Source organism: Camelus ferus, chromosome 2 (assembly GCF_009834535.1).
Source record: "Camelus ferus isolate YT-003-E chromosome 2, BCGSAC_Cfer_1.0, whole genome shotgun sequence".
Lineage (NCBI taxonomy): Eukaryota > Metazoa > Chordata > Mammalia > Artiodactyla > Camelidae > Camelus > Camelus ferus.
The window spans coordinates 77,112,235-77,376,723 of NC_045697.1; the positions used below are offsets into that span (position 1 = coordinate 77,112,235).

Below are 264,489 nucleotides of genomic sequence, written 5' to 3' on the forward strand. Positions count from 1 at the left end.
CTCCAGAAATGCCGTCTTGCTAGATCCCACTCGGAATTCGATGTTTTTGAACAATTTCATTTCTAATACAGAATGACTGTGACATACTCAGGATTCCAAGGTGACAACGACTTGAGAAATGTAGTCCAGGGCTTGCTTGCCTGTTAGCATGCTGGGACAGGCCAGAGATTCAAAGACAAAGCAAGCTGAGTTCTCAATTTCGATGCTACAGCTTCTCTTCTGAACACCAACAGGAAGAGCCAACCCTTGACAAAAATCATGAGGAAGATAGTTTGTCTTTCAGTTTCCCTTACTCCATTTCCCCCTTCTCCTCCCCTAGATTTAGACAGTGGGAGAAGTTCTCAATTCTTACTGAGATTCTGTGTTTATCTCTGAGAAATGTTTCCTCTTTCTTTGCCAGGATTATAATTCTCTACGGACAGGGGACAGGAGACAGGGAGCTTAAATGCCTTTTTCCTTTGGAATTTAATATTAAGGGGAAAAAAAAAAATCTCAGGATTAAAAAAAACAAAGCCAAACGCAGGGTTCCTCTTCGGAGGAAGGGTGGGTGGGGTCATAGTCCGGCCTGGCGTTGCCCGGGGCTCCGGAAGTCACCCAGCAGCTCTCGAATCCGCCTCCCAGCACTGCCGGCCCCGGCCTGCCGGGCACAGCTGCCTCCGCCCCGCGTGGGAGCGGGCCCAGCGCCCCTCTATCCAGATCCATCCCTCTCGCCGCAAGGCGACAGCAGCTCCGCCCCGGGCCGGAGTTCGCAGGGCTGGCAGGGAGGCCGCCGCCCCGGGCCCCGCCTCCGGCAAAGGCGCGCCGGGCTCCGCCTGCAGGGGGCGTTGCGGCGCGCGAAGCCGCGCGTGCGGGGAAAGACGCGGGGTGGGAGTCCCGCGGCTCGGGGCTCGGGGCGAGCGGCAGAGGCGGGCCGGGCGGAGGGAGCCGGAGTCCCGGCGCCCGCAGCGGCCGAGCTGGGCTCCGGGGTGGAGCGCGGGCACCCCAACCGCGTCCTGGGTGACTCCATCGGTGACGCCAGGCGCGTTCCTTCCTCTTCCTCTCGCCTCTCCGGCCCCGCCTTCCCTTCCCTCCGCCCACCTCCCAGAAGCGGAGCCGGAGCCGCCGCCGCTGCCGCCGCCGCCGCCTCCAGCAGCGCCGTCATGTCGGCCCCTGCCGGGTCTCCTCATCCGGCCGCCAGCGCCCGGATCCCGCCCAAGCTTGGCGGAGCCGCCGCCTCGGGAGCAGCCGCGCCCGCAGGCCCGGGCCCCGGGCCGCACCAGCAGAACGGTGAGGCGGACGGCCGGGGCGGAGCGCGGGGCCTAGTGCCGGCGGGGCAGCCTGCGCGGCCGGATCGGGCGGGGCGGGAGGCAGGGCGGTGGGAGTGGGGGCTGCCGGGGTTGGGGCGGAGGGGCACGTGGCGGGGGCCGGGCGGAGGGGCGGTGCTGGGGCGGGGGGCGCCCCGGCGCGGGGGCCGACCTGGGGAATAGGGAGCAGGGCTGTGTAGGTAGCGTGACCCCGGGCCCGAAGCCGCCGGAGCGAGTAGGGGCCGTAGAAAAGGGGGAGCCCACATACCACGTGAAATCCCTGTTATCCAGCCTGGGCGCGGGCGACTTGCTCCGAAGAGCGACCCCTCAGCCGAGACACCCGGCAGAAAGCCGAGGCCGCAGAGTGCGTGGTCCGGGGAAGGCTGGTGTAGCCATGGAGCTGGGTGGATCGTACCCTTCCCGTCTCGGGAAAGATTGCTCTGATTTCTGAGGCCCAGCGAGCACGCTGCCTGGAAGGGAACTTAAGTTAGCGCTCAAGTTTGTAGACAAAAGGGTGTAAATATGTAACATAAGTGTAACTGTAACCTGTGACCCAGTTTGGCCTCAAGATCTGTCATTGCCGCTGCGGCTGCTGCTCCAGCGTTTGGAGTTTGCTTGTCGTGTTCGAAAGGGAGCAGGTGTCAAGCGGGTTTAAACAAATACTTTTAGATCTGGGTGGTTTCATCCTCCCACCGACACCCCCAGCTTCACTTTCAGAAACACAGAAAACGTGCCAGAGTTGGCCCTATTTGAGGCAAGGCCTCATACAGGCAGCAGCCAATGCAACGTGAAAGCCGCTTTCGTCCTAAGGTCGTACGCTTTCGGTGTGCAGGGTTTCAGCTGAAAAACGATCGGCTCTAGGATACCCGTTCCCTAATCTTGAGATTTGGAATGTTCGTGCGTGGGGCCAGGGGAGAGGGGACGTCTGTAGACGATAATGTTTCAGATGAGAACTCTCAAAAGTAATTGAATACTTTAGAAGAAAATGCCTGTCCTGTGTTGGTAAGAGAACAAAGTCAGCTGATACTCTTGCAATGATTGTTGAACAGACCTGTTTTATCCAGATTGTTTTTTTTTTTATCCAGATTGTTAATGAAAATTTACTGGACTTGATAAATCAGTTCAGCCGACATCCTACTTTTTATAACTGCTGCTTTTCAAACATGCAGTTTATCGTTTATCCTGAGAACCAGAAGTTGAATTTTTTTTGCGAGTCAAAATTGGTGGCTTAACCTTAATATCCTTTGGATCAGCCATGCTTGTCAGTATCAAGTGCTTTATTTCCAGAAGTCCTTGTTTACTGTATGGGTTTTGAATGTGAACATTCAAACATTGTGAATGTGAACATTTGGAATGTGAACAGTGTAACAGGTTTTGTACTTCTGTCCTGAACATGCATGATGATATTATTTGTGAACAGTTTTTGTTCTCATAATGTTAGTATACATTCTTGATTTTGTTTTGCTTTGGAAGCTTTGTATGTGGAGGGACTACAACATGATAATTTAGGAAGAGATCCCAAATCTTTTAGAATAAACCCATGTTTAACAGTGATCCAAGGATTGTATCTTGTCTTGATTTTCTGGATATGTATTAGTGTCTTAGTGAACAGTTTTCAAAGTGGCAAATACTTTCCTAAGCCTTAGAAATTTTGTGAATGCTCAGGGAATGCCAGGATATCAGGATATTAAATCTGTAAAAACAAATTAGTTAATATACTTAGAAGCCAAATATAGATGATGCTTGATTTCTACTATTTATAATCACCACTTTTCTTTGACATAATTAGTTTTTTTCAGCATTTGTGCATGCTTGCCAGTTGAGGACTTAAGATTAGCCTAGTAGATAAGACAGAATCCCTGCCTTTCTCCTAAATTGACCTGTATTTTGATGGCATTGAAGTTGGTTTTGACCTTGAGGGATTTGACTGGGTAGGAGGAGGGCAGGGCTGTCTCGAGGCCATGACAAAAGTCTAAAAATTTAGAAACTAAGAGGCAAAAAGAGTGCTGGGTGGGAGGGAAAATCCTAGGCATAGAAACTGAAGAGAATACTTAAAAAGGGCCAGATTGCAGAAAGACCTTAAGTGCTAAGGAATTTGGAAATTAAGATAAAGGCTTAGGGTTAATTTTTGTTTGTTTTTGTGGGAGTAAGTAGTTTAAGTAGATAAATAACAAGGTCAAATCTGTTTTTGTTTTAATCTTAGAGAAAAGTGATTTTTACTCCTAGTGTTTGTCATCCATAGATAATGATTAAGCGGTCATTTGGGTTTGTGATTGATTCTTTAGCCCTCCGTGAATTAGTTTGCTTTTTAATACATCTCCGTGGAATTCCAGACATGGTAAAAAAAGAAACAGATCAGAAGTATGAGTATGAAACATCAGAGAAGACAGAATTGTAAAACTGGAATGGTATCCAGAGGTCACTTACTTCAGTGGTTATCAGACATTTTAAAAAACAGATTTGTTTTCCCACAGGAAACTGTACAGAGCCCTGACATACCAATCAGAAAAAAAAGCAGAGCATTTGTGTTTAAAAGAGAAGTGGAGGTCCAGGCGCTTCTGTTCAGAATGCAGTCTGTAAAGCACCTACTTCACTTCTGTAATTTAATAGATAAACTTAAGATCCAGAAAGGTGTAGGTGGGTGTTTTTCACCAATGCCTGTATAAGCTCCTTGCGGGTAGCAGCCTGTCTCCTGTTCATTGCTGTATGTTCAGGGCCTGGAACAAGTTGTAGCCTCATTAAACACTTGTTAAATGAAGTCTGATTCAGTCTTCCTAGTTTCAAGTCCAGGTCTCTTTCAATTAACAGACCCCAGCAAGTCTCTTATTAGAAACTTTGACATTGGAAAGGGTAGGGAGGCAGAAACCGAGACTTCATTATCATTTTCCCTTGTTTTCTATGTTTAAATGTTAACAGGCTTTCCCCCATTTATTTGAAGATACAGTTTTACTCTTTGAGTCTGTGAAATATATCTCTTAAACGTCCTTCCTTGGAGTTATATTTCTACACTTCAGTTATTCACTGAGCAACATATAGGCGGTTCAGAATTATTTGTATTTCTACATGAAGTATTTGTTGTATATTTTCCGACTTTTATTCTGCCTTTTGAGAGTCCTTCTAAAGCTAAGTCCTCAAACAAAGAAAGACTGAGTGAAATGATATCCTGATAATGATGGCATAACCCCATAATTTCTCCCAATTGATAAAATTGAAAAGGGTCTTTTAAAAGTTTGTTTGGTAGGGAGACCCAGATTTACCAATTACAGATTGCTTTTTAATTCTACTTTTAGGAAGTAAATGGTGCTCATTTTCAAATGGAAATGTGTTTTCTTCCTTCCATATGCCTTTTCCAAGAATGATGCTACCAACAGTTTTATCCTTTTAATTGTCAATGTAGGAAAGACAAGATAGTAATAGGAATTATTAGAATTCATTATGGAAGCTACAAATAAACACACCATTCACTCAGCGATACTATCTGGTGGGTTACAGGAAACCCTTCAACTTTGAGAGCACATGCAAAATTTAAAATGATATAAATCTCCCTAGAGTGTCTGCAGTAAGTTTTGATCGGAGCAATGTCTGTGTCTCAAGTTTCTAGTCTTCCTTTATAGCTAACCAGAAGCATCAGGTCCTCTCATGAAGATACTGCCATGGTATAATATAACTTTCTGCATACATAATATCCTTCTAAGCTGATTAGTAGATATCTCAAGATTTTTTTTTTAAACATTCCCTCCTTATATAAACAAGTATCTTTTATCTGGACTCAATTTTTATTTTTTGTTGCCCTATGTATTGCTTCAGTTACTTGCGTCTTTTCACCTCTACCCACCTCCCTCCCTCTGAGTTTTCTGAGATTTTTTCTGTAATAATTTTTGTAAACCACATTCATTGCCACTGATCTTAGTATTTCAGCTAACTTCCATCTTTCTGATTAATCTGTAAGCCCTGAAATATTAGGTGCTAACGACGTTGAAATAGAACAGATTTTGAGCCAATCTTCAATGGACTTTCCTAGAAATGAGAGCATCTTCGAAGTCAGCACTGCGTGTTAGAGCAGATCATTATATTCAGCCCTGGGGAAGCCACTATTGTTTCCAGTAGGCTAAGCATACTCAGAATTGTCAGAAGGTGTGAGCTAGTGAAAAGGTTGCAGGCTCTGTTACAGCCCAGGGTTTTGTGGAGAAAATTGCTTAACATCTCTGAGCTTCAGGGGATAATAATACCTTCCTCATAGAGTTGTTGAGGGGATTACATTAAATGAGGTGCTGTTTTAAAGTACCTGGTGTTTAGCAAAATGAGATGCTTAGCAAATGAGAGTCCCCTTCATCTCGTTTCCCTCAGAACAGCAGGATGTCCGTTCTTCTGTAGGACAGACCACGTGAGTGGCAGTGTGCAGTAGGCATTCAACGGAGTAAGTGAACTTGGCTTCATGTTTGTTGTTGCTTTTGAAGATTGGCCACAGAAAGGATCTGTGTATGGCCAGATCTGCCTACTCCTTTCTTGTATTTAAGGCTCAATCCCTATTTTAGTCTTTTTATTATTTTCTTACACTGTCCAGCCCTCCCTCCCACGAATCTGCCTTGGAAGGTTTCTTCTGATAGGCCACTACCTCTGCTAGCTGGTTTGTGGGAAGAGGGGTTTTATGTTTTCTAAAATCGTGTGCCAAAAGTTGCCTGTAAGAGGAACTGAGAGAAAGGAGGATGAAGTAAGGAGGCGAGAGGGAGTAGTAAAACGCCTTGCCTAGCCAGTGGCCAAGTCCTAACTCGCTTGTTTTTCCTAGTATTTCTGAGAAACAGGTATTGTGAAATGGGCTTTGGAACCTGCGATGCCTGACTTCTTCACTACTTCCCAGCTATGTGACCCTGTATGAATTAGTGACTTTCATGTCCCTGTTTGTTTGTGAAATGACCATACTGATACTTTACAGGGTTGTTGGGAAAATTATATAAGGTTATATATAGAAAGGCAGAGTACATGGCATGTAGTAGGTTTTCAACCAACACTGGTTTTCCTTTTGTTCTTTCACTCTTAGCACACATTATCGTGGCATCCAGAGAGAATGACTGATGTAGTGGCCGGAATAATCTGCTTAATGCAGTGAGATTTCATCTAAATGGTTGCACAGGCTGTGTCTGCCAACAGTGACTGAACAATTACCTTTGTAGCTATTAGCCCTCCATTAGGAAGAATAATCCAGGCTATCCAGATGATTGGAACTCCCCATTTTTTAATTCACTCGGGTTTCTAGTTGCAGATTTTTTTAGGGGTGTGTGTGTGTACATTTTATGCTCACTAAAAAGTGTATTTTAGCAATGCTATTGATGCTTTATTGGTAGGGGTTGTATATTCAGAATATTTGGTAATCAGTACTATGTGTACTGACCACTGAATGGATACCAACCTTGACATTAGAGCAAGATTTTGTCAGACTGTAATGTGCCAGGCATTAGTCCTTTAGTTGCTGGATCATGAACAGGTCTGGGGCAAGGGGCCAGCATGGTGGGGTGTCACAGGGAAGCAGGGTCAGGGCTGTGACTGTTTACTAACTGGTTCAGGAGTATTTTAATGTTTTAATAAGAATGATTGTTAAAAAGTGCATACTGCCTGAGTATTGACCTACTTTTTGGTAGTTCAGTAATGAATGAATTACATTCTTAGATCTGATTCTGTTTCTATATTAGTATGAATTGTATCTCCCTAGGATAGAGGAGCTTGTACTTTGCTGACCTTGATGTTCTTTTGAAGATAATGAAAACTTTTTTTAATTTGTAGTATAGTCAGTTTACAATGTTGTGTCAGTTTCTGGTGTACAGCATAATGTTTCATTCATACATATACATACATATATTCGTTTTCATATTCTTTCATTATAGGTTACTATAAGATCTTGAATATAGTTCCCTGTGCTGTACAGTATTACCTTTTGTTTATCTATTTTATATATAGTAATGTGTGTCTGCAAATTTGTACAGTGACTAGATGTAACTACTTGCTTTGTAAGTTTTGATTTTTATGTCAGGTTTGCTTAAAGCAGGAATAGAATCAATTTTCCTTTGGTGGGATCTAATCTCTGGAAGGAGATTGTGTCACTGAGGCAGATGTATTCTTTGGGTACATGTTGTGATAATTTACTCTGGCCAAGGAGGATGTAGATGCTTATAGAAATTCAGAGGCTGTATCTATCTTGTATATGCTAATATCAGTCAGGCTGCACTGAAAAGGTCTATAGACTATTTTTTAAAAAATCTTTTGTTTACTTCTCAGATCAGATTGTGACATTGAGTGTCAGAATAAATCTATTTCCCTCTTTTATACAGACATACCTTACTTGAAGTTAAAAATGTACAGCTCTTTCAGACATTGTATAAAACCTGAATTTTTCTGTTTTTCAGTGATTCATTTGTTGATGCTTTTTCATGAGACACTGTTCGGCTATTTGGTGGATGCAATGATTAAATTCCTCGTTGATTCTAAGACACTTTTTTTTTTCACATTTTTACCTCTGAAATTGGGATGCATCTTAGAATTGGTGGAATTTTAAAATTGGTTTTACTGAAGAGGAAGTCATAATATTGTTGTGTGAAAATCTGGCATTGACACCTGATGTGGTAGACTGAATAATGTCCCCTCTCCCAAATATGTCACCCGTCGTAATCTCTGAAACCTTTGCAGCTGTGATTAAGAGCTGGGGAGATTATCCTGGATCTGGGTCGGCCTGATACAATTACAACCTTCCTCATTAGCAACTGGAGGAGTCAGCCTGCAGAGAAAGTAATGTGACTGTAGGAGCAAAGGTTAGATGATGTGCTTTGAAGGTGAAGGAGGGGGCTGTTAGCCAAGGAATGCAGGTGACCACTCGCAGCTGAAAAAGGCAAGGAGATGGATTCTATCCTGAGAGCCTCTGAAGGAACCAGCTTTGCCCATGACATTTTGACATTAGCCCAGTGAAACTAATTTTGGACTTCTGATTTCCAGAACTGTAAAAGAATAAATTTGTGTAAGTTTAAGCCACTAAGTTTGTGATAATTTGTTACACTTGCAGTAGGAAACTAATACATCTGGTAAGATAGAAAAAAAAAGTGGCAGCTTCAAAACCCTTTAGATATAATGAAATACAGTAGATTTTTACATTCCTTTTGTTTCGAATGCTGTTTTTATACTTGAACTACTAGAGTAAAAAGAGTGGAATGACAAGGTGAAAAAAACTTCAGACTTGTATATTCTGGCAGTAGGGTATAAATTTCATAGTGGAAGCTATTGAAGTTTTATATTCTTTCTGTTTAAATATCACATAGTCCTTGTTGGTAATTGTGATGAGGTAAATGCTTGATACAGAAATGTTTGATGATTATTTACTCTAGCTTCTAAAGGCTTAGAGGCTGCCCACCTCTCTTGGCTCATGGCCCACTCTTTCCATCTTCAAAGACAGCAACATTGTATTTCAGAGGAGTCTTCTGGGTCACATCTCCCTCTCACTCTCTTCTGCCTCCCCCTTCCAATTCTAAGGACTCATGATTACATTGAGCTTACCTGGATAACCAAGGAAATGCTCCCTCTTCTAAGGTCAGCTGCTTAACAATTTTAGTACTGTCCATGACCTTAACTCCCCTTTGCCATGTAACCTAACATATTAACAGGTTTCAGGGATTAGAACATGGACATACGGGGTGAGGGAGGGATTACTCCATCTTCCACTGTCTGACAGACCATGTTAAAGAATTTGAATTTTTCCCTGATGGCAACAAGCTTTAAACAAGCTTTTCCTTGATGTTAGAAAGATTTAAACAAGGAAGTAACAATCAGATTTGCTTTTTAGGAAAATCACTCTGGTAGCTATGTTTGGTGTAGTCATTTGTCTAAAAAATTTTGTCACACAATCAATTTAGTAGGTCATTTCCAGTACTTATTTCAATGATGTTTTAAAAACTTCTTATTTTGCAATAATTTTAGATTTGCAGAAGGGATACAAAGTACAGAAAATGCAGTACCCTTCACTTAGCTTCCTCTAAAGTTTTATGTCTTCCTTTCATGTTTTAACGTCTTATAAAACTATGGTAGCTTTATCAAAACTAGGAAATTAACATTGATTGGGTTGTCTGTTTTCTTGCTGTTGAGTTTTAAGAGTTCTTAATATACTCTAGAAACAAGTCCTTTATTGGGCGTGTGATTTGCAAATATTTTCTTCTAGTCTGTGGCTTGTCCTTTAATCCCACAGTCACAGATAAGAAGAAAATATTTTCAAATCACATTTTTGCAATGGTCTGTAACCAAACCTGGGAAGTCACACAGCTTTGCCTCTGCCATTCTTTCCTAGTAGAAGCTGTTCTAAGCTTGCTAAAATTCAAGGGGAGTAGATAGAGCCTCCCCAACCCTTTAACCAGCAGAGGATCAAAGAATTTGGGGGCCATGTTTTAAAACTGCCAAAGTTGCTGAGGCAGTTATAGGAAATATTAGCAAATGAAAATGCCTAACACTAATGAAATTCCCCCAAATTTACAGAGCATGTTTTGTTTTTTAAAAGTACAGGTGTTATAAATTATTTGTTTGTAATATTTGCCAAGCTCAGTTTTTAATAAATGCAGAAGAAATAAAACTTTAATATTAGTAGACCTTAAGAGAAAATTAAGAGTTATCTAATATGTTTTAAAGTTGAAGAAAAGAAAATGCATGCCTTTTGGTCACAGTAAGACAATATTTTAAAATATTTTCTTGTCTTAGTTATCATTTTCTTTCAATTTAAAATGATCCTTGTGTTTGTTTTTCTTTTTAAGTGCAGGATTTTAAAAATTGTTTTAAAATATTTTTTAAAATTTTGCTTTCAAATGAGTCTTGATTCACTTATTATCTTGATTATTTTCAGATTTTTTTTGAATATTTAGATCTTGATATCAGGTGAAGAATGGTAAGCATTGATGTATAATTAGCTATTCCTGCCTTTTCATCCCCCCCCCCCAAAGTAAGTACCTTCCTTTCCTTGATGGATTGAAAAGTAAATAGGCTTTTTTTGATGGGTAATTGGCTTCCAATAAATTTCAGCAGATACAACATCCCTGTTATTTTTAGAAAAATGGCATTTGTGTAGCTTGGACATGATGATGATTATTTTCCTTTTTTCAGATCATGTAGCATGGATGAGCCAAATCAATCATGAAGCGGTAGATATTTAAACACATTTGTCTAACTCTGACTTGGCTCTTCTCTTGACTGATAAATTTGTACCAGTGTTGGATTTTCTGAGACTGTAATGAAGAGTAGTAAATCTGTTTTTAAAAAATACATTTAATTCAGAGAGGGAGGGGAACATTCAATTTACTTTTTTTTCTTTTTGGCATGTTAATGAAAGATTCCTGTTGACTTATTTCCTTTTAAGTAAATATATTATTATAGGTGAACTATGATCATGTAAAATATCCTGTAAGAAAAGTAAACTATATACTTAGGAAAACAGTGTTATCCGAGTTTAGGCTCTCTGTATACCTCTTGGAATTACAGACGTATGGATATTATTTTTTCTTCACAGCTTGATTGTGTATATTGTCTGTGTCTACCATGGGCTATGTATTTAAATAGCCAAAGATTAGGATTCCATTGCATTATTTAGTCAGAGGTGAAAACAGACTAAGGAAATTATTCACATATCTTTTATAAACACATATTTTTCTGTTTTTATACATTATTATGGCACAGAATGCAGTGGTACTTTCTTTGTGTCAGAGAACTTAAAACAGCTCATGAATTTTGTTGTTGTTATCCTTTCATTTCCTGTGTAGCACAGATATCTATTTCCTTCCACAAGATAGGAAAATTAGATTCTAGGGTAATTAAAGTCTGCCCTTGGAACTAAGACTAGAGCTCCATTGTTTGGGACAATTGACAATCTTCTGGGCTAAAGAAAGCTAGTGGGATTTTAGTGTAGTGAGGGCCAGCAGATCATTGTTTAAAAGCATGGACTTGAGCCAGGTTATTTGAATCAGATCCGAGCCTTGTTACTTCCTAAGTATGTGACTGTGTTAAATGACTTAACTTTTGTGCTTCATTTATCTTATTTATATAGGGGTTATAATGATCCTGTTTACTTCATGAGGCTGTGAGGAGGATTCAAGGAGTGCATATATGTAAAGCATTTAGAACAGTGAGTGGCACACACTGTAATAGGTTTAATAATATTTAGACTATTAATGAAATTAGTATTGTTAACTTTAATTATATTGATAAAAGTACATTTTGTAGTGATCAAAGATGTAAATACATAAAAATGGAAGTATTAAAGGCACTAGGAAAAGACGTGGGTATATTGTTTTCTAATATTGGTATGAGGAAGGCTCTACCAAGTATGAAAATTCATCAAGCATGACGGATTTTACTACATAGTAATTGAGGAACTACAGCAAAAGACAACATAAACAAAGTCAAAAGACAAACAGTAACCTGAAGGAAAATACAGACAGCACATAATAATAACATATGGTTAAATTTCTTAACATACAAGAACATTTATAAATTATTAAGGAAAGTACAATCCTGTGGAAAAGGGCAAGTAACAGAGACAGACACCCAAAAGAGTTAAGAGTTAAGTACTACTAACTAAAATGTTTCTCACTTATTAGATTGGCAAAGATTAAAATGGTACTCAGTGTTGAGATGAGGCATTCTTAAGCATTACTGATGGGCAGTATAAATTGATAGGCCTTTCTGGAGAGATATTTGGCAATAATGGTCAATTTTAAAAGCACAAACCCTTTGAACATCCAGTTTCACATCTAGGAACTTATCCTGCAGATTCATCACAGAAGTTGATCTTATAAATTAGTTCACTCCCTGGAATAAATACTCATCAATGGAAATTTGGTAAATAATGTCTCTACAATGAAATACTATATAGATTTTTTAGGAAAATAATGAAGATTTATGTAGCTAACACAGAAGGATATCCAGGATATATTAGATAAAAAAAAAGCAAGTTGCTAAACTGTAATATGATCCTTATTTGTGTGTTTAAATATATATGCTTCTATGTACATTACATGTATACACATAGGTGTACAAAGGATACACAAGAAACCATTAACTGTGGCTACACTTGCGAAGTAGGGTATCAGCTACCAAGGAGTGAAGGGGACTTGTACTTTTCACTTTATATTCTTCATTGTTTGAATTTTTTTTTTTAAACAGTGGGTATGATGTTACTTTTACAGTTTAAAAAAAAAAAGCCAACAAGAAAGATTTGAACTTCTTCCATGCTAGTTATATTAGTTACCTGTTGCTGCATGACAAAATATCCCAAAACTTACCAACCTAAAACAACAGATGTTTAATCTCATGGTTTCTGAGGGACATGAAACAGCCTAGCTGGGGGTTCTGGCTTAGGGTCTCACGAGACTGTTGTCAGGCTGGCAGCTGGGGCTCTCGTTACCTCAGGACTCTACTGGGTGTGAAGGGCCTGTTTCCAAGCTCACCCACGGGCTTGTTGGCAGGCCTCAGTTTCTCTTTGGTTGTTGGTCAGAGAGTTCAGTTCCTTACTCTTGGGTTTCTCCAGAGGGCTTTTCACAACTTGGCAGCTTTGTTCTTCCACAATGAGTGAAATGATCTAGGAGAGAGCCAGCACCTGAAACTGGACAGATCTTGGAAGTGATATATCATATATCATTACCTCTGCTCTATGCTATTGATCACACAGTCTAGTCCTGGTATATTGTGGGAAGATGTGAATTCAGACACAAGGATGTGATACCAGGAGGTGGGATCATTGTGGGGCATCTTGGAGGCTAGCTCCCACAGTGAGTCTATCGTAGTATATGTCTCTTGTAACAGTTTGGGATTATGAAGAGGTAAGTAAATTAGGGCAATATTTAGATGGGAACTATGCCTAAAAATGAAGTCACCTTCCTGCTAATCCCTGTGAGTATTTGCTTTTCTTTTTCAGGTCCAGCACAGAATCAAATGCAGGTTCCATCTGGGTATGGATTATATCCTCAAAACTATGTTGCTCCCTCAGGACATTACTCTCAAGGACCTGGGAAAATGACCTCATTGCCATTGGATAGCCAGTCTGGTGATTACTACCCTGGTCTCTATACGGTACCAACTCAAAATGTGGTGACTCCTAACACAGCAAGCCAACAACCAGGAGCACAGCAGATGTATGGCAGGGTTCCTCCTGCTCCTCACGTTGTGGGATCCGCTCTGGGATCTTTCCAAGGTGCCATGTCATCAGCATCACATTTGCAAACGAGTGCCTCCCAGCCGTACTCCTCTTTTGTGAATCATTACAATAGTCCAGCCATGTACTCTGTCAATTCCTCTGTTGCTTCTCAGGGACTTCCCTCTACGTGTGGTCACTATGCTCTGTCAGCTGTTTCTAATGCTTCGTATCCTGGTGTTCCATATCCCTCTCTACCTGCTGGTGATCCATACAGGCAACAGATGCTTACCTCACAGAGTGCTCTGACTGTCAGGCCAATTCGAGAGAGTTCACTTTCTGGTCAAAACACGGCTGTCAGCCATCCATCACCACTTCCACCTCCACCGTCACAACAGTACCAGCAGCAGCAGAGTCTTTCAGGATACAGTACTTTCTCATGGTCAGCTCCAGGCCTTCCGTCAACCCAGGACAATCTAATCCGAAACCACACCTCCCAGGTTGCGGCCAACAACAACCCAACAAACACTGGTAAGTTGAATGAAAAGTTCACCAAAGCATGGTTGAAAATCACTGCATTTCCAATCTGATTTTTATTTGCATAAAGGTTAAAGAAAATAGTGCCTGACTGAAAAATTGAAAATGAGCTCACTCTTGCAGTTTATTTGCTGTTTTCATTATGGGATTTTGCAGCATCTCCCTGAACCCTTCTCTTTTACCCAGTCACAGTTAGCCACCCAGCCATCTGCCTTGTATAGCATGGCTCCTTGCCATGACTGGGATTCGGTTGATACTTATTTATTGATATGTTTTCGTGCCTCTGCAGTAGTTGTCTTTAATGTGAGTTGGATATAGGGCAAAATGGAAGGGTCCATTTGGAGATATGCTTTGTTAGTCACTGCCTTCTTTTTTATACTTGTTCAACCTTGGGGCAGGTTGAACTTACCGTTCCGGCCATAGCCCCATTCACTGTAGAAAAGACAATGGCCTGTGGTGCCACACTGGTTTCTCCAAGTGAACCCTTATTAGTGACTCTCACAGAAGATACATTTCCTAAACATTAAAGCTGATGTTTTCTCAGTCCCACATTGGTAAGTTAGGATGTAGGATGGGGAAGGTAGAGAAAGATACATGAAAAATACCCTTGTAATTAGTTTTTCTGACCTTCTTAAACCAAGATCTGGTTAAATTTATTTGTTTAAAAGTTATGTATGCAAGGTATGTAGTTTTTTAGTGTGAGGATTTGCATAGGATATATTCAATTTAATTCAGCTTGTGAACTTGAACTTAACAAAATCTGCTCTTGAACTGAATGAGATGTATGCACAGAATGGGAGTTGGTAAAGCTGTGATCGCTTTCTGAATGACGTCTTTGGGTGTATATCAGAGTCTAGATAGCCATGTGTCAAGGGTTTGTAGAACAGTATCCTTCCCTGGACAATTAGATTATTTAAAATTAGAACTTTAGACTATTAGATCTCAACTGTACATTTGAAATCATCTATTCTTTCTTTGCTATGCTGTTTAGAAACACTTTGGGCTACAAGCAAGTTATAGTGGTTTAAACAAAAAAAGTGGCATTTTTCTCACATAACAAGAGGTCTAGGCAGATGCAGTGGCTCCATATGTCCTCAGAATCTTTTCTCTCTTTCCACTCTGCTGTGCTTCCCTTGTTGCTTCATAGAAATAAGATAACTTCTGCACCTGTAGACATCAAGTTCAGAGTTAAAAGCAGAAAGAAAGGAGAGGAAAGAAGATGGGCTCGTGGCATTGACAGACTTCATTTTACATATCATTTGCCATAGCTCTTTTAAAGGACCGTCCGTAATTTTAGGGAAGGCTGGAAAATGAATAATTAGCTTTGTAGCCTCCATGTTAGAGGCAGGCAAGAAAGAAGGGGTTTGGCATTGACTGGGTCTTGAGTAAGTCAGCTTGAAGCATCTGTCACGGTTCCCAAATCTGGCTGTGCACCAGATTCCCTTGCACAGACTGTGACCTTTAAACCCAACCTACTGAGCTAGAACAGAACCTCCGGGGTAGCCTTAGGAATCTGTATTTCTGACTTGATCTCAAGTGAGGCCTAGCAACAGATCCAAAGTATACTGTAGTCCTTTTGTTTTACAAATGAAGAAAGCAATCTTAATTGGGTTTCCTGTGGTCATTAATGTTAGAAACAGCTCATCTGGGAGCTCAGTTTCTTCTGACTCTGTCTCCCCTTCTCAGAACCAGGGCTTTGTCCCCTAGAAATTCTGTTTTCTTTCTCTCTTCTTTCAGCAGTCCTTTCAAAGATCAGCTTTTCCTAAGGTCCCTCTGACTTAAGGATTTTGTGATTTTCGTGACAAAAAAAGAAGAAACGCAGGTAATTCCTATCTTATTTCTGAGATGGGAATGGGACCCTAGATGGAACGAATTTATGCAAAGATATAGGATTATATAATTTTAGAAGTTAATTTGTGTTAAAAAGTGGCACTTTTTTTCTTTTTTGCCTTTAGATTGATAAATGACGTTTTAGTTGTAGTTCGGAAGTGGACAAATTAAATACATCTCAGGTTAATATGACTGATGCCTCAAAAGAAAGAGATTACTTTAAAAACCTACTTTAAAATTAAATATTACAGAAGTTCCTAAACTTTCTCAGTTCATGTTTCTTGATTTTTTTTTTTCATGGTGCCCCACGCATCTTAGTAGTACATAAGGTTTTTGACAGATGTCGCTGTGTTTCTCTTGAAAATTTAAAACATCCTTTGGAACTCTGAGTTTGTTCCAAGGGCAACTTGGGTGCCTGAGTACAAGGTTTGGGAACCATGGGTATATTGATCTTCATTTTCTAGAAAGACAAGCAGTTTAATTGTTTTCGGCACTCTTTAATTATTTTGTCACATTTAAATGAGAGTCTTAGGTATTAAACATAGTTTTGTATGAAAATCAATCTTTGAATAATTGGTAAAATTGTTGCATTTTTATAACTTGATTATATTAGTTTCATTTTCAGGTAGTATAGTAAAAATTCTTAAGCAGTGAGTTCATATTTAGAGATGTGGAATAAAAGAGACATTTAAATGTTAACTCGTTTGCCTTTTTATTTTAGAAAAGCACATTAGTATAATTTAGTAGTAGAATTTCAGATTATTTTATTAAAAACATAGTATGTATGTTTGGGTGCTATGTTTAGTTGTTAACTTAGTCTGAAATTTTGGCTAATGTTTAAAAGGTGTCACTTTGTGAGGCCATTAAAAATTTTTCGAACTGTCATTGTAGGTACATTTCTCAAGGTTCAGAAGCTCTTAGTTTGAGATGAAGTTAGTTGAGGAGTACAGCTTTAATAAGGATCACATCTTGATAGCATGTTGTGCAGTAGTACTATCTGATTAATGCTGTTTTACTACGTATAATTTTATAAAACCAGTATTTTTAAAGCTATTCATAAAAATAATAATAACGTTTATACAATCTTTGTATAAAAATCCTCAACATAACATGACACTAAGATATAATTGCTGATAAGTTAACATATGTATCATCTCAGGGTGGTGATGTGTCTGAGGGAAAACAATAAATAAATACCCTGTAGGAGATGACTATCTGGATAAAGAAACACGGGTTAGAAGTAAGTTAAGAACCCACATTGGAGGTACAAATACTACAATAAAGAGATTATTTTCAGCTTTGAAAACTTGTGATGAGATTGCAGAGTTGTGAGATAGGAATAACGCAGTGTTACTCCTTCATACTTAAACACTCCTTCAGTTTTTCCAAAGCTACTCTTGAACCTTATCATCTTTTCTCAGCTTTGTACCGTCCACCTGTAAATTTTTCTATATTTACTCCTTCAAGCTCAGAAGATGAGCTGTCCATCTTTGTGATCACTTCCTTCAAAACTTGCCATTATCAGTTATCCTTTTCCTGGTGTCTCAGTTTCTGCTGGGCTGTGACGTTGGAAAGGTGAGAGGAGAGGAACTGATGAAGGGAAAATGTCAGTGTGGTCCTGTATGTAAGCAGCAGCCATCAGAAGTTTTTCAGCATGATTGTGACTATCAGATTTGTGTTTCAGAATTTTCTTCTGTGGACAGTGTGGTAGATAGGCCGGAGGGCTTGGAGTCAGGAAGACCAGCTAGGAAGGAATTACTACAGTTATCTAAATGAAGGATGATGACATAGGTTAGGATTCATTTAGACAGAAGACAGATGATGAAAGATGATTTTAAGGATTCATTGATACGGTTTATGAAGGAAAAGGAATAATAAAATTTGACTTTAATTTTCTAGCTTGAACAACTTGGATGGATAGTGGTGCTATTAGTCAAGACTTTACATAATCTCCCTGGTTTCAAAAGAACTACATGTACAGTTACTAAGGAGATACTAAGAACTAACAAGGGAACTACCTTAATGCCGATAGATGGATAGATAGATAGATAGATGGATGAATAGACAAGTGATTTATTTTTGAATTGTGGGTTCTGTCTCTAAATATCCCATATTTCTTCTGTTGGATTCTCTTTGTGAAGGGGGCAGTTTTGGTGTTGTTGAATTTTTTTTGTTTGTTTGTTTTTTGACTGGCATGCTTTTGTGGTCCTTAATACTTGTGGAACTTGTCTCCATTAATTTGATAAATATTTGAAAGCCAGGTGTTTTAGTGCTGGGAGATAAAATAGCAAGTAGAAAGACTTGACTCTTATCCTTATGAAGTTTGCAGTTTACTTGGGGAAGCAAACATTATCGAAATAAACACAAATGAATGTAAAAGTGCTTCATTATTTATCATGAAGCAGAGATTTATACTGCTTGGTGAGAGTAATCTAGGTATATCTGGCCTGTTAGTCATGGAGCTTAGGGATGTTTTCCCTGATAACAGATATGTGAGCTGCAGTCTGAAGGATGAATTATCCATGCATAAAATAAATTACAGGTGAAATAAATACTTAAGTGCAAAAAGGCAAACCTTTAAAACTTTTCGGAGAAAATATGAAAGAACCTTGGAGAAGGGAAGGATTTTTTTTCCCCTTCTAAAGGGTGTGCAGACCCTGGGGAGGGGCACAAAGTATGGAACACTTCATGAATTTGCGTGTCATCCTTGCACAGGTGCCATGCTAATCTTCTCTGTATTGTTCCAATTTTAGTGTACATGCTGCCGAAGCGAGCACGGGAAGGATTTCTTAAGGACACCACACACAGTGCTAGTTAGCCATAAGGAGTAAGCGTGATAAACTTGACTAATTTCTAATTAAGAAGTTTTCTTCATTGAAAGGCAACATAAAGAAAACAAAAAGACAAGCCATGAACTGGGAGGAAAAAAAGTAGTTGCAGTATTTTATCCAGAATACACTAATAACACAAAACCAGTAAGGAAAAGACCAACAACCCAAGATAAAAATACTCGAAAAGGCATTTCACAGATGAACTGAAAACATACTCAATCTTATTAATAATCAGGGAAAAGCAAATTAAAACTAGAATGAAGTACCTACTTATGCCTAGTGGCAGAACGATAGAACTTTGGAAGACTTTGAAAGACTGACTATACCAAGGGATGGCAAAGATGTGGAGTTCCAGGAAAGTTGTGGACAGTGTTGGTAGGAGGATTTATTGGTTCAGCATTTTAAGGAAGTTTGGCATCAGTGGAATTGAAGATAACTACACCCTAAAATGCAGCTCTCCCACTTCTGTACGCTTTAGAAAAGTCCTTCTCAAACTTTGTGTGTGTGAGTCACCTGAGAACTTGCTAAAGTGCAGGTTCTGATTCACTAGCGTAAGGATTTTATCACGTTTCTGCATAGGGTGTTGCTAGCCCATAGAGGACACTTGGAATACCGAGGCCCTGGAGCATCATTTCCTGCTTTAGATGTGTAGCACCTGCAGGAAATGGTGACATTTGGGGGGGTTCTGAGCCACAGGGGCTGCTCTGCTCCCTAGGCCAAAGAGCTCGCTTCCCACAGGCTGCCCCAGGGTGAGGCGTCTGCGTCCCTCGCTGCACCCCCACACACTCGTGAGCTGTGGCACACACACTGAGAGCCCCACCCCAGAGAAACTTGCACGTCTGTACCAGGAGCACGTTCGTAATTACCTAGTACTGTAGTACTGTATGTGAAAAGAGACAATTAGAACCCAACGGTCCATTTATAGTAGAATGGATAAATAAATTATATCATTCCAGTGGATACTGAACAAGTAGTGAAAGTGATGAAGTAGAGCTATACCCGTTAACATAAATGAATCCCAGAAATGTAACGTAGGCAGTCATGGAAGAATACATGCAGTATGCTATTGTTATAAAGTTAAAAACAAGCAAAAATAATGTTTAGGGATACTTATGTGTGTGGAAAACTATTTAGTAACAAAAGCAAGGGAGTAATGAACACATTTCAGGAGGGAGACAAGGGAATGCCTTTGTAAGGAGTATACTGAGAGCTTCAGTATTGGAAATGTTTTATTTTCACAGTTGGATGGTTAGTTCTTGGGTTTCATTTCGTTGATTATGCTTTTATAAGTACATACGCATATGTATCATATAAACTTTTTTGGTATCAATTATTTTATTAAAGAAAAAGTCTTGTTACATCTAAGGGGGATTAAGTGACTTTAACCGGAGAGAGTATGGGAAGTTCAGGGACTGAAGGAGGGCCAGGGAAGCTGGAGGAGAGCCCTGGGCCAGGGGGAGGCTGGAGACCTAGTTAGGAACGTTCAGGGCCTTGACCATGTTAACAAGTGTTTAGGGTAAGATGTTTTATCTTCACCCTAAAGCCATGGCAGGATGGAAGCAGGATGATGCCATGTATCAGGCTGGAGACTGGAGAACAGAGGGCCCTGTTCAAGCCCGAACTACTTATTTTTGACTCTGTGCTTGGAATTGTTCATGAAAAATTCCTTGTGGGAATAATTTGAAGCCTAGGGTGATAGAATTGTTCTCCAGAGAGGTTTTGTATTTCCTTCTGCCAGTTTCCTCCAGGTGCTCCCAGCTGCTGATCACACTTATCCAAGTCCAACACTCTAGATGAACTGGACTGTGCAGATGTTCTGAATCAAAGCTGCTGGTTTTTGTTAAGGCTTAGTTTCCGGGTTTATTCTTATCCTGAGGTTATAACCTTTTAGACACTCTCCTACAAGTGGAGGTATGGGGTGCCTTATCGGGTACCACATCTTGGGTCTGCCCTGGGATGATATGTCTTCTGTTTCCCATGCCCTGCAAGGCTACAGGAAACAGTGGATCAGGTTTGCAACAGCTGTCCACAGGGTGAAAGTATCTCTGAGTGTTGGGCTTATTTCTCTGAATTTTCAATTTCGTATAGATTTTGGCCCAGAAATTTGTTAATGTCATGTTAGATCTTTGATGATTTTAAGAACTTTTTAAACATAATTTTTAAAGTTGTCTTTTTTCTCTCTTTTTTGTTTGTCCTCTCCCCCCACAAAGTGGTGTCCAAATTCTAAAACCTAGTACCTCTGAATGCAACCTGTTTTAGAAAGTTTTCGCAGATATAATCAAGTTGAGGATGTCCAGCTGAGATCATCCTAGTAGAGGGTGGGTCCTAAATCTGCTGACTGATGTCACCGCTCTTTTTCCTCATTCTTTTTTGTTTAGTTGCCAAGGGGAAATAAACCTCTCCTAGTCCCTTCTTAAAGTTGTCTTTAGTAAGAGGGTTTGGTTCTATTTACCAAGCTAATTGTTACCAGAGGCAGAAATACCCTCTATATTTTTAGACAGTGTCTTTTAGTTTCCTATTAAGAGCAAAGATAAAATTAATGTATTTACTCTATCCTACACACCCCTTTCCTCTGTCACTCAATTTTAGATGATTTCATCTTAATTTTCACTTTGTACTGTTAAATATACTCATCACTCTATTACTGTAGCAGTTTTAATGATTTTATCAATTATCTAGTTCTGGTTTAAAACAAAAACGATTTATTATTTTTCATGGTTCTGTGGGTTGGTTGGGCAGTTCCTCTGCTGGTTTTCCTGGACTCCTGTGACTTCATTTAGTTGGAGAGTTAGCTGGGCTGGAAGCTCCTAGGGCTTCACTCACACACCTAGCAGTTGTGCACACAGTTCACTGGGTTACCTAGGTTTTTCTCCATGTGGCTGGACCAGCTTCCCTGTGAGATAGTCTCAGGGCAGCATTCCAAGAGCAGAGAAGTGTGAGCTGCAGGGCCTCTTGCAACCTGAGGTCTTGGGCTTGAACACTGGTCCTTCTGCCGCGTTTTATTGATTAAAGCCAGTCAGAAGTTTAGCCCCAGTTCAAGGAGTGGGAAAGGAGATTCCACTTCTTAATGAGAGGAACTGCAAAATTGTGACTGTGTTTTCAGTCTCCCACAATGACATTTGTCCTTCCTAAAAATGATGTGGCAATCAGCATATTTATTTAAACTACCTTCCACCTTCTTTCCTCATTCCCTGTATTTATATCGTTTGTATGCCATTGGGAAATATATCACGTTTTTTCTGTTGCTATATTCTTATGTTTGTTTCCATCTTAGACCTAAGTATGTTAATAAATATACACACACATCATACATGTATACACATGTGTCTATATATGAATATATACACATTGTGTAAGTTTAGGATGTACAAAATGATGACTTGATACACGTATTATTACAAAACTAATTACCACAGAATGTAGTTAATACATCTATCACCTCACATAATTACCTTTTTTGTGTATGCGGTGAGAACATTTAACTGTTTTAACAACTTTAAAGTATAGTATGCGGTGAGAACATTTAACTGTTTTAACAACTTTAAAGTATACAATACAATATTGTTAATTATAGTCACTGGTACAGCCCAAAACTTACTCAGAACTGAGCATTTGTACCCTTTGATCAGTATCTCACTATTTCTCACATTTGGCAACTTCTAGCAACCAACATTTCCTATTTCTGTAAGTTTGGCCTTTTTAGATTCCATATATAAATTAGACCATCCACTATTTCTCTTTGTCTGACTTATTTAGCAGCATAATAACCTCATGGTCCATTCATGTTGTCACAAATGGCCAGATTTCCTTCATTTTTCAAGGCTGAATAATATTCCATTGTGTGTGTGTATTTATTTCCATATTTTCTTTATCCATTAACATATGTATGTATGTATACACATACACACAAACATGTATATATACATACACACACACACACACACACACACACACAGAGATATATATATATACCACATTTTAAAACTTCATTCGTCAATGGACACAGGTTGTTACCATAAGTTTTTCAGTTATCTCTTGATTGGGTGAAGATGATCCTGTAGGTCAAGCAATTTGACTCACAGAGGCCGACTATGACACACATATACTTTATTCGAGAAGTCCAACCTAATGTTACTGTCAGGCCCTTACTTAGTTACCTGTGAAATAGGGCATCTGATTAGAAACAACAAATGAAGTGGCAGTTTACAATACAGAATGGGATCTGAGCTAATACTAGAAACATCTGTATAATTCATGAATCACATTACTGCAGAAGCAAATAACCTCTGTTCATCTTATCTGAGGTACCACTGCATCATGTAATAATCAATATTATTAATAGTGATCATTAGTAAAGAAAAACTGTTTGGGGTTCATTTTGTTTAAGAAGGTATGGAGGCTCATGAAATGTTTTAGGAAAATTACCATTAAAGATTATTAAAACATTTGGTGAGTAAGGTCTTAGTTTTTTTGAAAACCATTTCTTTGGACCCCTTATTTGCCAGTTATAGGTATGCTAGATAAATGTGATGCTGCTGAAGTTTCTACAAGAACTTCAGATAAACTGTATGTTGTTAGTATTTTAACATATTTCAGGTTTATTGCTGTGGATGAAATAGTTTCTTGTCTTCAATTGCAGATTCTTTGTCCCGTTCTGTAATGCAAAATGTTCAGCCTCCCAAGTCCAGCCCAGTAGTATCCACTGTTTTGTCAGGAGCCTCGTCAACAAGACCGCCTCCTGCTGCACCTCGCCCAGCTGAGCCCGCGGCCTCAGTTGCACAGCCACCAGAGTTGTCTCAGCAGAAAGGTATTTGAAAAGTTCGTTATACTGTGCGCATAGCACATACGTACACACACTGATTCAAATAGAGGATTTTAAAAAGTCAAACTGAATAACCATAATTTATAGAAATTATGAAAAAAAGAACCTCAATTTAGAACATGACTATTTTTTTAATATATTAACTTCAAGTCTCTATTTATGATTTTATATAATTGTGTTACATAATTATGTTAAATCTGTTACATATTTTATGTAACTGCAATCATAGTTTACATACCGGTTTGTATTTTGCTTTTACATTTATTAAATTATGCACAGTTCTTCATATAGCTACACAGTCTTTATAATCATTTTCATGGCTAGTAATTCATTGTGTCAAGGTATTTATGATTTACTAATCCATCCCTCTATTATGGACCATTTCTTTTTTTTTTTTTTTTTAAGGTTTTATAGTTTCTTTTAGGATAAAACACCCAAGATTTCCTTGATTAGTGAATTTCTGTATTCTATTTGGTGGTTTTTTTGCTTGTCATTAATATGAATGGAAAGTGACTTTGACCCAGTTTTGGAAATGAGAAGGGTGAAAAGGAAGTTGTAATCCACATTCTTGCATCATTGACCAACAATACAGTTTATTTGTTTGTTTGTTTGATATTCTCCATGTGCTAAATAAGTGACAGGTGACTAAAATGTGTTGTTTTAACTGTGTTTCCTCACATTGCCTTTTCTTTTGGCAGTATTCTTGTTTTCTGTCTGGCTAAAATTCCAAATCTATTGATGTTTCAGGTTAACATACTGTATTTTCATTGATGAGGTAACTGAACTATTTTTAGGAGTCTGTAGTTTGTGTTTCCAGAGCAACCGTTAGTAACATTTTAGGAATTATACTCACTATGTAAGGACAGCCCCTGACCTTGAATGTGAAGAACTCTCTCAGGTTCTGAGACTCAGAAAAAGCAACAAAAATCCTTAGGCTGATCTCACTGCTTAGATCTGTTGAGTGTTCATATGGTCAACAGAGGCCTTCCTATCATTTGACCAGATTATACATTATAAATTTTCTTGCTTGATTTTATAAGAAAACCAACTACATCACGAAGGAGTGTCCACTGATTTGCAAAAAGCCAGTGGGTATGTTAGGAGTAGGATCTAGTTATTACAGGCATTTACCTTCAAAGGTGAAGGGCTGGTAGGAAAGTTTTACTTACCATGAGTGGAAGAAACTTAGGGGTAGGTAGAACCATAACTAAATGAGCAGTGTCTTTCCTCTACGTTGATGACTGCCTTCTAGATGTTACGTGTCTTGCTTGTTTTGACCCTTTACATTGACCCTGCTCATTTCTTTTTCTTTTTGACCATTTTACTCGAAATACCATCCTACCGTCTTACTGTATCGTTTTGTAAACCACTTTCCCACTAAAAAATCATAATTATGTTTCTTTTTTTCTCACTAATGAGATAGATTTGAAAAGAGAAAGAACTATCATTTATTGAAGACTTAATGTGCCAGATACTTTATATTATTATCTCACTTAATACTCTTACCAATTCTATGAGGTGGAAAAGTGAGATTCACAAAGATTAGGTAACTTGCCCAAGATTATAAATTAGTAAGTAGCAGCGTAAAAGATTTTTAACTCAAACCTTTCTGTCTGGTGCTCTTTGTGTAAATGAGGCTGAATTATTGCTTTTGTTGTCTGTTAAACTCTTGATTTACCTAAGATAAACTCCTTGAGTAAGTAACAGGAAGGGTAATACTGGAGACATTGGAATCACTGCTTTTATTATTCTATTTTCTGAAGTAGGAGATTGGCTTCTCGGTGGTCTCTGCCTTTGGACAGATCTGGGTGCACAGATAGATCTGTGTGAGTTCAGGCTGCCACCTATGTTGTGCAGGCTGTGGCTTGTGTGACTGATGCCTTCTGTAGTTGTGCGGTGTACAGCTGTGTAGGGTATGCTGTAGGTCTGATGTGACTACTGAAATATTGATTCTTAAGAGATTAGTCTTTTTCTTAAAGCTTCAGAGACACCCATGCTTGATTATTCTCAAGGCTTCAGCATTTTTTACTGGTTTTTAGAGGAGAGGTTTCAGATTTTTGCTTGCATATCTCCTAAACATTTTTTGAGAAAACTAAAACTACTTGAACATTTTTTAGATTTACATCTAAAATTTTTCACCAAAAGTTGACTTGCAATTATGTAAGTTTCAACATACTGCATTTGTTGACTTTTAAAACAAAGATGTTACGTTTTTCTGTGTATCCACTGGAATGAAACCTATCGTCCTTTTAAAAAATAGTGAAATGAGCCCTTTAACATTTAGAAAGTTTACATTTTTCCTTCTTCTTCTTAATGTCATAGTCCTTTTCTTGAATGTAGTAATGATATAAACATTCTTAAGCTAAAAACTCTTTTATCACTCTAACATACTTCTCTACTACAATAATAGTATATATAATTGAAATTTTAAAATTTATTTTATCGTCTATAACCATAAGTATCTAAGCATTTTTTCTTCTGAATTATTCTGTCAATATAATTAATATTAGTGTGTAGTTGGTCAAAACAATGTAAATATTATGAATTTTTTAATGAAAAGTACATTTTTATTGGAAGTATATCTTTCATTGAGAAAGTGGCTTCCTCCCTCCCCACCATAGCTTTGTGTACCTGAGTTGCATATGATTTATTATTAGAATAAGATAAACTTTAGAAAACTTCATAGTTTTTATTTTCCTACATATAAGTGCTCACGTAAAGTAGACATGAATGGTATTAGAAGGATTTTGTTAAAGCAATATTGTTCGTTTAGTTTTTTAAATTTTTTTAACCTTCTGAGTTACATGTCAGAAATTTTTATTGTTGTTTGTTGGATTTTATTTTCCAGGCTGCAGATAGTTAGTAGAGTTATTATTACGTTCATATAGCAGCTGACAATTTTAAATACCTGTAATGTTTATTATCTCACTTGATCATCATGTGGAACAGATACATCACATTTCACCTTCCTTTTGTAGATGAGATGTTTAGAGAGGTCAGGTGCTTTACCCCAAGACATGCACTCTCCATCGTTGGGGTGCCAGACCCGGTGCAGATCTGCTTCCAAACCCTGTGCTTGTTTGACTGAATTAGTGATTATTCAAAATATTATTAATTTTATTATACCACTGCCAATATCATATCACATCCTTTAATGCATTTTTATCAAAAACTTCAAGCTGTGATGATGATGTAGATCATTTATCTTATGGATGTCTATCTCCATATAACCTAATTGGCAAAGGCAATCTTCATTTTCAGACCACTGAGATAAATTTTATTCTTTGTCAGAAAGTCTGATTAAATTGTTTTAATCCAAGGAAATGTGTTCCTGGAGTTTGAAGGGGTATCATAAACCCAACTGAGAAATAAATTGTAGCCTATATCTTCTAAGCCAAATTACTTAAGAGCAGTCAAATTATTAAATGTCAAAGATTAATGTAATTAATTTATTCTTTTTTATAGTAGGTTATAAAAACTAGGCAGTGAGTCATTATGCTATTTCTCATTACCAAATTTGAAATAAAGCATTATAATATGTACCTAATATTAGGCTATTTGTGAAGCATTGATTATCTTAAAAAGCATTGTATTCTTGTGGTAAATACATGCATTATGTGTATCAAACGCTATTATTTGACTTTTTTTAGTACTTAAATAGGAATGAAGTATAAGAATTGGAAATAACTTAATTTCATCAGGCATTATGATAAAAATATTGCCATGTATTTTATTTAAAGAAAAGAAAAACATACTACTAAGTACTAATAGATTCACCTGCTAGTAAATTTTTTTATTTTTGGTTAAAAATAGGTGGAAAGAATTAAATACTGTATAAATATAAGGAAGTGAGAAATGATTATACTAATTATAAATATTTTATGATAAAATAGGTTGTAAAGTACTTTATTAAATGTCTCATAGACTCTGGAAGAAATCATGTAGAATTTTTACCTATGAGTTGTAGCAGGTGTATCTTGAAAAAAAATTGGTAGTCCTAGAAAATATTCTACTTGTTTTTAAAAGAATTAGCATTACTAAGAATGTTACTGAGGTTGGTGAAAGGTTCTTTTCTCTAATTACTTGCCCTAGGGATAAGTATTAAGAATAGTTAAAAATAATTATTTTTAATTAAATATACACAAAAACATGTTTTTAAAGTTCAGTAGTGATAGTAGCTAATACTTATACAGCATTTACTATATTTCAGTCACCATACTAAGACAGTTTTAAAATGTGTTAATTCATTTAATCCTCCCAACAACCATTTGAGGTAGTTATTACCCCATTTGATAGATGATATAAATGAAGAACAGAGAGGTTAGTAATTTGCCCAAGGGCACACAGCTAATAAGTGGTATTACCTGGAATTGAACCCAGAGACCTTATCTTTATCCATAATGTCCTGCTGCTTGTCTGCTTAATATTTCTTACTGTTTTTGCTTTGTTCTCATGGTACTCTTTCAGAAGCAGTGGGTACTTTGACAGTAGTGGTTGGAGACTGCAGAAGCATTAAGTAAATTTATCATTATTCTCACCATTCTACTGTTCAATATTTCTGAATTAAGAATATTCCATTGAGAGTCAACTCTATTTCTAATATGTTTCATTTTTAACCGAAACATGTATGGCAAGGTAAAAGAAAGTATATAGATTTAGGATGCCTTGATTAGTCATTTAAGGAAAGGAGAGCTTTCCCTTAGTGCCAGAGAGATTTTTATATCTCAGGGCAAAGTATTGTAGTAAGATTTAGGACAAGTTAAGGGAATGTGTTTCCTTGGTAAGGTAAGAAAAAGTCTGTCGTTAACACAGGTACTTTCTTAGGTGGATACGTTTTAGGAAGAGTACTATAGAAAGTGAATCCCTTAAAACTATTCCTTTGCAAAGTCTTCTAGTGTGTGTACCTAGCTTGAAGACTAGATTAGGAAAGATAACAGTTCAAAAGTCTGAACTCTTGAATTTAAAAAAGCCAACCTTTACAAGGGAATTGTTTTCTTTTAAGACTAGTTTTGTTTATTCCCAGTGTAACAGTATCTAGGGAACAGTAAAGATGCCTTTTATTAAGCAACTCCAAGGATATGGTCTCCTGGTGTTTGGCCTGAAGGTACTATAATGATAGGTAGTTTAAGCAGAATGTCTTTTTTAAAATATTGGGCCCCTGTTAGTAACAGGCTCTTCGTCATGTCAGATTTTGTCTATGACAAAAGCGTGTCCTGCTTCTTGGTTTACTGCATTCATACCTTGGAAGCTCTGACTAAGACAGAGGAAGTTAGGAAGTAGCACTCTTTCCCTGTTTGGTGGTGGTGGTGGTGGTGGTTGGGGTGGGAGGTAGTCCATGTACACGTCTGCAGTGTACTGTGTACAGCCTAGAGCAGGCCATTTAAATATGGATTGATCGTTACTTTGGAGCTCTTAACCTTTCTTCTGTAGATTAACTAAAATGTCATATTCTTGTGCCATTAGCATTCCCAAGCTTTTAACAAAGTTTGCTTAAACAAGCAAAGGAAGGCTAAATTCTGAGCATATTGAGTCACAGTTGGGGAAGAGCTTAAATCTTGACGCTTTCATTTCCAACACTTCTCAAAAAGGATTACATCTTTTTTTAGGACAGAAAAATTTGAGTATGTTGTGTGACATTCTGTTGATACAATATATTGGCAACCGTTGTATAATCTAAAATAATATTGTAACAAATAATACTGTTTCTCTGTTCTGTCTTATTCATACGTTTGTTTTAGTGCATTAAGTAGTTGCTCTATAAAAATTTTTTTAAATTATTGGATAGCCATCTCATTTGCTTCCAATTTTTAAGCATTGGATATTTTTCCAATAATAAGTGATATCTGTTTTTATTCAGTAAATCTGGAGAGAAAATATTTATCTTATAATACATGTAGGTCTGTCCTCTACTTTGACTCCTTTGACTAGTTACAGAGTCAACAGCCTGCAGATTGATTTAGTCATGAAAAGAATGGATTTTCTTCTGATTTTTTTCCCCTGCTTATTCACCTCCCTTAGCACAGTAAATGGAATTCCTTGTTTTCTTCTTTCTCTTGTTTCTTCATAATACATATATATATACATATACACACACGTGTACTTTTAAAAGTGCAATGCTAATTGCATTTTGAGAAAGTATTTCATTTTTAAAGAAATCCTTAAATTGAAGAATTTCTTTTCTATAAAATCTTTTTATAGTTAATTATGTTTAGTTATGCACTTCTTAGTATGTTTAACCTAAGGTCTAATATTAGTCAAATTTTCATTTTAACTAGGCTTTTGTTAGAGGAACATGCCACCCTGAATTTGGTCTTTCAAGGTATCAAGTTTATTTTTGTGTTGCCTGAACTTATTTTACGTTGATTTTTACTTTCCCAGAAGAATTTGTGATAACTGCTGTTTTATCTGTATTTAAAACATGTTTCAGCAAAGCTATCAGATTTTTCCCCGACTTCTTTCATGGTGAGGATTGTTTAACCTTCGCTCTCTTCTCAGCTCAAATTTTACTCTTTAATAGCTTTTTTTCTTACTGTAGGCATGAGTTATGTTTATCCATGCTAATTAAAAAGGTCACCTGAAAAAAAACAATGAAGAGAGCATCTCATGACTCCCATGGGATTTTTTTTGGTGAGGCAGGGCTTCATTGTGCTTTCAATCCTGTGAAATGTTCTTAGAAATCCACACTGCATTTTTGAATTTTTCTTTTGTTCTTTTTTTTCCAAGTTGAGCTATAAGATTTTTATTTATAGGGATGTTTATTCTTATTTATGAAGTGTTTACATTTTTAATTAAGATTATTTTATTTTCCCTCTTAAAAATTTTGTGGTTGTTAATTTTTGTCTTGATAATAAAAATGCACAATCAGCCTATTTTTAAAAAGGGAAGTATTATACACTTAGCAGTTGTTGTGCCTTTTCCACAGAATCTGCCTTCTCTTGCAGAGTCTCACACTGAGGACCAGTCTCAGTCACCTAGTTAGACTCTCATGTAGTCAGCAGGCTGACACTGAGATGACTGAGCATCTCAGAAAATTCACTTTTCTGTAATCGTCACACTTGTAGGGCCACAGTTAATAAGCGCCGCCTCCCTTCTTTTTTTTCTTTTGAGCATCTACTGTGAGCAGAGAACTATGCTGAATACAGTTCTTTAACTGTCATTCTTTTTCCGTTGAGAACTGTTTTACCATCAGGGTGGCATTAGCAGAAGGAAGGTACCGAGGATCTGTATGTGTGTTGTATGCTGTATAAGCTCATTTCAGCAGAAATGATCACTGTTTACCAAGAATGCACAGTCCCAAAGGACGTATACCACAATGGCCCCAAGGTCAAAGAAGGTAAACATGTATTGAGCTCAGTAAAATGTTCAGAGAGAATGAGTGCAGTTACCTAAATATTATCAGTGTAAGACATGGTACTTTTTTCACACTTAAACCAGTTAGTTCGTATTAAAGCTGCTTTTACTAAACTGCTTTGCAGAGATTTTCTAACGGTTCCAGTTTTGATAATACATTTGCTAATATTAATATGCATGCTGGGATGTTCTTTGGTATGTCAAGAGTTCTTTCTCACTTTTGATGCAATGTCAAAATTTTGTTTCTCATCTTTCCTGTTGGTTTGACTCTTGTGTTTGTGCTTTCCACTTTACAGGCATGCAGTATGGTGAATATGTTAATAATCAAGCTAGCTCCGCACCAACTCCCTTGTCATCAACTTCCGATGATGAGGAAGAGGAGGAGGAGGATGAGGAAGCAGGTCTGCTTTAGCTTTACACCAGTTCTTGATCTTTTCCTGCTCAAGTTTTCTTTTTATGTCCACAGTCCTACTAGATTAAAAAAAGTGTCTTTGCAGATTCAGCTCAATAAACTTGCTTGGTTTGGGTTATAGAAGGTTGGGTCACTTGAAATGAGGTGTTTTGCTTGTTTACTTGTTGTTGTTTTGTTTTTTTTTTTCTCCTTTGGACATCTTTGCCATTTTGTAAGTAATACATCTGTCATGATGATAGAGCGCCTTCTTTCAGAAATGCACTTTCTCTCATGCCACATGCAAAAGAATGAGTCCCGACTGAAGCTGTTGGCTGATGAATGCTCTAGCACCCTTATAGGAGTAGTTTTATTTTCTGCTTTGCACGCTGCTTTAGTCTAATCAAAATGAACCATGTGGATTTTCTAAAAGTGACACAGAAATAGGGCAATGTTTCTCTGAAGTTCTTGTGGCCCTTCTTGTCATATTTTTAGAAGACCCCAAATCTGTAGCTATTTTCCTGCTTCAGGAAGTAGTTCACATCTTGCCAGTTGAAGAGATCATGCATGGGATGATGTGTTGCAGCCTGTTTAATATCTTTTTCTGCCTTTGATGAATGGAACACTGATGAATATTAAGTAGTTCAGTTTCTCTATTAATTCTGATATTTTAAGAGTGAACCAATAAATGATGATCTTTCAAATTATTATACATGACCATGATTCTCCTTCTGTTAGCTTTATAACTGAGTGGCAGGATTTGCTATAAATAGTCCATTTAATTAAAAGTTTCCATTCCCTTTGCCATTTTTAAGTATTCAAATCCATATGCATGATTTGGGGGGCGGGGGTGAGAATAGAGGGTCCCAGATGGAGAGTAATTTTTCTTACCTTAAACATGTAAATAGCCATTTATCTTTTTGAATTTGGTGTAATTTTTTACTTAATATAATTTCAATCTTATGAAAGAGTTGTAAGCAGAGTAAAAGAAACTCCCATATAGACTTTACCGAGATAAACCATTTTTGCCCCATTTGCTTCTCTCTATATACATTTTTTCCTACATCATTTGAATGTAAGGTGGAGATTCCATGAACCTTTACTTCTAAATACTTCAGTATGTATTTCCTGACTGTAAGGACAATGTCTTACATAACACAAACACAATACGGTTATCAAGAAATCAAATACTGAGGTGATAGTATCGCTACACAATCCTAGTCAAGTCTCAACAGTTGTCTCAGTAAGATCCTTTATAGCTGTTTCAGTGTTGCAGGATCCAGTGCAGGGTCATGCATTGAACTTAGTTGTCAACTATTTCTATTTAGACTCCCTCTACCTAGAACCATTCCCTAACCTTTCTTTCTCTTTCTTGACTCGTGACATTTTTTAGGAATACAGGCCAGTTATTTTGTAGAATGTCCCTCAGCTTATGTTTACCTGATGTGTACTCATGATTTGGGTAAAATCATGCATTTTTGGCAGGACTACCACTGAAGTCCTGTTGTGTTTGCAGGACGTTCTGTCCGAGGCACGTGATGTTGACTTGTTCCCATGTTGGTGATGCTAACTTTGGTCACTTGAGTAAGATGGTGTCTGCCAGGTTTCTCAGCTGTGAAGTTACTGTTCTTCCCTTGAATTTAATTGGTAATTTGTGGTGAAATTCTTTGATACTGTGTAAATGTCCTGTTTTTTATTAAACTATGACGCATTAGTTTTAGCATTTACTGGTGGTTTTCTAGTTTTAACATTCTTTCTGTATTTATGAATTGAGGTTTCCTTGTAAAGAGCTTTCCCTTCTTTGTTGATTTCTTTGGGTTCATATTGACTCATGGATTCTTATTTTATTCAGTGTGTAATAATCCATTACTATCATTAGTTAATTTGGTAGCAACTTATCCTTAACCTGGCCAGTAGCAGCTCTTTCAAACTGGCTTTAAAATGTTCCCATGAATCTTTAAACACTTATTTTAAATACCTTAAGGTCTCAATAAGATGTGCCCGGCTCATCTTGTATTTAGGCAGCTGCAACCCTGGGATGAACCATTTCCTTTAGTCTTGATTCCTGTAGTGCAGAAGGGTATTTTAGAAACCAAGATCTGATTGTAATGTGTGGTCATTGCTACTGATGGGTCATTGCTCCCAGGCCCTGAGTTACTGTTACTATTTATTGTATATATTTTTCAGATTCTAGATACATCTCACTTTTTTATCTCATGATCCTTATTTTGCACATTTCGGAAATGTGTTATTTTGTGTAATGTTATTTGTCAACCTGAATTGCTCCCATTTTTGTTCTGCTTACAATTAGGTGCAGTGGTTGATAATCCCATTTCCTTAAATTGGAAAAAAAAAAAGGGAAATCAAAAAGATTTAGCCTTTATGGCTTTTCTTCTGTCACCTTATCTTGTTTAACTACTTTTTTCTTGAATATATTAGATTAAAAATTCCTAAGTTCTTAACGCATGGCATTTGGATTTTAATAATGCTTAACATTTTTGAGTACTTACTGTGTGCCGGTGACAGCACTAAAGAGCTAAAAAGCTGTAGGTTTTTGTGTCACTTCTTCTAGATTCAGATCTTGACTTTGTCACTTACTAGCTTGTGAACTTAGGCAAGTTTCTTAAACTCATTAATTTTAAAATGAGTTTCAATTTACTCATCTGTAAAATGGGAATAATAATAGTTACAGTTATATATGGTTGTTTTCAAGATTGAAGGTATTCTTTGTAAAGAGCTTAGAGCGGTGTCTGACAAATGGTGAAATCCTCTGTAAAAGAATAGCTGTCATTACTGGCACTGAGAACATGTTCGTATCTCAATTTATTCTTTATCTCTAGCCAGAGGTAATTGGCTCCATTTTGCGGATGAGTTGACTGCGATCTGAACAAGTAGAGTAACATTTGTCTCTGGTCACACAACTCCTAGGAACAGAGTAGGGATTCAGACTGAGGGCTCTCTGTCTGCAGAAAGGTATGAAGAAGAAAGAGTCTTCATCTCCTAGTGAGAAACACGAAGCTCTGGGGTAGGACAGAACTAAAGGGCACGTGGCAGTGGTCACCGCGGTATCACTTACATGTGGGCTTTCTCCTGTGCCTTTCTTATTAGGCAGCAAAATAATAAGACTATACTATGCATAGTTTTACTAGGATCCTGTTGTTGTCTCTTCATGGTTTGTAAAAAAAAAATCATATTTCTGTTGTTTGCAGATTAAAAGAACATTCTGCGTGAGAGGAAAGAAAAAATGGAAAGAAAATCTAGCTTTAAAATGAATTTTAGTTTTATTTTTGAGACCCCACTCCGTTGCAGTACTTTTTTCCATATGTAAAGAGGTAAAAGAAAGTGGCTTAAGTTGGCATGGGGATTACACACAAGTATTTCTACCAAGTAGAGATCTGGAATGCTCTACTTTTTAAGCATTTCAGTGGTATTCATTTCCTATAATCATGAGATTTTTGTGTGTGTGGTTTATGTGGAATTGTTCACCAATTTCAGAAAAGCTTATTGAACAACAGTGAATATCAGCTAGCAGATTTGGAAATCAGTAATATTTTTCTTCACAGTTGTAGTTAAAGTAACTATCCACTTATTTTAGCTTTTCATTTATTAAAGGTTAGGGTTTCCTTGACAGCAGGTCTAACCAGGAACCAAGTACAGGGATACTTATTTAAAACTTGCAGTTTTCAAAGAAAACTTTGATTTCAGTTCTAATTTTACATAAACCATCTAATTATATTTTTTAAGTCACATGCTACAAATAGGCTTCCTTTTTAAAGTTTCCTCATTAAATGCACACTTGGAAACTAAAATAGTATTTTGTACTAGAGACAGTCTTATGTTTTGTTGGAGTTTCTAAAAGTCAGAATTGTTGGAGAATAAACTTAAAATTAAAGAAAGCTTGGGCAGATAGCAAGCTGTCAGGTTCCCATAGTGGTTATATCTGAAATTCTTCACTAGGTTTATTCAGTCACAGGGATTCACTCCTTCAGTTGTTAGTGCCAGAGAGAGCGTGGACCTGTCCTGGGTTTTAGATACGGTGCTGAAGACAAGTACTGTCGTACCTGTAACAGGAGGGAGTACTGACTTGAACATGGAGTGAAAGGGAGTAAGAGTGAAATAAAAATTGAGAAGTGAAATAAAGTGAAAGAGGGGGAAGGAAACAAGGACTAGTTCAGGCTCCAGGCTGTGGCCGGCCCTAGGCCCTGGGAGGCCCGGTCGGCTAATGCCCTGTCACCTGCTATACGTACTCCCAGTCCCCTTTCCTCTAGGAAGTGTTCAGAGTGGGGCGACTCCAGGGGACAACGGGAAGCTCTCCCCCACGGCTCTGGTGATGTGACAGCTTGATGCTATATTTTGTAAATGATGTTAGAAAAAAATTTGCTCTTTCATAATGAGGTTTAAGGTGCTAGTCAGTTTTTATTTGACTTTCACACAAGCTAATAGTAATTATTCAGTGCCAGGTACTACGTCAGAGATCATAATATGTTTATGGTTTGCTTGGGTAATTTAAGAGGTAATATTGTATTTTGACACAAAATGTGTTAAGTCAACCTCTGTAGATTGGACAGTATTGGCCACTTAGCTCTAACTTCCAAAGAAAAGTCTATTTTTAATTCAAGTATGTAAAACAGTATTAACTGTAATCATTATGCTATACATTAGAACCCTAGATCCCTAGAACTTACTCATTGTCCTCTTTGACCAACATCTTCCCTTTTCTTCCACCCTCATCCCTAAAAAAAGTCTTTAAAAGGGTTCAAATCTTTCTCTTTAACTCATGTACTATTTGATTATTTTAACAAATAAATATCTTTCAACTAAATATAATGCATATTTAATATATTTTTAAAATTTTAGAAATTGAATGCATGTCCTGGGTCTCTGAAGGATAGAAAAAGATATCTATGCCATTATGAAAAGTATTAGTTTGAGGGTTAAAAAGAAAATGTGGTAATATATTTGTAGGTGGTACCTGTTACCTGATGAACATATAACTTGCAAGCATCCTGTTTATATAATTGCTATCGTTGGAAACTCCAACTTTCTGTACAGGACTACAGAAGAGGGAGACTTGGTATCAGTGTCCAGAGTTAGAATTCAAGAAGTACTTTCAAGTAGAAATAGTGTTCAAATGGTGATTGGATGTCTAGGCTAGTCCCAAAACTAATTAAGTACTAAACATTTGCAAATGCTTTATTTTTTACAGCGTGTTGTAAATTTATAGTATTTAATCAATAATATGGATTATGGGTTTTATAAGTGCCCGTGAACTAACTTGGGATAATAAGTACCAGTTATTTCATTATTTCTCTGAAGAAGTGTGTTCTAAGTTCTGAACAACCAATTTGTAAACAAATTAATAATGCCCCATTTGTGAGCTTGATTAAAAACGAGAAGCTCACAGTCTACTTTGGAATGTAGAACAAAATTTTAAGTCCTGTGTTAATCATGGTGTTTTTTGGAATACACAGGAGAATCTGGAGCCAAATGTTGGGATGGGATGGGATGGATTGGAGATGATAGGGAGGGTTGGGGGTTGGAGGAAGGTAGAGGGACCTGAACTGAATCTAAGAGAAGTTGGAATTGGGCAGGAGAGAGGCCTGGGGAGAGGCAGAGGTACTTTTTAAAAGAAGCAAGAAGCTTGAGAGAAGGTGGCGTATTTGTGGAAGTTTAGTGAGTCTGGGACCTATGGTCTGCAGAGGATAGTGCCAAGAATTGAATGAGGTTGGGTAGGATGGCTGGGTGAGATCTTTAAGAATCTTGAATTTCATATTTAGGAGTTTGTATTTTATCTTGAAGGTAGTGAAGAGTCACTGAAGGAGTTTACAAGGAAAAATAACATAACCAAATTTGCATTTTAGATGTACAAATTGATTTTCATTTACAGAAAAAATTTTTGAAACTAGAGGCTATTGGAATAAGCCAGTGAGAAAAGTGAGTTCTTAGACTAAGGTAGCAGGAAGATTGGAGACAGGGAGAGTGTTAGCATAGTAATACAGAAAGAAGGGAACCATTTTTGCAAATCGAAAGTAACTGGGTTGGCAGTGATAAATGTTAAGGAAAGTTTGGTTTAAGTTGAGAACAAACCATTGGCTTTATTAATCAGGAGGTTCTTGCCTTGTTCTTTCTTTCCCTCCTCATTTGTAGCTCTGTTTTAGGATAGAGAAAGGAAAGAGAAAATGAAGAAGTTTTTTTTTGAATCACTGCTAGTATCTGTGTAATTTATATCTGTTGTATCTGTATAATCTTAACATTAGCCCTGTGGAGTATGTGTTGTAAAATCTGTTGTTAAAAATAAGGAATGACTCAGATTCAGGAGTCTTGTCCATTTTATCTCATCTGGTAAGTGGTAGAGATGGAATTTGACTTACACTTTTTCCATATTTTATGCAAGTTATAAGGAAATAAAATCTCAAATTATTAATTTCAAGTTGAGCAATGCTAGTAAAAGCATTAGACTGTGTTAACCTGTGGAGAGAGGGCAGCTTAAGTCTTTTAGAAGGCTTCAGTGCGTCCTGATATTTTTTCCCAGCTTTACAGGTTCTGAGCTATTCTTCTGATCCAGTCTCTTCCTTCTTTCCTCAGATTTAGCTCCCCTTCTTTCCCTCCTTCCTCTTTGCTTCTCTTGACCAGTGACATAGAGCCAGTAAAAGAATGAGCAGAAGTGCTTCCCAAGTGCACATTTATTCTCACCCTCCATATGACCTCAGGAATATATATAATCACTAATTGTAGTGTGAAGTGACTAAGGCCGACTTGGACCTATCGAAGGTTTAAGAGTGGGGACAAGTACCAAAGTTTCTCATTCAACTAAAATCAGCTTGTATGCAGAAAGCAGTATTTTTCTTGGTATCATGGTTCCAAAGAGCAATACAGTAGCATAACTGCCTCTATATACTCGTAATATAATAGGGAAGCAGGTATCATATATGATTATAGTGCAGCTTGTAAAGTACAATAATTCAGGGTTGAGAAAATGTCCTGTAGGAGAGGAAATGATTTTCCATGAGCATATCAGAAGAGTTTCATGGAGGATTTGAAATCTGAAGGATGAGGGAGGAAGGTAGAACTCAGTGGTAGAGCCCGTACTTAGCAGGAGATCCTAGGTTCAATTCTCAGTACTGCCATTTTAAAAAAAGAAAAGAAAAGTTAAAAAAAAAAACAAAAACAAAAATCTCTTAAAAAAAGAATGAAACTTGATGAATGGGAATTTGCCATGTGGAGAAAAGAAATCTAAGCTAACAGACCAGTTGGTACAGTGCATATAACACAGGAAAAAATGTTGTACTGGGATGAAGAGTGAGAAGATTGGTGTGACTGTGTCACAGGGTAAAAGAGGGAAGATGGTACAGGAGCAGGTGAGAGATGGAGGAGAAAAGGAAAGTGGAAACCTAATTTTGAAGTTTCTTTTATGACAACACAAAGGCATTTAGACCTTATTCTGTAAGATGGTAGGGGAATTAGTGAAGGTATTTTTAAGCATGTCTGGAATATTGACATGTTTCATAATGTACCTTTTAAAGAAAATACCATTTTGATTTGTGTTGGCAGTGTTGGCATAACCTGATTAGAATTAATCTGGACAATTAAGTTCTAGCAAAATTTGAGTCTATTTAGTTTAGTGGATTTATAACTTATTGTTCACTTTGGTGTTTTAACAAGTTCTGAATAGAGATTTGCATTTGTACTTTTCTTCTAAAAGTGAATTTTAAACGAGCAGGTTTCAAATTATCCAATAAAATAAGAATATTTCTATCACATTAATACTTTAAAGTTTGTTACTATAGCATTATTATTAAAATGGGCAATATTTTTAAGCATTAATATTTGATTTTGACATGAAAGAAGCTAAGGAGTATACTTAAGCAGTATTATGTTCTGTGAAATAATTTGATATGTGTCAGTAATGTTTTTCCCTTTGGATTTAATTTTTTTCAAGAATCATTATTTCTAGATATTTACATTTTAAAGTTTTTCTTGATGAGAGAGAATATTATGGTATTTTTTAAATCAACGATGTACATTTTTTCCTATTAAAATCTGCTCTTATTTTTGCCCTTTTGCTTTTTTGTTTTAATTGAAGTACAGTCACTTTATAGCATTTTGTTAGTTTCAGGGGTACAGCACAGTGATTCGGTTATTGTTTTCTGATTACACTCTGTTTTAGATTGTTGCAAGATAGTGAAGATAATTCCCTGTGCTATACAGTAGGACCTTGTTGCTTATCTACTTTATGTATAATACTTTGTATGCAAATATATTCTCTCATTCTGTTGTCTGTCTCCTTACTTTCTTGATGGTATTGTTTGGAACACTAATGTTTTATTTTAATGAAGTCCAGTATATCTATTTTCTGTCTTCTGTTGCTTGTGCCTTTGATGTCACATCTAAAAATCCATTGCCTAATCCGGGGTCATGAAGATTTACTCCTGTATTTGAAGAGTTTTAGTGCTTACATTTAGGTCTGTGATCTATTTTGAGTTAATTCTAGCGTAAGGTGTAAGGAAGGGGTCTAACTTCATTCACCTGCATGTGGATATCTAGTTGTTCCAGCACCATTTGTTGAAGAGAATATTCTTTCCCCATTGAAATGTCTGCATATTGATCTGTTTTGAGGTGAAATCTGCGTAACATAAAATTAACCATTTTAAAGTGTACAGTTCAGTGGCGTTTAGCATGTTCGCAATGTTGGGCAACCACCACCTCTGTCTAATTCTGTCACTTTGGTTGTTGTGCAGTCACCACTTCTATCTAGTTCTGACTTTGTAAATGTACTGAACTAGATGGTACGAAACACTTTCATCATCCCCAAAGAAAACTATACGCGTGAAGCAGTAACCTCTGATTTCCCCCTCCTCTCAGGCCCTGGCAACCACCAGTCTACCTTCTATCTCTGTATAGATTTACCTATTCTGGATATTTCATATAAATAGAACCATACAATGTGTAACCTTTTGTGTCTGGCTTCTTTCACTTAGCATGTTTTCAAGGGTGACTCATATTATTGCATGGATCAGTATATCATTCCTTTTTATAGCTGAAAATACTATGTTGTATAGATAGACATCTGTTGATGAATATTTGGGTTTTGGTGTACTGTTTTCTAATGCTAGCCCTTCAATATTTTTGACCTTATATATCAGCATTCTTCTTTAGTTATAAATCAACAAATACAAGGAACAGAAAGGAAGAGCCTTTGCTTCCCATTTTTAAGAGTAATGACATACACATGCAATGATTTTCTGTTTACCACAAAGAAAGCACTTAGAATGTATTAGTGTCTTTCACCTACTATTTATTTCATAGCCTTCATGTTTTATAAGTTGCTTCCTATCCACTGTCTCATTTAAGCATCACAAGAACATTAAAAATCACACATAGGGCATTTAAAAAATTGTTCTTATTTTGCAGAGGAGAGTACTATTGATGATTGTCATTTATCCAAAGTTATTTAGCAAGTAAATGATAAAGTGCAATATAACTACAGTCTTTTGCTTCCAACTCATGTTCTTTACTGATAATAAAAAATTCCTACACAAAAAACTTTGGCTGTTATGCCCTGAGTCAGTATACCAAATTCTTGTAGTTAACCAAAATTATTCAATGAAAGATTATGCTTACCTATTCTTTTTCTATCACCATTGAAAATGAACCTAAAATGTAGTTTAAACCTTGGTTATCATGTCGCTGTGAAGAGCCCAGGATCACCTCTGTACCACAGAATTTTGTCTTATGGTGAAAAAGACCAAGATCTCTAACAGAAGAGAAGGGCCATGCGCATTTTCAGTGTTATTCATCAGTATGTACTCTAGCGTTCCCACCTAGGATAACTGTGGGCTCTCAACAAAATATTTGTTGAGATTCTGAATGAGTGGGAGAAGTATATTGTATGTTCTACTATCTGTGTGACTTACCACTAAATTCTATTATAAATTGCCACTGAACATTCCTATTAATCTTACAAGTTTTGAATGAATACACATAATAAAAAGTCTTACAGTCTAACACTTATTTATTGGAGTACCTTATTAAATATACCAGGTACTGTTTGAGCTTTACTGAGGAAATGAATAAACTGACTCACAGAAATGCTAAGTAATATGCTAGGGGGCAACCCAAGCCATAGACTCCTCTCATATGAAGGTTTCATACAGCTATGCTGAGTTATAAAGTCATTAGAATTTGATTATCTTAAAATAGCCTAATATTGATAAAAGGGATTTAATAGCCTGGGACTTGGTAGAGCCGATCTTCAGAGAGTGATTATATTAACATTTCTATCAATCTAAAATTGATATTTGTGTTTGACTACTTTTAAAGTTTGATATTTGTTTAAGATGCCTTCACATGTGTCTGAGTAAATTTTATTCCACCCATCAGTCGCATATTCTTCCCGCTCTCATCCCCTGTTCTTATTAGCAGAAATTTTTATATGGTTTTTACAGTGTCATCAGACATCAGTCATTCTGATTTTTACTAGAGCCAGGAATTTTCCTAGATCAGCAAAACATCTTTCTCAAAATTGCCAAAGGTCGCTTTAAGATACATTATCATTTTACACTTAGTAGATATTTTGGTTTTCCTTTTAGGTGTTGACAGCTCTTCTACCACAAGCAGTGCTTCTCCGATGCCCAACAGTTACGATGCCCTAGAAGGAGGCAGTTACCCAGGTAATTTGTTTCCTGCTTATTTGATGTTTACTCAAAAAGTGACTGACCATCAGTTGCTTTCAAACATGAGCATATATTGTACATAGTTATCAGACTATATTTTTAACAGAAAAAAAAGACATTTTCCTGGTATTTCTCAGCCTTAACTTAATAGCGCTAATTGCCTTGTAATGACTATGAATGCTATTTCTGGAAGGCCTAAGGAAATATATTATTCCATTTTTATTATTATGTTCCTTATCTTTTTCCTCTTTCTAAGAGACATAATACTGAAATTTTTCTCTTCTTTTCCCTTCTTTTTTATGCTGATAACTCCTTAAATAAATTTTATATTTCTGTTCTCATGCTTAGGTCCTTGAATTTCTTCCAACTAGCCTCTGAATATAAATAGTTTTTGACTCTTTACTCCCCCCCTGGCTCCTTGCTGCCTCCAACAGGTAAATAGGTTACCCAACTTGGGAGTAGATTTTGGAGGCATTCCTTTTAATCGTATCTTGAAATAACTTTGCATTACATAGGAGCAGGAGTGGTGGATAGTGTTAAAAAAATTACAAACTTAACTTTCATAATGAATAGTCATTTCATTATTATGTCATGTACTGGTATCTTCGTAATTTGCCTGTTTGCTATCACCGGCAACCAGGCAGCCACACCTGACCTCCCTCTTTCTCTTCCCTTGTGATTCCAAACTTTAAGACTAACAGAACAAGGAATTTTGCCCTTGTTTTTCTTATAACATTGTTAATTATCCAGGATGAAGCTTAATTGAAGTTGGAGAACGCTGGACTTAACACACTATCTTGCTATCATTATTCTATGAATCAGAAAACTAATCTTCTCAGCTTAGTATAGAGTTCCCTTTTAATATTTCAAGAATACTTAAATAAGCTACTCAATCTTTTGTGGGTAAGGTTTTTTTTCCCTAGGGAATGTGTGTGTGTGTGTGTGTGTGTGTGTGTGTGTGTGTGTGTTGTGTTGGAGGTTGTGGACCATTCTAAAAGCAATTGCCATTATCAAATAGAAGTTAGAAGTTACTTCATTCACTAAAGGATGAATACTGTGACTGTAGTATTTCATGGTCTTCAAATTAACCTGAGGTAAAATGCCCCATGCAATGTATTTAAAAGATTATGGCCTTGCTTTGTTTGTCTGTATTCATTTAATCAACAAATCTTAATCTTGTTATGAACTGTGCTTTGACCGTAAGTGAATGACCTTGGGCAAGTATTCCAGCTATTTGTACTGCACCGAAATTAAGGAAAGATGTGAGTATCTGTCACAGTCAGATTAAATGAATTGAAAGTATGTCAGGTACTAGGTAGGTCTTAGGACTGTAGAAATGTATGAAACAGTATTCCTTTCCCAAAAAAGGAGAGAAGTTTTAGACCCCCATGTTTAGGACCCGAGTTCTTTATTTCTTATGCTGATGACTGTTGTCACTTTTATTCCCATCACTGGGAGGAGAGACAAGCAGGAGATCTAAGCTTGTCCTTTGAAGAAGCTGCATTGAAGCTCTTGTCCTTTTAAGAAGCCTGGGGGGTGACCAGGAAGCTAGCGCTTGCCTAATTAGCACAAGATGATAGCCCAGTGCCTAGGAACGTGTCTTCAAAATGAGAGTCCACAGAGTCAGTAGAAAGATACGACTCCTCAACCACCTTCTAAAAAAAGTAAATTTATTAAGTCAGATGCTTTTAGGAATGTATTCTTCGCAGAGTCTGATTGCTGGTGAGGAGTATAGTTTTAAATGAAAACTAGACTAAAATACACATTTATTTTAGATTTGACTTAAAAATAAGACTTAGTATAACAAAATGTTACTAATCATTGTGTGCAGTAGAGTAATAGACTTTCTTTTTGTTGTTATTCTTACATGTGATGATTAAATTTTCTATAGTTTTTTCACAGTTTTTATCAAGTTTTAGTTTTTGTTATAAATTTAAATAAAGGAAGAACATTCATTCATTAAATTTTACTTGTTCTCTACTACATACCAGACGTTCTAGGAGCTGAACACTATTCCAGCAACTGTCTTTCATATTTTCACAGTTTTGCCTCTGCAAATAAAGCAGACTTCTAGGGGACTGTGGAAATAAGCCACTCTTGCCATGGACTTTTTAAAAATAGATGTCAGGGTCAGAAAAAAAGCAAGTTAGAGAAAAGAGTAGTTAGCACCCTTTTTATTGCTTTGCTTTGTCTTCTGCTTCTTGTCCCCATTTCTGCTGAGAGAATAAAAAGAAAAATAAATTTTTATATACATAAATATTTATATTATAATATATACTATATTTCTTATATATGTATTTAATATGTATAAATATGAAGGGCTTATCTATTAGAAATACCAGTTGAAGTATTTGTTGTGAAATAATACAAAATGGGGTTTTCTTGTAAATACTTTTGTTAAAAAAAGATAAAGTGGGAACATGTGAAACAAGATGAGCAAAATATTAATGATTATTAAACCTGAGTGATGTGTATATGGGGTTAATTATTCTATTTTCTCTACTTTTATGTTCAAAATTTCTCATAATAAAAACTTAAAAATGGCATTGGGGAATGCCAAAAGTTATGGACCACCCAGGAGCCTTTATGGAGTCCTGATTTTCTGTTGTTAACACCATTATTTTCCTTTTGTTAGATATGCTCTCCTCATCAGCAAGCAGTCCTGCTCCTGAGCCCGCTCCTGAACCTGACCCGGCTCCAGCTCCAGCCCCCGCTGTTCCTCAGCCTTCAAAACTGGCTAAGCCGTTTGGATATGGTTACCCAGCTCTTCAGCCTGGATATCAGAATGCCACAACACCACTCAATTCTGGAGTACCGCCCAGTAGCCCAGGGTATTCTGGATTCCAGCAGTATGCTCAAGTATGTATTTAGTCATTTAAAGACTGCATTTCTAAAAATTGTGAAACTGTTATCAATTCTGACAAACCCTTGGTGATTCAAATGGATCATAAGTACGAACACAGATAAGCCTAGATCAAATGTACGTAGAATTTGGTTCCAGTTTTTTGTGTATGTTCGTACATAGAAAAAGATAAAAGGTGTTAGCTATGATTTTTTTTCTGCATTGTACTTTTATTTTTCAGAGTCTCTGCAATATACAGGTATTAATTTTATATCAGGAAATTAATTATTAGGTTAAAATTTTATATTACTAAGCTGACTTTCTCCTTAAAAAAATGACATGGTGTTAATATGGTGGGGATTTTGGTTCCAACTCTTAAGTTGAAGAAATCTCCATGACATGTAACTGAAATTGGTAAAAAGCCTCCACACACAAATTCTTATGAGTACATTTGTTCATAGTTACTGCTGTGACTCGTTTTGACGTGACCTTTCTGGGAGTCACCTCTTAAATACCATATCAGTTTAGTAATAGGATAATAATTATTTTATATTTATATTTATTGAGAAAAAATAGAATTTAAGGAAATGATTGAAATGGCAAAAGCATTCTACTTATAATTAAAAAAAAAACTGCTCTTAGTAGTCTAGCAGAAATTTCCTCCTGTGGTGAAGCAATGAAAATTAGAGTGGAAATAAGAAAACCATGTGTTTCTGGAATTTAATCTTAGAATTAAGGCACAGAAGGAAAGAGGAAACTGGGAGACACACTGGAGAAAAATGATTGGTTAGTACTTACCTGCCTTCCATTTTGTTAGATTTTCTTTATTGGTCCAGATGGGACACTACTATTTCAGAGTAAGTGAGCAATGATAATTAAAGCGCATAGCTAGGATCTACATTTAAATTCTTACCTGTCTACTGGCAAGATTACAGGTTTTTATCTAATATGAACAAACTAATTTTAAAAGAAGTCCTAGTTAGGATAAGAATATTTTACTTTAGTTTTAAGCAGCTTTCTATAATAAAATTGAAATGCTTTTAAATGTTGCATTTAGTGCAACTCAGTGGGAGGGTTCTGAAATCTAAGGGCTTTCTTTGTATTCATTTATTAGAGATAAATTTTATTAACTAGTGGGAAACTCCAGCGGTTATCCTTTGAGGAAGAAAAAAAACTTAAAATTTGTTTTTCAATGTTGAAAAACAGGAAAAAAGTTGATGTTTAAAAATGAAAATAAAAATTAGAAAAATATTTTAGTGTACATGTGAAAACCCAGATATAGATACTGTATGGCTTCTTTTTTTTTTTTTAACTTTAAAAAGGTTCATGATCAATTAGAATAAGATGCAGAAATAAATAAAAGTGGAAGATAAATATCAACCAATCCTCCCATCATCAAGATATAAACACTTGGAGTCTATCCTTTTAGGTTTCTTGCTGTGCATTTGTGGGGGGAAGCTAGTAAAGCTGTTCATCCAAATGACCTCTTTAAACAAACAAATAAAAAAAGTTGATAAATACGGATGTTGTTTTATAAATTTTCTATTCCTTTAACAGCATAAGAGGAAACTTTTATATCACTGCCTATCCTTCATCTGAAAGCTGCATAACGTTTTATAGTCATCCAGCCTATCACTGGGCATAGCTGAGTGTGAATTAGTGAATCATAGGACCTATTTACCAGACTTGAGAATTTCTCTCTATTTATTCATTCGGTGAAAACTGAGTTCCTACCATGTGGCAGCCCTACTCTAGGCACTGAGGATACAAGAGGAAGTTAAGTGAGCAAAACAGTTCCTTCTCCCTGTAAACTTGGTGGGAGTGCGGGGCCAATGGGACAATAAATAAATAAATCAATAAATTAATAACCTAATTTCAAATAGTTACAAGTGCTATGAAGCAAGACAAGTTCAGGAAATTGCTGGGTTTGGGGGATATGGAGTAAACAGTCAGGAAAGCCCTCATGGTAGAAGTTACGTTTAAGTTAATATTTGAATGACACGAAAAGCCAGACCCTAGGACAGTTTGGGGGTAGAGCATTTCAGGCTGAGAATACGTATATACAGAGACTTGAGCAGGAGCAACTTTAACGTGTTCCAAGAACAAAGTCCCAGTGTGGCTGGAACTCAGTTAACAATGGGAAGAGTAATAGGAATGAGATCAGAAAGCTAGGGAAGGACCATAGTCAGAAGCTTGAATTTTACGCCAAGTCCAAAGGGGAGACGTTGGAGATTTTATGGAATAGAATGAAATCTGATCTATGTATTTAGAGAATCATTTTGCTACCATGTGAAGAACGGATTAGGGATGGGAGTATTTGAAAAGACAAAAATGGAAACAGGGAGATAAATGAAAGCTTTGCCATCAACCCAGAAAAAGAGGTAGTAAAAAGTGGATGGATAAGGGATATCTTTGGACTTGTTGATGAATGACTGGATGTGGTGGGTGAAGGAAAGGAAGGCATCAGGGATAACTCTTAGGTTTTTGGCAGGGCAACTGGGTAGAGGGTAGTGTATTAGCTTAGATGGTGAAGACAGAGCAATGATTCAGGGAATGGGAAGTGAGTTGATCATATTAAGTTAAAATAGACATCCAAGTGGAGATGTCTGGCAGACAGTAGTTGATCAATATTTGGTGGTCAGGTATAGAGAGATAATGTGCCAATATTCCCAGCAAGAGTGTCTGTGACTGTCCATTTCTCTATTACTAAGTATGCCAAGAATTATTTTTATAAGCAAAATTTTTTTCATAATTCTCAGTCATTTGTGTTTCTTTTTTGATTTATTTTACTGAGGTATAGTCAGTTTACAGTGTTGTGTCAGTTTCTGGTGTACAGCACAATTCTTCAGTCATACATGAATATACATATATTCATTTTCATATTCTTTTTCACCATGAGCTACTATAAGATATTGAATGTATTTCCCTATGCTATGCAGTATAAACTTTTTTTTTATCTGTTTTATATATACCAGTCACTATCTGCAAATCTCATACTCCCAGTTTATCCCTTCCCACACCCCTTCCCCTTAGGCAACCACAAGTCTGTACATTTGTGTTTCTTAATTGAAATCACTGTTTATATTCTTTCACCATTATTGTATCCAGGTCCTTCTGGTTTGTAAAAGCTATCTGTAATAAGTACATTAATCTTTTGTCTAATATATGTTGGAATTTTTTCCCTGAGCTTAAAATTTGTTTTTAATTTTAATGGCATTTTATTTTACATTGGAAAAATGTTTAGTTTTATATGATCATGTTATTGCTTTTTTTGTTTTCACCTTTGTTTGTATCCTTTAAAAGCTCTTTTCAACCTTAAGATTAGGAAAATTTTTTTTAGTTTTTTGGTGATTACCTTTTTGTATCTTTAATCCACTTAAGGTTTTATTTTGATATATAATGTAAATAATAAATCTCATTTACCCCCAAAATATTTGGCTCTAATTTCAATGATATTTATTAAATAGTCTTTTTCTCATTGATTAAATATCCTACCCTTATTTTATATCCTAAATTCTTAAAGAATTTTAAGTTCTTACCCTAAACTTGGATTTGTTTGGGGTTTTCTATTATACACTATTATTGGATCCATATAATGATGTTTTCTTTCATCCTTTAGAGCTCTACCAAAAACTCAGAATCCTTTTCATTATCTAGGTTTTTTCTCCCCCTTAACATCACTCACTTCAATTACTGTCAATATTTTGCTGTATTTGTTTCATCTGCCCCCTACACACACACACACACACACACACACACACACACACACACACACACACACACACACACACACACACACACACCTTTTATTGCAGAGGATTTTAAAGCTAATCCTGGGCAAGAGGAGGCGGGGAGATAGAAAAGATCATTTCTTGCAGATCACAATACCACTGTCATATCCAGCAAAATTAATAGTAATTTCTAAATGTCATTTAAAGTTCAGTCCATATTCAGATTTGCCTCATTTCAGAATTGCTTTTTTGCAGTTGGTTTGTTCAAATCAGAATCTAAACAAGGTTTACTAATTGTATTTGCTTATGCCTCTCAATTCTCTTTAATTTTAAAACAAACATCCTTGCCCATTTTTCATGCCTTTGATCTTCTGAAAAAACTGGGTCTGTTGTCCTGTAGAATGTCCCATATTCTGAATTTTGCTGATTGCCTCTTGTGGTGTCATTTAACTTGTTCCTCTGTTATACTTCCTATGGACTAGAAATTAGATCTAATGGCTTGATTATATTTGGGTTTATTGCTTCATTTGTTTATTTCCCTAAGCCAAAATATGATACGTTTTGGTTCTGTGTACATCATAATATCTGGTTGTCTCACTTTTAGTGGTGCTGGGATTGATTAGTTGGTTTATATGGTGACAGCCTGATCTCTTCATTGTGAAGTTCCTCATGAAGCTTTCACTTAGTGACTTTATCATCTATTGATACTTGTTTATCATCTATTCCAGATGACCATTACGTGCATCATTTATTTCAGGATGGATTGTAAAATAGTGATTTTCCTGAATTTATCATTCTGCATTTATTAGCTAGAATTCTGCAGTACATTCACATAATAAAGTGCTCAGTAACTGTAAAAAAGAATGTGGAAAATCTCTATATATAGACATAGAGTTATTGCCAGGACATTTTTTTAGGTTAAAAAAAGGGTCATATTTAGAGCAGTGTATGTATTAGTTTATATTTGTAAATTATGTAAATTTTATGTTTACTCAAAAAGTTTTTTGAAGTTAAAAAGGTAGACAGCAATCCTTAAAAATTAAAAGCAAACAGAAACAAATAAACCAATTTATCAAGTTGGATACATTCTGATACAGGAAAAAAGCACTGTTCTAGCTAATCTTAAAACAGTATTTGGTATGTTTTCAGTGGGGAATAATCTAAGGACAAAAAGAGCTACAAAGAAATCTTACATTTAATTTAATAACCTCACATTTATAACAGTATTGGTATTGTTATTTTGCAACTATTTTGGTATATCATAGGATAAAATAAGGATGTTACCATTAGGAGTCAAGATTTTCAGTGAAAGTGAAGAGATACAGACATAAAACCAAAGAAGTTAGAATGCCATTTTCTAAAATTTGGATTGGAAATGTCTTTGTAAACTCATTATTTTTTTCCCTCTATTTAAAAATGTATGTTTTCTATTTCTACCTATTATAGAAGCGGGAAGTAATAACAGCACACTAGCAATGAACACCCTTGTTATCCAGATTATGGTCTCTAGATTCCAACCCTACTTAAAAGGAACCAAGATTCTTTTTTGGATAAACGACTAACTTTAGGTCTGAAGGAGGAATAATACAAAACGTTATGCCAGAAAGCAAGGAAGCTAACAAAGACTAATGAGTTCATGTCAAAAGGACACTCAGGCCAGCTTGAAGGGGCTCTCACTGGCCAAAGATTGGGTAGTTTGGGCATCAAAGTGAATAATAACCCTAATTTGCCAAGTCACTTTGAGTTGATGAAGAGCCGTGAGTTCATAATAATACTAAATATATAACAGAGGAAACAAAAAAATGAGGAAAGCAAAACTCATTGAACGTCATAGTACATTTCTCTGGCATCAACTCATTCTGAAAATTGATAATTGAAAAAACTTGAAAACAAGCATTTATCCTGCCTTTCTAGTATGAAGTGTATTCAGAGAAACTAACTTCTTTGACATTGAAAGCATTGTTGTTGAAGTTTTGCTGTGAAATTTAATGGTGCAAATAAGTTTTAAAATTATTCAGTATTTTGCTTTGAGTTTTTTTTTTCAAGAATGCTTTAAGCTGTGAGCTGCTCTATTAAGTCATCCTGCTATTACAAAGCCAGATTTAAATTTTCTTATCTTCTTGCCTTTTCTGTATGCTTAAAACCTATGTATACTATAAGTTTTATTTATGCTTGTTATATTGTTCTTCTGTTTCATTCTGAGTTGCTCTTTTCAGCAGTATCCTGGTATGAACCAACTGTCATCCAGTCTGGGAGGATTGAGTCTTCAGAGTTCCTCACAGCCAGAGAGCTTGAGACCTGTAAACCTTACTCAAGAGAGGAATATTTTACCCATGACTCCTGTTTGGGCTCCTGTACCTAACTTGAATTCAGACCTCAGAAAATTGAATTGTAGCCCAGAGTAAGTATTTAATTTAAAATCTTAAGTAAGTAAGATACCTTGTCAAAAACACTGTATGACTTTCAAAAATAGTAAAAGTAATATGATATTAATTCCTTGATTGGAAGTTTTGTTAACGTAAACTCTTCTAATTTAGTCTGTAAAGAAGTTCCAGATGTAAAACTCAATTCAGATCACCTGTCCCTGTCCCCATCTCTGTTGCCATTCAGTCTCATTCCCTATCACCTAATGCTTCAGAATTTTTTTTTTCTATTTTAGTGAAGGGTCTTAGGAACCCAAATCTAACTATATTTTTCTTTTCTTAAATTTCTTTTTTCCTCACTTTTCACCAGTAGTAACTTCTGATGTCTTTTAAATTAAGCGAAATCTTTAAAATTTTATGCCCTTCAATCTTTGCTTGAAAAGGATACAGACTTCACTTATGTAGACCCCAGGTTCAGATACGTTTTCCTCTGAATTTTCTTTTCCCACTCAGTATAGAGTGTGAAGACCATTGACCCCAGGCTTATTTATCCAGCCTGAATTTAGATTTAGATTTTCTTTGAGTGTTTCCTTGCCTCGTGGAACAGTTTAGCAGGCAGCCTCCTTCTGGTGGCCACAGCCCCTGGTGTATCCTTTAGGTGGGTGAGCTCTGTTTCTCACCTCCCAGTGCCCCCAAAACTAAAAGTTCTCCGTTCTTGTCTGCTTTCGGTCCTTCTGTCTCCTAAGACTAGGATGCTTTTTAGAAGACCTCCTGCTTCTGGAATCTCTCCTCAGAAAGTAAACTCTGATTCACAGACAACATTATCTTCTTCCTTGCATTAGGAAAATTAGTGTTCTTTAAAGGCTTTTTTTTTTAAGGCGATAGTTTTCTAGCGTTTTTCAGCCACTGCCTTATATGGATTTCCAATACAGGAAACAGGAAATGGAGATGCTTTGAGGGTTCCACCTCTTCTGCCACAGTCTATTGCCAGCCCCCCATCAGTGAGTGCCAAGATCATATCTATAAAAATGTATAATCACTGATTCTAGATTGAGAAGAGCTGCCCATCCTTAATGTAAACTGCTGTCAGGGCAGTAGGTGTGTGGATCACGGCCTGTGTGTGATGGGTTAGGCGTCCCCAAGTAGGTGAATGCAGTATATGTACATGTGTAAGGGGTCACACAGGTAGGGGATGGTGTGTATGCTTCTACTCAGTTATGTGTTTTCTATGAAAAAATCTCTTACCAAAATAGCAAAGCAGAGTAATAGGCTTTAGAGTGTATGCTTCAGAGTTTGAAAAACCTAGGTTCTTACCTTGGTTCCACTGATAAGTAGCCATGAAACTGTCCCAGTTATTCAACCTCTTAAGTTCTCAGTATTGTCAGCTGTAAAACAGGAATAGTAACTGTGTCTGCTATTGTTAAGATAATTCATTCAATAAATATATACTGAATGCCTTCCAAGTTAAGTGCCAGGCACTGTCGCTAGGTGCTGGGAATGAAGCAGTAAATGAAAGAAACAAAGTTCCCGATCTCATGCAGCCAATATCATATTAGGGAAGACATACTGTGAATAGTCAAACCAGTGAGTATGTAATGTATTTTCAGAGATTACTATGAAGTAGGGAGTAGTGAGGGTGGAGGGTGACTATTTTTAATTGAGTCAGGATACGTTTTTTGCAAGGAGTTAACACTTGAATAGAAATTTGAATGAAACAAGAGAGCAAGATGTGACTCTGGAAAAAGAGTGTGCCAAGCTACGTGAACACCAAATGCTGAAGTCCCAAAGCAGGAGCCAGCTTGGCGTGTTCAAGGAACACCACCAGCCTAGAGTCAACACGTATCTGGATATCTCTACATACTGTTCAACACTCTTCTTAGGAACTCCTGTCCTGGTTTCCAGTACCTCAGCCTCTTATCTCTTGGATTGTTCCTTTATTGACTCTATGTCTGCTGACCTTAATTTGTAACTTAATAAATTTTAAGCACTTATTCTGTGAGAGGAATAGTACCAGGGTGACACAGGGACAAAATATCTCTGATCTCCAGTGGAGGATATAAACAAAGTGCACAGCCAGCTAGCAGATCCGACTAATTGATACCATAGAAGCATAAACAGATCTCAGTGCACAGAGGAAGAAGTCTTTACTTCTGACTTGTGATCGGGGTGCGGATGGTTTCATGTGAAGCTATAACTTTGAGTCTCACAGTAAGAGTCAGAGTTCAACAGGTGAAAAATGGGCAGTAAAGCAGGAACAGCATCATTAAAGGTGCAGAGGTGTATCTTTTCACTCGTATTTTCTACCTCCTCCTGCTCGTGCCCTGCTAGTCATAGTAGAGTTACTGTTGTTTTTTTTTTTTTTTTTAATGTGTTGCACTTCTCCACCATGAAAATGTTGACTCCTTAATTTAGGTCTTTTGACATAAATAACATACATGCCTGTTTAAAGTAATCAGAATTCTCCTAGTTATGGTTATGTAACATACCCAGATGATTTTTACGAGTTTGCCCTTAAATGTTTAGTTGTTTACAACTAGCTACTTCAGTTTTTTTGTTTTGTTTTGTTTTGTTTTCTGATAGCTAACATAGTCCATGTCGTTTATATTTTTGCAGTTCATTTCGGTGTACTTTGACAAATATTCCACAGACACAGGCTTTACTGAATAAAGCTAAGCTTCCTTTAGGATTGTTGTTACATCCCTTCAGAGACCTAACGGTAAAGTAACATCCTCAGAAATGTTTGTGCTCATGTGCAAGGTATTCAGATTGTGTATTTTCTTAGATTTTTTTCATCTTCTTTTATTTGAAGTTAGATTTAATCATTTCTGTCAGATTCAATTCAGCAGACATTTTCTGCCACGTGTTTTGTGACAGTCCCTAAACTAAGCACTGGTAAACAGCAAGATGATTAAGTCATTGGCCTTGCCCCCAAGAAATTCTTATTTAACAAGGGACAAAGATGTGAAAACAAGTAATTACTGTTCCGGATAACTAATATGTGTAACATAATCAAATTCTGTGAGTTACTTAGGTAGTAAGCACAGTATGGGAAGAGATTCCTTCTGGGTACAGTAGCAGAATTTTTCTACAAGTGGTGAGAACTGAGTTGGATTTTGAAAAATTAGTTTTGGAAGTTGAAAAGGCCATAGACGATATATAAACTTTAGGGGTTCTTTATTAAACGTAAAGGAAGCACCAGCCACGCTCTCCAGTTGAGGTGGGGGGGACTGCATGATTGTTCTTAACTATATTAACTAAATAACCTTTGTAATAATAAAGTCTAAACATGTCAAGTTTATTGGATGAAAACGTTAACTTTTTTAAGTTTCCAATCAGGGGTTAGTTCAGGGAGACAGAATAATATTTCGTATTTTCTGAATTTCTTATGTTGAATATAAAGTTCCTTTTCCAAGCTAAGCATAAAGAGATGTATTTCTTTAAGGCACTTTGTATTTGGCTTCTTGTGGCCTGCAGTCCCCACCAGGACTGTGTGGTTGTCTACTGCACAGTGCCTTAGGGTCTAGTGCGAGGGGCAGTCAGGCAGCAGAGACAAAGGCATTTTTATATGGTATATGTTTCTCACTGTTGTTTCTTGAGTTTAGCTGATAAGCTCTAAGCTCTGAGTTGTTGTATTTTCTTGGCCAACAAGACTTTTCTTGTCAGCCAGTAACTTTTATTACGTTCAGTTTGACTTGACTTTGGTATTATTTGATAGTTTGTGACAGAAGAGGGAGAAAGCTAGATTGCTGCTTGCGTTCCTCAGCATACTCGTGTGTTTTATTAAAATGCTTCAATTTCAAAAAACAAGTGTGGTTTCTGTTCTGTATGTGGAGAAGAGCAGTCTGTGGTCCATTTTTCCCTCGGGTGCTTTGTCTGCTACAACATCTTTATTTTACTTCCTAGCAATTACCAGTAATAACATCCAATACCATTGTGAGGTGCCGATCTTGTCGAACATATATCAACCCTTTTGTATCCTTCATTGATCAACGTAGATGGAAATGCAATTTGTGCTACAGAATTAATGATGGTGAGTTTCAGATTCTTAAAAAACTGTGTATAATTTATTTAAAACATTTTGACATTTTTTGCCATTATCCTCATTGCTTTAAAAACTTTCATGTCACTTTTAATGGAAAGAATACAGTCTAGGGACGCTTCATTTTATCTGGCCAGGGGTATAACTGATAATGAGGAGAGTGACAGGGAGGGCAAAGTAAAAGGAATTCATGAAATTGGCAGCGAAGGTCATGCAGACTAAGTATGCTTGACCCTGACAAGTTGAGATTGTCTTCTGTTTGTACCTTTGGTCCATTCAGCTCAGTGTAGATCTTTGCCAGTGCATGTGGACACAAGCGTGCGTGTGTATCCGTTTGTCCTCTTCAGTCATTTCTTAGGTCCTCTTGGTATAATTGCTTGCAAATTTGTGTTTGTCTGATTTCTTTTCCATGTCGTGGGGTATAGTAAATGGGACACAAGCCTAAGAAGCAGAGTTACCTGGGTCCAGGTTTTCTCACCTGATTTCAGAAAATAAATTTTTTTTATCCTTCTGATTTATTTTTTTCAAGCGGGTGTAAGAGGTTGGTTTTTATCATTAGGTGTTCACAGAACTGTTGTAAACCTCATAAATTCTGATGATAGAGGTGTTTATTTCTAGGCATATAAATGTTTTTAGTTACAAATTGTGTTACTAAATTTACACTGGATTCCTAATCTTACCTAGTTCCTGAAGAGTTTATGTATAACCCCATCACCCGGTCTTATGGAGAGCCTCATAAACGGCCAGAAGTTCAGAATTCAACAGTGGAGTTCATTGCCTCTTCAGATTACATGGTAACTATTCGGTGTTGAAATTAGTTGTGGGACACAATTGTACTGGTCATTTATAGTTTGCTGTTAAGTGAATTCTTGTCTAAATTTTAAAATTGTGATATGAATTTTTTGAAATAATGCTGGAAGTTTATACTTAACAAATAGAAAATTCTTTGTAAATATTATAGATCTCCTGGAAGAATACAATTATATCACTAAGAAACATTGGTAACGTTTCATGAAGGGCACCAACATCTGCAGTTTGTTGCCATTTTGATTTGATTGCTTGTATGGATAAATATAAATAATCTAATTATCATTTAGTATTTAATATTTAAGATACTCAAACAGAGAAACTCATGTTTTTGCCAAAAAACACATCTGCACTTTTCAGGCCCTTAAAGATAACACCATTTTACTGGTACACCCAGTGCAGATGTGAAGATGAATGGATGTTAGCTTCACTCTGATTCTGCTCTTCCCAGTTAATCATAAAATTTCCCCTGTTCTTTAATTACACTGATTCTTCAGATCTCATTCTTCTTTTCCACTTACAAAAACAAATTCTTGGCCTTAGTTCTGCTCATCATCTTTTTGTTTCTACTCATTTCAAGTATCTTTATAATAACTTGCATTTCTTCTGTATCTTCATTTCTAATCTTTGTTGTCCGTATAAATGTAAAGTGTTGCTAGTGGGAAAATGTGAACAGGGACAACTAATATGTATGGAATTCCTGGTGCTTGGCCCATTTCTTAACTTATTCTTGTGATTTTTATGGTCCTTTATGTCCAATTTAGCATCTGCCCACTGAACTACTATTTTCTTGTCTGTTTCCATATTAACTGTAGTAAACTTTCTCTTGGTCACTTTTACTCTCAACTTCTTGCTTTCTGTACATCTTATTATGTTGCCAGCTCTGCCCTGGCTCCTTAGGAATCTTTATCTAATTGAAGTGGTGAAGCAAGAAGTAATCTTTAATTTTTACCATTCTTCGTTGGCATATTTTTTTGAAGTTTATATATATATCTCCTCCTTTTTTAACTTTCATAATAGTAATTTTCAAGTATGCTTGAAAGAAGAGAAGATAGTTTAATGACCATCATTAACCCATCACCAGGCTTCAATAATTATCAACATTTTGCTAAATGTATTTCATGTGTCCCCAGTCTACCCCAGTCGCCCCATCCCTCCCCAGCTCTGGAGTTTATTAAATACTAACCCCAGCACCATAGCATTTAGCCCATAAATGCTTTATCATATAAATATAAATATTTAATAAACATATTAAATATATATATACTTCTTATGTATCTCTAGCAGATAGGATTTCACGTACTTAGAGTGCCATCACAGGGACTTTGTTTGCACCTGGCACTTAACCCTTGGGATTTGGCTGCTACCAGGTGACTCAATAGTCCTGATGGTTGTCAGGTTGAAAAAAAAATGTTTTAAGAGTAGGGAAGGGATACAGAGGTTAGTATTAAATAATAAACTTAACACTCTATCAGGAAGAAATTTAGCCTATTTATTTAACCGTTATATGTAATCACTGCCTAATAATGCTTAATCCAGAATCGTATCTAGTAGTAATTGTGATATAAAGAGAATAAATTGTACTTACTGAATAAATTGCATTATTTCTATTCCTTTCAGCTTCGTCCTCCTCAACCCGCAGTTTACTTGTTTGTTTTAGATGTGTCTCATAATGCAGTGGAGGCTGGATATTTGACAGTTTTGTGCCAGTCACTGTTAGAAAATCTAGACAAGTAAGAGGTTTTTTTTTTTCACTCATAATATGTGTGTGTGTGTGTGTGTGTGTGTGTGTGTGTGTGTGTATGATTGTATATACATAAATGTATTTAAATATGAAGTGTTTATTAGCAATTTATGGAGCTGGTTTTGATTAATTTAATTTATCATGAAAAGAATGCCTCCTGTCTACCTTAGAATAAAGCTCCTGCTACTTAGATTATTATGATTTATGATTTGGTATCTGAATCTTAAAGTCATAAAAGTTTTAATACTTAGTAAGGAATTTAGGTCTCATCTAGCCATCCCTCTGACTTAGCAGCTCTGAGCACAGGGACCCAGAAATTTTGAGTTGGCCAGGATAGCAAGGATCTGGATAGAGAGAGAAATCTAGCTGTAAATCATGCCTGTGCAAGGAGATTTTTATAAGAGAGTTTTCAATAAGCTAATGATAGAATGAGACAGATAAAGGGAAAGAGGGAATTGATTTTGTGCTGAATATTTCAGGAAGCCAGGAACTGAGCTGGCACATTAGTAATGAGCTTTATTTTGAAAGTGGAAACAGAGTATAGGATAGGTTGCTTATACCTGACTCTAATTCCTGCCTTGTGTCTACCAGTATTAGTCATAAAGGAGACCCTTAACCGTGTTAAAAGATAAATCTTCCAAATCTCTGGAAAACAAAGTTGTTTCTGTACATTTCTTTTTCTTCTCCAACACCCGTAAGAAGTGTAACTTAAGATTGTCAGTAAGAACCACTGCTGCGGTGGTTCTTGCCATGTGCAGCAGTGTGGGGGTGGTCACGTGTGAATATTTTGTCTGAAGTACTCTTAGTGATTCCAAAAGGTTCTTCGCCCTCATCTTCCATTCGAGTTTGAGGGTTCCTGCTCTACTGCGTGCTAGCTCTAGTCACCATAACCTCCACATCACTGGGTTTGGCCTGTGAATAAACCAGTAACATCGAGACATTCAAGATTAAAAACCTCCAAGGATATTCAATGGTCTGCTTTTTGTTTCTGTTAGTAACCTAAATTTTTCATATCTTTACCCTTGATTAAAGCATTTGTCCTTTTTTTAGTCACAATTACTTAATTCAGTTATACCTATAGCAGTGGGTGGGAATGGGAGACCCCCTGCAAAGAAATAGTTTTTAAAACTGCAGCGTTAACTTGCTGGGAAAGTATGAGGATATAGCCCTAGAAACAGGAGCCAGTCCAACGAAGGTGAGTGACTATTTGTGAATTAAATAGACTATGCAAAACCAAAAGGATAAAATTGGGAATGGAAAATAGAAAAAACATATATATATAATATTACAGTGGAAAATAAAAGTATTAGGAAAGTTAAAAAAAAAAAAAGGAAACGGTGATAGGATAGCAGCAAGGTAGTATGATAGTTTTGGAAAGGGCTGTGGCTGCGGCTTTGCGAAAAAGGAATTTGCTGCCTCCAATCTGATTGGTAACAAATAGCCCTAATACTCAGTGACCTTAGAAATCTCAAAGAAGTGAAGAAATTAGTCTGTGTAAACAACATAAATCTTGACCAGTGTTGTAAACTAAATACCCACATGGCTTGTTGTATTCTGTTCTCTGACAGGCTTTTTGACCGAGCTTGCAGACTGTATCTGAGTAGCCTGATTGACCACTCATAATAGTAATAATGCTTTTTGCTTTTGATGCACACTATTTTGGCATCCTGTAACATTCAAAAATATTTTAAAGACATTGCTAAAACAACAGATTACATAATAACAGTTAACATACTTGGTGGTACTTAGAAATATACTTTGGCAAGATAAAGCATCTATCTTATTAATGAAGAAAGCTTGACAGGCTTTTAAATGGTAATTTGTTCTTCTTTGCTGTATCTTTTTTTTTTTTTTTTTTTTTGTATCATTGGCTTTTGAATACTGAGTTCTAACAGGAAATTTTAAACGATTGATGATAGATGAAATGTCTCAATGTTCCTAAATGTGGTTTTTATTTAAAATTTTACATGTTAAAATCTGATTTGCATTAGTTCTCCTTAAAATGCTTAAACAAGATACATCATTTTTATAATATTACTGAAAATATGAGTACTTTTTCACTTAATGGAATGTGTTTCACAGGAAAGTTAGCAAGAAATCTTTGGTTTTAATCATTATCAGTTTTAGTATTGGTTTATTATTTGAATATAGTTCAATTTTCTGAAGCATGAACTCTATTAAACATGTCAGTGGTTTCATCTGAAAATGGAAAGTTCCATGTTTGCTGTCCGCTGATATACATTGGTATAGATAGGGATAACTTTTCTATTTTCTTTAAAAAGCATATGTGGTTATTCTTAGACTTAGTTTACTATCCTTTGTTTTTAATAAAATTTGTTTACTTAGCACTTTGAATTTTAAATTGTCATTTGTATCTTTAGGCTTCCTGGCGATTCACGAACAAGAATAGGATTCATGACCTTTGATAGCACTATTCATTTCTACAACTTACAAGAAGGATTATCACAGCCTCAAATGTTGATTGTGTCTGATATAGATGGTAAGCAGTGAATAAAATAACAGTCTTTTTCACTATAGAAGTTTGGAATTCAGGCTACTGTATTTTACAATACCTCATGTCATAATGCTGTAAGGATAATTTGGCGCACTTTGATATTTGTTTTAAAATCATTGTTTTCCTGGAAAATACGTGATTATAAGTTCTTTACACCTGTGTGTGTATACCTACACACGCTCAAGCACACACACGTGTGTAATACAGAGTGTATGTAGTTAATAAAGCACTATCACTGTACCCATTACATGTATGGCCTTTAAAAAACTAAGATTTTTAAATGTGAAATTCTTTTGACCTGATTTATCTTTTGGTTAAAATACATGTTTTTCCTATAGATGTTTTCCTGCCCACACCGGATAGCTTGCTTGTGAATCTACATGAAAGTAAAGAGGTGAGAGTGATTTTTTTTCCTTAAAGTATTAAAATATTTCTGTTACTTCAACTGATAACTAAAATGCTGAACATCTGTTATACGTGGACTATATCAACATTGCAGTAAACAATGTAGGTAGCACATTGTTGACTACTCAGTTTACCATCCCCTAAAATGTAGTGGCACATACTATACTCTGGGATGTTTTAAAGAAGAATATTGCCTTGCTTTCCCAGTAATTCAACTTTTAATCCTTGTTTCTCCAGCTTATAAAAGACTTACTGAATGCATTACCAAATATGTTCACCAACACAAGAGAGACACACAGCGCCCTGGGTCCTGCACTTCAGGCTGCCTTTAAATTAATGTCTCCAACAGGCGGCCGTGTGTCTGTGTTTCAGACACAGTTGCCTTCCTTGGGGGCAGGTCTTCTGCAGTCCAGAGAGGACCCTAATCAGAGATCCAGCACAAAGGTATTTTACATTGGTTTCTCTGTCATGCTCAGGATCGTGTCTCTGCCTCTAAGACTGTGTCTGTTCTGTTTTTCCACTTCATTGATAGTAAGGAAAAAAACTGGTGAGACAGTTTAACTCAAATTAATCTTTCTTTGTTATTGTGTTGCCTTGTGTTCTTTTTATAACTTTGTTTACAAGTTATAGAAATTTATACATTATCTACCCCAACCCTTTTATTTTACAGATGAGGAAACAGATTAAACAGTCTTACCAAAGGTTAAGTAACTGTTTAATGGTAAAGATGTGACTTGAATTTCTGGCTCCAGTGCTCTTTTCTGTTTCACAAGTGATAATACTCACGATCTGAGGTTATAATTTAACATGCACATACTAATACATTTTTTCATTATGAAGGTGATACAAATCACTATATAAAACTTGGAAAATGGAAACTAATATAAATGATCAATTATCTCACTGTTAAGATAATAGCATTTAGTTACACAAATACATACAAGTAAGCATAATTGGGCCTTACATGTGTATACCATGTTTATTCATTGACATTTTTCACTGAAGAGTATATAGTGAACATTTTCTGAGGTCCCTAAAAATTCTCTTTAAAAATATTTTTTAGTAAACGTGAAAACTTGATTTAATTAATTGCCTCCTAGTGTTGAATAGTTGTTGCCAGTGTTTTCATTATTTAAAAAAAGAAAATGAGACTGAATATTACTTAAGTTTTACATGGAGATTTGGTCAGGGTATTGTAATCCCTTATTTCAAATAAAAATTTTACTAGAACAATCATTTTTGTTCTGTACGTAAGTTTTGTCTGACTTCAACTTACAGATAAGAAAATGCCATTGCAAATAGTTATGAGTGTGAATTAAACATTTTTAATAATGTCAGTTATGAGTATGAGTTAACAGTTTTAATAGTGTCATAAAATTTTTAGCCACATATTCAGTTTTTCCTTAAGATAAATTCCTAGAAGTGGATTATTGGGTTAGGGAGTGTAAACTGTATTTACACTTTTATTGTGCTTTATTTATTGGGGTTGTTACCGTCCTGTACTCTAAAGGACTCTCATCTTCTAGCCACCATTAAGTATTGTTGCTTTTTTATTCTTCACCACATTGCTAGAGAAGAGCAGCACCATATTTTACTTTTTATAGACATTGTGTTTTTAAATTGCTTTTGAGAAAGGAGCTAATTTCAAAATAAATTGGAGCAAGTATATTTTAATTCATCAACAAGTACAGCTAGCATTCAGTTCACTGACCCATTGAAATCCACTGAGAATACTGAGGTGTTTTGAGCACAGGAAAGTGTTTACTGATTCTTCAATACAGTTTTGTGGGTTTTGTCCCCTCATTTAACTTCCAGAAATGCTCTCTTTCTGCCTGGCACTCAACAGCGTAAGTATCTGTTCTGTATTGCATATTCCTCTATATTTGAGGAAACTCTAATACGATAATCACGCACTGTAATTAAGAAGATTGAAACATATTGTTGTATAGTGTAGTAATTAAGAACTTGGAGCCTGGCTTTTGCATTCTTAACTCTTCTCCAGTGCCATCTCCTCAGCTCAAGTGTCCTCACACCAACAGGAAAAGCCTTCCTTAATCTGTTACTCTCTCGTGTTTTTGCTTAGCAGTATACATATAATAATGGCTAACAGCAGTCACGCTGGAGCCAGACTTCCTGACTTTATGTTACAACTATGGAACTGATCAAGTTACTTTATCATTTTTTTGTCTGTTTCCTCATCTGTAAATGTGGATAACTCTATGAGATACATATTACTATGAGGATTAAATAATGTAATTTATATGAAACATCTGTGCTGGCACATAAGTGCTTTCTTTATAGATGTTAGCAATTATTCCCAGGGTTTCTAGCTCTTACTTTATGACCTGTTGACTTAGGTTGTACAGCATCTTGGCCCTGCAACTGATTTTTATAAGAAACTCGCCTTAGATTGCTCAGGGCAGCAGACTGCAGTGGACCTGTTCCTTTTAAGTTCACAGTATTCTGATCTCGCTTCTCTAGGTAAGGAGATACTACTGTATTTATCTGTTTACATAAATATTTCTAGCATATAGTTAAATCTAAACTTTTAAGTTCTCAATAGTTTCAGGGGAGACATACGTGAATTAGATAATGTCTATGAAAATTACTGGTAAACTTCAAAGCACTATACAAATATAAAATGCTATGTTTTTAAAACATAGTTCCCTTATCATTCTGCTCAACAGTAAACCTTACCATATGTTACATTTTACAGATATTTGTGTTTCTCAGAGTTATATATTATCCTCATTTTTTTTAACAGCTTAGGTTTTTTTTCATTATAACTTAGATTTCTTTGTAATATAGAATCTGCACTTTGTAATATAGGATATGGACAAGTAGGATATTATTGTTTCTGCAGGTAATTCTTTTTATATTTCTCTCTAAAGCTTGCATTTCCAGGTATTCTGCAGGCTGCATCTATTATTATCCGTCTTTCCACTATATGCACAATCCTTCACAAGCAGAGAAGTTACAAAAAGACCTAAAACGATATCTCACAAGAAAAATTGGGTTTGAAGCTGTTATGAGAATAAGGTGTACTAAAGGTATGAAATAATACAAATTATGCTTTGTACTATATACTTTTGTCAAAATTAATAAACATTCATATATTGACTATGACTACATATAATAATTATAAAGGATTTTCTGCTTGATTCAGTTAGCCGTATCCTGTTATAAATATATATATATATAGTTATTGAATAGCCATTGCCCAATTTTTTAAGTAATTTGAGTAAGTGGGAAAAGGTAGTGTTTTGCTTTATTAGGAAGAATCTAAGAGAAAGCCCATATTGGAGGTGATTTCAGAAGAATTTGAGGAATAGGGACAATTTTAAGTGAAAATTGTCAAATTAATAGTCTGCCTTCCTAATCATCTCAGATGGTCTTCAGTTTTGTATTGTCTTCATTTTATGTGAATGTTGGAAGGATTCTCATCCTTTATTTTAATTCTTAAGTAAGTTGTACAGTAAAAGCTTCATTGGTTTAATTTTATATGTTAGGTCTTTGACTTTAGATCACAAAGGAGGAAATATTAAAAGATTAGTTGTCAATACAAGTTAAATGTGTAGTCTCCTTTTGCATAACCTGCACTGGGCTTTTTTTTGAATTAGTATTTTAGAACCTCCACTGACACTCCAGTACTACTCCCCAGTTATCCTTTTGATTCAAAATCAGAGATGTTTTTTATTTTAAAAAGTAGCTTTAGCCTAAGATACTGCTCTTACTTCATCTTTTATGACAAGTTTCCTCTTACCTAGGTCTTTCAATGCATACTTTTCATGGAAACTTCTTCGTCCGTTCCACTGATCTGTTATCCCTTGCCAACATCAATCCTGATGCTGGGTTTGCAGTACAGCTGTCAATTGAAGAAAGTTTGACAGATACTTCCTTAGTGTGCTTTCAGACAGCCCTACTGTATACGTCAAGCAAAGGTAAGGTTAACAGAAATGAAATATAACCTGTGGCAGTGATTCTCTCCTCCTTTCACAGGCTGGGAGAATGGGGAGAATGAATGAACACACGATGGGAGGTAATGGAATCTGTATTAGTTAATTGAATATAAGTTCCAGTCTTTTTTTTCAACTTATTTTTGATTCTTTAAATAATACCTTTTTTGACTTGTGGAAGACTTGTATTCCCAGGATCACACTACCAGAATGTCTCATACCGAATCCACCTGTGTCATCCTGAACATTATTTCTTTCCCCGTAACATGAATTCTGCATGGCGTTTGAAGCCTACATTTATTATTTCATAGTCTTAAGTTTTCTGACGTTTTACTATGTTGCATGTAATTTAGAATGAGTGATAATAAAATAAAAACCAAAATCTAATGTTCAGCTGTATACAAAATACAGTATATGTTCATATTCTGTGTTCAGATTTAGAAGGTATTTAATTTTCTTTAAGACATGTTCATTGTAAAACTTTCAGAATCCTGTTGGTGATTTAATCTAATCAAAACAATAACTTGAGTAATACTTTGATCTGTTTGATTTATTTCTGTGTTGGTCTGATGTATGTTGCAATGACATGGACTTATCCTTTCATTAGGTGAGCGGAGAATTAGAGTGCATACGCTTTGCTTGCCAGTGGTAAGTTCACTAGCAGACGTATATGCAGGAGTGGATGTACAAGCTGCCATCTGCCTTCTGGCAAACATGGGTGAGTGAAAAAGTGAAGGAATAGGTGAAATATATTTTTCTGTCCTCAAAACTGAAGCCTGGGCATTTTTTTTTACCCTGGAAATCCCTTGTTTATAAAGTACATATCTGGGGGAGGATACAGCTCAAGTGGTAGAGCGTATGCTTGGCGTGTGCAGGGTCCTGGATTCAATCCCCAGTACCTCCTCTAAAAATAAACCTAATTACCTTCCTCCCCCACACAAAAAAGTTAAAATAAACAAAAATGTTTTTTAAAAAGGTATGTATGGTTTACATTTTCATTTGCAGCAGTGTGAATTGGACTGTTCTTATATTTCTCACTAATTCTTTAATTTAAAAATCTTTTGTGGGATTCATAATCACTAATAACTGGTAACAACTCAAATGTCTTTCAACTGGTGAATGCATGGACAAACTATGGTACTTCCATGCGATGGAATACAACTTCGCGATGAATGAACTGTTAGTATGCGAATGGACATGGATGACTCAAAGGCATTATATTAAGTGCCAGAAGCTAGACTCAAAGAGGCTACATACTTGTGGTTCCATTTATATTACATTCTGGAAAAGTGAAAATTATAGGGATGAAGAATAGATCAGTGATTATCAGGGTTGGGGGCAGAGACAGTTTTACCACAAAGGGGCAGCACCAGGGAATACCTTTGGGGTGATGGAACTGTTGTATATCTTGAGTGTGGCAGTGATTACATGGCTGTGCATTTGATGTATAACCACCATGGAACTATATTCAAAAAAGTAAATTTTACTGTATGTGAGTTTAAAAACAATTTGTTAGGGAATTAATATAACACTGAGTGTTTTGTTTTTAACAAATCTACCTTTTAGATAAATGTATATGTAAAATGAACCATGTTATTTTCCGTGTAATCCTGGAGAAAAATAATCATTATTACTCATTTTAGGAAAAAGGATAATAGTATTTTTACTAAAGGATTCCAATATTTTAACTATCACTTTGTGTCTGTATTTCAAATTAATTATAGCTAACCATAATTATTTTTCAATATAATCTTATTTTTAGTACTTGGGCATATATGTAGGTCATTTTTATTTTAATAGGTCTTATTTCAGAGACAAAAAAATGGAGGCTCAGAGAGGTCAATCAGTTTGCCTAGACTTGCACAGCTAGTAAATCCAAGAGCCCAGGCTGGACCTCTAGTCCATCCAACTCCCAAATCTTATATACATAGAGGAAAATAAGTTCCACACTGATAGCTGGCTCTTCAGTGTCTGTATGAGAACCTGTGTTTAGTTTGCCCTCTATTTTTGTTGACCTAGGAAGGCTTTGACAAAGGACATATTAGAGGGTAATAAGGGATATTTCACTTCACAAAACTTACATTGTTTACGCAGAAAAGAGTGATACTTAATCATGTGACTTCTGTTTGCGTAATGGAAATATCCCCAAGAGCTTTCTCAGAAGTAGGTGGATGATACACATTCTCTAATATCAGTAGTGGTTATGTTTTCAAATTTAAAAAAGATTAAAACAAAAAGGTCGAAAGCAATCTAGATTTGTTTTGATTGTCAGGTTTATTCAGATTTAGTTCCAAAAAATTGTGTAATGAGGGAGCAAGTAAAATGTATTTTTCTAACCTAAAAATGAAATTTTTGTTGGTTTCTTAAATAATGCATGTAAATTTTATGTTGTAGTATTCATTGGCATCTGTTGGTTAAATACCTTTCCATTTTGTTTGCTTTATAGCTGTGGATCGATCAATTTCATCAAGCCTATCAGATGCAAGAGATGCCCTAGTGAACGCTGTGGTGGATTCATTATCTGCATATGGTTCAACTGTCTCAAACTTACAGCACTCTGCATTGATAGCACCCAGCTCCCTCAAGTTGTTTCCTCTCTATGTACTGGCCCTTCTCAAACAGGTAGTTTTCTATACACTGTTAACTTTAATAAAGTCTTTTGAAATTCTCGATACATAGGTGAAGAAATGAAATCTCAGTTTTCTGTGGGATTTTAAATATTTAATTGATGGTTATACAGCTTAGCATTGGAAGACTTTGAAGAACAGGAAAAGATCAGTGGAAAATGAAGGTGTATAAATACAGATGACTCTCATGGAACCATACACTCTCACTCTAACATGTGGGGGCAACTTAAATAATGGTGTACGTACATATGATGACAACATAACTTTGAGAAGCTAATTAACTTGCTCACGTACCTACCTATTAAATGTTAGGGCTGAGATTTGAATCCAGGTCTCTCTGATGTGAATATTTGTTCACTATATTTGTGTTTTACTGAGTGATGTGTATCGTTTTTCCATGTAGAAAGCCTTTAGAACTGGTACAAGCACACGCCTGGATGACCGTGTATATGCCATGTGTCAGATAAAGTGTCAGCCGCTTGTTCATCTAATGAAAATGATTCACCCCAACTTATACAGGATAGACAGATTGACAGATGAGGTATGGTTTCTTTTAGTGTGTTTGAAATTTTTTAATTTAAATATATTTGAGTGTCTTGATTCTACAGCTAAGATGATGTATGAGTAACAGTTTCTTCTGTTTTTCCCCTGTAGTACTAATACATTAAAAAAGAACACTAGCCATCGGTTTAGTTGGACAATAGGACTATCGGATACAATTATGATTATGGAGTTTTCAAAAAGAGTTTCATACAAAAGCAATTCACCTTGTGGGTTTGGTTACAATACTTATTACAAAGCTAAGTTGTAGAGTGAGCACGTCCACTTAAATTTTGGAGATACTGACTGTTTCTGATATGATCAGAGCACAACTTTGATTATAGTGTTATAAACCAAATCTGGTATCCAATAGTATTTTTAAAATGGAATTATGTAGTCTCTTTTTCTTCATTGTGTTAAAACTCCACTCTTTGGAATCTTCTGTGTGTTTTGTTACTGAGATATGTTAGTCATACTTCTAACATATCCTGATCCCAGCAGGGGAGGAAATGGCCAGATCATTTTACATATTCATGTTTTTATCTTTTAAATTTGAATATACTTGAGTGTCTTTTAATTTAAATACATTTAAGTGTCTTGATTCTACAGCCAAGGTGGAAATATGTTACCAATATAGTGACCCTTGATAGTCAGCCTTCCATATCCTCTGTCCTGTACACACAGATTCAACCAGCTGCAGATCATGTAGTACTGTAGTATTTCTTGAAAAAAGCTGCATATATGTGGACTCATGTAGTTCAAATCCATGTTGTTCAAAGGTCATCTGTAATTTTTTGCATCCTCCAAAATTCTCAAATGTCATTTCATAAAGAGCTAGTGGCCATTAACTTCCAAACTGTGATAATAGTAGCGTAAGCTCATTGACATTCCATCTTTTTCTTTTCAGGGTGCGATACATGTTAACGACAGAGTTGTGCCTCAGCCACCTCTTCAAAAATTGTCTGCCGAGAAACTGACGAGAGAAGGTGCTTTCCTCATGGACTGTGGCTCTGTAAGCACCGTCTGATGACAAAGCTTAACATTTTGGCTGGTAAAAGAAGAAACACTTACAGGGTCCAGCTCTATTATCACAGATCAGGCAGTGAAACATGGATTAGAAGCTCAGAGGGTGTCATGGATGATACATACTTGATAAAGAGATAAATTCCTGTCTTCAAGGATTTTATCGTACAGACTCATAAAATTTAAAGGAACCTCAAAAGTCTATCTAGTTCAACTTTATCCATTGTCTGAAATGCCATTAATGATTAGGAGTTCAGGAGAAGTCATCAGACAGGGTGGGGGTGAAGGGTGTCAGAATGGTCAAGATGGCTTCATAAATGATACCTCATGATCAGGAAAAGGATCCTGACAGCCACAGAACGGGATGGGGCAAGGGGCGGGGGGCATTAGTTAAAGTACAGATAGTAGTTGAAATAATGGAATTAGTGGACAGGAAGTATAGTGAATCAGTTACCCTGGTCGAAGCATTACATTCCTATTGGGGAAAAAGTAAGGAAGATGGTTAAAAAAAAAAAAAATCTAGACGCACTGTAGATTCCTGGATGTAGATGCCAAATGTGCCAATCACAGGTTTCCTTTTTACTTTAATGTCTGTTCCTACTTGATTTGAGTTTTGGATTAGTATACTTTACCTCTTTTATGCTTGATAATTTTGAGAAAAGGGAGTATTAATATTTTGTTGTTTTTTTATTTTTAGGCTTTTTACATTTGGATTGGAAAAAGCTGTGACAATAACTTTATAGAGGATGTGCTTGGGTATCCTAATTTTGCATCAATACCACAGAAAATGGTCAGTGCATTTTATACAGCTTTAACTTTTACTTCCTTGTTTTAAATATTTTTATGAGATAGAATTCACGAGTCACCATTTTAACCATTTTAAAGTATATTATGCATTAGTTTTTAGTATATTTTCACAATGTTGTACAACCATTTCCAGTATCTAATTTCAGAGCATTTCTATCATCTCAGAAAGAAACCTATATCCCCCAGTTCTCCCCTCCTGCTTTCCCGTGGCAACCACTAATCTTCTTTGTATCTCTATGGATTTACCTGTTCTGGACAATTCATATGTATGGAATCACACAACACGTGGCCTTTTGTGTTTGGCTTCTTTTACTTCTCAGTGTTTTCAGGGTTTATCCATGTTGTAGCATGTATCAGTACTTCATTGTTTTATGACTAAAATGATAGTCCATTGTAAATATGTCCTTTTTCCCAAAATTAATACAAAGTCAATGTAATTCTTACCACATTCACAGTTTGATTGAATTTTTTAAATTGGACACATTAATCCTAGCGTTCATTTCTAAAACTCAACAAATGAGGATAGTAAGGAAAAGTTTGAAAAGAGACAATAATGTCAGCAAAGGGGAAATCATGTGAAAAATAAGTCCTACTAAATAAAGCAGGAAACTTTATTTTAAAGCTGTGGTTATTTAAGCACTGTGATACTGACACAATAAACATATGAGTGAAACAGAATTGAATTCAGAAATGGATCTAATTCACGAAAAATAGAATGTGGTAAATCATCTCAAATCACTGTGAAAAAATGGAATGTTAAAAAAAGTCTTTGTTATATTAAAATGGGTAAGGCCTTTGTAAGTGGTGGAAAAGATTAAAAAATTTGAAACATTTCTATCTGGTAAAATAAGTAAAGCCAAAAGATAAACAACAAAATTGGAAGATTATCTAAGTCATATGACTGGAAAGGAGCTTATCTCTCTAGGATAAGAAGTTCTCTTACAAATCTTTAAGGAAAAGACACCCCCCCCCCCGCCTCAAAAATAAGAAAAGAAAAATGGGAAAAGGATTTGAACAGACAATTCATTGGGGAAAACATAGTAGCGGCCATATGAAACAACGCTGAGCCTCATTCATAATTAAGAAAATAAAAATAAAATAACAGCATAGCATTTCTTTTCACTTTTTGTCATTTCTTTTCAGATTTTTGTCAGATGGTAAAGATTTTAAAATTTGATAATAGGCAATAATGCAGAGGGAATAGGTCAACAGGCCTGTTAAATACAATTGATTGGACCGTACATTTATACAGTCTTTTGGAAGGCCATTTGGCAGTATCTGTTAAAATTAAAATCACATAGTATGTATCACAAAGTAAATTACTTACTCCTAAGAATACACCCTATAGATATTCGTGGAAGTCTTTATATGTAGTAATAGCTATGCATTTATTAAAAAGAATACAAGCCTGAAGAGAATAGTATACATAAAATGATCCATTTATATTTTCAAAAATGTTTGTGTATATATAATAGTAGCAGTATATACTTAGAAAAATCTTAGAAAAATTTATATCAAATAGAAATTATTCTATTCTTTTACTTTTTAAACATTGATATAAATTATAAATATAATTAACCCAAACTTTTCTATTTAAAATTTTTACATACCATATTCTTTGAGTTATTTAGTTTACTATTACGTTGTCTTAAAAAAGAACTTTATGTATGTATATGTACATACACACATATATATGTATGTATGTATATGTAAATAGACTATTTAGGTCTTTTTACAATAGTCTTGCATATAGTTTTTAAATATATTTACACACTCACACTATTCTTTAAAATTCCTTGCCCTTAAATTTTAAGGACTAAAGGAAACAAAATTCTCTAAAAATGGCTATTATTAGAATAGGGTATAATTGTTAAGTGAATTTGGAACTTAGTGATAACCCCTTCATTTGATACTTCTTTAGAAGAAATATAAAAGTGCAACACACTACTAGTGACATGTGTATGTTTTATTGACTTATCCAGAAAAAATATAATATTCAGGTAAAATATCAGTGACATGTATATCATTAAACATGTCTTATTGGCTTAGTCAAGAAAACATAAACAGATTTGTCAACAATGTAAATTTAATGTGTTTGCTTGTGCTGTTGGGGCTGGGAATAGAGTGCTGGCGGCTGGTTGGTGGAAGTGGCAATCATGATTTAGTTCTAATACTGCCAGAGTCTATGAGAAAGGTAATAATTTCCTAATTACATTTTTTTATCAGACACATCTTCCAGAGCTAGACACACTTTCATCAGAAAGAGCCAGATCCTTCATAACTTGGCTTAGAGACAACAGACCATTAAGCCCAGTTCTTCACGTGGTAAAGTAAGTACTTGTGTAACTTACTAAAACTGTCTTATCCTGTCCAATCTATGTGAAATTGTCTTCAAAGCAGATTTTTTTAAAAAATTGTTTTTTCTTTCTTTCTTTTTTTTGGTGGGGGGAGGTAATTAGGTTTATTTATTTGTTTATTTTTAGAGGAGGTACTGAGGGTTGAACCCAGGACCTCATGCATACTAAGCATGCGCTCTACTGCTTGAGCTACACCCTCCCCCACAAAGCAAATTTTAAATATTATCAAAATATTTATATTTATATTTAAATATTATCAAAATTCTAGTGGTAGAATGCTGTTACTTGATTAATATCCCCTATGCATTTTCATAAAGTCCTCATGATTAGTAATTTTTAAAATGTATAACTATTCTTTTTAATAATGTGCATTTTAAGATAAATACCCTTTCTTCTTTTTCAGAGATGAGAGTCCTGCTAAAACAGAATTTTTTCAACATTTGATTGAAGACCGGACAGAAGCTGCATTCTCTTACTATGAATTTTTGCTTCATGTTCAGCAGCAGATTTGTAAGTGAAGTGGGGTAAAATTGAACAAGAAGAGGATCTATAACCTAGGTAAAGCATAATCTGTCAGAGAAGCACATAGGAAATTTGAAATGAAGGCATCTGTTGTTACGAGAGACAATACATAGCATAGCACAGCACCCTGTCTGAGGCTTTGGCAAGAGGTAAAGAGGAAGAAAGAATGTGGCAGATTTTCTTCACCCTAAATTAATGATAATGATGATGCTGTCGCACCAAGTATATTTCGAATTGGTTTCTACACATTTCCAGTAGTGCAGCAGTACAGTGCTCTGTTCATTGCAAGCCAGCAAACTTAGGTAGCTATGTGGAATGATATGTCATAATGTAAAATTAGATAAAATCCTTTTTCTTATAAGTAATATAACATTTTTGGACTTGAACTCTGACAAAGAGATGCCAAAAGGCAGTGGTACTGTGTTACTTGTTTATATGAATTACTTTTTAACAAGGAATGATTCATATTCATTAAATGAATTCAATATTTTCCCTGTAAAAACAATAGTTTCAGTACATGAACTATAGAAAAAAATATATATAATGTACATAAATGTTACATTTGTAAAGAAATGTAAAAATGTAACTTACAGAATATGAATCGCTTAAACTGTGCTGCGTTGTTGGATGACAACTCTTTTTGTCCCAGTTAGAGAGTGAGAGGTTGACTAAGGCATACTATGAATTGAGTCCACAAAAGAAATGCAAAACTCTTTGTAATTCTGTTAAATCTTTTATGTGGATTTATTTATGATCAGCCTACTAATTAAAAATATTTTGCTTGACAAAATATGGTTTGATGTTTGTGTGTTTGTGGTAGGGGGAGTTGGTGATACTTTTACGTATAGGATGTACTGAATTTACTGCTCAGGGAAATGCAATGATACTACATTTCAGTCAGTAATACATGTGAATAAGTTGTCATTAATTTGTGGACATTACCAAGTACTTAACTCTATTTGTATTCTGAAGATAAATGCTACTTTCAAAATATATATGATTACTGACTTAATCATAACCTTAATTTATCTTTCTCAGTTCAATTAGGCATTTTCTCCTGCACATTGATAGCAAGAAAATTTTCATAACATAAGTGACTATTCTGTTTAATTGACTTTAAGATTATCATCTTGAACTTTGAGAGTGGTTTTATACTGATGAAAAATATTTCTCATTTACTAAAAGCTTATTTACTATAAAAACTATGAATGATCCTTAGATTTTGGAACAAAGTCTTATCGTATACAGTATGAAAGTCCCATAGATGAACTTTGGAAGGAAAAAGGCTCTTGATGTGTGTGGTGAGTGATTTCTACTGGTTTTGTGCTTGGTAGATCTCTTTGCTTTGAATAAAAATAAAAGTACTCTCACATTCCCTGATGGAAACGAGAGGTTTAATGACTCACCCTAAGTGAATTACTAATTAGTGACAGAGCTAATAGTAAAAGTCAAGTGCTCTCCCCACCCACCACCTACTCCCACCCGAGCCCACCCCCAGGACTGTGCGTGTCCCCATACCCTGCTCCCTCCAGCAAAAGAGAATCTCACTGAACATTAGGAAAAACTGCAGTACTCTAAGGGCAACTAAATACTGTAATTTTACAATGCAGAGTTTCCTGTTTCTGCTTTAAGAAAAGAAAATATTTTGTCTTTGGATATTTTGTTCTTCATTTAATAGATATTTATAAACACTTAAATACTTGCTAGATAATTGTTCCAGGCCCAAAACATAAAATCTCCACTTTCACAGAAGGAATGAGCTGGAAAGACAGAAAGTGGTGGTCAGGATATGGGATGCTTGAAATTGAGATTTGGAAGAAGTTTAGAATAACCTGGATGTCTACAAATGAGGAGCAGAGGGATGCCCACCTGGGGTTTGAGACCAAAAAGAGTCACCTTTTGAAAGGTTTGTCCTCTGAAGACAGCCAGAATGTGGAGACTGACATCAGCCCAAACACAGGCATGATGAGATTGGTCCTCATGGAGGGGTAGATAGATAATCAATCCTCATAGCCTCCTTATGGGACAAGTCTCTGGCCATTTGTTTTGTGGGGCAGGGAGTGATGAGAGGAGGGGGTGTGCTTACTAGGAGTTCTTTGAGCCCCTTTTCAACTATTTGAAACCATCATTTAAGTCAGCAGTTTAAGAGAATATCCCAGGTAATGTGAAAAATCCCCTAACTCCCTATTAGAACCATTGTTTAATAGGAACATACAATTTGATTTATAGAAAAGTCATTTACAGGGGGTGAGTATAGCTCCAGTGATAGAGTGCATGCTTAGCATACACCAGGTCCTGGATTCAATCCCCAGCACCTCTTCTAAAAATAAAGTAAGTAAACCTAATTACCCCCCCCCCAATTTTTTTTAATTAATTAATTTTTTAAAATGTCATTTACATACTATTTTTTTTAATTGAAGTACAGGTAGTTACAGTGTGTCAACTTCTGGTGTACAGCACAGTGTCCCAATCATGCATACACATACATATATTCTTTTTCATTAAAGGTTATTACAAGATATTGAAGATAGTTCCCTGTGCAATACAAAAGAAACTTTTTTTAAAATCTATTTTTATATATAGTGGCTAACATTTGCAAATCTCAAACTCCCGAATTTATCCCTTCCCACCCCCTTTGCATGGTAACCATAAGATTATTTACTATGTCTGCAAGTCTGTTTCTGCTTTGTAGATGAGTTCATAGTGTCCTTTCCTCTCCATTTTTTTTTTAAGATTCCACATATGAGTGATATCATATGATATTTTTCTTGCTCTTCCTGGCTTCACTTAGAATAACAATCTCTAGGTCCATCCATGATGCTGCAAATGGCATTACTTTATTCTTTTTATGGCTGAGTAGTGTTCCATTGTATAAATGTGGCACAACTTCTTTATCCAGTCATCTGTTGATGGACATTTAGGTTGCTTCCGTGTCTTGGCTATTGTATACAGTGCTGTTATGAACATTGGGGTGTATGTATCTTTTCGAATTAGAGTTCCCTCTGGATATATGCCCAGAAGTGGGATTGCTGGATCACATGGTAAGTCTATTTTTAGTTTTTTGAGGAATCACCATACTGTGTTCCATAATGGCTGCACCAAACTACATTCCACCAGCAGTATAGGGGGGTTCCTTTTTCTCTGTACCCTCTCCAGCATTTATCGTTTGTGGACTTTTGAATGATGGCCATTCTGACTGGTGTGAAGTGATACTTCATTGTAGTTTTGATTTTCATTTCTCTGATAATTAGTGATATTGAGCATTTTTTCATGTGCCTATTGGCCATTTGTATGTCTTTATTGCTTGTTTAGTTCTGCCCATTTTTGGATTGGGTTGTTGTTTTTTTCTTATTAAGTTTGTTTTTTTTCTTATTAAGTTGTATGAGCTGTTTATATATTCTGGAAATTAAGCTTTTGTCAGTCGCATCATTTGCAAATATTTTCTCCCATTCCATAAATTGTCATTTTGTTTGGCTTATGGTTTCCTTTGCCGTACAAAAGCTTGTAAGTTTGATTAGGTCCCATTTGTTTATTTTTGCTCCTATTTCTATTGCCTGGGTAGACTGCCCTAGGAGAACATTGCTAAGATTTATGTCAGAGAATGTTTTGCCTTTGTTTTCTTCTAGGAGATTTATCATGTATTGTTTTATATTTAAGTCTTTAAGCCATTTTGAGTTTATTTTTGTGTAATTTACATACTACTCTTAAGGAGTACATCCATAGCACAAATCAGGTGCACTGATGGAAAAAGAATTCTGTCTTTTATTCATAAATCAACATATATTTGTGTGCTAAAAACTATTTGAAAGCTATTTATAGATATGAATCTGTTGCAGTGAATTCATGAGGCTACAAAATGTACATATTAGCAAAGTGTTGTTAAGAAAACCAAGAGTCCTCTATTCAAAGTAACTTTTGAAGATGTTAAAAATACTTTTAAGGCAAAAAAAAAAAAAGATGGAAACTAACAAAGCTGAAAACAATACTGCAGATACTATCTAGCTGGAATTCTTTTTTTTTAAGTTGATATGTTTTTCTTTATTGGACACTAACAGATATTTACTCCATTGCTTTTCACATTTGTCTTTGCACTGTGATGGAATTTCTAATTACTGAAAGAAGACAGAGTTTAAGATTTAAAAAAAAAACAACAGTCTTTGGCACATGAAACAGAAACCTCCTGAAAAATAAAAATGATAGGTAGATATTCTATGGATTACTCATCTTTTATCACTGAATTAAGAGGTAGAACCTGTATCAACCGGAACATTGGGTGTCCTCCTCCTCCCTGCCTTATTATAATACCTGTGAGAAACTTGACATAAAACAGGTGGGCAGGGAGTGTACGTGTACATGGCTTGAGGGGAAAGTTAGCGGTCATTAGGGGACACAGCAGCTGTTAACGCATTGCCTTATGATAGGTCATAAGCTGATGCAAAAATGAAAGCCCCTTCTTTAGTTCCTTTAGTAAACAATGCACAGTTTTACAGATTTTCATTTCGGTTTTGGGGCCAAAAAACTTTGCTTACTACTAGAAACCCATTGAATGAGTTGTTAAAAGATTTCTAAAATTGGTAGTCACAAATACAAAGCCTGTGTTTTATTAGAGATTACTTGATACTCCAGTTCTATTCTCCTAAGTACCCTGTTCCTGCGCAAGTTTGTAATTCTGCAAAAACTCCCCAACGTGCATATGTACAGATGTTGGGTTGCAGCCTCCTCAAGAGCATCCTGGGTGTAATCTGAAATGTGCCCCGACATAGGCAGAGGGCAGGCAGAGGCCGAAGAAAGAGGCAGCCACCCTAGATTGGCAGGTGGCAGGTTTAATAAGCAAGGGGACTCACTTACCAGGTTTGTCTCGGGTGGTGGCCGCAAGACCAGTAGATCTCCGCAACACCTGCCGGGATCTTAAAAGTTTAGAGGCCTTAACTGGGTTCAGTCACATAACCAGTCCAGGTGGCCTCAACAACACATTTCTGTTTCGAGGCTGGATCCGTGGAGCAGCTTCTGGGAGCAGGGGAGCCACGCAGAATATACAATCCAAGCACAGAGGAGCAGGTGGTGGGGGCTCCAAAGGCCCGTGTCCAGCCCTTGGGTCAACTGGCGGTCACATGGGTTTGATGGCCTCCTCCAACACAGACACTCTGCCTCAGGTAGTCTGTCAGGTAACTGACGGAGATGACCGCGTCAGTGACCAGCCGTTTTCTTATAAGTGCATCATCACTGCTGGGATATATTTGCGGTTTTTGCTATTTTCGCTTTTCAGGTTTGTATTATGTTAGCTCAATAGACAATTTCTTGTTGATAATTTGATTAGTGTGTGGTAATGTATATGCTTATTTTTACACTATAATTTTCTATAATTAGATTTTATATATTTTTTTATTAGAACAAAATGATTATACTCATTGCTAAAACAGAAATATGTACAACCTACACTTCTACCTTGCTTGTAACACTTACTGATGATTTGGCTAGTACATATTGCTAATTTAAGTAAATAGAATTAATGTAAGTGCAAAATAATAATTAGGTTCTTTTAAAGTTAATAGACTATGGCTTTAAGTTCATGTGTTTGAGCTTATTCTCTTTAGAATTATATAATAAGCAAATTCTATATGTTCCTCTCAATTCTTTATTACATAGAAAGTTGCTTTAAGTCAGGGATTGTATCTTGTCTTTTTAGTACTTACCTTATTTAGTACCTCACATATCTTGAGGCTCCTGTCCCAGGACAGGAACACAGTAATTTAATTTAATTTAATTTAATTTAATATAATATATAATTTAATTGAGAACTTATTAGCCTTTCTTACAATCCTTTCAGAATGACCCTTGGGAAAACTATAAAACATTGTACCAGTTTGGAAAGTCTGTCCCATTTTTTAATGCAATTTTTGTGGATTTTTTATTTTCTGTATTCCAATTTCTTTCATATCTTGCTCCATTGGAACTTATGCCTTATGACTTGCATAGTAACAATAGGAAAGGCCCATTACTATGTGTTTCCTATTGAAACCTGAGTGATTTAACTAGTCTGAAAGATACTGTGCCTCTAGACTGTCTCCTGTTACCAGAAACTGGTAAGTAATTGTTTGCAGAGTCAAGAATAACAGGGAGAAATGGAGAGATGGAGGAAAAAGATGTTTATGCAAGAAAGATCAAAGTTTAGATCTGAGTTATTTAATTGGGACCCTGAGTACTGTGTCCCCAAGCAATAAGAGTCTGAAAGGGTGTTTTTTCCCCCAAATGAAGTAAACCTAAATTGTCTTCATAGAAACTCTGGCAGTCTTTTGGATGATAATTTGGGAAGGAATGGGAACCAAAATGGGATGGAGAACAGGTAGGAACAAGAAGGGTGACTCTGAAACAAAAGACTGACTGTACATCATTATAGGAGCTGCCCTTCCTTCACATGAGGCTTTGCAGCTGTTGCTCCCCAGATCTGGAAACCCTTTTGACCCCTTCCTGTCTTCACTCACTGAACCCCACTTGTCCAGAATTCAGCCCAAAGATCACCTCCTCCTGCTACACTGCCACTTACCCCTCAGTCCACATCTATGGACTCATGAGGTATTTCTCTACGATAACTTAACGAAGGAAGGGAAAAACAGAAACTGATTTTAAAACAAAATTATAGCACCAGCTGGACTCCTGTGTTGAAGGGAAATCTTTGTGGGCAGAATTTCAAGCCGAACATTTGTCTAGACTGTGAGACAGCCAAGAGATGTAGACCTATACAGCTTTATAACCTAGTTAAATGGTCAGGGACTTGGATGGAACAGGATTGGAAGGAAGTTGGTGACAAAGAGGTTTAGCAAACAGGTATTTGGATGGATTTCATGAAGTGGACACAGTGTGAAGATATTTGTATTCCATATGAATACACCACAGGGCATCTGCAGCAAAAAATGTCTACCTTAATCAGGAGGACAAAGTGAGCCATCTGTGGATGTCAGCCTCCTTCCCTAGCCACCCCAGTATTTGCTCAGTGGCCTACGTACAAGGTTGCTATACCTGAGAGGACAGAAGCGATGCTTGGGCTGAATTACCGTGGACATGCCCTCACCAAGGCTGAAATGGCTACATGACTGAATTCCTAACCGGTCCTCAGCTGGGACCTACTATGATTTCTCAATGTGGCATTATTCCTCGGGGAAACAAGGCACCGCTTGATAGCAGGTTAATTACACTGGACCCGTTCATCATGGAGCAGTCTGTCCTCAGTGAAATAAACACACAGTCTGGGTATGAATTTGCCTGCCCTGCCTGTAGCATTTCTGCCACCACCACCATTCTGTGGGCTTACAGAATGCCTTCATTACCATAGGACTTCCACATTTTTTCCAATCAAGTAACTCATTTCTAGTCTTGGTGACTTTGAGAAGAAAAAAAAAAACACTTTTGGTTTTATTGACTCACTATTTTGAGGAGGGGTTGCTTTAGGAAAAGTGTAGAGGAAATTTGATTTAATTTCTGCTTTTCCTTTTATCATTTTCTTCCCACTACAGCCTTTAGGTTTATTTCTTGCTGCTCTTTTTATAGCTTCTTAGATTGTAAGCTTAGTTTACTTGCAGGTTTTCCTATTTTTCTAATAAATGCATTTAAGACTATACATTTTTCCAGTTTTAATATTAAGTGCTTTCATTGCTATGCAGTTTTTTTTTTTAAGGGGAGGTTTATTTATTTATTTTAATGAATGTACTGGGGATTGAACCCAGGCCCTTGTGCATGCTAAGCACACACTCTACCACTAAGCCATACCTTTCGCCCTTGCAATTTTGAAATAGTTCTCAATTTCCACTTATTTCCTACTTAGTCCATGAATATTTATAATATATGTGTTATTCAAATTCCATTTCTAGTGATGTTTTATCTTTTTGTTAATTTCTAACTTCATGAACAAAGCTTATGTGTTAACAAGTTAAAAAATATTTTTGAGATCTCCTCTGAGGCCTAATATAGGGTAACTATATTGTGAATCTTCCATATGAGTTCTAAAATAATACATATTCTCATTGGGGTACAAATTCTTTATGACTCTTAATTGTTAAAAAAGAAAGGCCTAGGATCTGGAGGCAGAATAGGGAAAAGGAATATGCCTCTCCAGTTACCACTAGAATTCGATCAGTGCTGCTGGCATCTGCAGAGGATATATGAGAAGTTGCTCAATTCAGATGGCTTTACAAGTAAGACCAGGTGACATAAATATAAATCTTCTTTTTTGTAAATGAATTTTCCTTCCACCTTGACTGAAGCTAGCGCCTTTGCTAGATGTAGGTAAGTGATACCAACAGTAGATAATCCAGTATCATCATTGGTTCACTTATCTGTGAAAAACCGAGTTCTCAAATGATAGTCTGAGGACATAAGTGAATAATGTCTGCAAAGGCAGGTTGTCTGAAAGCCAGTGGAAGAAATTGCTTTATTAGAAGCTAAAGCACAAGTCTGAATGTTCATGCCCTAATCAAGGATGTGACACACAGCTAAAACTAGCATGAGGCAAGCGAGGCACTTGCCTTGGGCACAAAATTTAAAGGGGCACCAAAACACTGAGTCAATGAGATATTTTAATATATTAAAAACTCAAAATTAATGCAAAAAATCCATGATGAACAGAATATCAAAATTTTAAATAAAGAAAGGATTTGACCCCACACATTAACGATTCACCTCACATCACCTCACCCTAATCCCAGCCGTGTCTATGAGTTGGTCAGGTGGTTAAATGATGTCAGAAGAGACAGGCAGTGTAAGGTCAAATCTACCTTGGGGTCTTGGAGTCAAAAAATCTTGCGTTGATAGTTATCTAATTCCAGACTTGAATTCTGACTACGTGACCTTAGATAAGTTACTTAACCTACTAAAGTTCGTTTCTTCATCTGTAATAGGGAGCCAATAACACTAATCTAACGAGGTTTTTGCAATGACTAAACAAGGCAACACAAAGTGCCTATGCTTTGGACCCAAAGAGGCAGATCCAAATTTTGTGGAGCCTGGGATTATATAATTTGGGAGACTTTAAGAAAAATATAATAAAAAGTTAGGAATACAAAATTGGTGTGGTAATGAATATTTAGAGTGAGGAAATAAGTCATAAGTAGCAAATTTTTTAAAAGCATAAAACTCCCCCCAATAAAACATATTTAAAATTAGTTGCCCCTATACATCACTGTCATACTTTTTTCTCCCTGCCAGCTTTTTGGCTACATTCCCTTTAACTATCTTTTCATAGGACAACAATTTTGTAATACTTTTTAAGTTTTTTAAGATGGGGGTGGATAATTAGATTTATTTGTTTATTTTTTTAATGGAGGTACTGGGGATTGAACCCAGGACCTCATGCATGCTAAGTATGTACTCTACTACTGAGCTGGACCCTACTCCCCTTGTAATACTTTCTATAGAGAGAATGGAAAAGATCATATTCTGTAGCACTGTAGTTTAGAAAAGTGTCTCTAAGCTTTACAACTCACTATTGGTAATGTCATGTCAATTCTTAAAAGTGTTTTTCGTATATGAGCTGTAACATTTGGAAGACTATTCCACAGACTAGCTTCTGGGCATTCATTTCACGTGTTGCTTCTTTTTACTAGCCACACACCCAGGTAACCTGGGGAGTCAACAAAGCAAGAGAACTCTAGACACTGCAGATGGAAGGGCGTCCTGGGGCTGCTATGTCCACACTGTAGCACAACGAACTTCACCACAATGTGTGAGAATCTTGGTGAGACAGAACACTTACTCTTGGTGAACTAGTTCATTAGTACTACTTACATATTACAGCCTCTTCATATTTGAATCTCTGTTCTCACTTTGCAGAAAAAAAAATTCTTAAACAGCTTTATTTGTATCATTTACGTACAATAAATTTCACTCATTTAAACTGTACAAATGATTTTTAGCAAATTTATAGACTTATGCAACAATCACCACAATCCAATTCAGGACATTTCCATCACCCCAAGAGGATTCCTCACACTCATTTGCATCACTCCCAATTCCACCTCCAGCCCCAGGCAACTACTGATCTACCTTCAGTCTCTATAGATTTGCCTATTTTGCATTTCTCTTTGGTCCCAAGGTCTCTGATCTTTGCCCTCCAGCCCTTGCACAGCACTTCATTCTCTGCATATTGTTACCCTTTCCATCTGTATCCACAGCTTCCGGACTTTTCCTCTATTGCATCTGTTTTAAGTTGCTCTTCCTCTCTATTAGCATAATTTCATTTATTCCTTGTTGACTGAGTCTCTAATTGAAAGCAGGAATTGTGCGAGCACTCTGACACAGCACCTGTCCCGCTGCAGCTATAATCTATCTGGAGAGCCAGACATAAATGTAAATAAACAGTGTGGTAAGTTCTACAAAATAGGCAGGTACTAGGTGCTATGGAAAGGATTGGAGTAACAATAATAGCATTTATTGAGGACTTGGGTGTCAGCAAACTTGATTTAGCTTAAGCTTCAGGGTCTTCCCTTGCACAAGCCTTTCAAAGGCACCTGGTTGGAAGGAGGTTCCCTAGCAATGCAGTCATTCGGTGATAAGTTTTTGCGATATTTCTAAAAGTAAGATATTGTAACTGGAATCACTTAAGATCACTGTCTGGTTCTTCTTCAACCACCCCTCTGTCACATCTCATGTCAGATGGCTGAGTAGCCATGGCCGTTTTCAAGATCCAACAAAAAGTAAGGTGAGTTGGAGATACACTTAGTTTGGGTTTAGGAGGGTAATTTTATGTGGCTCACAGTCATTTCCATGTATTATGAAGTATTGCTAGCCATGCCCATGCAGGAATGCCTTCCAAGAATACTCCTATCACCTACTGGGCCAACTTACCCAGTGTTGTGACAAAAGGGCAGGGCTCCAGAGATTGCACTGCAGTGTGAATGTGCCCTATGGTGCCAAGTGACCAGAGTGTGTGGCTGGTAAAAAGAAATGATGCTTGAAATAAATGGATACAGAACCTAGTCTGTGGAATATTCTTCCAAATACTACAGCTCATGTATGAAAAATACTTGATAGAAGTTTGCCCAAATTTAAGAACAATTGTAAGAACTGACATGACATTACTAATAGTGAGTTGTAAAGCTTAGAGACACTTTTCTAAACTGTCAATGATATGTAAAAACAAATCAACATGCTAGAGAAAAGACAATTATCTTTTCTATCCTCGCTTTAGATAGTATTACAAAATTGTTGTCCTATGAAAAGGCAATTGTAGGGAATGTAGTCCATAAAAAGCAACTGTTGGAAAAAAAGTATTACAGTGACGTATAGAGGCAGGTTCTGTGCTCAGAAATGGACACTTTCTCCTCTTCTCCATTTCTCTCCAAATGAAACTCATCTTTTTTTTTCTTTTTTCCCTCAGCTCTACTGAGGTATAATTGACAAATAAAAAGTGTATATATTTAAATTATACAACATGATGGTTTGATTTATGTATACATTGTGAATGATAACCACAATCAAGTTAATTAACACATCCATCACCTCATAGTTACCTTTCTTTTTTTGAGGTGGTTAGTACAGTTAAGATCTACTCTCTTAGCAAATTTGAAGTATATAATACAGTATTATTAATTACAGTCACCATACTGTACATTAGATCATCAGAAGTTACTCATAATCGAAAGTTTGTACTTTTTGACCAATATCTTCCTACTTCCCCACCTCCCAGCCCTGGAAACCACTGTTCTGCTCTCTGGTTCTATGAGTTTGACTTTTAGATTCCACATATAAGTGAGATCATATAGTTTTTGTCCTCCTCTGTTAGACTTATTTCACTTAGTATAATGTGCTGCGAGTCTGTCCATGTTGTTGCAAGTGGCAAAATTTCATTCTTTGTATGGCTGAGTAGTAAATCATTGTGTATCTATATTGTCACCATTGGCAGGATTTCCTTCTATTTTTATGGCTGAGTAATTTTTATATATTTTATATATATTACATTCATTCCTTGATGGACTCGAGTTATTCCCATATCATGGCCAGTGGAGCAAAGGGAACCCTTGTGCACTGTTGGTGGGAATGTAAATTGGTGCAGCCATTATGGAAAGCAGTACGGAGGTTCTTCAAAAAAATTAAAATAGAACTACCATAGATCCAGTAATTCCACTACTGGATATTTATCCAAAGGAAATGAAACAAGTATCTCAAAAAGATAGCTGCACTTCCGTGTTTATTGCAGCATTACTCACAATAGCCAAGATAAATTTATTTATTGGGAGCACTAGCTAACAGAAGGAAAGAACTCGGGTTAAAGTAAATTACTTCCCACGTGGACTCTGCGTTTAATGTGTCACTAACTGTGCAGGGCAATGGTGTTTAGAAACACGGGTGCTAGTTAACAGATATGAATCAGTCTTTAATGGTGACAGAATGTTTGCTATCATAGAAACTGGCATCTTCTTTCAATAAAGGATCTCATTATTAGGAGAGATTTGCCATTTGTTGCATTGTTGGCCAGCTTGATTCACTCAAGCCTCTTGCAGATTGAGCAAATGAAAATACCGAATGCCCAGCTAAATTTGAACTACATATTAAGAACAAATAACAGTGTATCACAGATATTTCTTTTTTAAAAAAAAAAATAAGTGTGACCCATGCAATATTTGGGATATACTTTTACTAAAAAAACAAAGGTATTTGTTGTTTATCTGAAAGTCAAATTTAACTGAGCAGCCCATATTTTATCTAGCGACTCTGTTGTAAGTAAGCTATGTGAAAGCTTGGATTAGGTTGCTCTTAAACAGTTCATGTTTGTTTTTACGAACAAAAAGTCTCCAAGAAAAAACATTAGATTTTCCAATTGTTGGGAAGACTAAGTTCTTTCGGTTCCCTAGCTCCTTCAGTTAAAAACGTGCTTCAAAGGAGAAACCAATTTGGCTGTGGGAGAGAGTGTCCCAAAGAGCTCTGGGAGGGACGCCACCTAGTGAACCGCAAACCTCTGGCTGAGGTAGGCCTGGGCGACCGTCACCGCGCTCACCAGTGAGCAGAGGATCCAGCCATCGCAGCCCACGGCCCACTCCTCGAGCCAACTGAGAGGTGGAGCCATAGCGAACCTGCTTTCTTTCCTTCCTTTCCTCTCGGCCCGGGAGGGAAACTTCCAGAGAGACCGTGCCTCTCTCCAGATCCCTGACGCTCTTTTCCGCTCGCCCCCACGCGTCCTTGCCCTGTGGTGGGGAATGGGGAAGACTGCCCCTAGGGCACCAGGATTAATAGCGAGTTTTGAAACCAACAGCTCGCAGGTGCGAGTTGCCGGCTCTCGTTCATTTCAGAAGGCGCTTCCACGGGGAGAGGCGGGCCAAGCATCCGCGCTGCCCCCTCGAAACGCGAGATGCAGGGGGCGGGTCCCTCGTGCCCTCTTTCTCTAACCCCTCCCTTTTTAAATTTTGGTCGGAGGAAAGAAAACAGCCTCGCGCCCGGGTGTGAGCTAAGAAGGGAAAGGGACACACCCTCCCTTTAGCCCGTCCCGCCCCGCGCTGCGCGGTTCGGGAGGCGGGAGGCGGGGGCCGGGCGAGGCTGCGCCCGCGGAGGACGCCAGTTGCCAGCCGCCAGGCGCCGACCATGGCTCGCTGACTCGGGCGGGAGCGCCGCGCCGCGCCGCGCAGGATGATGCTCCGGAGGGGCCCCTGGCCGTGGCGCGTGAGGCTGCTGCCGACCCCCAGGACCCTAGGCCGAGCGTATCCGCGGCCGCCGATGCCCCAGGTAAGCCCAAGCTCGGCGTCGGGGGAGTCGCCTGGAAAAGTTTGCGTGGGGCAACTTCGCGGGAGCCAAAGCCGAGCGGCTGGGACGTTCACTGCGTTTTGCTGTCTTGTTCCCAACCACGAGGTGGGCGCCGGGGCCGAGTCGGTGTCACCCCCAGGGATGGAAGGGAGGAAAGACCAAGACTGCGGGGACGTGCGCCGGCGCATCACCTCAGTTAAGTTGGGGTGCGGGGACCACTGGGCGGTGGCCCGGGGAGCAGCACAGTTACCCCGGGAGGCGCCTTCTCCACGTCCAAACCGCGGTCTGGAGTAAGTTTTCAGAGCCGCTTTACTGTCGGCTGGGTCGTTGGTGCCGAAGTGGCCCAGACGGGTTAAGAAAACGGTAGAACCGAGCGGAGTGACTGCCCTGAGCGTGCACTGTCGTAGGCGAGTGAAATTTCCATACTGAAAACTGGGAGCACTTCCCTTTCAGAGAGGGAAGAAAAACTCGCGTTTTGTTCCGAGACCCGAGAGACGGGTGAATCATGAGTGTGTGCTGGTGAGTAACAGTTGGCCTGACACAGTTGTAGTGCAGTTTGTAGAACCGTTGCTTGAGGGAGGGAGGAGAGTGGATGTGAACTTTAAAAGACACAGGAAGACGGGGGGAAAGTACTGATTGTAACTGGGCTTGTGATGGAGCCTGGAAGGAGACCAGGAGCCCTCACTTTGAGCCTAACGAGGAAAGACAGCCTTTTAAATAAAGCCTTCCAGGTGTGTGCGTTGGGGAGGGCGTTGTTTGAGTTTTAGTTCTGAACACCGCCTCCCCACCCTCATAAATCAGTTTCAGATTGTTAACGAGAAAAAGATTTATTTTTTCTTCTCAGTTGTGCAGTTTGAAAGAAAAGCAGAAAGTAAACGATGCCGGTTACCATTATCTTGTCTCTTTCACTTCCTGGTTTTGTTTTGTTTTTTTTTTTTTTCCTTCAATTCTCACAGGTCCTCAGAGTTTGGAATGATGGAGGAAACATTTAAAGGCGTTTAAAAAATGCCTTCCCTGAATGTCTGAAAGAGGGAGGGCATTTTGTTCCTTTGAACTAGGAAAGGGGCAAACTTCTTAAAATGTGAAAGGGTAGACCTAATAGAGTAATTGGAGAGAGGCTTTTTCCACTTTGTGAAATTTGCTCTTTAATTATAAACATTGCACTTTACAGTTAAAGATATACCAAACAGTAAAACAGCCCAACACAAGGAACCCCCTTCACTCTGTGCCATTTAAACTTTAATGATTGATTCAGTTTCTTCTTAAATCCATATAACACTTTGAGTAAGATGTTTATGGCTCCCAAGACTGGCTGCCCTTTCTCAAGTAATTGTCAACTCTAAGCTCCTTTCTCCATGTTCCCCACCTGATGCTATCCAGGGTGGTGCCAATGCATGCCCCAGCAGGAATTGGACACTCCTTAAAAGAGGTAGAAAATGACACGGTGGGGCTTAATAGGGCTTAATCATAGGGGAACAGTGGTCAGTACTTTGTCTTTAGGTAATCATCTTAAGAAGTCTTACTGTTTCTAATTTGCAGATTTTTGTTTTTTAAGTCTTGGCCGTCCATGCTATTAAGTCAGTTTGCGGAACTTTAGAAATAGCTGCCTTCCATCATTTCACTTGTCTGGTTGAAGACCCCCAAAGAATAAAGAGAAGCCTTTGAGTTTGCTTCTTTATATGCTCTCTGAAATTGTACCGTAAAGAAACTGACAGAAACATCCTGGCCACCTAGGAGATTTAGCTAGGGCTACTGAACCATTTTCTGCAAATCACACTAACTTGTTGTAGGGACATTTTTCATTCTAAGGTCTCACTGTTTTTTGATTGCCCTATTTGATATGAGAAGTCTTATGGCTAAAAACAAGCATTATTTCTATATATTTTTGCTTATCAACATTCAGAGCCTCTGAAAGCAGCAGGGGGGAAAAAGAGAAAAGGTGATATATGTGACCTGACAGCTCATAAAATCCTTGCTTGAAAGGACTTGTCATTAATAGTATCTCAAATAAGCATTCCCGATTATATTTGGCTTTTTCTGAAAGTCTGAGTGTACTTTATAGGAACATTTAGTAATTTTGAATAATAGCCATTTATGCTTCACATGGTAGGTGAGTAATTGCCATTGTTTTGTGGGTAAAAAAAAGTTTGTCAACACGAATGTGTTTAGGATAGCAGAATTGCTTTTGAAAGAACACATTTCGTCTGAAGCATGAGAGAGCGGGAGCATGTTGTATTACCTTTGGTCAAGGTATTGCTTGCTGTCCATGGTCACGTTCCAGGGTCAGCATCTCTGCTTGTCAGCAGCACTCCGGCTGAGTGGTTGTCACGGCAATCCACGGCTCCTGCTGGCCGTTCTGTTGTGGAGGGCGCAGCCTTGAGTGATTATGGTACCTGGTGAATTATCACTAAACACAAAGCTTTTGCCTAATCTTGCCTTTCTTAATTTGGGTCTTGGTTGGAGAGACTCCCTGATATGATTTCAGGCTTCCAGTACAGCATTTGAGTCCCTACATAAGCTATGTTTAAAATTTTTTAAAAATCAGGTGTACTTTGCAGAGAAATTTAAGTATTGAGTTTGCTTTTTTGAAAACTAGAAACAAAGCGTATCCATGTTTTAATTCCACCATCAAATGTTAATTTAGAATTTGTCTTCTATCTTTTGAATTAAATAAACATGTTATTCTTGCTTGACACTTTCCTACCATTCTACATCTTGTGTTTCTACTTGGCGCATTGCGTTCTGTAATACCAATTTCAGAGCTCTCTCCCAAGGGCAGTGATTGCTTTTACATTGGTGATTGTACTTACAGTGTAGAAAAGACACAGATGCTTTGCTCTCACTAATTGTAGACCACTTTGTCTATTAAATGTTAAACATTACCACTTTCCCAGCACTTAGATATTAGTGCTGGAGTTTTTGTTTGGGTTTTTTTTTATTTTTAAACTTTACTGTTTATTGCAATTTAACAATATTCTGTTTTACAGCTAACTCTAAGCTAGGAAATCATTTTGTAGCTTGGCAGATAAATATTTGCTGAATGAGGTCCCTGTGAAACTAAGGGAGACAATCAGAGGCTAAGTATTGGTCTATCTAATAGCTATATAAACCAAATGTGTTTACTTCGTACAGTGGAAATAAGCAGCTAATTGAGTTGATGATGGGCAGTTAAAACATCTGAGGGCCGAGCTGGCCCCGCCCCACTGAGCTCCTGAGCTTAGCCAAGCCGTTCAGTCTGTTTGAGCCTATTTTACTCCCTTTTCAAAACAAGATTTGTCTAATTGGTCTCCAAAGCCCTTTCCATCCTAAAATTGCCATTTATTTTATTGAGGGTTGTAAGTATACTATTGAATAAAATATTGTCAGTGTCAGAATGTTTATCTCAATGGTGGAGAATCCTCTTTTGTGTGATCTTAGGCAGTCAGTAGAGCGGCAGTTTTAACTAGTGATTGTAGTAACTGTTTTCCGCCTTGAAAAGAAATTGGAATTTGATGGGGTGAGCATGTCATAATGGTATTCTGTTATGAATTGTCTTGCTCTAATACTTCATTCTGTCATTGCCTGTGATTTCATCTGTGAAATAGTGCTTATTTAAGAGTATCTAGTATTAGAACCCTAAAACCATTATATACTAGGCAACTTAAACTAACCTGCAGGCTGTAACCAATAGATAAACAAAATAGCATTATCTCAACCGTATTCTAAAAATATCTAATTTTTGATCCCATTTGACACAGTATTTTCCTGGTTTTTTAAGACAAATACTAGCTCTCTGTTCTCTGAGCTCCGTATGTAGACTGCGTGGCTTGGGACCCCCACCCAAATGTTTTACTGAACTGTTCATTGGTGTACCTTTTAAGAAACAGGCCAATGAGAGGTGGTAGTCAGTTAAGAGGTGCCCTTAATGAGGACCCATGGGAGAAACTGCTGTCTAGCTTTAGTCTTAGAATCATTGGGTTTCTCCGGCAGGTGCTGGGTTTACTGTGCAGACTGAGGTTAACAGCCAGTGGTGGTCTCTTATGCACTGGCTGCCGGAAAGCTTAGGGTCAGATTTTCAACCCACCTGGTAACAGATGTGAAAGACCTTATGACGTGCATTTTCTGTGTTTACCATGCACGTGGTTTCATCTCCGCCTTTGTTTCTCCCTCCATTCATATCATCACCCATTTTTCTGTAATCATCTTTCAATTGGAAAGAGTGGTGCATAGGTAAGGGTTTGTTAAATTTCAAAAATCAGCTCTTTGGTGTTGGAACAAATCCAATCTGAGTAGTTAACGGTGGAAGTGGGGCAAAGCAGCCTCCACATTGACACAGCCTCCTTGGGGCTTCACCTGTAGAAAGTTCGCCACATATACTGACTGCGTTGAATTGAGTTGCTGTAAGAATCTACTTTTGATGCCGTGGTTCTTTGTTTTGACTGAGATATGCTTGACAAACACGGTTGTCTCTTAAAGATGGTGGTCCTGAAGTTGTTTGCTCTTCTCTCACATTTTCATTCCTCCTACCCTCACCTGTCCTAAATGTTACTATTTCCTTGCTACCTCCGCTGTCCTCAGCTGAGTAAAAGTAGAGTTTGGGTCAACTACTAAGGCCCGTTAAATCTCTTTATTCTGAGTTTCCCTATTTAAATTAACTCATAAATTGATGTTCTTTTATTTTACATCATTTTCCCCTTAGCTTACAGGTGCATCATAAAGAGAGTAGAAAGCATGAGTCCAGCTTTTTTTTGGCAGCTCTTTAGGGGATGATTGGGACTCTATCTAGGATTCACAATATTGTGAGAAGAGATGTGTGAAATCTCCACTGTAAACCAAGTCCCTTGAAGAGAATTTCTCTGAGTAGATCTGAGGGCAAGAAATAGGGAGCAGTGAAAAGAGAGGCAAGAGATGGAGCAGGAGCTGAAATTTTCATGGCCTGTGAGCAGAAACGAGAAGTGACATAAAACATTGACAAAAAACTGACAGCTGCACAAAGCTTTATTGTGGCAAAATTAAGGGAGGAAAAAGTCTCTAAGATTGGCAAGGGTCACATGGTGAGTATGAGTTCCACCTGAAGGTCTTAGGATGCTTACCAGATTGAATAGATGGTTTGGTTTATAAAACTGCTGTGGACCCAGGTGGTAATCCTAATATATTTAACTCCACTGAGAACTCCCAATTATTTTGTTGTAATAGGGGCGTTCTTTATAATGAGTGCCTTGCTCAAATTGCATTTCTGGGACCTAAAGATGAATTTGCTTATTTTCAACCTCTTAGGCATAGCAGTAAATAATAAATGTCCTGAACTCTGTTTGGAGGAAGGAAGGAGTTATCATTCTTCTTGACGAATCACTGTTGTTTTTCTGACTCTACGTGTATGTGTATGTCCGTGTGTGGTTGTCTCTTCTGTTAAATATTTTGTTTAGTTTTGGTATATGAGTTTCTCTGGTAGATGAGTGGGATATCTGAAGAGGGGATTTTAAAAGATGTTGGTGAATAACTGCTTTTTCTGCCAGTAATGCAGCTGGAATACAAGCACGCATTTTTATTAGACTGACAGTAATGTGACCATAAACCTTGAAAAAAAAATTTGTTTCAGAAGGTAAGTGCAAACAGATCAGCCTAGCATTGGATCCCTAAGCCCTTGCTAGAGGATATTTGTTGTCACATTTTGTAATTTGATAACTCATCTCTGCAACCCTGCTTTGGGAATGTCTCAGACAGTGTATCATAAAGCAGTTTTCATTTTTCAGGAGAAAGTACGGTTTCTTTTGATCTTGTAAATATGCTTTTATGGGTTTGTTATTAGTGAAACTAAGGTAAGAAAGCTTTAAAACACAACCTTCAGCTGATCCAGAAATCCTTTGGCCTCACCCCTCCAGTTCGGCTTTCTACTCCGTGCCCTACCAGTCCCACGATCCTGTCGCCATGTGCTAACTCCTCTTGTTGCATGTCCCTGTGAGTGTTTATAATGTTTCACAGGCAGCATTGCCCACCCCCCATCCTCCCTTCTTCACCCTCCTGAATTCTACTCTTCCTCCAAGTCTGAGTCCCAGTACCCACCCCACCCCAGTGTTTGAGGTCTCTATTGGCCTCTACCCGCGGGATTAATTACACTGTCCTTTTCACGCCCACAGTATCTGCAGCATCTCATTCTACTGTGAATTGTAGTTGACTGGGTTCATGTGATTTTCCCACCTGGATTTTCTCAGCTTTTTGTGATCAGAACTGTTTCTCCTCATCTCTTATGGCCTCTGCCCTTCCACAGTAGGTGCATAATAAATGCTTGTTGGGTAAAAGAATGGAGGAATGGATGATAAAGAACTAAATATTATATAGCCTGCCTTAATGATGTGTTCGCTTTAGGTCTTACATTCTCAGTTTCCTCCTCTCCACTCCATCTAGCCGGGGGAACACCTGAGGCGTTCTTATCTACCTCTCATGATATGAGCCTTGATCACTGAAGATTATTAAAAAGTTAATCCAGATAATGTTTATATGTATCGTGTTTTCTATTAAAGGAAAGCAGTAGTCTTCATTGTATTTTGGTTCTTTGTTTTATTTCAGATATGCTTTCACATCAGGATCTTTAAAGGACATGATCAACATAATTTAATGAAACATAAATTCTGTAAGGACCACTTGGCATAGAAATGTATTCTTGGCTATTCTGAAAGTGCGGTGGTGATTTAGGATGACTGTGGGGAAGGGAACGCTTTTCTCCCTCTACCAAGACTTTCCTAAATGGAATTCTCAAAGTATTAGATCATGTTGGTTTTAGTTTTGTGAAGTGCTGTTTTGTGACTGCCAAAAATTACTAGTGTTGATACTAAAAGCTTAATCATTAAAACTTACATAATTTAGAACAGTAATTTAAAAATCAATTATAGGAGTAGGCGGTATAGCTCATTGGTAGAGCATGTGCTTATTAGTGTGTATGATGTCCTGGGTTCAATCCACAGTGCCTCCATTAAGGAGGAAAAAAAAGAAATAAAATTAAGCTTTTTTTAAATAAGAAAAAAAAGTTTGAAAAAATCAATTATAAACATGTTTATTTGTAAAATACAATTCCTGGGCAAAATAGAAGATTAACCTTTTTGAAAACCCTGCCCCCTCAAAAAAAAAAAAAGGAATATAATTTTTGACATTAAGAAACATGCAGACCCTTTCCTATTACAAGGCCCCCATTACCATTCAGAAGTGGGGCATACTCCTTTGGAGCTTGGAGTTGCTGTGAGTAAGATTATCATCCATTGGTCTTCGTGCCTGGGGGCAGTTTAGGGAGTCCCTTCAGGATATGTAGCAGAATTTGTTAAGTGCTGTTAAATGTTCAAGTGCTGGATAGATAACCCTGGACAGTGGTTGCCATTCATCTGTTTTACTTATACAGCCTAGAATCTGAGTCTTTGAATAGACTTTTTATGACTCTAGAAGGTTCATGCCATTGTCCCCATACTCCTGGACTTCGGGGGCCGAGTGGATGAACAGAACGGCCCCACGGTTCCTGCTGTTGCTGCTTGTGCTGCCATCACCCTCCCCAGCTCCAAGAGCTGCTTCTGGCTTGATTCCTAAAAGTGTTTTAGCTGAAAGTTTGGCCTCTGTTTTCCCCATCCTGGGGTTAGGTTAGTTTACTCTGAGATGTATGTAGATGCCACTTCTCTCACTTTTGGTCTTTCATAGCTGAGTCCTGGTCTGTCCCATTTTTGTTGCCCATTCTTCCCTTGTCCCTAAAGTGGGTTTTCACTCTTATCTAAGTCCTGAGATCTCAGCGGAGGAGTTGTGGTGGTTTATGCTAGGTCTGAAACCTCGCAGAGAAGATCCTTATATGTTACATGGAAGACTAGGTACCTACGTGTAAAAGAGAGATGTGTTCATTCACTAGTTGGCTGGTAAGTCAAACATCAGAGATGATACTAAAAGAATTCAGAGAAAAAACATCATTAGAAATTGAAAAGATGAAAAGAGGTGAGATTTCTCAGCTCTGAGAGCAGGATAGGGAAGGGTTTAGTAGGCACGTTTGGAGAAGGAAGAAAGGGTATAAGCACAGAGAGTGGAATCTGAAGGGGGTTGGAGGTCCAGTAGGCACTCTGATCGGGCTGCAGGGAGTATTCTCTGTGAAGGGTGGTCCTTGATTTGACTTGGATTAGAATTTTAGACTTCATTTTAAAACCTTACAGTAATTGTGTTTATTAAACTCTGTATCTCAGACTGATACCCTGCAGAACATTGATTCCTGTGATGTTACAGAAAAACAAATTCTCTGTCCTTACAAGTTTGAAGAATTCTGGGCTAAGCCATACCACGTTAAATGGTTTCTTCACTACACACCTCTGCTCATGGGCATCAGCACAGTCTCAGAGTGGGAAGGCTGATCACGGACCTCTGTTATTCCACAACAGTCCTAATAACTTCTCCCAGAAAAGTGGTGCACAGGATGCAATTTTGGAGAACACTGCATTAAAAAATTAGGTTGGGGATGGATTATGTTGAAAAACACATGAAATCCTCTTACTTCCTCGCCTGTTTCCTCAGGCCTAACTAATCATGCCACTCTGGCAAGTGTATTGGACCATTCCTAATGCTGCATTCTTCAGCCTCCTCTGAGCCAGTATGTGACCAAGTTCTGGATAATCCCACATGGCATAGAAGTGTAACTTCGGGTTCACATCTTTAATTAAGAAACTGACTTCTCTCTTCTACCATTTTCTCCCTCCCATTGGGCTAGAATATAGACGTGGAAGGGGTGAGCTAGCCTGGACCCTGTGGAAGCATACAACCCTGTCGGTGATGGTGGAACAACCAGATAGAGGGGACCTGGACCCCTGGATGGCAGTAATGTCCTCTTACTCACCCTCAACTGCCTACCTACTAGAAAAGCAAACATCTCTCTCCAGTCCCATGTGTTTTGGGGTCTCTTTGTTACAGCAGCTTAGCTTGTGCCTTATCCTGTCCAAGGAAAGAGCAGCCCAACCAGAAGTCTGAGAGGAGAGAGTCAAGCAGAGGAGCCAGAAAAGAAGTAGAAGAACCAGAGAGATGATGAGACCGATGCTATTGGAGGCTCTCAGAAAGCACTGCTGCAGAAGCCCCAAGCATGGTTACCCATGGTTGAAACCTGAAACTGAAAAATGACCAATGCATGGATAGAATGTGTTTTATAGAGCCATCTCCACCTGCTATGCATGTGTTTTATTCCTGGTTAAAAGTCCATCTTTGACTTCATGGCTTCATAAATAAAACCTGTCTTGGTTACTAGATGAGAACCATCTTCTTTTTTTCTTTACACTGAGATATAATTGCCATAATACATTATATTAGTTTCAGGTACACAGCATAATTGTTTGGTTTTCGTATGTTATGAAAAGATCATCACAAACCATCACCACACATAGTTATAATTTCGTTTCATGTGATGAGAACTTTTAGGACTTACTCTTAGCAGTTCTCAAATACAGTGCAGTATTTTTTTATTGAAGTATAGTTGATTTACAATATTGTGTTAGTTTCAGGTATACAGCAAAGTAATTCAGTTATATATATATTTTTCAGATTCTTTATAGGGTAATAGAAGATAGTGAATTTAGTTTCCTGTGCTAGACAGTAAATCCTTGTTTATGTATTTCATATATAATAGTGTGTCTGTTAATCCTGTGCTCCTAATTTATGCTCCACCTTTCCCCTTTGGTTTGTTTTCTATGTCTGTGAGTCTGTTTCTATTTTGTAAATAAATTCATTTGTATTAGTTGATTCCACATATAAATGATACCATATAATCATCTTTCTCTTTTTGACTTACTTCACTTAGTATAATAATCTCTAGGTCAACCCATGTTGTTGCAAATGGCAATATTTCATTCTTTATAGCTGAGTAGTATTCCCTTGTGTATATATATACCACATCTTCTTTATTCAGTCATTTTTTGATGGACACTTAGGTTGCTTCCATGTCTTGGCTATACAATGCAGTATTATTAGCTATAGCCACCATGCTATAAATTACATCCCCAAGATTCACTTACTTTATAACTAGAAGTTTGTACCTTTTGACCTCCTTCATGTGTTTCACCCACCCCTCAAATGGCAGGATTTCCTTCTTTTTATGGCCGAATAATATTCCATTGTGTAGGTATACACCGTATTGCCCTTATCCGTTCATCCATTGCTGGACACTAATGTGGTTTTCCTGTCTTGGCTCTTGTAAGTAGTGCTGTAGTCAACATGGGGGTGCAGATGTCATAACAGATAGTGTTTTCATTTCTACTTCCCAGAAATGGAATTGCTAGACCATATGGTAGTTCTATTTTTAATTTCTTGAGGAATCTCCCTACTGTTTTCCATAGTAGCTGAACCAATTTACATTCCCACCAACAGTGCACAAGGGTTCCCTTTTCACTCCGTCCTTACTAATACTTGTTATTTCTTGCCTTTTTGAATATAGCCAAACCTCAAACAAATATGAGGTGATGCATCATTGTGGTTTTGATTTTCATTTCTCTGATTAGTGATGTTGAGTACCTTCTCACATACCTGTTGGCCATCTATATGTCTTCTTTGGAGAAATGTATGGTCAGGTCCTCTCCCCATTTTTTTCCCTATCTGTCCTTCCTGTCTGCCTATACTTTGCTCATTTTACTACTTGTTTGGCACTTGTAGACTCCCTTTTATTAGGGCTTTTTGTGTATATTATCAGCATGCCTGCCTTCCCGCGTGAATATATGAATATATTTTTTCTCTGTACACTTATAACTCCTTAAGAGCATGTATTTTATCTTTGGGCATATATATGTGTATATATATATTTCTTTGGTATTCCCTATTCTGCTAGTACAGGTGCTTGTAGTGGTGCTAAATCATGAGGTATAAGAAGATATAGGAACTGGTGTTGGTAAACTTCTGTAAAGGTCCAGATGGTAAACATTTTAAGCTTTGTGACCTGTGGTTTCTGTTACAACTACTCAGTGCTGCCGCTGTAGTGCAGAAGCAGTTATAGACAATACATTAATCAATGGGCATGGCTATGTTCTAGTAAATTTTATTTACAAAAATGGCGATAGGCCAGATTTGGCCCATAGGCCATAGTTTGCCAACCTGTGGTCTGTAGACTCTATATGAAGATTTTGGCAATAGCGATAGAAGATGCATCTGGATTTACAGTGGGATGAGAAGTGAATACATAAATAAGGGCCGATCACAAAGTCATGGTCACCTTACCTGGAGCTGGAATAACAGGAACTGGTCCAAGGGAAAGACAAGGGGAAGAATGGGAAGACGTCTAGGAACGTCAGCAGTTTTCCATGTTTAGACTTGTACCTAACTGTGAGGCCACGGTGCCTGGCAGGTGAGAGCAGGAGGAGCATGGACAGCTGGGACTGAGATAAGGAGCTGCTGCCTGAAATCAGGGGACAAGTCAGAGTCCTGTGGTTCATCCTCATTCCTGTGGGGGAGGTGACATGATGGGTGAAAAGTTGAGGACTTGGATGAGTGATGTTCAAGAGGCAGTGTGTTGGCCAGGCGTTTATTCTTCTAGGTTATTTCTCTCTGGAATTATTAAACCACGGACATCATTTCTCTTTCATTGGAACCCAGCTTTATAGCTTACAGTCAGTGCATGTTTTTCTTCCCTTTTCCTTCCCCAAACCTTTTTAAAAATGAATTTTCTATTATATCTGTTGATTAGAACTGTGCTGCTGAAACAAAAGACCCAGCAGTAATTAAACATCTGTATTCTTTAAGTCAGTTTTCCGTCTCTCAGGAAATGGTTCTGAGGTCAGCTTTTCAGGTGAGCTGTAGCTCTGCTCCACACAGTCACCCAGGGACCCTAAGCTGGCCGGTGCCGCCATCATCTTCAACACAGGGCTTTCAAATTCACAAGAGCATGGAAGGGTTTTTTAAGGCTTGCAAAGTGTTATGGGCTAGGCTTGGCAATGTCACACAACACTTGTGCTCACGTTCCAGTGAATATTTCATTGACTGGGTCAGGGGACCACATTGAGCTGAACAGGGGCTGAGAGATGTAGTCCTGGCTGGGGGCCACATTCCAGTGAAAACTTGACAACCGTGGAAGAAGGGAGAAAGGATTTTAGTGGACATTTAGCTGTTCTATTGCAGCCCCCTTGGCCGGAAACAGGACAGTTTTGCTTTTTGTGGCCACTCAATTTCCACGGCTCTGTTGTGCTTCGTTTGCATGTGCTCCTCAGCAGGAGAGATTGACAGGGAAACTTTATTTCTCCCTGGAAAACTTAAAAAGAAAATGGTGGAAATTCAGCATTTTTAATTTGGGCTAGAACAGGAACATCTGACACCTCACTGGGTTCATTATAAGCTGCCCTCGGGGCTGTAACTTAATAGGAAAGGGTGTGGTCTCACTTGTTCACTCCAAGCTAAGGAAGAGAAATAAATTCTAATGATTCAGTTAGGATTTGAAGCCAGAATTCAAGTTTATGCAATGACACCTGATAAGGAGGAAAAAAAGTATTTTTGAGAGAAGATGCTGACGATGTGGTCTTGCGGAAGGACTTCCTTTAGAGGAGTTGTGGTGATTAATAGTAAAGGGGCGGTAGTAAAAGTTATAAAGGTATCATAGCTAGCATATGAATTTAGTGGCATTTTGTAGGCTAGCCTATTATAAGTATGGTCTAAAAACAGAGAAATCTTAAACAGATACTTAGGATGGTTGAAAGATGCTAACTGTATGTCTTTGAATAAAATGTGTCTTACTATATAACATATACCAAGACTGATCTGCTATAGTTCAGAGCATATTCAGAAAGAGATTTACTAGCATGACCTTGTGACCTTGTATAATGTCTCCTTACCACATTATTAGTCACATCTTTTTGGCTTATACACAGGGTTTTTAATTTTAATTGATGAGGCTTGGATATCACTGTTGATCAGTCTTAAGTGCATAATTTTGATTGACTTTGAAATATTAGAAGTGTTTTCCTTTCTTGTTGTTTTTCATGCACTTCAATATAGTTATTGTTTTATATAATGAAGTGGCTGGATTGCCGTAGATACCTCTATATTCCTTGAACTTGTACACTGTGTTGTCCATGAAACATTAAATCAGGCTCCAGTGAAAGAGTTGACCAAAGGGCTATTATATATATATATATTAGGTAACATATAAAAAAACATACGTTAAATGTGTGTGTAGTTGGGAATATATAATGTCACCAGTATGAACATATTATGATACTATGAATTGGGCCTGGGCCTGGGCCTGGCTATGTCCAAACATAAAAGATCAGCCTAGGTCCTGTGGAAGTGTCTTTCTGGAGGCTTTTTTCTCAATCTCTACTGCAGCAGATTAATCTGGGCTTCGTAAGCATGTATCAACCATTGCTTTCAATGTAGTAGGAAAAAAAAACGATTCAGCAGTGCGAGAAGAAGGCAGTCTCTCCTGGTGGGGACAGAAAAGTGGAAGACAAGCAAATCCCGCCTGGTAGGCAGTTGTGTGCAAGGGATTTGGGCGTTGCAGTTGGCCCACAAGCCACCTCTGAACACTGACTTTCCAGAACGCTAGTGCAGCTCCTAACTCATTGGAGGGAGTTTGCAGAATCTTAATCACAACAAGTGATTGGGGGAGGTATAGTTCATTGCTTAGCATGCATGAGGTCCTGGGTTCAATCCCCAGCACCGCCATGAAAAAAAAAAATCACAGCAAGTGATACTCCTGTTACATTGCACCACGCTTGTCAGACTGCATCAGGGCCTTGTGTCTTGTCATTGGGACAGTGCTTTAGAAGGGATGCTGACAAACTGCTGGGACAGAGGTGCATTTAGAGGGCGAGTAAGATGTTAATAATTTACACTGAAGATGATTAAAGGGGCTGGACATTTTTAATCCTGTGAAAAGATAAAGAAGCAAAATATTTTCAAACATCTGAGAAGGTACCATGTGAAAGAAAGTTGTCATTCTGTGTTGCTTCAGAGCAAGGAAATCACTCCTAAGATTGGGCAGCATTGGTAGGCAGAGTTCAGCTCAGTTTAAGAAACTATATGTATATTCTGCCTGTTTGCCGGTGCATAGACTGCTTTTTAAAAAATTGAAGTATAGTTGATTTACAATATTAGTTTCAAGTGTACAACATAGCGATTTGATATTTTTATAGATAATACTCCATTTAAAGGTATTATAAAATATTGGCTGTATCCTCTGTGCTGTACTTTACAACTTTGTATCTTATTTTATACCTAGTAGTTTATACCTCTTAATCCCCTTTCCTTGTCTTGTGTCTCCCCACAACCCTTCTCTCCAGTAGTAACCACTAGTTCTCTGTATCTGCAAGTCTGTTTCTGTGTTGTATTCATTTGTTTTATTTTTTAGATTCCACGTGTAAGTGAAAACATACAGTATTTGTTTTTCCTCTGACTTAACTTCACTAAACATAATGCCCTCCAGGTCCATCCATGTTGTGGCAAGTGGCAAAATTTCATTCTTTATGACTGAGTAGTATTCCATTGTATATACATACCACATCTTTTATCTGGCCATCTGTTGATGGACACTTAGGCTGCTTCCACGTCTCAGCTGTTATAAATAATGCTGCTGTGAACATTAGAGTGCATATATGTTTTCAAATTAGTGTTTTTGTTTTCTTCAGATATATATCCAGGAGTAGAATTGCTGGATCATATGATAGGTCTATTTTAAATTTTTTAAAGAATGTCCATACTGTTTTCCATAGTGGCTGGCACCAATTTACATTCCCACCAACAGTGGGCTAGAGCTCCCTTTTCTTCACATCCTTGCCAACATTTATTATTTGTTGTCTTTCTAATTATGGCCATTCTGACAGGTGTGTGAGGTGATATCTCATTCTGGTTTTGATTTTCATTTCTTTGATGATTCGTGGTGGTGAGCATCTTTTCATGTGCCTGTTGCCCATTTGTATGTCTTCTTTGGAAAAATGTCTATTCAGGTCTTCTGCGCACTTTAAAATCAGATTGTTTGGTTTTTTTTTGATAATTGAGTTGTATGAGTTCTTTGTATATTTTGGATATTGACCTCTTACTGGTCATATTTTCAAATATCTTCTCCCAGTCAGTAGGTTGTCTTTCATTTCGGTGATAGTTTCCTTCACTATGCAGAAGCTTTTATGTTTGATTAGGTCTCATTTGTTTATTTTGCTTTTGTTTTCCTTGCCTGAGGAGACAGATCCAAAAAAATACTGCTAACACTTTGTCAAAGAATGTACCGCCTGTGTTTTCTTCTAGGAGTTTTATGTTTTCCAGTCTTACATTTAGGTCTTTTACCAATTTTGAGTTTTTTTTTTTTTTTTATGCTGTGAGAAAGTGTTCTAATTTCACTCTTCAACATGTTCTAGTTTTCCCAGCAACATTTACTGAAGAGCCTGGAGAGACTTCTCCTTAAATGCAAGACTCTTAGGTTACTAGACAAACTCAGGCAGAAGCTAGAGCAGCACCGGAGAATCCTCTGGTGCTGGAGATGCCTTCTCTGCTCCAGGAGCCTGCTTGGTGAAGACACCAGAAACAGGAAGCAAAACCCCTTTTCTTCCTTCAGTGTCTCTTCAGTGCCCCCTACCGACAAAATTTTAGTGCCAAGCAGCAAAGGAAAAATACTTAGAGAACCCAGATCCATTTTCACCAAGCAGTGGAAAAGGGTGGATTTGGAGCTTACGGGCAGTAAATTGATAACCATCACAGGAGGAGTGAGGCTTGGAAGTGGCAGCTGCACTCCTGGGTCAGGCCAAGGTGAGATGGGAGGCAGACCAGACTGGCTGGGGCACTGGTAAAGGAGTGGTAATTTTGAATACAGTGCTATAGTCTAGACCAGAAATCGGGGAACTTGACTGTTCTAGAAACAGAGAATCCAACCCAAACGGGAACAGATATGGCAGAGAGACAGCAAAAAAAAAAAAAAAAAAAGTATGAGATTTTTAAGTGTATGAGGAAGCTAGACTGAGTAGAGAGGATGATGGAGAAGCCAAGAAGTAGGCTTAAGTAGGGGTGGTTGGAGCCTGGGTTGGGTCCAGGTCAAAATGTGAGGTCGGCTGAGGTGACCTCTGAGGTTCCTTTCATCTCTGGTGTTCTGTGCGGCCCCTCAGGTGCACAGTCTTGACACCCATCACAAAGCCAGGGACTGCTGCAGTCTGAGGACTGATCAACCCAAACAGCTAAAAACTGAATAACTGCTTGCTGTACATCCCTCACTGCCCGCCCCTTACCGCCTGTCGTCCCACCAAGAAAAGGCTTTGGGTTGTTGGTAGTGTATTAACCATTTAGTTGGGGTGGTTTGTGTTTTGGCCTTTTGTTTACATGATATCTTTAATCTTTCTGTGAAGGTTTGGGTTTAGAATGTTTGCTGGGAGGTGTCGCCTGGAGGCCACCCAGGCGTGCTGCTCGTAGCTTGTCGGTTAGAGCCTCAGCGTGGATGTGCTGCTGACAGGCCGTAGCCCTTCTTCGCATATAAAATTCGCTTTGTAATAAATCCAGGCAGTTTTGTTTAATTAGTTTATTCTATTTAGTGGGATTGTGCCGCCATTTAATTAGTGAAGTCTGAGTTTGTGCCAGCGACTAAGCTTTGTAATCAGCCGTTGTGATGTCTGCAATTATGTGGAAACGTCCAAGCCTAACCTCTCTTGCAGAGAAATTATATTATCTTTGAAACTGAATTAGGATGAAATATCTTGATAGTTATAATTATTCTGCTTATTTAGAGATATTAGATCTCAGAAAAAGTCTTTTATGGGTAGAACAGTGACAATTTAAACTATTACTGTTATATTTTAGCATAGTAACGCTCTTGGTTTTGAAACTTTAGAAAACACCTTTGTGGTCTCTGCTAGTCCTCTCGCTTTCTCCTTACTCTTAAATACATGGTTACAGCAGAGTTGGCCATCTTAGTAGGCATGACTGTCATTCAGCTGATCACCTGACTGAGGAATTTGGAACTGGGAGTAGGATTGCTGTCTCTGCTGGCTGCTCTTTTGAATAGTGGAGTTGTACGCTTGGAGCTATCGGGTAATGATCATTTTCTACCATGAGGACCAGGAAGCAGTGCACATCATTTTGTGGCAGTAAAGCAGAATGACACTGATGTACAGAAAAAAAGAGAAAAGAAATATGGATCAAGAGGACTTCCGAGTCTTCTTTTTTTTCTTTTTCTTTTGGTTGGGGAGGTAATTAGGTTTGTTTGTTTATCTTTAAGGAGGTACTAGGGATTGAACCCAGGGCCTTGAGCATGCTAAACACATAGTCTGCCATTGAGCTATACCCACCATCCACCCCCCAGGACTTCCCAGTCTTAATATGACCCTCCAGTCCCTAGTTCTAGTCCATTCCCAAAGCTCAGTTGAATCCTTCATTTAGGCTCCATGCAAGACACTCCTATGTCCTTAGAGTAAACTCTGATTCTTGCTAAAGTGAAGTCAAGTTCATGTTTATTCCTTTCACTGAAATAACAAATATATGAAGATCTTTCAAACTTATTAAAAAAAAAAACCCACTAAGATCTCAATGGGAAACAGGCAAAAGGCATAAGTGATTCTTGGAAAAGTAAATTTAAAATGCCTAATAAACATACGAAAAATAGTAAGCATCACTCACTGATAGTCACAGAAATGCAAAAACAACAGTGCAGTAGACCCCATTTCCTTTTTTTAACCTATCAAATAGCAAAGAAAAACAAAGATAATACTCAAAGCATAATGCATGTCATGATGCGGGAGCTCTTCTGGACTGCTAGTGAGAGTGTAAAGTGATTGTATAATTCAGAGTCCCAACAGGAAACAGATGGCTCAGTCAGATAAGGGTAATTAGAGGAGCCTTTATATACAAAGGACTATTCACAGAGCTGTGGGTGCAGGGGAGCTGCCAGGGATGGTGCAGTAACCCTGGGCTGGTAGTGGGGATTGGAGTCAGGTGGACCCAAGGCCACTTCGAGGGGAGTAGGAGCCCTGAGTTGAGGGACCTGGCCGGACAGTCACTCAGAAATTATCTCCTGATTATTCCTTTAAGTATTATCATTCATTAAAACTGGCATTGCAGAATTCTCAGTCTTCCTGGTCCAGCTTAAGCCTTCAGGTGCTTTTTTTTTTTTTTTTTTAAATGGAGGTACTGGGGATTGAACCTGGGACCCCGTGCATGCTAAGCATGCACTCTACCACTGAGCTATACTTACCCACCCTCAGGTGCTTTATTAAATTATTTTTTAAGAAAAAGCTAGTTTTTTTCAGTCAAGCCCCTAGGTATTGTTTTCCCTCTTTTTCACTGGTGGAAATTGATGTCAGCACTCCTTTTGCTGGACTCATAGTTCACATGATGATGGCTAAGATGCAACAGAGTCTGGACACCGCCATCAGCTCCTGCCGTGCATACTGCACAGTCCCCCTCCCTGAAGTCCTGGGAGGCAGTGCCCACATCATCCCCCACTTACTGAGCATCTCATGGAACACTGAGGTGTAAACCCGGCCTGTCCCCTCTCAGACCTCCACTCCCAAAATCTCTTCTGTTTTATAGTCACAGAATCTTCTCTCTCTTTGAAAAAAAATTATAAAATGGTATATCTTCAGGCTTCGATTGTGCTGATTCAATTGAAAAAGAGCTTTCAACTCTACTAAAACTTGATGGGTTCATAGTCTGAAATGTGTACTTGAGTTCTATAAGAGCTATGAGATTAAATTTTAAAATGTACCACAAAGATGACCTAGCTGTACCAATTACATGTGGAAACTCGTTTATGATCTAAACGTATAAAGTTGCCTATAGCCTTTTTAAAAGATTTCTAAGCAAGTAAATAAACTTTAAAATTTTTTCCCTTGTTTTTATAATATATCTTTTTTGAAGAGTGATTTACATATGAATTTTTTAGGGGGTGGGTAATTTGATTTATCTCTTTATTTTTAGAGGAGGTACTGGGGATTAAACCCAGCACCTTATGCATGCTAAGCATACTCTCTGCCACTTGAGCTATACCCTCCCCTATAAATAAACTGTTGAATAAAGTTTCAAGTAAACTTCTTCTCTGAAAGAAGTAGTTGGCTTTCAAAAGAGAAAATTAAGTTAATGTCAATTAATCTAACTTTAATTAATCTGACTAATTCTTGGTGCGAAGTCATAGTGTCAAGTGTGACTTAAGGCAACCTGAGAATACTGGGCAAGGAACTTCAAAAGACAGTTTGGGGTCAGCATCATATTTTTTTGTAGCAAGATTATAGCAAAATTATAGTTAATCTAATATGTAGCTGGCTCCTGTCACCTAAAATCAGTCATTCAATCTCCCTCTCCCCCACAAAGAAAGTAGTCCACTGTCTTAAATTTTGAAGTTATTCTCTTAAGTGCTCATAAAATAATACATAGTAGTATAGTTGTTGAAATCTGAATTTCAAGATGGGTGATGAAAATTTGATAACTCACTGAGAATAACTTATTATCTAAATGTTTAAAAGGTACTTTCTGTACACATGACCTCACGTAACTTCTGTACAACCTTGTCATATGGTTATTACTCTTTTCTAAATGGGAACACTGAGGCCCAAAAATGTTAATTAAATTATTCACACAGTAACTTATGGAGCCAGGACTTAAATCCAGGTCCTCTGGTGATGAATCCCATATGTGCTTTCAGTAAACTATACTGCCCCAGTTTTTTCCTCTCTCTTTTGGAGTGCACAAATAATAAACTAGACTTGGGCAAACCCAGGATTAATCTTACAGAGGAAATTCTCTTAATTCCCAGATGATAAAAATGAACAAGACAAGTAGCAAGAAACAGCTTGATGTTTGAAGGTACCCCGATTTTCATGTCCATTTCTTTCTATTTGCGTATCCAGACCCTGCCCATTGGAGCCCTGCCTCCAGCATTCCTTAACAGCTCTGTGCTCTCTCACTTGTCTGAGCTTTCATTGGTACAATGCCACTAACACTTGATTCCACTGTTTCTATCGTCAATGATTATGGGATATAGAATGTAGATTTCCTGCTGTGTTTTGTACTTGTTAATTCAGTTAAACTAGACATTCTCTGAGGTCAGGGACCATGTGTGATAACTTTTGTACTTTGAAGTGCATAATTCCGGATTAGAAACTCCAAGTGTGGGGATTGATTTCTGTTTTTCCTTCACAGCATACTTTATTTGTTGGAACTCTGACTGAACCTCACATTTAAAGAAAAGCAGGACCACTGTGTGGAGTGAGCACACAAAGTTTCCAGGCTTTGTGCTTACTCAGGGGCGCACATCTAAGAGGTGGCATTTGTATCGTGGACATTGTAGACAGGTCAGTTTATGATGCTTTTCTCTTAAATGACCGTAAATGTATCAATGGAAGGAGAACTGACTTTTATATTCACTCAAAGACCACTGTGGGTCAGTGCGAAAATCCTGACCACTGCCACATAGAGGAGATACGTGTATTACAGTCAACTTTAAGTTTACCCAGAGATTGAGTCAAAACAAAAATATTTGAAGTCTGACTGAAAATGGCAATTGGATGGGAGGAGAAATAACCAAATCCCTGTAATGGAGCATAAAACTTTTCTAAAATTACTTTCACAACAACCTTGAAAAAAAAGTTTATTGGAAATAAGAGTATTCTCTTGAAAGATAGTTCTAGGTTTCAATAAGAAACAGTGACTAAATGACGAATTTGTAAAGCTGTGTTTTAAGTGTTACACCATGATTGAGTTCACACTCTTAACTTTTTCTAAGACCTGGGCACGTATGAAGACACATCTAAGTTGGGAGAGGGTATAGCTCAGTGCTAGAGTGCATGCCTAGCGTGCTTGGGGTCCTGGGTTCAATCTCCAGTACTTCCATTAAATAAATAAACAAGCAAAAACCTAAGTACCTCTCCCCTGCACAACAACACCCACACATCTAAGCCTAAGCTAGAAGCTTTGTAAATGAATTAAACCGAAAAGTATTTTCTTTTCTCAGACGTTATAAGTAGTAACTTTGCTGCCTTTGTACTGAAAAAACTCACAGTAGAACTGAAAACATACTAACTATTTCAGTTGACATATCTGTCAAAATTAGAAGCAAAATCCTGAGTAGTCAATGACTGTAGTATCTAAAATACAGAAACTTCAAAGAGCTACATCCAGTATGTAAGGGACAGGTCTAAAAAGGTTCATTTGTTTGTCATGTAAGAAGTTAGTTTTTTTAAAAACCACTTCGTTTAATGGTCCCCTTCATCTTCTGGTCATAGAAGCCAGATGCCAACTCTGTGATGGCCTCTTCACCTTCACGTCCTAACTGAAGGGCAGTGTGGAATTGTGCCTGACCTGATAAGAATACATCTTGAAAAATGTTATCACCTATTTCTCATCTTTAAAAATATTCATGCTAAAGGATGACACATCAAAGGGAGAGTGAAATTTTGGAGCCGGTGGATGTGTCTCATCTGGCTGTGCTGATGCAAATCGTCAGGTGGCTCATTCTGTTTCCTTGGGCAGCAGTCTAGAAGTTGAGTGTGACTGTAGTGGCACGGTGTTTGAGTCACTGAACTCGGTTGTTGTTTTACTCCACGTCAACTAAACTTACAGTTCTGTGTTTTCTGTTGAGTTTTTGATGTTTACATTCTGATGCTAAAATCATCAGTTTTTAGCAAAGCTTGATATTGGAAATAGCCAAGTGAAATAAAATTTTGTTTTCCACCCCCGACCCCAAATTGAAGATTCTGTTAGCAATTTTTATCTCTTATGAAGGGTTACATTTCCTAGTTTAGGACCCAGCAAAAATTCTTTTGACAAACTAGTTCCTTCCTGTTAGGTGATAAGAGGGAAGTAAGACAGCCTGACCTTCCTGCCAGACCTTTTGAAGGCAAGAGCCAAGCTTTATGCCTCACTATGATAGCTTTCCTTGGCCAAACATCAACAGTTCTTAGCTTTTATTTTTTAACACCTGTTTTAAATTTTTGGTAACTCCATATTCTGTGGGAACTGAATGGGATCATAAATAATGATTGATAAATCAATCTGTAATGTCAATGCAGTAAGATTTTCATGGAGGAGGATGAGCACAGCTCAGTGGTAGAGCGTGTGCTTAGCACACATGAGATCCTGAGTTCAATCCCCAGTACCTCCATTAAAAAAAAAAGGAAAGCTTTTCATAGAACCTGATAAACTAATTTTGAAATTCATTTGAAAAAAATAGAATAGTCAAAATTTTGAAAAAGAACAATGAGAGGGACCTGTTGTAACAGGTGTCACCTAAGATTAGCATAACTAAGACTGTAGTATTGATTCAGGAATATCTAAATGGATGAATATCTAAAAAACTGAGTAGAGAAACAGACTATATATTAGCGGGAATTTAGTATTATTAAAGGTGCATTTCAGACCAGTGAGAGAAGGGTAAGTTATTCGGTTAATGATTTGGGGATAATTGATTATCTATTTGTGGAAATAAAGAAGTGTATGCTTGTACTTCATACATTCATAAAACAGATTTCATATGATTTTAAGAACTCAATATGAGAAACTTTGGAAGTACTAGAAGAAATTATAGGAGAATATTTACAATCTTAGATATGAGCTATACGTGAAAATATTGATCAATTTCATTTTAAACTATTTACACCCAAGTCATCAAATTTGTAAAAAGACTTGTCCCATTATTAGCATATTGGTAAAACTCTTAATAAACCAACCCATACTTTTAATGGCAGCATACTATTTCATAATGCAGCTGTACCATTGTTCACATAACAATTCTCAGTTGCATTTCAGATTCTCACATAAAATTCCTTATACTCTCGAATGAATTTGTTTTCTGAAAGACGATGCTCTGCACTGGTTCAGAAAATCCAGGAAAAGCATGAACTAGAAGACCCTCTTGATCCAGATCCTTTCTTAGCATTTCACGTTTGATTTTCTGATTAGCTTAAGAAGTACCCTTTCACATTTGTTCTTTTTAAAAAGTGACTTTGTAAAATTGCATATTAATATTGCTCTTAAAGTTAATTCATTTTTAGTAAGTATTTTATTGTTACTAATTTATTTGTTCCCCTATTTTATATGTGACTACCTGGTAAACCATCAGGAATCTAACAAGGTATAAACAATCTAGAATTAAAAGATTTTCAAATTTAAGTACTGGAATCTTGTTTTCAAGGGCTGTGCTTGGGTAAAACAGATGAAATAGACACCTGTGGCAAGTGGTGCTGGGGTTGCAGACTGGTCTGTCTGTGCTTTCCATCTGGCCATCCCTTTAGGTTTATGGGGCACCTCTGCAGATTTCTTGAAACATGCTTTGAAAACCATTGATTGACAGTAACGGTGCCTGGGTGAATAAAGCAGAGAGGGGTAGTGAATCAGTGAGTAGACTAGTGAGTTCCCAGGATTTAAGTGCCAGTCTTCTTGAAAGTGAACGTATTGTGCTTTTGGAAGGTATTTTTGTGTCACCATCTTGTCATTCTTCTAACAGTCCTAAGACTACTGATGCCCTCATAAATTTCTTTGAATTGGAGCCTAAAGTATAAGGTCTTCAGCTGCTTCTTTTACCTCAAGGTGAGGTCCACGCCTGACCCAACAAGTCCCGCCTTATGTGAATGAGTTGGGCTGACGCTGCAGAGAACCCCGCTGGTCAGAAGGCAGGGTAGCGTGGTCTGACTCCCTAGTTCAAGGCAGTAACTAACTGTGTGCTGGCGTTTATCTCTTCTGTAGGAATAATTTTGTAAGCAGTATGTCTGCAAAAGAACACTTGTCACTCCCTCACCCAGGAGGTGCTCAGAGCTTCAGTGTTTTCTCTCTTCTACAGACATGGATGCCACGCTGGGTACCTCAGCTTTCACCCCACTTGCTTTAGTTTAAAGCAGTAGAGAAAGCCCTTGGGTCCAGCCCTTGGGCAGAGAGCTGCAAATAACCTTCACCTCCGTCACCATCTCCTGTTCGTCTGGGATATGGAAACTAAGAGAGACAGACTTTCTTTTATTGAATTGAGTCTTTTCATGAGTGTTGCTTAAGATTAATTCCTGGGTGAGCTTTAATCACATTGCTGATGATGTTTTTCTGCTGCTGACCAGTCGGTTTTATGAGAGCAGGGATCATGTCCCTTCTGCGTCCGTAGGGCCTGGTCTGGTACCCGGCACATACATGTTACTTACTGTATGAATTTTGTCCGTCTGCCTGACCATGTGGGAGACCTCATATTTCTTTCTTAGACATGGCCTGTATTCAGAGCTGCTTTTTCATATCTTAGATAAGAATGCTAGGAACATTTTTGTTTCTTCCCCTCTAGTTGATACAGATCCAAAAAAATTACCATTGACATTTCATCTGGTGGTAGGTTCCCCACATTGTTTCTTTTTTTAAATAGGGAGAAGTACCCTCAAAAGACAAATTCGTATCAGTTACCTGTTTTGTTTTTACTATTTTGTGAGGGAATATTCTTAAAATATTTTCTACTGTAAGACTGTTAGAATTACTATTTTTATTATTTTTATTGAAGTTTGGTTGATTTACAATGTTAGTTTGAGGTGTACAGCAAAGTGATTCAGTTATACACACACACATATATACTTTTTCAGATTATTTTCCATTATAGGTTATTATAAGATATTGAATATAGTTCCCTGGTTTTTTCTCCATTATATTTAAATTCCAGTGTTAAATCCAAGGGCATTCTGCTTCTGGGTTCTTGGTGTGTGGCCTGTTTTTTATTTTTATGTTTTTGCTTTTTCTGGGGGGAGGAATTTGTGGGGCCTTTTCTTTGCCCTGCCCTACAAAGAAATGTGGTGCTCGGAAACGTCATAACGATGGGCCTGGGGCAGATACCTTCATGATTGTGCTGGCTGTTGGTGGGACCTTTGAATCTGGAATCTTATGTTCTTTAGTACTGGGAATTTTTTTTAATTGATGAGTTCTGATGTTCTCTGAGTGCTTCCTCACTTTGTGGTGCCACAAGATATTCTAGCTCATTTTATATTTTTGCTGCCATAACCTTGGACTTATCTTTTTCTCCAAAGAACCTAGGTTTCCTTTAGTGGCTATTGGTAATTTAAGAACCAAGATATGGTGTCTGCGTGTGCTCCTTGCTACCAGTTGAAGACCCAGCTAGTGAGAAAAAAGTAATAAATATATGTATTATCCCTGTGTATTTTGTAACACACTATACATATTTTATGTAACACATATATATATACCATGAGTTCATATGTGATCCCAAGATTCCCATCTAACATCAAGGGTTAGTATCTAACAGTGAGGAACCTGTCTGCATTTTCTCAATTTATTTAATAATTTGTTCCAGCCTTGAATGCATAGAAAATAGAAATTTTAAAATAAGCATTCTGTGCCACTGCTTAGAAAACCTACTCCCTAGAGTTCAGTGTTTGTTTATAGTTCTTTTTTAGGTCAAAATTACATATAATGAAATACACACTTCTAGTGTGTATTTTGATGAGTTTTGATAGTGTTTATTTAGACCTGTGTAACCTACATCCCGATAAAGATGAAGAACATTTTCATCACACCAGAAAGTTCCCTCTTGCTTTTCTCCATCAGTCATGGGAAAAACTTAAAAGCAGTGATGTACTCGTGGAGATACTGAAGGTAAGAAAGCCAAGAAAAAACATTTTTAAAGTATGTTCTGTGTTATAAATTCAGTGCTTTTTTAGGCATTGACTTGGGAGACTCCACTCATGGTTTAATGTTTTCTTTGTTATTTCTAGACAGTAGACTAATGTTTCTTTCAATGCTGGAAGTGCCAATGGTGACTTCAAGGCTGGAGCAAGTGGCTCTGGGTGCATGTGCAAACACAAACACATCTCACTTCACGTCAGTCAGCATTTAACTACATAATTAAGAAAAAGGGGGCACTTTCCCTAAAGACTGGGGCCAATGTGCAGAGAATCACTAGAGTAATAAGAAACACTGTAGTCCAGTCTTTGGTTGAAAAGCGAACTTGGGGAAAGACAGCAAACACCCTTTATTTCTAATTTCCTCACGAAGCTGGGTAGAGCAGCTGTTGGAACTTGCAGACCCACTTGCTGCGGCCCTCTTGCCTCTCAGGTTTGTGTAAGACTGAGGGGCTGAATGATTGAGGTCACTGCCGGGCCTTTGGAGAAGTAAAGTAAGGGTGTCCCATTCCCTTCTGTGTCCGCATCTAACACTGATCAGGTAAAGCACCCAAAGTATGATTGTTTTTAGTAGAATTTATTTAGAACACCAAAGTGAATGGTCTTACTCAGAATGGTGGAAAAGACTTATTTGTCAACTGGCTCTATGACTGAGAGAACTTGATCATCCTGATTGTCACTGCAATAGTCACCTGTATCTCCTACTTTGGATCTAGTCATAAAGTGAGCTAATGGGGCCACATTAGATGTTTTAGCCATTTTGAATATTTCTATAATTTGTTAACTTCTATAATATAATATAGTAAATTTTTTTCTAGATCATTTTGCTCATTTGCTCCCTGGCATTTTACCAGCAATATGCAGTCAGGGAGGCAGAATTTAAGTCTGTAAATTTCCCTGGTGCTGCCTCTCTGCCTTTTGAATGGTGTAGTCAGTCCAGGGTGGTGTTAACACTCTGAAAGTACTTGTCAACTTGACTTGTTCCCAGACACAATGATCGGCCAAGTGTCTCCTGGTCTCACTAGAGGAGGAAAGCCTGAGGGGAGAGGTGTAGCCTTACTTCTTCCATGTACATTTAATGACACCTGCCGCCTGGCAGGCTGCCACTTCCCTTCTAAAAATTCAGATCTCAGACTTTGTAAAACCGGGTGTTTACTGTGGCGTGCTTTTGAATGCTCAATAAATATATGACTAAAGAAATCACTTCACAGATTCTGTTCAGGTTGTTGGGAAGTGTGGTTCTGCTGTGAGGGGTCCAGCGGGTCTGGTTTGCCTGTGTTCTTCAGGAATGTCTCAGCGGTCTACCTGGTGGCCTCTCTGCATGAGATTCTGCAGCTTTCTGTGAGCGCAGGAGGGCCAGCATGGGCCTTTTGGGCAGGTTACCAGACTCCGGCACTAAAGGAGGACAAGCAGCCTCTTGACCAGCCCCTGGAGAGAGCGCCTCACAGACAGGGTGGCTCAGCCTGAGATGCAGATGGAAGGGGGGTGACCAGAATGACATACGTCCCCAATTAGGACACAGATGGGGACAGTGGGGAGGACTGGTACTACAGTAAATATGAACGAGGGTCTTCTGGAGTTGAGTTTAAATCTCAGGAACACCGAGTCAAAATTATCCTTTACTTACGATCTGGGCCCTTGATGTTTCACATTGCCACTGAGGCCTGATGAAAAAGGATTTGTCTGAGACCTTAAAGCTGAGACTTCTCTCACTGAATTCCTTTTACTTTTAAAATACATACATGCAGTTGTCTTTCCGTAGTCAAGTGGCTAGTTTTGTTCTGTGATTTGGCATCAAAGGAATACCTTGTGAGAGTGTTTCAGCAGACTGCTCTCTGTTCAGCATCAGCCAAATGTTGTGTCAGAATAAACAGGCTGGACATTTATCATCTCTGCAGAATGCTTAAATTTAATATTTAGAGGAAAAAAGCATTGGATGTCCTTGACATTTACCATGTTTAAAAAAACCCAGCTATCACTTCATTTGGAGAAAATGGAGAAGGTAGAAGGTATTCTTAACGATGGATATTTAATTAAGCCTTGTTGTCCAAGAACAGAACTGAGTAACACACCTTACAGTGGAATTTGAAGCCTTATTTATTAAGTGCTGAGCTTTGCTGGGGATTGACTGTCCAATCAGGTGAAACTTGTTATACATCGTTTCCAATCCAAACCCCATTCCATCCCTCCCAGCTTTATTTGGTCCTCTTGGACCTCTTTTGGCTGCACGTCTCATATGATAGAAGAAGTCTAGGGAAGCTATGGAAAACACCAGAACGACTGGAAACGACTTGGCAGTCTTTACTCTTTTTTCCGAAGTCAGGTATTTTTAGCTCCCAAGCACGTGTGTTTAGAATATTCTGTGGTTTTTGTGCTGCAGTCGTGTTGGGGGAAAGCTGTCTAGAAGGTCTTGGAGGCGGCTCTGCCATAGGGCGGTCTTTGTTGCTGGGCCCTCCGGGTGGCCCAGAGGACTCGGAATCCTGGGTCTGTCAGTTCAGTGGGCTGGTCCAGCCCCAGTCAGAACAGAGCTGTGCGGGCCCAACTTAGACCTCTTCTTAAAACCATGTTATTAATTTGCAGTCAGCAATGTTGTATGTTAGCTACAGGACAGTGTTTTCCTTGTATCGAGATATTTTGGAGACGCCAGTAAATCAGAAGGTTGCTCACTGAACAAGGACTCAAGAGATGTATTGTCCAGACTGCGATGAACAACCCATTTCTCCTACAGGAAATGCAAATTCTTAGTGATTAAATAGCAAAGTACTTCATGGTGACTCAGGAGACCTGGGTTCTAGTTCTAGTTCTGCCTCTACCTGTGCAACCTGAGCAGTCCTTTTACCTTTCAGGGCCCTGGTGCCCTTGTCTGAAAAAGAAGGGATAGAACCAGGTGACCTGGAGTCTGAGCCTTGGCAGCTCGGACACGGCGTTTTCCTTTCCTTACTGTGCTCCGTGCCTGTGATAAATTCCAGCTGTCCTCCAGATGCCAGGAGTAGCCTGCATTTTCCACTTTCTCCTTTCTTGGCTGTTGAAGTGAAATGGTCAATTCATAGATTAAAAGCTATTTTAAAGATCACTCCAACACAATCATCCATCTCATGCTTTGGGGAGCCCACACTGACTTAAAAGTGATCAGGTCTTTGGGGCCGAGACGTTGCGTTAGGTACTTAGACATCCCTGGGTCCCTACCGGCTGGTGGTAGTCAGAGGTCCGCAAGGGGGCTAGAAAAACCCGATTCCTGAACTTAGCTTGGAGAGCAGGATCTAGTTGGGATGGACTAGAATTGAGAGGCCCACAGCCCCTCCATGGGGGAATTTGGGGAGTTTTGAGACATGTTTTTATTATCTTTTAATTCCATGACCCCGTATGAACCTCAGTTCTAAGGAGGCTTTTTCTGAAGACTTAATTTAAAATATATTGAGGAGTCTCGTTTGCTTCCTAGTGGATGTTCCTTTTCTGACTTGCTTGTTTGCTCTTAGGTCTGCTAGTCCGCACTGGTCCGTCGGGAAGCGTGAAGGGTTTGAGATGTTAAGCTACTGGTGCAGCCATGTGGTGGATGTATACACGTGTGTGAGTGAGCGAGCGCTGTAGGAAGATGGCATCTGGGCGAGCGGAAGGAGTGCTGCTGCAGCCAGATCAACAGCTAGAGCTGGTCCCCGTCCCTGGGCCCACAGGCAGCGCGTGGGGGCCTGTGGAATTTCTCTATGCAGGTTTCACCCCACCGATGAGACAGAACAGTGTGTTTTCTTCATTTAGAGGCAGTAGCTCCCTTCTCTCCTAAAAGGAGGGAGAAAAAACCTTTGTTCCTTTGAGATAGGATGGAAAGGGTCCTGGGTTCTGACCCTAACCTTTTAGAATGTAAATGAATCTTTGTGAGGGCAGATTAAGCATTCTTCTCTTCAGGCTGTTATGACTGGGCGATGTCTCCAAGGTGTGGGCTTCGGTAAATACCTAGAGAGCTAGCCATAGCTATCTGGAGATAGCTCTTTGGGAACTCAGCCTCCGGGCCTAGTCTGGGCTGCCACCATTTGGCCTTTTGTGGAGATAAGTTTTATCATTCCTTTCTCAGAGCAGTCAGAGAGTCACTAGACAGATGGCTGTAGATCTAATCCTCAGGGTATGTGAAAAGCAAAATGCATCTAAGTGAAGTGAAAGCAAACATTCTTTATCTTTATATCGTATATATTTCCATGTCTCAGGAGATTAGGGCTTTTTACAGAAGTATTGAGAAATCCAGGGAAGTTTTATGTCCCCACATCCACCAAGGATGCTTACACAATTCTGATATTCCTTTAAAAAAATTAATAGCAACTTAATAAAGAGGTAAAAGGAGTAATTCAGTTGCTTCTATATCATGAGAGTGAAGGTTTCTGGGAATTAGGGCCAAATCTCACTGTGATCCAAATAGAAGCCATAGTCTAAGCCTGTATTTTTTTTCTCTCTCTTTAAAAAAAAAAAAAAGCTGATGGTTTGAAGGTTCATTCTTTTTATTGGTATTGCTCATGCTGGTGAAAATGAAGCAGATGGCAAACTGGGGCATTTTAAATTCCACTGCTGGCTAAAACTATAAGAAAATAAAGCCCTCTGATTATGCTACATTGATCAAGTGATTAAAATGAGAAGGATCATTTTGTAACAGAATTTCTCCTCATCTTGACTAGACCCGTGACATGAAAATTCTAGAATAAAAGGACTGTCATTTAAAAGAGACTATTCATTAATTTGTTTCATTCATTCTGTTGGTCTTACGATAGATCATTCATTTCAGGCTGCTGTGACAAAGCAGCACTGACTGGGTGGTCTAAATAAGAGACATTTATCACAGTCCTGGAGGCTGGAAGTCTGAGATCAAGGTGCCGGTAGATTTGATTCCTGGCAAGAACCCTGTTCCTGTCTTCTCTCCTTGTCCTCACCTGGTGGAGAGAGAAAGCTCCCGTGTCTCCTCCTTTTCCTCTAAGGGCACTGATCCCATCATGGGGCCCCACCCTCCTGATCTCATCTAAACCTAATTGCCTCCCAAGACCCACCTCCAGATACCATCACATTGGGAATTAAGGCTTCAACATATGAATGAGGTTGGGGGGGGAGACACACAGTTCATCCATAACAAGATTTGAGAGTGACTTCCAGGAAAAAGTGGCAGCTTCAACAAATACATAATGGTTTCCTAAGAAAAAAGAACACAGGAAAAAAAAAAGAGATATAAACCCACAAGAATAAAGGAATTGGGAAACAAACAGCAGCAACAAAATATTGGCGTTAGAAAGCAGAGGGACAAAAATAAAAAGCCTGGATTAGTTATGTATTGTTACATAACAGAATATGTCGAAAGTTAGTAGCTTAACGACTGTGCACGTTGCTGGTCCTGTCTCCGGGGTCTGGAATCCAGGCATGCTGCAGGGTCTCTCTCAGGCAGAAGTCACCTCAGGGCTTCCAGGCTCACCCAGTGGTTGCTGGCAGAGTTCGGTTCCTCACCAGGGATGGGCTGCAGGCTTCCCTTCTCGCTGGCTTTTGGGCAGAGCTTATCTGCAGTTCCTTGCCCCCGGGCCTCTCCAACACAGCAGCTTGCTTCATCACAGTGTGCAGGCTGAGAGGCAGCAGGGCTAGTCCAGCAGACAGAAGTCAGAGTCTTTCAAAACCTAATCATGGAAGTAACATCCCATCACTTTTGCTGTATTGCATTTGCTCGAAGCACGTCACTGGGTCCCACTAACACTCAAGAGGAAGGGATTATGCGGGGGTGGGGTGTGGAGTGCCAGGAATGGGACCTCAGAGAGCCATCTGTTTTTCATTATTGAAATATTTATTGAGATAATTGCAGATTCACAGGCAATTGTAAGAAATAATACAGAGAGATACAGTGTACACTTTACCCATTTTCCCCAAAGGTGTTATTTTGCACAAGTAGTGTAATAGCACAGCCAGGATGTCAATATTAACAGTGATGTAATCCACCAGCCTTAGTCACATATCCCAGTTTTCCCTGTACTCATTTGTGTGTTCAGTTCTGTACGAGTTTGTTCAGTTTGGTCTCATGTGTGGGTTTGTGCATCCGCCACCTTGTGTTGAAGGATGGTGTTTGAAAACCACATACAGCTGCCCGCCTGATGATTCATGTCCCTCCAGCGCAGAGATACGTTCACCTCCACCCAAGGCCCCAGAAGCCTCATCCCGTCACAGCATGAGCTCGAAGTCCAGAACTGTGTCATCTGGATCAGGTCCAGGCCTTTGAGAGCAGCACTTTGAGGCCAGTGCCTCTCCTTGTGCAGACCTGTGAAACTAAAGAGACAGGTTATCTGTCCCCCGCCCCCCGCATCAGCTGCTCTGATGACACTTCGTGGGTGTGAAGCAGCAGCTGGGCTGCACCTGCTCCGCCTTCCCCTCCATCCTCCTCGGTGTCTCAGACTCCTGGGCCAGACGTGTGTGTTTCTGTCTGTGAGGGAGGGCTCCAGCTTCTGCAGAGTATCCTTGTCACCAAGGTCAGGAGCAGCAGGAACTGACAAACTGACACAAATTGCAGTCTGTCTTCATGGGCTCCAGGTTGTGCTGTGGTTTTTAAGCTTTTCTCTCCTCTGCTTTACATCCATCTTCCTTTCCCACCTGCCTGCCCTGTGGACTTCAGCTTCAGAATCAGACAGCCTCATAGAAACCGCTTATCCAGTTCCCACAGTTGCATGAGGCCAGATCTCGGGAACAGATCTCTCTGGTCACACACACACTCACAGAGATTCGCTTCTTCAGTTGAATCCCAACTGATAAGGCAGTCCAGAAGGCTTATCATTAGGCAGCGATGGGCAAAGCCAAGAAACAGCCAGTTCACACCATTTAACTTTGGGATTTGATGGAACAAGTACTTCCCAAACTATGGTGGGCTGTAAGCTGAGGATTGATTGAAAATCTGATTAAGAAGCTATTAGACCCCAGGCTCTCTTTCTACTCTGTACAGCTGGGCGGGCGCCCTCTCTCCTACGTGGAAGGAACCCATCCCAGAGTTGTATTTCCTTGGGCTGGGGACATGAGGCACAGTGGAGAACAGGCCTACTCTGGAAAACAGGAGGATGGATTGAAAGTTCACTGACTGAGGTTGAGACTCCAGCCATCTTTCTTTAACCATATTGCAGAAAGCTGGCCCCCAGGATTACCTACTCCAAGCAGATTAGAAGAGCCTCTTGTGTGGATTCTGGCCGTCTGGCCAACCCGAAAGAAAAGACTTGAGGGTGCTGGCAGTGTATAAAATCCTGGGTAATATAATTTTCATAGACATGAATTTATTTGCTAGGTCTCCATGTGTTAAAGATGTAATTTAAAGAAGATGGTTTTAGGATGCATATACTCCTCAATGAAGAAGAATCATCCTTTATCTGTGAAAAACTTTCTCCCAAGGGCACATCTGAGAAGGGTCACTACATGTAGTGCTGAAGGAGAGGACATTCTTGCCTAGTGACACTTGTCATTCACATCATTTCCAAAGATCAGTGAATGATGAGTGTCAGCATTTGTGCACCATCATGTCCACTTAGGACAAGAAAAGGAAGTACCTCCAACGTGGTGAGCAGTAGCTTAGGAAACTGATGACCACAGAGAGGGCCTAAACCAAAGACTTAAGTTCAAAGAGAATGCGTGTAAAATGAACGTGTGTTGAGGCCATTGAGCTTCGGAGTTCTCACTCAACAAACATTGGTGAAATGAATTAATGAATGAATGTCGTGAGACCTGCTTTTCCCCATATTATTTATATTCTCCTGTTTCTAAATTACCTTTCTAGTTAACTTACTTCCTTTCCCACTGATCAGCTTTGCTTAAATTGTAACTACCTCCTGCTAGAGAATTTTACGTGTTACTTCTTACTGCTTTATCTTAGTAGTAGGACAGACTTTTAGGTCTTGATTATGTGTGCTGTCCTGACTCATGTCCCTTTGGCTTGTATGGATCTTGAAAGTCTTGCCAGTGGTTTTCACCTCTGGTAGACTCTATACAGAGGGGCTGTATTGTCCATCATCTGAGCCATTTATTACTCAACAGAGAACCAACTCTGTGGACATAGCCCAGATTCAGATCTTGTCGTCTTTCCTTCCACCCAGCCCAGCTCTGTTTTGCTCTCACGTGGACCTGACACGCACCTTAAACACACGTGACTTAGTCTGTTTTGCTGACTTTTGGATTTTCTTGAGAGCGTTGCAGACTTACGTCTTTCATTTAAAATACCAGTAAAGAAGAAAATGAAAACCTCTGATAATTTCACCACAAAGGAATAACCATACTAATATTTTGATATTTTCCTTCCAGCCTTTTCTCTGTTCACAATCATGTCTGCACATGTTTTTAAAAACACGTGCCAAGGTACAAATGTGTACAGTGTACTTTATGTGGATTTGTTCTCTCCCCAAGAAAGAACGTGTTGTAAAATTGCAAATGATACCTCACTTTTAGACAGTTTGTGATTATGAATTTCCATAATTGGAACATGGGCTTTAATTTTGTTCTTTTGCATTATAACTGCATGAATGCATATGCAGTTGACAAAAGTCTAAATATACAATTTCATATTGAAAAGTCTCCACTCTTTGCACCTCTCTTAATTTCCTTCTTTGTCCCACCCCTATTGTAATCTCTCTGCTCTGTAATATCAGTATTAGCTTCTTGAGGTACCCATCTTTGCCCAGTTTTATAAAATAACAGTGATATATGCAAATTATAGTCCATGTTTGCCTCACCTTTTTGGCGCCAATGCTTGCAAAACTGAGCTATAGTCTGGCACAGGGGCATCCTGAGTGTTTATTCCTTAGCTCATTACTTTTACAGTGAGTGTTTTGGCAGGACAGGTGTCTGTTCTCTTTGGTTTACTGCAGAATGTTTAGCATCTCTGTCCATCATGTTTGTAACACCTGCCAGTCAAGATGGCAACCAAGAAAGGCTCCCCTTGCATTTCCACATATGCTTGAGAGGGTGGGAGGCAGCAAACCACATTTGGTTAGCTGATGCACTGGGATCCAAATTTGGTGTAACAGAAGTGAAAAAGTATAGTTGTGAAAGTGCTGGTTTTGAAATACAAGAAATTTGAAGACCACCTGTAAATACTTTTACACAAGTGCATTAACACTGTGTAGTTTTGGATCTAACTTCTTTCAGATTATCATTATCATGAGACTTCCCTCGTGTCATCAATGCTTTCTTGAAATCAATTTTAATGGATGCATAATGTATTTTACAGATTCATAATTTATTTAACCCTTTTGTCGTTATTGGATAGTTGAGTTGCTTCCAGTTTTTTTTTTTTTTTTGCTGTTGTAAATAATATTGCAGTTAACCTCTTTGTAGTGATAAAATCTAATTAGATATTTATTAAGCCCACAATAAGCAATATGCAAACATTTTATTTGCCTACTTTTGACCTAGTTTTATATCTCCTATAGGTAAAGATGCTCTCAAAACTATTTGGGGAAGATCAAAATAAGAGCAATTTCCTATATTCCTTGGGAAAGACTGGGCAGTCTTGTTTTCACATGTAACTTCTTGGTATTTTATGTGTAGCAGATGTCCCCAGTCTTTGCACACATCCCCTTTGCCCACTTCTAATTTCAATTGTAGCTTTTATGGGTGGTGTCTTGCAAATTCAGACTCATCTTCCACTGCCTGTGTTCACCTCAAACTCACATACACCCAGTCTTCCTGTGTTCTGCAAGTGCAGCCTGGAAGGGCAGTGGAGTTAGTGCCCCTTCCCCTCTCCGCCCACTCCCCCCCAACCCCGACCTGGGGACCACCCTCCACCATGCTAAGTAAATGCTCCAGCCTCCTGTCTTCCAAATGGACAATTCTGGGAGATATTCAGAATGCTTCTCTTGAGTACTGGTGGGATTTGTCGCCTATTGTCTACAGCAGCATCCTCAGTAATGCTTATAGATTGATTGGGTTTTCTTCCTTCCCTGTCTCACGCCTCCCATTCTCTCTCTCTCTCACTTCGTCAGATCACCTCTAAAATCAGTTACTTCACCCACATCCTTGTCTCAGGCTCTACTTTCGGAGAAACCCAAACTAAGACTCATATAATAACTTTTTTTGGTTACTGTGTTTCTTATTAAATTAATATATTGCACTTTTACCTAATTAAATGGCAGGTGAAGAAACAGCCCAGTAATGGAGGGGGAGGGTACAGCTCAGTGGTAGAGCACTTGCTGAGCATGCACAAGGTCCTGGGTTCAATCCCCAGTGCCTCCATTTAAAAAATAAATAACTAAATAAAATCTAACTACATTCCCCCCCCCCAAAGTATACAGTGCTGTATGTCAAGTATATCTCAGTAAAACTGGAAGGAAAAAAATTTTTTGCAGATACTAGTAAGTATAAAATAGATGAACAACAAGTTTATGCTGTATAGCACAGGGAACTATATTCAATATCTTGAAGTGACTTATGGTAAAAAAGAATATGGAAATGAATATATGTATGTTCACGTGTGACTGAAACATTATGCTGTACACCAGAAACTGACACATTGTAAACTGACTACACTTTAAAATATATATGTATAAACTTAAAAAAACGAATTATCATTAGCAAAGATTTATAACCCCTGGGCCAAAGTAGGAACTGTAGGAGAAATAAAATATGACCTGACTGAGGATATGGTTTTTCTAGTAAATATCATTAGTCTTTAAATAGTTGCATTACTCATAGTAATGGCCTTTTCCCATACACTCTTTCTTGCTTATGACTTAACATACAGCAAAGAAAATTGTCGACTTAATAATAAGCTTCCTAGAGGATGCACTTACTACCCTCCCCAAACTGATGTCTGCTATACCAGCCGTCCCAGTTGGTTTCAAGTCCATTACTGAATATTGAATCTTTTTCTGTGTTGTGCTGTTGCTCTTGAAATGAACAAAGCTCTTAGGTTTTCAGTGGAGTTAGTCTGTAATTGTGTTTTGGGCTCATGTCTGAGAAATTACAATGGCCGTAATCAGAGAGTGAGAGTGGTGCGGCTGCGCTCCCTGAGTGCCGAGGTGCCTTACACACCCGCTCGGCTCTAATGCTTATGCCAGCCCTGCGAGGCGGTGCCGACAGCCCCATGGTGTAGGTGAGCACCTGGAGACTTAGAGAAGGTCAGGTACCTGGTCACATAGCTGTTGAGTGACAGTGTGGATGCCGGCCCTGCCTGCCTAACTTAGCTCTGCTTTTGAATACTTCATGCTCTCTAATCAGCTCATTCTGAGGCCTTTAGGGATTGACCTGATGGCCCTGAGGACAGTGTTAGGGGCACTGCCAGTGAATTCACGGTCAACTTCCAAGCCTTCTGTTCCTTCACTGTGTGCTCACGGCCCTGCAGACGCCAGGCAGATGCCTTGATAATCTCCACCACAAGGATCAGCTTAAATTTTGGAACCCCGCAGCAGAGGTTCACAGCGACTCTTTGCGGCTCACCAACCAGAACCCCAGTAACAGGTCACGAGTGAGGCCTGTCCTCCCCTCCTACTGATTTCTTTCTTTATTGCACATTGTGGGCAGGAAACAGGTCATCACTGGACAGGACTGATCTGACGTTATTTTTCTATCCTTTTTATTCAGTTATATCACACAGAGATTTTAGTTGGTCCCGTTCACTACTATAACTTATTGTTCACGTGCTCTAAAGAGCTATTTATGAACTCCAAGTGACTTACATATGTGACAAGAGAATGAGGTAAGGCGAGAAATGTTTGTCGAGAGCCTCCCAAATGCCAGATGTTGTAATCTCACACAGGCGTAAATTAATGTTCAGTTTTTAACATAACTGAGTCTGTGCACCAGTGATTTGATGGCAGTAATTGTATGTTTTTTTCTCTTTGTTATTGATATAAAGAGATTGCGAGAAGACTAAAAAGCAGCTAACCAAAAACCAAGCCCTCATAAGGGTGCGTGGCCTAATGAGTTTAGCTTATTTCTTGTGTTTGGTTGTAATAACGATGTTCATCAGAACATTTCTGGCCATTTTGTGCTAAATATATTTTTAGAGTTGGTTTCAAAATCTGGCCTTACTATGGAATAGCTTTCATGTGTATAGGATACCATATTTAAAATTGTTCGCTAGCCATGTTGATGAAGTAAATATTTTTACTCCAGCAAAAAGAATAAAGAGCATTTATTATATTAATAACACTTTGTCTTTATGATGCTTAATAATTTACAAACCCTCTTCCTCTGTGCCTTTAAGCACTTCCAAGTGGAAAAGGGGCAGTTTGATCCCCACTTACAGATGACGAGACTGAAGCTCAGAGGGACTAAATAATTTGCTCAAAAAGCCACAGCAAAACTAATGCAACATTTATAACAAACTATCCTTCAATTGAAAAAAAAAAAAGAAGAAACCACAGCATCAACATCGTCTAGCTATGAGCTGTAGTAAACGTCACCAGTTTGATTGAATTTTTTTCTTTGATTTTCCATAACTATTAATAGACCGAATTGGTTGGAAAGAAAGAATGGGTTAAAGAGGAAAGATTAAGAAACTAGAGAGTGTTTTTAATTCTGAATTATACAGCTGAAGGTTCAGAGTCTTGGTGGTTCAAGAGTTTATATACTCATTCTCCATCTTTATCTCAAATACGTACATTTGAGAGAAGATAGTGATTACCCTAGTTGTTTCTAACGCACCATGCAGAAATGTTGCATGATCGATAGAATGAAGGCTGTGTAACATTTTGAAATGCTTAGAAGAAAAAGTGCGAGAATTTGGGTTGGCAGCACTGAATTATAAAGCCCTGAGAGAAATGAACATAATGTTCTATAGTAGCTGCATACAGAAGAAATAAAGCAAATTTTTATCCCCCAAGATTTTACAGAAAAACCATAATAAAACAAGGGACAGAGTACATAAAACAGCGCATTATTATTTTATACTTGTTCCTGCTTAATGCCAAGTCACAAATTATAATGTCACTACCAGAGTTATTACTGAGCAATAATTAAATCACAATGAAATGACTTCAGTGTACTTGCATCTCTGTAGTTCATCTGTAGAAAACATGAACATAAAACAATGTGTGGATTTTATGGCATTATTAATAAATACTTACTTTTCTCAGTTATGAAAGGAATCTATGCTTATTGTAAACAACTTATAGGACTGGAAGTCAGGAGTCCATTCTCCATATCCTCTCTCCCTTCCCACACCCAGTGGTAACATGTTTGTTTCTTTTCAACAACAACAAAAAATGTAATAAGGAAGAAAAAGCTAATATTTCTGAAATTTGGGATGAAATATGTAAAATAACCAAATTATTTATTAGCAAAGAGTTTTGAATGGATGGAAGCTAAAAAGTTAAAACCTGCTAGGAAAGATCTTAAAGGAACTTTAGGACTTTGAAAAGCAATTGTATGACTTCAAGGATTTTTTTTTTAATAGAAATGTCAGTATGATTTAAACTTGAGGATCATCTGAGGCATTTTTTGAAGTTATTTAATTTTGTTAAAATATGCTCTAATCACTTCAAGATTAAATCATGGCTCTGTGGATGGACTCAGAGCACCCTAAACTCCATCCATCATAGACCCTACCATACAGCAGTACAACTCTGTTTACTCATCCGTCTCACAGTGTAGGGGTTATATCTTGTTTACCAGTATATTTCCACGGTCTGGTACATTACATAGCAAATATAATAAGTGCTCCATAAATGGTCTTGGGTGAAAGGGAAAGAGGATGCGGGATGAGATGAGACTCATCAGACTGAATGGAACACAGTTTCCATTGGGTTGGAAGAATCTTGCTTTACGTTATCTGCCCTAGTTATTTCCTTCATGATCTCTACAGAATGTACTGGTTCTCAGTGCTACAGTTTAGGAGGGATTGAGTTTTAATCTTTTTTGTTGTTCTTTCAGTTACAAATGAGTGTCCTAGATTAGGGTTCCTACTAGCCAGTGTCCTACCTTCTGAGGCAGCGCCCCACGTGAAATGCAGATGTCCGAGACTGCGCCAGTCCGGACTTGTCAGTGCTGTGTGCTCTCAGCACTGGATTCTCCCTCCGTCACCTCCTTCCTGGCTAATTCTACAGTTCTCAGCTATCCCAAATTCCTTCTAGAAATTTCTTACAGAAAATATGCAACATTTGAAGATTTTTCTAGCAAAGAAAATTTACAAGAAAAAATTCTTATCACAATTTTCTTTTCCTTAAAAAAGCTACTTTTTAAAAAATCAGAAATGTTTCATTTTTACTTTCTCAGTCCTCCCACCTCTCATGCCACCATTTTGTACAATTACCTATACCCTTTCCACTACAGTCTTTCCACTATGAAAATGAAGCTACTTTTAAGAGTACAAAGGCTTTAAAGAAGAGATTTAGTAAATTTAATATTCAGAATTTTATTATTCAGAATCATGGCTCTTGTACATAAGTGGTATATCAATTGCTACACAGATAAGTAATTATAATTCTGAATGCTCAGATTTATGAAAAGTCCTTTGAAAGCCAGGAGTTTTTGAAAATAAAAATAATAATATTAGAGGCAATGTGGCCTGGTGACTTTGAAGTCAGAGCAGCCTGAATGTGAACTTGGGCCCTGCAAGCAAGCTGTTTAACCCTTGCAGTCCCATTAGGGAAACAGGACGAAAAACACCTACCTCATGGGATTTACTTGAGAACTAAATCATGTGACACAAAGTACTGCTATACTGATTTTCAATAGATGGTAGCTCCTTTCTCAACAGTAACATTACAGTTAAAGCGATATAGAATATTTGTAATATCCCATATCTTTCCTATTTAATGAGATGAATTTTATTGAAAACAACAAAATCCAACTCTGACCATCTTAACAAGAAAGCTATTGGAAGGACATTTTAGTAGCTTCTACAAGGAATAGCTGGATGCCCGTCTTCGGGGAGGACTGGAACCAGGGCAAGTCCATGAACTTTGCAGCGGGGATTCACCTGTCTCCAGGGCAGCCCTGTACGATGCTTCAGCACCCTCGGTCACTTCCTGTGTGTTCAGGTTTCCAGATTCCTAGGAGAAGGTGATTGGCCTGGCTCGGGTCTGTAGCCCTGGTCAGCTCAAAAGGCCAGAGAGTCTGGCCATTGGGAAGTCACTCTAGACAACCCAGCTGCCCAATTTTGTCTCCTCTGTGTAACACTTGAAGTTTTTTTGAATTATTTTTTAATTTTAATTCATAGAACGTAGCCTCTTGAGGTAGGGAGCAAAAGCATGTGTGTATTTTGGTCACTCATTTACTCATTTAACAGGTTTTTTTTGAACACTTACTATGTGCCAGTCCCTGTGCCTGATTTCACAAATGAGTAAGGTTTTATATTATTTATGACTAGCCTAGGACATGCAGTTAAAGGCAGACTGATTTTTCTGCAGTTTTACTTCAGAGACAAAATCAGAGTAACTCTGAAGTGTGATTGCCAGTAGGTGCCCGGCGTAGTCCGTCCTTCACTCCCCCCCCATCATCCCAGTCTTCCTGTGAGAACCCTACATCTCTTTTTAGGAAATGATAGTTTTATTTATTGACATCTGTGTTTTCTACATCTATGTGTAATGTTAGTTTTTGTAATTGTTTATGATTTTTCACAAGGACAGAATTTCAAAGATGATAGTAATGTAGAAATCACCTTGTCCCATTCCACCTTTTTCAGATGAATAAACCGAGGCTGGAGTGGTTAGGTGGCTTGTCAGTCACGCATTTTGTCCCAGAATCAGGACTGGTGCTTCAGCTGTTACTTATTTCAATCCGGTCTGTTTCAGAAATCTGGTCTTTCCTTCTTCACGTAAGAAAATTTTCAGGTAATCTGTGGTAAAGATATATGGAGCAGAAATGAGAAACCTCTGAAACAGGAAGTTATAGCAGATACTAAATTTCTCTGGGAAAATGTTTATACCATACCTACCAATTCTTTTTTTTTTTTTTTTTTGCAGGGTGGAAGGTAATTAGGTTTATTTATTTATTTACTTTTTCAGTGGAGGTACTGGGAATTGAACCCAGGACCTCATGCATGCCAGACATGCACTCTACCATTTGAGCTATATCTTCCCCCCATACCTACCTATTAACATTAAATAGTCTCCCCCCCCCCCTTTTTTTTTTAACTAGTATGAACTTTCATCATAATACCCGCTATTTTCTTTAAGAAATCATGACCATAATACATAAGTGACATTGTTATTTTTCCAAACAAATGCACGGTTACCAGCTCAGCTGTGTAGACTGACTGACGCTCTCAGGGTGGTGCCTGGGTACGTTGCCTCGGGTGTTTCCATTTTGTAAGCTCCAGTTTGAGTTTCAAAGAAACAGCTAAAGCTTAAAAAGGGCAGATGCTATTGTCTCCAGCTTTTGGAAGTTAAAGCTAGGTTTTAAGATAAAGATAAATGGGAGCTGGCAGAAGTGTTAGAAGAATTTGCTGTTAATTGTGTTTTTAAGAAGAATTCTATTTTGAGGAAGCCTGGGTAACATCTTTGCAAGATTAAACTGAGGCACATTTGCTGTGTTTTGTTATATCATGATTACATCAGGTTCCTTTTTTTCTTCTCACACAGCAGTTTTTTAAGTTTGTGGATATTTATTAAACATTAAAGGGTAAAGATGAGAAAAGGAAGAATCGTGGAGATTAACATGTGGAAAACAATACTAACATTACATATTAGAGTAATGGATAATGATTCCACTATGCACTTTTGCTAGGAAGATTAGTTTTTTTTTAAATTTCTAATAAAATTAACATAGCTCAAGATGCACCACAGCTTTCAGTTCTAATCTTCTGACCATTATCATTGTTTCTAAATTTAGTTTTCTGAGATTTAAAAAAAATTTTCTCAAAAGATACTAAGTTTATCCCCAAGTAAATCATAATTCTTCAAGTTTTTCTATGACCAGTAGGAGATGACTAGTGCTTACTGGCACGTATCTGGGAGCATTTTGGAAGTAATGATGAAAGTTTAATGTTTTGTTGAAATATTGAGAGTAACCAACAAAGCCTAAAAGGTATTGGGGAAGAATTAAATTCATCTCAGTAATTATTTGAGGACAAGGCAATGTGTTGTGTGATTTCGGGGAATTAAAGGGTCTGGGCTTTGCCTCATCAAATGGAATCCATGAAGTACTTTAGGAAGTGAATAGCTTTTGATGGAGTTCAGGACACGCGACCCCCAAATATGACTCATTGACAACAGGACGTAAGAGTCAAGATCCCTCCCTGTTCACTTGAAGTTAGTGGGGAGAGGCCAGTGGAAGTGAACACATAACTGATTTAATTGCAGCTCGAGATAAGAACTAGGAAGAATTTGAAACAGGGAGAGGTAAGGGGCAAGGAGTCCTGCAGCAGAGCAGCCTGGGATGGGGTGATGGGGGGTTCCAGCTGAGGAGGCAGCACGTGAGCCAGCCCTGGATGATCGGGTCAGTGGTGCAAAGACTGGACGGAAGGGGATTCCAGGCAGAGGACCAGCAAGTGCAAAGTCCTCGAGCAAGAAGGAAATTGAAGAATTTCAGGAACAGAGAGGAGGCCACTACAGAAAGAACAGAGCAAAGGAAGGAGAAACAGAGGAAATCAGAGAGGTAGGCAGAGGCCAGACAGGGGAGGAATTGAAATTTTATCCTAAGTGCAGTGTGGGCTACTGAGCATTCAGCGAGGGAGTAACAAGATGTGATTTATGCTCTTAGAAGATCATTTTGGCGATTGTATGGAGGATAGATTGAAGAGGGTGAGAATAGATGCCAGGAAACCAGGTCAGAGGTACTTCGAGGAGCCATGGAGAGGTGCTGGTGGCTTGGAGAGGGTGGCAACAGTGGAAGTAGGAGGAATTTGATTGATTTGGAGTTTGCTTTTGAAAGTAGAGTGGACAGCACTTGCTGAGGGGCTGTATGTGTGAAAAGAAAGGAATGAAGAAGGGCCCCTTGGTTTTGAGTTGAGCAGCTGAGTGGATGGTGGGAGCATTTACTGAGATGAGGAAGAGTCAGGAGGGGCTGATGTGGGAGAAAACCCTTCTGATAAACTGGGGTTTTCTTGAGGAGAGAGGAAAGTGAGGTTTGGAGAGGTGAAGGGCCTGGGCCTGGTCCTGCAGATGGAACCAGGACTTGGATTCAGTCTGACTCTGACCTTTGCACCCTTGTCTGGCTTCATGGCTAAAATTTTATGGATCAAGTCCAGGAGGAGGGCATTCAAGGCAGAGGAAATTATGAGTGACAAAGTGGGCAGCCTTGGAGCAGCAGTTCGGGACTTACTGCTGGAGAATTATTTCTGGGTCCTTGTTAGGGAGGGTCTCAGAGAAACCTAGATCTAGTTTCCTTCTCAATCTCCCTAAGTTAAAATTTAGTCTGTCATCTTTAGAAGTTTTAAAGCTAGAGCATTTCTCCAGGCTAGACAGCTTACTCAAAATTTGATTTGAGGAACATGGCTGCTTTTTCTTTTTCTTTTTTTCTTTTATCATACTGAAAAAGAATCCTCTACAATTTTTCTTCTGAAGCCTTATTTTTAGCTGCAAATTTGCCCTCTTTTCCCCTGAATTGTATGAACTGCCTTCCCTGGACTCTCCCATTATGTGAGCAGACTTGTTATTTCAAGAGTTACTGAGTTTCCCTGTTTCACAGAACTCAGAGCATTTAGAATTCCTTTTAATTCTTTATGTAAGAGTTTGTTCTCTTCATCTTTTCTGTCTGGATATTCAGCCTCCAGGTAGAGATCAGTGGCAGCACAGATGAGACCAAGCGAGGGTAATTTGCCATAGAGGTAATTTTCCTTCTTTCAGAGGAAGCAAGTTGTGTAAATAATTTCTGCTCAGTGCCCATCTTGTCTTCTGCTTAGTGTAGTATTTAACACCACACTCTACACAGTTAGGCAGTTGACTTGTGGCTTTTGATGATGAATAACATATTTCTAGTTTATGAGTATTACCCAGTCTCATGCTTTGGGAATTAGGAATTTTGTTTTTCAGCTTGTGAAGGAAAAGCCGGGCTGGACTAACGAGATAACTCACAAGTCTAAGAATGTGAAAGAAAAGCTGGGCTGGGCTAACAAGATAACTCACAAATCTAAGTATCGAAATACTGATCTGAGTTCTGGACTAACTTGTAAATCTAAGTTAATTAGTGTTGGTTTGCTGTTCATGTTTTTTTTTTTTTTTTGCTAGCCAGCTGGATTTTCAAAGATACATATCTGGCTTTGAAATGTTGGTTTGCTGCCTCTCTGCCTCCACTTTTGTGATGATGATGCTGCTAAAGCTGTTCCATGCCTATTGGCTGAATACCCCAAGCTTGTACTTTACCCTATAAAACCTCATGCGCATGTCTTGGAGGTGCTCAGAGCTTCAGAGCAGAAGCCCCTCTGAGCCCGCGCGTAATACATCTGAGTACTCCAACCCTCCGAGTGGTGCTTGTTTCTTGGCTGGCCTGTCTTTTCCGTAACAAGCTATCACACTCCCTTTTCTGTTTTTTCCCCCCAACATTGGATAGCTGGATAGGAATGTGAAACGCCTTCATCTCACTAGAGGTCTTTTTAACTCTGAAAATGAGTTACTAATAGAATGAAGTTGAGTGCCTGTGGCTTGTTTAGTAAATATAGTGATAAATATTGAGTCTCACAACACATGCTTACATGTTTTTCTATTTAAAAAATGCAGGACTAAGTGGATGAGGAAAAAGAGGAGGTACAGTGTCACTTATCAGTTTATTATCCCTCTGCTCCAAATTTACCCTTCTTTGCTTTGTGATATTGGCACTGGACCCTGTAAACTTTTCCCTTTTGCCCGCCGATGCGGCGTTAGGCTGCGTCAGTAGAGGGACTGGAGAGAGACCGCGGGACGCGAGCAGCGGGAAGTACAGGTGGCCCTTCAGCTGTGCGGGTTCGCTTACACGCCGATGCTCTTCAGTAGTAAGCAGTCCTGCCCGGTCCGCGGACGCCGCGGAGAGCTGCCTGTCAGTTGTGTGTGGGTTTGCACTGCGCAAGGGGTCGGCGCCCCAACCTGCACTCGTTGTTCAAGAGTCAGCTGCGCTTCCGTTCCCGGGTCTGATTCTCGGTTCTTCAGGCCAAGAATTCAGGGGTCCTCACAGACCAGTTTAAGCAACACCCTGGAACCTTCCTCTCCCCACCTGCCAGCTGTTTCTTAAGGCGCTCCAGCTGTATCCTGGGCCGCCTTCCCTCCGAGAGAGCTGTCTTGACAAACAGCAGGCGCCTTGCACAGCGCAGCGCCGGCTGGTGCTCTCCTGGAAGTTTCTGTGCCACCAGCAGCGGCGTGTTTCTCACTATGGGGTAGCCACACCCTCTTCGAAGGGGTCTGAACCTCAGCCTTGGGGAGAGAAAACTCCCCCGAGACCCCACTCTGCCTCAGCCTAGATGTGTTATTAAAGCCCAGAGTGCAGAGCACAGACCTGAAGCAGGGCCTCCCTCTGTCACCGGCGTTTGGAGCAGAGAGCAGCAGACTTTTTTGGTAAAGTACCAGATAGTAAATCGTTCAGACTTTGTGAGCCACATATGGTATCTGTTGCATACTCACTCTTCATTTAAAAACAAACAAAAAACCCTTCAAATTAAAAAAAAAAAAAGTTCATGGGCCATAGTTTGCTTACCCCTAATTTTTTAGTATGAATAAATTCTCACTTTTTTAAACTAGAGAAGTTTAACCTGAACCAGACCTAAAACAGTGGGAATTTTAGATTTAGCATGGACTTTTGCATAGCAAATCACCGCAAAGCTAAGTGTCTTAAAACAGCAATAATGATTTGTTACTTTCACAGTTTGGTGTGGCGGGATCGGGGAGCAGCTTGGCTGGGCGGTTCTAGCTCAGTGTCTCCTGCTGGAGCTGCCGCCACGTGGCTGGCTGTCAGCTGGTGGCCTCAGTTCCTAGTCATGTTGACCTCTCCACTGGGTTTCTTGAGCATTTTCATAATGTGCTGCCCAGAAACAGTGATCCAAGAGACCAAGCAGCAGCCACAGTGCCTTTCATGACATAGCCTCGGAATTCACCTGTCATCACTTCTACGGTATTACGTTGGCCGCACAATTCAGCCCTAATTCAGTGTAGGAGGGCATTACGGAAGGTTGTGAATACTGGGATGTGTGGATTATTGGGGACCATTTTGGAAGCTGGCTACCACAAGACTTTTACATGTACTTGTTTGGAAGTGTATGCAGTGATGCTTACTAAGTTAGTAGTGTTGACAAGAACAGAATCTTAGAAACCCAGCTCTTTATTTAGAAATCCGATTAATGAAATAATGTATAATTAACACACAATTACATATAAACAGCAGCTTCTAAAGTGCTCAATTTAGGTAAAATTATGCACAGTATAATGCACAGCTCTCTACTATCCATTTAGTCAAGTTCCTCTTAACCGCATTCCACTTCTTCCATCTGTAAAACGTGCAGGCATGCTGAGTTCTTGAGGCTCTTCCCATCAGTTGAATTGTTGACTTACCAAGAATCAACTGTTCATTCCCAAGCATGTTTATATTGTATTTGTTATTGTAATTATGTACTTTATAAATGGTGTATAAACCAAAGAAATATGACTGTAAGTGTACCTTTATGAAAATTAATTGAAATACTCTGGACAATTTAATAAATATGAGTTATTCAAATTTATTGTTGAATTAGATGTGGACAAGCCAACAGTGAAATCCCAGGGACAAAAATCATGAAAATCTAGAAAAATTCTGAACTGAGATTGCTTCTCAGGAGTCCTAAAGGTCTTTCTTTAAAGAAATGGAAACTGGAGATGTCAGATGGTGCCTTATGGATAATGGTTTTTGTAGAATATCAATCAGTGGGTTCCCTCTCAAAGGAAAGACTTTAACTGTACAACAAAATATTGGCAAATGAATGAAAATTTATTTGTTTTGGGTGTTAAAGTGTTTAAGATATGTTTGCACTATTCAGCATATTTCCTCTTATTACCAGCTAACTACTGGTCATAATTGCATTTGATAAGAGGAACTCCCACATCTTAAACTAGAAAGGACTTTGGAAACGTGGTCTGAGGACTTATAGCTTGTGTTCCAGAGGAGCCTAGGGGTTTGGAAAATTTCTCTGGGATTCATCTTAGGGGGAGGTAAATTGGTGGGATGGGTAGGGAGAGTTACAGGGTGGTCAGCTCACTGGGGCTGTGGTCTTTCAGAGCAGTTTCTCATCTATGTATTTTATACATTCCTCCTGGGTAGGAGTACATTTGGACATTCAAGGGTTTCACATTTAAAAAAATATTTGAAGCCACTTACCTTATTCAACTTATTAATTATATCCCTGAACAAGTCCTGAAAGAAGTTGTGGGATTTGCCCTTGCGAACGTGGCTAGAGTGAGTCAGTGAGAGAAGCACCAGGATAAAAGCCCCGGTGAGCTGATGCCCTGCGGTGCTTTGCTTCTTCGTGGTGCTCAGTCTCCTCGATAGATACAGTAGTTTCTGAGAGCATTCTTTGTTTGTTTTGACATTCTTTCCTTTACAAGCCCTTTAACCTTATATTGCATTGAAATAAACTTTAACTGAATCTTGGCTAAATTTGAAGTGAAAGAAATCTAATGGGAATTTACATTACTGAAATAGTGAATTTCTGTTGTCAAAAACTGCTGTTTTGACAGATTAAATTAAACTCAGTTATATTTTATTAAATACTTTATTTCATCTTTTCCTGCATCAAGCCCATCAAGTCTCCGTTCTCCATTCCCTCCTTGTGTGAGTGCCTGCCTCCTTCCCTTCTCTTGACTCTGCTGAGCCTCCTCTCAGATTCCACCCCCCTAGACCTTTCCTCCTTTTCGTCAAGGCATGTTTAAAGAATGTTTTTCTGCTCCAAATGACCATTGCACATGTAATATGCCCCATGCTTCTAAGCAACCCCCTTTTTTTTTTCTTCTGAGGCTATGTTTTCACAGCCAGAGGGCTGGCTTCTTGAGGGCAGCATTCTGTCTCTGTTGTGGCTCCCCGTACAGTCCTAGACTAAAAGTCACTCTTCCATCCTGTGTTGGGTTAAATTGTCCTTGGTTTGCATATTATGGTTTCACAGGACCACCTTAAAAAAATAATCTTTTCTGTGCTTAGATCCTTGTCAGTTTCCTTTTTGTTTTTGTTTTTTTTCCTAAAAGAAATTATTGGATGCCAGTAGACCTAAAAGAGCATCTTGCCATAAGATGTGTTCTGCTTTATAGTTATTTTCAGGAGTGACTGATGACATTTTTAGTTGGTTTTTAGTTTTTCTCCTCTTGGAGTTGTCTGTCATTGCCAGGTTTTGTTGCAGTGCCATCTTGATAGATATCAGGGCATGGTGACCAAGTGAATGTCGGGCTCTGAGGCTCATACTCCCAACTGATGACTATGAAACTATGATGGAGGCAGAAAGGGGTGAGGTTAGAAAGTAGAGATGTAAGGGGCAGATGGAAGATAGAAGTGCATACATTGTATTTTGGAAGGAGTCCAAAATGAAATATATATAATTATAAATTCATAACATTAGAATTGACAGAAGCAAAGAAATATCTGTTAAAGTTTAAATCATGTTGGCTTTCAGTCAAACTCTTTTGTTTTTCATTTATTTGAATAGGGCACAATATTTTACAAGGAATTTTTAAAAGAAACCCTGACTATGTCATTAAATAGGCCCACAGTGGTATAGATTGAAAGCGTTCTGTGTATTGGTTTTGCAGATCCATGAGCAGAGTTCCCGCTGTGCTGACCCACAGCCTCAGCCTCCTATCCTCTCCAACACCCAGGCATCAAAGCGAGGAAGCCGACTTGATTAGCTCCATCTGGCCAGAACTCTTCATTCTTGATTCTCTTCCTTTCAGATAATTCTTGACAATAATTAGTTTAGATAAGGAGCAAATAATTGGTTATGTACCTCCCATGTAAAGTTTTCCTTCCTAAGTGATTTCTCTCTCTGGGGCTCTATTTTACTGTATTCTCTCCATTGTTATCTGTGCTTTCATTATTCCTGTACTAAGTCTGTTGTAAAGAATTCTCACAAATGAGAATTTAAATGTCATTTCAGGAGTCCAGTTCAAATTTAGCTGAGCATCTTGAATAATAGTCATATAGGAAGTGCATTGTCCCTAAGTCTAATGAATTTTCAGAGTGAACATTGCTATGCTGTTAGAGCCCAGTTCAAGAAACAATATTACCAGCACCCTAGAAGCCCCCTCATGTTGCCTGTTAGTCGCTGCCTAAACCCTGAAGTATAACCACCATCCTGCCTTCTAACAGCATGGTTTACTTTTGCCTATTTTTTGCAACTTACATAAATGGAATCTTAGAACATATACTCTTTGTACTGTGTCGCTTAACGTATTTGTGAGATTCATCCATGCTGTTGCATTGCTAAAGTCTTGCATCTGATGAATATACCTCAGTTTATTTATTGTATTGATGATGAAGATTTCTGTAGCTTCCAATGTTTGCTTATTATAGAGAGTGCTTCTAGGAATGTTCTTATGTTTGTCTTTTGAGCACATACGCAATTTCTTCTCCTGGTTTATATCTGGGAGTGGAATTTCTGGGTCATTAGGTAACGTGTGTATTTGGAGATAACTGCCAGCTTTTAGAGTGGTAGCTGGCACACTCACCAGCAGTGTATGAGAGTTCCAGTTTGAACATAGATTTAGTCTCAGATTCCTAGCCTGGGGATCTGGCCCAACGTGGAGCAGATGTCTGGTCAGTTGTGATGAAGGGACTGGGGATATCACATAATACAGACATGGTTTGGGGGACCCCACCATTGCTACACTCTAGGTGGAATTAGAGGCAGTTTTTAGAAAATGGAGGATTGTGTGAGCTAGGTAGATATCCCAAAAAGCTTCAACATATGTACAAATTAGATGGACAAAGGAGGCTCTGAATTGGAGATACATACAACTTTGAGTCATCAGCAAAAATAACGAAGTTGAAGCCATGTGACTAGGTGAGATTCCCCAAAGAGAATACACAGAGTGAGGTGGGAGCAGATAGCCTAGGCTGGAACTCTGGAAAACACCAACATTTAAAGGATGACAAGAAGAGGACTCTCTGAAGGAGGCTGAGAAGATACAATCAGAGATCTCGGGAACGTGGTATCATGGAGGCCAAAACAGAGAATGTTTCAAGGAGAGAGTGATCAAAAGTGGCCATTTGCTTCTGTGAAGTCAGTGACTAAAAAGTTTTCAGTTGCTCTGGAAACAAGGAGAGCAGAGGCCTTCTGAGATTAATTTCAGGGAATGATGGAACAGAAGCCAGGTTGTAATAGGTAAAGAATGAGTGAAAGCTAAGTAAGACAGCAAACGTGACCAGCCCTTTCATATCACTTAGCTAAGAAGCGAGAAGCGGGTGGGGATGTAGAGAAGATGGTAAGAAGGTAGGAGAGGCAGGAGCAAGCTTACCTGCTGGTGGGGAGAGATCTGATGGAGAAGATACTCAGCAAAGTGAGGTCTCTAGTGTAGCAGGAAGGGTTGGGCTCCCAAGCTCAGGAGAAGTGTGTTAGCCTTAGGGAGACACAGAAAGACTTTATCCCGGTAACAATGAGAAAGCAGGGAAGGATGGCTGGATTGGTGCAGAACTTTGAAGGAGCTGGGTGGCTCAGCACACGACTGCTGCTCAGGAGGTATTTGTTAAATTAACTGTTGACTGAACAACTTTGTATTTTTATGTGTTATATACCGCAGTTGCATTGATCAGGTCCCTGCACATCCAGATCTCCCGTGAAAAGGGATCTGCTGCAGAGCTTCTGTCACTCAGGGGAGCAGTCACTTCCACGTCCGCCACAACAGAGTGTGCAATAGCCTGGAATTATGTGCTTGCTAAAGAATTCCGGGTATGTTCCCTTTATCAGGTGCCCATCGGTTTCCCATTATGGAACCACTACCTTTGTCATACAAAGCTCTTCAGGTACTTCTGCAGTATATAAAGTTGTGACTATAAACATAGACACTGATTTAAATAAATATGTGTATATATTCGTTCTAACATGTATATAAATATATACATATTATGTATATACATGTGTAAATACACAAATATACGTAAATGTATACATAATGCGTAAGTATATACACATATGTATAAATGTATACGTATTAGACCATACATAGCTAAATAAATACCTTTAGTTTGGGAAAACAGATAATAATTATATTGACTTTGCAAAATATTATGACTGCATCTTGGAGTTGTTTTTAGACCTTGAGCCATGTTATTTTGAGTATCTTTAATAGTGATAAGCACTTACAATTTGATAGTTCTGAATAGCCAGATGTTGTTAGGAACCAAGCCTGGTGCTTTTTCTTATTCAGCTTCCAGCTTGTGTCTTAAATCTTTTTAAAGTAAATTACATGCTCTAATGATATCTGTGGGATACAACTGAGCGATCCCTGAAAAAAAGCAGTAATAACGGAGTTTTCACTTGAGGATGTGGAAAGGGCAAATCGCAGCACCATATTATTGTCGAAAGCCTCATACTGAGACTAGCGTCACAGTGGGGTGCTTTTGGAGCAGAGTAATTAAAGTCCTCCTCAAGAGGCTTTTATTTAGCAGTATTCTGTTTTCATTTTATTTTTCTGTATCAGTGTATCACTGTTGCCTTTCAGCTAAGAAATTTAAATATGAACGCTTCTCTCTGATTTATATTCATTATGTAAGTTATGCTAGTTCCTGCTGTTGTCCTTGGCAGGTCAGTGTCTCCCTTCACCCCACGTCAAATAGTTGTTTCCTTTTCGAAGTCATGCTGCTGCATCTTTATATTTTCAAATGAGCTGGGCTTCTTTTGGGGTCATACGTTCTATTTCTCGATACTTGACATTTTCCAAATGCATGTAGAATGTCAGGTTGGAGCACAAAAAGCTGCTATTGCCACTCTGAAAGGATGAAAATAGTGAATTTTTTTAAACTGATTTTTTTTCCTTCAGTCACACTCAGTGACGTGTTTTTAGTTAAAAGGCAGTGTAGTGGAGTTGTTGTGATATATTCTCTACTAGACTTTAATACTGAAAGTAATTGATCATTTGTTAACATTCAGGAGAAGCAGTATTATTCAAATTTGACTGTATAGGTAAGTTTGTTTAACAGATAACTGATGCTGTCCTGAAAATGTGAGCCCCCTGACTGGATTAGTAAGTGATCGACTTCTCAAGATGGGTCATGGGTGGGATGTAAATTGAAAGAAGGTGCTGAGTTTGGGTGAGTCAATCTTGAAATAATTGACTTCTGCATGTGTAGTAGTTTGTGTACGTTTTCACAATGGTCTTTTAATAATACTCTTCTAAGAAAGGGTTGTCATAGGATGAATATGATAGTTTCTTTTTTAAGCTTTATTGACATGTCACAAGAATGCCAATAGTCTTAGAGTTTCTGAATACGAACTTGTAAAGGGTACATAAAATTTTTAATTAAAAAAAAATTTCAATTCCCTAAGTAACCATAGTTCTCCACTGGCATGCAAAAAAGTTTTATTTAATGTTTGATCCCTTGTTAAGGGGAACTTGTCAGTTCTCTCTATAAATGATAGTTTTGAGATTTGCCTGCACTTACTGTTTTTAGCACTGTTTTATTTTGAAATAATTGCAGATTTATAGAAAAGTTGTAAGGTTTTGTTTCTGAACTGTTTGAGAGTAAGTTGTTGACATGGTGCCATTCCCTCTCAAACACAAGAACATTCTCCAGCTTAACCATAAACAACCAGCAGAATCAGAAAACTAACATTACCACTATCTAATTCTTAGACCCTGTTCACATTTTGTCAATTTTCCCAGTAATATTCCCTGTTGCAAAAAATTCAGAATTACACTTGAATTTAGCTGTCTTGTCTCCAATATGGAATATTATCACATTATTTCCTTGACTTTCAACGATTTTGACTCCTTAGAAGATTACAGTTATTTTGTAGACTGTTTCTGTTTAGGCCTGTCCCGTGTTTCCCTGGGGTTTGATTCAGACTAAACATCCTTGTCAGGAGTCCCACGAAAGTGCTGCGTGTGTCCCTCATGCTGCGCGATGGCAGTTTGCCCCATGACTGACAGTGTGCACTTTGATCACTTGATTAAGGTGGTGTCTGCCAGACTTCCTCCCTTTGCACTTGCTGTCTTTCCCTTGGTATCTTGTGTGGAGGCATATTAAAACTACATAAATGTCTTGTTCCTTATCACACTTTAATCTTACTTATTTACTTAATTATATCAGAGTGGACTCATGGTTTCCTGTTTTCTTCAATGGATTATAATCTGTTACTATCATTATTGATTTTAATGCTCAGATGGTCCTGGATTTGATCACTGGGACTCCCTGCAAGCTGACTGGTGCCCCCTTTTGACATGTCTCCCATTGTTCATTGAGCACTTCCTTGCTTTCTAAGCTCATCTTGTCCTCTCCATGCCCCAGCCCTGGAATTAGTCATGTCTCCAGGGGGCTCTGGTTCCTTTTGGATAAGAATGGTATTTAGAAGCCCAGACCTGGCTGCTCAGTACGCTCATTATTGAGAGTGTTATTCCCCATAGTCCCCTCAAAAGTTATTTTTTATTTGTTTATTTATATGAAAATATAAATATATAAATTTAAATCTTTTATATTTATATACACATACATTAAATATTTGCATCCTTTTTAGAAGTTCTGTGTTCATGTTGTTAGTTTTATTTATTTATGTTTTTCCATATTAAAAACCATGAATTCATACCAATACTTCCAATTTCATTCCAGTACTACAGGGTTCATTCTAGTGCTCTCTCTTTCCATAGTGTAGCTCCCTTCTTTGACGGAATAGATATGGTTATTCTTGATCTAGTTGCTTGTTGGGTCAGTTTTCTGGTGTGTGACAGCCTCTCACCTCTGCCACCACACCTTCCCCTGCACGGATACGTTCCTCACCTGGTTCTGAGCCGACCTTCCATGGGGATGCCCTCCTCACCCCATTCAGGCTCTGCTACCCCACACGAACCCCGCTTGCACTACGTGGACGCCCTCTTTGCCGGGCTGAGGCTCGGACACCCTGGTGCCGGCTGCCCCGCTGCGGGGATGCCCTCCCGCCACTCTCGGGTGCAGACTCCCCACCTCGGGCCACTCCTCTTCCCACACATACCCTTCTCAGAATAAATCCTTAAAGAAATGTGATGCGTCCCAAGTAGGAAAATGAAGTTAGATCTTTACCTGACACACGATGGTGAAACTGTAGAACCCCAGAAGCAGAAAGGGAGAAAAAAAACTTTCAGAAAATCTTAATTTTACACAAGATGTGTTAATGGAGGCCAGAAGGCAAAAGAATATCTTCAAAGTTCTGAGGGGAAATAACAACCTGGAAGTTTATATCCAGTAAACTATCATTTTCAATAAAATTAAGTCTGAGCGATTAAAAGATTCTTACTGAAAGTTTTTCTCAGGAAGCAGGAAAGTGAACATATAAGAAAACAGGATGTAAGAAGAAATGGAGAGCAAAATAGTTGGAAAACTTACAGATGAATCTAAGAGACAATTACTATGTAAAACAGTCAAGATGTCAATTTGGGAGTTGTAAAAAGTAAGGTATTGTGATTGTGATTGATACTGTCTAAGATCCTTGTTCCTGTTCAGCAGTAGGGTAGAAAAATAAACTACCCTCGAAACTAAGTAAGAATGTCTCAGAATGTAAAGGGCAAACACTGAAAGGATAGAAGGAAAAAAAAAAAAAACCCACACCATGTGTACTTCCAAACCAGTAGAGAGAAAGTAATATAAAGAAAGAGTTAAATTATTAGAAGACAAGAAAGAAGAAGGAAGCAAAAGAAAATCAGGATAAATAGAAAACACAAAATAAGAAGACAGATATCCAAATTTATTCAAGATAACAATAAATGTAAACAGATTAAACTCAACAGTAAAAAGGACAGAAATCGAATTTATAACAGACGGGGTTTACTACTCACACACAGGCTCTCAGTGAAAGCACTGCTCAGAATTTAACATGGATGGAATAAGAATGCAGAAGAAATATTGAACAAGGAAATGGGTAAAATATGAGCTTCAAAAAAGAAGAAATCTCAATCATTTTAAACCGTATTTGATGTACCCCACCTACTGTGGAGTTCTGTGGAATGTGTGAAGCAAGCACACAAACTCCTTAGTTACATAACTGTTTTGCTTTGAAGCTTCTCCTTGAGTTCATTAGTTTTCCACCCTGTGGTGCATCATGATTTTCTGTAGAACCTCACACTGAGCTCCCAGCTTTCATGATTTCTTTTTGCTTCCCTGGACAAAACAAAAATCAAATGGCTATACAGCAGCTCTCTTTTGATGAACTCTTCTGACTTGTCTCGAGATTTATATTTTAAATCTGCCTAGCAAAAATGGCATTTGTAGCACACAGTAGGCAGTTCTCTTAATTAATACTCCAGTCTCTTTCAGGTACTGCATGAGTCATCGCTGTTAAAATAAATTTTTCTTTTTGATCTGGGCAGACCAAGAAGAGTAGTTAATACACAAGACTGAAACAGAAAAGAAACAGGAGTAGTACCTACAGCACTTGGCTGGTAACCAGCAATAACTTTCACCTGTTGACTTGCACTGTCTCAGCCAGGCCACATTTGTATCCCTTCTGATAAGCACTTGGCATATAAGCCAGTTCTCTCGACTGACCTCAGCAGGACCCCTGAAATTATATTCTTGTGTGTGTGTGTGTGTGTGTGTGTGTGTCCCTTCCTTGGTTCCTTCGTTCCTTCCTCCCCTCGGTCCCTCCCTCCCTCCATCTCTCCCTCCATCTCTCTCTCCCTCCCCCTCTGTCCTTTCTCTTCTTCATCCAACAAGGAAATGCTTTTGAGAGCAAAATTGTAAAGAAAGATTACAACCCAGAGAGAAAATGTTAGGCTAATTTGCTTTCCCTGCTCTAGTCTGTTACAAAACATTGAAATATTAGAGTGTATTGGCCAAAAACAAATTATTTGCAACTAATAAATTAGTTTCAGCATTATTGTATGAATGCAATTGCTTAATATTTGTTTGTAATAGAAGCACCTAATATCTTTTCCCTCTGATTCAGATCACTGGTACCTGGGAGCCTTCTTTACTTGGGTTTCAATAGTGTGGAGCTGGTTTTAACAGCTGTTTCTGTCTTCCTAGGACCCCTGCCTTACTCTTCATTTGGAGACAGAGCCCACTGCTCCCTGCAGGTGTGGGCACAGCACACGGTAACCTGAGCCAGGTGCAGTTCCCCATTCCTTTTGCCACCAGGGTGACAGTCCAGCAAAGCAATTTAAAGAGTCGGGGCTTCTAACAGCTTGACTGTGTCACTTATTAGCTGTGTGACTGTAGACAGACTACTTAGTCTCCCTGTGTTCCAGTATTCTGATAATTAAAATATGAGAAATAACCTGCACATGGATGTTTGTAGCAGCTTTATTCATAACTGCCAAAACTTGGAAGCATCCAAGTAAGTTAGTCGATAAATTATGGTACATCCAGGCAGAGGAATATTATTTACACTAAAAAGAAATGAGCAATATAGACAATAGTATTAGAATCATTGAACTTGCTGAGAGACTAGATCTTAATTATTCCCACCACAAAAAAGAAATGAAAATTACATGATATAATACGGAAAGGAATGTACACATATGGATAAATGAATCACTGTGCTGTTCACCAGAAATTAACACAACATTGTAAATCAACTCGAACCCATTAAAAAAAATAAAGTCTACATAAAAAAAGAAATGGGGAAGAGGCATGCTGGGTTAGCCCCACAGCTTGTTTACCAACTCCAGCTCTCTAGTGACTTCGTATTGTCAGTGCAGAGTTAATTTTCATGATAAGTTAAGTGATAAATACATTTGAATGGAAAAAAGGATAGGAAGCAATAGTGTGTACCTCAAATGTTTGCTATGAAGATTAAATAAGATACTGCATGTAAAACATTTAGTTAATACAAAATGGTGGGAGGGACCATTCTAGACAGAATAACATGTGTTACGCCCCTGAGACCAAAAAAACTTGTCATGTTCTGGGAACTGAGGGATGACTAGAGTAAGGTAAGCAAGGAAAAGGGGAGAGTGAGATGAGATTGAAGAGACAAACAGTGTCTAAGTCATGTAGCATCTCATCTGTCATGATAAGCTTTTATTTTGTTGAAATGTGAAGGGAATCCATCGAAGAATTTTAAGCAGAGGCTGTGGTGATGCTGTTTACATCTTAAGATCACCTCTGCTGCTTTGAGGAGGGTAGCATGGAGCAGACCAAAGGTAGAAGCAAATTGAGTTTGGAAACTGGTACAGTAGATGATGGTGGCCTGAGCCAGAGCATTAACAAAAATGCTTAGCATGCATGAGATCCTGGGTTCAATCCCCAGTACCCCCGTTAACAAAAAAAAAACAAAAAAAAAGGAAAATGGATAAACTGTAGGTAGAATGGATGGCTTGATGGAATTGACAGGCTCAAGATGACCCCTGGGCTTGACTTAAGCAGCCAAGGAGATGGTGGATCAGTTATTGCAGAGAAAGAAGAGGAGGAGGTTTCAGGGGGAAATCAAGAGTTTTGTTCTGGATAAACTCACTTTCAGACGTGTGTGATTATGTAAGGGGAGATGTTAGTCAAGTATTTGGATGTCCTGGTCTGGACCTCAGGAGCGGTCTGGCTGCAGAATTGAGGGGCTAGCAATAGAAGCCTGTTGGGTAGTATATTGGTTTTTTTTTTTTTTTATTGAGGTATAGTTGATGTACAATATTACATGGGTTTCAGGTGTACAACACAGTGATTCACAATTTTTTAAAGGTTATAGTATCTGCTTATAGTTACTATGAAATACTGGCTATATTCCCTATGCTGTATAATGTATCCTTATAGCTTATTTATACATTGTAGTTTGTACCTCTTAAAATAGGTTGTTACCCCTGTCTTGCCCCTCCCCCCTCATTGGTAGTGTGTTGAAGAGTGAATCGGGACCTTAAACTTACACAGCACTGTATGTCAGTTGTATCTCAGTGAAACTGGAAGGAAAAAAGTATTTAAAAAACAAAGCACGAATGGGAGTTGAGGTTGAACCAGTGTAGACAAACTTTTCAGGAGAACATATGAACAGGACAGTAACTGAAGGGATATGTGGTTAATGGAAGGTTTGCACTTCTTAAAGATGAGAATGATTAGGGCATATTTGCCTGCTGATATATTGAATGTGTAGAGTGTGAGAGGCAGTGATTAAGAGGAAGCTAAGATTTTGAGAAAGCTTTGAGGTATATAAGACGGCGAGCACCTGAGGAGGGGTTGGCCTTTGAAAAGGAAGGTCACTTGATTTCAGTAGGATGGAAGGAGGTGATGGTGAGGACAGATGGAGTTCTGTAGGTTTTATGGTGGGAAGATGAGAGAGTCGAGTTGGCCATGCAAGGTGGGTACACTGGGCAGGGCTTTGCAGGCAGAGACAGGAATAAGTGCAAAGACATGGAAGCAGGCAGCAGTGGGCCACAGTCAAGACACTGCACTACACCCCGCCAATCTGAAATAGAGGGTTGGGCGGTGGGCAGTGCTAGTGATGATAAGGTGAGGCTGGAGAAGTGGCAAGAATCAGCTCATGGAAAGTTGTCTTTGGTATTGTTTCTCATTGCAATGGAGAACAAATGGAGGTTTTTAAATCTAGAAATAGTTTGACTTTATGTGATTTTAGAAAGTTGGAATAGATCTTAACCTGGAATGGATTGGTGGGAGAGGCTAGTTCGGAAGCAGTTACAGTGATCTAGATGAGATGGTAAGGATCTGAACTAGGGCAGCAGAGGTGGAGACAGAGGGGAGAGGATGGAGTTGGGGGCTCTGTAAGAATTAGAACTAGTAGGCCTCAGTGACAGTTCACTTGTAACTAATGGTCTACCAGTTGTTTTATGGAATATTAGTTGTTTAGGATAACTCTTAGGCCTCTAGTTCGAATGACTGGTAATTAGTGGTGTGAGTCCATCAAGACAAGGACTGAAGGAGAAGATCAGGTTCCTGGAAGACCAAGACAGTTTAGCTCAGGAGGTACCTGTGGGCTGTCCCACTGAAGACATCTGGTCAGCCTGTCTGGGGGTGGTGAGCCTGGTTGCTCCAAGGATGCCCAACTGTGTCTGTTATCCTTCGATTCTGAACCTTAAGATTTGCTTATTTGGGTTCAAACTCCTAATAATTTGGGGTTCTGTTAAACAATATGAAAAAAAAATGTTCCCCAAAGAAGTTTGATAATACATTATTAGGATCCTAAAACTATTACTGCTTTATGATCCAGTCTACCCTAAAGAAAAGAAAATGCAAAGATTCATGTGCAAAGATGTGTAGAATCAATTTAGTTGTAATGGTGAAAAACTAAATATGATATGCATAGAAAATAAACTGGAAGGTGTACGTCAGTGTTCACTGTGATGATTCTAGGTGATGGCACTACTGGTAACTTATCTTTTTGAGAGTCTGTGATAGATTTTCTAAAATGAGCATGCAAGGAAAAACTTTGTAAAGTAGTGTATATAATGGAAATGTCCAGCAATAGGTAAATAATAAATTCTGTTTTATCTTTATCTGTAGGATAAGTGGCTGTGGAACTATTTAAATTATTTTGTTTATGAGAAGTTTTTAATGAGTTAGGTCAATGCTTATAAAACATTAATGATCAGCTCTCAACTCTACGATTATATGAGCGTATATATCTACGAAAAGACCAGCATAAAATAAGTCAGAGGTTGAGATTGTGGATGCTTGTTTTCCCTGTTTAACAAGTTTTCCACAATGGCTCTTAATATATTTTTCTTTTTCTTTTTTTTTTTTTTTTAAGTTTTCTGGTTTCTATAGGGCTTTTGCTTATTCTTCTACTTTCCTTGAAAAAGTTCTATTTTTTTCTACCACTTTAAAAAATTGTAGATTGAATGGTTTCCTTTAAGTGTTTGACAAACTCTTAAGTTTCTCATTATCATTGTCTTCCTTCTGAACATGACAAGGATCTTCACATGTTCTAAGAATTCACTGAGTATAACATACCAAATCTTGTTTAGCTTTTCACTCATTTTAACACACACAAAAAAAAATGGTTTAAAATTTCTTACAATAAACTCTGTTACTTCTGCTCTGGACTATTTAAAGGTAATTTGGGGGAAATGGTAAAAATATGATTCTCATACAGTTATACGAATAAACATGCATTAAAGAACTTATTTTACTCTCATGATATGAAGGAACTAGGCAGATACTATATCCCAGTTAAAAGGAAAATCAAAACAGCACAAATTTATATGGAGAAAATAATTTAAACTGAATTGCAGATAGAGATAAAACATGGTGTTTGGGGTTCGGGGGGGTCAATTAGATTACTACCAGATTAGACAAAGCCTATATACCTGTCAGTTACCTTCAATTTACAGACAGTTCCAGAATGGCTCCAAACCAGTGAACAGGGCTAGAAAGTGATAACTTGAAAAAGTGTGCTGTAGACGATGCACCACTTTCTATTGAATGCTTTTTCTGCCAGACCCAGTACTGGACCCTGGCCAACTCTCCACTTACTTGAGCCTTGCTGATCACATTGTTCTCTCTTGTTTTTGGTACAGGGAGACCCATGTGTTGGTTTTGAACATGGAGCAGAGGTGTCCATTAGGTGTTCATTTACACCGTCTTAAATGGAAATTACATCTTTGTTTTATTAATATTTTTAATCTATAATGTGACAAAGCTCTAGAAGCAATCAGATCTCGTCAGTTGGCCCCAAAACGTGACTATGATACGTCTCCTTTCTACTAACACTTGACTCCCTTTTCCTTTGATGCTCAAACAGATCTCTCCTGTATTAATGTTTCCCCTCTTCTAACTATAGCCCTGCTTCCTTTTTTTTTTTTTTTTTAACTGTCAAACTTGTCCCCTTCTTTTTCTCACAACCCATTTCTTCCCGAACCCTCCTCTGCCTGTCAAAGATTACAGTAGCTGGTACGTCTTGAAGCTGGGCTTCCGTGTTGGTTCTGACAGCAAAGCCTGTGCTCTTCCCACTGGACGATCCTGGCCCCACAGGAAAACCTCAAGAGGAAGTGGCATTTGAGCTGGGCTTGGTGTTAGGCAGAAGTGGGTGAAGAAGGCACTTTAGTTGGTCAGTGGCACTCAGCTGGTTGGGCTGGGGCCCGAGTTCCCGCTGTAAGGGAATAGTAAGTGATAGAGCTGTAGGATGGGTCGGCTCACACTGCGCATGCTGGGCTCACAGACAGTATCTTTAGGCTTCCTTAGTGCTTTGTTTTGTTTAACCTTGTAGCAGCTCCGCAAGATGGATGTTGTTACCCCCACCTAACCCCTGAGAGAACGAAGGCACAGTCCTGTGACTTATCTGTGGCCTCCTGCTATTGAATGGCTGAACTGAGTTTAGAATCCCAGTCTTTTCAACTCGGGGCTCACTATTCTCTCTACTTTATGTAAGCTGGTGAAGTCTCAAGGGTTTTAAGGGTGTGGAGTGATTAGAATTGTATTTAGGAAAAATACGTGATAAAAGGAAATCCTAGGTCATCTTTTGACCTGATACCAAGTATCATTTGAAGGCAGTAACCCTTGTCCCAGGTCTAAAATTCGGAATTCAAAATGATTCTATGCAGAAATTTAGAAATAGTGTCCTGAAGGCCATGAGGGTCTGCTAGAACCCAGCTGCTCAAAAGTGGTCCTTACACCTGTAACTTCAGTGTAACCCTGGGGCTTATTAAAAATGCAGATTCTCACACCTCTTCCTTTGACTTATTAGATCAAAAATCTCTGGGGGTGGAGTCCAGGAATCTGTGGGGTTTTTTTTTAATTCTTATTTTCATAAAAGAGTAGTTGATTTACAATGTTAGTTTCAGGTGTACAGCAAAAGAAATCTGTTTTACCAAGCCCTGTCTGTCCAGTGGACAGTATTGTCATTTCCCGGTGACTCTTAGGTGCAGGAGCGTGAGGAGCTCTGGTATTTCTCTCCAGCCACTCTGCCCTCTTTCAACATGTCCTAGTTGTCAAGTGGTTGCCTCTAAAATGATTTCCTCAATAGTAGTGCAGAGACTTCATCAGCACATTAAACAATACATACTTTATGATCAGGAATTACCATCATTGGTACCTATATAAACTGTCTTTAGCAGACTCAAGCATAAAATGTAACTCACATGTAAAGGTCGTAATACATAGGGAAAAGTCTGGAAGGATACACACCGTTCAGGAAAAACTACTCCTGACACTTATTAAGGAATTTAAGGTAGGCTTTTTTCAAGGGCGCTGCTACAGTGGGAGTTTGCAGTAGGGGAGAGAGATTGGGCTCACCTCTGAAGACAACAGAACAGTGGGGATTTATATCCAAGAGCAGTAGTTAGGGTGGGTATCAGTGGATGGGAAATGACTAAGGATGGGGTGATTCTTTGCCAAGCTGACCTAGCAGGATTCTTGTTGAAGGCAGGCTGGGATGATCAGATAATACCTGGGGAATGGCGGAGGGTAAGGAACTTGATCAGATATTGAGGATGGGGGATTCTAGCTAAACCAATGTGACCACATTCTTGCTAAAACTGGGCTCCTGGAGGGCATGCACAGGGACGGGGTTTAGTCCGGCTCAGAGGAGCCCGACTAAAGTTTGGTCAAGGAGAGTCACCACTACGGTGATTATCTCTGGGAAAGTTGTGCGATTGTGGAGAAGAAAAGGGAGGGGCTTTAACTGTTACCCTCTACATGTTTAAATTATACTTTCATACACGGAGAACAATTTATATCATTACATTTTTTTTAAGTATTTTGGTAGAGAATCAGTTCTGATGTATTTTCACGTGGATACGTTTTTCTCAGTTTCACTAAAAGTAATACACAGCGCTGTAAGAGCCCTCATCCGCACCTGGAACGCCTGCGTGTTTTCACTCATTGAGGTTGCATCATCTATTTTAAGAAATAATGAGCTTTTTTTCCTTCTCATTTTAGTAATGAGTTATATTTTTAGAAATAAAATTCAAATGACCAACTTTATATTGATGTCACAGGCGATATTTTGTTGAAACCAGTTGCCTCTATTGTGTTTAATACCAGAAATACACATTTGAATGATGAGCTTGTTTTGATTTTGAGCATACTGGAACATCATATGAGAATCAGTGTCTTTGTTTTATTTTTCATATCAGTGAACACATTTGTAACTACTGATTTATTATTTTAATAGGGCACCCTTATATAAATGAAAGCTTGAAAAATACAATTTATAAAAGAATTTTTCATTGCATAATTACTGGCAAACTTACTGTTAATAAACTTTTTGCAAGGTGAGACGTGAAAAAAAATGGATCAATGTGAAACAGCTACCATGTTGTGAGTGTGGTAGGAATTCCTCTGGGACAAGTTCTTTCTGAGTTCTGAATGCCTCTGAACCGGTTCTTCAGTTCCCTTTCTCTCTACCACCACAGTCTCTTCACACAGTATCTCACCGTGGTGTCATTTGGTCTTCCTTACACACCAAGATCATTGTAAACACAAACACCACTACAAACCCTAAAAATAACGTTCCATGGTAAGGCAGCCATTCACGTGTTCTAGACCCAGTGGCGCTGCCGGGTGGAGCTCTCTGTGATGATGGACGATTCTGTTCCTGTGCTGTCCAGTGTGGTAGCTACTAGGCACGGAGCTGTTGAGCGCTTGAAATGTGGCAAAGGTGACCGTGAGAAACGGAATTTTTCGTGTTACTTAATTTTAATTTAACTTTAAAGGGCCACACGTGGCTCGTGGCTACCATACGGGGCAACACCGAAGGGTTTAGTGAGCATCTCTAAGGGCTCACCTGGGAGTGCGTGGGACGCTGAAGTTTTCGTCCTCATACAACATTAAAAGAAGCTTCCGGTAAAGACATTTATTTCATTCAGCCTCCCTACTTTTTCTGAAAGAAAAAAATAATCTTTTTTTTCTTACAGATTTTGTGTGTGAAACTGTGTGGAAATCTGAAATACTATCAATCAAATCTGTATAGTACAGTGGTGCCACCTGATGGTAAGCTTTCTTATCACTTTGATTCCTCAGCTATTTCTGTTCTTCCAAATAAAGTGAGAGGGGTGTTTCGTGCAAAAGAGACTTTTCTTGCATTGTTCTTCCCACACCCTGCCCTCAGAGTTCAGTTCCTTCCTTTTCTGCTCCCATAAGATCTCCAGTGTCTTTTGGCAAACTCCTACCCCAAAGATCAAAGGAGTTACAGATGAATTAGAAGCAGTTTCTACCATCCATCCATTTTAACCTGGGAAGACTCTAAGCAGATAATTAAAATATTAAAGTGTAATATGTGGTTAATAAAATGTTATAGTATGGTGGGGAATATGTGAACTAGTATAATGAAGGCACTAAATAGGAGCAATGTAAATTATTACAGGATTTCAAAGGGTTATAAATTCCATATTTAGGCTTTCCTTCTAGAATCTATATTGTAAAATTTTTTTAAGTAAGTTTTATCCATTACTCTATTATCATCGTTTTTTTTTTTTCTAACAGAAATCACAGTTAATTATAGACATGGTCTTCCCTTGATAACACTTACTTTGCCATCCAGAAAAGAGCGCTGTCAGTTTGTAGTGAAACCAATGTTAACAACAGTTGGTTCATTTCTTCAGGACCTACAAAATGAAGACAAAGGTATCAAAACTGCTGCCATCTTCACAGCAGGTATATATATGTTTTTTTCAATTTTGCCCTTTTTTCTTCTTCTGAAACTTTGTTTTGATTCTTTACTTTTCTCAAAAGTTGATTTTTAATTCACTGTATGATAAATGGTTGGCCTTCAGAGTCCTTCATTTTTCTACATCAGTAATGTAACAAAAAAAATAAATAAATAAGGGGTAGGGGATAGCTCAAGTGGTTAAGTGAATGCTTAGCATGCACAAGGTCCTGGGTTCAATCCCCAGTACCTCCTCTAAAAATAAATAGATAAATAATTCTAATTACCTCCCCCACCCCCTCCCCAAAAAAGTTGTCAAAAAGAATTAACTCTATTGAATAAAAAATAAATGGAATAAGTTTAATGCATGTTTTAGTTACTTATTTCATAAACTTAGCCCCAAAATTTTCCTCTGAGAAAATTTTAATGACACAGTCATTAGCATCTAGTTTTCAGCAAAACTTGGATAATTAGAAAATGAAAAATGAGTTCAGTGATTAGATAGCCAGTGAATAAAATACACAAATAGTTTATTAATCTTTGTTATAAAGTGATTATGGTCTAGTGTGGTTTTTGACAGAATTAGTTCTCAGGAAGAATATGTATATAGTTTTAATACTAACAGGTGGTTAATCACATAGACATTTAAAATTTAGGATATATTTAGGATATAGAGAAGGATATATTTAGGATAAAGGGAAGGGATAAATTGGGAGTTTAAGATTTGCAGATAGTAACTACTACGTATAAAATAGATAAACAACAAGTTTATACTGTATAGCACAGGGAACTATATTCAATATCTTATAGTAACCTATAATGAAAAATAAAAGGAACGTATGTATATGAATGACTGAAACATTATACTGTACACCAGAAATTGACACATTGTAAACTGACTACACTTAAATTTTAAAAAATTTAAAAAACAAAAAAATAAATAAGTACAATAAAATTTAGGATATTGTTTTTGTCCTTGTGGTCTGAGGACATAAAAGCAGGTCCTGTTGCCCCTAAGACAGAATAAAGAATTCTTTACCCCAGCCCAGCATCCAGAGGCTACAAACACAGATAAATAAGTTTGCACTCTTCATTGGAGTATTACATGCTTAGAATAAACTTATTTAAAAGTTAATGATTACTATTACAGTTCTGAAAAGGAAATAAAACATTCTTCTTCCCTGTCCAAGTGCAGGACCAATTAAGGAATAGATACAGAAGTTAGAAAACTCAACAGATATTTATTGAACACCTAACAAATGTTGACTTGAAATAAATGGACTGCTGGGTATTTCTCCAGCAAAGATGGGTTTATTCCAGATCAGTGGAGAATTGTATTCAGGATCTGCAACCATAGCACGTGTGAAGATCGCAGGGCAAGGGAAGGAGACCGCTTTTATATAGGGGAAGGCAGTTGGGAGGATGGTAGGTAGCATGCTGGGGAAGAGGAGCCCTCCTCCTTCTATTGGGCTTTGCTATCCTCCCGGGCTGTGAGGGCGCCCCCTCTGGCCTCCTGACTGTTTAATCGAGTTTGTGTGTAATCTTTTACATTAACACATGCTGGGCACTGTTCTGGATACTAGAAGTAGAGCAAAGCACAGTAAAGTTACAAGCTCCATAAGAGCAGGAGTTTTTATGTTTAAGAGGAGAAAGAAACAAGGGAAAGAAATGACATATATACTATGTTAGATGATAAGTGTCGCAGAGAAGAATAAAGCAGAGCAGTAGGGGAGGGCTGCGTGGGAGTGTGTGTGTTGGAGGGAGATGCTCACTAAGGTCGCATCTGAATACAGACCTGGGAGAGATGAGAAAAGAGGTGAGTGGGAGAAGAGCTCTGCAGGCAGAGGCCCTGAGGTGGGAGCAAGTAGGAAGGGAGGGACACCAGGGAAAGCCCTAGGTTTTGTAAAGTAGGTTGTTGTAAGGATTCTGGATTTAACTGGAAGGGATGTTTCTTCCTGGTAAAACCCTGATCAGAGAATAAAGTTTTAGTTTATGAAATAAAAAATACATTTTATATCAAGACAAGGAAAATTTGAACATTAAAAAATTTCTCTGCCCTTTGGCCTCTTCTGTCCCCACTGTGCATTGTGTATCTGCCTTATTCACCCAACAAACCTCTCCCAGCGGCAGGAAAACCTGCTCGGCCATAAGAGCATCAACAAGACAGCTCCCTAAAAGATCTTGTAATGAGGCGTAGATCTGAATTCTGTAGACGTCATGTAATGTACAGCCCTCTGTCTCAAACTTAGCTAACTGTGCCTTGGCTTCTAACAGGCTGATTAGTTCTCAGAGCTTCCTGAGATGCTCTTCCTGGGTTATAATCCTCAAATTTGGCTCAAGTAAAATTTTCCTTTTCTTTCTAAGATCGACTGATTAACTTTTTGGCAATAAGTTGTATGGCCATGATGTCCTAAAACTTCATCCATGACGTCAGGAACACTGGACGTCCCCTGGACCTTCCCTACAGGGCAGGGCCTGCCTTCCTCAACTTCTGAGAGCAGGCGGATGCACACCCAGAATCAGAAGGGCACTGAAGCACAGTGCTTGCCTGGAGAATGCGCTCACCGCCTGTTGGTTAAGTGAATGAAATCAGAGAGGTTAAAAATTGACGTGTACCCTGTTTATTTCTAATAAATAATTTGAGTAGCTTAGAAACATAAAACACAAAGGAAAACACTAGAAATCTTAGAGAAAAGGGGCTCTTCAGACTGAGTGAAAACACTTTATTGGAGTTTATATCAGTATCTGCCCAAGAATAGGTGAAAAATTCATCACTATCATTAGCTCTTGAAAAGTGTTTCATATCAATCTCTTGCTGTTCCCATACAGTGTGAAGGATAATGTAGTACTTCAACTGACAAATCATACTCAGGTGATTTCTTTTCATAGTACTATTTTAAGGAGCAGATTTGAAGTCATTTAAATGTAAATTTTTAAATGACACTTGCAAAGTCAGATAAAAACGATTGGTGTGTTGCTGATTGTCTTAAAAAGAGGCTCTGTGGGTGGAATTTGCCTGCATGTAATTGGGGCTTCAAAAGAGTGTTCTAAGCTTATCACAGTTTTGCCCATAGTGTGGGCTGAATTATTTGGCAATTCCTGGGAAGATGATCTCACCCCAGCTGATGAACGGGAACCCAAACAGCGAAATTCTAGGAACAGACCCAGGTGCAGACTTGACTTGCTGCCTTCTGGAACAAAAGAACTGCCAAGCGCCAGACAGGAGGCCGGCAACCAGGTTCTTCCTGACTTTACTAGCAGTGTGCCTGCTGTCATGCATATTAATGTAGCTGAAACAGCTCTGGTTACATGTAGCCAAGCTCGTGCCAGGCCAGGCGAAAATACCCACCCTGGGCTTTATATCACATAGTTGTATAGTATACATAGTGTGTGTATATGTAGTCTGTTCTGAAAGAACAATTATGGAGAAACCCCTACCAATGCCAGTTTTTTGCTTATTCAGTGAGTTTGCTTTCTTAACACCTGGGTTATATTAAAGCTCAAAAATACAGCAACAAAAACTAGGCTATATCAGAAGCTGTGCAAAGTGCACACTGACTTTGAAATTTTCCTAGTTTTTTTTTTTTTCCTGAAATGTTCCTAAGGTATTTGTAATTATTAGTAGAATCTCTCCTACCTCTCTCCACCTCCATAAAATACAGCACACAAAGGCATATTCACTCCGTAGGTTTAATTATGTTCGTTACTATCCCAGCCACCTACCCCCCTCACAGTTTTGCCTTTTTATCTTTCCTGAGCTGGAAAAGGAGGGAGCCCTGTGTGGTGGTGGTTTGTGGTGCTGTTTGGCTTCCAGGTTTTAGCTAACACACATCAGTCACCTCTGGTAATTAAAAATAAGAGAAAGGTAGGTTTTTAAAAATGTTACTCCTGCCTGTATGCCTTCACATACCAATCAGACATGGACTCTGGCTAAGCAGGGGGATGTCAGCAGGCTCTCTGGTTGGAACTGACAGAAGGGTCTGGTACTCAGAAGAGGGCAGGAGCTGAAGGAGGAGTGGAGTAAAGAGGTTAGCCTGGGATGGCCTGATGGGCTTTGCTGCTGACCCCCTCCCACCACCAGCTGCCACCTCCACTGCTCTGGCCTTGCTGTGAAGAGTTCCCACCTCCCCGGAATTTGTGCATAACTGTCTGCAGTTAGGGTCTCGCCAGAGGCATCAGTCTGGATCCCAGCCCAGCTGACAGAGTGGGAGAGAGAGCACATGCCTGTTCTCCTTGGTCTAGTGTCGTGAGCAGTGGAGCAACAAGGAAAGATGCCTCCCAGTGGGAGCAGTATTGGGGACCCCCTCCCAAAGGCCAGTGTCCACTACTGTACTGTAAAGACCTGGATTAGTAAGTACGTTTCTATACGCTGGGAAAAGGTTCTTACTGTTCTAAAACAAGGACATATTTTTTCATTTTCAGATGGCAGTGAAATTGCAGCTTCAACCTTGATGGAAGTTTTGCTAATGAATGATTTTAAACTTGTCATTAATAAAATAACATATGATGTGCAGTGCCCCAAGAAAGGTAAGAGACGCAGCAACTATCTTAATACCTCCCTTTAGCCCTGGGCCTTTTTCAGGCAGCCAGCTTATCTTGAGAATCTTTTTAGCTAGCCAAATGACCAAGAGGGCTCTGAAGAACCAGAGGTTAAACTTTTCCGGCAAGGGTGTAAATAATCAGTAGAAGTTGTCTATCAGGGATTTTTTTTTTTTTTTTAATCTTTAGGGTTTTTTTTAATTTCTTGTTGAGGGGGTAGGGAATTAGGTTTGTTTGTTTATTTTCAGAGGAGGTGCTGGGGATTGAAGCCAGGACCTCATGCATGCTAAGCATGCACTCTCCCACTTGAGCTATGCCCTCCCCTCATCAGGGATTTTAGTCTCGTGTATCCTTTTTAGACAAATTTTAAGACTTCATTTTAGCATCTTGAATGCTTAATCTGACATTACTGGGTTAAGAAGAAGTGGACCTGAAAATCATGAACTCAAGTGTGTACTCTTGTATGGCTGTTAACTCTTTTGTTTCTTTTTTCTTCTTTTTTTTTAAGTAGACTGCTTTCAGGGCAGTTTTAGGTTCACAGCAAGACTGAGCAGAGTACAGAGTTCCCATACGCCTGCCGCTTTCCCAAAGCCTCCCCCACTGTCAAGCCCCAGGGTGGAACATTTGCTATAATCCATGACCCTACATTGACAGATCATCATCACTCAAAGTCCACAGTTTACATTAGGTTTCGCTCTTGGTGTCGTACTTTTTATGGGTTTTGATAAACATATAATGACATATTGTTACCATTGTAGTTTCATAAAGAGTACTTCCACGGCCCCAAAATCCTCTCTGCTCTGCTGCCTCATTCCTACCTACCCCTAACCTCTCCCAGTCCGTGGCTTGTTTTCTTATTTGGTTGGCATTATCTTTTGCAGAGCAGAGGTTTTTAATTTTAATGAAGTCTAGCTTATCAATTATTTCTTTCATGGATTGTGCTTTTGGTGTTGTATCTAAAAAGTCATCGCCATGTCTAAAGTCATTTCTCCTATGCTATCTTTTTTTTTTTTTTTACCATTTTTTTATTGAGTTATAGTCATTTTACAATGTTGTGTCAAATTCCAGTGTAGAGCACAATTTTTCAGTTATACATGAACATACATATATTCATTGTCACATTCTCTTTTGCTGTGAGCTACCGCAAGATCTTGTATATATTTCCCTGTGCTATACAGTATAATCTTGTTTATCTATTCTACATTTTGAAATCCCAGTCTGTCCCTTCCCACCCCCCGCCCCCTTGGCAACCACAAGTCTGTATTCTATGTCTATGAGTCTGTTTCTGTTTTGTGTTTACTCCTGTTATAAACAGTTTTATAGTTTTGCATTTTACATTTAAGTCGATCCATTTTGAGTTAATTTTTGTGAAGGGTGTAAAGTCTGAGTCTAGATTCCTGTTTTTGCATTTGAATGTTCAGTTCTTCCAACACCATTTGTTGAAAAGACTGTCTTTGCTGCACTATATGCCTTTGCTCTGTCAACTGTATTTATATGGATCTATTTCTGGGCTCTCTCTTCTGTTCCATTGATCTGTCTGTTCTTTACCACACTGTCTTGACACTGTAGCTTTATAGTAAGCATTGAAGTTGAGTGGTGTCAGTCTTCTGACTTCACTCTTCAATACTGAGTTAGCTATTCTGAGTCTTTTGATTGTCCATATAAACTTTAGACTCAGTTTGTTGACATCCACAAAGTATTGCCGGGATCTTGATTGAGATTGTGTTGAATCTATAGATAAAGTTGGGAAGAAAAGATGTCTTGACAATATTGAGTCTTTTTATCCATGAACAAGGAAAGCTCTACTTAGTTCTTTGATATCTTTTATTAGAGTTTTGTAGTTTTCCTCATAGAGATTGTGTACATATTTTGTTAGATTTATGCCTAAGTGTTTAAATTTTTTAGGTGCTAATGTAAATAGTAATGTGTTTTTAATTTCAAATTCCATTTGTTCATAGCTGGTATACAATAAAGCTATTAACTTTTATATATTAACCTTGTATCTTGCAACCTTGCTATAATTGCTTATTAGTTCCGAGAGTTGGTTGGTTTTTTTTTTTTTTTTTGGTCATTTCTTTCTGATTTTCTATATAGATGATTATGTCATCTGCGAGCAAAGACAATTTTATTTCTTCCTTCACAATATATTATCTTTTATTTCCTTTTCTTACTGCATTAGCTAGGACTTGCAGCATGGTTTTGAAGAGTGGTGAGAGGATGCTCCTTTCCCTTTTCATGGTCTTAGCAGGAAAGCTTCAAGTTTCTTATTAAATATTATGTTAGATGTTTTTACCAAGTTGAGGAAGTTCCTCTATTCCTGGTTTGCTGATGGTTTTCATCATTTGTGGGTACTGGACTTCATCAAATGTTTTTATGCATCTATTGATAAGATCATATGATTCTTCTTCTCTAGCCTGTTGATGTGATGGATGGCATTAACTGATTTTCAAATGTTGAGCCAGCCATCCTGTGTAAATCCTACTTGGTCATGATGTATAATTCTTTTTATACATTATTGGGTTCAGTTTGCTAATATTTTGTTAAGGATTTTTGTATTCATACTCGAGAGATAGTGGTCTATAATTTTTTTTTTCTTGTAATGTTTTTCTCTGGCGTTGGTGTTCGGGTAATTCTTTTCTCATGAGTGACTTAGGAAATATTTCCTCTGCTTCTAATATTCTGGAAGAGACTGTGGAGAATTGGTATAATTTCTTCCTTAAATTTTGAGTAGGATTCACCAGTGAACCCATCTGGGCCTGGTGGTTTCCATTTTAGAAGGTTATTAATTATTGATTCAATTTTTAAAATAGATATAAGCCTATTCAGATTGTTTTTTCTTGCATGTGTTTTGACAAAGTGTACCTTTCAAAGAATTGGTCCATTTAATCTAGGTCATCAAATTTGCAGGCATAGAGTTATTCATAGTATTCCTTTAATGTCCGTGGGGTCTGTCTTTCATTTCATATTAGTAATTTATCTTTTTTTTCTTAGTAAGCCTGGCTAGGAATTAATCAATTCCATTGATTTCTGTTCTAATTTTTATTATTTCTTTTTGTCTGTTTACTTGGAATTTAATTTGCTTTTCTTTTTCCAGTTTCCTAAGGTGGAAAGTCAGATTTTTGATTTTAGATGTTTCTTCTTTTCTAATGTATGCATTCAATGCTATAAATTTCTCTTCAAATGCTCTTTGTTGCATCCCACAAATTTTGATAAGTTATGTTTTCATTTTCATTTAATTCAAAATAGTGTTTAATTAATCTTGATTTCTTCCTTGAACCATGTGTTATTTAGAGGTATATTGTTTAATCTCTGCAAATACTTTGGATTTTCCAGCTATCTTTTGTTATTTCCACTTTTAATTTTGTTGTGGTCTGAGAGCATACATTGTATGATTTCTGTTCTTTGGCATTTATTTGGGTGGGCCTTATGGCCTAAATGAGGTCTATCCTGGTGAATATTCCATGTGAGCTTGAGAAGAATGTGTGTCCTGCTGTTCTTGGATTGAGCTGTCTATAGACATCAGTTCTACCCAGTTGATTGATGGTACTGTATAGTTCAGCTATGTCCTTACTGATTTTTTTTGCTGGCTGAATCTCTCCGATAGAGAGGTTTTGAAGCTTCCAGCTTTACTGGATTCATTTCTTTCTCTATACAGTTGCCTTTTATATTTTGACACTTGTTGTTAGATTATATATTGCTTAATATATGCCTAACTGACAAGATTAGATTCCTTTAGAATCTATTAAGGTAGGCTCTGGTAAAATCATTTCTCTCTCTTTTTTTTCCTTTTTCAGTTTTATTATGTACAATTACTACAGTATGACTGCACATACACATTATATTGCATGTAAATACATGTATACAGTATACATTTGTAAGTTTACATATATGTACTAATTATTGTTTCTAAGAACAGATTAGATCTTTATAAAATCGTTTCTCTTGAGGGCAGCCTTGTTAAGAACGAAATGCTCTGGTGTATTTCAAAATGGTAGTTTTCTCCTCCCTGTACTAGAAGGACAGGGTATTTTTCTCTCGTCTTTGTTAGGAGAACCTGGTAGAACTCTTGGGGGTAAAACTCCCAAAAGAATGGGCATGTGCCCCTAAAGCTGTGTCCCACTGGATTTTTTAACTCAGAGTTGTCCACACCAAACCTCCAGTAGCTTGTCAGTTACAGTTCACTGGTTCTGTGAAGGTTTCTGCTCAAGGGTTCCTGCTCTGGTAAGTTGTAATTCTCTGTACATCAGTCTCTTCAGTTTTGTGTGCAGCCATTTGCCCTGTGACCTTGGTTTTCTCACGTATCTAAGAAGAGTATTGATTTTCAGTTTGTTCAGCTTTTTACCTGTTGTTAGGATGGAGTGATGACTTCCAAGCTCCTTATATGTCAGACCAGAAACCAGAAGTCTTTTCTTTTTTAGAGAGAGTTTTCCTTTTCGTCTCAAGCTATCATTTCACCGGTTGCAGTATACTTTTGGAAAGTTCTCAGCCATCATTACTTCAGGTGTCTCTTCTGTTCCTCTCTCTTCTCCATCTGGTATTCCCATTAGGCATTTTATACCTTTTGTAACTGTTGTATAGTTCTTGGATGTTCAGTTTCTTTTTTCCTTTCTCTTTGCCTTCCAGTTTGGCAGGTTTCTATAGACGTATCCTTAAACTCACTGATTCTTTCCTCCCCTGTGTGTTGTTTACTGATGAGCCCATCAAATGAGCCCATCAAAGGCATTCTTCATTTCTATTACAATGTTTTTGGCTTCTGGCAATTCTTCTTGATTCTTTTCTAGAATTTCCATCTCTCTGTTTACATTACTCATCTGTTCATCCATATTATCTACTTTTTCCATCACAGCCTTTACCGTGTTAATCATATTTGTCTTAATTTTTTGGTCTGAATTCTAAAATCTCTGCCATGTCAGATTCTGGTTCTGATGCTTGCTTTGTCTGGTCAGACTGTTTTTTCTTGCCTTTTACCTGCCTTGTCATTTTTTGTTGAAAGGTGGACATGATGTATTAAAAATAGAAACTGAAGCAAGTAGATCTTCATTGTGAGGTTTTATGTGTATCTGGCCAGGAGTCTGGCTGTTTACTGTGTGCTGTAGCTGTAGGTATCAGAGGCTTCAGTTTCTTCTAATGTCCCTGTTTTTCTCTTCCCTGCTGTGTTTGAGTTTCCCTAGAAATCCTTTCTTAAATAGAGTCTGTGTCTTGCACAGAACTGGAGCCCTATGGATGTGGTGTTAAGGTATTAGGGAGGAAAAGCATTCTGTAATCTTATGGTTAAATCTCATGGCTTTTATTGGGCCAGGATTCCTATACTTTAACCTTCAGAAAAGCTTCTTAGCCTTATTCTCCCTCCCCTATATGAGCCGGGAAGGCTAGAGGGGTCTGGAGTTGGCTAATTGTCCTTCCTCCAGGCCAAATTAAGCTCTGGTAAAGTACAGTTGGCCCTTGAACATAGGTTTGAACTGCATGGGTCCACTTAACATGCTGATTTTTTTTTCAATAAACACTGCAGCACTACATGATCCACGGTTGGTTGAGTTGTTGGAACCGTGGATAGAGGGCCAACTAGAAGGTTATATGTGGATTTTCAAGTGTGTGGTGGGTTGGTGCCCATAACACCCACATTGTTCAGGGGTCAACTGGCATTTCCTTGGTATGGATAAAGTAATGCTCAGGGCTATTTAAAAATGGTTATATTCCTCCTTTCTCTGCTGGAAACAGGGAGGTATTTTTCTGATTCTCTGACCTTCACTGTGAGAACCAGATGGGATTCCTGGAGGTAAAACTCATGAATGTGTGGGAGTTTTTATTTCTCAAGCTAGTCAGCACTGAGCCTTCAACAATTCATCAATTATAGTTTAAGTGTTCCTGCCAGGATTGGCTCCAGAGGTTTCTCCTCCCAGTAAGCTGTGATCATAGACTACTGGGGGTGAGAGGAAGTAATACTTGATTCTATGCCTTAATAAATAGATGATGAGATCAATAAATCAGTAAATAAGGGAAGGTCCATGTGTATAGTTAGAAAGCCAAGTACTGACTGGTACATATGGGAGGGCTGCTATAGTTGAAAAATCATTATTTGGCAGCCAAATTCAGGCAGGGGTCATCAATACCAGGAGTGGGATTGCTGGATCATACAGTAGTCCAATTTCTAGTTTTTTGAGGAACCTCCATACTGTTTTCTATAGTGGCTGCACTGATTTACATTCCTGTTAATAGTGTAAAAGGTTTCCCTTTTCTCTACATCCTTGCCAACATTTGTTATTTGTAAACTTTTTAATGACAGCCAGTCTGACAGGTGTGAGGTGGTATGTCATTGTTTTGATTTGCATTTCTCTAATAGTGATGTTGAGCATCTTTTCATGTGTCTGATAGCCATCTGTATGTCTTCTTTGGAGAAATACCTGTTTAGATCTGCCAATTTTTTGATTGGGTTTGTTTTTTTTTTTAATGTTGAGTTGTATAAGCTGTTTGTATATTTTGGATATTAACTACTTGTTGGTCACATTCCTTGTATATATCTGGAAAAAAATGAAAACACTAATTTGAAAAGATATATGCACCCTAATGTTCATAGCACTGTTTATGGTAGTCAAGATATGGAGGCAACCCAAGTGTCCATCAACAGATGATTGGCTTAAGAAAATATAAGATACACACATACACAGTGGAATACTACTCAGCCATAAAAAAGAATGAATCTGCTATTTGCAGCAACATGGATGGACCTGGAGATTATGCTTAGACAGAGAAAGACAAATACTGTATGATATTATTTATATGTGGAATCTAAAAAAATAAAACAAATGAATGTATATAGCAGAATAGAAAACAGATATAGAAAACAAACCAGTGGTTACCAGTGGGGAGAAAGAAGGTAGGAGGGGCAAGATAGGCATAGGGGGTTAAGAGATACAAACTACGGTTTATAAAATAATAACAAGGCTATATTATACAGCATAGGAAACTATAGCCATTATTTTGTAATAACTTTTAATGGAGTATATGTTAAAATACTGAATCAATATGCTATACATCTGAAACTAATATAATACTGTAAATCAATATAATTCAATTTAAAAAAAATACGGAAATGCTAACAGAAAAATGGGAGTCAATTACAAGGACATAGGAGCCAGCTTAAGGGGGCTCCTACTAACCATATCTGGTACAGTTTGAACACCATCAGCTCCCATGTCCTTGTGACCTGCCCCCGTTTTTATTTTGAGCATTTTCTTTCTGGTATAACTAGATGGGCCAGAGTGACCTTGTACTCCAGCACTGATATTAGCCACTTCTCTGAAGATCCTTGGAAGAAAAATATTTTTAAAAATTTTAATTGTATGTTTGAACATTTTATGGAATTGTCAAAGACAGACATAGAGAAATTAAAATAAATCATCTCAACAATTATGAATATTCTTCTATTCTTGATTCTTTTTTAAAATCAGGACAGTATTTAAACCCAAAGAGAGAAGGATGGAAGAAGTTGAGAAATATGAAAATGAATACCCATGTTAAAATAGAAATTTCATGTCCAGTGAGTTCCCAGCACTCTGGAAGGTCTTCCACTTCCTGTTCTCTGGGTTTAGCTTTTGAGGGAGCAAGTGGAAATAAAACATTTTCAGGGCATCTCATTGTTCTACTTGACCTTCCTCTTCCAGATAAGCGCCAGTTAACTAATCTAAATGGCCTAGTCACATTAAGCAACTTCCATTCTCACTTTTTGTGGATTTTTCCACGTCCCTGACTCTGCTTAAGCCCCTGATGGCCTCTGTCCCTCCCTTAAAATGCCCAGCCACCTCTGCACAAATAGAAGTTGAGTTCATGCTGAATCCTCTTCCCTTGTGCAGCAGTTGCTGAATAAAGTCTACCCTTACCACTTTGACCAGTGTCTGGCTTATGCTCCACAGCCTTAGAATCCTGCCCCATCTATACCTTTTTTCTGTGTGTGCACCTTTTAAATATCAATACAGTTTTTATCAAAACAAAAAGGCTCTAACTGTTCTGCAAATCTCAAAAGCCTGGAAGGAAACTTCTCGTTTTTACCTCTTTGTGTCAGTTTTAGCCTAGAACTTAGAAGGGATTGAAGGTCATAATGAAGTCTTGAAGAAGTGGGTGGAGAAGGAAGGAAGAGTAACTTCAGGACCGCTGACACAGGCTGGAAAACCACTGGGCTAACACTGACTCTGGGATCATAAACCCCCGTGTCTGCCATTGTGTGCTGCTGCCTGGGGGAAGGACCCTCTTTCCTTCCTCTCACCTTGTCCCCCCACCCCAAGTTCTCTTACAGTGGTGGGGGACAGTTATAACCCCTGGAAAGGTGTCAGTACAGCCCAATTTTATGTGGATTTATAGATCCACGGAGGTGGAAGGATGAAAGAAACCTGTAGTCAAAAGAACTCAACTCTTGTGTTAAAAACTCAGAAACTGACTCTGGTCCATGTGAACCTCCTTCCAGATCTACACCTTGCTGAAAAGAACTTACACTTGAATTGCTTTTCCAACGGGTGTGATACTTTCATTTACCTGTTTGGACACCAGCTTCCCTCCCCAGTGGACCTTAAAATGACTTTTGGATAGATAGCTGGGGTGAAGGGGGAGGAATCTTAGGTTAAGTCAGGTATAAAAGTGAACCTGTAAACTAATGTGTTACCATCTAAGGTTGTAAGGTTGGATTCTGGCAGATGGATACTCCCTTTTCCTGTATTACTTTTTCTTTTAAAGAAACAGTACTAGTTATATTATAAAAGAGAACAGACAAAAACATGAATTTTAAACCTATTGTCTGGTTATTTGTTATTCCAGAGAGATGAATATAGTCACCTGAGACAGGAATAAAGGCCAACACCAAATGTGTCCCCCCCACCCTGCCCCACCCCAGGAGTTGGGCACACCCAGGCATCCAGCCGTGGAGATTCAGATGTGGTTCCCTGGACTTACAAACCCTGGAGGAAAAAAATGTGGCCACTGCCTTACGTTTCCCCTGTGTCTTTTCTCAGAAAAGCTGAGTCGTGAGCAAACTACTGAGATGGAAAACATGAAATCCTTGGTTCACAGACTGTTCACAGCCTTGCATTTAGAAGAGTTTCAGAAAAAGAGAGAGCACCATCTACTGGAGAAAATCGACCACCTGAAGGGACAGCTGCAGCCCCTTGAACAGGTTTGGAAGCGTCACAGTTGAGTCTGCTTGCAAATAACACCCAATGTTTGAGCATGCGCCACGTGAGCATTTTTCTGAATGCTTTAATTATGCTCATGTTCTCCTTTAGTCCTCACAGTGAGCCTGGGAGCTTGGTATTGTTACCTTCCTCATTCAGAGGATGGTAGCTCAGCGTGAACTTGAGCCCTGGAGGTCTGACTCCTGGCTGCCACCTTTGCCTCCTCTCCACGGATCAGCCATCGTGTCCCTGACCTGAGGGGAGGGTGAGCTGGGATGCACCAGCTGGAGCACCCACAGTCCCACTCTGCCCAATAGAATCACAAATGGAAAGTTAGCAGTGGCTTCCTAAGCTCTGAAGTTAATCAGTGGTGGAGGGAGGAAAAAAAGTGTTTTGATTTAAGGGAGAAAATGCATTTTTGAAAACTGATCCCATTGTGACTTTTCAAAATGGATAGGTATATGTATCTTTGTGTACAAACAGAAGGTTTCTGGAGAAAAGAAAGTTTTGATGTGATTACCTCTAAGGGTACTTAGGGAACACCAGAGAGGGGGGCCTTTCTATTTGGATTGTGAGCCCACATTTTAATTTTTTCTTTACTTTTTAGAAAGTTGGTGATATATTTACTTGCATTAAAGTTTAAAAAATCTAAAAAGGTGGCCAATGGAGTTTTCCTCCTACAGTCCTCCCAGTACCATATCCCTACAACTATGAATTGCTTCAGATTTTCTTTATCTATGTACAAACAAAAACAAATTATTGTTTTGTTCCCTAAAGGTACCTGCTATTATACACTATTCTCACCTTTTTTCACTAACAGTATATCCTGGAAAGATCTCCATTATAGCTGTATGATAGCTTGATGGAAAAATGTATATCCTTCTATACTATTTCAATTTTTTCCATGAGCAATTATTACCTTTATAATTTAAACAATGGTTTATCAATGAACTATTTTGGCAATGTGATCACTCATTAATGTATATGTTTTATAAATTCTTGTTTTTTTCAGACCTATTTAATGCACTTTTGTTCCTTTTCTTTTTTTAAAAAAATTTTTTACTACATTTTTTTGGAGTTTTTTTTGGGGGGTGGAGTAATTAGATTTATTTACTTACTTATTTAAATGGAGGTACTGGGGATTGAACCTAGGACTTCGTGCATGCTAAACACACACTCTACCACTGAGCTATACCCTCCCCTCTTTTTCTTGCTTTTTTCCCTTAAGTCAGTGCACTGTAAACTGAACAGTCATTTTTCCCCCTCAGATGAAAGCCAAAATAGAAGATCGTTCAGAAGCCAAAACCAGTGGACTCCTGTGGGCTGGGTTAGCAGTGCTGTCCGTCCAGGGCGGAGCAATGGCCTGGCTCACCTGGTGGGTGTACTCCTGGGATATCATGGAACCAGTCACCTACTTCATCACATTTGCAAATTCTATGGTCTTCTTTGCATACTTTATAGTCACTCGACAGGTGAGTAGTTTTGTTAAGGAAATGGTAAGTTATAACATCTTCTGTAAATAATTCCTGATCCAAGTCAAGTAATGAGCATTAAAACCTTTTTACTTACTGAATTACTGCTGTCTGGGGTTTTATCAGCTGTTAAATTTTGTTGTTTCCCAGAGCATGGAGATTTTTATATATAGCAGAGAAACTATACTTAACCTCTGTGGAGAAGTACATAGTGCAAGTTACCAAATTCCTCCATTGAGATAAACCCATCAAACTTACATACTCTGTGCATAAATAAAATTGAATCTGTATTGCAAACCACCCAGTAACTTCAGTTCTATCACATGATTATTTTGCCAAAAATCTCCATCTTCCTTTTTCTCTTTTCTACCCCAGTATGTGTGATTTCTCTTCCCAGCTTGCTTGCTTTTGAAAGGAGCAGCTGATCTCAAATGAGACTAAATGTTTTACTTGTGTTGCCTTATGCTCGCTCTGATGGCCACTGCAAATATTTTACCTTCCTTTACTGCCTGCCTTTGCGTTGTTGTTGCTAAGGCAATATGTTCATTTAAAACATGCTCTGTCGCTTTTTTTTTTTCAGGATTATACTTACTCAGCTGTTAAGAGTAGGCAGTTTCTTCACTTCTTCCATAAGAAATCAAAGCAACAGCACTTCGATGTAGTGCAGTACAACCAGTTAAAAGAAGACCTTGCTAAGGTACCTTACTGCAAATATGACATTTTATAACTGGTCTTGTTTGGGAGCCAGAACTTAATGTCGGGGAAACACAATCCGTGGCTCATCCCTCACTGGTTAATCTTGTCCTCGATAGCTTCTCTGGACTGTGGTTTGTTCAGTGAAACAGCTGACATGTCTGATACTAATTTCCTCCAGCTTTGTTCTTGTCTTCTGTATTCTACATGTGGGTAGCTTTAAGTGTGTATGGAAATTGTCTTAAAGTTTTTAGGAGAAAACTTTTTCTAACTGAATACAGGTTTTTAAAGAAAAAAGTCCAGTGTCAAACTCAAATGCAGATTTTGTAACTGTTAAGAATATAGAAGTAGAACTTTCAGAAGGTGGACACATTGATAAACAATTTTAAGCTCTCTAAAGGCATTTACAAGTTTCTCCTCCTTAAAAATAGAATCAGTATGTTATTCCTCCATTCATCTTTTCCATCTTCCAGATGCGAACACAGAGGTGCACACCGCTAGAGTGGGGAAACCAGGGTAGGAAGCCAGAAGTTGGACTCTGCAGCCTGTGCTCTTAAGAACCTCCATACAACATGTCTCTTAGGCAAATTTTATCTCTGGCCTCCCAGTGGTCTCATTAGCTTTGTTCAGATGGTGACTTCTCAATTTTATTAGAAAAAAGTTTTTTGGAGGGGAGGGTAGAGCATATGCTTAGCATGCAGGAGATTCTGGGTTCAAAACCTAGTACCTCCATTAAAAAAATAAAAGTAATTGATTAATTAATAACCTAATTACCCCCCAATTTTTTTTAATTACAAAAGTTTTGGTAAAAATATCCTCCATTGCTCAATGCATGATCATTCAATAGCCAGTAATCATCATGTCTTTTGTTACCTGTACCTTCTAAATGACCTATCCCTCAAATTTAAATAAGGAAAGATATTTCCTTTGTAGTCCAAAAATTGGAGATAAAGAGCCTTTAAAAAATATTGTTAAATTCCATATAATTACTTAGGAAAAATAAGATGCTTTTTAAAAAAATTTAGTGGATACTCCTACATTTAAGTAGAAGGCTAAAGGAATGTTCTTCCAACTAGTTTATAGCCCTGGGCATTGAAGGTTCAGAGGAGCACCCTGTGAAGTGTTTTTTTTTTTTAAGTAATAAAGTTGAGGAAAAACAGGAAACTGATAAATCAGAGTAGGTTTTTGTTTTTTGTTTTTGAATATGAACTGGGAAAACCACTGTAAAGGCGAAAACTAACATAACAAGAACTCTAAGGACATAATAGAAACCTCGAACTCATGTTTTACAAAAGGATCCACATAAATTGTAATATTAATAGTAGGCAGTTGCCACTCATAGTTTAGATCTATGTATTGACCTAAGGAGATGTTGAAGGTATAGAGTTCCTCGTGAGCAGTAATGCTCATAGGCTTGCAGTCCTTTCTGATCACTGCCTCTTTTTCTTCCTGTGGACAGGCTACAGAAGCCCTGAGACGGGTGCGCCACTCTCTCTATTTGCAGATGCCAGTAGAGGAACTCAATGAAAAGAAGTGATCTTCCATTTTTAAATGTCAGTGAATTTTTGCATTGTGTTCATTTGCAACTTAGAAACTGGAACTTTCTGAGTCCTGTAGTTCATGTGAATTTGACTATTTCAGTCTCTTTTGTTAATAAAAAAAAATGCCTGCAAAACACAGGTATTCTTTAATGTTCTCATTTGAGATTTTTGGTTTGTGGATTTTCATGGCTCATTGAGGTTGCTGCCAGAAGGAGCTTGGACGCGTCCATCAAAATTGAAGCATCTGCTGCTGCAGTTCAGCACGTGAGTTAAGGTTCCTCGTAAGTGTCCTGTGTTCGTTCATTCCCATGCAGAGGTGAAGTGTCAGTGTGCCTGGCTTCACTTTGATTCTTAGGCTTCATTTAAAATCATCTTGCCATTACTTTTTAAATTCGTAGTTGAAAATTTTTATCATTAAATATAGCTAAGATTATTATAAATTGTCACTTGAAATCATTTGTAGTCATTTGCTCTTATAGGTAGAACCATGGAGATGGCAACGCCTGAGAGTAGGGGGTTAAAGGACAGGTAAAATGTTCAACTGACGTGAAGTCCCTGTTATGACACAAAAAGAGGCATAAATGTCCCACTGACCTTAGCATAGAGTTGGCACATGTTTTGAACTGCAACTGAAACGACATAGGCAAACTGCTTCTGAGCTAGCAACCCTCAAGTTTGCTATAAGAGCCTGAACATAACCATCTTCAGTCTCCAGTAGGTTATTAACGGGCTACTCAAATTTTATATATCATATTAGTAAGAACTGAATCTTAAAAGTAATATCTATTATTCCATTAACATAACAGTCCGCATGTGAGACTGCTGGACAGTGTATAGTAACTTAACACAGAAGGTACTGACAGAATCACTCTGCAAGTGTAGCCTCTACTAAGAAGTCACTATGTTTTATGTTTTCTATTTCCTTCTCAGAATGCCGTATCTATGCATGAAATACCACTTTTTGTACAAGACTATAATGCTCACTTTGAAAAAAATGAACTGTTGTTTTTTTTTTAAATGTGAGTGTTCAAGTCCTATACAAAAAGTGGTAACTCATATGTAGATTTACATGACCAAGTAAAACAAGTCATCTATAAATTACACAAATAAGAATGTGAATTAGAAAAATTTAATAAAACATGAATTTCAAATATTAAAGAAAAACTAATACTTAGGATTCAAAAACCCTTAAAAAGATTAAAAAGTTTCATGTAAAAAAGTCACAAAATAAAAGTTAAATCAGCCAGATATTATGAGTAACCTTCCAATTTACTATAAAAGTCAAGTATTAGAAATGCTAATGTATTTTTAACTTACAGAAATTCCCTGAGGATTTCATTACTACATATCAAACCCCTTCACCATGTCCAATATGAACTATTTTTTTTAAAGTTCTCTCATTAAAGCTTAAAACATTTTAAATTGCTATACCATAAACTTCAACCTGGGGATACTTCTTTTTTATAAAAAGAAGGGAAAATCTACTTTGAATACAGATACATAAAACAAAACAGCACCTATTATTTAGATTTTGGAAAGAAATGCAGCTTCTTAGTTAGCATTGAGGCAAAGCAGGGAACCTGCTTCTTTCCAATTGCATTTGGGTCTTTACAAAAGTCTACTCGGCGCTGAGAAACTTTCCTATTCACCAGTGTGAGGAGTTCTGTGAACTCTAAGGAGGAGCCAAATTTTCCCAGCATCTCACACAAATCTTGAATGTACCATGAGCCGTTCACAGTTTCCCGATGAGAATAATAACCTAAAAAAGATAGGAGAGGCCACTGAAGTTTTCTGGTTTTCAGTTACTGGGACTGAAAAACACCTTTAAAATGTCTAAGTTCTCAAAAATCCTTGGAGAAGACTAAGATGTATCCAAGACATAGTTTAAAATTTTTTCTGTTGACTGTTCTCAATTGGGAAAAAGATTAATTCCATATGGTTCTATGAAAATGGGGCTAATGCTATGTAATTTCCTAAAAATTCCCAAGATAATATTAGCTAGGCAATGATTTTTGAGACTAGAAAAAAGAAAAACATAAAATTATTTAATGCAAGAGCAGAGAACAACTGTTAAAATATTTTTCAACAGCGTTTTCCATGACTGTTACCACAATAACAGTATCACCATCAGTCATGAATATCTTCTGTGGATACTATTCAATGTAATTCGCTTTGTAGCTTTATTTAACATAGTTCTCAGGAAGGATTTTTCTACAAGGTGTTGTACTTTTAAATATCACTCTGATCACCTGGTACAAGGAAATCCATTTTAAGCCTGAGAGCGTCACGACAAAATCACATGTCCCAACAGGAAAGACCTCACCTAAATCAAGCCAAGGTGAAACTTACAGGAACTGAGCCAAGAAAGCCAACTGTAGGTTTGTATTAAACACCCACACACCTTCTGCCACCGAGTAGCACATGAGGAAGTCAGCTCCGGCAGGCAGCGTGTACACCGAGGCCGCATCCACCTGGGTTACGTTGGCATCTGGCACGTCTGTCTGATGATCCACGACGTCCAAAGGAATGACGGGCACATCGTGCTGGTTTCCCCGACACGCCTGCGAGACAGGAGCACAATCCCCTCCTTCACGTATCTGCTCCTCCCAGTGCTTCACGCTGGTGCGCCGTCAGAGCTACGTCAACAAGCTGTTCCACAGGCACTTCTAAAGCAATCCATTCAGGCTGAGAGCAGACCAAAGCTGACAGGTTTTTTTTCCTACTTATGTTTTTTTTTATAGTTAATGCTTAAAAAATTAGCATTCTCAACTATACACCAAACTGTGTTGATTGAAAGGAACACTGTAGAGGGCAAAGCATCTGTGGTTTTAAAATTCCTTACGGATTACCCACACCCTAGCACCAAGAGTCACCCTTTCTTTTAAAGGCTTATATATAGTATTTGTTTGTTTCTATTTAATCAGGTAATATATTCCCAGACTGGGTTTTGCTTGCCAGGCTGCTGCCATAAATTGTTAAGGGTGAAAATGATACCACGTGATGTGCCTTCTGCCTTTTGTTCCTATTTTAAAGTGAGGGCTCAAATCTTTACCCACTATTCTGACTCACACAAGGCTGACATTAATTTCGACTCTTAAATTACTATTATGGGCTGAATTTTTTCTCCTCCCCACCGGGCTCCAATTTATATATTTAAGTCCTAACCCCTAGTATCTCAAATGTGACTATATTTGGAGATACGGCCTTTAAAAAGGTAATTAAGGCAAAATGAGGTCATATTGGTGGACCCCAAACCAGTATGACTGGTGTCCTTATAAAAGGAGACCAGGACACTGACACTCACAGAGGAAAGACCATATGAAGACACAATGGACAAGAAGCCACCAGCCACCTCCCAGCCAAGGAGAGAGGCCTCAGAAGACTTCAACCCTGCTGACACCTTGATCTCAGACTTCTAACCTCCAAAACTGCAAGAAAATTAATTTCTGTTGTTTAAGCCACCTAGTCTGTACACAGACCTCAGAGATACTGCAGGTATGGTTCCAGACCACCGCAACAAAGTGAATATCGAAATAAAGCAAGTCTCATGAATTTTTTGGTTTCCCAGTGCCTATAAAAGTTATGTTTCCACTACAGTGTAGTCTGTTAAGTGTGCAATATCATTATGTCTAAAAACAGTACAGACTTTAATTAAAAAATTAAAGACTTTACTGCTAAAAAATGCTAACCATCACCTAAGCCTTAAGCTAGTCATATAATTTTTGCAATAGTAATGTGAAAATCACTGATCACAGATCATCATAACAAATATAATAACGAGAAAGTTTGAAATATCATGAAAATTACCAACATGTGAGAGACACGAAGTGAGCAAATGCTGTTGGAAAAGTGGTGCTGACAGACTTGCTTGATGCATGGTTGCCACAAACCTTGCGGAAAAAAATGCAATTATCTGCAAAGTGCAATGAAGTGACATATGCCTGTACTTTGTTCTGGCAGCCTTAGTACACGTAATATAGCGACCTAACAAGGTTCTGCTGTCGTATTTACTGTAAGTGCATCCAGCAATTCTGAAATGGTTAAGGAATCGTATGCTGTAAAAGAAAGCTCTGATGGATTTCAGTTATCAGATAAATAGAAGATCCCTAATAACTTATTTTTACAGGGAGATTTTTATCTTATTATCAGGCTCATTTTCAGACCTTATTTTCTACTATCTTCAGCAACATGTGGGACGCTTGGACTGCGATGCCATCATCTGACACATCAACAGCAGTGACAGTAAGAGCCAGCCTTTCCTGGGGGCGTGCCACGGGCCAGGCACTGCTGGGAGTGCTCTTCATTTGTCAGGCCAGGTCTATTTATCCTCACAACCACCCTGTCAGGCAGTGCTATTTTACCCGTTTCACAGATGAAGAATCTGAGCCACAGAGAAATAAAATAACTCAGCAAAACATTTCGCTCCTTTGTGGCCCACTGGTTATTTCCAGTTATCTTGCGTGACAGTGCTGGCCACTCCCATTTCCATGAAGCAGTCACTTGTCATTCTTGGTGATTTTTCTCCTACTTCTCTGAGGGGCCACCCTCCTCAGTATCTTTCCTCTGCTCATTCTGCACTGGTGGCCCTCAGCTCCATTTTACACTCATTTTTCAGGCTATACTTGACAAGGGGAAACTCATCTACTCCTGTGGTTGCCAGTACCATCCATCCGTCTCATTACTACCAAATTTGTTTCTCCAACCCTGGCTGCCTCTCTTAGGTCTAGGCCTGTATCTCCAACGACATGTCCCACAGACCCAAATGCAGCTGTCCAAACACAAAAGCTGGAAATCACCCTTAACCTCTTTTCTTAAAGTGCCCCCTACCCCATCCCCCTCAAGGTCTGGCAGGGTGTGGCATGGGGTTGTGTCCTCTGTGCTGTTCATGGAAATATAGGACTGCAGCACTGGAGCATCGAGAATTCTCTTTTTTGTTCAAAATCCTTATTGAGGTACCAGATGATGTTATTCAGGCCCCCAAATATTTTTATCCTTAACAGCAGTTTGGTGGGGGGGGGCAGCATCTTGGTTTAAGGGAAAATATGAAAGGATGAAACAAGCTAGGACTGGAAGTCTTTACACCTGCATTCTTCCCACTGACTGCCATGCTCTCCAGCCCCCAGAACCAAACCTGGTCCCAACAGGCGCCCTTGCATTCACTCCTCCATCAGCAGATACCTCCTTTCGCGGCTCTGCCCTGACTGGGCTGGGCCAGGGAGTAGCACATTCAGAACTGTGAGTCATTTCTAATGTCAATCCAAGTAATAAAGATACTGGGAACCTTTTTATGTAAAGAAAGAATTACTACTAACAGCTCAAATTGCAACTCTGATTGTTCTGGATTCAAAAAGGGCCTTTCCACTTACTGGAGACAATTACTTCTGAAATTGGCTTTAGTTCTTTCTAATCACACACACAACCATGAACTTTATAGTTAAGACTATAACATAATCAGTCTTACCTGAATGATAAATATCTTGGGTTTTCCAACCAGGCTCTGACACCTGTCTCCTTTGAACAAGCCAGTCAACGTCTGAATTTCAATTTTGGCATCATATGCGTAGATGTGGTTGCCTTCACCGTGACTCAGGAAAACACACAAAAAGCAATCGGCATCTACATGGCTAGTAGTTGATGCTATAAAGGCGCCCAAAAGTTATTTAGAAATGATAATAAGGTGCTTATTATCTACACATAAAAATTCAGTTTACTAATACTAAAGTTGCATATATATGACTGAAGGAGGGGGAAATTTTGTTATAAATATAAAATGAAATGAAATATAACTTATTTTAGTATTTGATCAAGCAATAATCTATACCATACTGTATCTGATTTTTTAAAAATCTAAATGATTAAAGTTCAAAGTAACAGAGTGAACAGATTTTGTTAGCTTTTCCAAAACACAGAACAATGATATGAAAAACCTAAACGGATTATAATGGGGAACCCCCTTCAAGATCCACATCATTTTGGCAATACAAGTTCCTCTAAATCAGCAGAGAGTGTCTTAAAGCAGTCTGGGAAGACCCAGAAACTACTACTAATGCCTCCCTATGTGTCGCTGCACCTCCAAGGAGCGCAGCACCTTCACTGTGTGTCCTCAGCGCTTAGAGTGTCCAAAAGAGTGTTGAGACAGGAGACATGTCCTCCAAAGCTTAGGAGCAAGGGAAGTAAAAACCTGCTAAGCAACCAGTTGAAATGATCTAGAGATTAAAGAAAAACTGATATGAGGTTCGTCAAAAAACTAAAAATAGAGCTACTACATCCAGCAGTTCCCCTTCGGGTGTTTATCTGAGGACAACTAATTTGAAAAGATACAGGCGCCCATTTATTTGAAACATTAATTTTAAAAGATACAGGCACCCATCTATTCACTGCAGCATTATTACAACAGGCAAGATATGGAAACAACCTAAATGTCCATTGATAGATGAATGGATAAAGAAAATGTGGTGTGTACATATATAATGGATTACCATTCAGCCATAAATAAACCTTGCCATTTACGACAACATGGATAGACCCTGAGGGCATTAAGCTAAGTGAAATAAGTCAGAGAAAGACAAACACTATATGATCTCATTATATGTGGAATCTAAAAACCGGCAAACAAAAGCAAGCTCAAAAACGCAGAGAACAGATTGGTGGCTGCTGGGGCAAGAGATGGGGGTTGAAAGGTATAAACCTCCAGTTATAAAATAAGTCATGGGGACATAATGTACACAGCACGATGACTGCAGTTAGTAAGTACTATACTGCATATTTGAAAGTTGCTAAGAAAGTAAATCTTCAAAGTCCTCATCACAAGAAAAGTTTCTGCAATTATGTATGGTGATAAGTGTTAACTAGACTTACTGTGGTGATCATTTCCCAATGTATACTAATACCAATCATTATGTTGTACATCTGAAACTATTGTTACATGAAAAGATCATTTCATTCATTTCTAGAGCAGCAGTCTGTAACTAGTGGCATACAGACTAACTTTGGAGGCATAATACTTTGCAAGGGTCTCTGAGAGGCACAGAGGAAGGGCTCAGCTGTCTTGGAAATTTTAACATGTCAAATGCAGACATTTTCATTATATATATATATACACACACACACACACACACACACATTTGGACTCTGTTCTAATTGACCCTACTCTTATACTCATTCAACTCCCCTCATTCCTCCTTATGGAACTTAGTGTTCTTTGTGTCAAGGACCATGTCTTGGTGGTTTTTGTTTCCAAGTGCTTAATAAACAGCCTGGCCTATAAACATGTGGGTAACATAATCAGAGAAGCACAATCAAAACCTATAACCCATGCTAAATTAACTGACAAGACTTTCTTACAACACAATTAATTATTTGGACCTGTCTTTACACATAGGATAATTAAAAACTACTCAATCCCATCATAGGAAGATAAATAGGAAACATACTTACCCTCATGAATTTTGAGCAGTAGTTCTTCTGCTTTAAGATCGTTAAAGCATTTCACTTCAAATCCTAGATCTGAAAACCTGGTGACAAACTGGATATTAGCTTATGAGCTATTCAAAGCTATCACAATACCCCTACTTAATTTGAGGAATCTACACTTTTTTTATGATATATAAATTGACCTTTAGGGGAAAAGAAAGAAATCAAATATGCCAACAGTTTTCCTTGATCACCCACAGTAGGAAGGGATTTATTCATAACTGATTTAAGTTAGAATACTGTCATCTACTCTATAGACACATTTATAACAATGAAAAGACTTAACATTTAATAGAACAAGATTAGGCAGAAAATTCAGGCAAGTTCTTGAGGGAGGCCCAAGTGAGGTCCATCCTCAAATGCTCCTGCTGTTATTTCATCGGTGCGGACAAGTTTTGATAAGTAGTTATCACTTAATAAATCTCCCCAGCTTGATGTGCAGAGAAAGCTGTGCTACCTGCGCTGAAGATTGTCTCTGTCGGCGCTAGTGCCCCTCCTGTCCGGCAGCGTCAGGTGCCAGAAGAACCTCTCATGATTGAAGATTAAAGCAACTCCTCTCCTCTTGTGGTCCATTTTGTACTTTTCTGCTGGATCAAACATTTCTCTGTTTATGAAAATTAAAAAAAAAAAACGATCACTCTAAGTCACTAAATAATGAGCTCCTCCAAACCCAAGGTCAAGGTGTGGAGCGGAGAGAGGTCCGCTGCTTCCGCCTCCTCTGCCAGGCGGACACACCGCCGGCAGGGCCCGGGAAAGCCTCACTGCCAACCAGTAAGGAAAGTCCGGAAATACCTCGGTACCAGCTGGTGAGCAGCAGCAGTGCTGGGCGCTCCTCTCCAGTCCCTCTGCCTGGTGTCTTTCCTCCAGGTCTCCAGGATCCAGCAACCAAGGACGTCAGCCCCACCCAGGCCCCAGCCCTAGCTCCCGGGCCCAGGCCTGGCTGATTATCAGTCTAGTTCCCTTCACAACCAGGGCAGCACATCTACAAAGCGATTCTCCCATTCCGAACACCTGATCTAGCTCCCAGGTCCCTTTCTTGCTTTAACTGCTGTAGGCTGATCATGACCACCAAAGGAAAAGACCTTTATTGGAAAAGAGCATATTTTTACCTCTTAGGGAAGGCATCTGTTTCTGTCATGTTTTGTTCTTCACCTGTTTAAAAAAAAAAAGTTGGTGTTTATTAATTAACTTAGTTTTTGACTCATGGTTTTAAAACATGTTAGGAATTCCCAGCCACCTTGACTCCCATACCCTTTCTGTTTTGGTTAGTTTAAAGGTCAAAGTTTGTGAGAAGAGGTAAGGAAGAAGGAATATTAATAAATTAATTAACCATAAATTAACAGCTCAATTCTTTCTCATTCCTAATTCTTACCTGCAAAATAGCAAAGTACATTATAAAGAGAAATGGAGAAATTATTGAAATACATTCATTGCAAAATACACCTAGAGTAACAAACATAGCTGTGTGATCACAGAGGGCAAATGAAATATGAAATTGCTTCATTTTGTAGAAAACGCTTTTGCAAATATTGAGAGAAGGAATTAAAGAGGAGAACTGAACACAGTATGTAGTTATTACTGGAATACGCAGCTGCCTGGCAGAGGTGGACATTTGATGGAGGAAGGGAAGGGGCAAAGTTTCAGATTTTCATCTCATGAATGACATGTGCACTCATGACCCTTTAAGGGGACCCTCTGCTCCCAACCTGCAATCAGATTTCCTCACCCCCAAGTCAGCCTCTCACTGAATTGAATCCCTCTCTACTTCCTGGAACAATACTGTGCAACAGAACTTTCTGGAATGACAGAATTCCCTATACCAGAGCCACTGGCCACATGTGGTCTTGAGCACTTGAAATGTGGCTAGTACAACTTGGGAACTGAATTTTTAATTTATTTCTATTTCAATTTAAATAACCACATGTGTCACAACTTTGTAAACTGACTATAACTCAATAAAAAAATAATAAATAAATAACCACATGTGGCTATTGGCTTCAGTACTGGACACCACAATGAATCTAGCATCTTCTACAATGAGGGCCCATATGCTCTTGAATATGGTTTTACCTGATAAACTTCACAGCTTAGAGGGGAGGGGAGAGAAGATAATGAATAAACAGAAATATTCAGAGTACAGCAAGATGCACCTCTCACTTGAGGTCTTTGAAGGGAGCACGATGGACCCCAAGGGTGGACTCCTACCCATCGTCTCTGAGCCAAGGGGCCGTATTCTCTCTTCTTGGAGTCTTCCTCACACCTGATTGTTTGAACCTCACGTCTCCTCACTGGCAAAAATCCACCCAGGGAGGGAGGGTGAGATGAGATGGGGAGTTCAACCAAGTGCCCTTTACCAGTCACTCTCAGCCTGTTCCCCCTGAAATCCACCCAGCATTCAGACCCAGCCAAGACCCCACAAAGGCATTCCGCTCCTCCTGTCCAATGGGCCCCCATCAGTTTTTCTTAACCTTTTGCATCAATTCCTGGACTGGACAATAAAATGCAGATTCCTCGATCCTAACCCAGACTTACAGAACCAGAATCCTGGGAGAGGTGGCAATCTGCATTTTTAACTAGGTGATTTTTACTCACACCCAAGACGAAGAGTCAAAGGCAGCATCTCTAATGCATCTTCCACACTCTCCCAGGTTTCTGTGCTACTCCACACGCTGCTCTACCAGAGACGCTTCCTCCTCCACACCCTGCTTTACGAGGGGGTACGTCCTACCAAGCTCTGCTCTACCCAGAGACTCCCTGCTGCACACACTGTCCTACCAGGGACAGCACTTACTCCACACTTGATACCAGAGGTCCTTCCTACTCACACACTGCTGCACAGGTCATGCTTCCTAGTAAGACACACCCCTACTCGGGATACTGACCTGGTGAACACACCGCTCTACTGGGGATACTTCCTGTTCCACACTGTCACGCCCAGAACACCTCCTCCTCCTCGCCCCGTTCTACACGGTTCCTTCCTACTCCACACAGCGCTCTACCAGGGGTTCATCTCCCTCTCCCGACCCTACACATTGCCTTCCCCGGAATTCTTTCTGTTCCACACACTGCTCCACGGAGGACACGTCCTTCTCCACACCTGTTCTACCAGTGACACTTCTTTCCTCACTGCTCCCCGACGGATACATCCTCTCCTTCCTACTCCACACACCGCTCTACCCGAGATGCTTCCTACTGCACCCTCTGCTCTCCCCGGGCCCTCCCTCCTCCAGTGTCCTACGTGGGTAATTCTACCCCACACTGCTCTATGTGAAGTACGTCCTACTAAGACAGCGCTCTACCCAAGGACACCCCTTTACCTGGACACCTCCTACTAGACAGCGCTGTGCCCGGGGACACCTCCCTATCATACACGATGCTCACCAAGGATACTTCCCGCCCCACATGCTGCTCCACGGGGATCCGTCCCACTCCGCACACGGTCCCCTGGGACACTTCCTACACCGCTCAGTGGAGGACACTTCCTAGGAAGACTCCCCTCTACTCAGGGACACTGTCCTACTGAGCACACAGCTCTCCCAGGTTTACTTCCTACTCTACATACTGCTCTACCCCAGATGCCTCCTATCCCATTAACCCCTCTACCCGGAACACTTCCTACTGTTAGAGCAGGAGGAGAGCTAGATATGAGCAGAGAAAGGGGACACAGACCAAAGGGCAGTCAATGGGCAGAAAGGAGGGCCACAGGCCAAATGCAGGAAACTAGACATTATGTAAGCACCAGGGGTCCCTGGCAGAGAAAGAAAAGCAGGAACCTCTGGGCTGATAAGTGGTCACACCTTTGGGGGTGCTAAGTGGCTCAAGGACAACAAAGAAAGGTGGGAAAAGGCAGGAATCTCCAGTGTCCAAATGTTAACCTTTTGCTCATTATGCCCTCATTTCAATAAAATTAGCTTTGCAGATTAGAAGTACCCATCATGCACTGATGCACCTTGACACTTCTGATCCAGACTAAATAAGGACAAAAATCCCTTCTCCCTTTGGGAAGGTGGAGTTGGGATGAAAATCAGGGAATATGACCCCAGACCCTTCCCTCCCTACTGAATATTCCGCCCACTAATTTTTACACCCTATCTAACCAACTTGCCAAAGAAACCCAGGGCAGCCACTCACCTGAGCCTGCCCATTCTCCCCTTGAGTGTACTATCCATCCTTCAATAAATTCCCACTTTACTTTTTTAACCACCACATCATTTCTGAATTCTTTCTGGGATGGGACAAGAACCTGGAACACCAGTTACATTCACCGGTAGCACTACAACACACACCGACACACCAGGGTAACCTAGTCCACACACTGCTCTCCCGGGATACTTCCTACTCACGATGCTCCACTGAGGATACTTCTTATTCCACACACTGTTCACTGTTCCTCCTGGGGTTACTTCCTACACACACGCTGTTCTAACTGGGATTCTTCCTACTCCACAAACTGCTCTTCCCTGAATACTCATCGCAGAACTTGCCTACAGAGATTACTTCCAACTCCCCACGCTGCTCCACTGCGGCAGTGCAGGGATTTCTCTCCTTCCATTGACAAAAGCATTCCAAGATCTACCTCCTTTTAATAACATTCCTCCTTATCATTAAACCAACTATGCAATAAAGAAACAGAATCACTCAAACTAGACACATTAAATCCATATCTGAAAGCCAATCACCTTCACCTCTCAAGAACCCGCAAGGGTTGGAAAGCACGTCTCTTTTGCAATGCCCAAAGTAGCAGGAGACCCAGCAGTTCACTTTTTGCAGCCTTTGCACCATACTGGCTAGTGAGCTTGAGGCAGCTTCAAGTGTACCCGGCAGAAGCTGTGCCCAATAGCCTTTCACCAAACTAACTCAAGTTCTTGATGGTGGAAGCACTGGAGATGCACACTTAATTGGGTCTTCACAGTTCCTTTCTCATAGTCTGAGGAAGGAGCCTCACAGTTCTCCCAGCTGGGTGGAATTTAAGTAGTGCATTTGGGTTGTCTCAAATATTGCCCCCAGCTTATAGATTTTGGAAAGACAGCTAATTTTAAGTAGCTCAAGATTAATCTGTTTTAAACGACATTCAGTTTCAAAGTTAACAGATACGACAATCTCAGTGAGGCATTTTTTTTAAAGTTTTTTTTTTTTTTTTTTTTTTTTTTTTTGCTGTTACTGTTAATATGATGGATGCAGAAAGAAACTGGGCTCTGGTCCTCGCAGCTTCTAACCTTCACTTAATACAAATAAGGCAGGCTGTATCCTGTAATACCAATTACTGACCATTCTGTTCTAAGCAATTTGCTGAATCGGAAGAGAAAGCTATGGAGACGGACAGAAACTGCAGTTCCAATACTTTTCTGGAGCTGACAGATTTTCCCCAACTTTCAGAGAAAATAACCTGTGACTCTGTCGTGGTCACTTTAAACTGTATGCACCCAGCCGATAAGCTTTCAGGAAGGGTGTGCTTTAAGGAGTATCATTATACTGCATGAATACAAAGAAACTAGCTAAGAGGTTACATAGCTTTGTTGACATGAAGAAAACAACATTTAATTGACAGGGTAGGGGTGGTTAATAGCTAAGTGGTGGAGCGCATGCATGCCTGAGGTCCTGGTTCCCTAGTATCTCCATTAAAAAAAATCTTAATGAGGGAGATACCCTATATAACATATATAATATATTATCCTTATATAAGGATTTATAAACTCCTGTTCATTTGTAATCTACTTATCAAAAATGACTCCGTTATTAAATCTCTTGACTTCTTCTCACTTCTGGCCTCGGATTTAAGCAATCTTTCCACCATAATGCAACCACCACCTTTGCTCCTTAAACCAGTTAATTTTTACAAAACCAACCAATCACTCCCTTTTCCTCCACATAATGGAGGAAATGATAATAATAATGCCCCAGGCTACCATCTGTGGATGGCGTGGTACTTCAGATAACTTTATCTCACTCTACTCCACACTCCTGAGGCAGGGAAAGTGCCAGAGGCTTGTCCAAGGTCTGTGTCATGGAATTGGGGCTGAAAGAGATTCTGCCCGTAGACTCCAAAGTCTCTGGACTCCGGGTCACCATGCTAAAACCGCTCCCACCAGAGACCAGAAACCTTTTTAAACTAAGTGTTCATCTCTCCAAACTTCTGTATCTACTGTCATTGTCTTCACTCATTGCAGTATCTATGAAAATCTAGCTACACTATCAACAATTTGTTTAATAATCCTGTATTAAGTGACTCATATCAGGCCTGGAATACCCTGGAAAAGGGGTGGGTTGGAGAAAGAAAAGGAAGGGAGCAAGCAGGAAAAGGACTGTGATGAAAACAACGGAGGGGGACATGCGGTGACTCGTAGTCCCTGCAAGGCTTTCCCCCTCTCACACGGGTTCCGAAGGGGAAACGGCCACTAGACAGACAGTACGCTGCCTGTTGTCCAGGGCAAAGCCATTTCCTGAACGACCCATGGAGACTTCTACAACTTGCCCGGGGAGCAAGGCTTGTTTTCTGCAGCAAAGTATAAAAAGCTCTGAAATGAACGCATTCTCCCAGCGCTTCGAAACCCCCTCCCCCGCCGCCGCTTTCCCTCCCCCCGCCCCATGGCCGGCCTCAGAGTTTCTAAACCTTATCAGTAATATAATTAGCAAGTGAGAGGGAAGAACGTGCTAAAGCAAGCGTTTAGGAGTTGATTATTTTGTAGAGAAAAGTTGTTGCGGCTTTAACTCAAATTCACGAATAGCTGCAGGTTTCCTGGACGCACACGAGCCACGCGGGCTGTGCAGCGGCGGAGGGCCAGGCTTCTGTCTCCGGGTCCGGTGCCGGCAAGCCTCTGCCCCGGCACTCCCGCAGGCCCGTCACGCTCCACTGTTACCGCATGCAACCACTTTTTACTTAGAAGTGGGAAAACGAAACGAGATACAACCGCTCCAAATCAGCTTTTACTATGACCAGGTGCAGGAGACGCCAGGACCCACCAGGCCGGCCTTTTATAGTTTAAATATCCCGACGCCGGGAAAGAGATCAGCGCCCAGAGACAAAGACGGCCGGGGCACGCCCCAGCGCCGGGCGCCGCCAACTAGGACTGCAGGGAGGCTGCGGCAAGGTCCCCGAGCTGTTTTTCTGAGCTCCAAAGCTAAGCTGTCCCCAGGGAAGCTGGGCGCTTCCCTCCAAGACTCTCAACTTCTTCCGGCCGCCCAGCAAAGCCAGAGGAGCCCGCGTCCCCACTCTTGCCCGCGCGCCCCCTCAGTACCCGCCGCCTACCTGCACAGCCCGTCCCTCGGAGCTCCAGCGCCGAACTCATGTCGGCCGAGGGCGCAGCACGGACTCCCGGACCGGCCCCAGCTTCCTGCAGCCTCGGCCGCAGCCCCCGCCCCTTCCTCCTCCCACTCCGCCCCCGCGCCCGTGCTCCCTGCCCGCCGCCCAGTGGGCTGGGGGTTTGGGTGTGGTCGCGCCCCGGGCGGGTGCCTGAGGCCGAGTTAAGGCCGCTGTCCCTCACTCGGGGCTCGCGGGGTCAGGGCCTCCGGGGAGGCAGGGGAAGCGGACGACCGCTTGCCGCCTGGAGAGGTGCCAGTTCCTATCCCAAGAACAAACGGCCCCGGGGTAGGAGGCGGTAGGCAATTTCAGATCACCTGCGGGAGCGAGGGAGGGCCCGCTCAAGCCCCGCCCCAAACGTTTGCTCTTCCCGACTCCCTCCAAGGTACAGGGGCTTGTGAGTGCTTTCCTGTTTCTGCGTAGTCCTTTTCCCGGTGCGAGTTATTTCATAGGACTTGTAATAGTTTATAATAGTTTACAGTATTTTAAAACGCTCTTTGTATAGCGGATTCGAGACAAAGTAAACTAGAACAACGGGAATTTCAAGTCTGGCTTTCACAGGGAGAGTTAATTCGGGGAAGGAATCATACAGAAACTCAGCGGATTTTGGGGTCTACAGATTATGGCTTTTATTGAGCCAGAGCATGTTTGTTCCATTGGATTGTTCCTCTTTGGGTGATGGGGTATTGTGTAAATTTACTTCAATGAACAAGTCTGAGATTGGAAGAAAAGGCGTCTTCCTCTTTTGTAACTCCTCTGGGCCAGCATTTAAAAAGTAACCAACATCGGACTAGGGGAAAAAATGTGTTAAGGCACCGTTTGTTTGTTTCTCTCTTTCCTCTCTCTCTTTTGGCACAGTTTCTAATACATTACAATAAGTACAAGGGATCAGTCTTCTATAAATATAAATATTGCTCTATTATTTGGGAGAGGAAATATAATCTAACTTGATATCTTTCCCTACGTGTGCTTGTGGTTCAAAAGTCTTGCTTGTTCATTGAATAGAAAGTGGAATCAGCGGGGAGGATATAGCTCAAGTAGTGGAGCGCATGCTTAGCATACACTAGGTCCTGGGTTTAATCCCCAGCACCTCCTTTAAGACTAAATTAAAAAACCTAATTACCTCCCCCCTAAAAAAAAATGTGGAATCAAAGGAGAATTTTACTCACACCATAACAATTACTGTTCATCTCACTGTACACAAACTATTTCAAGAATCACTGTCTTAGTAATTCATTCTGCAGTGAAGACATGGAATATCAACATCTCCCTCATTTTGCACTGCAGCAAAAATAAGCTACTTAGGAGTAAACCTACCGAAGGAGGTAAAAAGACCTGCATTTGGGAAACTATAAGACACTGATGAAAGAAACTGAAGATGACAAAAACAGATGGAAAGATATACCATGTTCTTGGACTGGAAGAATTAATATTGTTAAAATGGCGATACAACCCAAGACAATCTACAGATTCAATACAATCTGTATAAAAATGCCTTTTTTCCCAGAACTAGAACAAATAATCTTAAAATTTGTACAGAAACACAAAAGACCCTGAAGGGCCAAAACAGTCTTGACAAAGAACAGAGCTGAATCACATGCCCTGACTTCAGACTATACTACAATGCAACGGTAGTCAAAACAGTGTGGTACTGGCACAAAAACAGACACGTAGATCAATGGAACAGGATAGAAAGTCCAGAAATAAACCTACACACTTATGGTCAATTAATCTACGAAAAAAGAGGCAAGAATATACAATGGAGAAGAGTCTTCAATAAGTGGTGCTGGGAAAACTGGACAGCTACTTGTAAAAGAATGAAATTAGGACATTCTTGTTACACCAAACACTCTTTGACATAAATCACAGCCAATATTTTTTTCTGATTCGTCTCCTAAAGCTAAGGAAACAAAAGTAAAAATAAATAAATGGAACCTAATTAAACTGAAAAGTTTTTGCACAGCAAAGGAAACCATTGACAAAATGAAAAAACAATCTACTGAATGGGAGAAGATATTTGCAAATGATATGACCCATAAGGGGTTAATAGCCAACATGCATAAACAGGTCAACATCAAAAATCAAACAACCCAATTAAAAAATGGGGAGAACTGAATACTCATTTTTTTGTGGGTTCTGTCTGGCAGAAGTCCCACTAAGACAGAATGAATTAATTGAGACTCTGTGGAAAGTCAAGAGAGCGAGAGGGAGTCAGGGATCAGCTTCACGAGCCTCTCAAATGCTCCCACATTTATTATGCACAATCAAAGGAAAAATCATCAATAGTTGTGTCATGGGATGTAGAAGCTTAAGGAAAGACAGAACCCGGTAGAGATTATAGAATCCACAATGAGTACAAAGGCTTAACTAATCTTCAGGACAGACATGGGGAGAGGGGAACAAGGTACACTCTTCAGACATAAGATGTTGATTACAAAACAGACAACCAGACCAGCCAGTTCCTTGCCTTGGGGGTTACAGACTATCTAAACAGCAGAAATCATGCCCAGTGTTTATAGCTGAGGGCATAGGTCTTTGCAATGAGAAGAGTAAACCCTAAACTATGGACCTATGCTTAAAACAAGCCATGTCCTGCGTTTATAGCAAGGGACACAAAATGGCTTTGCCATTGGAAGCAGCCCTAAGCTAGAACCTCAACTATGCAAGCAAGGCATTATCTCTGCTTTTTACAGCAAGGAGACAGGAGTGCAGATGCACCAGCGCCTGATAGCAAAGCACATTTGTTTTTCCTAAAGGTCACAAGCAGCTGGGGTCTGTTACAATTTATTAACCCAATCACGGGCTCCCACAATTTTTCCAAAGAGGAAATGGAGATGGTCAACAGGCATATGAAAAGATGCTCAATATCACTAATTATCAGGGAAATACACATCAAAATCACAATGTCACCTCACACCTGTCAAAATGGCTTTCATTAAAAGACCACAAATGATAAATGTTGGCAAGGATGTGGAGAAAAGGGACCCTTGTACACTGTTGGTGGGAATGTAAATTGGTGTAGCCACTATGGAAAATAGTATGGAAGTTTCTCAAAAAACTAAAAATAGAACTACAACGTGACCCAGCAATTCCACTCCTGGGTATATATCTGAAAGAAACAAAAATACTAATTCAAAAAGATACATGCACCCCAATGTTCATAAGCAGCATCATTTACAATAGCCAAGGTATTCAAGCAACCTAAGTATCCATCAACAGATGAATAGATAAAGATGATGTGATACACACACACACACACACACACACACACACACTGGAATACTACTTAGCCATAAAAATGAAACTTTACTACTTGCAGCAACATAGATGGACTTGGAGGGTATTATGTTAAGTGAAGTAAGTCAAAGAAGGACAAATGCTATGTGATATATGTGGAATTTAAAAAATACAACAAACTAATGAACAAAACAAAAAAAGAAGCAGACTCACACGCAGGTATAGAGAACAAACTAGTGGTTACCAGTGGGGAGAGGGAAGGGAGGAGGGGCAATATAGGGGTAAAGGATTAAAAGCTAGAAACTATTACGTAAAAAGTAAGCTATAAGGATATATTGTATAACACAGGGAATATAGCTGATACTTTATAATAACTATAAATGAAGTATAACCTTCAAAAATTGTGAATCACTATACTGTATACCTGTTAAAATATAACACTGTACATCAGCTATGCTTCAAAAACAATTCAGTAAAAAAAATAGTCACACCAACAAGATTGTACTGTGTAGCATAGGGGAATATATACAGGATCTTATGGGGGCTCACAGCAAAAGAGAATGTGACAGTGAATGTATGTATGTTCATGTATAACTGAAAAATTGTACTCTACGCTGGAATTTGACACAACATTGTAAAATGACTATAACTCAATAAAAAAAATGTTTAAAAAAAAAATCACACCAGCTTGGAAAAAAAAATCTCCCTCATACGGTGGTTGTGATGATTGAGTTAAATTACTGTACTCAGAACATTATCTGGCTTATGAAGAGCTCAATAAATTATTTTATTGCCACCATCTTAGGCTAACTGAAAGCAGACCTTTGCCTTCTTTTGGTTTCCCCTTTCTGAGCAGTTGCTTAGTGTATAGTAGGTGCTCAATAAATATTTATTCATTGAATGAGATTCAGGGTCTCAGCCTTTGTACTCTGACCTTCATCCAGTTTGAATGCGTTATCTGATCACCAGCACTTTCTGGCCTTTCGCCTAGTTTTCAGGCTCTTCTCTGCTGGAGTCCTGAAAACACTCCCTCTATAGAAGCGGAACACCATTTATCTAAAAGGAGCTGATGGAAGGAATTTTTTTTTTCCCCTGAGTATCTTGTTATCTCAGAATACTGTATTGCTTTTATAGCAACAAAATATATAATTTCAAAGTAAGATTTTGTCTACCTTAAGACAAATGCAAAGCATTAGGATACTTATTTCAGTTATGAATGTTTAGTTTTTGCCTTTTAAAGCAATAGCTGAGGTGATCCCAGTAAAGAGGGGAAGTACCTGGGATTGGGAAACAGGCTGCCGAGGTTCTAATCCTGACTCCACCATTTTATCAGCTGGGAGACATTGGTAAGTAAGGCAATTTAACCTCTCCCAGCTTCAAATTCTTCTCTGTAAAACGGGGACCAAATTTACTCAATCGTTTTTGAGACAGTAACTGCCAACAGGAAGTTTTCAGCACATTATTTTTAGCTGAAGATTACCTAGACCAGTTCTCAAAGTGTGGTCTCTGAAGCAGCAGATTGAACATCATCTGGGAACACACTAGAAATGCAAACTCTTGAGACCTGCAGAGTCAGACCTACTGAATGAGAAACTGGGGGTGGGGTCCAGCAGCATATTTTAACAAGCCCTCCAGTGACTGTGCTGCATGCTTCTGTCTGAGACACAGACTACTTAGACTCCTACCAAGCAATCTCTTCCTTTTCAAAGAAAAAAAAAACCCAAAGCAAATCCATATTATTAAAATAATTAAGATATACTAAAGACCAAAAGTTAACTGATAGGATGGCTTGATTCTTGCCATTATGAATAGTCACTTTTATGGAATTTACTGAAACTGAAGATCTTAGCCAACTGTTACCTATCCAAGGAATGAAATTTATGGAATAAAATTCAGAGATAACTCTTTTAACACTTAAACTTTAGCCTTTTTTTCAGTGTTTATCCCACCAAACCTTGTTTTTTTTCTATATGAATCACAGAAATACCAAATTTCTATAATTCTAATTCCTACACTTAAGAAAACCTGACAGCCAACAAAGAAATGTTTGTAAAGTTGTCAGCAAGACTTCGAAGGATGTTCTGGAAATCTAACAAGTCCAAGACAAGAAAGCGTACCATCACTGTGGCCTGTATGCAAAGATGACACTGCTGATCCGGTTTTAGTTATTTTCATTGATAACTATTTTTCATATACTGGTTGTACCAATTCAGTGAGGAAAAACAGCAAACTAAAGGGGCTATTCAAATTATTATAGCCAGGTGTTATATAAGACTTGAATGAAAAGATTGCAGGCAATACCTGTTAGTTTTGAACAGTACAACATAGTACATGTGGAAGGATCTTACAAAGTAGGTTTCACTCTACTCCCCAAAGTTACTGAAGTCAGTCTTCTAAAGAGTTGTTTTTATAGAGACTCCCTTGTTTTCATCTTGTTAGATGTTATTCTAGTTTTGTACCAGGATAAAATAATGACCATTTTGACCTTCTGATAATCTTGTGTTTCTGTAAATACTGACAGAAATCCAACCTTTTCATTTTAGGGAGAGGTAGTTATAAACTAACAAAACAACTTTTTAATTAGTTTTGCCAGTCTAGATTAGTCTAGGAGGTCACTGAAGGAAACCCTGCTCAAGATGTGTTTAATTTGCTTTTGCTCTCATATTTCAATTCTGTCTTCATTACAGCTTTTTTGTGCCTCACTTTCTCTACCTACGAAATGAATACAGCCACACCTGTCCCTGGAAGAAGTGTGTCAAAAGACTTTAAAGAGACAACCACCATTTGAAGGCAATATAGTTTTATTATTTTTAAATATCAATATATGTCTTGCAAAGAGCTACTAAAAGCTAGTTTTGTTTTGTTTTTGCTTTTTATTAATGTATTCTGCGGATAGGGAAAACACCATCCTTAAATGTATAGTATATACATTATAGTATACACATCCTTAAATGAAAAGTATATGCCTTGTTATATATAATTCAAGTAAAGACAGTATGAACTCATTCAGCTTAATATATATATACACACACAGAAAAATTACAGATATGTACATGTGTTAATAGACAGATATTTCCTAGCTTTGTTTGCTGGGAGGGTCTAGAAGCAGTGACATCAAAGTAGCAACAGGCATATGCAATGTCCAGATCTTAGCTCCCAAGTTCCATTACAAACCATTCTACAACAAAAGGAACCTTAGAAGAGGCTGGTTCTAGAGCTGCTACTGGGAAAATACAAGGTGAGCCTGAAGCAACTTTCCTGCTTTCTTCTCAGAAAGTATAGAGGTGCTCAAATGTCAAAAGGATGGTGTGGGTCAAAGAGACAAAGGAGCAAAACCTGACATAACTCCCAACAGCCAAGCTGAAATGTGTGAATATTACCCACAGTATAAAATATACATTGGTCCATACTGATACAAATAATTGAATAATAAATGGGGGAGACAAGAATTTCAAGTACTACATTTAGACATACTCCCCCTTCCAGGAGGTACAACATAATCTTGCCCACCCCTCACTTCCCAGAGACAGGACTTGGTGACTAGCTTCCAAGGAACAGGAGCACAGAAAGGGAAAAATGGTAACTTCACAGTGGACAAAACTAAGACACTAACTTACCCAAGTGTCCAGAGTTAACACAACATCAAGTTGACAGCATTCAACTACTGATATGATTTGATGAGAAGAACTCTTTACTTACGTGGTTTTCTTCCTAAAAATCCACAACTCTAGTCCAAAAATGAGGAAAACATCAGACTAACCCAAAGTGAGGGTCATTCTAGGAAAACACCTGACCAGTACTCCTCAGACCTGTCAAGGTTATGAAAAACAAGTGAAGACGGAGGAATTGCCACAGACCAGAGGCCTACAATAACTACAGTGTGGAATCCTGGAGTGGATCCTGGAAAAGAAAAATGCCATTAGTGGGAAAAGTAGTGCAATCCAAATAAAGTCCGGAGTTTCGTTAATAGTAATTACTAATGTTGGTGCCTTAACAAATGTTTCATGGCCATGTAAAATGCTAACATTAGGGGTAAGGAGTATACAAGAAGCCTCTATACTATTTTTGCAACTTCTCTATAAATCTAAAATTATTCCTAGACAAGTTTTTTAAAATCGGAACATTAAAAAAAAAACAGTTTTTACTGATAATTGTACATAATGTATGACCGTCAATTAGATATTTTACAAAGACATTCTGACTTTGTCTTCTTGAGAAAGCCAACGCTGCCAAGAAAATCCATGAATCTATTATAAGTTTCAAGTTACCTGATCAAGTATTTCAGCTGGAGCCCAGTTTGCTCACTTAGCTATGAGGGATATGTTGCTTTGTCTAACAGAGGACACATCTATTACCAGGACAGCAGCCACCATCTCCATTTACGAAGCTATCGGGTTCTCAGCAATGACATATTTTCAAAGTGGCCCTTTTCCCAGAAAATATTTCTCGTTCTCCCAGTTCTGCCCGTAATGATTTAAAAAGAACCACTTCTCCTGGTGCTGTCTTTCTCTGACTTTCTAAGCAGTTTCATCTTAGTAACTTTGGCAGCAGGTTACGCAAATGTGAAGGCTTGGGACCCTGGGGTAGGGAAAGCCAGTGGCAAGCAAAGAGTGACAGAGGAACACAGCTGAGCTTTCCAAGGGACTGAAAAGCTTTCAACACTCACATTTTCAGAGGCAGCTGGAAGTTCCAGAATTTGTCCTTAAACATCTGTTAATAATTTTCAAGTGAATGAGAGCTCTATAAAAGAGTTTTGTATCTTGCTTTTCCATCTCTTTTCACTCCACAGTTAAAGACTTTAAAAACCCAACAATATCAAGAACAATTTTTATTAAGGCCACTACTAGTAAAAAGTCTACAGTCTTAAAAATATCCCAGAATCCCCTATAAAGAGCAAGTACTAGGGAATAAATACCAAAGCATAACAGCATATAATGCTCTGATGTGTGTGTTAAACAACTTTTCATTTGTCTCATTAAACCCATCTTTTCTCCAATTAGGCAATTTGTCGTGAGTGGCTCATAAAATGGGAATGGCTGTGCTTCTGAATTTTGCTCATGTCACCTTCTAGGCACATTACATTAATACCTAGATATCCCAGTTTTGCTTCCTAAGAGGTCCCAGCAGATGGTTCCAACTTTAAAAGAGAAACAGACAGGGAAACCTTGTCCTTGTAACTACTGTCATTAACAGAAGGGTGACTTATTCACGGGCTATGGAAAAACAGTCTATTATGTGTTAATTAAAACAGAGTAAAAATAAAGTCACATCCTTCCAGGAATAAACGTATATTTTAAATTTTACAGTAAACAAACATACTTATAAGTGAAGATTTCCCCGTATTTCCAGATAAGATAATGTTGAACATACCTTATAATAAATTTTACATTTGACCTTATTTTTTGGTAAATATAGTTGTGAAAACTGAGTTACAGACTCCTTCTTTTAAAAAATTCTCCCCTTAACATGCACCCTTTTCTCAGATTGGTAAAGACAATTTGGCACACCAAGGCAGCAACATCCAAGAAGACAATCTCCATTTGTTTCTTTAGTTTGAAGCTTTAGTGTCAAGGTCTTAAAATAATCCCTTCACAAAAATAAGGCAGCTTTATGCTGTAAAAACAGTTCTTGTCAAAAGTTATGTTCTTCTGTCCTCATCTGCTGTCACCACCTGTCAGCATCTTCTTTAAAGATCAGTCTTTTCTTCGTAGCGACACCTACATGCGGCTCGTTGGCTGTCCAGGTACGGCTTACAGCCCAAATGTATAACACTGTCAAACAAGAGCTCCACTGTGGTTTCACACGCTGCAAGGTAAGAGAGTGACATCACTGCCGGGCAACTGCAGAGCATCACTCTCTCTCACACATACCACATGTTTCAGCAGAGTCTCAAGCACAGCCTTGGTGGGCACTTAAATCTATCTTAGGTGGAAGTCTTCCCAAACCTTCACAAACTAGTAGCCTATATACACAAAGCCTTTCAGCTTCAGCCTCTCTACCTGTCCCTACCTTTTGTTTGCATGCAACTGGTTAACCCAACTTTTCGTACTAGACAAATGAGTCTCAAAAGTATTGATCAGTTCATCATGGTTAATTTTCCTTTTATCTGAAAATTATCACCAATAGAGATGCCTGACAGCACTCTTAAGTTTGCATTTTAAGGAATGATTTTTAGGTGCAGAAGAAATAACGGTTAAAAACAGAAAAACCTCAAAATATTAAGGCCAATTTTTTATTTGTGCTTTTATTTTAAACACATCATTTAAGATGCTTAAAGTAAATGAACCCCGGTCTCTTTCTTTGATCAATATCCAAATTTAGCTTTGGAGGGGAGACAAAGGAATCAAAGGTGTTTTTCTTCTGGTAGGGTTTTTTAAAATTTTTTGAAAGGCTATAAAAAAGATAACAGATTATTTTTCTAACTCTAAGAGACCTGGAATACCCAGGTAAGATTATCTTAATATGTTATACTTAGAGACATAGCGTAGAGTGGCTTTTAGACATCCAAATACTTACTATAGTTTCTAATATTCATGTTAAAAAAGAAACTTTTCATTACAAAAGCTTGGCATTTTCAAAGGTTTCCAAAAGACTGTGCCATTAAGGAATACAGTCAACCACAGAAGTGCAGAGGTTATGATTATTAAACAGGAGACTGAAGGAAACTGGTTTCACCATTTGGCAACACTAGTATGTCCTTAGAGAGGAAATCCATCTATCTATGCTTCAGCCAAGCATTCAAAGGGATTCAGAGGCTGTGAGTTCAAGCCTCATCTGGAGCAGAGATTTCTTTCTTGTTATTACTTCCTAGTTATTACTAGGACTTCAGAATAAAACCTATGAGACTATTTGAGGAAGTAGATAGAATGCAAGTTTTAGAGTCAAAAGAGTGTAATTTGGGACAAGTTACTTCTTTCTGAACCTCAGTTTCCTTCCTTGAAAAATGGGTATAATGCCAACTACTACTATTAGGGTATTTTGTGAAGATCCATGAAAACAAGTCTCAAGCATCTAGCACAGTATCTTATTGGAAGTGCTTAAAAATGGTAGTTTCCTTTCCTACCCCTTTCTCATTGCCCTTCCTCTTCCAATTTCAGTTCATTGTTTGGTTTGTTAGTAAAGAAATCTTGTTAACAACTAGTATTTGTACAGCAGTTAATATTTCGACAAATATTTCACTTTACCCTTATGACAGCTCTATGAGACGGGTATTATCGTTCTCATTTTGTAAATGAGGACACTGAGACATGTTTTCCCTTTGCTGACTTGGCTCTGTACCCCTTCACTGCCACAATCATCACGGTGAGTATGACTACATGCTGAGTCCTGCGAGTCCTCTTAGCAAATCACTGAGCCTGGGGGTAGTTCTGGGGGACCTTCCCGACACTGATACATATGAAGAGACAGAGTTAAGACTCAGATCTTCTAGAACTTCCTCCGCCAGATCCAATGTGCTACACTCCAGAACTCACTGGATCCAGAGTCTCACACTTTAGGCAGGGCATAGATCTTAGATGAATTCTTCCCTGCCTCACACACCCTCCCCCAAGGTTTCCTAACACTTATTTCCATAACTGTAAATCATTTTATATGACAAAATCACCGACTCCTCATCTCAGAAAAGTGAAGGGGCTGTGTCACAAGAGATAAGGTAATACACAGAGAAAGATTTCTGTTGGTAAATCCTGTACTAGCACAGAAAGCATCCACTGAAATTTTACAAATCGCACTCATCCCCATCCCACCGAATCAGCCTTACCCTGAACATGCTGAGCTAGTCCTAGTGTTTTCTGCACATCTCGGCAGATCTTGGAGAGGCAAGACTGGAACTCCTCATCACAGTCGTTTTTGCTTTTGCCGCAGGTCTCATAGCACCTGTCGTGTTGGTTGCAGCACTTCGTCAGGGAAGGGATGCCAATGTTCAGCTGAAAGAGGCATTTGGATGGATGATTGTTGATGAAATTCAAACCTTCTCTGAAGTAGTGAATTCAAAGAGACTTAGAAATCAAAGACAATGATTGTTGTACAGATAATTTTCAAAGTTAGTTTCTGCCTACAAATGTTTTCCAGGTTAAACATCTCTCCATTACTCTCACCTGCACCCACCCATGTCACTCCATCGTCTCCCTCTTAGCCATGCCTCAAAGCTCCCTATTTTGCAATGTTAGAATATTCAGTCGTTGGCTGGTAAAGAAACACAGCTTCCAAGTGTCTAAAATATAGTTTTAAAAACAGAAAGATAAAGCTAAGACCTTTAAAAGATTTCTCCAGGGACTAGGCAAGTACAATTTTGGGATATTCCTAAGTATTTTATGCCTCCTCCCCCCACAAAATGTACTATATATGAAATGTCACTGATAACTTTTACACTTCTACAACTCAATTTTTTTTTGTGGTTTAATCTTTACAAGTTCATCCATTCCATAAAGATACTATTCCTTCGAATCTGTAACTTATCTTTAATTATTTTAAGTAACTTTATATGCAAAACCCTTGTGTCTAGGAATCACTTTTTTTAACATTTTTTATTGATTTATAATCATTTTACAACATTGTGTAGGAATCACTTTCATAAAATATTTTTTTCCCCAAACTACTGGCTCAGATTCAGCCTCCCCCACAACAAACACACAGCTATCCAATTGAACCCAGTTTTAATACAGAAAATATTACACTTTATCTATACATTTTCATCCTAAGTAGTATTAACTTCTATACCCCAAACTTTTCAATCATGTTTGTGACGTGAGGAAATGTCATTTAAGTGGTATTAACAACTACAATATTAAAAAAAATGACTTTTACTCCATTTAGTTTCATTAGAACTCATTAAATGTGTTTTAGCTATGAAAGAATATAATAAGCCTGATAACTATTACAACAAGCACAATTATTTGTGAGCCTGAGAACACATCGATGTCTTGCATTATCAAGAGTATTACGTACCAATCATAAAATTTATCAAACAGAAAATAATATTTACATGAACACCAAATAGTGGGGAGCCACATCCATTTGGCGGGGAAGGTTTATATCCGTAACGTGGGAAAGGCTTAGATCCTATAAAAATATAAATGGTATAATTAATTTTCAAATATGATAGAAAATACATGCACAAAAAGGTCTACAATGTGCTAGACTAGCCTTGAAAATATTTACTATTTCTATGCTGACAAAAGTAAATATATGGTTATTAGAATAAGCATTAAGAATGCTAATTTGTCTACTAAATCATTTTTACTTCTTCTATAATAAAACATACAAATGTATATACGTATATGGCAGTTCCTAAAATGCTATGGTGGTTCATAAAATGTCATTATATCCGTAAGCCTACACCATACAAACATATAAAAGCTTACTCTGGACTTCTGTTGATTTCAGAGTTTACATGCCAAACTGGGTCCACAGTATGAAAGATAAATCTACCCTATTTTCCTGTACATTCTAACACTTACATTTTTAGATTAAAACCTATAGGGCAAGAACTGTATCTTCCTAATCTCACAATGTTCCACTGCACACAAGCCTCAATAACCATTAACTAGAGCCTAAAGCTAAGGAAAACAAAGTCATCTGATCATTTAATTACCTTAATACCATTGTAAGACATTACAGGACCACACATTCTACCCAGATCCAACCAACCACTGCACAAACATACTCCTCTGCCAGCCAAGGGAAAAGGCAAGGAATAAAGATAGCTTGGTAAACTTTATTACTCCAGTTATACTCTCCTTAACAGCACCAATGTTCAAAAACAAGGAGAAAGATGACATTATTAAAGCAATCTTAAATGCTGGAAGGTATCTCAGAAATCTCTCTCCTCATGTAATATAGAAATCACCTCAATATACCAAACAGTCTGAATTTCCCCACAATCCTCCTACAGTGTTAAGAAATAGCCTGTTCCATTATGGAATGGCACTAACCGTTTAAGTTCTTCTCTTTTTCTTGTAAATTCTACCTGTAAGTAATCCTCTGCACCCCTGGGGAATACAGAACAAGCCAATTCTTTATTTTACATGATGATCCTTTCAAACGTCTGGGACTACCATCTATCTTTACTTCTACCAATAGAATATCCCCAATTATTCCAAATATCACCCGGAGTCGGATCCTTAGGAGAGACACAAAGTATTCTACCAGCTTTCATTCAATTAGCATTACTAGGAAACATAAAGGTAAGTTTACCCTCCAACCATAAAATGAGGAGAAAAAAAGCAACCCTTCCAGAAATCAGCCATCAAAATAAGTAACCCACTCAAAGTAATGACCTAAAAATGATTTAAGTTGCTAAGACTCACATGCTCAACTGAGGTGACCCAGTAGAGCCTCAAGAGAGCACAACCCCATGGAGACACAAAGCTATAACCTGCTCTACCCAGTCTGAAGAACGACTGTACAAAAGGGAATGGTTATGACGGATCTAGAAAAGAGGTGCCAATGACAAGTTTCTCTAGCACTGCCCAAAAGGAGGGTTGTTTCTGGGCCGCTGGAAGATGAAGATCACAGATAAGTCACTGTGATCCTTCAACTCCTGCTTTCAGTCCTTCACTCTTAGGAAAACTCTTCATGAGTTGGCTTTCCACTTCAAAGGGCTACAGAGAGAGGATAGTCATATAGATATGATATATAGATACTTTAGTATCTAACGGGCATCTCAAACTTAAGATGTCCCTCCGTTCACCCCCAAAGCTGCTCCATCCACAGTTCCCTCTTCCTAGGCAACAGCAACTCCATCCTTCCAGGTGCTCAGGGAAAAAAACCTCAGCCATCTTTAGCTCTCCCATTCCCTTATACCCCACATCCAACTCAACAGCATGTCCCGCTGACTCTACCTTCAGAATATTCAGACTCTAACCACTTCTCACCACCTCCAGTGCTGCCATCCTGCTCTAAGCCTCCACAGATTATTGCCATAACCTAAGCAGTCTCCCTGCTTTGGTTTCCCCACCCAACGCCACCTCCAGTTACAGTCCAAGCTCAACACTGAACTTGAGTAAGCCTATCAGAATACATGTTGGATCAAATCTTTCCTCTGCAAAAACCCCTCCAATGGCTTCTCATTTTATTCAGAATAAAAGTCAAAGTCCGTTTAGTGCCTATAAGCCCTATATAATCTGCCCCCAACCCCAGGACTTCTCTGACCTCATCTTACTACTCTGTCTCCTCTTCTTCCTTCCTCACTCCATTCCATCTGACCTCTCTGCCATTCCACAGACACTACAGGTCTGCTCTTGCCTCAGTGCCACAGAACCTGCTCTTCCTCTAGGTAGACACTCTTCGTCCTGACATCTACATACTCACTCCTTCATCTTCTAGCAATGCCTTTTCTGACCACATCATTTATAGCACACATGACCTTCTAACATATTACATCCCAACCTACTTATTTTATTATCTGTCTCTCCATACTAAAATATAAATTCTTTAAGGGCAGTAATTTTTGTCTGTTTTGTACCCCCAATGCATAGGACAGTGTCTGGCATATGGTTAGGTTTTCAATAAATATTTGCTGCTGAATGAATGAAAAGAAAATTGGAAGGCTAATCTCCATGGCAGTTATAATACTCATGATAAATAAAGTGGTACTGCTGTTTACCCTTCAGTCTCTTCTGAGTTTGGTGAGCATTTATTAGCTTCCAAAGACTGATCACTTCCAGTCTGTCACATCCAGAACATGGCACCCCAAAGTGAACACCATTAGGAACAATGGGCCTACTTTGGTCTGGGTAAAGTACTGGTACTAATACAGCCCAAGATAGTCAGTATATGTTTCAGCTATGTCTCAGCGCTAAGATACATTAGACAGTAGGAAAAAACCATCAGTCCTTTCTAAAATGAACTTTTTAACATCTACTCAGCACTTCTGCCATTTAGTTTTTAAGTCTAAATACTAGATTACAAAATTCTATCTCATTAGTTTTAGTTCATCTGTCAGGATTGTTCAACACATTTTAAACCTAGAGGTATTCACCCAGTGTTACTAGTTATGCCCAGATATTCACAAACTTGAGACATTGATACTAACCAGGACAGAGGTCGGCAACACCCTGCTAAGGATGTCCTCTCTACAAGCAGCCATAACATCATTAGTCCAAATCTTTGGGTAGACCACTTAGCCAGCTGTGACTTCATCTACATCAAGTTTCATTTATTGTTTTTTTTGGGGGGGTGGGAGTGAAGGGGAAGGTAATTAGGTTTATTTATTTATTTTAATGGCAGTGCTGGGGATTGAACCCAGGACCTTGTGCACGCTAAGCACGTGCTCTACCATCAAGCTATACTCTCTCCCCATCTAGATCAAGTTTTATCCAGCTTACACTTCTGATGGGAGTATCAAAATGTTACGTAGTTTAGATAGAAGTGAGTACTGGGCAGGGGGAGAAGAAGAGGAAAGAACAATCCAGAACACAAGGAACCTGAGCTGTTAATCAACCAGAACACAGGGAACTTGAGTTGTCAACCGATCAATCAATCACAAAACCAGGATATAAAAACAGGAGGAAGGAGGAAGCAGCACCATTTTTCCTCTCTTGGATTGGCTCACTCCCAACTCTCAGGAGTGTACAATCTTTCACTACTTTTTTTACTTCACTAACAAAAATCTTGTTTATATCATGTTTTTTGTCTCTCGTCAAAAATCTTTTTTTCAGGTGACTAAGAACTGCGGCAATTCTTATTTTCCTCTTCCCAGTAGCAAAGAGAAACCGGGCATTTGATCTTCAGTTTTCTTTGCCCTACCACACTAGAAACCTCTTCACTGAAAGGTAGGGAGGCTGGATCAACATTATATCCTCAGGGAAGCCATTCAAGTTCCTTGAAGCTTCATCACAAAACTCTCTCTTGTCAAGAGTTTTAACAATCAACTGCCTAATACGTTCAGAAACTCATCTAGCATGAGATATTAAGAAGGTCAAATTTATAATCTGAAAAAAGTACAATAAATATGTCAAAGAGTGCTCAAAAGGTCTGGACACAGGAAAAGTAGTGTATTTACTGTACATTTTTTTTAGGTTAACAATCAGACTTTTTGCTTTAAACTTAGAAGTATATCACCTTAAAAGGTGTCTGGGGGTTGAAGCAACACATATTTAAAATGTAACTAACAAACTGTTCACCCTGTTTTGAACTTTTTGGATACCCTGTACCTTCCCCCTGCCAGTCTCCACTGCTGCCACCCATCCGTTTTCCAAGAAGATCAAAGATTATCACTCTCAGACAATTCATACAGACATTGAGTTTTAAAGGTATGTGGATTTCTAATCTCCTCTTCTCAAGTGTCTGCATTTTTTCTTTCTAATAAGAAAGCGATTTCTCTCAATGCTGTATTTCATACATAGTAGCACTTCTATTTCCCTTCCCTCTGTACTTTATACAAATCCACGGAGTTTCTTTGATTTCGAGTCTATAAAAACACTTTTGAACATTTTGATGTGTGTAATGATAGTGGTGTGTGTGTGCATGTATTAATATATCTATATATTTTCTCATTTTGTGGAAGATAATTATCTTTGAATGAGAATGATATGAAGCAAATGAAGACAGGAAATACAAAACATGCCCACTGCAGGAGAATAAGGAGGAACAGAGATAGCACAGAGAAAATCAGCTGGCAAAAGCGAAAATGGAGGCACGAGGATGGAAGAAGCACTAGTCTCAAACAGGGCCAGTGCTTATAGCTGTCCTAAGACAGAAGCTGATAAAATGAAGTAACAAAAAACCAAGATCAACTGTACTTGAAATACTGGGTTAATAACACCATGAAATAAATGCTGGTAAAACTGGCTCCCTAGTGTAAGTGGCAAAAGGGCCACGTGTTTGTTTTCTGTTTCTTTTGAAGGAACCTACTAATATCAGTTCCCCAGAGGCCTTCCCTGCTCACTCCATCTAATATAGTGCCCCTTCCCTTCCATATCCAGTCCATACACCCTTGGCTGGTTTTATTCTTCTAACATTTATTAACCAAACTAACATAATTAGTCAGTTTCTATGAAGACAGGAATTTTGTCTTGCTCACTTAGAAGATGCCTGGCACAAAGCAGGCACCTTCCAGGAACTTACAGGATGAGAAACATTCCTTGCTGAGATTAAAATATTCTCTACCCATGGGGGAGTTGAGGGAGGAACACAGAAAATGGAGTAGTTTCCTGAAATATTTTAAACTGTTTTAGTTGAGCCATTATGAAAACAGTATGGAGATTCCTCAAAAAACTAAAAAATAGGCTTACCATATGATCCAACAATCCCACTCCTGGGCATATATCTGGGAAGGAACTCTAATTCAAAAAGATGTTGCACCCCATGTTCACATCAGCACTAGTTACACTAGCCAAGACATGGAAGCAACCTAAATGTCCATCGACAGATGACTGGATAAAGAAGTTGTGGTATATTTATACAATGGAATACTGCTCAGTCATAAAAAAGAATAAAACAATGCCATTTGCAGCAACATGGATAGACTCAGAGATCGTCATTCTAAGTGAAGTAAGCCAGAAATAGAAAGAAAAATACCATATGATATCACTTATATGTGGAATTTAAGAAAAGAAAAAAAGGACACTGAACTCATCTGCAAAACAAACTCACAGACACAGTGAACAATCTTATGGTTACTGGGGAAAGAGGTGGGAAGGGATAAATTTGGGAGTTTGAGATTTGCAAATGTTAGCCACTATATATAAAAATAGATTTTAAAAAAGGTTTCTTTCCTATAGCACAGGGAACTATACCACTATATACAAAAATAGATTTTAAAAAAGGTTTCTTCTCTATAGCACAGGGAACTATATTCAGTATCTTGCAGTAACCTTTAATGAAAAAGAATATATGTATGTACATGCATGACTGGGACATTGTGCTGTACACCAGAAGTTGACACATTGTAACTGACTGTATTCCAGTTAAAAAAAAGATAGGTTCTCTAAAGTAAATAAATAAATAAAAAGAATAAAATAATGTGTTTCAAATTCACCTGTATTTTAATTATTTCTGAACAAGTTAAATAGAAAGTTTTTTGTTAAAGATTAAGTTGATATGGATACAAGATTACAAATGTATTAATATCATTTTAAATGTCATTGTAAATGGTGTTATAAGCTGCAGAACATTGAAAAATTAGCACTTCTATTGGTGCAAGTTTTTACAAAGTGCTATGAATTGAACCATGTCCCCCCAAAATTCATACACTGAAGCCCTAAGTCTCGATGTATTTGGTGATGGGGCCAGTAATTAGGCTTAGGTGAGGTCACAAGGGTAGGGCCCTCATGATGGGATCAGTACCTTTATAAGAAGAGGTACCAGAGAACTTGTTCTCCCCGAATTCCCCTCCCCTCACCATGTAAGAAGACAGCTGTCTGCAGGCCAGGAAGAGAGCCCTCCCTATAGGAAAGTGTTGGTCAAACCTTGATCTTGGGCTTTCCAGCCTTCAGAACTGTAAGAAATAAATTCTTGTTGTTTAAATCACCTAGTCTATGGTATTTTGTTATAGCAGCCTGAGCAGACTAATACACAAGCAAGCAAAAACTCAATAATAGAAGAAACATCAGAGTCAAACCCAAAATCCATGTGTCCGGGCCACTGTCTCCTAAAATTTGTAAACAGATATACAGAAAGCTAAGAAAAAAATGAGATTGGGAAAAAGAATTTTAAAAACAAACCAAATCCACTATGCATGACTACATGGAAATATTACTGATTTCACTTTTTGATTTAAGCAACTGCTCTTCTCTTGATGCTTTATGTGTTATTATCTGTATGGGCAGTCAAAATCTAAAGAGTCACCTGGACTGAGACAATGACAGCTCTTTTCTACATATCTGTCTTAATTTGATGTAAATACTTCCAAACAGCAATTTCTTTCACCTGAAAGACACTGAAACAGATGAGAAGCAAAAGGGGAAGGCTGCTGAGTCACAGAAAGGTCTTAGCACTGAGTTCTGTAGGAGACGCAGTATAGAATTCCAACCTGCTTTCCCATGAGGCTTTAAATTCCTGATTATTGATCGCCAAAGGGCCCTTATGCTACTTCGTTTTTTTGTTTTTTTTGTTTTTTTTTTTTAGTACATTCACGTTCCCATTTTCCTCCAGTCTTCAACTTCTGTCTTCCCTCTCAGGTGATAACCTTGATTCCTACTTTACTGAGAAAACCACGGCAATCAGAAGAGAACTTGAACATTACCCACCTAATGGCCTCTGTGCCCATATCCTCTACCTTTGTTCCTCTTAACAGGGATATGTTATCTGTGCTCTTGGCCAACCTCTCTATTTATTACTGGAACTTACCTAAGGACACTCCTCTCACTTACCTAAGGATATAACTAAAATAATTCTCCTTCCTTTCTCCCTCATCAGTGTTTTTACTATCCACTGAATCATTTTCAAAAGCATACAAATATGCTATTACTTTTCCTAACAAGTCAAAAGCCTGTTTTTTCCATGATCTCCCCCATTTCAGTTAATGGCAGCTCCATCCTTCCAATTATTTAGGTTAAAAACTTTGGAATCATTTTTTACTCTAATCACACCCTCCTTCTAAGCCATCAGCAAATCCTTTAGGCTCTTCCTCCTAAATATATCCCAAATCCAAACACTTCTCACCACTTTTATCGCTACCAACTTGGACAAAACCACCACCATTTTTTGTGTGAATTCCTGCACCTGTCACTCTCCCTCCATTCTTGCTCCCCCACCTCCCATGACTCTTTTTATTCTCAGCACAGCAGCCAAAGGGATCCTGTTAAGACTTCCATCATTGAATGAATTGACTTCTTCTTAATTCCAAAAACATTTTACAAGTCAATTTTGTCTTCTATTTTTCAAAAGAAATCAGAAAGTTTTCTTCCTCAAACTTTCTCTGTCAGGGAGAAAAAAGCTAAGAAGAAAGTAGTGACCATCAAATTTGTTCCCCTAAATAACTTTATGTCACTCTCAATAAAGCCTTGTTCCTGCCCTAGGGAGGATGGTCAGAGAGAGCAAGTCTCCATAATGCTGATCCCTCGATAGAGCAAAGATAACTGAATGCAACATGTCTGTGTCCTTTAATCCAACACCTCTCTTTACCATTAAGTCTTTTTTTCTTTTTTAAGACTCCTTTGACCTCTTTACTGCAACTATTAAACACCCTTTAATCACTATGCTCCTCTAGTTTGGGGATTTGTCTGTTTCTGTTTGGTTCTGATTTGGTCACTTACATTTCAAAATCTAGGAAAGGCTGAAACAGTGTTCCAGGGACACTTCTCAAGCAATGGTAATTAAAGAACAATTTTCTGTATGTTGGAATGATCAACCATGGTGACTTAAACCACAGTCCTATGAGCAGACAGTACGTACTAAGCCACAGCAACATTTTCACCGAAGCACATCATCTCCTAAATTCTCAAGTTCATTTGTGTTTTATGCTGGAGACCTTGCTCAAAACTCCAAACAGTAAATTTAGTAAGGCTTGTGGAAGAGAAGAGGATTAAGCAAAAGGAAAGATTAAAATGGCCTTTCTAACAAAAATAGTATCCATTCATTTAGAGATAATTCAGAGATATGTTAAATCTAAATAAACTCTAGAACCCTTAGCTCATAATGAATTTATTATCCAAGTCTTTCCTGTCTTGGTAAATGGCAACTACATTCTTCTTTTGGCTCAGGCCAAACCCTTCAGAGTCATCCTCAACTGGCCTTTCTCCTCGGGACCTTTACACTCACCGTTCCCTCGGCCTGGACTGTTCTTCCCCTAGATCATCACAGTATCACCTTCACCATTTCAGATTTCTTCTAAGGTATTATCTTATCCATGAGGCCTTCCCTGAACAACCTATTTAAAAGAGTAACCTGCCTCCCAACACTGCCACGGCTGTTTCCCCTGCTTTACTGAGAAGCCACTGGCACACTTCAGACCCACACACACTGCAGACGTGGCTAATTTTACTTGTTCTTCAATTTGCTGTCTCTCCCCACCAGAATGTAAGCTCCATGGACAGGAATTTTGTCTGTTTTGTTCACTGCCAAGTCTCCAGTTGGTAGGAACACCTGACACATAACAGGCACTCAAATATTTGTTTAATGAATGGGGATGACTAAGTAAAACTATGGCATCTGCCTCAGGAAAGGCAACCATTTCATCTTCAAGTTATTCACTTATGCCTCCTAATAAGTTCCACAAGGACAAAAACATCCTTCCTGATTGAATACCGGTGGTAACATTTAGGCACAATTTTAAGAAGGAATGATATTTAGCACTTCATTGCATACAACATATAGCTCATTTTTTCCTTCCAATAACAGAAAACTAGAAATTATTATAAGAATTACAGGCAGCAGGCTGCATCACAGTTTTACATGACATAGGTTCCTTTTAAATTCACCTACATACAGTCTGGTTTTACCATTAAAGTCATTAAGTTCCCTATTATTTTGAGCTGCCAAGTATTAAATTAACTAGGCCCAGGCTTTGTCCACTTTTATTGGAAACATGACCTCCCAAGTACTATTTTGAATTTCAAGAAGTCCAAGTACTTTATCTGAATTATTACATTTAAGCATTCAAAAAAGTCAACTGTTTCAAAAGAAAGATCTCTGCCTGAAATACTGAGTGATTATTACCAACAATGCCACTGAACAAGTTCTCAGATTCAAACAGAATCAAAGTCAAAAACTATAAAAAAAACTAAATCAAAATAATAATATTAATAGCAACTAACCATAAGGAGGCAGCGTCACTGGTATCTGGGAGAAAAAAATTCCTATTAAGTATTGATAGAATCATTTTCTTGAAGAGTTATCAGAACTCTTTCTCAACAACAGAGTACACCAAAAGTCTATACAAAGGTCGCAATTTATTTTCTGTAGCTTTGCAGGAAAAAAAGAATGTTTAAACCAATTCTTAAGTTAAAAGAGCATGACTTTAAAATTCTCGGTATGTTTTGCATGTTCAGCTGAGTAATTTAAAGGAGCTAAAACACAGAGTTAAAACCAATCTGTTTCACTTCATCCCTATAATACACGTATGTCACTAAGTTCTTGGGCAACTTTCCTGCAATTGCAAAAAAAAAAAAAACCAAACCGTAATTCAGAAGCAATGAACAACAACGGAGAGTACACTCTCAGGTGATCTGCCACGTTCTAACAATAGTGGTGAGAACCTGTAAGCAAGATTCTGGCAGTGGTTAAGTTTTCCCACGGCCAGAGGACACCGCCAAGGTCTGCCCGGCACCTACGCCTCCATGACCCTCGGTCCCCCCAACAGCGCTGAAAGCACGGGCCTCGCAGGGCCTGGGTTCCCTCTTACCGTCACTGCACTTGTGCTGGCAGAGCCCGTCCTCGCCTCCCAGGAGGTCCAAGGCGGCGTTTAGGTACGTGTCTATCTTGTGGACGCCGTTCCGGATGGTCTTCAAGGGTGGCCCTCCAGTCGGTGGTCTGGGCCTGCTCCTGGCACGTGAAAGCGGCGGTCAGGAGGAGGAGGAGGAGGGTGAGCGCAGGCCGCGGGAGCGCGGCCATCCGAGCAGCGCCCGGCCGCGCCGGGCCTCACGGGTCCCCGGAGCCGCGTGACGGCCGCACCCCCACGGAGCCCTCGGGACGCCCTAGGCAGCGGCGCGGGCCCGGGACTCGGAGGCGGCGGCCGGTTCCATGCCCACGCCTCCTGCCCCGCTGGGAGGCGGGCCCTCGCCGCCTGCAGTGAGCTCCCGGAGCCGACTGTGCAGTCGCCGCGATGCTCCGCGCGGCGCACGCGCTCACCTGCGCCGGCCGCTCCCCTGTGCGCCTGCGCCGGAGCGTGGTGCGTCAGAGGCGCGCGGGAGGCGGGAACGCGGAGCGGCCGCGGCGACCACCGCGCCCACGTGGTAGTCTCGGCGTGCCGCAGAGGCTGTCCCACCTGGCCCGCGTTAGTACTACCTGAGGAGATGATTGTACTAACTGAATACTCTTGCCCAGCCCAATACCCCAGGGAGGCTAATTAAGTTCGTCCTGGTGTCAGTGGGCAGGGGTATTTTTTAAATCTCCCTGGGTAGTTACAGCGTGCCGCCAGGTGGCGACACCCCGTGACCTCATCTGACCTGTCGGGTGCAGCCCAGCCACTTAGAGGGACAAGCTTTTCTGGATGCAGACAATGTCTGAGAGAAATGAGCTCCCGCAGCCCCTTACAGAGAGCGCTGCGAGGGGTCCCCTGAATTGCTGGTTTGGAATCGTGATTCTGCCTGATATGTGAGCTGAATCCACATCTCACCTCCTCGCCTGGTCCTCTTCAACTGAGGTGGCCGCGGTTGGAGAATCAGGGAGCTGGAACATGTCAACCCAAGGCCATGGCGGTGCCTGGCTGAGAAGGATGAGCTAAATGCTGATTTAGAAATTTTGAAGAAGAAAATGGTTTGACAATAAAAATCATGAGTTCTTCCCTGGTAAGGGAGAAGTAGTACTCTGCACTTGAATGCAGTTGGGGGGGGGGGGGGAGGAAATCCGTTTTCCTACTCAAGATATTTTGTAACTTGATAGCTACAGTGACATTTCTCTGTATTTTTTCCCAGTGCTGAGCAGAATCCTTAAAAAATAACTGCAGTAATTTTTACCAGCGCTATAAATATCTGGTAATCATAATATCCCAGCAGTCACCAAGAATTTTACTGTATGATCCAGGGCAATATTGCAAGTGTTGAGAATAGATATGTCTTTTCTATAAGAATTACTGGTAAATTTTAGTTTGGCATTTTGTGTTTGCAGTGAGCTTCATGGGTTTAGAACAAATTTGCAGTAAACCCCCCCCCCCTTTTCCCAGCAACTGTGAAGCTGGAGAGATCCCTGCCAGAAAGAGGACACGGGGTCTAATTGTCCTTCCAGCCCCTCTCGGACCCTACCTGGAAGCCCCTCAATAAAATGATTTGATCCCTGCCCCACAAAATGTGCAGTGCAGATCTCATTAGAATTATATCCTTCTTTATTAAGAGGTTACTCTGTGCCAGGCATTTCAAGTACTGGATATCTCACATTCAAACACTGCTTTTCAGTAATACAGCCTTTGGATGAGTTAAAAACAGAAAAAAGGTGTGTCTCTCTCCCCAGACAGATGTAGCCTAACCACAGGCTGGGTTAGTGGAGAATGAAATGGCTTTAGTTTGCCCTCAGGTGCTCAGGCAGGCACCCTTGGGCTGTGATCAAGTCACACCACAGTGGAGGAAGAGGAGAAACATGCTTGGGAGGTATTATCGTTTTTACAGTAAAGGAGTTGAGGTGCCAGCAGAGAAGCCATGTGACAGTATCCAGTCAAATCAAGGCTTCTTTCTGCTCTCACAAGATGCCAGAGATTTTCTTCTTAATTTTTGGGCTGCAAATTTCAACACATTCAGAAAAGAAAATATAATATCTATTTTTTTAAGCTTTCTGAAACTTTGGTTTTCTCATCTTTAAAGCGTGGATGTTGGATTAGAGTACCTCTGAGATTCCACCTACATCCACCACCGGAACCCTTAAACCAGGCTTGGTTCTTTCAAATCTTCAGATTCTTTCAATTCTTCAAGGAAACTCTCTGAAGGAAGCAGTGGAGATGTGGAAAGTGGTCATATTCTAGCTATAACTTGATGCCAGAGCCAACAGGATTTATCAGTGGATTGACTATGGTGTATAAGGGAAAGCAAAGAATCAAGCATGATGTAGAGGTTTTGGCTTAAGCAATTGGAAGGATAAAGAGTCCTTACTAACTAAAATGGGGAGGATTCCAAAAGGAGCAGATTTCAGGGAAAATTTAGAAGATTAATTTCAGACACACCATGTTTGAGAAGTTATTCTGAATGTGTAGTTCAGAAGTGGGATAAGAGCTAGAAATAAATTTGGAAGTCACCAGCACAGAAATCGCTTGTAAAGCCATGGGACTAGAGGAGGGCCTCTGAAAAGTGAGTGTGTAAAGAGAAGTAGAAACAAGGTCTAAGTTGTAGGAGGTCAGGTAACTAAGAATCAGTAAAAGAGACTATGAAGGAGCAGCCATGTGCAGCAGGCAAGTGTTATATTTCCGAGTGTCTAAGAAAGAACCATCAATTCAGCGGGGTGGGAGAAGATGAGGACAGGATATTGATCAGTGTATTTAATAACTTCACAAGAGACATTTCTGTGGAATACTGGGGACAAAACACAATTGTATTCCGAGGAAGAAAAAATAGGAAGAGGAACTGGGGAAAGAAATTATTGTCAAAATTATCAAAATAAATTACAAAAATATAAAATATGTTGTTTCTGTGCTGATTCTTGTCTAAGTGATATAAACGCTCCTGGAAGGGGAACTTCTGGGTGGCTGAACCCAGGCTGCGTTTTCTATAGAGAGCTTCCCAGTACACTTATAAGCATAATCACTTAGATACACCTTCTAAAACCCCAGTGGTTCCTTCACTGTACATGGACATCATGGTATGTAATGGTACTAATGAAGTAAGGAAGAACAATTTATTGGGTTTAATGAAACACATTAACTCAGAATGCTTGGAAATGAAGATATTATGCAATCCTTTGGGTTGTGTGAAATAACACAGAATCAACAAAATACAGATGATCAAGGGCAGTTTCTAATTGTCAGTCTTTTCCAGTGTCTCACTAAATGGTCTCAGCAGTGTTATTGTGCTGAAAATAAATGCCACGTGGTGAAATAATCCCAACCATAATGATCAATCTCTGCCTAGTGCTAAGGCTGGAAAGTTAGTTTCTAAAAGGGGCTCATATTAAGGGGAAATAAGTGCTAAGTTCCAGCCTCTGCCTTTAAAAAAAAAAAATCAATGGCTGAATAGCTTTCCAGCTGGGGATGAAGTGAATGACAAGAAATGGCTGCATAAACTATGAACAAGGGCTGGTTCCATGATTTGTTGAAGGTAATGACTCTTTGCTTGGAGAGGTCTATTATCACACAAATTTGATCAGTGTCTTAGTCTGTTTGGGCTGCTATAATAAAATACCATAGACTGGGTGGCTTATAAACAATAGAAGCTTATTTCTCACAGTGCTGGAGGCTGGAAGTTCAAGCCAGTATGGTGGGATTATGGAGAAAGCCCTCTTCGGGGTTGTAGACTGCTAACTTTTTGCTATGTTCTCATATGGTGGAAGAGGTGTGGGATCTCTAGGGTCTCTTTTATAAGAATACAAGTCCCATTCATGAAGGTTCCAACCTTGTGACCTAAACACCTCCCAAAGACCCGAGATTCCTAAAACCATCACACTGGGCATTAGGGTTTCAACATATAAATTTTGAGAAGTTAACCTAAAACAAGAAAACAGTCAGTTATGTGACCAGCAAAACAGGTTTATTCAGAAAAAGCAAAGAATTTCAATTCAGGACATGCTTCTATGGCCAACCATATGCAAGTCCACATGCAAGCAAAGGAAAGGAAACTCTTTTATAGGAGAGAAGGGGAGGTTGGGAGGAGCTGTTATAAACAAAAAGTCCATTGGAGGAAACTAAGGGTTTGAAGTATAGTAGCTTTTCATTGGCTGAGTTGTGACAGTCTCTCATTGGCTCAGCTGTTGCACCGCAAGAAGAAAATCTTTTCCCTCCTGCTGGCAGTAGTAAAGTAGTGTCATTTCCTGCTGGAAATGTAAAGTAGTCTTTTCCTGTTGGGATCTGTACTATTGATTGATATATGGAGTGGTATGTGTGTGAGAGCTTGCCCTTCTGACTTCCCATTTTAGTGAGATTTCCCTTTTTTAATTTTCACAGGGTGGACACAAACATTCAGACTATAACAATCAGGGAGAGAGATTTTCAAGTGATCTTTGTAGATAGATGTATGATTACTTGGCACTCAGAATGAGCACTTGGAGAAGATGGAAAGGAAACTGCTTAGGTAAGATTGCATTTTTAGACCATCAGAATCAATTTAGGTGTGTGGTTTTTCTACGTAGAGTTTCAGGCTACTTTCACATCTCTGGTTGATTTTTAACTTCTTATTTTCTACCGCATACTATATATCTTCCCTGGGCTCCCAGAGACAGCACAGCTTCAAGACATCCTTAACTAACTAAACCTACTTCTTTTCCTCTCTTCCCTTTATTTCTGCAATCAATGGCAACATCAATCACCCCATTATCCAAGATAAAACCTGGGAATTATTCTAGACCCCATCCCACTCTGTCATCTCTTCTGTCCCCAGATGTCATCTATTTCACTCCTTAGCATATCTAGAACCAGTGCTATCACCTTTAAAAGTGCCCTGCTTTGGTTTCTAAGTTCATCATTTTTCATTTGTATTACTCCAGTAATCTCTTAATTCTCTTCCCTACCTCATCTCACCCCCTCCAATACATCTTCCTTGATGCCTCTAGCATGAACTTTCCAAAGTCCTTCAGTGGTGCTAACTCTGGCATGAGGCCCTCCGTAATTTGGCTTTTCCTCCCTCTCCAGCTCCTCAGCTGTGCCCTGGGCTCCAGTCATGTGGAACTGCTCTCTGTCCTCCTGAGGCTGAAGTTAGTTCCTCAAGCCACAGGGCTTTGCATTTGCATCTGCCTGGAAAGTTCTTCCTTAATTCAGATTAGGCTCACCTTTGGGGAAGACTTCTTGTACTCTAAAGGCTGATTTATGAGTCTTCCATGAGGTTTCCTTACCATTGTATCTAGCAAAATACAGATTTATAATTTATTTTTCCATCTCCCTCATAAGATGGTGAGTTCTGAGGCCAAGCTTAAATACGGTGATGGCAGAGCTCTGACGTCTTGTGAGCTCCATTTGTTGACCACCTTCAGGGAAGACCATGCTAATTCTCAGAAGCATAAATGGCAAAGGGTGAAGCAGCGATGGCAAAGGGTGAAGCAGCGATGGCAAGGGGTCAAGCAGCAGTGCCCAGTGCCCCCTCTGCATTACAAGCTGTACATGGAGCCTGGGGCCCAAGCTGGTAGCTGTGGGATTCTCTGATGAGCAGGTCTATGGTGGTCTCTGCAGCCTCCAACTCTCTAGCTTTTCAGGAGACTCTCTGAACTGCATGATATTCTTGAATAAATCTATTTTTTCATTAACCCAATTCCATTGGCTTCTGTGGTGTGTGAGCAGGAGCCCTCACACAGACCTGTGGGAGAGCCCCGGAGTCACATTATCCTCTCCTGCTGTTCCAGGTCTCTGCCACACGGGTTCGCTGTAGAGAAGCTGGCTCTTCATTCTTCATGCCCCATCCTGGTCCACGCTGTTGTGAGGCCTCCAGATCTTAGGTCACTGTGCGAACTGGTCCTTCCAAAGCCCACGATGCCACACCCTCCTAGATTAGCTGAATGTGCCCATGTGCTGGGTTTCTCAGCTTGCAACCCTTAGTACTCTTTTTTTTTGTCTCATACACAGATATCTGCTAAGGTGCCACATGCTTCAAGTTTGCTGGGTCAGGACAAGGTGATGGTTTTAAAACATGCCACAAATTCTTTGACACCCTTCCCAAAAAGAGATGGATTATAGTTCCTCCCCTAGAACCTGGTCAGGTCTTTGTGATGAAAGTGAGGCTAAGTGACTTCCCAGGCTGGGGTAAAATAGTCAGTGCAGGTTCTGCAGGAATCCCTGGGACAGCTGTCAGCTCCTCTGTAAGAAGTCTGGTGCCCCCGAGTCGCCATGTTGACAGCCCATGTGGAAACACCACATAGAGCATAGAGAGAGATGACTGAGAACTCCAGCTGTTGAGTCCTCCCACCTAGGCAAGAGACATGTGAGTGGAGAAGCCTTGGAGATGATGCCTGTCCTAGCCTCGTCTGATGGCAGCTGGATGAGAGGGTGGAGGACTGCCCCACCAGCCCAGTCAGTCCCCGGGCGCAAGAGCAAAATCATAAACAAGTGCTATGTAAATCACTGCACAGCCATAGAGAACCAAATACTCTCCTGAACTCAGTAACAAAAGGAATTAAAAATCTGGGCAGTATGGGAGGGGAGAAGGAGTTGCTGCTTATTGGGCACAGAGTTTCAGTCTGGGAAGATAAAAAATTTCTGGGGATGGTTGCATAAGAATATGAATATGCTTCATGCCACTGAACTGCACACTTCAAAATGGTTAAAATGGTAAAATTTTTGTTATGTATATTTTATCAAAATTTTTAAAAGCAAAAAACCTGGGCAGTAACTGATTTTGGAATATGTGTAGAAATGGGCATCATATTATTAAAATTTATATTATTAAAACATTCATATTATTATTAAGGACTCTATCCAGGACTGGACCCCAGGTTTCGATGGTAATATTTATGTGAAAAATATACCTTTGCCTTCAGGATGATGATAGCTGTGGTTTAAAAAAAAAGATAAAAGCAGCTAATGTTTATTCACTGAGCACCTTTTATGAACAAAGTGCTATGGGTGCCAATAGAAGGAAGACAAAATCTCTCAAGTGTCTTACGGTGGAGTGGGGGCAGGGGGCGCTAGCTGGGTGAGCATCGAGGGGGAGAGGTGGGCAAATGAAAACAGAGTATGTTGGGTGATGACAAGCGCTACGCTGAGATTAAAGCAGGCTCATGAGATAGAGGGATGGTGTCCACTGCACTTTGGGGCCATAGGATATTAAGGAGGGAGGAACAGGTTTAAGAAGTGGCAGAGCTTTGGGTTGGCCTTGTTTCTTTGGAAATGCGATTAGATACCCAGAAGGAGGTGTTACGTACTCAGTGAGATACACAGCCTGGAGTTCCAGGAAAGGCTAGGGTTGGAGACGCGAATTTGTGAGTCATTGTATAACTGAGCAGAACCCTATAGGGCCTTCCCAGGACAGACCCCTCCCCCATATCCTCTGCTTTAGCTCCTCTCGGAAGTACACTTCCTGAGTTGTTTTATAGGTGTTAAAACCCCCACCAAATGGGAGAAGTTAACTACGTGGTGACCACGAGCACGAGCTCGAAGCCCCCAGGCCTCCTGGAGCCTGAGGATTGATGTTAACGCCTTGTGACATCAACTGTTACATCATCAACCAACCAGAGAATCGTAGTACATGAGCTGATCATAGACCCTGGGATGGCCCTCCCTCACCTGACCTTTAAAAATGCCTCCCTGAAACCCATCGGGGAGTTCAGGTGATTTGGGCATTAGCTGCCCTGGACTCCTTCCTTGTCTGGCGCCTTACAATAAATGCTGTACTTTCCTTCACCACAACCCGGTGTCAGTAGATTGGCTTTACTGCACTTGGGGGAGCAGACCCAAGTTTGGTTCGGTAACAGTTTGACCGTGGTGGGATTTAAAGCTGAATCTAGGTGAGTTCACCAGCACAAAGTGAGAGAAATGACCAGAAGGAAGAGGCTGAGAAGAAGGCTAAGACCAGCAGGCCAGGCACAGAATGTGATGCCCTGAGGGGCTGACTACTGCTGCCTGGGGGCAGAGGAGGGTGAGAATGGTTAAGTGACTGTGAGGTTTGACACCAAGGAGGTCAGTGATTGTGCTGTAGTATCTGTGGAGAGGTCTAAAGAAAGGGTCAAGGAGAACTTCTGAAATGAGGAACTGAAGACCAGTTTTTCAAGAACTTTCAAGAGCTGTGAGGTCAGTCATTATGACAGGTATTATGCTAAACATTTTACTTCAGGATGCAGCTTCATTTTCTCAAAATTCCAGTTTCCATTTTAAAGGTAGAAAATGAGACACAAAAAAAGACAGTAAATTGCCCAAGGCCAAGCAATGAGTAGGCAGTAAAGCTGGGATTTGAATCATGCTTTTGTGAATCCACTGTCCTTCAACTACCTAACCCTTTAGTCCAGTCAATATAGCACTCCTAAATAAATAGATAATTTAACGTCATTTTCTAATAAATAAAATATGTATGATTGACTAAAATATTTATTTGAGAATTATACAGCAAAATTCCAATACAGCATAAACTTCATAGAGACTTTTAAAAAATATCCAATAAAATTGTCTTTTTTTTTTCTCAAAGTACTAATTGTGCAGTATCATTTCAATTAAAATGGAATTCTTGAGAGGAAAAGAGCAGAAAGAAGAGAGAGATCATAGCTTCAAACATTGTACTGAGAAACAAGAGATCTTCCTACGTGAACGCTAATCCAGTCAAAATAATTGGCCACTTTGGTGTAAATGCCTGGGAACTCTGATTTTCCACAGTTTTCACCCCAACTCACAACACCCCAAACATAAGACACATTGTTGGCATCCTGACAGACTAAGGGGCCTCCAGAGTCCCCTTTACAAGCATCAGTGGAACCGTCATCTGTACCTGAGAAAGACAAAGGAGAAAGAAAGTCACACACTTACTTCCACTTGTCAAGGCTGCCATGCTGACTACCTGCCTCTTCCACCAACGTCTGTACCAACTTCGACTTTTTTACCCTCTCCTGACAAGAAGTAAGACGCGCTGTCCCTCACAGACCCTGGCTGGGCCCACAGAGCCGTAGAGATGCCGGGTGGGAAGTACTGTCTGTTCTACTCATTCTCCAAATTTAGCAAGTGCTCTCTATGCTTTCTCTCCTTTGTGGAAGTATTTACTATGATGAGTTAGCAATCTGAAAGTAGCATCAAAGACTGGGTGGGAAAATAATAGGAGTACCTAGTGCTTAATATGTATTCATTGTTTTAATCCTCACCACAACCCTATGAGGTAAGTATCATTATCATCTCTTATTTTAAGATGAGACAAATAAGGCACAGAGGGGTTAACTAACTTGTCCAAGGTCATCTAGCTAATAAGTGGCAGAGCCTGGACTTGAACCCAGGCAGCCAGACCTCAGAGTTTGTCCTCTTAACTGCGATTCTGCCCCCTGGTAGATTTTGCGCTATTCTCCCTTTTTGTCCTCTGTAATCCTGAACTCCGTTTTAAGATGTGAGGGCACAGGGAATGGTCTGCTAACTTTCTTTTCACTCTAATGACTTCCTAAGATTTTTAAATCACTGTATCCAAGAAGTTATAGGATGCCAGTAACTCTGCCTTGTTCTGTAATCCACAATGTATAAGTGGTTTCAGTAGAGCATCTGAAATGCTCTATGCTGGCGGGGACCCTGCCTTTGAGTCAGCACCCGAAGTACCGACTGCTGTAGTTGTGTTAGCCAGGGGCAGTGGCTTCTCTATGATATTAAAGGAGAGAGTGGCAGGTATTGTAAGAAGTGCAATGGGATTTCCAAGGAGGGAGAATTTACTTCCAAATGGATGAATTTGAAATGAGGTTATTTGGATTTTTATTTACAAGAGGTTTGGGTTGGGTCCTGGATATACCACTTCTTGTCTGTGAGGCGTGGGCAGCTGATGTAGCTGCTCTGCGTGTCACTTTCCTCATCTGTGAAGATCACCAATTTTGCAGATGAGGAAACTTGCTCAAAGTCACACCAATTGCAACCGGTAAAAACCAGAATATAAACCCAGGCAGTCTGGTTCCAGAGTCTGTGCTCTTAGTCACCTGGCTATACTGCTATGCAATAGCTTAACGAAGATTCTTCCTCTGGGTAGTAAGTTGTGGGAACTTGAGCTGAGGGGAAGGGACTGAAAGAGTTTGATGATGCAACAGCTAGAAGGCCAAAGGAAAGGGTTTGAGGCCCTGAGCAGGGGGTGACAAGGTGGGGAGGGAGAGGAGTTTGGTAGTGGGTATGGCGACATCTCCTAGAAGCCCCTCAGTACTTACCTGCACACACCATTTCTTTTTCAAAGTAGCGATTTGAATAAAACTTAGAGCAGTTGTCTATTAGATGAACTTCACCCCACTTAAGTGAATAGACTTTTTTGTCATCTAAACAAAGTGAGAAAACAAACAGACATTTAGAAGTTACAAATGAGAAATTGAAATAAATATTTACTCTCATAATTTAGTAGACCATCAGGACCATTAAAAAATATGTATATTCTTTAATGTATTTGTAAACCTTTGAGGATAATTCATTAACGTATTTAATCACACACTGCTCATATCCCCAGTTTGTATAATTGTCTTTCTAAAAATAGTCAAGGGGCATTATTGAACCCAGGGCCCAAAGTCATGCTCATTTAATAACGAGCTGGGTGCTCTGAGGTGAACGAGATAGACTCCTTCTGCTCTGACCACTGAGTTCGGGGGGATATCTATCAAAATCTGGGATCAGGGTCTTCTCACATAAATAGCTCCTGTCTTCTTACAGCCTCTTATTTTCTTGAAAGTGCTTGTTAGAGTGAAAACAACTTTTTAGTAAAAGAATTTAAAATGAAGAAAACACATATGAAGTTATCAGTATCTATGTGTTTTTGTGTGTCTGTGAGGAACTCCATCTCCTAAATGATTTGAAAGTGATTGAAAGAGGACTTAGGATTTCCTTTCCACTTAAGTTACAGATTTGGGATTTGAACATTTTTGGTCCAAGGAAAGAGAAGGGCCAGGTACTGTTATTGACTAACAGTGCAGGGAAAAACCTAAGAACACAGCATGAGTTGTCTCAGGTTTAGGGAATGAATCTTTGCCCCATCTCCCCTCATCTTTCTCCCAGCTTGCAGCAATTTCTACCTGCTCTAGGAGGGCAGGGGCGAAGCCTGATTCATTCACTGCTGCACCAGCACCAGTTTCACGCTAGCACAAAGTACTTGCTTAATAAATAGTTATGTAATTAAGTAATGCATAAACTCAGTAATTCAATGATACACTAAACACTTTATGCCAAATGACTTGCCTCCTTAATTAATCTGTAAACTACCTGGGGACAGAGACCTCTGGCTTATCCTGAGAGGACACCCCCACAGACCCCAGCTCTGTAGTGAGCACATAGTTGTTAACTGTAGGACAAAAATTCTTCTCTTCTGGGAAGCAGAGGGAGAAAAATAAATCCACCAACATATATGGCAAATCAGGAAAGAGTTTTCTTTTTTCTCTTTCAAGTCCTACTTCAAGTTAGTCTTAAGATGACTACCTTCTTCAGGATAAGAGCGTTCCAAAAATTAGTAATTTATTATTTCCCCTAACTCAGGAGAAGACTTCAAAAACTAGCTCTTGGACAGTGTGAGTAATTTTTAATGACTCAGGAGATTACTTCCTCCCCTGAACTCTTGTTTTGTATATTTCTCGAGGCATCTGTCACATTCTGCTGGCTGACAGTGGCATTCATGTCTGATGGCACTTCTGAACTGTAAGTCCCGTGAGAGCTGGCTTTTGTCATTCTACTTTGTAGCCTCAGCACCTAAGTTTGTTGACTGGGTCCATATTTTTCATCAGTGAAATACTAACACTTTGGCATTAATATCTTGCACTCACAGTAAGGGCTCAACAAATGTGTAAAACCACATTTGATTAATAAACAAATCAATGCATAAGAACATATCTACTAGTTTACAGAAAATACATAGAATAGAAGCACATATTAAATGCCACATAAGGATACACTCAGACAAATTCAAGGCGTGGAAATTCTAAATAAGAATGACCTAGTTTCATTTAAAATACTTAATTTAAAAACATTTTTTTTGACAGCAGTTTTTTGGGGGAGAGCAGGTAATTAGGTTTATTTATTTGTTATTATTATTATTTTTTAATGGAGGTACCGGGGATTGAACCCAGGACCTTGTGCATGCTAAGCACACACTTTACCACTGAGCTATATCCCGCCACCCTCATTTAAAATAAATACATTTTAAATAAAAGAAAGAGGTAACAGTTCTAAATTTAAAGAGATTTAAGAAAAACAACCACTAAATGCAATGTTTGAACTTTGTTTGGATTCCAGTGGAAATAATCTGGCTGTAAAAATATTTTGTAAATAATGGACGAATATTAAACACAGATGGTTATTAGATGATAACAGAAAATGAATTAGAAAATGAATGGAATCATTTTCATTTTGTTGGGTCTGAATGGTATTGAGTTTTTGTTTTTGTTTTATTAAGTCCTTACCTAGTAAAAATGTATAGTGGAGTATTCATGGGTGAAATTACATGATATCTGGGATTTGATTTAATATGCTCCAGGAAAAATAAGTGTTGGGGGGAATATATTGAAAAGCTCCTGATTGTCCTTTGGATCCATTCTCCACCCTTCTGTGCCCTCCGCTGCCCAGAGAGCCTGAGTGGGAGGGACTGCCTCAATAGGAATGTCTTCACTTCTTTCCAACAGGGGACTCTGGCAGAAGGGAAGGAGGGAAGGCGTGAGGATAGCAGGAGTGGGGCTGGCTCTAACCTTCAACCCAAGATCATTACTTCTCTCAAGGTAGCCTGCTCTGAGGCTCTTTCTCCTTCTGGTAACTTCTCCTTTGCCTTGTGCCTTCAGATCTCGGAAAGGACTCAGCTCTGGTCCTGCTAGTCCTGGGTCCATGCATAGCCCTTGTGGTTCCCCAACCTGCCACCCACAACTTTGTTACTAACCCCTTTATAGGTAAACTTTCCTAATTATCCTACTGTGATTGTGATCAATTCAGGGAGATAAAACAAGAATAGTAGAATGTTGATAATTGTGAAAACTGCATGATGAAAAGTAGGCTTGTCATACTTTATCTCTGCTTTTGTGTTTACATGTTAATGTGCATATGAAAGTTTTTTAAAAACAGAACAAATATAAGGACATAATACTTTCTGGATGAATTAATTACTAATACAATTCAGTATTTCATAAGTCTTGAGTATTCAAACATACCACAAATGCAAGTTAATTTATATGCATATTTTATACTTTTCAATATGGAATTTATAAAGAATGTTTTGGAATAGGAGTTTATAAGTTCAAGTTATTTATACAGAGAGTTTGAGATCAAAAGGAAGCTAAATTTCTAGGCTAACTCTTCAAGATGAAGGAAAAAGCACTGGCTAATTTAATTCTAATCTATCTCTAATTTAGGAGATCTTTTAAGTAAGTCGTCCTTAAGTGTCTACATCTCTTGCTCATATGAATGTTCACTTCCAGTCTTCTTAGAAGCTCAAGGAATGTATTCTTTATGTTCCCTTTCTCTTTGTGGGATGTGGGGGTGTAAAAATGGAGAACAGGGAGCAGAGAGGAGAGAGCAGCAGGGTTGTAGGATCGGTGACTCAGCCTATACTAGGACTATCCCTTTGAAAACCTTTTTAATCCTCCATCAGTACCTTTCCAGTGAACCCAAAAAGTCCATGCTGGATGTCCCCCTGTCACTCTACTTTTTTCTTGATGAATGGCTAACCCTCAATGTATGTTTTAGTAGCACAGAGTACAGGTATCCTTTGAGACTCTGCATCAGGATCTATTACATAATTGGCAGAACCCAGGGAAAATTGAAAATGTGAGATTGGGCCCTTGAAAAAATGATTAAAAAGTTAATGATAGTGACAGCAGAGCAGTAAACAAGGCCCTATGGTGCCCAGAGCTGGGGTGCTGGACACCTACTCAGGTCCTAAGCCCATGAAGCCAGCCCTGGCTGACACTCACTTTCCTGGATTTGACACCATGTTTATCTCTGAGCACTCAGAAATTAGCTCCAATGCATTTCTAGTCCCATTCCTTTTCAACCTCTGAATTCTGATTAACAAGTTATAAAACATATACCTCTCTCTCGACCCCAGCCGGAAATGATGCATTTATCGTTAGGCTGAAATAGATATGGAGACCAGGGGACACAGGCAGGGACTGAATTAAACAGCATACATTCTTTTCGGCTCGGGTGTTTTTTCATTTCAATCAAAGCTATGTCATTTTGGTAAGTGCTCCCATTGTACTTCTCATGGATAATAACTTCATTTACCGACTGAACGGTTATCTCAGAGTTGGGCTTTAACCAGTCTGTAAATGATGCCCATATTTGGTAATGATGAGTTTTGCTGGCTCTGTAACAGAAGGAAAAAGGAAATAAATACACTGGGAAAAAAAAAAACTAAAAATTGGACTTTTGATGCTTCAGCTTTATAACTTTCCTTTTTAAGGAGCTTTTTTATTTTCCCAGGTTTTTAAAAATTTTTTTTCATCCTTGCTGTCATGATGCAGTGCAACTAAATCTTCTTAGGGCAGAATTAAAGAAAGTCAATAGGTAAATGAAAAGAGGAATAGTTCATCTAATTGCTCAATGTCAGGGACAGAAAGATGTCACTAACAACCCGAGATGCCAGAAGTAGAATGAGTTGGCTGCCTCTGAGTGACAGCAATGGCACTGAAGGTGCTCAAGCAGAGACCAGATGGCATCAAGCCAGAAATGTGCTTGAGGAACTGGGAGGGCAGAGCACAGACTCTCATTACACTACTAACCCCAGAGGTTCCCAGGGCGAAGACCACAGCAATCATCATCTTGACCTTTAAGACTGACTTCATCTTAACTTTGCATTGTGTTTATTTGCACACAAGCTTTTCCTCCTGTTTGTGCTACTTGAAGTCAAAGAGAGGGTCTTATTCATCTATGGGTAGATGCCTGTGCCTAGTAGTGGATCTGGAACACAGTAGCCGCTTGAAAACTTGGTGGAAATGGTGAATGAGCTAAATATTGTCTGTCCTCATGCCTCACTCCATTTTCATACCAATTTTCACCTTGTGGTTTCCGGCAAATCGAGCATCTACCACCATTTTCTCAGGGAATCACCTTACAGTTAAGCAGTGATGTCCTAGGAGCTAATGGGGCGTTCAGGATGCTTTTATTTATACTTAGTATTCCAAGAATGCTGTGCTTCATATTAATTTGGGTTGTTTTTCAGGATCAGAGGCTCTGAATATTGTTTACAGGTTAAGTCTGCTTATCCATTCAATTTACTCAATAGATATTTGGTGCGCACCCACTGTTACATCAGGCACTGGGCTAGCCACTGGGATGCAGGAATGAACAAGATCAGAAAGAGTTCCTGCCTTTGTGGAGCACAGGGTCTAGAGAAAGAAGCAGCATTAAATGGATAATCCCACCAAAGAAGATATGTATTCTACTGGGAAAAGTGAGAGGAGCTCATAGCACATGGGCTTCTGAGAATTTATCAGGAAGGCTTTGACTTCAGGGAATCAGGGAAGGTTCTCTGAGGAAGTGAAGGTTGAGCTGAGATCTGAATCAAGAGTAGCACTAACTAGGGAAACATGGTAGGAAAGGTGATTTCAGGGATGGGAAACCATACATGAAGGTCTCTTTGCAGCAGGGAACAAGGTACACTTGAGCGGCTGAAAGAAGCCCAGAACAGATGGAGCAGGGAGCAAGAGGTGACGCTGTGAGGCAAGATGAGATTGGCAAAGGTAAGTAGATCACTTGGGGCCAGATGAGCCGTGTTAAACATTCTGCTGAGTTTTTTTTTTTTTTTTTTTTTTTTAATCCCAAGAGGAATGCAAAGCCATTGAATTTTAAGTGGTAAGTGGTCAAAACCAGCTCTAGAACTACTACTCTCACTGCACAGTAGGCAATGGAGAGGTGGGGGCAGGGCTGGGCAGAGTGAACATTGGGGAGCCAACCAGGAGGTGGTGGGTGTTAGTGAAATCCAGAAGAGAGGTGAAAGCAGGATAACAGTGGGGATGGAAAGAAGCTTTGAGAATTAAATAATTAGAAATTAAAAATGCCATCCGGAGTTGGTGATATCCTGGCTGGGCTGTGGTAAGACTGATGGAATGAATGCAGTGATTTTTAGATTTCTACCTTGTGAAACTAGATGAACAGCATTGGTCATTTGCTAAGAAAATGAACACTGGGTCAGGACCATATTTGAGGAGAAAGGACGTATCATGAGCTCCATCTTAGATGTTTTGAATTTGATGTACTTCTGATAGAGCCAAGAGGTGCTGATAGTCAGCTGACTGTAGGATCAGTGATTGTAGAAGAGGTCTAGGCTGGAGATACCATTGTGTCAGCATACAGCTGCTGTTTTAAAGTACAGATAATTTTAGAGAGAAGAAGTAAGAAGAGAAGAGGAAGCCAGGATACACACTGAGAAACTCCAGGATTTCACCTGAGCATCAGTGCTCAGTCACAGGAGGAGGAAACTGCAGAGAAAGATGAGGAGGCATGGTCAGAGAGGTAGGTAGCAAACCAAGAAAATGTTGTCTCACAGCAGCCAAGAGAATAGGGTCATTCAGAAGGAAGAGATGAAATTTGGTGCATTGCTCCAATCTATGAGAATCTTTATGGGTGTCATTCAACAGATTTCCTATCCCTCTCAATTTTGGGCCCCCTGCAGATTTTCCAAGCAGGCCTTCATCTAAGTTACTGTCAAGTATGTTGAACTTGATTTTACTCCAGCTCTGATACTGACTGGTAGGGTAGCTTTAGCCAAGTCATGTAACCTCCAGTCTCAGTCTGCTTATTAAGTAAATGAGAGAAATAATATTTACCTTTTAGTACTGTTGAGAATATTAAAATAAAATAACATATGTGAATGTGCTAGGCATAGTATCTGGTCTGTAAGAGGTGCTCAATAAATGATATTCTGTTCATTCTAAAGGTCAGAACTGAGGCCAGATTCCTAAACTGTGTCCTCCCAGCTGATCTTGCGCCATGCAAACGAGCCAAGTGAAATAACTTGGCACCTACAGGCTTGATCTGTCCTTGCCAGCTGGAACCCACTGGGTTCTGGGGAACTGGCCTCTGGGATCCCGATCATGAATATCAGAGAGTATTAAGCAGATAATAGAGTGGGACTTGTCAATGGCTATATACATTTTCATTTATCACCTGCCACAACCTCTATTACCCAATTTCTTCATTTTAGGACCCCAAACCTACTGGAGATGTTTTTTACCTGACACAATGTGCAGCAGTCAGAATCCAACAGCCACCGATATAAATTCCTCCACAGTTGATTTTATTTCCTTCCTTAATTGCCACCTGCCATGGGAACTCCCCCTGAAAAGACATTTATGTGGTCACTGCCATCCTACTAGACAGCAATACAAACAGGTGGCTGAAAGATATTTCCATTTCAAGACTCTCAGTCTCTTATAATTACATATCCATCCCCTCCCCCTTTTCAAACTTGGGCTGCTCCTGGGAAGTGACATGGTAACTTCTCATGCAGGTTTACCAGTTTTGCCGGCTTTCCTCCTATGACTCGTTTCCTTCGAATGGGCATGTTCTTTTTAACTCCACAGGATAATTTAGGGAAAAGTGACTTTATCCATTTTCTTTCTTTAAGGAAGGAAGAGATTGTATCGTTATGATTTTGAAACCATAAGTGGGCAAACTTCCTGATTATCTGCTGCAAAAACAGTAAAGTCACAGTTAGTATGAAGCAGACCAGATTCATTAGTAAGTTATTTTGGATGCTAAACTGTGCTATTCACCTTGTTCAAAAACACGGGCTTAATATGAAAATTGGCTTGATTCTCTGAAGTTCTGCCTAAAGGTGGAGTAGCAGCAGAAAGAGGCTGCCTGGGGAGTTAAATGTGTACCAGCCTCTGGCAGGTGAGAGATGCACATGCTTAGGCATTGCTGCTGTGACAATTCAGGATGGGGGTGACACCTCGGGATGGTGGTCACAGGGAGAACTCCAGCTTCTCACTTTCACGGCTTTTACTTTCTAGAGGCTGTTTATATGGGGCTCTTTTCAATAATGTTAATATTAACATTGATGAGGTTACTACTGAGTAAGCTCTATGTGTCAGGCTCCAGGCTAAGTACCTTGTATATAGTTTATCTCATTTAGTGATCATATTAACTCTGAGAGGTGATGTGCCATGAACCCCTGGACAATCCAGGATCAGTCAGCGGGGAGGGGGGCTGTGTTTTTAGCCACTTGACATGTGATGATGTCTCCTTCCTCTGTGAGCCCTCAGGCGTGGCACATTTGTCACTGGGAAACATGGTAGAGCAAGACTTAAGACATGAATTTGCACGAGAATTCATGACAAAGGAAGAAAGTAAACATATAAGATGCTCTCCTTATTCTATCATGGCTTGAACATTTTTGCAAACTTGCTTCTTAGCCTCAAATGAGAAAGAAAAAAATAATATCATTCTCAATTACTATGAACATATAAGAAGGAGGTAGGTCCTCAAGGGAGAGATGTTGTGAACAAATGTTGATAGAATATTTTTTGGAGGGAGTCCCACCCATCCTAAGAACTGGGTTGGGTGAAGAATGTGATGATAAATTTTAAATTTCTGATTGGACTTTTGAAAGAGGAGAGACCTTATCTACTAAGGACTGTGAAACCAGCTTGGGTAGTATCTGAAAATCAATTATTACCTTGAATAGAAAATAAAAGGCCTTTGTTGGAAATCCCTCTGACTGATATCTGTAACTTTGAGCTCTAAATCTTTCACTCATTGCCTGATTTTTTTTTAAACCATTGATTGATTTTGGGGCCTGACAATTAGAAGGGAGTCTTACATGAATTTCAGTTTTAAATCCCCCTAAAATAGGGAGATATTTCATTCCCAGTTTGCATTTGAGCTTGTTACTCACCTAAGGTCACACTGCTAACAAACAACTGAGACAAGCCAGTCTGACTCAAAGCTCTTACTGATCCCTGTCTACCCAGGAACAGGGTACTTTAATTAAATTTGGCTGTAAGTACCCAACTGGCCTGGATACAGGTCTTCAGAGACCTTCTGTTATCATGGTTTAAAACGTTGCAAAAAAAACAGGTTAATTCAATTATATGTATCTATTTCAAAACGTATGTCCTGGATCACATGTGAAATCTGATTGTTTTTTGACAAAACCGACCTGACAAAGTTCATAACAAGTAGAAGAACCATATGTGGGACTAAAGTATTGTTTTCATTTCAAAATTAGCCATATGTATGAACCCATTTTAAAAGCAGTTCTCAAGAAGCATTCATGTTTATTTTTCTTACAAGTGGTAAGGAAAGAAGTAATTTTTTAAAATTTAAATTAATATGGAAGGTTGAATACATGTACATTCATGTATGACTGAAAAATTGTGCTGTACACCAGAAATTGACACAACATTGTAACCTGACTATAACTCAATAATAAAAAAAAGAAAGCCAAGAAAAATAACAATTTACTTAAGAGAAAAAAAATTGATATGGAAGGTAATTGTTACCTGAATCAATTATATCACCCATATGCATACATGTTCACACATGTGCACATGACATTAAAATGCAAATTTAACCAGTGAAGCACCAGTTAAAAAGAATAGTGTTAACTTACCTGCATCCATATCAGCAGTCAAAATTTCTGTTTCTTCTAGGACAAAACAGTCAAACGTTTAAAGTTATGTTTATAGTAAAAATTAAATCACTAAAATCATTTAAATTTTGATAATAATTTTCTGTCTCAAAACTTGTCCTACCACCTACAGACATAGAAAACAAACTCATGGTTTCAAAAGAGGAAAGGAGGGGAGGGATAAATTAGGAGTTTGGGATTAACAGATACAAACTACTATATATAAAATAGATAAACAACAAGGATTTACTGTATAATAGGGAACAATATTCAATATCTTGTAAAAACCTATAATGGAAAATAATATATAACTGAATCACTTTGCTGTACACCTGAAACTAACACAGTATTATAAATCAACTATGTTTTGATTAAAAAAAACAAAAAAAAACTAAAACAAAAAAATAAATAAAGAACTTGCTCTACCTCTGAAAAGGTCAGTACAAAATCCCAAAGCACATCATCTTATTTCTTTTCCATAGCTAGGTAACCATGAAGGCTCAAGATGAACTAGGGAGAAATTTTTCAGGCACAAACTAGAGGTGTCTGTTGGTAGAAGTGAATGGTGAGACTCATGGTGCTGCAGCTTTCTGCATTTAGAGCAGGCAAAACGCCCGGGTCAGAGAAGAAAAGCACTTACAACTTCACATAAGGTTGGAAGCTGTCATCGACACTGACCAAAAGAGTCCTGAGCTGACATTGAAAAGAATCCTTTCATTTTGTGCATAATAAGGCACCTCTTAACAGGGGTCATGCAAACAAAGATATTTCATTGATTTCAGTATTAGGCAAGGTTAGTTTTAGGCATTTGGGATGCAGAAGTCAAAAGTTAAACAAAAACAAAAAGGTTCCTTTTCTTTTCTTCCTTAGACTTCTGTTTGAATTTATATGGGACAATTCCATCTTCACTCTGCTGTCCTGGAACATTTCAGTCACGGACAGGATCATAATTACTTTGACCTGGGGATCCAAACGTGAATTCCCACATGTTTTTCTGTCTGGAGGAGCATACAGCCCAGAGGGGCAATGTTACTTTGCTGCAGCAATCCTGTGTCTTATCCCTCGATTTCCCAAGTTCTTTTTGGGAGAGACATACATATGTCTGTTATGCCACATGTCTAGGTTATTTTCTGGGGTGGAGAGAGGCTCTACTCAGAGCTTTCACAAAAGCACCCACAGGAACCAAAGAGAAGACTTCATATTAACAAAGGAAGACAGGGAAAGTCCAGTGTAGCTGAGAGGTACCGACTATTAGAAGAGCAGCACAAAGCTCCAAAAGCCCAGACCATAAGAAAAACAATCAATGTCTTTGATTAAATAAAGACGAAAGATTTATATTCAACAAAGCTCACTATGGCTAAAGTTAATAGATGGGTGACAGAATGGAAGAAGGTATTTGTATGTTTAAAACTGAAAATGGATTGATATCTAGAATGCATCAAGAAGACTGCAGCCTCCATATGAAATGAGGCAAAAGCTGTGAACTGGCAAAAAACAGAAGAAAGGAAAGGAAGAGGAAACTCAGAAAGCTAGTATGCATATGAAGAGAAATTCAAAATCACTGTTTATACCAACAATTCAAATAAATAAACAGTACCATATCACTTGAAAGTAAGAGACTAGCAAAATTAGAAGGCTGGCGAGTACTAAATGTTGGTAGGATTGAGGAGAGCCCTCAGGTAGTGTTGGTGGAGGTGAGGATGGTACAGCTCAGCAGAAGGACAGACAGGCACTAGCTTGTCAAATTAAGGAGATGCACCCCCCAAGACCCAACAATTCCTTGCCCAGATGGATATCTCAAAGAAATCCTTCCACACAGCCTTAAGAAGAGGATATTCATTACAGCGTGACTGTGGGGTGAGGGTCCATTACTGAGAAGGTAGAGAGTAAACTGTGAAAGATGAACACCACAGTGTGTTTTATTATGCTGCAGTGAGAAGCAGCAGATTAGATGGACACAGAGCAACATGGGCAGATCTTCAAAACATAATGCTTTTTTAAAAGATCAAAAGGAAATATAAGATCTCCAATACAATACTAAGTGAATTAAAAGTGTACTCTCACAAGACAATACACACTGAATAAGAATGCATAGAAACAAAAAGACATACACATCAACTCACATTAAAATGGTTGCCTGTGGGAAATGGGAGTAAGGTATAGGGCTAAAGGAACATGAATAAAGCAAGAGAGGGCCCTTGCCTGGACCAGAGATAATCAGGCATATCATTACCTCAACTCTTTGCACCTGATGTCCCAAGCTAGGAAGGAAGTAAGGGCAAAAGGGAGGGAAGGGGAAAAGGAATAAAGAAGAGGAAACAAACAAGAGAAAACAAAGAAACAAAAATCCCCAGCAGCCTCGGAAGGCAAAATGAAGGGCAGGAATACAAAGAAACAGTTGAAATTAGCCACTTGGAACGTGGGTGAGCTTCAACATATAAAAATCTCCCTCAGAATCCTAAGACATCCTGAGGGAGACCATGAACTTCTGGTGGTCATTTTATATGAATAACGAAGAAAAGGATGACCCCAAAGAGCTGGAAGGTTTGGGGACATTTGGCTTACAAAAGTAAATAAGAAGGCAGCTATCATGAAAAGATGTCATCTTTCCTCTGGTGGCAGTTTCTTCAGGAGTCGCCTAGGTTTTGAGGACAAAGTAAAGGGAGAGAAGGGAGTATGGCAGAGGTGCAGGGAATGTACCTTTCGTGGCTTTTTGGTTAGCCGGCTGTGGGTTGCGAGAGTGAGAATGAAAGTTTACCACACCAGGCAGAGAGGCCTCTGCGCCTAAATGAATGTGAAAACTGGCCACATCATCCTCAGTTATTAGTTACCTCAGACTATAAGGTGACAGCAGTACCTGTGTTTTGTTTCAACTCTGCAATATCCCAAGAACTTAACAAAATGTTTACCTTGATCTGCATGTAGAAGGCCTGAAAAAACAAAACCCAAAACAAAATATTTACCACAGCAAAGGATAATTTTTATTTGAGAAAAATACCTATCATAGCAACATATTATACATTTATCATAAAAGCTGTAATGCCTTATTCTTGTTTTCAATTCTATAATATAAATTTTATGTTATAAAAATAGATTTACCTTTAATTTCAGGATGTTCAATTCCTAAAAAGAAAATGAAAAACTCACTGTAGCAAAGAGATCATTTTCACTCAAATAAAATATAAATCAATCAATAATATTTTGGATAGTATAATGACTTAAATTAGTACTTACAAAAAGATAAAAGGGAGCCATAGCATGCCATCTTACTTTGATTTTTAATACTGATTAACAAATGTTTCATCTTATATTTAAACACACACCAATTTCACCACAGCAAGGAACTCATTTTAACTTGGGTTTTAAAAAGAGATTCACATTTTAGATATATTTGAACATATACCCAACGGCAAATTTACTATTACTATACCATAACACAAAATTTATTTACTCTTTTAACTTATAATAATAAAAAGTGAGCTAATAAGGGATAAATGAAATTAAGATATACTCCAAACTTCCCTTGGTTTAGTGATTCTGATCTGTCCACCGAAAAGGAGAGATCAATGAATATATTAATATATTTATTTTACATCTCTGCTCTCACTTGCTGTTTCTTAGAGAGGGGAATATTAGAATCATTACTAAAATACAAGGCAGAGCTCAATCTAAAGATAGATAAAGTGAAGTAACAATGACAGTTGACTAAACGCATTTTTGATATGCATTCGAGAAATTAATAATAAAAGTAATCTTTATGTTACAGTTACTCCCTTGCAGTAGGATTTTTTTTTCTGATAAACTAACAACTTCTTTGATCTTAAACTTCAGAGTTTTAAATCACGAGGAGGAGAAGGAGGGAGAGAGGAAGGAAGAGGAGGAGAAAGAAGAGAAGAAACCCCAAGTATTATTATACTGAAGAAGTGACATCAAACTGTAGAGCTTCTGAGAAAGACAAATACTGTATGATCTCACTTATATATGGAATCTAAAAAACCCAAACTCATAGGAAAAAAAAGGTCAGATTTGTGGTTACCAGAGACAGGGACCGGGGAGTGGGGAATTGGGTGGGGAATTGGATGATGGCAGTCAAAAGGCACAAACTTGCAGTTGTAAGATAAACAAGTACCGAGGATGGAATGCACAGCATGGGGACTATGGTTAACGCTGCTCTGAGGTATATCTGAAAGTTGCTTAGAGAGCAAATCCTGAAGGTTCTCATCACAGAGAAAAAATATTTTGTAACTATATGAGGTGACAAATATTAACTAAACTTATTGTGGTAATAACCTTGAGGTATATGTGTCAAGTCCATGCTTACATCTTAAACCTGTACAGTGTTGTATGTCAATTACATCTCAATGAAAGTGGGAGTGAAGGAAGCTGTCAAGTTTCATAGGCAAAAGTCATGGTTTACTGTCCTCCTCCCTGAAATATTTATCGAAATTTCTTTCTCTCCTCTGTTCACTACATTTAACGAACATAAAAGGATTTTGCTCAACTTCTTTATACTCTTCAAAAGAAATGATGTAATTTGAAATCCTAAAAAGTGTGTTTTTTAAGAAGTGGTATCAATGGAAAATTAAACAAAATTTCTTTAAAGTCAAATACTTGGTATACTAAGCAATTATACGTGTATAATTAATATCAGTGAACTTACCTATACATATCTTCAACATTTATTTAACACCTGTGTGGAAGGCACTTTACCAAGGACATTTGGAATATAAAAATAGAAAAATAGAAAAATATAGAAAAAATATAGAAAAATCTGTTTTCAAGATGTTTACTTTTGAGAATGGATGGTGAGACAAGCACAAAAATTCACCGTAAACTGTTATCAGTCATTCAGTAGTGTCCTGACACGGGACTTTAGCACTACACAAGAGGCTGTGGTGTCACTACCAACCTGTGCTCTGTGTCAATGCTTAAAATCACCCATGGTGGGAGTAATTCACACCACAGAAATTATCCAAAGCTACATACAAATCAGGGATTCCTTGTCCCTCTTCAAAGCCAATTGTTAAACACTTATCAGCCCAGCACTGGATAGGGTGCACCAGTGAGGTGGGTATGAATACACCCACTCCTCTGGCAGCCTTCCCCATCTCTGAAGAAAGCAGCAACATCCTTTCAATTCTCAGGCCAAAACCCCCAGAGTCATCTTTGACTGCTCGTTTGTTCTCATACGCGCATCCAGTCTATCAGCAAATTTTTTTGGCTCTAGTTTCCAAATACAGCCAGGATCTGACTGCTTCTTGTCATTTCCATTCCTCCCAGCTTATCCTAGTCACTATCATCTCTTCCCTGGATATCTTATTGCAGTAGCTTCCTGGCTGGTCGCCTGCTTCTCCCCTCGCCCACATACAGCTTGTTCCCTCCCCAGCAGCCAGAGTTATCTTGATTTAAAATGAAAGTCAGATCAGTCAATCCTCTGCTCAAAGTCCTCATTTCACTCACTAACAGGCCTCGTTTGATCTGCCCTCATCTCCCCAACCCAACCTCCTCTCCAGCCTCTCCTACTGCTTGTCGTTTATCTTTCACTACCCCCACCTCTAACCCCAGCCACACTAGCCTCCTGGCTGCTTATTCTGCAAACACACTGGGATGCTCCTGCCTGAGGAACAGTACCCTGGTTGTTGCCTCTGCCTAGAACACTCTTGCGCAGACATTCATGTGGCAGGTTCCACCATTCCCTTCAGCTCTTTACCCAAAAGTAACCTCAGCCAGTGAGCCTTCCCAGGCCACCTCATCTCAAATTTCAGAACTTACCCTCCTCCAGAGGGGTAATTTATACCTTCCTTTCTTGTGTTTTTTTTTTTCTTAGTACTTATTATTTTACTGGATATTTTACTTATTTCTCTTATTTATTCTCTCTCTTCCCCTACTAGAATGTAAGATCTATGAAGGGGCAGGGTTTGAAATGTTATTCACTATTGTAACCCCAGCACCTAGAGCAGGACCTGGCACAAATAGTAAGAACTTAATAAATACTTATTGAGTAGATGAATGAATGTAATAAATTAGGGAGATTTTTTTCCTTCAGAAAGCACTGATAGGAAGTCAGTCTGTGTGGAACACAGTAGGTACTTAGTAAATATTTTTCACCTTTGGAGGTTTTCCAATGAGCACCAAAAAGCAAAAAGCACCAACTCACTTAGGAAATAATTAAATATCATTCTGCCTTTCTATGATGAGCTGCGTTTCATGGAAACAAAATACTTCTTCTCTATAGAATTCAGTTAATAAATGCAGAAGAAATGTTGAATTAAAAATTGCCATTTTACAGTCTTTATTGACAAACTGGATCCAGGCAACAATTATAAAGCCTCCTAAAACCCCTGGATCAAATAATGGAAAAAAGTAACCACAAAACTTTAAATTACCTTCACAACCAATTTCGTCTTCTCCTGTAATGCAGTCCACCTCACCATTGCACTTATACTGCTTTGGAATACAAACACCTGATTTACAGAAAAAACCTTCACCTCGGCACCCTATGAAAACATAAACAGAAGAGAGGTTTTTTTTTTTGTTTTTTTTTTTTCCAGTACTTAAAAAAATTCATTAATTTACTTTGGGGTGGAAGTAATTAAGTTTTTATTACTATTTTTTTTAATGGAGGTCCTGGGGATTGAACTCAGGGCCTTGTGCATGCTAGGAACACACGCTACCATTAAACTTTATCCTCCCTCTTTTTTCATCCTTAAAATTGAATGAGGGGGGAGGGTATAGTTCAGTGGTAGAGTGTGTGCCTAGGATGCATGAGGTCATGGGTTCAATCCCCAGTACCTCCACCAAAAGTAATAAATAAATAGATAAACCTAATTATCCCTGCCCCCCAAATTTTTAAATAAAATTTTAAAAAGTTAAAAAAAATTGAATGAGATGGAATCTTATTTCAATGGTAAAGTTGTTTCTACTTTCTTAGTCAGAAGAATGCATTTGTGGGTTTAAAGGCTGGATTCATCTCTACCTTTACAGCACAGCTCATCACTCTGGTCTCCACAGTCATTGACACCATTACAGGCCTTCTTCTGAGGAATGTATTTCCCATTCACACATTGAAAGGAGTCTGTTGGAGAAACTGTAAAGGAGGAATTATCTTGGTGAAATTTATTTGTGGAATTGTGGGTGACATCTTTATCATGTTTGGAATAAAGGGGACATTAAAAAAAAGTCAGGCAGAAATGAAAGATGACATAAAATGCATTGGTGGTAACATTAACATAGTATATATGGTTAAAAAGGAAAAGAAATGCCAAAGCTGACTTATGCAGGCCTTTTTATAATCTCTGAAGACCAGCACTTATTGTGGAGGACTGGCTGAGATTGGGGGAGGGGATTCAGGAATCAGGAGCCCTTGGTGTTCACCCATTCCTTTCATGCTACTGCACTAGTCCCACCCCCCACCCATGACTTACTTGGGCAGTGCCATTTACATATTGACAGTACTTATTTTTAGCACCAAAATAGGCTTTGGCCTTTAACACTATGTGTATGGCTAAAATACTCCAATGTCAGGATGGAGGAGAAAAGTGACAGTGACCACCTGGCAACTGAGGCACAGGTGTGGTCACTTCAACTTGTTAAAGGAAGGTGTGTTGACTGGACCTCTCAAAGGAGATGCAGAGTTTCTTCTAATGTTTAATTTGTGTTTGCTGTATCAACTTTGATTCAGATGTTCAAGGAAGCAATGGGGAGTCAAGCAACTTTACTACCCAAATAGGAACCTGCATAGAAGTAATATTTGAATGGCAAAAGGGTACAGTAGGGGGAAAGCACCAATTATGGCTCTAAAACCCAAAATAGGATTTTGCCTTCATGTGCAACTGGCAACAGGATATCTGTCATTTGTTTGTTTACTATAGATTTGGGGTGAAATAAACAACCTTGAAGGAAGGGAAAATATCAGGCAAGTACTCCACTAACCAGCATCCTCTGTGTAACACACCACACCAGCCAAACCCTCGGAACTGCTGGTTTCTCTCTTAGTAAAAGTACATTCAGCCAAACTGGTCTCTAATCCCCGACAGCGCACGTGTAGACATTCAGTGGAATTTATAGGAAGATCTCTTCTTTGAGTATAAAGAGCACCTCTGCAATCAAATATATGAAACATTAGGGTAGAAAAATTAGTACTTTGCATTCATAACCTTACTGTGGGAAGTAAGGGACTAGAGTAATTTCCTCTCATTTTCTATATTTGAGTGATAGATTGGGCAAGATGATTAAATTATCTGAGCTTCAATATCTTCAATATCTACAAAGGGAATGTAACAATCTCACCGCGTTTTGTAACGACTAACTAAAACAATCCATTTAAATGGACTGGCCAAAGTTCAAGGCATGGCAAGCACCCACAAATATTGGTTTCCTCTCCTCTGTTTCCCGTTAAGGAGGAATGCTTCTTCCAGACTCCTGATTCCTTTCCAACCAGAGATGTGTCATTCTTGGCCTCAACTTCTCTTCTCTAGGAAAGGGGGTGGATTAATTTGATCAGGGAATTTTGGAAATATAAATCAGTCAAGGTCAGCCCAGCACTTCCATTTTTTCCTTTTGGGGTCTTTTCCACCTGCCCCACGCTATAAGTCTTACATGGTTGGCCCCATCATTACCTGGGATCTGGGAGATTAAGTTGGTTTAATTTTAGCACGTCCATTCTGCTTTTACACTAAGCTACATCCTCAATTCAGTCTTGACAGTACAAAGGTGCTATTTTGACATCTATATGTCATTGCTTGGACTTCTTAGTTTGTTCAGAATTTGTGTAGGTAAGAGGCTAGCTACCGCAATGACCCAATATCCTAGAGACAGTGAGTTACACTGAGCTATTCTTCCAGAACATTCAATTCTTTCTTGTTTTTCTCTAGAAGTTAATGAGGAAAATGGCTTAAAAATAAAAAGTTGAGCAAAGATGCATCAGGCAAAAGTAAGCAAAAATAAAGCAGTAATGGCAATATAAATATCAGATAAATTACAATGAAAGGAAACAAGAGAGCAATTAAAGGGAACAAAGAGTTTCAGATCCATAATGCGGATACAGTAGTCATGAAACTGCCAGACCGCATCAAAATATGAGAACAAATGAGAGCTATTTGGGGAAATCTGACAGGTGAATAATCTGAAAGACTTCTTAACCTACAACTATCTAAAAGTACTAGATAAATGCCCTCAGTGAACTCTTATGGAATTAAGGGAAATACCCACTGGCTAAAATCAGAGAATTCTGTCCATGAGTTTATAGAAAATATGATCAGAGCAAAATCAAAGAGTGAGAGAGTTTGCCATTAGGTTGAATCATAGGTTGTTGGTCAGAAATGGTGGAAAATCAGAAATATCCTATGGCTCAACTTAATGATAAAAGACTCACTGATGAACTACTAGCAGATGTGGTTTAGGAAGAAGAAAATTGAATCCAGAATGAAGGAGTGAGATGTAAGAAGAAACAACAAACCAAGAAGTTGGTAAACATGAGGTACATCTGGGTAAGCACTGACCGAACAGCAGTAATGGTAATGGCTTATTACATAATGATATCACTTAACTTCAGGGATAATATAAGGTGGAACAAAATACTGAAAACTTGATAGTGTAATGACTTTCTTTGAATTATTCCTGAAGAGGGCAAGGACTGCCTAAGTCAAGAATTCATGGTATAAATGTAAAGATAGCCATTAAAAGAATAGAAATAGAATGTATATGATTTTCAAACAAGTGGAAGAAGAAAAGGGAGATAATTTAAAAAAAACAACAGCAGCTTTATTAACCTAATAGAAATTGGACAAGGAAGAAACAGGAGCACAGAAAAAGCAAGGTAAATCATAAGCCCAAAATAAGATAGGAAAAATAAATTCAACAGTGTAAATAATCACAACAATATAAATGGACTAAACTCTTCAGAGAGTTATTGTCATATTGGATTTAAAAAAAATAGATATATGCTGTTAATAAAGGACACACTTAAAAGATAGACACAGAAAGCTTGTAAGTAAATAAATGGGAAAATATTTGAACAAAGAAGTTAACAAGCTTGCTTATTCTAATGGATAACATATTTATTATACAGAACCCTGCACATGAAACATTTAAAATATATTCAGCACAAAGCAAATCTTAACAAACATTTAAACAGTTATCATCATTTGGACACATTCTCTCACCACAATGCAATTAAATAGGAAATTATAACAAGGAGCTAACCAAATGCAAACTAACAAGTTCATTAGGAAAGTAAAAAAAAAAAAAACAAAACTTCTACATTATCCATCGGTCAAAGAAGAAATTACACTGAAAATTACAAAATATTTTGAACTGAGAAACAAGTAAAATACCCACTTATGGAGGGTTATGGCATGCAGATGAAGCATTACCTAAAGGAAAATCTGTACCTTAAATGCTTATATTTGAAAATAAGGAAAATGGAAAATTGATAAGTTAGGCATTTAACTCAAGGAATTAGAAAAAAACAATAGAGAAAAGAGAAAGGGCCAAAGATAAGAGCAAAAGTTGAAAATAAAGAAACAAGAGACAATTTATAAATATAAAAATCAAAAACACTAATCAAATAGACAAATCTCTGCAAGATCAATCAAGAAAAAAGGGAGAAGGCATATATAAACAATATTAGGTATGAAGAAGTGGACCTAATCATAGATGAGTAGAAATAGAGAGTAATGAACATATTTGCAACTGTCCAGATCAGCAAAGCACTGGCATCCAGATATCTGAGCAAACCTCCAGGTGCTCTGTGCTCAGCAGAGCTCTAAGTGCTAGTCATGAACACATTTCACCCTCATGACAACGACACAAGGCAGGTTGTTAACATTCTCACCTTACAGTTGAGGAAGTTGAAGCACTGAAAGATGGGGTCATCAAAAAAACAAATAGTTGTAACAATAAAATCAACCCTGGGAAAAGTCAGTGACACAAGCACTCACTGTTGAAATCCAAGGTAGAAGCAGGCCACGTTGGCCTCCGTAATGCTCCAGCTTGTTCCACATACAAACATTTTCTCATCTTGGTCTGCAAGTTTTACTTCAATGGCTCCCTCTGAATCTCTTTTTCCATACTTCAACGAAACACTAAATTGTCCTAAAATAAAAAAACAAAGAATGAGCAATGTTCAGGCATTTTCTCCTCTTGATTAAAAGCGTTTAAAAGTAATAGAATACATAATTTCAAATTAACTTTGAACACCATGAAGATTTTGAAAAATAATGGTAAGCAATCATTTTATGAGGGCTTATGTGTCAATAGCTGTGCTACTCAGCTGTGTAAGATAACATAAACCCTCAAGTCAACCCTCTGAAGATTAGGCTAGTATTTATCCCCATTTTTACACATGAGGAATCTAAATTTGTCCATTTGTTACACAAGAGAAGTTACTCACTCACTCAAGTGGTGAAGCCAGGAATCTGAACCTATTATATTTGGAACTTACCCAAAGTCTGGATAAGTCAGCAAAACAAATAATGAAAATGTAAGAAAGGCTTATGTATTCTCATAGATTTAAGGCGTTTAATGCCTCAAGAGAACAAAAGCCTGACGCTGACAAAATAATCTCCACTATTGCTTTCCTCTTCTCCAACAGGTAAGAGAGATGGGCTCAGAGGTCTTTCTTCCTGCTGTTCATAGTACCTGAACATCTTAACTCAGCAACACAAAAATATTTAGGCTACTGTGTGCTGGTGTATGTCATGGTACACTTACAAAGAATGTTTTAAGCATTCTTCTGTAAATTCACAAAGTATCTGTGACCACTGGTAGTGGAAGATGATGAGCTTGAGGTGTGCTGTCATAGCTAAAATTTCATGAGCACTTTCTGTATCCTGTTTACAGCACTTTATATACATCATTTTAGTTAATTTTCACAAGAGTCTTATGAGCTAGGAACTATTATTACTCACGTTTTACAGATGTGGAAACTGTGTTCCAGAGAGGTCACATAGCTAGTCAATAATCCAGGTGGGGCTTGGAGGGGCTTGTAAGCGAATCTGACTGACAGTGAGACCCTTAATCTTAACCACTCCACTAACCCACATATGAGGGTCCCAGCCTCCTCCCTATGTTAGGTACCTGGATGGAGTGTTGAGAAGCTCTGATCTGATGTGCTGAGTTTGCTAGGTTAGGATATGTCCTAGGTCAGCAGTGGCCTGAGCTAAACCTTGGATCAGGGCCAGTGGGGCTGGGGCTCGGGAGAGGGGTAGCAGCTGGTGGGATGGATGCTGGAAGAAATCATGGAGACCGGGGGTCCAAAGGGATTCCACATCAGTACCAATCTCATATAAAGCCTTTTTCGCTGGATTCTGAACCAGCTCAATAGCTTGTGAATAATCCCTTTAGCCAAGCAGAAGTGAGAATGGGTATAACTCTGCAGGACTGGGCAGCAGAGAGTGACACTGGCATTGAGGGAAAGACCAGCCTCAGGGCCTCATGCTCTGGACTCAAGGGCTGGCTAAATTCTGGTGATCCCAAATTCCTCTAGTTATCACCCAATTACTCCTGAGGGTCTAGGGAAGAATTTTGAGTTATCATAACATTTCACAGGAAAAGTATCTTCTAATAGGAAATATCACCACAATTACTTTCTGTCATAGAGTAAACTAGGCTTTTCCTACCTTCACCTGTGCATGGTCCACTTTTTAAAAACTTTGCCTCTGGACGAAGACATTCTAAACTCTTTTGGTGACAGTAAGTTGGGTAGCTTTTCCCGTTGGTTGAACACACCCTAGTACCATTCTTTGGGCACTGATAAGGAATTTTACAGGTACAGGTCCCCTCGATGCATTTCTGCCATGGTTGGCAGAAGACTTTATCACAGGAGAGATGCGTGTATTTTTCAGTTAAGCACTTTTTGTCCACAAGATCCTCTTGAGATGTGCCTGATGTCGAAGAGGGCTATAAAGCACAAGATAAACATTAACTTAGCAAAAAAATAAAATCTTTTTGAAGACGAATACGTGAAGGAAAGGAACAAAACAGACTCACCTAATCTGCATAGATGAGGGTGATGTGGTCTGGTGATTTCAGAATCAAACAAACCTGGCTTCTAGTCCCAACTTGGGCACTTACAGTTATATGGCCTTGAGCAAGTTACTTACCTTCACGAAACCTGAGTTTCCTCATCTGTAAATGGGGATATTATCTTCTGTTTTGCAAGGTTATTGCAAGATCAGAAATAAAACGTGTATAATGGTTGGCAGGTACTAGGGATAGAATCAGTGGCAGCTGTTATCCTAAAGCCAACATAAAATTCTGCCTTTGAGGAAATCAAAGAATCTCATCAATCATGTTAGGGGGTTGCAAATTTGGTGGTAATTACAGTCTCATGGAATGAACTGATGCATGAAATTGATTAATTCTATTAAAATGCAAAACTATTTTCTAAATTCCTACTCTGTGAAAAATCCTGCTAAGATGAACATGACATGGGCTCTACCTTCCAAGGGCCTGAAATCTAGACAATAAGACAGAAACACACATAATAACTGGAGCACAAGGCAGACGGTGGCAAGTGATAAAACAATCGTACAAATAAGACACAGTGCCCTTGGGGAACCAGAGTGTGAGACAGTAAGTCTTTCCAGGGGCATTTTAAAAGGCTTCATGGAGGATGGAGCATTTGAGCAAGTCAAGGAAGGTGCTAGCAGAGGAACGTGAGCAGTCCCAACCGATGGTCATACAGGCTTGTGTGTGCTTCCAATGGGGTGGTCACTGATCAGGAAACGGGAGAAAGGCAGCAGGAGTGGAGCAAGAGAACGATTTGGAATGACCAAGAAAAAGTAGTTAGGAGAAAAAGCAATTAGGATTGGACAATTTAACACACATAGGAGTTGACAGTGGTTTTAGGTTTTGAGGCTGCATTACTGTAAGGGTGCACAATGCCATTAATCAATACAGATATTAAGGTAAGGTAGAGCATTAGGAGTTTGGTTTTGGACCCATTGATTCTGAGGCACCTGAAGGATGTGCCTCTGGAGATATTCTGTAGAAGGAAACGTGTGACTGAAGCTTGGAAGACAGATCATTAGCCCAGTTATCAGTTAATTCAGTGAATGAGTTAGTAAGCACCATTGTGTGCCAGGGAATAGCCTAAGGCTAGGATCAGAGGAAGAAAAGTCCCTCCCTAAGGAGAACAACGACCAGAAGAGAGACAGCCAAGCCTGATGACTTCACTGGTACAAATGGGCCAGGGATGCCTTTAGGACAGTGTTCTGGGTCCCTGGCCTGCCTAGGATGCTTGGGAACATCTCCATGAAGAGGAGTCTGGGTAGAGCTGATGGCTTTTCTGAGACCACTGAGGAGTCGTCAGCTGGCAGGGGTTGGGGGGTGGGCACTCCAGGTAGGACCGCGGGAAGGAGAACAGCAAGAAGAGTACGTTTGAGGCTGGAGAACAGAGTAAGAAGGTGGTGGTGGGGGAAAGGGAGAAGGTCTGAAGGGAGCCACTGAGAGACTGTAAGCAGGGAAGCAAATTTGCATTTAAGGAAGATCTTTCTAGAGATCAGATCAGACCGTTAGGCAGGCAGGAGGCCAATTAGACCTGCAGGAATCCAGAGGAAATACAATGAGGGCTGGGAACAGGCCAGTTGGGTGAAAAGCCAGTTGTGGAAAGCCAATGCTCTCTCTCTATCCCCTAGACACTCCCTTTGGAGGATGGGCGTCCTTTCTTCCAGTTTCCCTAGACCCCCCCAGCAATAAGAACCCCTGTCTCTTCTCAGGGACCTCTAGCTGTAGTAACAGTAAGCTAGGGCAGAAATGAATTGAACAATCTCTAAGTGCTGTGATGAAGACAAATAAAAATCAGTCAATAAAAAACCATATACAAATCTGTGAAAGCTGTGAAATTCATTCTATCCAACATGCTTTTCAGTAAACTTTATTAAATAGCCATAGAAACAAGGAAATTTGACACATTCGTCATTAACTACACTAGCTACACACTAATCTAGAATGAAATACACCAGTTACATACTTTTCATAGTTTCATGTGCCTCTTTTGTAGCACTTATTAGAGCTGAAAATTTTGTAACTTCTTAGCTCCTGTATCTTCCACTGACAAAGTTAAAGTGCCCTGACATCTTGGATTGTCACCCTTTTACATACCACCTTTCTCTTGAAAGAGTGATATTCTAATTGGGTGCAAGCAGAAAACAACTTGATTCTTTCCCACCTTGATCCCTTTCTGAGGTGTCATTTTTCCTTGATCTTTAGATAAAAACTGGGAAATGTCATTAACTTTTCAGGCACACTTAGATTAAAGCAAAAACAAAAAATTAAGACTTTTGGTCCCAGGAACAGTCATGTAACAGCAATTACAGTGTCCAGTCCTGTTCAATCACTTAGATTCTGACCTTCACTCCAGGTGACAGCTTCCTCCCAGCTCGGACTCACTTCAGGGGTCTGGTGGGCCTGGTGTTATTCATTGAATGTATGGTGAACTCCCCCCCTCAAAAAAAACCCAACAAGGCAGAACAGAGGAGAATTTTACATTTTAGGAGCTGAAGATGTGGAACAAGCAAGAGAGACTTAGCTTTTCAGCCAGAGTGGTGTTGCTCATGTGTCTAATGCTGCAAAGAGCTTCAGAGGATGAAGGCTAAAAAAAAGGTCACTGAATTTGATGAACAAAGGTCACTGGGATCCTTTGAAGAAGTAGTTTTAGATGAATGTCAGAGGCAGAAACCAGACTTTGGTGAGTTGAGGCCAGAATGGAAGTGAAAAAATGGAAACAGAAGTATAGTTAACTCTTTTGACTGGTCTTGTGCTTAGACATGGAGACTAAACACAGGCTTTAAAAAAATTTCTGCTTCCTCTCCAAGCCCCATTAAGATAAGAATAAAAGAATTTTTTAAAAAGGCATGGCCAATAAGGCCAAAGAGAATGTGGAAAGGATTACAGACTAGAGATGTTATCAAAATGTTGGAAGCTGGAAAGCAGACATTCTGATGGTAATAGATTTAGCAGACTAGAGAGAATGGTAACCCAAGCCAAATGAGGGAAGTCCAGAAGAATAAAGCAAATTCACCCCCAGAGAACCCCATAAAAGCTTAGGAATTGGGGCATCTACTACTTCTGAAGAAGATGGAGTGGCTAAAAAAATAGATAGAAGCAAGAGTGAGATGGTGTATTTTACATTACAGGCAAGGATAATTGGCTAGTGATCTTATCTAACTGTGACCAATATCTATGCCCAACCAATTGTTAAATATTTTTAATACCACCATGGTTTTAAGCCTTATGGTATTATTTGCCTTTGTAAAATATATACAAGAATTAATTTTAAAATATTTTATTTTTTTTTTTTTTTTGAGGAAGGGAGGTAATTAGGTTTATTTACTTATTTATTTTAATGGATATACAGGGGATTGAACCCAGGGTCTTGTGCATGCAAAGCACATGCTCTACCACTGAGCTACACGTGAATTAATTTAATAAAAAAAATTAAATGGAAAAGAATGTCATCATATTTTCAGTACAGAAAAGATTGTGTTAGGCTTTGAAGGAGAAAAAGTGGATAGGATAGTATCATAAAGGGACATAGTAAAGAGAGATTTTTGCTGTTAGGATAGGAGAGATTTCATCATGATTGGAGGCTAAGGCCAGGAATCTAACAGAATGGGAAAGACTGAAACTTTAAGAAAGAAGGAGCAAATTGTTGAAACAAGGTTGAGGAGGGGCTAGGAGAAGGTGTAATCAGAGCATGGTGGAAACAAGTCTCTTAGAAATTCAGCAGTTTTCTATTTCTATAATTTCTTACTGTAAGTTGGAATCAACTTTATGATACTACTACCATTTAAAGTTTCAGGTTGATGGTACTGGCTAATACCAACACAGTGGCTGCTGCTGATGACAATAGCCAAAGGGAAGTTAGAAAATTACCAAGGGGCAAAAGCTAGAAACAGTCAAAGTAAGGTTTATCCACTGTGTGAAACATGATGGCAATAGGCTTTAACTGTAAAGGACTGGGTAAGTCACATTTGTCCATGGATTCTCAACATCTAGAGCCCTCGGCTGATGATCCTTCAGGAAGTTATTAAATGGGTTGGTAAATGCATCTGTACACCAGTCTTTACCATGGAGAGAATATGAACTCTGCCTCATACATTTACGTAAACCTATAGGGAGGCTGTTAAGATTAATCAGAAGCAAAATTATTTAAATCATCACTGAAATTATATTGACTTTGTTCCGTCCTTCCTTCCTACAATTACAGAGTCTACTAACAGTAGACATAACTACTATTATGTGTGTTGTTGATGGTATAAGGTGGGGTGGTGGATCTAAGCATTTTTTTTTTAATGTTTATCTTTGTGGTAAATGTTAATACCATTTACTAAAGTCTTATTTAACTCTACTTCCAAGCAAATGGGAAGACTGCTTTCCTTCTTGTGGTTGGACATGGTGATGAGTTAATTTGACCAATGAAATGTGAGCTGAAGTAACATATATTGGTTTCAGGTAGAAACATTTAATTGCCAGTGCTCAACAATGCAACTTGCTCTTGCCCTGCCATGATGATCATGGGAGCAAGCGTTGCAGAGAGATCATAGAATCAAAGCAGCCTAGCATGCTGGGCCAACACAGGGAGGATGTGTTCACTGGAGAGTCACCCAGATCCACAGTGGACTTTGCATAAGCAAAAATTAACTTTTCTTGTGTCAAGCCACTGAGATTTTGGGATTGGTTCTTACTGCTGCATAGCCAATACTGACTGATACAAGTAGTTGTCTAGATACAGTCTTTAAAACCCAAAGCCTTGAGAACCACTTGTCTAGGAGGAATGGGACCTGAATCATTCCGTGTGTAAGCTATGCATCAGCTGATGGAGGCATGCTTAAGTTTTTCTTTTTTTTTTTTTCATTTTTATTGAGCTTGTAATTACAAGCTGGAAAAGAAGACTATCAAATACCCGGATAAGTATTTCTAACTGTGCCCTAGACCATCTGCATGACCCATCTGAGGTGCAGCATGTTACAAATGCAGACTCTTGGACCCACGCAACAGAACCTCTGAATCAGAATCTCTGAGGGAAAACCCTGGCATCTGTACTTTAAATAAGCACCACAAAGATTCTTATGCTCCCCAAAGACTGAGAACCACTCCTATTGACCAGTAATTTTCAAAGTGGATTACATAAACCCCAGGGGTGTGAAGATAATCCAATGGGTAAAATAATAGAAATTATGTTCATTTGTATGTTTTATTGAAAAAGTAAGAAGAAATTAATCTTACTAATATTTAAATATGGATTGGCAGTTGTGCCTACACTCACAGAATATTCATTCAATATTTATTGAGAGCCTACAATGTGCCAGGCACTGTTCTAGGTCCTGGGATACACTAGTGAACAGCATGAAGTCATAGAGCTTACATTTTTAGTAGAGGAAAGACAGACAAAAATGAATAAATACATAGTATGACATAAAATGACTAGTGCTCTACAGGGTAAGAGAGGTGGAGGTTGTGGAGAGTGAGGGGGATGATTGCTATTTTGCATAGGGTTGTCAGGAAGGACTCTGGGGAAAGGTTCCCTTGGAGCAGGGACCTGAAGTGGAGTGAGAAAGCCATGTAGGTCTCTAGAGGAGAAGTGTCATGGTCAGAGGTAACAGCCAGGGCAAAAGCTGTGGGGTAGAAGCACATGTGGTATGCTCTTGGTCCAGGGGGTTGGTGTGGTTGGAGGGGAGTTAATTGCTGAAGGGAGAACAGGAGGAGATGAGGCCAGAGAATTGGAGGGATGTGTGATCAGCAGGTAGGACCTTGTAGGCTACTGGAAAGACTTCAGCTTATTCTCTGAATGCAGTATAAAGCCACTAGAGGGTGTGAGCCCTCCAACATTTAGAGGTGGGGCAGATGATGAAGAACTAGTCAAGGAGATGAGATGGGGTCAGTAAAAGACAAATAGAAACTGGTGGCACAGAGGCAGAGAAGGAAGGAGTGATTAGCAGCTGTGTGATACTTCTCCAGTAAAATGGTGATCTTGACAAATGTTATTTTGGTAGAATGGTGGGAATTCAAGCCTGACTGGGCTCAAGAAAGAATGGAAAAAGAGAAATAGAGCAAAGCAGTTAAAAAAAAAAAGAATTTAGATGTAAAGGGATACAAAAATGGGAGGGAAATATGTGGTCAAGAGAAGGTTTTTGTTTTAAGATAGACAATCATGTACGTGTGCTTGACTAAGGGATATTATGGATTATATGATCCAGTTTTAGTGGAAATTATCTTTGCAAATGGACAAATGGTTTAGATATACATATACTGAAATGATGCTGGATTGAAAATAATGCCAAAATGTAACACCAATGACCAAAAAAATGGCAGAGTCCACACTTCTAGCCACAGTAGAAGCGGTTCATAGGCCACATCATGGGGTTAAAAACAATGGAAAGCTAATCAGTATGACAAGAAGTCAGCCCTGTCTCCAATCAGTAATATTAAAAAGACTAATTGAAATATAGATTTCCATCTCATTTCGTTATTGAATTGAACCTCCCCCCATATGTTTATTGTGTATGTTGCTCTTTGTGAAGTGTCTTTTCCAGCTAATATGACATTCAAATCAAATGAAAAATTTGAAAAGTAGTAACATTATTTCATTAAAGATTAATGGTGAAAATTATTAAAATATTATTTGCTTAAAATTTTGTTTTTTAAGGTATATTTATTTGTACAGCAGTGTATATGTTATTTATAAATAAATATATTCACATATACTGGGGCACATGGGCAAAAATTTTTAACAATTACTACTATAGCCTAGTCATCTACAAAACATAATTCAACTCCTTTAGTTGCTGTTTCTTTGTGTAGACAGGCTTTTTAAAAAAAAAGAAATCCTTTCCTTGGTATTTGTGATGTTGTAGCAATTATTCTGATGTAAACTTTGTTTTTTTATTCTAGACAGGACTACAATGAAGACATTTTAGATGGACTGACTATACAAAATCAATAAGAAATATAACAATTTCCTATTCCATCCCAGTATACAGCATATAGTTTTACCTCTGGATTCTTTGCTATCTTCATTTTTTTTACTCTTCTATAATTAACCTATAAACAACAACAACAAAAGAATGATCAACTATCACTAAAGAGAGCAAAAGTCAACCACTTTCTCCTTCTACTACTTTTTGTAAAAAAGTACAAAGTTTCCCTTCTACTGCTAACTAGCTGTGTGATCTTGGGTAAATGACTCTACCTTTTTGATTCTGTTTCTTCTACGAATTGTGGAGAATCAAAATAATATCTTCACAGAGCATCAAATGCAAAATACACAGGAAAGCACAAATAAACACTTAAGATCCTATACAAATGCTAATATGATGCTGCCTGTGGTAGTTTGCATCTGGCCCCATTCTTCTACCCTTCAACACATTCTTTTCTGTGCCTCTTACTTGGGGTAGGGTGTATCTTCCCTGGACTGGCCAGTGACTTTCTTTGGTCAATAGGAAGTCAGCAGATGTGACATAGAGATGCTTGGAAAGTACTCGTGCAACTGGATTTGTCCTTTTGCTTCTCTGCCATAGCTGTGAGAAGAATGTGGCCAGGCTAGCAAAGAAAGACCACTCCAGCTGAACCCAGTTTAGATCAGATTATTCCCAGCTCACCTGTAGACTAGTATACTAAATTAAGTTGTATGCCACTGAAATTTTGTGGTGATTGTATTATTATGGCATTATCCAACTGGTACAATCATGATTTCCCCAGAAAACATTGAGGAAAAAAGTGGAAGTTTCAATAAGAGTAAACAATATAAAAATTTGCCTTTCTTTCAGAAGTGAATAAACAACTCATATCCTGATGGTTAACAATTGTATCAGAAACTTTTCCATTGAAAGAGTTTTAGGTCCTTTATGCCCTCAGTTCCTTCTCATCATGGTCTTCACTAGCAATTTTTTTCTCCATTTTTTTCTTCTCCTTGGATCCAACCATCCTGTATTATTCCTGTTTCTGACATAAAGCCATGCCTCAGCATCCCAACAATCAACTCCTTAACCAGCAGCCATTCTATTCAGAAAAAAAGAGAATGTTTCCCTATTAATACTGAATGATGAATTGTTCCAATTCACATACAAAACTTGGTAAGGCCTTTTGCTGTGTTTGTTATTTGTTTTTATTTTTAAAATAAATATTGTATTTTTTCTAGGACTAGTATGTTTTTGTTGGAAATGGTGGGAAAGTGGTTGCATGATATGTGTAGGTAGAATGGACTCTTGTATCTTGTTCCCTTTTAAAAATTGGAAATATTGTTTTAGGGTCAATTCCATTATTTTTGTCTCAGAGATTTTAAGAAAATCATCGGCCTAGTTTCTTGGTCTTGTTTTTTTATAATGAATGTAAGATGGATGAAATGTTGTTTTTTTTTTCATTTTTAATTGATTAAAAAAATAGAAAACACATAGAAATATTACAAACAGGTTCAGATGGGTGGCTATAAAAATTACATTTCCTTCTTTCTGTTATACATTTAACCCAGCCAAGCCCTACCTCAGAGTCAACCACTTGATAGTTCTTAGTGAGTCTTGCCAGAGACCATCATTGTATATGTGAGCCCATATTTTACTTTCTAACTCTGCCCCACAACACCAAGACAATTTGCAACCAATGGCCCTGTAACTAGCCCCCTCAAAGGGCATTTAGATTGTTTCCAAAATTTTGTTATTATAAACAGTGTTGTAATGAATCTCCTTATAGAAAACATCATTTCCCCCATAAGCTAAGTATTTTTGTCAGTACTTTCCTGGGAGTGAAACTGCTGAATCAAAGGAATGAACAGCTTTCATTTTGAAAGATATTGGCTAATTTCTCTCAATAGAGGCTGTTTTAATTTGAATTCCATTATCAATATATGACAGGGCCTATTTTCCAAACTCTTGACCACAGAACATATTTCTTATTAAACTTTTTTATCTTCATCAATTTGATATATACAAGTGTTATCAGAGAAGTTTTATTTGCATTTTTTCCCTGATCAGTGAGGTTGAATATCATTCAATTTGCTTAAACTTTGAGAGATTTGTATTTCTTTCTCCTCATACTAACCATATCTTTTGCTGTAGACTGGATTTTTTTTCTTGTTTTGGGTAGGAACTCTACATATTAAGGAAACCAGCACTTTGTCTGGAATATGAACTGCAAAAATTGCCTATTGACAAATGGCAAGCCTTGTATATTTTTCACACAGAGCAGATACTTTTTAAACAATTCCCAACACAATAAAATTATTTTCAGTAAAAATTATGAAATAAATTACTAAATTATGGAGAAAACTATAAACAGCAAATATTTTCTTATATTGACATTTCATATAGAAATATATACAAAATCATGCTTATAAGAATAAAAAACTAAAATTCATACTACAATATAAATAAGGGAAAAAGTACTAGATAAATATTTTAAATTATATTACTGTATTTAATGAAAAAGGAAAAAATTAAATCTGTATAGAGGTCTGTTGTAGTAATGAATAATAATATTACAGCTTAAGAAAAAGATAAATTTCACTTTAAAGATACTATTCAAATTTGGTAAAATGTTTCCTGTATGAACTACTATTTGTAATTAGCAAACAAAGATATTACACCTTTCAGTCTGCACTGTTTTACTATTTTATATTTTAAAAACAAAAATTCCAAATGGCCATTAGAATGACAAAACTGAAAACCCAGCTGTTTTTGTTTCCTCATCCTTATAATCACTGTGACAAGATTGTTTATTTTGAATCTATTTACATTTGGGAAAATGTAAGAACACAGAATCTGAAGACAGGAACTGTACTTGAAGTGAACTTGAACAATTTTAATGCATAATGCATGAGACTACTAGGCAGACTGTCAGGGTAAAACTGAGACCTGGCTGAATTAACTTCCATTTTTAAGACAAAGTCTATAATGGATAAGTAAAAAATAAAAGTACCCATTTGAAGTTTACATTTGTATTTTAAAAACTCAACCTCAGCAACCTTAGCAATGGTTAACTGTGTTATAAATAGCCAAGAACCAAATGTGGCTATTTAAATTAAATTAATTAAAATCAAATGGGAATTCTTGTTTCCAGTCAAGATAGAGTAATAGGGACCAGATCTACTGTTCAGCCTAAAACAATCAAGAAATGGACAAAATATAGAAAACAATGATTTTCAAGACACTGGTTATCAGGCAATGAAGGGTACTGATCCCTGATACTAGAGAAACAAATGAGGTAGTGAGCCCTCCAATTGTTCCATTTGATTTCCTTTGGAGAGTTTCCAGACTGTGGTGCAGAGACGGGGAACTTGAGCTGAGCTCAAGGGACTCCCTGAATTGAGGAGACAGAGCTGAGAGTCTAGGAAGACCAAGGCAGCTATAGTTCACAGAATAAAGTGATGGAAACAAGTGAGTGGCATAGAGAGAGAACTTCGGAGCTCTGCAGAAGATCCCTTACTAAGTGTTCGTCTGAGGATTTATCAGCACCTTAGTGTGATGAAACTACCAGAGGATGGGGAAAGAACAATTCAAAAGAATTTAAGGTAACAAAGCCCAGGATCAAATGGGGCCATGAATAGTGCTTGTTGTCACTGTTCATTGTTTTCTATATTTTGCCCATTTTTTGATGGACATTCAGACTGGAAAATTGTATGATTTATGGGGCACTGGGTGGAGTACAAAGAAGAATCTTGCCTCAGAAGTGTGGAATAATTAGTCTTAGACCTAGCACTGTTCTGGTCCTACCTAAGAATGCTTAAAAGTAAGACCTGAAAGGATAAAACTGTTTCAAGTAACTTAACTACATCTCAGAACAAAGCTCAAGAGTATTCATAGGAATACAAAAAAATATACAGCTTTGTTTTTTGAATATTTAAAAAATATTTTCTTCGTGGGTACAATGCGGATTATACTTAACATCTTAAATTTATAGCAATCTAGTTTGAATTGATACCAACCTAGCTTCAAGAGCATATAAAAACTCTGCTCCTGTACAGTTCCATTGCCTTTTATGTTGTTATTGTCACACATTACATCTCTATACATTGTGTGCCTGTTAATTTATAATTATTTTTATATATTTATCTTTTAAATCATGTAGGAAATGAAAAGAGGAGTTACAAACTAAATAATAAAATAACATTGGCTTTTGTATTTATCTATGTAGTTACCTTTACTGGAGTTCTTTATTTCTTCATATGGCTTCAAGTTACTGTCCAGCATCCTTTTGTTCAGTCTGGAAAGAACTCCCTTTCTTGTAGTATATTTCTTATATACCAGATATACCAGCAACTAACTCTATATGCTTTTATTTATCTGAGAAAGTCTTAATTTCTCTCATTTTTAAAAGGTGGCTTTGCTGGATATAAAATTCTTGGCTGACAGTTCTTTTCTTTCAGCACGTAAAAAATGTCATTCCATTCTCTTCTGACCTCCACAGTTACAGATGAGAAAGATGCTAATAATTTTATTGAGGATCTCTTATCCATGATAAGTTGGTTTTCTGTTGCTGCTTTCAAGATATTCTGTTTTGTTCCTCGGCTTTTAACAATTTCATTGTGATGTGCCTTGGTGTGGATTTCTTTGCATTATCTTCTTGGGGACCAGTAAGCTTCCTTAGTCTGTAGATTTATTATCTTTTATCAAATTAAAGAAGTTTTTGGCTATTATTCCTTTAAACATTCTCTCTGATCCTCTCTCTCTTCTCCTTCTGAGATTTCCATTTTCTGTATATTGGTATGCTTGATGGTGTCATATAGGTCTCTTAGGCTCTGTAAATGTTTATTCTCTTCCTGCTCCTCGGATTGGATAATTTAATTGACCAATCTTCAAGTTCACTTACTCTTCTGCCCACTCAAATCTGCTGTTAAAACCCTCTAGTGAGGTCGTTATACTTTTCAGTCTAATTCCTTTTATAATTTCTATATCTTTAATGATACTATGTTTTCGTACATCATCCTCCTGGTTTCATTTAGTTCTTTGAACATATTTAAGATGGTTGACTTAAAGTCTTCGGTTAAGTTCGAAGTCTGTTCTTCCTCAGGGATCAATTCTGTTAATTTCTCCTGTGAATGGGCCACATTTTCTTGTTTCATTGCATGCTTCATACCTTTTTGTTGAAGACTGGACATTTTGAATATTATAATGTAGTAACTCTTGAAATCAAATTCTTCCTTCTCAGTTTGCTTTTCATACTTTCTATAGAGTGTAGCTGTTTGTTTATAACTTTTCTAAACTGCTTTTTGTAAAATTTGTTTTTTTTTTGTCATGTATGGATTCTGAAGTCTTGTTTCTTTACCTTGTATTCAGCTAGTGTTTAGACAAAGATTTCCTTAAACATAAGGAACCAGAGAGAGAGAGAGAGTGAGAGAAAGAGAAAGGGGAAGGGAAAGAGAGGTGAAAAAGAAAGAATGAACCAAAAAAAGAAAGAAAGAAAGGAGGGAGGGCGGGAAGAAGGAGGGAAGAAAAAGAAAGAAAGAAAGAAGAGAAAAAAAAAGAAAAAAGAAAAGAAGAAACCCCTCAAATTGAAAACAACAGAAAAACCTTTCACAGCTTTGCAAATTGGCTCTGTTCTGGGGTACTCCTTCAATGTTTAACTAGGCCATTTACAATTCTGCCTTCTTAGCCTTTACTTCATGCTTGTACTAAGCCTGGAGGTGTAGGCCTAGTGTCTCCTTAAGTCTTTTCTGAGTATCCTCCCAGGGCAAGTTTGTTACTTTTTAAATTCCCCAGTATATATAGGGGTTTTGAATGTCCTAATTTCCCACTGAAACTCTCTCCCTAACTTTTCCTCCCAAGGTTTGGCACTCTGTTTCATGTCTCAACTGTAATCTTTTGTCCCAGGTGGCTGTGGGTTGTTTGTTTGCTTGCCTTACAGTGTTTTTGAGGAACACCTGCTGGCTTTCCACTCTGAGTGAGTTCCCAGTTAGATGAAACAAAGATAAGTACATTGCGCCAGTCTTTGAAGTAGTCCCCAGGCAGGTTAGAACAAACACAATTGTTGTTTTATGAAGTCTGCTCCACTCTTTCTTGAGCTAGGGACTCCACACTAGGACGTGGACTGCCATCTTCAAGACTGCCACTAATTTGGGAACAGGGCGGGACAAGGGCAAGTAGAAATGCCAGTTTCCTACCAGGTTTAAGTTGCCTTTTCCTTCATTTAGCATCCACTTGGGTGCTGTAGGCCTTTGACAGATAACTGGAGTTGCGACAAAGTCGTTCTGATAGTTTGCTTGATTTTTCTTTTTTTGTGTGGGAGGGACGAGTATTTGGATTTGCCTGCTCTGCCGTATTTGCTGTGTTTGCCGTGTTTGCTGTGTCTGCATTGTGTATTGCCTCCTGTGCATCTTCTCTTTCCAGCATCTGATCACTGCGCTGACCATCACCCCCGTTCTTTCTCTCCAAAATACTACCCATATAAACCAAGGTTTGTAATATGCTTTTAGGGTAAAATAAAAATTTAAGGTTTCAGTGATTATGTCACAGCACAGTACTATCACAGTAGGTAACCATATTGACTGAAATACTTGGCTTTCCTGTTCTTTAATGTCCCTTGGTTATTGATACAGCAGCCAGCCCCTCTGTGGTCTGAGTTTCTCTCCCATCCTTTCCTGAGTCTCCTTACCTCTTTCTCCAGGCAGGTTCAGTAAAACCAAAATTCTCATTTCAATATTGAGAACAACTTTAAGGTCTATCCCCTGCAGCCCACCCCATCATTGACATAATCCATCTCCAGATTAGTCCATCAGAATGTTTTGATATAAAAAAGGAGCTGGGCTTTTTATTCTCTACAAGAAAATCTGCTCCCTTATTTCAAAAGAACAAAAATTTCTCCCAGCTGTACATGTTTTATTTCATATTGAAAATGTAGATACATTATAAAACTTATTTGAACACATTTATGTTTTCTCTATGGTACCTCCATTTAAAAATGATTACTTCTCAGCAGGTGGGATAAAAAACCACTCCATTATCTTTTATAAACTAATATTTTAGGAAGTTCTGAAATTTTCACAAATATGATATTAACTCTTCTCAAAATGCTCTTTCTTAAAGGAATGAAGACAACTTATTGTTAGATGATTGGTCAGTAAAAGAAAGCTCTTTTCTTTAGTGTAAGTAGAAACTACTATTTTCAATTTTGTTTTTTATTTTTTCCAGGAATCCAAAATGTGACCGAAATACCTTTTTTCCCGAAAAACCAAATGTTTCTTATTATAATGTAACACACATTTATTTGGTATTTAAAGAAGAAAAATGAAGAATGAATAAAGCAAAATTTCTGAAATCTGAAAATTCATTAATACATAAAACAAAATAAAAATAACCAGTAATCCCATTACTCAGAGATACCAACTATTATCTATTTGATATATACTCTTTAAGAACTTTTAAACTGCCATTTACGTAAGGAGTCATATGTGTGAGTGTGTGTGTGTGTGTGTATTTTTCTCTTTAACAAAAATAAGATTTTAGTGAGGGCTTCTTTATTTCAATAAATATAAAAGTACCATTTTAATAGCTACATGATATTTCATTTATGGACATACAATAATTCAATCAGTTTTCTATCAATGAGCACTTACTTTATTTCTATTTGTTCTACACTATCAACATTGCATATATATTTTATAAGTTATAAGAAACAAAGTATGTAATTCTGATTTCTTAGATAGTTTTCTTTAAATATTTGTTGCCATAAACAGGCACTAAAACAAAACAATTTTTGGAATTGTTTCAAAATGTTATGACCACAAAAGTAGGCAATCAATAAGTATCTAAAATGTCTTAAACATTGCTAAACTTCACAGACCACCTTCCAGACTGGCTACAATCTGTCAGTCTGTCAAGGTTTTAACTCCTTGAGTTGCCTACAGTCTCCACTCTGATCAAATGGATTCATTCATCTGGAGGAGCCTAGTGCTTTGGGATCTTTCTGCCATAGCACTTGTTGCTTTTCCAGGCTGAAAATCACTTCCTCTCTCTCTCCACTGATCAAATTTAATCCAGAACCGTAGGTCTAGCTCAGATCTCATCCGGTCCATAAACTCTCCTGACCTCCTAGCAGGAAGGGATTTTTCCTCTCATTAAAGTCTCTTGGCAGATGATATTTGTACCATTTCTGGGGTAATTAAATATATACTGTCTGGTAACAGTTCTTTCTCTTGTGTTTTCAAATGTTATTTAAATCTTGCTTAGTAGTTCCTCATTGGCATATTTCTATCATCCTTCTACAACTGTACCAAAAGGCTACTGAGGGAAGGGATCAGTCTTGCTATTTGCCCAGCACTGTACCTTGCACATTGACAGAGCTTGATAAATGTTTATTGATTTAACATTTACTGTAAATTATGGATCTATATTAATAAAATTCTCATTCAGCTCGATTGCTATGCACAGATAAGAGCATATGAAAAAAGCAGTTCCTTAAAGCTCTTTCATCAAGATATTAACATAAAATCTTTGTTACACTAGATACTGCCATTGTCGGCAACTGAACTATGTAATCTTTAAGTCAAAATGATATCCTTAAGATTTTTTTCTGTATTTTTATTTATTTAAAATACCTTAAAATAGTTTGCACAAGTATTGAATTACTTACCTTGCCAAAACTTAAGGAGAAGCACACAAGTAACAGAGTAATATGAGCCAGCTTCATGTTGGAGACAGTCAGGGTCTGTGTCTCTACTGTGAACTCTTCTGCAATCCAGATATTCTTTTGAAATTTAATTTTTAACCTCTGAAAAAATATTTAAAAACAGCAAGCTTCCTCAAGAGCTTTGTACTTTTGAACTCATGGAGAATTTGGCTGAAATCCAGAGTTTTACCGTAACTGAAACCAAAAACGGCCTCAGTAAATAGCTGAGGGAGGCAAGCAACAGAGACTGCGTTTCCTGAAGAGGAAGCTGATGCCCTACGTTGTACTGAACAATGCCTCATTTGTTTTCTGGAGAAGACAGAGCCCACTGGAAGTTTCTTATGTTTTAGTAAAAAAGAATTTCATTTTTCTTTAATGATGAAGACTAGGAGATGGTAAGAAAAGTCTATCAAATTGAAGGTTGAGCTAAATCCATTAACAATCTTCAACAAATCGGTTGCTTTATCATTCATAGATTTTGCTGTGATCAAATTATTTTCTTTAAACAGAAACACTAAGAATATGAAAATGAATATATGTATATATATGCATGACTGGGACATTGTGCTTTACAGCAGAAATTGACCACATTGTAACTGACTGTACTTCAATTTAAAAAAAAAGAAAAAAAACCCCAAACCCCCAAAAAACCCAGAAACAGTGTCAGTTTGGATTCTCCTGAAGCACATGTAAGACAGAGCTTGGGGTGGGAGATAGTTTTATCAGGAATCAACTCCTGGGAAAGGAGGGGAGAAGCAGCAGGAATGAGCAGAAAGAGAAATCAGACTGCAGTGCAGGTCCGAAGCCTTGGCCAGCTCGTGGGGTGCTCTGCAGTGAGTGTGGCCTGTCACAGTATCCCTGGGCAGGCAGAAATGGCTGGATTCTGCCCACCTTGCTTAGTCACTTGGTGAGGGTGGCCCAGGAAAGGCATGCCCTTAGGTGAGGTGGGTCTCTGTAGCTGAGGCAGACCCTGAAGGATCTGACAGAAGGAAGTGTCTGCTGACCATATTCGTCACAGCCAGGCTGCCAGACCTTCCTTGGAGGGGGCTCTGGGAAATTCATCTCCATGTCTTTCAGTACCTTTTAGATCGACTTTCCGTATAGGCTTCAAGGTGGCTCCTTCACAACCGCAGTAGGCCTCTCTTCCTGAGAGGTAATTTAGGAGAGAGTGGTTGCAGGCGGTGGGTGGGTGGGGGACTGTGGCCTCGCCCTTGCTATGGAGCTTGGGGCTGCAGTTGATACTCATCCTCTGCCTCCTTCCTGTCCGTTCTAGATTCCCTTCATCCTGAGCTTCCACCACTGCTGGCCTTGGTGGCTGACCTGGTGGCATGACTCTTCCAGGAGTGGTCTGAGCCCCAGGTTACCACAGTTGCTATTTCTATCCCTTTACCATCACAAGAGGCACCAGACTAGCTCACATGGCTCCACACACATTCCTCCCTGCCCTCATTGTATAATAGCAGCCCTACTTCCTCTGAATGATCCGAGTCAGTTATTCCTATCAAGGTAGGGGGCACTCCTCTTCTTCCCTACTGGTCCCTAGACACAAGCAGCTCAGCACGACAATGCAGGAGGCAGAAGGCTGAGCTTACAATTCAGTGGGATTCCTGCTGTGCCCCAGGACAAAAGGGTGCTTCCTTTGGAGAACAGACCTCTAGCCTTTGCAGAGTATGCAGTTGTGGGGACAGGGAGCACAAGGCCTCCAGTTGGTCATTGGAAGTGATGGTAAGTGTGGTCATTCCTGCTTCTGTTCCTTTGCTCCCAGAGCTGTGTCTTCTCTCCACTGGGGATACAGTGCTTTATGAAGGTCCTTTGAGTCAGTGCATATACTGCTTCCTGGAGGACAGCACTGTCTTCACAGAGTATTGCCTTAAGTAGCACCCCAGCTCAGTAATCAGCAAGTTGCTCCAATGCTTTATGAGGCTGCCAGCTTCTGAGTGGTGCAGTATGTGATACGACCAGTGGACTGCATGGTCATAGGCCCACTCTCCCATCTCCTCTGCTATAAAGTGGGTCCCCTTGTCTGGCAAGATGTTATATGGAATCCTTTGTTGGAGGATTAAATACTCTGTAATCCTTTGGCTTATGATCCTGAGGCCCTGCAGGCTGGAAAGGGACACCCTCACCTGTAATATATGTCTATTCCTGTGAGAATGTACCACTGGGTCTTTTAAGATTGAAAAAACCGACTGTGATAATTTACCAAGTGGCTAGTTGGTATCCTTGACGAGTTGTACCATCTTGGGGGCTCTGCATTGGTCTCTGTTGCTGTTAGACTGGATATTTGTTGATGTTAGTAGCTAAATAAACCTTTGGGGTCTGTGTTGTTGGCTTCATGGGTAGCTTCCATCCCTGCTACCACGGCCACTTTATGCTGGTGGCCATCATGCTAGTACTGGGGTGGCTGATGACTGAGGTTGGCTGATATTAACTGGCTGAGTCATTTTGTTGGTTACTTAGTGACTTTTCTCTGGTGGCTATTTGCTGGTGGGTGTTAACAGGGGATACAAAGATTTTTACACTTCACCCCCTTCTATATGTACATCCACATATCCCTACACCAGACCTTCCTGATCATAATGTTTGAATATTTTTCATTCTAGGAAAAAAGATGATCAGGCAATCACGATTGCTGTGATTCCATAGATAGTCTAAACTCGGGCCACTTATTTTTTCACACAAAAAAGCGGATGGCCAGGTGTACTACCTGAAGCTATGCCCATTGGGAGGACTTTCCTTCACCACTGTCTTTCAAAAACCATTACTAAGTGTGGTTGTAATGCAGCTGCTATTTTGGGGTTGCAACTACACACTGAGCCAACCCAACTGTAAACCAAACACAAACTTTTCCCTTCTCCTTCATCTGGTCATACCAGATTTCCCATAGAGCCATAGGTGTGAGCTAATGGAGGGACAGAGGTGCAACAGTTTGGATTCGGGGGAAAGGGGGAATTTGGGCCACCTGATCATGTACTTTGCTTGTGTCCTTTGGTCCTGTTTGTATTTGGTTTCAGATGTAACACTTTGATCTTATGTTTTTGCTAGACCTACTCAAACTTGTGCTAATAGGACCCAGCTCATAATGGCCATTTCTGCCACATGGTAACACAGTATCATGTTCAGTTAGTCTACGTTTACCAGGGTCCAGGAGTGCATAGGTTGTTTCTCAAAAAGAAAATAATTCTCTGCTGCAGATGGCATGGCCTTGTTCCAGAACCCCAGTGTCCTGAATTGTAGTTCTCCCACTGGGTCTTCCTCAAATACTCTGCAATGTTATTTCCCACCACCAATACCCCTAATACCGTAGGGTTTGCTGGATTACTGCAGAACTCTTTCCTGCTCTGGTAGCCAGAGCAGTATTCTTCTGTATGAAATATTTGCTCCCAAATCAACTATTCCCCCAAGGGAGTATCCCCAAAAGGCTCACTAAGTTTCATGCTTCCTTGTGAAATGAAATACAATACAAAATAATTTGGTTTTTACTTCACAGAAGGTGTTCTGGAAGGTTTGAGAACTGGTTTCCTACAATTTTACTATGTGCTAGGATTTCTTTCCTGCTCTCTGTGTCTTATTCAGCATACTAGCTGCCACTTGCTTATCTGCTCTGATTGAGGTAATGCTATCAGTGTAATAAAACAGTGTAGTTTTACAGGAAGTCCAGATGATAGCCAGATCTCTTCAGACTTTATTACGACAGAAGTTGGGAGAAAAGACCTGTGAAAAGACTATAAATGTATACTGTTCTTCATCCCATGTGAATGGAAACTGTTTCTGATATTCTTTTCTGCTTAAAATACTTACAGTGGTTTTGGTTTTTGTGATCAAATTATTATTGATATACTTTATAGTACTGCTAAAACTAGAATCAAGGTTCTTATCTCTAAAAGGAATTTAATTGAAACAAATATTAAACTTTAGGTAGGTGGTGGAATTTCTAAGCTTAGAAAAAATAGAAAAAAACAAAAAGAAAAGAATTTATATATCCAAATTATATTAAAATTTTTATAACAAAAAAAGCACTGAAAAAAATGAACATACATGTAACTCAGGATACTATTAAAAACAATTAAAAAATCAAAATGATATAAAGAAAATAGTAAAGACATAAGCAATAGTAAATAAATCAGAAAGTCAAATAGTAGATTTGATTAAAAAATGAGTCATTTTGAGAAATAATTTTAAAAAGAGAGAGTAAAACAATTTTAGAGGAAAGCTATTGAAACAGACATTCTTAGGGGCTGCCAACATCCATGATCTTTATAATAGGTTCCCAATTTTCTGTGTGGAATTATCTTTCTTCTGTGAGTTGTTTTGGTGGGAGAACCATGTGCTTTCCAAGTGGCAGTTGAGAAATCTATATCTAGCCTCTTTCCATTCCCTTTTATAGCCCAGGGACTGATCAAAGAGTCTCCCTCTCTGGTGTTTCAGTCAAAAGAAACAGTTGTGAATTATTTATTGCAGCAGTAGCAATTTATCAGTCAGACATTTTCAGCTATAAGATAAGCTTCCTTTGATTCCTTTTGGCTTTGTTAAGTGCCGTTAATTCTTAAGCCTAGATGCTTAGCCTCCTTCTGTACTGTGAACATCTAATAATTTCCAAATTAATTTTCTTTTACTAAAGTTAGCTAGAGTAGGTTTCATGGCTTGTCACTTAGAACCTTAAATGATAGTATCATGTGCAATTTATCAAATAATCTGAAGAGCTAGAAGAAAATTTCAAGGAAAACAGAATTATCAGGACTCAGAGAGAAAGAGAAAGTTCAAATAAATTAATAGCTAAGAAGAAATAGAAAAGTTAGATTTTAAACTTCCAAAGATACTAAGTTTTACTGTTTTAAGAAAGATCATTCCTCAGTTATTTAAACTTTTCCAGAATACAGAAAAAGATAAAAAGCTCTCCAACTTATTAGCAATAATCTGATACACTTATCTAAAACTGAGTGAGCCTCTGAAAGAAATATATAAGCTAATCTTAATAATAATTATTAATTAATCTGATTATTAATATACATGCAATGACCCTAAATAAAATATTAGCAAACCATATGTCATAAACTACAATATAGTAAAAGAATAACATATCATGATTAAGTGGGGACCATTTCAGAAATACGGGGGTGTTCAACATTAGGATATCTATTAATGTAATTCAGTATATTAAAATCTTTAATTATTTAAAATAATAGATTAAATAAGAGAATCTGTATAACTATACCATAAGATATGGAAAAGGCATTTGATATGAGCTGAATGCCAATTCCTAATTCTTAAAAAATGAACAATCTAAGGAAAGAACAAATATCATTAACCTGATAAAGGGTAGAAACCAATAGTAAACACCACATACAACGCTGAAACACTAGAGCCAAACCTACTGGAGTCTGGAATAAAACCAAGGATGCCATATTTCAATACTGTTGTTATTATTGGAAGCAATAAACATGAAACATTTATAAATATTGAAGTAGAAGAGACAAAACTGCCATTATTTGCAGGTGAAATGACTGTCTACTTGGATAACTGAAAAACCACTAGCCCTAATGTCAAAGTTTATTAAAGTGATTGGATACAAAATCAATATAAGGAAATGACTTTCCTATTTGTCAGTACTTAACAAAAAGAAAGTGTAATGGATGGGTCACAATGCCTGACATTCTATATAGTTTCTATCTCTTCCCTCAGAATTTCAGTGAAAATAAATATAAAAATAATTCCATTGCATCATCAAAAAATAAAGAGGGATTCTACCAACAGGATACAAACAGTGAAAGATTTACTGGAATATAGACAATAGAGAGGAAGAGATTAACTGCGAAACTTAAAGGAGTTTTAAGAAATGTTAAACTGATATAGGTGACAATAAACATATCCAGAATAAGGGAGACAACAAAATAAAGACAGTGCAATATGATAGAAGCGATAGACTAGGTGATCAATTAAATAAAGGGCAAAACAATTGAGCCAGCATTCCATTCTCGGGGAAACTTACTTCAGCGTGTGCTCCAGGTTAAAGCCTACAGAAGGCTCCCTGCAGTGCATGTACTAACCCAGTGACCCTGGAGTGGACACTAGGGCAGGAGAGGCAAAGAACCATTCTAGGCACATGCAACTTCACGAGGTTCAGGCAATCTCTGCACTTAATAAACAAGCCATAAGCAAGCTCCCTAGGCTTCACATCCCACCCCAACTTCTCCTACACAGTCATCCACACAGGGCTCTGCAGTCAGAATCAACACAACCAGTATGTACTGCACAATAAAAAGAAAAATAAAGACCAATCTCATTTATGATTATAGGTGCAAAAATCCTAAACGGAACATGAGCAAACTGATATGAACAAAATCTTAAATGGGATTCAACAGTCTATTTAATAATAACATTAACATGTATTTGACAAATTTTTATACACACACACACACATATGTACACTGAGGTGGGAAGCCCCATGAAAAAGATGGCAGGACCCCCAGGCAGGGCCACTACCCTCCTGCAAGCACCATTCGGTTCCCTGGCCCTGAGGCATTATCTCACTTTTTAAACTCTGAAATGGCTTACTTCTAGGAAAGCGGAACTTATCCCTAAGATTCTATTGGTTCCCTGAGCTAACTCCTGATTGGTCCATTTCCCTCACTCCTGACTGGTCCATTTCCCTCACTCCTGATTGGTCCATTTCTACAAAGCTTGTTCCTAATTAGTCACCTTTGTTATACCTTATTTGCATATGATGTTACAAAATGTTGCAAAGTCTAGACTGGTAGCCAATAAAAGCCTGTGTAAACCTACAGATGGGGTCCAGAGCTTGGAGTGTTAACTCCTCTGGGCCTGCCGGTGTAATAAACCTGAGTTCTCCAACTCTCCAAGTGCTGCTTGGTCTCTCGCCCGGATCCAGGTCTCTGTCACAACTGAGCTGAAACACTGAGCTGTAACACACTTTGCTGCAACACATAGGTGCAAGTAAATAAGTAATTATGTTAATGTCATAATTTCAGGGTAGGAGAGGCACACGTTTAAATTCAAAGAAGCAAAAACCTTTTAGTCTCAACTTTGAATTGGATGTTGACAGTGAACCATAATTTTTTTTTCTTTCTAAAAATAAGTACTGCCTGTCTCCACTGATAAGGCACAGAAGTCATGACCACCCCTAGTGCCAGATTGTGTTCTTTACATACCATCTCCTATTAAAAGAAAAAAAGGCTCCTTAAAGAAAGGGCTGGAGTATGAAAGGTATAAGATATGTCAGGTAGAGGCACTTTGTATCAGAAAGTAAGGAAGCTATCAGAGGCTAGTAAGTGATATTAAAAGACATAGGACCGAACTTGAAGGAGTTCTCACAAGCCAAAGATGAAATAATTTAAGCCTTAAAAAGGACAATAATAACAAAGGATTTAAATAAAAATAAATATTTAAAAATAATGAAGAAAAATTCTTTATTTCAGCTAATAACTGCTGAAGTAATGATAAAATTAGCATACCACCATTTTGCAACCCCTCAAGAGTGGATGAATCCAGGTGAGGATGAATCAATAGCTGCTAAAACCATCAGGTTTAAAGCTGGCAGGGAAATTTCTAACAGATGGATCAGGGTGACATACCGATTCCACTGATCATCTTAACGTTGCCAAGAAGAAACAACAGATGTCATATGCCTCCCCATGTGATGGTGTAAGAAGTGTTCTTGAAAAAAAAAAATTGAATCTCAACATCATCAATTCCCCAGTTCTCACTACCAGTCAACTATCAGTTTATAGAAAACACAGAGGATAGAGAAACATGGTTAATACCACCAAGAAGATGGGAAATTCTATAAGATAAAACAAATAGATGCCATGACAAAAAATAGGGAAAGGAAATTGATACAGAATAAAAGAAACTTAAGAGACATATCAACTAAACGTAATGCATGGATGGAGCTTGTACGTAAAAAATGAATTGTATTATAGAGATCTCATTTTTCTTTTGTGATTTCCTTGCATAATTTGCTTGTTTTACACTTTGTTAGCACCCGTTTTACAAACATGACTTAAGAGTTCAATGCTGTGATTTTTGAAGACAGAGTGAACGATGAAAAAGAATTCTAGGCAATTCTGATAGTAAAAAAGAATCACAACTTAAAAATGCAGCAATGGCTCCAGCAAAATTGAAAAGACAAAAACAAACAAACAAACAAACAAACAAAAAAAACACAGTAAAGGAGCAAATAATTTCAAGTGGCCTTTGGAACCCCAGAGTAAAAAATCTGTTTTAAAAAAGTCACCTTTTAGAAAAGTAAGTTATTAAGTGGCAGAACCTTTTGACTAACAAAGGGAAAAAAGTTCCAAAGTTGGTAAGAACATCACAATTCTAGTATGTAGATTTATAGAGAGTAAAATGTAAGAACAAGACATAATATGAGAAACTAAAAAGGTTTCACTCTTAAATTTCAATAAATTGATATAACTGATGACATATTACATGATGCTAAAGATATTTTTGTATAATAAGCCAAAAAACAACTTTTATTCAGGTTGATAAATCAACAGATTTCAACAACAAATGTCTTAGGATAGCACCTGTGCGATATGTAAATTGTGGTGAAATTCGAGAAAATTTTTCTGCTATAAAATGCTGCCCCAAACAAGCAAAGGCTAAGATACATTTACTGTTTTGTCTTCATATTGGAAACAAAAGGTACATCTTGGAGGAAATGAGTTGGCATCTGCACTGATGGTGCCCTGTCAATGATCTGAGCATTGTTCCCTGAGAGGGTTCACTCTCATAAAAGAGAAAATCCTGATGTATTCACAACACACTGCTCTCCTCCTAGAGAGGTGCTGGTGTTAGAAACGTTTGGAGCTGAAATGAAAAGAATTCTGGATGATGCTACAAAAATGATTAAACTTGTCAAAGGCCAGTTTACTTGAGAATATTTAAAAAACTATGTGAATACCTGGACAAAAGACCAAATAAATCTGCCATATACATAAAATCTTATGACTTAAGAGATCACTGGATCTGGAGGAAGCTAGCTGCCATGTTGTGAGAATGCTTAAGTACTCTGTAAAGAGGCCCACGTGGCAAGGAACTGAGTGTCCTTGGCAACAGAGAGCATTAGCTTGCTAGGCACATGAGTGAGCCACCTCAGAAATTGATCCTCCACCCTCAGTTGTGCTTTCAGATGTCTCTAGCCCCTGTCAACATCATGACTGCAACCTCATGAGACCTGGAGCCAGAACCATCCAGCTAAGCTGCTCCTGAGTTTCTGATTTACAGAGATTATGCAAGATAATGTTTATTGTATCAAGCCACTAAATGTTGGGGTAATTTGTTACACAGTGAAACTAGTATTGATTTTGGTTAACAGGATGTTTGAGCTGAAAAGTGAACTGTGGGAATACGAGGGCCTGGAAGAAAATATTTATATCAAGTGACAAGATTCTTAGTTTTAAATGGAAACTGAATCTTTGGAAAAAGCATGTGGCAATAGGAATCGCCGAAATGTTTCTGCTGCTGCTTGTACTTGAGAGAGAGCAAATTTCAAGTTGAGATCAAACCACCTGGAGGAATTGCAGAACAGGAAGAGTTTGTGAGATTATGGTTATAAATGTAAGATGAAATTTACTGACTTGCCCTTCTACAAGTGCTGGATTTCTGTGAAAGCAACCTACCATTCATACAAAAGTAATAAACATTTTATCATTCCAACTTCCTGTGTGAGCAAGCTTTTTCTTACTGAATGAGCATGAAGAACAGTGACAGAAATCATCTCATTTCAGTTGAAAATGAAATCTGTGTATGCCAGTCTCAAGATCAACTCAGAATTGACTATATACACAGCAAAAGACAAGCAAAGATTTCATACTAAGCAGGTAAATACCATTTTTTTTAGTTTCAAAAATAATACTTTCATACACATATAGGAAGAGATTAATATTCATTAAAATCAAATTGCAATCTACTAAATTAAATGAAAATTTGAAGTTTCTTCTCCCACTTATTTTGCATCAGAATTGATATCCTATTATAATAACTATAAATGGAATATAACATTTAAAGCTATAAATCACTATATTGTACACCTGTAACTTATATAATATTGTATAACAACTATACTTCAATTTAAAAAAAAGAATTGATATCCTTTGTGAGAAGGGGGAAACTACATACAGTAGGCTATTAAGTTGGACAAAAATAAACAGATTCATGGAAAAACACCATTCTGTACTCAAAAGAGCACCGAGTTGTACAACAATGTGAACCACTGAACTATACACTTCAAAATTAATAATGTGGTACAGTTTATGTTATGTGTATTTTACCACAGCTGAAAAAAAGAGCATAGACAATTATCATTGGATTATTATGTCTACATGTCTATAAACTGCTGATCATGTTAACATAACAAGATGGTGATACACATATATATAAAATTTGTATGCAGGATTTTCTGACATAAAAATTACTTCAATGGTTCCTCCAGGGTAAAAAAGATAGAAAAAGGCTGATCTAGTGGGTGGGAAATAGAGATTTTTCAAGAAGGAAGTGTTCTACAATGGCAGAGAAAGAGAAGCAAGATCATGATGCTGGCCTGATGGGGTGGAGAAATGGTGTATAGCTGGAGTGAAATAAAATTAATTATATAGAAAGTTTAATCAATGGAGAAAGTTTATCTTAGAGTTGTTGCTAAAGGAAATGGGGAATTACTTGGGGTCCT

The 264,489-nt window shown here is 38.7% G+C and overlaps 5 protein-coding genes and 1 non-coding gene across 18 annotated transcripts; 2 read left to right on the forward strand and 4 right to left on the reverse strand.

Annotated features, from left to right (window-relative positions):
• Positions 1–872: 872 nt before the first annotated feature.
• SEC24B (SEC24 homolog B, COPII coat complex component) lies at positions 873–72,927 on the forward strand. 5 transcript variants are annotated; one of them, XM_032461641.1, is made up of 24 exons: positions 873–1,266; positions 13,213–13,959; positions 23,260–23,433; positions 31,095–31,199; positions 41,776–41,856; positions 44,495–44,718; positions 50,652–50,833; positions 53,409–53,511; positions 54,699–54,825; positions 55,519–55,628; positions 57,262–57,374; positions 59,767–59,885; positions 60,239–60,294; positions 60,543–60,749; positions 62,663–62,786; positions 63,197–63,355; positions 64,073–64,246; positions 64,869–64,979; positions 66,708–66,883; positions 67,292–67,429; positions 68,336–68,440; positions 69,149–69,241; positions 71,485–71,588; positions 72,019–72,927. In XM_032461641.1, the coding sequence occupies exons 1-24, from the start codon at positions 1,140–1,142 to the stop codon at positions 72,131–72,133; spliced, it is 3,774 nt and encodes a 1,257-aa protein (XP_032317532.1). In that variant the 5' UTR covers positions 873–1,139; the 3' UTR covers positions 72,134–72,927. The 5 variants fall into 5 exon arrangements, with proteins under 5 accessions (XP_032317532.1, XP_032317522.1, XP_032317559.1 ...); XM_032461631.1 differs by having other exon boundaries at positions 874–1,266; positions 50,649–50,833; XM_032461649.1 differs by having other exon boundaries at positions 876–1,266; positions 23,266–23,433; positions 50,649–50,833.
• On the reverse strand, positions 18,466–18,572 carry LOC116659412. The gene has a single exon (XR_004314790.1). It is a non-coding gene; the product is annotated as a U6 spliceosomal RNA (small nuclear RNA).
• A 12,611-nt stretch (positions 72,928–85,538) lies between the features above and the next one.
• MCUB (mitochondrial calcium uniporter dominant negative subunit beta) lies at positions 85,539–168,411 on the forward strand. 6 transcript variants are annotated; one of them, XM_032461680.1, is made up of 10 exons: positions 85,543–85,844; positions 85,968–86,152; positions 142,373–142,454; positions 150,142–150,217; positions 150,710–150,880; positions 155,295–155,399; positions 164,411–164,571; positions 165,838–166,041; positions 166,622–166,738; positions 168,194–168,409. In XM_032461680.1, exons 1-10 carry the CDS (start codon positions 85,749–85,751, stop codon positions 168,269–168,271), a joined length of 1,275 nt encoding a protein of 424 aa, XP_032317571.1. In that variant the 5' UTR covers positions 85,543–85,748; the 3' UTR covers positions 168,272–168,409. The 6 variants fall into 6 exon arrangements, with proteins under 6 accessions (XP_032317579.1, XP_032317571.1, XP_032317599.1 ...); XM_032461688.1 differs by lacking the exon at positions 155,295–155,399 and having other exon boundaries at positions 85,539–85,844; XM_032461696.1 differs by lacking the exons at positions 85,543–85,844; positions 85,968–86,152 and adding an exon at positions 128,718–128,899.
• CASP6 (caspase 6) lies at positions 166,547–183,336 on the reverse strand. 2 transcript variants are annotated; one of them, XM_032461728.1, is made up of 8 exons: positions 182,995–183,336; positions 176,858–176,900; positions 176,206–176,352; positions 175,713–175,789; positions 173,737–173,912; positions 170,677–170,836; positions 169,793–170,034; positions 166,547–168,830 (listed from the first exon to the last, which is right to left on the reverse strand). In XM_032461728.1, exons 1-7 carry the CDS (start codon positions 183,032–183,034, stop codon positions 169,796–169,798), a joined length of 882 nt encoding a protein of 293 aa, XP_032317619.1. In that variant the 5' UTR covers positions 183,035–183,336; the 3' UTR covers positions 166,547–168,830; positions 169,793–169,795. The 2 variants fall into 2 exon arrangements, with proteins under 2 accessions (XP_032317619.1, XP_032317615.1); XM_032461724.1 differs by lacking the exon at positions 166,547–168,830 and having other exon boundaries at positions 169,391–170,034; positions 182,995–183,334.
• A 5,734-nt stretch (positions 183,337–189,070) lies between these two features.
• PLA2G12A (phospholipase A2 group XIIA) lies at positions 189,071–206,032 on the reverse strand. Its single transcript, XM_032461779.1, is given in 5 exon segments — positions 189,071–192,087; positions 194,042–194,207; positions 195,266–195,342; positions 205,568–205,673; positions 205,675–206,032. Coding segments are annotated over 5 exon segments (570 nt in total). The 5' UTR covers positions 205,777–206,032; the 3' UTR covers positions 189,071–191,968.
• A 7,974-nt stretch (positions 206,033–214,006) lies between these two features.
• Positions 214,007–253,944, reverse strand: CFI (complement factor I). Of its 3 annotated transcripts, none has more exons than XM_032461745.1 (15): positions 253,764–253,944; positions 245,199–245,246; positions 237,821–238,100; positions 236,141–236,294; positions 233,133–233,299; positions 232,177–232,287; positions 231,587–231,697; positions 228,300–228,323; positions 228,110–228,130; positions 225,183–225,215; positions 223,083–223,186; positions 222,801–222,904; positions 219,655–219,932; positions 215,815–215,919; positions 214,007–214,418 (listed from the first exon to the last, which is right to left on the reverse strand). In XM_032461745.1, the coding sequence occupies exons 1-15, from the start codon at positions 253,818–253,820 to the stop codon at positions 214,201–214,203; spliced, it is 1,815 nt and encodes a 604-aa protein (XP_032317636.1). In that variant the 5' UTR covers positions 253,821–253,944; the 3' UTR covers positions 214,007–214,200. The 3 variants fall into 3 exon arrangements, with proteins under 3 accessions (XP_032317636.1, XP_032317631.1, XP_014418256.2); XM_032461740.1 differs by having other exon boundaries at positions 225,183–225,218; positions 253,764–253,942; XM_014562770.2 differs by lacking the exon at positions 245,199–245,246 and having other exon boundaries at positions 225,183–225,218; positions 253,764–253,940.
• Between the last annotated feature and the right edge of the window lie 10,545 nt (positions 253,945–264,489).

Bases quoted from the DNA above. Each gene is read 5' to 3' on its own strand.
- SEC24B (XM_032461631.1), top strand. From the start codon at position 1,140: ATGTCGGCCCCTGCCGGGTCTCCTCATCCGGCCGCCAGCGCCCGGATC. The intron at 31,200-41,775 runs GTCTGCTTTAGC...TTTTCCTTTTAG, and splicing joins GGAGGAGGATGAGGAAGCAG to GTGTTGACAGCTCTTCTACC. The intron at 66,884-67,291 runs GTAGTTTTCTAT...TTTTCCATGTAG, and splicing joins TACTGGCCCTTCTCAAACAG to AAAGCCTTTAGAACTGGTAC.
- CASP6 (XM_032461728.1), bottom strand. From the start codon at position 183,034: ATGAGTTCGGCGCTGGAGCTCCGAGGGACGGGCTGTGCAG. The intron at 176,353-176,857 runs GTAAAAATATGC...TTTCATAAACAG, and splicing joins ACAGATGCCTTCCCTAAGAG to AGAAATGTTTGATCCAGCAG. The intron at 170,035-170,676 runs GTGTGTGGGTGT...TATCTTTTTTAG, and splicing joins GTGCTACTCGGTGGCAGAAG to GTTATTATTCTCATCGGGAA.
- CFI (XM_032461740.1), bottom strand. From the start codon at position 253,820: ATGAAGCTGGCTCATATTACTCTGTTACTTGTGTGCTTCTCCTTAAGT. The intron at 228,324-231,586 runs GTAATTTAAAGT...TTTTCTTTTTAG, and splicing joins AGACGAAATTGGTTGTGAAG to GAATTGAACATCCTGAAATT. The intron at 228,131-228,299 runs GTAAATCTATTT...TTGTTTTTTCAG, and splicing joins TGAACATCCTGAAATTAAAG to GCCTTCTACATGCAGATCAA.
- MCUB (XM_032461680.1), top strand. From the start codon at position 85,749: ATGATGCTCCGGAGGGGCCCCTGGCCGTGGCGCGTGAGGCTGCTGCCG. The intron at 142,455-150,141 runs GTGCAGTTCCCC...TTTTTCTTACAG, and splicing joins CACACGGTAACCTGAGCCAG to ATTTTGTGTGTGAAACTGTG. The intron at 166,739-168,193 runs GTACCTTACTGC...TCCTGTGGACAG, and splicing joins TAAAAGAAGACCTTGCTAAG to GCTACAGAAGCCCTGAGACG.